At 33.4% G+C, this 220,068-nt stretch overlaps 7 protein-coding genes and 1 long non-coding RNA gene across 14 annotated transcripts; 4 read left to right on the top strand and 4 right to left on the bottom strand.

Annotated features, from left to right (window-relative positions):
• Positions 1-69,966: 69,966 nt before the first annotated feature.
• LOC113516849 (dynein axonemal heavy chain 7) lies at positions 69,967-127,597 on the bottom strand. Its single transcript, XM_052902676.1, has 75 exons — positions 127,372-127,597; positions 126,250-126,454; positions 125,548-125,683; positions 125,006-125,172; positions 124,274-124,427; positions 123,115-123,264; positions 122,846-123,037; positions 122,237-122,365; positions 121,591-121,838; positions 120,463-120,684; positions 119,969-120,050; positions 119,754-119,878; positions 119,049-119,226; positions 118,367-118,488; positions 117,823-118,107; positions 116,238-116,360; positions 115,492-115,645; positions 114,590-114,816; positions 113,952-114,096; positions 113,592-113,720; positions 112,666-112,828; positions 111,801-111,916; positions 111,282-111,441; positions 111,057-111,193; positions 110,052-110,282; positions 109,350-109,515; positions 108,821-108,966; positions 108,524-108,649; positions 107,770-107,892; positions 107,523-107,683; positions 107,257-107,428; positions 106,699-106,881; positions 104,853-104,984; positions 104,273-104,386; positions 104,020-104,127; positions 103,334-103,531; positions 102,629-102,752; positions 101,487-101,662; positions 100,562-100,713; positions 99,647-99,794; positions 98,868-99,080; positions 98,057-98,229; positions 97,206-97,347; positions 96,293-96,406; positions 96,107-96,217; positions 95,205-95,393; positions 94,383-94,612; positions 93,527-93,752; positions 92,578-92,760; positions 91,411-91,636; positions 90,584-90,729; positions 90,028-90,223; positions 89,809-89,879; positions 89,146-89,303; positions 88,485-88,638; positions 87,831-87,964; positions 86,985-87,258; positions 86,287-86,428; positions 85,361-85,539; positions 83,916-84,079; positions 82,018-82,159; positions 81,343-81,409; positions 80,829-80,974; positions 80,227-80,379; positions 79,582-79,711; positions 78,584-78,825; positions 76,107-76,263; positions 75,270-75,436; positions 74,618-74,626; positions 74,511-74,531; positions 73,960-74,197; positions 73,226-73,377; positions 72,566-72,703; positions 72,232-72,375; positions 69,967-71,751 (listed from the first exon to the last, which is right to left on the bottom strand). The coding sequence occupies exons 1-75, from the start codon at positions 127,589-127,591 to the stop codon at positions 71,545-71,547; spliced, it is 11,967 nt and encodes a 3,988-aa protein (XP_052758636.1). The 5' UTR covers positions 127,592-127,597; the 3' UTR covers positions 69,967-71,544.
• A 353-nt stretch (positions 127,598-127,950) lies between these two features.
• On the top strand, positions 127,951-131,117 carry LOC113516870 (elongation factor Ts, mitochondrial). Of its 4 annotated transcripts, none has more exons than XM_026901352.3 (4): positions 127,951-128,115; positions 128,906-129,055; positions 129,691-129,942; positions 130,448-131,117. In XM_026901352.3, the coding sequence occupies exons 1-4, from the start codon at positions 128,113-128,115 to the stop codon at positions 130,967-130,969; spliced, it is 927 nt and encodes a 308-aa protein (XP_026757153.1). In that variant the 5' UTR covers positions 127,951-128,112; the 3' UTR covers positions 130,970-131,117. The 4 variants fall into 4 exon arrangements, with proteins under 4 accessions (XP_026757153.1, XP_052758638.1, XP_052758637.1 ...); XM_052902678.1 differs by having other exon boundaries at positions 127,966-127,987; XM_052902677.1 differs by lacking the exon at positions 127,951-128,115 and adding an exon at positions 128,193-128,546.
• Positions 131,105-131,605, bottom strand: LOC113516847 (uncharacterized). The gene has a single exon (XM_026901324.3). The coding sequence runs from the start codon at positions 131,603-131,605 to the stop codon at positions 131,105-131,107; it is 501 nt and encodes a 166-aa protein (XP_026757125.1).
• A 4,946-nt stretch (positions 131,606-136,551) lies between these two features.
• On the top strand, positions 136,552-151,863 carry LOC113516845 (villin-like protein quail). Of its 3 annotated transcripts, none has more exons than XM_052902569.1 (16): positions 136,552-136,694; positions 138,691-138,780; positions 143,993-144,106; positions 144,192-144,406; positions 145,040-145,244; positions 145,402-145,707; positions 145,794-146,090; positions 146,287-146,475; positions 146,764-146,850; positions 146,998-147,091; positions 147,413-147,649; positions 148,313-148,450; positions 149,311-149,466; positions 149,990-150,096; positions 151,009-151,194; positions 151,470-151,863. In XM_052902569.1, exons 1-16 carry the CDS (start codon positions 136,680-136,682, stop codon positions 151,581-151,583), a joined length of 2,550 nt encoding a protein of 849 aa, XP_052758529.1. In that variant the 5' UTR covers positions 136,552-136,679; the 3' UTR covers positions 151,584-151,863. The 3 variants fall into 3 exon arrangements, with proteins under 3 accessions (XP_052758529.1, XP_052758528.1, XP_052758530.1); XM_052902568.1 differs by lacking the exon at positions 136,552-136,694 and adding an exon at positions 137,249-137,433; XM_052902570.1 differs by lacking the exon at positions 136,552-136,694 and adding an exon at positions 137,719-137,864.
• A 3,198-nt stretch (positions 151,864-155,061) lies between these two features.
• Positions 155,062-189,867, bottom strand: LOC113517043 (rho-associated protein kinase 2). Its single transcript, XM_026901561.3, has 13 exons — positions 189,251-189,867; positions 185,647-187,575; positions 185,125-185,285; positions 178,952-179,161; positions 169,164-169,354; positions 168,382-168,556; positions 165,479-165,636; positions 164,503-164,704; positions 163,519-163,787; positions 161,607-161,764; positions 160,820-160,945; positions 159,693-159,915; positions 155,062-158,428 (listed from the first exon to the last, which is right to left on the bottom strand). The coding sequence occupies exons 1-13, from the start codon at positions 189,429-189,431 to the stop codon at positions 158,335-158,337; spliced, it is 4,077 nt and encodes a 1,358-aa protein (XP_026757362.2). The 5' UTR covers positions 189,432-189,867; the 3' UTR covers positions 155,062-158,334.
• On the top strand, positions 170,456-178,613 carry LOC128202388 (uncharacterized). The gene is made up of 2 exons (XR_008253748.1): positions 170,456-170,791; positions 178,233-178,613. It is a non-coding gene; the product is annotated as an uncharacterized LOC128202388 (long non-coding RNA).
• Positions 189,868-193,571: 3,704 nt separating the features above from the next.
• Positions 193,572-203,405, top strand: LOC113517044 (TATA box-binding protein-like 1). Of its 2 annotated transcripts, none has more exons than XM_026901562.3 (4): positions 193,572-193,857; positions 197,354-197,949; positions 201,204-201,298; positions 202,444-203,405. In XM_026901562.3, exons 2-4 carry the CDS (start codon positions 197,369-197,371, stop codon positions 202,671-202,673), a joined length of 906 nt encoding a protein of 301 aa, XP_026757363.2. In that variant the 5' UTR covers positions 193,572-193,857; positions 197,354-197,368; the 3' UTR covers positions 202,674-203,405. The 2 variants fall into 2 exon arrangements, with proteins under 2 accessions (XP_026757363.2, XP_052758633.1); XM_052902673.1 differs by lacking the exon at positions 193,572-193,857 and adding an exon at positions 194,443-194,571.
• A 4,754-nt stretch (positions 203,406-208,159) lies between these two features.
• Positions 208,160-217,029, bottom strand: LOC113516844 (cytosolic carboxypeptidase 6-like). The gene is made up of 12 exons (XM_052902560.1): positions 216,972-217,029; positions 216,080-216,327; positions 215,900-215,994; positions 215,293-215,509; positions 214,680-214,854; positions 214,031-214,104; positions 213,220-213,378; positions 212,422-212,513; positions 211,955-212,169; positions 211,078-211,222; positions 210,072-210,268; positions 208,160-209,247 (listed from the first exon to the last, which is right to left on the bottom strand). The coding sequence occupies exons 1-12, from the start codon at positions 217,027-217,029 to the stop codon at positions 209,072-209,074; spliced, it is 1,851 nt and encodes a 616-aa protein (XP_052758520.1). The 3' UTR covers positions 208,160-209,071.
• Between the last annotated feature and the right edge of the window lie 3,039 nt (positions 217,030-220,068).

The following is a 220,068-nucleotide window of genomic DNA, read 5'->3' as shown; positions in this document are numbered from 1 at the left end:
TCGTACAGTAACATCAAAAGTCGATGGACATTTATAGGATTTCTAAAAAACATAATTTAACAATAGAATGGAGTTATACTACGAGGTAAAATTAAATTCCTTTTTTAAATTTATTTCTTTAAAATAATACATAGTATTATTAGAAATGATATTCTTGAAAATAAGATATAGTTATTTTAAAGAAATGTACAGCTTAAGGACTTATCTGATAAAATACGTGAGTAATATTTACGATTATGCTACATCTAGCAGTATAGGTATAGTAAATAAAGAATGTCTTGTCTTTATGAGCGTTACAGTGTATTCTGTGTGGCACACTGAGCTGTTCATGTCTCGAGGTGACGATTAATTTTATTATCACTTTCAAGCAGGTGAGCCGTCAGCATGTATTAAAGCGAATCTAATGATACTTGTTGAGGGGAAAGGGATTGTTAGTAATGGAGACTGAGAATCCCATTGCTAGCATTATACCCAACCAGGTCGACCTCCTCGCTGTTCTCCCTGGAAACTATCATGGTTAATTCCTGATGAATTCATCATGAGGGGCTGACTGGCCTGTTTTCATTCTCATCTATCACCCTTCACTGGTGCTCCGCCGGCGTATCTCGTTAGCGTAGACGGGGTTACCATACCATTTTCACCCATAAAAAAAATTATGCTTGTTTATAAAAAAGAAACAGCACCCTCTTTATTCAGTCGTTGGATACGTAATATGGTACTTATTAAAAATGTTTACATTCACAATTGTATGTACTTTTTATTTAAAAATAATATTCTTTAATCTATTATTTATCTGATCAAGACATATTATCAGGGTCATTACACGGGCGGTTTATGGCTCAGGTATGTACCTATGCTAAAAAATCGCTGGATGCTCTACGTGTCCTATACAATAACGTTTTCAGGATGATGTTGGAACTTCTCCATTTTTGAAGCTTCGAAATGTTCGTTCAAGCATGAATTGATGGCTTCTATGCCATCATTCGTAAGAAAGTCGCATCCATGGTGAATGCGGAGTATTGAAAGCACCATACTTAAAATGATAGCTGAAGATGTCCATGCACCTGTAATAGGGCATTTCGTCAGGACGTTGATTAAAACACAAAATAACTATTCTCTAGTTCATTGCCATCCTGACGGCATATGGTCTATTCATCTTCTTTATTATAACTTCTAACTTTCTTTATTAACATAATTTCAAGCCTGTTACTAACAAAATGGATCTTATTATCTGTTAAAATATGCATTTGAATTTAAAATATATTAAATTATACATTTGTAAAGGTGTAGATTAGACAGTTTTAAAATTTAGTTCGTTTTCGCAATCGAATTGTAAAATCTATTTTATATATATATATCTGTAAGAGATTAGGTAAAGTATTGAATATACGGGTATTTACTTAAATATATAATTATGTAAAAAAATAAAATGTACTCTTATAGGTACATGATAAATAATATGTGTTTATACAAATAGGTATTATGATTTAAGTCATAATTATGAATATTGAGTGACTTGAAAGTGTAAAAAATAAAGTGCAGGTTCGCAAACATTTCTATACTACCGTAATTTATCTGAGATGTATTTTACCATATATTTTCTTTGATTTATAATCCCACCTTTAGGAGCCTCTTCGACACAAACACAATGCACTAATTTTATTTATCTTGGATTCTTGTCTTATCGATAAGGTTACAAGCCAACGTATCTCTATGAACCCGGGACAGCTATATTGTCTTTAGAATTGCCATTTTGCCATGGTCATTTTTAACATATCTCAGTTTTATTGTTTAAAAATTTTCGGGGGCGTCAAAATTCATCGGGCGCTAACAACACTTTTTAAAGTGGTAACCTTTTTTTTCGTCATCAGACGTTGCGTTGTCGATAATTTACAGGTACGCTAAGGTCACTTTTACGGTATGAAAATGGAATGGTACGTACCTAATCCCACCTGCGTTATCGGTACACGATGGCGGGGCATCAGTACGGAATGATAGATAAGGATAAAAACAGGGCAGTTGGTCAATTGTAACGAATTAATCAAGAATTAACTTGACTCCTCCCCAGGTATGCCACGGTCGGCTTTGTTCTTTAGTCCTGTATATTGATGTATTTAGGATTATAATCCAATATACATATGTGTTCCAAACATATCTTTGCGAAGCATTTGAAGTGAGCACCAAACAATTCTGGGGTGGGCACAGATCATCTCTCCCCACTTCTAAATTCGCTTATGGTCGTGTGTCACGACGAACCGTGACTCACTATGTTACTCTGCGGCCCCATCACTACATGGACAGTGGACAACGCATAGTGATATTCTGAGTGGACTTTATATGGTATTCGAGCGCTTTAGTACTCGATAAACAATGTATTGAATACTGCCTCGTGTTAGAGGAGTACCTAAGACAAGTAGCCCAATTCTTCTAAAGATTTAAGTAAAGTAAATATAAATTTATTTCTCTCACAACGTAATAACATAATAAAACTTACAGCTACGTAAGTTAAAATTTAAAACAATCTTTGTGAGAGACTGGTGTTGGACTCGATGACTCAGACTCAATCTTTCAGATGATTTCTAAAGCTTATTATTAATGAATTATATGATAACTGTTCAGTCATTTAATAATTTTTTATTTAGTAATTAAGATACCATATATACTTTTGTTTACCGAAATGTGGCAACGTCGCAATTACCTGTCAGTTTTCAAAAGCAATAGAAGAATTTTTGATATTTCTGATTGATTAAATAAAAAGTGTTTTGTTAGCGAATTAAAAATGTTGATAATAGAAAACGTTACATATAAAACTACTAATAAAACTTTGCACTTACTTCATATCTCGCTTCCGAATTTTTCAAATAAGTTTTTACCATCAAAATTTAAATTTTCAATGACATCTTGATAAGAATATTAATTTAATTGACTAATAATTTTTTTTAAATACTCCCTCAGAAATATAGAAAATGTAAAATTGTTTTCGAAAATTGACAGTTAATTGCGATATTGCCACACTTTGGTAAGCAAAAGTTATGTACAGTTATAAAGAAAAAGTAAACGAGATGACAGAAATATAAAAAATTACGATAAGGGGGGCCCCCTTATCGTAGTTTAGTAACTATTATTAATATTATTACTAACTATTATTAATAACTAGTATTCAAGTACTAGCAAGTACACAAAACCTTTGTCCGAATATTGTGTACTTACCCGAATTCTGAATATTGAATATTCATGTACTTGAGTACCAAGTAGGTTTTCGAATCAGTACCTATTCGAGTCAGCCTGACTCGGCACATTACCAGTAAGCCAGGCGAGTAGATAATCGGTAGATATAAGTTGCTATCTAAGAGTTGTGTCTGTCTCTACTATAGACGCAGAAGGCACCTATAGATGTCTATGGTCTTAACAAAATCAACATTGGTTATTTGATTAGAATTATTTGTTACCCAAATTTCGCAGTTTGGGCATTGAACGGTTAGGCTCCGAGCAGCTATAATAATTTGCCTAAAGATACTTCGTTTACAGGTGAACATGTGTTTCACCAAATGTGTTTCGCAAAACGTGCGTGAACACAATAGCAGTCGGAGATTGATGGTTGATTAGTAACGAGTATTGGTAGTCACACATATACTAATGGTAGTGGAATTAAACAATTTTAATCGAATAACCAGTAGACCATATGGACTTTCATAAGATGATACACCTAGTTCGGTAAAAAATTAACATTGACAGAATTCTATAAGGGATGTTATTAAATAAATCGAAGTAGGTATTAGCTCTACCAGTAGCTACGTAATCGCCACTCTGCTTATGTTACATATAAAAATAAGACAAAAAAGCAATACATAATCCTAATTGCATAAACATTTATGATAAACACCGCATACAATAACTTGTAAATACAAATGACTCCACAGTGTTATATAATTTTTACTAATAATAAATTCTGATAAATGAGTACCAAAACATACAAAAAAAAAGGTTACTACTCATATCACAATAGTACCCTGTCTCACCTTTGTCCTACTTATAGATGTATAATAACGTACTATGTACTGTCAGACTGGCAATGCAATTAATAAAAGAGATAAGATTAATGTTACACTAGTGTTTCGTAAATGTGTGCATGTGACAGTTTTGAATTTATATGGAATATAAGCAAAAACTTAGGTATTTCTTATAGTTTTTATTTCAATTCTCGTGGATGATCAGAACTTTATTTGGGTTAAACCATTTTTTTTATTCAACGTAGAATGGCAAACAAGCTGACGGCCCACCTGATGGAAAATGGTAACCAGCGCGTAGAGACGTGAGCAGTATCATGGACATAACAGAGTAGGTATATTGTTTCGCTCATGATACCCCCCATGCGTTACCATTCCTGAGGATTCAGGCGTTATTCCTCTGTACCCTATATTTATATGGAATTTACAGGGTACAGAGGAATCGCTTCTCGGCCATTCCTCTGTACCCTGTAAATTCACTGCCATATCCCACCCTTCAGACCGAAATAGCCATGAAAACACAACTGCTTCACGGTAGAAACACGAATGAGACAGAGGTGCCAAGCATATTTTGTGTGCCCAAATATATTTTTTTAAAAATCCAGTCATGTTTCTGCCCCAAAACAGTTGCGCTTGCAAGGCTGTGTTTCAGTTCGAAGTGTGACATATGGCAGTAAAATTTTAGGATTCGAATTGAGGCATAACACACCTTAGTTCTAGCATAGCAATGAAAAAGCGCTCGAACATATCATGTGTGTTTTAGTATATTCTATTATGTTAACGGTGATTTACATATTTGTAGGCGACGTTACAGTTTTTATAGGGCACACCGTCAGCTTATTGCATAAAAATATAGGTGATTAGTTGTTTCCCGCAGTGTATCAGTATTTGAAGTATCCAATGTAGATAAAAGATGCGTTGCATCTCTATGCATCTTTTATCGAATATATTATGGGGAGTGTTCTGAAGGATTGTTTGGATTAATACCTGCTACTGTTTTTAACTACTATACAACCTGCCATAAACTTTAGTTTTAGATTTTTTTAGAACTTAAGTTCTATCCTAACCATCTGGATGAGTGGCGGTCCTCCACCGTGCGTTTTTCAAGCCACTTTTCACAACACTCAACTTTCAGCTGTAATATTTCCGAATTGATATAACATTGTAACTTTCAAGAAAAGAGCATATTACTTTTAAAAAAGCCGGCAGCAGATCTCCAATGCTTCTGGTGTTGTGGGTGATCATGGGCGGCGGTAGTTACTTACCGTCAGGTGAGCCACATTCTCGTTTGCCCCCTGTGTTATAAAAAAATCTATTTTATGTTAGGATACAACTACCCGTGTACATAGGAGAATACAAAGGTAGACTTGGTGGCGTACTTGGAACAGTAGAAATTCTGTTTTTTTTTCTATCCATTGCTCAGTCTTACTACCGAAGAATTTTCAATTACTTGCTGTTTGCTACGGAAGAATTTGCAATCCAATAATAATAAAAACATAGTAAAAGTACATAGACTATCCTGTTGCTTATGTCTAACTCTATGTTATGCTATGTTCTGTGGAAATAATTGTTACTCATGGGAATTAGCAGCCCCATTGCTAACAATATACCCTGGGAAAAAGGAATTGTTAGTAATGGGATCTAATTTCTCCATAACTAGCAACACCCTATCAGGTCGACCTCAACGCGGTTTCCCCTAGAAACTTGTGATTAATTCTAGTAGAATTTGTCACGATTGGCTAACGAACCTGCTATCATCGTCACCTATCACCTCGCACTGGCGCCCCGCCAGCGTATACCGCTAGCGCAGGCGGGGTTACCATTTCATTATCATCCATTAAAAAAAAACAATATACCCTGTTTTATACTATTATGTTTTATAATATTATGGACGATAACGGAATGATAGCCCGCAGATTAATTGGCTGATTGTGACCAATTTAACAAAAAATAACCACGATGGTTTCCAGGGGATTCACGTGGAGGTCGACCTGCGAAGGTATATTGCGTTACTCCCTGTTTTTTATACATGATAATGGAATTCCAGGGGGGATCGCGCTGAGGTCAACTTGATAAGGGTATTTGCTAGCAAGGGGACTGTTAAATACCATTACTAACAATCCCTCCTGTTATGTCGGTTTTCCTCGCTGTTCCTCCTTAATTTCAAGTAAAACACGATGGTACTATCTATCGGATAGGTTAACTGATCTGCTTATTTATCCTCACCTATCATACCTAATTAGTACCCCACCAGCGTTTAAGATTAGCGCAGGTGAGGTTACCGTTTCATTGTCACCCATTAAGAAAACCCTATGTGCTTTAATCGAGTGCTTTTACACTTGGTTGTTTGGTTTATGTGTTATTTTTGAATAGTAATGTTTTGTTTGTATTGTGCGGGGAATCCGCAGCTACCGGAAACTGAGGCAGTGTGTTAAATCACTATTAGCCAACATACACATAGATATTGTATTGTATTTATCTACGAGTATACTAATAATATAAAGAGGAAAGATTTGATTGTTTTTTTTTTGTTTATAATGGATAAACTCAATAATGACTCGACCGATTTTAGAAAGTCTATAGAGAGCTAAACTGTTAGTGAGTAACATAGATTATATTATGTTATTTTCCGAAATTCTATCTATTCATGCAAAGCCGGACCGGATCACTAGTATATACATATAATGCAAATGAAATGTAATGAAAATTTTATTCATTAATTAAGATTGTGTTAAAAAAAAAAACTTAATAAAATAAGAAGAGAATTCTTGACGTTTTTCGATTGCGTTTTAAAAGATCTTTTCAATTCTTAAGAGTTGCGTGCCGATTGCGTTGATTCTATTGTCACATAAATAAAATTAACCTACTCTGTAGTTCTGTAGCTACTATTTTTAGCACGGTTTTCAGTGTTCAATAATTACATTATATATGTTATCCGCAATCTGTATAATTTAGTATACAATATCTAGGTAAATCTACAAATTTTTGATGACTGATTAATACTACCTATAAAGTTTTTAATGTTATTGAATATGGCTAAACATCAGTATGTTTACTGAATAATTAAAAAAAAATAACAAATTGTAACATCTTATTATGTTACCATGTTTCTGGCTAATAAATTATTACACCTAAAACATTTAGGTGATGTATGAGATTTTTTTATGCAACTTACCATATAATGGCAAACAAGTTGACGGTACATCTGCTGGAAAGTGGTAACCGTCGCCTATAGACATGAACAGTACTATGAACATAACAGAGTATACTGTTTCGCCCATGATACCTCCCATGCGTCGTCATTCCTGAGGAGTCGAGTGTTATTCTTTTGTACCCTGTAAATATAGATATATATGATTTTATACATGATAGGGACAATTACGGGCCATTGTCCTATAAATTTTTTAATGTTTACATTTTTACACAATAGGAGCCATAGACAGCCCTCTATGTTGAGGCTGTTACGACGTCGAAGAAACGGCTGCTCACGTAATCCTGGAATGTGAAGCTGTGGCCCATCAACGTTTAGAAATTCTCGGAACGGTGAGATCACTCCGTGAGGCCTGTGAAGATCCCAGAAAGCTTCTGTGCTTAGGGCGGAGCTAGGTTGGCTGTACTAGCCACGACTCATACGCACAACGGCCTAAGCTAGGCTTTAGGCTAAGCACGGAAAATAGAGTCCTATTTACATTTAGAGATATTATTTATTTCATACTTTGTTCAATATGGTATTCAAGTTGGTGTTCAATATTGAATATGCACCCGGTAATATGTGTAAAAAACGAGAGCAAGGAAGATACCGTCGATTATCGACGATGCAACAAATAAATGATAGAAAAAATTAAAAAAAAATCAAATTAACCTTTAATTTATCACGGAATCACGAATTATTGAAGTATTGTATGTGAATACATAAAAAAAAAAACAGTGAATATAAACCTAACCTAATGTAACAATAAATAAACATTTTAGGATGCAGTAATTATAAAAAAAATATTTACTTTACACTTTGCTAGTGGAAGAGTAGGTATTCTATACAACCCCTGAGTATTGTATATATGTAGTAGCTTGGTATGTAATGGACAATAATATTCGTAATATTTCATACATTCTCTGGACGCTCCGTCGAATGTATGAAATACATTTTGCATTTGCATGCTTTACCTAGACAGGTAGATTTTTTTAGAATGCCAGTATCATATAAACTTATATTACCATATAATTCGTTTAAAACGGTAAAACTCGAATAGGTAAGGTTGAGAGAGTAATAATTTTCAAATTTTATTTGTCAATTTTTATTCTACTAATGTTATAAATGTGAACAGGAGTTTATTTTTTTGTTCTTTACTTCTCAATGTATTAACGGCTTAATCAATTTCACTGGTATTTGGTATACAAATAATATATGGGATGGAGAAGAATATAAGATACTTCTTATCCCAAGCAGTGAATATATCCCGGTCATACGGTGAAATCACATGCAAAAGCTCTGTAAAAAATTGCAATGTCAAATTACTATTCTTATTTTAAAAATAACTAAATAGATACACATATGGCACTGGATAGAGGTTTGGCAAAATGGCAAGAACGAGTTACAAGCGGATACATTTGCGGAGTTCACGGGCATAACTGTTTGTAATGTACTATTCTTGGACTCAAATTTATATAATTTATCATAAGTAATTATAATATTAATTCGCAATATCTACCAATCCGCCTTCCAAACATGGCTACTGACAAAACTCCCCCAATAGTAAACTGCCATAAGGAAAGCTTCCATTCTTTATGGCAGCCTTCTGCTTCCTTCAACCTTAGAGAAGGTATATGTTCAGCAATGGAGAGATAACGGCTGAAACACAAACACACACACACACACACACACACACACACATATATATATATATATATATATATATATATATATATATATATATATATATATATATATATATATATATATATATATATATATAGTAGTTGAGAAATTACTTCTTGCATGACTAAAGTAGTTGTAAAACTGAAAACATGAAGCTGTGATATCTATTGCGCTGTTCACATTTATATTAGGACTATAAGAGTGTAGTTAATAACTGCAAACTGTAACCTGAAGTAAATTCTCCTTTTAATTCATTTTCAAATTTATAATGAAATACATAATCATTAAATTACACAATACATTGTAAACTAAATATAATTATTCATACAATATTAAATAATGGCTAGGTTAACGAAACTCTTGAATATTTTCAGCCAGATTCCACAAAGAGGAAAATGCTGTTTTCCTCTTTGTGGAATAGCAGCGACCACAGATTACCTAAATGGTATAGTACTCATAAGTTGTATAAACGGTTATATTTCCTTTAACATGTATGACATACGAATTTTAAACATTTATATCTCATAGCGTAATAAAAAGAAATAAAAAAAAATTGTTTACAACTATTGATTGACTGGAGGTATATGAACAGAGGTCAATAAAATATTTAACCCTACCCGTAATTTGTTGTTAATACCTACACGATTTTTTTACAATGAAATAAGCTTTGATCACAAATACCCACTAAATAACAAACTAAAAGAGAATATCTAGCTAATATTAAAAAAAGATGACTATAATATTTTCGATAATAATTAAACCTTAATTATAATTTATTGTTTTTTTTTTTATTATTAAATGGTAATGGAAGTGATAAGTTCGACAATGAATATCGCGGGACTATAAACAACCCACCGATTCACTTTTGTTGTTTTTGTTTTTTATTATACCACTAAGTTGGCAAACAAGCATGCGGCCCACCTGATGGTAAGCGGTTACCGTAGCCTATGAAAGCCTGCAATACCAGAAGTATTACGCGCGCATTGCCGACCCTGAAGAAACCTCTTTGCCCCCCCCGTTTGAAGAAAAAGAAGTCTCTTGGAAGAACCTCGACAGGGAGTGTGTTTTGCTCTTTTGCTGCACGCATACCACAAAAATAATTTAAAACATTACCTATTTAAATAGGTAATAAAACCCTAAGTGATTAGTCATTGTTTAGTCGATGCAATGATGTTTATTTGTAATTATGTGTGTTAAAGTGTATAAACTTTTATAATGAAATTTATTACTGTAAATACCTTTTATTTTTAAGAAGACAGACTTTCTTTTATTTAGACATAAACAGATGTTAAACAAGTTTTTTGTAGTAACATGTCTAAACATGTTTTTAATACCTGTCTATTGTAAGTTTAACTTATTTTGTGGTAGATGGATAACGTTTTGAGTTAACAAATGGAATACTCGTATCTACGACATAAGAGTAGTAGATATACGTTATCAGGTCGACTTCCACGCAGTTCCTCCTGGAAACCACTGGTGACTAAATTATTGTTAAATTCGTCACGATGGGCTAACTGACCTGCCATTTCATCCTCGCCAATCATCCCTTACTGGTGCCCCGCTATTGTATACCGATAGCGCAGGTGGAATTACCATTCCATTATCATTCATTAAAAAAACGTGTTATGCCTCCGTACTCTGTCATTCTGTAATATAATTGTAAAAAATATTTGTCGACCTTTATAAGTAATTAAATATTATTTACTTATCAGATATTATTTGGGTATGAGAACCTTTAAATATGTCATGAATTACAGTTCTGAGTATTTTTAGATACCTATTTTTTTAAAATTGCTTAATAGGTAATGAATAAACTAATAATTAATTAATTATTAAATTAATTAATTGTAATTTAGCCTTGAAAATATCAATAAAATTTCAGATATTTCTATATATATGTGACAGTCACGTCATTGTAAACATGTACCCAATTTGTCATAAATAAAATATGCTTGTTAGCAGTAAACTGCATTGTCTGCTGTTATTTATTTATGTTAGTAGGCCTTTGGGTTAGTTCAGCTTTTGCATTGCATATGTGATTTTGTTTTACCTATACACATGGATTTAAAATAGAACACGTAAGTGCAACGCATGCACTTTGCCCTTTTGCACTATTCAAAGAAACTTAATAAACAAAATAATGTCGTTACATATTATTATACTAGCTTTTATCCACGACTTCGTTTAAATCACTTGGATATCTTCACTTTTAGGGACAAAAAATAGCCTACTACATATTTTACTTACATAATGATCTTATGCTCTGATGCTTTATTCGTTAAATGTGTTTTATTTTTTTTAATTCTTAAAGGCTTTTGATTCCTTCAGATATATCAGCTCTATTATACCTTGAACTGATTTTTCAGATAAGATTATATCTACTTTGCCTACTCACGGAAAGAGAGCAACTAATGGGCATCAAGAGTTTACAGAGATGTTTCATTTTTTTATTTAGGTGCGACTAATATAGATTGAATAAGACTAATATGTAATATATTTAGGTGTAAATGGCGCATGATTTTTTTCTCTTTCTATCGAGTTTATACGACTGATCGAAATCGATTAGCTAATTTAATATTAATCTGTTAATTTTGGTTCCACAAAACCAAGGAATGTGTGGAGGTTCAGTCTAGATAGTTCTATAAATGAAATGTGAAATCTTAATCTTTTAAGTTATTAAAATATTTAATTATTTATTCGCAAGTAAGCACACTTTATTCTTCAGAAATTGGACTTTATTCTTCAATCAGAACACTTTGTTCTTCAGTCGTGACAAACCTACTAATGAATGAGGAGATGTTTCGTAGATACATACAATTAAAAATGAATTCATTGCACGAAATTGTGTGATTACGTAGAATTTGTTTCGTAACAAGCAGGACCTTGCTCCGCCACAAAATTCGCCACAATATTAATGTGGCATTAACATGGCAGTGAACCTTATCGATTGCAAAAAGACGTACTACAATCAGTTCAGAATTGATGACATAATTGTGTAAGACATATTGAGAATTTATTTTTTTGTAAAGTCCCTAAAAAGCGTCCATTGGATTCCATTCTGAAACCCCTTTATATTATTTACGTCTTAGAGAGACTTTCAATACAATTTCATTTTGATATACCTACAATGTATGTTCTAAGGATCACTATACACTATTTTTTGATAGGATTGTTTTAAATTTACTATCAATGATCCATATCATAGTAAGTTTGTCAAATTATAAAATAAAAATTATAATATTGTTGTATATATATATTGTAACCTCATATTTATTCCATTAACATCATCCATAAATATTGATTATTATTATTATATGATTATAAAATTATAATCACATTAGATTACAGCATTGATCCAGATGATGATCATGTTGGTATAGCATTCAGTACAATGCCTTATCTTTCAGTGATCGCGGGTTTGATTCCTGTACATTTGTATGCGTGAGTATATTTGTATTAGTTTAGATGTTTCTTGTGTAGGAATAAAATGTATGTATTTAAGAAAAAAGAGTATTAGAGATATTCGTTGGTTAGTACCTATAGTGTATACCTACAAGTTTTGCTTTGTTTGGAGCTAGTTGGCTCTGTGTAATATTTCGAAGGAGGGAACGAAGACTAAAAAAGTGTTGCCGTGTACATAAACGTAATATGTCCCAATCAATTCCGTCGCGGTGCCGCCTGCTATTCTTCGAATGGCACGAGTTATTTTTGTGTCGACCTGTTCAGCAGAATGTCTAATTGTACAGTCAGCTGTATGTTGTATCGTGCCATATACGCACGATAAGAGTTTATTTATAGCTTACATTGTATTTTCTTATATTTGTCAGACAACATAGTCATGATCGACCTTCATACCCATCTTCCTTTTATTCCATGTACCATTAGAATTACCTAATTCCTACAATAACAGTTAATATTTATGACGAATATACGTTTCTTAGTATTATGTTGTTAAAATTTAATGGGTTTTTAGGAATTTTTCTTTTCACGAATATTTTATAGACCGGAAATATTTTGTATAAAAAAAAGTTATGTATTACCTTCTCGTACATTTACATACAATCGTAATAATAAGTAATAGTACTATTGAAAATAAATTTTTATGGGGTATTCCCAACTGTGACTGAACAGATTTGTATGTGTATACGTTACGCGCGTGATATTTGGATTAAAATGTTAAACAGCCGGTCTGCCATGAAATGAAATTCCGAAATTTCGGACTCAATTTCGTGTTTTGTTTATACCAAAATCAAACCAATGAATAGATTTTAACATTTCGTTCGTCATACATCCTATCATAAAAGTCAAAAGGAACAATATTTTAACATTTTTAATATTTCCAAACGGCATGTATCATGTAATTTTAACATCAAATTTCCGTTTCGTTTGGCTCCGAAATTTCGGAAAACATTTCATGGTAGGCCCTCTGTTTTGGTGATTATATTTTTTATTTCTAAGATTTTATCACTCACTTATGGATCCTATATCAATTACAAAAATTAATATTAACAATATAGGATTTTTATTTAATAAATTTTACATACTTGTGTATGTTTTTGATGTAAATAAATATATACGAATGAGGCATTTAACCTTTTTTGTTTTAATTCCTAATTCGTCTTCGATCAACAAATACAACTAGATGTCCGGTCAAAGTATAAAATCTGCTGTACTAATAACAACTTAACTTACTTATACACTGATAATTAAAACAGACAATATCATAGATAGGTAGATACTCTTTATTGTTTCCTCCATAACATTACAATAGTAAACTTATAAATATAAACAATACTATAAATACAAATAATACAATCATATTAAATTAAACTTAAACTGAAAACTGCATTTTCGTCATCTGTATTTAAGATTGTAGGATTTGATTATACATCAAAACCATTAAACGTTTATACTGTTTGTATTTAATATTAAGTTAGACGATACCATATTTGTTCTTCAGTTTGTGAGACATTATTTAGCAATATTTCTGAATCCTGTTTTGGTTTACGAAACTTTATCTAGTTGATGTTATTCATCGAAGTTGTTTGTCTATTATTTGTTATGTCTTTATCAGTATCTTAAAATGCGATAAATGCGAGAGAAATAAATTTCAATCAGATAAGCTACGTGACTTCCAACTGTCGCAATATTTTTTTACATAGGTATAATACTATCATTATCAATAAATATACTATATGAATAAAAAACAAAATAAATAAGCGCATTTGCCTACATTCTGATCATCAGAGGCATTTTGTTGTAGTGCAAATTAAAACTTGATTTGCTTAAAAATATATCTACAAACATGAAACTTTACACAAAATAAATTAAGCAAAAAAAAAAAAAAACCAAATTAATTGTGCAATACAATAAATTATAAATAATAAAACTTCTGTAAAAAAAAACTGCTTTTGTTAAAATAAATAACTATTCATGATTATAATTCCTAAGGAGGATTAAGAGGCATTTGTCGAAATTTATTGCTGTAATAGTACTCACAGGCGATAATAGAGTTTTTCATTAAAATTATAGTTCCATTTTGATTAATAAAGTATCTTCGTTGCAGTTCGTCGTATGAGTCCGCTCTTGGCATTCACCGCGTGCCTTATGATCCTTAGTTACACATAATGGCTCCGGCAGTGAACGCGAGGAGGAGGACTGTTCTCTTCTTTGATTCTTTCTTCTTTGGTCATTCTGTCTCTTCTTATTTCTTCAAGTCAATGAATGTGATAAAAATTCTCAAGTGCCTGATGTATTTTGTTTATCTATCATGCGTCAATTGTAAATACATTGCTATATTTTTTATTAAGGCGCTTACAGATGTATATATATATATATATATATATATATATATATATATATACATATATATATATACAGAATGTAATATTTACTGAACTCTTCTTTAAACATCTTCGTTAATAATGTCTCTTCATATTTCTTGGTTTTTAACGAAGTTAATAAATAATATTAAAAAAAAATGTTAAGTGCCTGATTTGTAAGATCTGTAATGTGTTATCTTAAACATTTCGCTATATTTTTCAATAAGGCGCTTATAGAATAAATTAACTTGGAAATAGTGTTACTAATACATGTTTATACAAATTGTTTCTTATAAATGCATTAATCTCTTAATGGAAAATAACCTTGACACTGAGTTAATGACCTAACGGTTTTCCCATAAACGCTCATTGCTCATTTAAATGGGTCGTAAACTCCCCGTGAGAGCAGGGTAGTTGCGATTATGAAGCTTATTTGAATATTAACGGTACTTACTGGTTATAGAGGTTAGCTTTTACAACATCAAGTAACTACCTAAAATAATTACAGACAACAAATATATGAACAATCATAATTAATGAATAATTATTTTTACTACTAGCTGTTGCCGATTTCATGGCTATTAGAAATACTTACGATTTATGCACCTATGTCTATCTTAATAATTTCGCGGGATAAGAATACAAACTCAATTAAATTAAAAAGTAAAAACTGAGAGTAAAAGTACACGCAGCTGTTGAGTTGAATACACTAACAGAATAATAAAAATAAAAATATTATTTAGAAATATTGACAAATTTAACCCTCCAAAAAAAGGTCGATTCAGCAAAATAAAATCCCTCACTTCTTGTCCAAAACTTAGGTTATTGCATTTGACTATTCTTTATTTATTTTATATTCCCTGTTATCTACGATTTAATAAAAAAAAAACTTACTATAGTCTACGGTTTTGTTGGTGATAACAAATAGAATTTCAGGATACTACTGTGTATTCTCATTCCATTCCAATTGTGTCAGCTAGTTATGTTAAAATATATAACAAATATCCGAAAGCTCTACAAACATAATACATATTTATTGTATTCTGCGATTTGGCTCGTGTATTATAGTAATAAAATGCCCTTTTGAATTATTGTAGGATGCTGTGTTATGTTATATATATATATATATATATATATATATATATATATATATATAGGAGAGATATTAAAGAAACTTTTATATGAGGGATCTTAATAAGAGCAACAGAAACCAAATTTCTTTCTTTCTTTTAAAACAATAGAATTTATGTCTAATAAGATAATAATAATATATGTTTAATAGAAAAAAAAAGTTTCCTTCTATTATTGTACGCATACTGCCCGCTAATAATTAATACTCCTTTCCACTCAGGGTTTGCTGAAAGAGAACTCTTACAGAGTTAAACTCGCCTGTTGTATATCTTTATTTTATATATATTATATGTTGTAATTTTTTGTATACAATGAAGAATAAATAAATAAATAACAATTATACATTTTGTTTCTAAGACTTCATACTAGGATTCCCTGTGTCGTGAAGACCCTCTTCTGCTTACAAATTATATTAATTAACAAACTTTACATTGTTTTACTTAAAATCTGGTGTATGTTTTACTTCATATGTTAATTAGATATGATTGCTTAATTCCGAAATGCACGCGTACGAAGTTGCAGGCGAAAGCTAGTAGATTGTATAATTTTTATAAGCGAATTTTAGTCATATATAAGCATATTAATTTAGTCCGTAGATACTGTTATGTACTGAAAGATATTTCTAAATCTGTGCTATTGCTTTATGTAACATTGGATCAACGATCTATGAACGGCCAAAATAAATGTTCCTACGTTATGAACCATAGAATATAGCCCGTGTCTGTCTGCATTCTCGCTACGAGATCAGGGGTGTATGTATTGTTCACAGTACAATAGATGGCAACATGCAGCTGGCATCACTATTGTCGCATTACGGGGGGACAGTATTAGAAAATTAGAGTAGGTATGGCTAGTTATTAGATGTTAGGTGAAATGAAAACTAGTTTGTGCTTGTTTAATACTGGTTTTCTGTATGATAATGAAAAAATAATTTAGTAGATATCCCCATTACTTCGCGTGAGTAGGAAAAAAGTAGTCTAACTTCTCTATGTCCAATATTATGTGTACCCCAAATTAAATGCAGATTGATAAAGCCCTAGCACTAAGATGTGAGAAATACACAAACAAATCCATTTTCACAACTATAACATTAATGAGAATACAAGGCGGATTTAATGGTAAGAGTATATTTTCTCAATCAAATTTTCGGAAAAAAAATCCTACAATATACTATATACTAATTGTATAGAACATTCAGAGTAGTATGTAATTATACTGCTACTTGATCGATGTAATACGGAATATAAATAGAAAAAAAAAATAGTATATTTCCCGAGAATACAGCGTAACTTTAACCGTGTTATACATAGGTGCAAAGTCTAACGTACAGTGTATGAATTTGATACAAAACTAAACGGCATCTATTAAGAAATATTCAACGTCGGAATTGATGAATGCAATTATTTAATTCACTTTTTACTTGAATTAAATAATCATATATCATCAACATATAATTTACACATAAAAGTAAAATGAAGAGGGAACAACGTTATCAAGTTGAAACAACCTAATAGTAATGTAATGGTTTCCAATACAATAGATAGCACATTAACGATATCAGATTGTATCTTCTATATACTAGATGAAAACAAAATCATTAGCGTATTTATATTATGAAACTGAACATATTTCTCAAAGAATAATAAACATCAAAAGATAGCATAAAATTTTGGGTCTTACTGTCCTGACAGCTAGAAACGCCCCGGTTAGAAAAGACGCTGTAAACATTTAGTCGTTTTTTGATCCATATTTATTTGGGAAAAATGATCAGATTCATTGGTACCATATTGAACCACGTCTCCAACAGGAGGATTTTACTAATATCCAAGAAGAATATACGGGATATTACTACTTCTTGTATGAGGACGGCGCAAACGCTGCATGGATAATGTCGCATTATAAGGGTTCCGTTGTATCATTGTGGTACGGAATTCTAATGAGGGGTTATTATTTATTAATCGGCTTTGCTTACGCATTTTTCTTTAGGGTAGCACCTCTATATATCAGAGACACTTTCTAGTGTAAAACATAACAAAAATATGCAATTTAATTTCATAATTAAAATTTAAAACGCAGCGGTACCTCCAGGCGAGGAACACAAAACTCTACCACGCGTTTTAAACAAAACATCATGAATAATATTTACGAAAAATGTACACAAGTGAAGATTGTAATAGCTTGATATTTTAAAATAGTATAATAAAATAAATAGAGTTTCGCAGTATAGCGAATTTTACATAATTATGGGAAACATTCATTGACTTTTAAAAAGCTTATACAACAAGCCAGGCATCGGACCTTTCTATATATAACTTTGTTAGAAAAATAGAAATTATTATTGTTAATTTAACCCTTGAGAGAATTTACTTTCCCAGAGATCATAAATAGAGTATTTTCTAAATATATCTCTAAAATACAATTTAAATGCAAGGATAGATTAAATATTAAAAAAGAACTAAATTGAAAGTAGTTGTAACCCAAATGGTCCTTAGAGTTTGATGATGAATTCAATGAACCTGATGGCAAACGGTTACTGTAGCCTATGGATGCCTGCAACACTAGGGGTGTCAGGTGCGCGTTTCCGACTCTATAGAAACCTTAAACTTTTTGAAGAAACCCATAGTGTAGTTTCTACGTCATTCGCTGAAAACTTTGACTCCATTTGGTTTTATATTTAGAAAAAACATAAATTATATGTTTACATCAAATTTGGAATATAAAAGGCATCTGCAAGAAAATATTAAATACGATGCGATTGTTACTATTGATTTAATATTTATATTACACGCGCAGGTAAATTATTTACATATATACCTACCTAGATAGACATAAAAATATCAGTTATCGTATTCGGTGTTCGCCTGTGAATCACATGGGTATCGATCGATGTTAATGATAACATCATACTGCCGGTCGTTCACATTGTTGCTTGTTTCATAATAATAGAAGCTTTTACGATTTAAATCTCACTAGTGACCCGCCCCGGCTCCACACGGATCTAAATTGTACATATTATCTTCCGTAAAAAAATATCTAAATGACATTAAAACTCGTGTCGAAATATGTTGAGGAGAAATCAAAGAAATAGACGTAGACAGCGACTTTGTTTTATACTATTTAGGTTCAGAATCACAGCCTATATTTATTTAGAATTGTACATTTTTTCTTTGGTCAGTATATTACATATACCATAACATCGAATAACAATTAATTATTCACATTATTTTACCATATATTAATTTTATTTCTAAAGAAGTAAAAATAGATTATTTGTTTAAAAAATATTTTTATGCAATAGAATATTGCAAACAGAGAACCTACCATCATGTAAGATATATACATGTCTGTCATACCTCTCTCCCATTAGATTAGGCAGAAACAATGAAAAGCCATATGCTTCGATTCAAACAAGCCTCTTTTGCTTCTTCCGCATTCATTAAACTTTACACGCTCACCGGTTACAGGTAATATGGATTTAGAGTATTTATTTAAATAATGTTCTAAATATATACCTAACCATAATCAACATACATTTCAAGTAAACGACATCAAAAAGCTTCTTGGAAAAATTTTCTTTTCTCTCTGTGAGTATGATTAATGTCAATAGACATTTACTGTAATTTAAAATATATGAAAAGTATATGAAAAAAATATGTAGTCAACATTTTTTGTTACAGTATTTTCCCTCTATTATGTATTATACTATTATATTTTATTATAAACTAGCGGCCCGATATGTGCTTTGCTACGTATAAAGTGAAATAATGGAAAAAAATTAACATCAATATCGCTGACAATTTGCTTTAATCGAAGCAAGTTCAAAATGAAATGACCGCATGATTGACATAACAACATGCTTGTACTGTCAACACTGAAAAAGTTTCAATTTGACGGCACAATCCCCATCTTAAAAAAGTTTAAATTTGACACAAAAATCCCCATTACCCAATTGTTCCGTCATTTATTGAATTCGTTTGTCACAAAAAATGTGATAAATGAAGAACCGCTCGACAGATTTTGTGCAAACTTCACATAAACCATTTACTAAATAGTTCGAACAAAGCCTAAACATTTGGTTTGGATAGGTGAGCCCCTTCTTGAGTTATAAAATTACAACTAAAAGTGGCATTAATTTTTATATATTTATTATAAATGAATGAATGCTACTTTCCTTCATAAATTAAGCAACTTCAAAAGCTGCAAAATTTCAAGTGGACAGTATTTTTATATATGTATATTCTGAGCTGACATTGATTGACAAATTCTTTTTGCAAACGACATACGAAGTTTATTCCTATATTAATATCATATTAATTTTGTCGAATCATCATTGAAGTAGCTAAACATTAACTTTTTAAACTTTCGCGTTGCATGATTTATTATTTGTAAGATATACGTAATAACGTTAGGACAAAATCATAAATGATCATTCTATTTATATTTTAAAGAGTTGTCACAACACATAATTTATGAAGTAAAAAAATATATTATTTAACTAGGCATTTTTGTATCTCTACCATAGGTATAATAAAAATTATCGCCTATGTTTTGAGATTCTTTTCAAATTATGTATTTAAAGTCACAGGAGAGATGAAACACGATTGCTAACAATCTAGAATATAAAGCAGCACTATAATATTGTTTGTAATTATATTTTCACAAATTTGAATATTATAAATTGATAGACCGATAAAGGAACACATAAATTTCGTTTCATTACATATCTTCACTATTGTTATAAATGTGAATGTGAGTTTGTTATCTCTTTGTTATATCCAATCGACAAGAAATTTGCTATAAACCCTAGATTATAGTATAAATGTACTATTTGTGATGAAAAAGGACATAGACTACTTTTTATTCCAATCCATACAAGCATCCTGGTCACGCCGGTTATGTCATTAATTGTTTATAATGAATAAACTTAAAAAATAATTAACCGATTTTAAAAACGTAAATCAATTCTATAGAAACCTACGTTATTATCAGCGAACAACATTTATTGTATTTTTAATATGTATTTTTTTAATAGAGATATATACCTACGTATCTTCTAGCGCAAAGCTGGGGCAGGTAGCTAGTTCAAAATAAACAAGAAATCACGAAATGTTGTTGGTGTCAAACTGTGAGTATAAACTTGTCGTGTAATTATAAAACAAGAATAATAGGTATAAAATACCTATTCAGTGACGTGTGACATATCACGGCCCATGGTTACAAGTGCTTCAAACAAGTAAGCCAATAAGCCATTTGACACCGGGTTTCCTTTTTGACGTCAGTATTACTAAGTAATATTTAATTGATGAAATTATTTTTAATTCACAGAGAAGTATTTGGTTTTAATAGGTTCAACCATATTAGCATAATAGAATATTGGATACTCACTAATATAATAAATTTGGAATTGAATTTGTTTATTACTTCTTAACAACTCATTCAGTTGCCATGGAATTTGGAATATTAGTAACATTCAGAATGGAGAAGGACATAGGCTGCTATACATATATTTCGCAGATGATGTTTCGGGTAAAAACTAGTGTTAAATATTTCATTAATAGCAAATAATAACGTAATATTAATATACTTCTTCTTCTAAAGTTTTTGATCAATATAATCTAAATAAAATAAGACCTTATAACCTTATATAATATAACCTTTTAGAGGGAACAATAAAGAGTATATATCTATTTATCTAGTATATTATATTTATATTTATTAAATCTATTTTCACAATTTCGTAAATCATAAGAAGATTGCAATTCAAAACATTTTAGCCGACATTTGATTAAAGCAATTTTCTCGTTCTCATTTTAAAACACTCGACACTACTGGCGTACGAGTTCTAGCATGAAATTTATTTAAAGAAAAGTAGGCACAAAAAGCCATTAAATAGATTAGAAAATAAAAAAAAAAGAAACAGAAGAAAACCTAATCAAATGATAGCGGTATGAATTGGCAAATCTGCTGTTACAAAATTAGCAGCAACTGGCGGTACCAGCCATGTTCGCCACGCGTTGTCTGCCCCAAAACCGGTAAACCACCGTAACTTCTGTAACATACGGTTTAACCTTGAATCGAAAATATAATGACCAATAATAAAAAAAGAGCATGCTATGTTAGTTTGGTCATGTAAAAAGTATGTCAGGTGAAATAGTACAATGTACATATAATGAATGCAGGTGGCTGGGGACCGTTTCTTATGACAGTCTATAGGAGAAGCCTATGTTCAGCAGTGGGCAGTCAATGGCTGATATGACGATATAATTTATAAATGGAAAAATATTATTGATAAAATCAGATATACAATATGCTATATGAGAAAAGAGTCTTCGGGATCCGCGAGTATGTTTGAGACAAGTTGTGAACGTGAATGAATCAAGGAAAGAATACATGGCGTTAATATGCGGTTCTCTCTGCCCTGTATCAAAAGGACCTAGTGTGAAGATAGATATAGCAGACTTCTTGGCAGACTTCTGTTAACATTCTTTGGTTACAAAAATGTAGAATGAATTGGTTACTGGCATTTGACGAAATCGGTTGCACAAATATTAAAAATCACTCTTAAATATATAGATTGATTCTAAACTCTTAAATATATAAAATGAGAAGCGAAAGGGATTGAGTAATTAATTGCCATAATAATAATCTTACAGGCTTAAACTAAATCGACACTCTAGTTTATCAGTTGATACTAATAGACTAGTTGTAGATAAAGATCCTGTTTTGTCAGAAATTAGGTATTTCACCATTTATTGGCAGCTCGCCAGTAAGGTATGCTAGTGGATCGTTGCCCAAGAACCTTGGAGTTAGACAGGCGATTAAACGGCATTACTTGTGTAAATAAACGTCGAATAACAATCGTTTGGCTTGTTTAGTGATGATTACCCGCGAAAATAATATTTACAGTGAACTTATAGCTCAGTTATTGATTAGTTATTATTGATTATATTACAATAGGGGGGTACGATTATCTTTGTACATAAACTAGCCCCGGTTTCGCACTAGTAGACAGATAGAAAGATACAACTACGCTTGGCAGGCGGATTGGCAACAGCAATTAGGCTTTGGTGATGTTTTAAGAGGGATGCTGCTGCTCATCCCTCGACCATTAAGTTCCCTTAGTCGCTTACGATACCCAAGGGAAAGGAAGGGGTGGCTCATTTTATGCCGGGGAAAAAATTTATATTTCTTATAAATAATGTTTTTGCTTGGAGAAAAAAACAACAACTCAATCTTGACAAAATTAATAGCAACACCAGTGACTGCTAATCTTATTAGTTTTAATGACGAGTTTTTTGTGGACACATTCGATTTTAGATATTTGAACTAAGATTTGAACATATTTGAATTTCGATTAAAATAAACTTTGTTCTACAACATTATGTACGACAGCTTTAAACATCAGAAAATATAAATAAAATAATAAATACATAATGGAAATCATTAGAAAATATTATTCGCTTTTATTATTATTTCACTTGAGAACAGTTTGTTTATATAAGAAAAAAATCTTAATGAGCCAATAATTATGACTTTATTTGGTTAAAAAATGGATAAATACAATGTATAAGTTTTATTATTATTACTTCTATGAAGATTAATATGATTTCTTATAATTAAAAATAAGTTGAGACTAAAACACTACACTACAGCTCACACTTTACTGTATTACAAATAAAAATATATTATTTTTATAGTACTATGCAAGCACAGAGCCTGCCTGAGGGTAAATGGGGCTATCGTAGCCTATGAATGTTTGTAACATTCAAAAATGTTACGCGCTTATTGCCTACTTTTAATAAAACCTTATTATGCTCTTTTAGAGAAAACCATCAGAGAAAGATCATTCCACAACTTGAGCGTTCGTTTGTAGTACAGATCATTTATGCTACTTAGAATGGCAAATAAGCTGACGGCCTATCTGCTAGAAAGCAGTAAGCTAAGGTAGCCGTAGGCTAAGGTAATCGTCGCCTATAGACATGAACAGTACCATAGACATAACAGAGTACACTGTTTCACCCACGACACCGTTGCCTGCGTGCAACATGCGTTGCCATTCCTGAAGACTAAGGTGTTATGCCTCTGAACCCTGTAAATTCACTGCCATATCTCACGTTTCAAACCTTTACATATCTACTTCACGGTAGAAACACAAATAGGAGAAAGGTACCCAAGCAAACGACTTTTGTACAAAGTCTCCCTCTGGTTTAATAATGAAAAATACTTAATACACTTTATATATATTAGGAAATTTAAAATTTTTCGATTAGTAAAGGTAACGTAAGCTTATTACTTAAAGATCGATAAAAGTGACGTTTTAATAATACATTCAGGTTACATGAATACAGGTTAGATAAATAACTGACGACCTCCACGGAAGGGGAGAGAAGAGATTGTTAAAAATGGAGTCTAATAGTCCCATTGCTAGCAATATACCTTGTCAGGTTTACCTCTCTTCCATCTAACCACTCCTTTTTTTGATGTCGGTTAAAATAATAATCTATGAACTTATTATAAATATTTAAAAAATAGAAATATGTACGTAAAGTATATGAAATCAAATATATGAAATCAAATATATAAAATCAATGTAGGTACGTATATCGTCAAGTAGTAACGTGCTAGTAGGATTTAATTGATTGCGGCCCAACCCCTGTCGTTAGTAGGCCTTAACTGCATTCTCCATGGAGAAAAAATGTAAACATTGACCGAAAATTAACCTTACTGAGGGGTGGATAGCTGTTGACCGACTACTAAGTAAATAAAACTATTGACACTTTACATAAAGGAAAACAAACCGCGGCTTACCTTATAATATACCTATTGCACAATTATATCTCTACCTATGTGATTTGGATTTTTAGACATATTTCGCTAGAATTAAAAATTGATTCTTTACTGATTCCTCCATAAGATTACAATCTGTCCACTGCTGAACATAGGCTTCCGCAGAGCAGTTTTGCTAGTACATAGTTGGGTTGCCAATCGCAGTTAGGCTCTTTGTGATGTTTTAAGAGGGACGCTACGGCCCAATCCTCGACCAATAAGTTCCCTTAGTCGCTTCTTACGACACCCATGGGAAAGAAAGAGATGGCCTTTTCTATGCTGGGACTACACAGCATTATATACTATCATGTATTCATAACTTCGATTACTTTGATCTTGGTAAAAGTTTATAGAAAAACATTAGGTATAAAGAAAAAATGATTAATTAAAGAATTCTCCATAACATATTACTTAAAAAAATATTAAAAGGAAAACAAATGGAAAAAACGTAAGGAAATTAATTAAGGATTTGAAGTTTTTTAAAATTGTTCTTCTTTAATATATAAAGTAAATGGATAAGTATAAATGTGATAAGTAACATTTAACAGACTTTACAGATAACCTATTTATAAAAATAAGAAAATATTTAATTTTTGAATTATTCACGTTTTTGTCCTCCTTGTTATTCTCTTTGTTGAGATTTTTTTTGCATTTAACACTTTAGTAAATTGTATTACAACATCTTGTATAACCTATGAAAACTCGAGTGAGATCATTAAAAATTACAAAATCAATTTATACTTTAGTATTGTATTCAATACATAATAATAACAGTGTAAATGGGTAATAAGACAGATTTATTAATCAAATTGTAACAATTTTCCTTGACAGTCGGCAGCGCTGTATGATTGATGGTAGCGCGACACCCCTATCGTTCATAAGTGCACCTTTCCATGGTGAAAGAACGTAAACAGTGGGCGATTGACCTGATCGCTCCTGATTCACAAATAAATATAATGATTTAAACTACGTAACAAAAAACAATGATTTCAATTGTGACTAGTCTGAACCAACATTATAAAGACGAAAGATTTGGTTTTTTGTTTATAGATGGATAGATAGAGACACTTTATTGTTTCCTCCAAAAGATATAAACAATTACAAGAAATGTTGTGCACATAATTAGTAAATTAAAAAAATAAATACTTGATTTAAAAATTCTTTTACTTTTTCAAAGTGACAATATCAGCTAATGACATGAGTCATATTTTATAAAAAAAAGTGTATACATATAACAGTAGTATATGTATTTTCTATTTATTTCTTTAAATTTGTACTGTCAATCATATTTTTTATTATTCCTGTCTACAGTTGATACCATATGCTGTTAAGTCCACCTTTTATAACGCAGACTAATATCTAAGTTAATTTCGTCTGCCACCAAACTATTTTTTTCTTGTTAAAGAATAAACTTTAAACATCATAACATTAATATAGGATCAACGTGAGAGTCAAATTTATTGACTGCAAAAATAATCATTAAAAATTAGTACAAACATAAAGACATACTCGTAATGGTGTAACACAGCCACAACAAAAATATAGATAAATTAAGAAACTTTTGGAAGTTGAATAAAAATAGAGAACAGTTTTCCGCATACTGTGTGTTCCTTACAAACGTAAATATATGTAATCTATTTATTATTATAAATATTTGTTAATTTCACGTCGTTTTATAAAAATATGTAGTTTTTATAAAATATCTATAGACATGCGTATATAGTGTTTACAACGTATTGAACATGTGTAACTATGTGTAGAAGTACTAGTGGCGCTAATTAATTAATAGCATGCTATAGCATCATTAAAAGCCGCATGTGCTTTTCGTATTTACGCAATCAGTTTTGTAGTACGAGAATGTTTTATATAGAACGCAGTATATAAAACTATATATAGTAGTTATTTTCAATAATAAAACAATACACTTTTATATAATTTGTAATAGAATATAACTTGACGGTCTACCTGATGGTGCTTATGCACATGACTTGCACCATGGACATCATAGAAAGCCTATGATTCTCAAGGAATTCCCACGTGATCTCTATGAGTTGTCATTCCTAAAAACTTAAATTTTATGCTTCTGTACCCTGTAATTTTAGTGGTTTAACCCTTTCTTAATAACGGCTTGCCGGCTGAAACACGAATACTAACTAATATGTAATAACATTATAAAATTTTCATAATTTTCGCTCAATCTGAGGTATTTTTTATGCTCGATAATAAGAATTTAATTCATAAGTACAATAGATAAAGAATTTTAGTTATTTCTATACACAATTCTAAAAATAATCTTAAGTTACGTACGTACTATGTAACAAATTTATAATTTACATTTAAACACAAAACAGAGGGCGCGATGTCTCCTTGGCGACCATTGATGCATACATTTAATTTCCTAATAAATCAGGTAATTTGATTTTATAACATAATGACTGTTATATTCTGAGACTCAGCAAGTAAATGATTTTGTGTCTATTATACCTAAGAAATATAAATAGAATTAATTATTATGAGTGTTTTATATAAATTTTGTTAACTCATTAACTTAGGGATTATTCGACTAGTTTTGACTTAAAAGAAGACCTTATTTTTGAGTATCGTTGTATCGCGAATACAAAAGCAATCTATGATTTGAATTTATGATTAAAACAAAACAGAAATACACATACGTTCACAATGTAGTAAGCAGCAGCAGTGATTTAACTCTAAATCAAGTGCTAGTTCGCATTCATTCCTAATTACGAGTAATTTTAACTAGTACATTTATGTATGTACACAAATGTACAGTAAGTACATTTGTGTACATATGTACATTACAAACTCTATATTGTATAAGTTAAAAGATAATTTATAAAAAATATAATTGTTTAAAAAGTACAGTTGTCTTTTGAAAGTAATCTCTTTTAAACGTCGTGGATAGAGAATTAAAAAAGGGGAAAAAATTTTACAAGCCGCTGGGGCTTCGTATGGGTGAAAGATACAAATACGAAGTTTTTCAAATAAAATCTTAATAACTATGTAACCTATACCAAAATCTATACAGTGCAATAGACAGTAAAATTAATCGTGTTTCAATCGTGAAGCAGTTGTGTTTGCATGGCTGTGTTTGAAGAGTGGGATATAGCAATGAATTTACAGGGTACAGAGAAATAACACCTGAGTTCTAAGGAATGGCAACGCATGGGAGATATCATGGGCGAAACAGTATACTCTATGTCCATAGTACTGCTCATGTCATAGTATGTTATGTAGGCGACGGTTACCACTTTCCATTAAGTGGGCCGTCAGCTTGTTTGCCATTCTAAGATGTATAAAAAAAAATTGCGTGATTTAGAAGAAGTAAGCAGTAAAACCGAAAGAAGCGGACAACGACTTTGTTTTATTCTATTAATAGTAGTAATATACTGCAACAACAATGAAAGATATACGAATATACATGTAATTAATCAACTGTTCAACAATCGTAGTGCTGGTGACAGCGGGTAGTTAAGGACAATGATCCATGGTGAAGGGTGCTTTGTGACGTCAGCGGAAGCGAGACGCGAGGGGCTTCCCTCTCGACTACCCTCACACTTTAACTCTTGCTGAATGGCACGTTTCCCATTTATATACATGTACACTGTATATTTTATACATGACGAAAACGAGATCATTAGTATCCTTTTAAGGGGCGCTCCCTTTCCTCTGCTCTACCAGTGAAATCGAATGTATATAAAAAAATAATAAATCGAAAATTGATAACAATTTAAAGTTTTAATTAGTTGAACGCGCCCTGCTACAAATGAGAGATTAAAATTTTTTAGCGATTATCGACTGGTATTTTTTGGGGAAAACATTTAGATTATATAGATTAAATATGGATGGTGAAAAATAAATCATAAACGAATTAGTTAAATATTCAGTATCTTTACCCAACCTTAAAAAAAAAGGATGTATATTTTGGTATATAGTTAGTAAGGTATATATTTAAATTTTACATATACGAATACAACAGTAGAAACAACTGAATGGATTTTAATAAAGAAATGTATGTTGGTTTTTCATTCAAATTATTCAATTACGAGAGTGTTATAGATTAAATGACGCTAACTGTATATAAACTTCATTATTGAGTTTATAACAAAAATAAAAAAGTTAAATCAAATAAATATTATGTAAATTTTATCTGATATATTAAACAGTAATCAAACTCTAATTAACTATATTGCCAAATGAATAGAAGTCTATTCATTTTGTGAATTAGAGAATTAATAAATTGTAATATTCTAAAAAACATTTAATTTAAGAACTCGCTACTCAAACCCTCAAATCCATTGCCACCCAATAAAATCGTACATCTAACCTATTTCAATACAAATTCAATAGAACCCTTGTATTACCGAACAAAGGCGGACGACCTTAGCACACTTTAAAGCGCATTTTTGCTTTTTTTACGTTTGTAATAATAATAGTTTAGAATCGAAGGGGTAGCCTGTCGCGTGGCCCCCGTGAGGACATTGAACCTTGTCTATAATATCAAACGCTAGTATTACGTATGCGAGTGAACTTGTTTGATCCATTTTTAATTATTATAAGGGATTATTATGGTTATAGAGTATCGTATAACGAAGCCATTTTAATTCCCAGCATTACATTAATTGAATCGAGGCTATAGCATATTATAATAGAGAAAAAGAGATTTATTTTTAATTGATTTTAAAAGATATAAAGGTTCTGAATTCGACTGTATTTTTGTAATCAGATCGTTTTTGTTAATAACACATTAGTAAACAAGGAAATATTCATATCTACCTGATTCGACTTCGTATGGGTGTACTTAAAAGAAAATGAGACCAAGTCTTGCCTTTACGTCACGACCCTTACTTTTTTATATCAAAATTTTTTGTCCCAATTTTTAACAAGTACAATTTTTGAAATATTTTCTTTTATACTAACAACAAGAAAGAAATAGCCAAATAGGTTCCGCCATTTTGAACTAATGCACTTACACACATATACATTTGGTATTTATTTTTTATTTATAAAAGGCTTTTGTAGCAAGTTAAGAAAGACTGCAAAAATGCTATATATTTACTGCTTTTAAAAACAATCTTAAAATCTTAACTTACAATATTGTACAAGTAAGATATGTAGGGATATGTAGCACTCGAGTGTATAACACCTATTTATTAAACTTCTTTATTAGACTTAGCATTTAGATACAATTCTTATACAAATTGAATTCAACTAGTTAAACTGAATTGACCTCTCTTACAACAAGCGACCCCTATAATTTATTCTATACTGATAAAGATGCATTCCATTTTTAAAACAAACACCGTTTGTAATCATTGTGACTGAGATGGTGTATGTAATCGGAAAACTGTTGTACTTTCTGATAGAGAATTTAAGTGGCCTTGGAACTCGCGTTATGTATATGAATTATTTTTGGCTGTTTATCCACTTTCTAGACAAAAATAGAGAGGGGTTGGCCATTTGCAGACCATGCAGAGATAATAATAGACTTATCTATACGAGTATTTATAAAAAAGTTTATCCTGAATAACTATCAACATACAACCAAAACTACACAAATTCTAGAAAATGGAAATATAGAACGTAGATTTATTTTACAATGTAAATATCCCTTAAATGAGGTTATTAGAAAATTTTCACTTGTAAGAGAAGACACTACAACGTGAGTGCAAAACCTTAAAATATATGTTCTGAAATATTGTATCTTAGAAATTTTTCCTTAGATGTTTCGTGACCGAGGGCGCGAGTAACACAAAGCAGGGGTAGTAGGTACCGTGGGAGATGGGGCCGTGTCATAATTTCCACTATACCCCACACTGAGCAGCTGTCGCGGTAATATATGGACGCCGAGCTATCGATTGTTTGATTCACGACTTCTCATTGTTCCTATACGATTGTTCCCATATAGACGAGACTTTTTGTCGCGGCATGCGAGTCCTGTATCACGTATTATTATTTATATTGGCGAGAACCGTTAATGGGGTTCGATGATTACACACCATGTCAAATTTACAATAATGTTGGCGCGAAGAGCAAGCGAATTAACATGAGAAAACACATTCGAGGGAAAATATATGTGCTTTAGGTCAAAGTCACATTTCGAGTTGACTAGATGTTATAGGTTTGAATGGAGCATTGAATGTCAAAAATTTTCCAAATACGAACAGCTTTTATTAACTGGCGCATCCTTTTTATCTAACCACGAGTAATCTCTACAATTTCGATTTAAATTAATAAATAAATGGACCGATTTGTATATATTATTCAGTTCATTATAAAACATTTTCTTTTGATTTATAAAACATTTTTATGATTCCAGGTAATGTGGACATTTGAGTTAATATTTTGTACATGAAGCCTCATCTTAGATATTGTTTACTAGAGAAAAGTTTATGTAAATACAAAAGAAGTAAATTCTTTAATTAATGTTTTCGTCAAATAGGTCACTTTACTATTTCCATTTACATAAAAGATTTTACTCGTGATTAGTGCAGTAAACAAAATTTATATTTTAAATAACTGGTCGTCCAGATTACAAGCATATGTCAATTTCATGTCTCCCCACGTACCGAAATGCATACAATAGGTGCATTTTAATGTACACTATTACTTATGCAGATAGGCTACGCGTGCAAATGTATGAAAGGTTTAAGCCTAGACAAAGCGGGTTGGATTAATCACCCAAAATATAGGGTGTGTTTTTTGGTAGTAGAGTTGAATGGTCTACGAATAGGGGTCGACGTTCGCAGCTGCGCGGGCGCGGATCAAATTGATAGTCCGACTACAGACTACACATGTCGCTATGCGCGTGCGACGGTGACGTCACACGACATGTGCCAGGGGGCCGAGCGGGACAACTGGAACCGTTATAATATTTATAAATCTGCAATATTTGTAAATGACTGCAAGTGAGTTGGATAATAAGAGTAACTTTTTTTTTACTTTTTTATTTAGTTAACAGTCTTTTTGCAAATAGTTCAATATAGGAATGGCAACGCATTAGGCATGGACAACACAGTATACTCTGCTATGTCTATGGCACAGTTTATGTCTATAGGCAACGGCTATCACTTTCTACCAGGTGGACTGTCAGCTTGTTTGCTTTTCTAAGTAGCATTTACAAAAATTAAAAAATTAATACACAAAAATTTGGCAATAATACTTCAAATATTTGAGACAAAAACTTATTTGTTTTAACTATGTAAGTTTATTTATTTTATACTGTCACTGTACAAAGATGGTTTGCTAAATATGTTTAGTATAAAAATAACATTACAGTATTTTAATATATTACTGAGAATATGTCCTTACTTCTTTACTAGATCTTACTAATATTACAAATTTGAAAGTGAGTTTGTTTGTTACCTCTTAGCGCCACTAGCGTACTATAAAATTTAGTACACACGCTCAATATAGGATAGAGAGATACATGTGTTATGATAAAAACTCAGTTTATTTTATTACTTTATAAGCGCTAGGCTTATACAAAAGTATTAGATGTAATAATAATAACCTGGTGATCTGTACTACAGGTTTTAACCTATTTCAGACACCAGCTCCTTACAGCAGAGTTCTGTATTATTTTAATTTTATTTCATCCTAAAAACACTGTGTAAATTGAAGTAGTTTGTAAGAAGACATAGATAAATATATTTTTATTATATTATATAATAATAGAATTATACTTTTAGTAATTTAAGAGTGTGTCAGTAACTATTTGTATGTCAACTTTATACATTTATTCAAGCTTGTCCGAATAGTGCAACTGATAATAATTAATTATTATTCAAATACATCTTTATATTTCAATATTAATATTTAAATACATTAAATTCATATTAAACTCAAGACACCTCTTACTCACCTTTCACTCCTTAATTCAATACTCATTACGTTTTACAACTTAATTCATGAATGGTCAAGGACAAATATCAAAATGACAAATGAAGTAAATTGTATGTGTCTATATTATTTTAATGAGAATTATTGACAAGTAAAAATAACTTGTCACAAATTATAAATAGTTGTACATATAAACATACACAACTGTATCCTATGGTGATGCTCACGCGGTTCATAAAATGAATCAAAGGATCCTATCCTTCCTTCTCTATCTCATGTAGTATGTGTATGTTAATGTTAAAGTAGTATGTGTACATTAATAAATTTATGGTTTAACCAGTAAATCTTAAGATTCATCAAGATGAAATCGGTAAATGTAATCCTTTTTTTTTTATAAAATCCTTACAGAATTTATAATAAAAAGACTACATTTTTCATTTTTGAAGCATTAGGTTAGTTAAGTTTTTTTCATTAAAACAAAACTAACCTAATCTAATCATAATTTTCAGATCATGAAATCATCAGAATAATATTATATAAATAACAGGCAGGTAATGCGTGGTGTGTGTACTCTTAGTCAGAAAGGTAGTTTAGGTTAGGTGGTTTGGCGAAACCATAAAGATTTTTTTTTATAAAATCCTTACATTTACCAACACATATTAATTAAATCTTGAGAATTATTCTTGAAACTAAAGATTAAACATACACACAAACTCACTTTCATATCTATAAAAATACCCAATAACTTGCTAATACCCAATTGGATAATATCATTACATAGTATTTGCATACATATAAATAAATTGCAATTCGGCTTTAAATTTATCATCAGCTCAAAAAAATTCAATTTAGTTATATCGTAAACAATTAATGGTCAACAATAACTCACCCCTCATACCGCGTTATCATCACGATCGATGTGATAAATTGATAATTCCTGTAATCTATCGGGTACAGACATCTATGGGCTCCATATTGTTTTTTCAACGTTAGCTGTCATTTATTCTCTGTTAACATTTGTTTCTGACGTTTGTCTCTTCCTGAATAAATGAAGTCACAATAAATGATGTCTCTTCCTGATTTTTGTTTGTTGGTCTTAGTCATCCTTTTTTGCAACATAGGTAAAGGGAACGAAACCTATACAGCCTAGTCTGATGTTGTAATTTTCTTTTTTGTTTTTAAGACTCACCTATTCTCTAGTTCGTTGTTGCCATAATTTACTGGCAAACATAACTTATTAAGCGTTTAAGAAAAAAAAAGCATAGCCAAGAAATGTTGAGATTGAAAGCTTTAAAAAAAGTTTATTTTTGTGTGAATAACCTTTTTTATTACTATTAGGTCAAATGTTATAGTACTTTTCTCAAACAATACGCGGAAATCAAAAACACAATTTTACTTTTTAAGTTCAATAACGAATAACAAACAATAATCATTTTTCACGCGCCATAATGTTCCTTTGTTTTTTTTTTTAAGAAACAGTTTTCTATTTGCAAGCCAGTTCGAAATTTAAATAATAAGCAAAATTATTATTTGTGTAACAACACGGTAAATTAACTAAGCCTAAGGCCACCTTAGGTCAGTCTATTAAAACTATAGATTTTCCTAAGAACAAAACGAGATGCTATTCCACATCGTTATAGATGCAACTCACGAGTATGTATAAATTGCATAAATGGTATAATCCTTCATAGTGATTCTTCGCAAAGCCCTTCCTAATTGCTGAGCTAATAAAAGCTTAACAATTATAAATTTACACCTTATTGAAGACACTTAAAAATTTACATGTCAGAATGAATACCACAGAAAATTAAAACATTATACGAAGTTTTCAAATAGTTTTTATGTTGGGCAACACTAGCCCATTGACAATAAAAAAATAACTTTTATCGTCAATATCCAAGGTTTATACTATTAAAATAAAAGTGTACTATAGATTTACGTTTTATAAACCTACTTTAATTATTGAAGTGTTCTAACCTTTCTTTTGTGCTTTCCCAATATTCAAATTCCCAATTTGAAACTTTCATCATGAACGTTACCAACACATATATATAGAGTGTTAACGTCTGTATAATATCTCAACTTAATTAAAAAGATTAAACTAAATTTGGTAAATACTTAATATTACCCTAATATAATGGATCTTACAAAAAAATTTACGTAGAATTGTCAAAGTCATTTATTTATGTTTAAAACTGATCAGCAATTTGTTACTTTATTGACAGTATAAAACCTGACAATATTTCCTATAAGGGCGAATTTTTTTAACTTTCTTGTTAAATTAATCGGAAGATAACTATCTGTTGATTACATTTTGTGTATATATTTATATTACTATCAATCCGATCCGGATTCGCACGTTACATTATTTATTATACAAAATAATATACAAATTTAATTAAGAATGTATTTAAAAAAATATAATTTAAATATTTTAAATGGCTGTGAAACTCGTACGAAAACTCCTTGCGTGGTTTCGAAAAAGCATGTAGATAAACAGAAAAACGCGAACAGCTACAATTATTGTTACTAAATAACATATTAATCAGTATATTTATATTTATATCAATATATGTTATATACATATTATACTACAATACATAATTGTAATAAATATATGTAATAATATTATAGTGCCCTTCTTATTTATTACTATCTTTTACTTGCGACTGCAACTGCGTGACCGGGACATATTTACTGACCGGGATATAAAGTAACCTATATCTTTCTCCATCCCATATAGTACGTGTATACCAAATTTCATGGTGATTGGATAAGCCGTTGTAAGGTAACAAAGAAACAAACTAATTTAACATTTATAATATTAATAAAGACACCGTATTTTCCTTTTAACCTTTGAAACTTTCAATATTTGTGGCAAAAGGTAACTATCATAAAATTGAATTACTTTATTTATACATGACCTTATCATAAGGCTATGGTAATGTCTTTTTGTAATTTAGTAATAAAAAATTGATATATTCACTGAGCATGAATAAAATAAAAAACATAAAAAGTAGTCGCTTCCAGATTTTAAATTATTCACAAAATAGTTACTTTGTCATAAAAAGTCACAACGCCGGTCCGTGTTTGACACATTTTTTATTATATTCGCTTTTTTTGTATTGTAAATTAAGTTCCTTATTATTTTAGTACAGTACTAGGTCAATGTTAAAGGTTTGTTAAATTTTATTAATACTATGCGTTATTTATTATGAATGATAAATTACGAATACGCGAACCGTTGACGTGGTAGTTCGCGATGGGCGCGGCGACGCGTCCGTGCGGGCGACTACGACGCGCTGCTCGTAGCTACTGCTACGCTCTACGGAACGATACTGGCTCTCCTATCAGTATCTTAAACCATACCTATATCGATATTTACATTGTACACCTGACTATGATACATTTTTATGATCGAAGATAACGAACATAACAATTACTCCATATTACAATATGTATTGTGGAGTTTTTCAATGAATTATTCGAATGTTAGCTGAAGATAGAGTATTTTATTAGTTAACTTTATTAATTGATATTTTTTCATTAGTTACACATGATACGTAAAATTATTAAAACAAAATTAAAAAGGTAATAAATTGACAAATAATCCAACACCCATACAGTTTTATTATTATTAATTTAAAGTAGTGTCCTCAAATTCCTTATAACCCGAAATGTCAGCGGAATTAAAACATTACGGTAAAAAATGAGTTGTACATGAGACATCGAGCAAGCAACATAAAGCGGGACATAAAATGTGTTTTAGGTGTGGGGGATACGAGCGGAGGGGGGAGGAGGCTGGCATTCTGCCAGGCGACAAGGTGAAGTGGCGGCGCCAGTGAAAGTCCTCGCCCTCCGTCCTCCGGGCTCCGATCTAGCCATCCCTGTTCTCTCCCGGCCTCCTCCTTCACACGATTATCTTTGTTTGACTATCCTTTATATACATTATGCCTAAGCGTACGCCATTTTTAGTATAAAATTATTTGCAGTACCTAAGCTAATTTAAAGTTACTCTTATTATAGATTCAAACGTTATGTTTTCGCGAGTTTGTACTACAACATTCGTTTTTTTTTTTTCAAGATTATCTTAAAACACGTAAACTTTAAATAAATATTGTTTCTGAACTATTTATTAAGATTGTATGTATTAATAAGATCTATAAAAATATATTCGAATATACGGTCGTTGATGTCCTGATTTATTATGTTATTTAGAAATGTTTAAAAAATATTAAAAAGCTGGAAGCATGATTACGAGTATACGAAAGTATAGTATTTACACGATACATGCAAAAAAGAAAATGTTTAATAAATATCTGCTTCAGACGACAATTTATAATATTTCCAAATGTTATTTATACACATTTGTGAAAATATGTTGCCATTTTTAGAATTTAGGATATTTTTCACTCTACTTTCAAAGTTTTGATGAATATAATTTTTTTGAATGGTTAATTTTTTTATCAAATTTTTAATCATCGTGGTAATCACACGAGCATGTTTTTTGCGTTTAATGAAGTCAAGTCACGAAAACGTAGTTTGGGGTGCGTTTGCAGCGGACACATTAAAATTAATCGTATTAAGAAATTGTGTGACACAGGCGTCGTTACGTGGCGGTGCGTGCATGCGTACATACCTCGGCGGCGTGGCGACGATGACGAGGCGTCGGCGAGACAACGACGCAACGGCGACGAGGCGACACGGTTCACTCACAGCACGACTGACACTCGCGGGAGCGCGCGCGACCAACGGTACGTGCAAACACCAAAAGCAAAATGGACATACCTGAGGGTGGCGGCTGGCACGGGGCGCGCTCGCTACTTGAATGAGCTCCCGGGGCGTAGCGGCGCGCGCAGGGGGCGCGGCCAGCCCGCGTGGCTCCGGCGCCCGCGCCCCGCGCGCCCCGCCGCCCCGCCCGCCGCCTGCACTGCTCAGCTGAGCCCTGATTAGCCCCCGGCCGGGCTATTCAATTAAGGGTTGCTCGGTGCATCACCGATGCTAGCCCGGCCGTCGTGCGATGTTGCCTGGTTGCTGTTGCCCAGTGGCTACAGCCGTTGCCTTGCCGCCCGACATTCAGCCCTGGCAACGGCCGCTCTGAGCTCCCCTCGAGGGCTCTTCATTAAACTCTCTATCAGGTCTCCTTACTTACAGAAGTCTAGAGCTAGAACCAAATCACGGAGTTAATTAAAAAAAAAATAGGTGACTTATTTTGTTACATATTTGTCGACTTACGTGTATCAAATAAGTCTATATTGTCCATTGTTATTAAGAATTATATACACTACTAAATGCAGGCAATGAAATCGTAGAATATTAGTATACTATTCAATATACAGAACATTGGATTTTTAGAAGTTATTCACAATGACAATGTAACAGTTTTTAACATTGTGTGAATATCTAAATTGTAACTTGTACGAAGTGCACCGGTATTCCTCGACGCCTTCGGAGATGAAATCAAAGACGTATTCTCAACTTCACAAAGAATAGATGAAGTAAAGTAGTAGTAGAGGCATGATTTAGTGATACTGCTGTCGTATCCTAAGGCATTAGGGGAAACACCCATAATGTGATGTCCAGTACGATAACCCATTTGTTCTTAAAAAATAATGAGAGTCCATGATAAATTCCCACAAGAGAAAAAAGGAAACAATTGGTTACACTTAGCCTTACAGTATATAGTTACTCCGTTTAACTGTTACACCGTTTACCCTCAGACGATTTGTATGCTCGTTTGCCACCATGGTAGTATAAAAAAATCTGGCGTTCGGTATCATAGACTACGTACTATTATTTTGTGATGTTCATGGTGTTGTTTATGTCTTTAGGTGAAAGTCACCAGCTTTTGTTAAGTATTCCCACACTTTATTTATCATTTCCAATAATGTACAACAACGTAATTTAGGAAGCGTAGTTTCTTTATTATATAAATCTGGATATTCATAAATTTCCGTAAAGGTCAACTCTAATATGTTGTTCAGTGTATAATTAGAGATAATTCTTGTAATTCTATTATTGCTGTGACCAATGTACACGTTATTAATGGGACATTACAGATGTCGAGCAGTAAAATTCGATAATTGTTTGTCTAGTATTGTGTATTCATTATATCATCATATCAGCCGTTAATTATCCACTGCTGAACATAGGTTTCCCCCATTAGGATATTTTACCAGTAGTTACCATACTTGGCAAGCAGATTGACAATCGTAGTGAGGCTCTGGTGATGTTTCAAGAGGACCCTGCAGTCCATCCCTCGACCATTAAGATTCCTGAGTCGCCTCTTACGATACTCACGGAAAAGGAAGGAGTAGCTCATTAAACGCTGGGACCACATGACGTAGAACGACACAATATGGTATATATACCGTTAACGACCTTGTATTATTGAGAAGAGTCATGGTCGGCGGTGGGATGCCAATGGATGGATGAATGCATTGGATAGATGGATTGATGGATGGATAATAAAATGAGTCTGATAATAAGTGAATGAATATATTTTCTAAAAAATAATTACTAGTATGATGTAATATATAAATTTAGACTAATAACAAAAAAGTGTCAATAGACAATTATAAATTTAAATTATTCCTTATATTCCGTGTCCGATAAAGTTTATAATAAAAAACTATTTTTATTTATATTTATGCCAAGTCCCTTCTGAGATTTCAAAGGACTCTATCCTTACATAAATCTCTTATTTTGCCAAATTTCATAACACATTTCGTACATGCACTATGGTACCAGAGACTCTAAAATCCTTCTTTCCAAATAGATACCTAGAACATAGTAAACGTTAAGAGGAATGAATATCTTAAAAGTAAAGTCGAGAGATACATAGCTAGGTAGTAAAATGGGAACATGAAGAGCAACTATTACTTGAATTGAAAATTAAGCGACAATGTTGTTGCTTGTAGCCCGGAGGGGGCGCGGGCGTAGCGGGCGACGCGGTCTCTCGACAACTCGTTACACTGTCCTTTGAGAGTTGCCAACAACGATATTATCATTTAATTCTATAGTCTTCAGTAATTGGATTGTGTGATGAAGGAAATCTTCGAATTGAATTTGAGACGTTACATTGTACGCGGGTAACAAAGCTACGGTGGAATGGTACGTAGCGCTGCACCATACTAGTGCTACGAACGAATGAAAGCCTTCACGGTGTACATGTACAATGTAGACTCGTAATTAATCACTTTATATAGTGAAGTTGTAAAATAAACGTAGTAGATACTACTGGCTGTATCTCAGTGATTTATTGACTTTTATTGAGATAGGAAAGTATTCTATACATTAATCTAGAATAAAGTGTATTTATGTATCAAATTAAATTCCATTTTACTATTGAAGTGTAACTAAATAACAAATATCCTAACATCTAAAGAACTAAACATATTTACAAACTAATACATTCATATACTGGTTTAGAACAGATACATATATCAGTAGGTTTTCGCAATCTTCAGGCATAGATAATGTATTTTATTTACGGTAAAATTAAGTCTCTAATTAAGGTAAAATAAGAAAATTATAGGCTATGCTCGGAGTCTTTTTGCGTGATAGAATCCGAAACGAGGGTATCCGCAAAAGAACCAAAGTCATTGACATAGCCCGAAGGATAAGCAAGCTCTGCAGTTTGCTTAATGGCAGTTAAGTGGCAACGGGCTGATTACATAGTTCGAAAAACCGACAACCAATGGGGAAAAAAAGGTTCTTGAGTGGCGACCCCATATGGACAAATGCAGTGTACGGCTCAGGACCGTTTCTTATGGTAGTCTATGGGGGAGACTTATGTCCAGTAGTGGACGGATAATGGCTGAAATGAATGATGATGATGAAGAAAATTATTATTATATTATTATGTACATATAAAAAATATATAAACGATATTAGGGAAGTTCTGGCACCCGCGAAAATTTTAAATCTATCCTATTACTAGCTGTATGCTGTATATATATATATATATATATATACATATTACTAGAATAATTATCAATACACACACAGTTCCAAACTGCAACTTCAATTATGTATTCTAAAATGTTTTGGTAAAAAATAACGAATTAATTGAATTAATTCCAATATTCATAGCCAGTTCTCGAAGTTAGGTGTGCGATAATTTAATTGCAGGAGTGGATAAACTGCAACAGACCGAAAAAGGTCGTAAACAGGCCATTAAAGGCGAACTTCACGCGGTCCGCCGTTCTTAACTACCGGGCTTATGTTAACTCACTGCGGTTCTACGTTGTTTGCTTAGAACTTGATTTTTCCGGATTATACTATTCTAACTTGGCATATAAAATAAGTTTGACTTAAGCGATTTCATTATTAAGAGTCAAGGCCAAGGGTCAATTATGGTTTACGTTTAAGGATTAACAGATTATTCTGAAGATATAACCAGAGGGAAACTTTGTACAAAAGTCGATTGCTTGTGTACTTCTGTCCCATTCGTGTTTCAACCGTGAAGCAGTTGTGTTTGCATGGCTGTGTTTCGGTTTGAAGGGTGGGATATGATGTGAATTTACTGGGTACAGAGGAATAACACCTGAGTCCTCAGGAATGGCAACGCATAGGGGGTATCATGGGCGAAACAGTATACTTTGTTATGTCCATGGTACTGCTCATGTTTATGTGAAACACGAATGGAACAGAGGTACCCAAGCAATCGACTTTTGTTCTTTAATCGAGCTTAAAATTTGAATATATATAATTTTGTGAAAAATTATCCTTGAAAGTCAAGATTACAAGTATGTACAGTAGGTACAATGCCAAATAAAAAAAGTCTGCGAAGGCCAAAGAAGCACAAAGAAAACTGATCATGGTCTCTAGTCACGTCCATCTGATGTATATGTTTCGAAGCGATAAGTCTAACTTGGAAATTGTTCTCGAAGGCAATCATCGAAGCATTTTTACTCGATTGTTTCTAAAGGGCATTCGGAAAGAATAATATATTGTTTTTTACTTTATTATTTCTGATAATAATAGGGAATAGAATCCAGTCCGAAACACAATATCGGTTGATCACATCTCAATAAAAAGATACAGTGTTATGGCAGATTTCTAATATATAAAAATGATTTTATTAATCCAAAATATTTTTTAAATTATTACAAAGAATGAATTAAAACTTGGGTTTAGTACTGGTCTATTCATATTTTTGTAATTCAATATATGAAATTTTCCAAAATTAAAATATGAAATTATTATGATGAGTGATAAAATTCATTTAAAAAGATATTATTTCCTGCTCTAATTTTTTTTTAAATGATTCTAATTTAGTGAAAGGCAATTTAGAAATTTAATTTCACATTATTTTTCTATATATTTATAGAATCGCCAACATAAGATACAACGAAATATTTCAATACAATACACTAGTGGATAACGGCTAACTGTTCTTACATTTAGAAGCAACCACATCATGCTTTGTATTTAAGAAACATTAAAATAGAATTAAATTATTAAATGTCATCAAATGAAAAAATATATTAAAAATATTATGTTTAATTACAAAATAATTAACAAAAATCACAAATTCTAATTCTATTTTTATACAACTGTTTTAAAGGCAATTAATTTCCATTTGAAGAAGTATTAAATAAAACCAAAATGCCTATTAAAGATCAAAAACAGTACGTAATTTGTTTGCAATAACATGAACTCACTTCTACGTGGCGCCCTTTACCTACCAGAATAATAAACAAAACAGAATTGACTGAAAAAAATTATACGTATTACGTTAATTATTGAAGGTGACGAAGAATATTAATTAATTTTTATTTAGGACTAGCGATCCGGCCCGTTTTTGCACGATTACATAGAATTCCTTAAAATAATATGTAGTCTTATAGTATCATAAAGGTAATGTAGCTTTCTACAGATGAAAGAATTTTACTGTTGAATCGGTTGAGTAGTTTTTGACTTTATTCATTATAAAGAAACAAATATTCAAATCTTTTCTTTTTATAATATTAATATAGGATAGCTGTAATTTTTTTTTTATTTTTTTTTATGTAGTGAATAATATTGTAACAAGAAGATGTAGTCTGATTTGCTGTTAAGTAAACCAGTTTTTGTTACTTTTTTGTTTTATTGCACATAAAGTTACGATGCAGTATTCCCAAGATACTAGAAGTATCTACCAACTAGAAAAGCAATATGCCTAATGTACTCGTAGAAAGAACTTTGCTCTAAAATGGTGTAAATAGTACTTTTTTTTCTTTTCGAACAACGCTAGCGCTAAATTACGTCACGTAGAACGTAACCGTATGTTTAAGATGAAAATTGCGTAATGACTGCTCTTACTACTACAGCATGGCGTAATTACTGCTCTCGCTTGCAAAAATTACATAGTTTGCATGCGCATGTCCAGTTTTCGTATCATATTAAACCTACCAATATTATGCTTAAATGTGAAAGTTTGTAAACATGTTTAGAAGTTATGTTTTTAATGAATTATATACCAGAGGGAGACTTTTTACAAAAGTCGAATGCTTGGGTACCTCTGTCCCATTCGTGTTTCTACCTTGAAGCAGTTGTGTTTGCATGGCTGTGTTTCGGTTTGAAGGGTGGGATATGGCGTTAATTTACTGGGTACAGAGGAATAACACCTGAGTCCTCAGGAATGGCAACGTATGGGGGGTATTATGGGTGAAACAATATACTCTGTTATGTCCATGGTACTGCTCATGTCTATAGGCGACGGTTACCACTTTCCATCAGGTGGGCTGTCAGCTTGTTTGCCATCCTAAGTTGTATAAAAAAAAATGAATGAAGATAGAATTGTGGCCTCGCATGCATTACTGGTATACACTGGCGGGGCATCAGTGAAAGATAGGTGAGAATGAAAGCAAGTCGGTTAGCCCATCGTGATAAATTCCACAAGAATTAACGAGATAGGCAGAGATAATTAATACATAGTCGTACATATCAAACATAGACAGTGCTGAATGTTTGTATTATGTGGCAATCGAACCCCAAAATCGGAAGACGAGGCAGTGTGTTAAAGTATTGCCACACCAGGTAGGAATTGGTGTCCACTAATGTTTTAATGTTTAGTTTACCAAAGGGAAACTTTGAACAAAAGTGTAATATATATGTAATATATATATACGTGATACTGTTTATATCTCTAGGTGACAGTTACCACTTTCCATCACTTTGTCATTTCAAATTGCATAAAAAAAGAATTCGTGTCTTTACAATTAACATTCAAGATACTTTATGTTAACCAATACTACTTAATATGTTCGTTAAGAGGATTAAAAAAGAACTCTGTCACGTTTAGAAATGACATCTTACGATAACTACATTTATTTATTTATTGATTTTATTGCATCACTTACAGAATAATACAAAATAATAAGTCTATACTAATATTATAAAGAGGTAATTGTGTGTTTAGATGTTCGGGTTAAACTCCGATACTACAGGTCTGATTTCGAAAATCCTAAACAGCTTGAAATAAAGGAATAAAATCTATAGTAGAATATTCTTTACTTTTACTTTGCGACACCATTTATCTAAGTTTAATGCCTCAGCCTAAAAGGTGGTTTTTACGAAAAAAATCTTAGACAATGTTATTGCAATAGTTTCACATACTCCAAAATACTAGCCTTACTAAAATGCGTTGAATAGTTTATTAGTTACACAAATAAATATTTTACCCGTGCGAAGTCGGGGCGAGTCATTAATTAGTTATAAATTATAAAAGGCAGTCTTGTCGCTAAAGCAATCTCTTTAAGACAACCTTTGGATAGAGGAGAAAAGAAAAACAGTAGCTATTTGGCGCAAGAAGTGTATCTAATAAAAAAAACGCTCATTCAAGACTATGTAAAAATTGTTCAATATTTTGCAACTAAAACTACACGCGACTCCATTCAAATCTAATTTCCACATTTAAGGTTTGGTATCCGGATGTTGGCGGCAAACGAAAAGCCTGAACTCGGTGGAAAATCGAGCCCGCGGGGTATGTGCAATCCCAAGGTGACTGGTTCGCTTCCGATGCAGTCACGGTCGACTGCAGCCGGGTTTAACGAGTGTTACCCGGCTCGATGCCTGGGACGCAACGACCTCGTTTGCCCGGTGCTGCTACTGTGTATGCTTTTAACATTTGCTAGTGAACGTACCGAATGAATTTCAACTATAAATACTACAGCCTGAGGTTTGTTTTCGCTTGCAAAGTTTGTATCGTGATAGTGCATAAGAGCAAATAAATCTGCCGGTGCATATCGTCAGCTGGTAACTGAGTAGGAACGCTATGTGCGTGAGAGACAGGTGATTAGCTACGCGCCTTGACGTGCCCGGGCGGCGTTTCAGCCGGGCTGCGTCACCATGGCAACAGCTCAAATTTAATATAGCCATGAGTAAATAAAAGCGAAAATAATATAGAGGAATTGTAATAAATGTAGCATATTAAAGTGAACTAGAGGAATCATAATTAAATACGCAATATCAGTATAGTTTTATATTTGTTTTAAATGGTTAGGCATATACATTAGTCTAGTAAAATAGAGTAAAACTGAGTACTGTGAGTATTTTAGGAACGCTGTTAAACATAAGATGTTCGCCCAGTCTACTCCATAAGGATATGAACATTTTGACAGATTTTTGCCAAAGTAATTTATAAAGTCGCTGAAATAACCCTTAAACGGTCAATTCAATACTTTAATCCTTTTTTTTTCAAAATATTATCAGTAAGGTAGTCATTTGAGTTGTGTTTCGTATAGGAGTGTTGTATTAAGTGTTAATGGGCCAATATAACTTGACAACCGATAACTGATGAGAAAGAAATGTTCTCATAACAAACCCTTTTCAAGCTAACATAGTGTGGGGAATTTCTACAGTGTTGGAGGTAGTTTCTGGGTATAAGTGGTACATGATCGTAATTTGTGGCGAAATATGAAGTAGCCCTATGTTCAACAATGAACGATGAATCATCATGTCAGCTGATAATTGTCCACTGCTGAACATAGGACATCCTCTTATTGGGGTGGGGGGTGGGGGGCTTTGCCAGTAGTTGCCACGCTTGGCAGATGGATTGGCAACCGCAGTTTGGCTTTGGTAATGTTTTAAGAGAGACGCTGCTACCCGTCTCTTTACTGTTAAGTTCCCTAAGTCGCCTCTTACGACCCTCACGGGAAAGGAAGGAGTGGTCCATTCTATGCCGGGACCACACGGTAGAATGATAATGAATGATGAATATATAAGTTGTGATATATAAATTAATATGTACCACATTATTTATATAAAGAATATGAAATTGAGCATTATATGGGATGTAATTACCTTTATATACTCACCTAGGTACAGTCATGTTCATTAGTAAATGTATACCAATTTAAAAATGATTTTAAGCAAACGATATTTCGCAGCCACAAACCTTATTTAAATGTGTTGAAAGCGGGGAATATAAGCCGATTATTAACAGACGTCTACTGTCTCTCAATAAGGGAGGACTTTTATAAATGTAGCCGGCATGCTTTGAATGACAACTCATAATTCCGCTTCGTATTTCAGCTGATGTTGGAAATTGGAGATTTCTTGAGTAAATTTACATTGCCAGTGTTCTCCCTTCGAGTGGAAATATGTTCCTAATAACAAAGATTACCTACTGGAAATGTGAATGTTTTTTTATATAAAGGAATAATTTTATTTAATTTTTTTTTACTTTAGTTATAGTAAAATAAGATGATAATAAAACAACAAAAATATTTATAGTAACTTGTATTTGCAGAATAATCTAAATACCTATCATCATCATTCCAACCATTATACGTCCACTGCTGGACATAGGCCTCCCCCATAGACTGCCATAAAGGACGGTCCTGAATCACCTGCATCCACTGACTCTCTGCAATGCATTTGAGGTCGTCAATCCATCTAGTGGGGGGTCATCCTATACTGCGTTTGCTCGTACGGGGTCATTACTCAAGAACTTTTCTTCCCCTATCGGCTGTCGGTTTTTCAAGCTATGGGACCTAAATACCTATAGATATAAAAATCATTCTTTGTCTTATTTATCTAGATTGTCTGACTGACTATTAACATACAGTCTAAACCTCTGGTATTAGAAACTTGAAAATTTGAATACTTCAATTTAAAATTTTTAATATCTGAATCCAATGCGTTAGCCATTCACTAAGAAAGAATTTCCCGAAATTTCCGTTCAAATTATAAAAGTTCTGCATTAATAATGCAGGGGTAAACAGCTAATTCGAAAGTATACGTAAGTAAGTTACTTTAGACATAGTCTAAAATGCAGAGACATCTAGTAGATTAGCAATATGTAAAGTAATTATTCAATTTTATAAGTGATAAGGTTTTTTAATAATATTTAATAAACCTTATCACTTACCTTTACTATTACACTAGGATATAATGTACATGTTATTCAATGACAAAATAAATACCATTTCCAAATATCAAAACGAATTTTAAGCCGCTTAAAGCAATTAATGAAACAGGATTGAATAACAACAAATTCTGTGCATACAAATCGAATGGGAATGAATTGGGCCCGTTTAAAGTGCTTTTAATTTGTCGCCCCGGGGAGTTTAATGTAACAACAAATGTACCTATTGGTGCGCGAGCCTGGAAAAAATACTAAATCAACATTGGAATAAATTAAGAGAAATTTTACTAAGATATGACCTAGAAAATAATTTTTGACGATGGCTTGAATACTAATAATTTTAATAACATATTTTTACCTGTTTAACTTTGAAAATATGTCCGGTACACTAACAAATTTATTTTGTTCTATAAACATGACGACTTCAAATTCAATCGTAACGAAAATAAATACAGCACTAATACAAGAACTTGCGAAAAGATCACCTTCATTTCATGAACAAAAGAGAGTAGATTAAGCGCCATGACTATACCTACTATTGCAAGTTATATAAAAAAAAAACAGGTAAACAGACGGCAATTAGTTCAAAGTAAAATAAATACCCTCTTAAAAATAAAAGTTACTAATTAAGTATACAATTTTCCTTTTGCTTGTACTGAAAAGCTTTTATATCAAGTTTTAAGATGTTTGACGACGGGGGTCCAATCGATTTAAATAAAGCGTTGAAAGCTCACAAAGAAAGAAGCTGTTTTAATTTTTAAACGATTTCCAAAAGATGAAGGTTCTCACTTGATACGATTTTTTAAAATTACATAAAATTACGAGTACATTTTTCTACGCGACAAAAACTAATTTAATCGTGAATATTGACGTGAAATAATTTGATTTAGAACGCTAATTCTTATGTTTGAAAATATTTTGCTTCGCAATAAACAGTTTTTAAACATGATGATGATGGAAAATGGTGTCTTCAATAATCACAAAATAAATATGAAACTAATACAGAAATAAACTCTGTTGATTACAAAAGAATTGTAATAATCGGTCTAGACTCTATTAATAAAAGCGTAATAGAAAAACATAGATACAGGTTAAATAAAAACTTGCTTTTTCAACCGACTTCGAATAAAGGATCTTCTCAATTCGGTTGCATTTTTTATATTTGTTACCTCATATCTCCATCAGTTGTGAACACGTTTGTGTCACTTCTAAACAAGTTGAACAGTTGCGTCACTTCAAGTTGAACAAGTTGAACAGTTGCGTCACTTCTAAAACATCACCAAAAGAATCCCTCCCCCCCCCCCTTATTAGGGAGGCTTAAGTTCAGCAGGGGATAATTAACGGCTAATATGATACGATACGATAGATTACAAAATATAATTGAAATAATTAAAAACAATATAAAAAAATCTTTACTATTTTTTTATATTGTTTTTAATTAATATTATTTATGTGAAAGTGAGTTTCTATATTTCATTATTACCTTAATAGGTTAACCAATTAATAAATTTAATATAAACATACTATATGTAATAGAGAAGGTTAAAGGCAATTTTCCTCCCGGTCAGTAAACATATCCCAGTGATGCAGACGAAGCCGCAGGTAAAAGCTAGTATGTAATAAAATAATATATACATTTTTCTCATATTACTCCGCATTCTTTAAAAAAAAAACATAATTACCTCATTATTTTGTTTTACGATGTTTGGAATGATGTGGGCATTTGTGTTATACAGTTACATTGCTTTTTCCAATTAAATTTGCTGTTAAATCAATCTAAATGGCGTAAGACTTTGTCACTTCATATACATATATACAAAACTACATACCTACGTGAGCGTATGAGATATTTCATGAAGACTTACTTCCGGCATGTAACTATGTAGGATGGTATATAATGTTCATAGCAGGTAAAGTTACACGACATCGAGCTTAGGTGGCAGTAACTCCCAACTTGTCGGCTAAGCCTCGGATACCGGAACAACTTTTACCCACACTAACTCTACTATATACTTAAAAGGCTTTAAAATTTGTAATGCCGGTGTACTAGTGTCCGTTCTTTTTCAAACAAGTTTAAAAAGTAGGAGGTTCTTAATTCGATTGTATTTTCTTTTATGTTTGTTACTTTATAACTCCGTCAGTTATAAACTGATCAAAAAACTGGTTAGTCAGTCTATTATTATATCTATATGATAGTAGAATTGAACAAAATAATTCTAATCAACTAATCAATGATATGGACTTCTGCAAAATAACATCTAGGTCAGTAAAATATTTACGTTATCGAAAATCCTTCTTTTTTCTGTGAGGATATACTTACAAATGGAAAAAAAAATTATAAATCCAATATAAATTTTATCAAAACCGATTCAATAGTTTAGTTTTAAATTAAAAAAAAAATTGCACAAATGCAGTTTTTTTTGTGGTATACAATCTTATCTTTACAATCTTCCATGTAGCGATAGGTCAGTAAAATATTTACGTTATCGAAAATTCTTTTTTTTTTCTGTGAGGATATACTTACAAATGGAAAAAAAATATAAATCTAATATAAATTTTATCAAAATCGATTCAATAGTTTAGTTTTAAAATAAAAAAAATATTTGCACAAATGCAGTTTTTTTTTTGTGGTATACAATCTTATCTTTACAATCTTCCATGTAGCGATAGGTCAGTAAAATATTTACGTTATCGAAAATTCTTTTTTTTTTCTGTGAGGATATACTTACAAATGGAAAAAAAAATATAAATCTAATATAAATTTTATCAAAATCGATTCAATAGTTTAGTTTTAAAATAAAAAAAATATTTGCACAAATGCAGTTTTTTTTTTGTGGTATACAATCTTATCTTTACAATCTTCCATGTAGCGATAGGTCAGTAAAATATTTACGTTATCGAAAATTCTTTTTTTTTCTGTGAGGATATACTTACAAATGGAAAAAAAATTATAAATCCAATGTAAATTTTATCAAAATCAATTCAATAGTTTAGTTTTAAAATAAAAAAAAAATTGCACAAATGCAGTTTTTTTTTGTGGTATACAATCTTATCTTTACAATCTTCCATGTAGAGATATTGTCTAGTTAAAATTTAATCCATTACTTCATTAAAAAAAAATATATAGATTATGCCTTTTTCTATCAAATATCAACTAATCGTTTACATGCTGTGGGTCATTTACCCACTTTGATATTTATGAAATTAATACACATGGCTTTAAAATTTGTAATACCATGCGATATGTTACTGAGATAGATTGTCCTTTATTCTTTCGTTTACTAACATCTCAATTTGTTATCAATTAAAATATAGTAACGATGTTTTAAAAAAGTAGCCCAAGATTTTCTCCATCACAAATACTGCGATCATGTAAGATATGTATACATGAATCAGAGAATAATATTAAACAAATTTACTTTCACCCCCTGCAGTACATGCAACGTCAAATATGAAAAAGAGCTTCTATTATTATTTGCCAAACATAATACGGATATAGTAATTTTTCAGTCGTTTTTAGAGTTCTGTATGTGTAACGCCTGATTCGGAGTATAAAGATTTTAATGTCTATATAAGGAAAATCATGGCAACACTGTTGGTACAAGATGGTTTATAGATAATGAAATTTTGTATATAAAATAATATAAAAACTCATGTAACCTAATTTATGGAAATTGCTAGATCATATCTTTATTTTTTATAGCTATGTTAAAGAATTTTTACGGTTTATTTAATGATAGGTATAAGCTGATAAATAATATTTGAATTATCAAAGGTACAGCCTTTACACTTTACAGGAGCACTAAGACCGGGGTGATACGAGTAATATCAAAAAGGCCGGCGGCAGCCGCATACAAAAGTTGACGGACGTCCGGCGTGATTGAGTGGGTGCCCCTCGATACAGCCTCTAATGGGTCCCGGACTGAGCGGGGTTCTAGGGAGGTACGGGCGACGGGGATCAATGAGGTTCAGCGTAAGGTTCCGGCCGGGAGACCTTTCCGTAAATAGCGCCTGGGGATTGCTTGATTACAGACGTCAGAGAAAATTTTTAAACGTTCAAATTTGAGAGTACAATGTTGATAGAAATTAATTTTCATATGCGTTGTTAGCTTTGCTCGAATGGTACACAAAACCAAAAATTAAAACGGAATTAAATACCTTGTTTGAAATTTAATAACCAAATAAACTCCTATGGCTTTGGCAATATTTGCAATATACTGTCAAATGTCTTGATATACACGTACGAGTACGTATTCACACGCCAAGCAAGACTCTAATAAAATTAGAGCATAAAATTGTCTACAAAGCAGTGTAATAGTACAACTGCTAAAAAACGGTACTGGATTGTGCATTCTGTGCGTGCAATCTAATTCTCGTTAATTGTTTTTGATTTAATTTTAGAATTTCAAAATTCTGTCAAAGTGCACTTGTTTCCTTTTCTTGGATTATTTATACATTTTATCTGGGTTATAGGAATGAAGTTGCGGGAAATATCTAGTTATTAAATAAAGTAAATGTTCATTGTAGAAAACTACTGTTCTAGAGAGATAACCACGTGAAAGTAAACATAGTAGTATGCGTTGCGGCGAGGGATGGTAGTGCCGCTACTTCGCCCGCGTGACCGGGAATATTGATTAATTGGGATAAAATGTAATCCTTCTCTATACTATGAATATACAAGTGTACGTTAAATTTAATGACGATTAAATGAGTCTTAATTTAATTTATGTACTAAGAGATTGTCTATTATTTGCTTAAAGGTAAAGAACAAATGAATAAACTGTCTAAATATCAACTAAATAAAGTGACTGTAATCTTATATAGTCTGCGCTATATATTTAACCAGAAAACGTGACAGTAAACAGGCCCACCGTGGTACCAGAGATCACTTAATATTAATTAAGATCATTGTTAAATGTTTTATTAATAAAATGTATTAGAAACATAATGCTTAAAATATTTCATAAGAGAAGCCACCTACCGTTATTTGTTCAAATATTAAATATTCTTTTGTATTTCAAAAGAATATTTAACATTTGAATGCAGAATGAAAGCTTCAGGGGTAACGCCTACATAACAGGAAATCCTTTGTTCCGATCTTGTACAAAAATCTCTTGTAAGGAAATATTTCGAAATATTCGAGAGTTAAAATTCAATTCTCTGTTGAAGAGTTCAAGTGACAAAATCAACACCTGTGTACGACGACGGTGGAGAATGAATTTTACTTTTCAAAAGCTTTTTATCAACGCTGGCCAGCACAAAGAGGCACAAACAAGTTTGCATGAGACACGGCGACGAAGATATTCTCTGAATGTTGGGACCGAAGCATGACATCTTTATCGTGCTGTTTGCTTATAAGGCGTACTCGCTCGCAAAATTTATGGAAGTGTTTTGTACAAGATGTAACAGAAAATTCAGATCTGAATACCAGTTTCAAGTCGGTGCATACGCATTTCGCAAGGGAAATTGTACTGTATTTGCTTATTTGACCTTCCGCAAGTCTTCAGAAGTTATTCAATAGAATAAGTTTATTTTACTTTATTAATAATTAAAGATTCTACAAAAACTACCGATTTTATTTGTTTTTCGGTAGATTTTGATCGGTTGAAAAAACGTAATCGTCAATGTTTTTTTTTAAATAGAATCGTTTACCAATTTTCTATCTCTTTTTGCCTTTAATATTATATTGCCATAACAAGTTATAAACGTTCCATTGATGAGTACTGATGTTACCATAAAATAAAGATTAGTATAGGGGCCTATTTTGAGATTTCTTTCTCTTATACTGATGTATTGTGTTTAGCTCACCTCTTAAGAGATACAATGATACATTATATTCTTACCCCGTCACCATTAGGAAATCTTATTTACTCTAAGAATTTTATTATCCCTTTCTTGTGTTTGTATTGTGCCCTTTAAACATACACAAATGAGGCACGTAGTTGTCGACCCAGTACGAGCAACGTGATACGCTGATATACGAGAGTCGTGATCCAGCCGCGCTGGTGTCGCGGTCACGCCGCACCCGCTCAAAGGAGAGGAAATCTCATTTCGCGACCTCCCTGCCCCTCCCTCCCTCACGAGCCGCACCGCCCAGCGGCCCCGAGCGGACATCTATTAAAATTATTTGAGAAATCCCAACACTTGGCCCTCCAGTCGTCCGTCATATCGCACTCTGTATATTTTTTATTAGTTGGTTTAATTTGTTGTTGGGAACATTAGTTAATATATTCCTTTAATTTTTCTATTCATTCGAAAATGATCGTTTACCCTAAAATAAATAAATTGACATCTGCGCAATTTATTTTTGCTAGGAAATAAATACAGTGCAAGTGCATTAGTGCTCTACCACATAAAATCCTAATTATGCCTTATCATAACGACGAGAGAACGAGGCGTTCTGCAACAATTTACAAACGCCTTTAACCTCCTGATTAGGCATTATAGTCGTGAACATATCGTCATAGTCGTAGAATACTGACGGTATATTTATATACGATACGATATATTTAGCGTTTGTCAGTATTCTACGACTATGACGATATCTATATATGTACGTATGTGTGTATGTATGTGTGTAAGAATGTGTATATGTGTGTATGTATGTGTGCTAGTGTGTGTGTGTGTTTGTGTGTATGTAAATATGTCTGTACGCATGTGCATTAAATTTTTTGGTAATTTGAAATAATTTGCATTTAATCGCAGAGCCGACAATGCGCACACATAAGACATATGGTAATCAGAATAAACGGGCGCTACGTCGTAGGCATGTAGCTCGTAGCGAACATTGTAGACGTTACTACGCGGCGCACCTGATTACATTGCCAGTCTTTACGAGCGCAACACATTCAAATGAAGTGGCAATGTTGCTTTATAGAATACTAGTTTTTATCTGCGGCTTTATATGAGTTTGCGGCAAAACTTATTTATAGCCGATTTATATTATTACTATAAATTGTAATTAATATTATAAAAATTGTATAGATATTAGATTGTTTGGTAAACAGTCACATTTAAATTGCTAAAGAGATAAGAATAAAATTTGATACAAAGATGAATTATGTCACACATTTTTCTCCTAATTCGTATGGGAAATGCCAACTTGTATCGAGCTATCCATACTAGTCCTTACTAGTATTATAAATATGAAAGTGGGTTTGTTTATTAAATCACCGTAATCGCTTAAGTAACCGTCATGAAATGTATATTATATGTATAATATATTTACTAATAAATAAATATATAAGATGAAGACGGATATAGGTTACTATTTATTCCGGTCAAACAACATATCTCGGTCACGTGGAGGAAGTCGGGCGTGAAACATAATTGTTTAATAAAAGTATCATAAACAGTATCGCGATATTAATAGGGGAATGTGAAAAAAACTTAGCACACAGATAAACCATGTCATAAATGAACACATAAGTTATTTTTTATGCCTAATATTGTTATTATGTATTTGTGAATGTAAATAAACCCATGTTTAAATTACATAATTAAAGTCGTATAAAATTTTATATAAAATAGATTTATTGATCTGTTAAATTTAAAGAAATGAAAAATGTAATAAAATTATTCATATTTCTATATTATATTATTCACATACCATATTTATTATAAGTAACTGCGTAAACAAAAAACAACGTGACAAAACCTCACGAAAACCTGTTACACAGCAACTTTGACGTGTTTGGCAATATCTAATGTCAGGGCATGATTGAACGACAGCGGGTTGTGATTTTAAGACTCTTCATCTCTTTATGAGATAAAAGAATAATGGTATTTTATTCATAGTGAGTGGAATTTATTATTAAGTTTATGAAATTAACCGTGCTTCACCCATATATTATACATAGTTGAATGGCGTTAAACGTAAAGAAAGATAGATAAAAGATACTTTTTAATAGTTTTGTCGTATGAATTAAGAATAAAGTTCTAATCTGTTATACTCGTGCTTAATTACTTTGAGGTACTTAATTAATCTAAGATATGACTTGCTGGTTTATCAAAATCATTTAAATGCATTCAACAATTTAAGTGTAATCGAGCACAATTAAACGTATATCTTTAAAAATTATCAGGTTCATAACTATGAGTAATATTCTTTATTTACACGTAAAAACTTATAGATTTTTGATGCCATTTTCTAGTTTATTGAATTTTTTTATACCACAAAGGTGGCAAACAAGCATACAACCCGTCTAATGGTAAATGTAGCCTATAGATGCCTGCACTAGGGATGACACATACTGTGGTGTTGGCGATCCAAAAGAAACCTTAATATATCCTTTTTAAAGAACCCCATACTGTAATCTCTAGGGAAAACTTTGGCAGGGAGGTATATAATTAACATTATAAAAGTAAAATTACCATATACATAAGATTTTTTTTCTTTATTGCACAATAAAACTTTGTACAAATGACGTGCTTAATGCCGTATGGCATTTTCTATCAGCTAAGATTAAAATTGTTGTTTAAATAATTTTGTTAGTAGGAAACACCATATCTGTAAAATTGTAATTTTTAAGTTAGCAACTCTTTTTTACACTTGTCGTCTATTGTAAATATGTTTACTCTGTATAAATTAATTAGTTTCAATTATAAAAACCTGCTTTTCTTATTTAATCAAATAATTATCTGTGTTCGTTTACAAAAATCTGCATTACAAATAGAGAAATTAATTTAATATGAGCTGTTAATTCTTATTTGGACGACCAAATAATAATTAATAGCTTATTAAATTAATTATTATATGAATATAAGTAACTTTATTGTCAAAAGAAAATGTAGTATCCAATTATGTTATTCAATAATTATTTGAGCTACGTTTAGACATATATTAAATACATAATAACAGTTGAAATATTTTGCTGAACATGTATTCTGATATAGTATTAAAAATGTACTGACGCGGAAACTGCTCTTAATGTATCACGTATGGAGTTTCACGCTTCACAGAGTTTAATATAGTCAAGAGTGTACCAATGTCGACGTTAATATGTATTTAACTAAGATACATTGTATCCCGGTGAATACTTATGTACCTCGATGGTGATCCATCAAATTCTCGCCGTTTGACGACCACCATTATTCGACGGCCGCGAAACAAATGATTACAAATGAATCGGGTGGGCGCGGGTGGGGCCGTTGCCATGGTGACGCGAGACGATCGATGCGCCCCGCGCCCCGCACGCCCTCGCCCCTTTAATTAAACAATGATTCACACATTAAGCGATGACGAACATGTATTATGCAAAAGCATGTTTAATTAAGGATTATTATAATAATCTTATTATTTAATAGCAATTTCAATCGAAACTCACAGCGGTACATCAAGGGTAAATTCTTGGTCCCCATGTTATTTTTATTTCATGTTAATAATCTCCTTTACATCAGTCTCATGCTGGATGTAATTTGGCAACAGGTTTGTAACTAACTAGCAATCCGCACCGGCTTAATTCACAAAGATTCTTCACAGAAAATTTTAAATTGCCTATGTTACTCCGAGGAGATGAGGCTTTCGGTAAAATTGGTTGGGTAGTTTTTGAGTTAAATCACAACACACAAAAAAACAATCATCTTTCCTCGTTATACATAATATTAATTTACATTGATACACTACCTAAACTTTTGGACACCCCCGACTTGGACGCAAGACGCGGGGTCACGGAACTTTTCTGTAGACCTATATAAGATACACAATTCCCCCATACATTATTTTATTATATCTGCTTCTATATTGTTATATATAGCTGTCTAAACCCTTTGGGTTCAGGCAGCGTTTTCGTTGAAAGCTCCCGGATGGTTTATTTTTTTCTGACATCGTCAACAAATGCCGTTATATTTTAGCCAATGTATACGAAAGTTTAACAAATTATAGACTGAAATCTTCCTCGAGAACCACTCTATCTACTGGTGAAAACAGCATGAAAATCAGTGCAGTAATTTTTAAGTTTATCACAAATAGACAAACAGGCAGACGCGTCGGAGGACTTTGTTCTTTAATATGTAGTGATAAGGATTTTTTAATAATAATGAAAGATAAAAAAAATTAACAGGCAGATTAAATAAATAGTTTAGATACCTATTCATATAAATACTATAAGACAAAATTAAATCAAAATTGATTAAAACATCTAGATAAATCTGTGATTTTGTTTGCATAGATATGGAAATAGTTCTTTAGTTATTATACTGTTAATTAATTTATTATTATACTGGTAACTCATAATCGTATGTATCAAAATTATTTTATACAGAATTACTATTAACCATAAATATATAAAAAAAAAATTATAAGTTATCAACATTGTACAATAAAAATTGTGTGCGTAAAACAAAATTATATAGAAGAGGTAATAAGGCGCGTTAAACAGGTTTCAAACCGTCTTGCAGCATAATGTGAACTTGGCAATCGAATTACGCTCTAGCGGTGCGCCGCCCGCGCCGCTACGCCTTGTGGTGTAGGTTAATTAAAGATTGTATTCCACAAAAAAACAAACTTCAATCGTGATAAAACCAGTTATTTTAATCTAAAAATTGATCCACTAAACCGATTTAGTTAAAATTTCTATAGGACTAACCTATAATATATGCTTCAGATAAAAAAAAGAAATTCCAAATCGGATTAACACTGACGAGTTACGAGGCAACGAACATAAAAAAAGATCCAACTGAATTGAGAATTTCCTTCTTTTTGAAGTACAGGTGACGCGGCACAAAACGCCTTAACGCTGGGACATTTAATATATTTTTAATACAGCAATTGAATTATTTCATTTTTTCGTTTGTATAGCTTTCAGTACATATAGAGAACTACTTTCAGTCGAATGTGGACGTGATTATAAATATTACTATTATTTATTTATTTATTATTATTTATGTTTACTTTTATAGAAAAAATGTAATTTTTAATAAATTAGTTGTTTTTTTTTTCTTTTTATCCTCGCAAAAGTTTCATAGTATTTATTTTGACATTAATAATACCTAATCATTTACTATTATATGCCATGTTGTCCCAGTATAGAATTAGCCACCCTTTCCTTTCCCCTGGGTGTTATAAGAGGTGACTAAGGGAATTTAATGGTAGAGAGATGGGCAACAGCGTCCCTCTTAAAACATCACCAGAGCCTAACTGCGGTTGCCTGCCAAACGTGGCAACTATTAGAAAAGCCCCTCAATAGAAGATTACTGAACATAGGCCATATTCAGCAGAAGACGATTCACGGCTGACATGATGATGATGATGATGATGATTTAGTAGTACGTTATAAACAATATTTTTAAAATGAATGGCATAAAATAAAACTCTACTTGTCTTGAAAGCATTATATTTCACAATACCATTCACTTACACGTTCCAAAGATGACTGCCCTTTCCAAAATTGTATAGCCATTTTTATAGCTATTGATCATTACCACCGAATCGTTGAATGACTAGTACTTATTTTCTAATTTTATTATTTTGAAAACAAATTGATAATATTTTATTCAAAGTGTATATATAATTATTAAATTTGAAAATATAATCTTTTTAACATAATTTAGATTTATTAATTGATGTTATTTAAAACATACAAAATAAACAATAATTTTAAACAGGCAAAAGAATCGCTGACAAAATGGCAGATCATATTAAATACTAAAGTAACATAATAATTAACATAATACTTTAAGAAAATTATTAAATTATTATTATTATAATTATTATTAATTAAATTATTTTAAAAAATTAGAGTATTGTAATTTGTGAAATTAATTTAATCTGTAATTGTAATATAATTTATGATGTTGCTCTGTTTAAAATATCTATACATAGATATTTTAAATTAATATCATTGAAAATTGTAGCTAGCTTTAAAAAAACATATCAGACTTCAACAAAAATATTTACCAGGCAACATCGCGTAACAGCATCAAATATTCAATCATTACTTAAATTTTATTACAACAATTATTATCTGCATCGAGTATTTTGCGTCAAAAGCGAACATGAAACTCGTTATATTAACGTCGCTAACGAATCTTACTAATTAGGAAGTGCGGCGCTGCTGAAAGAACCGGTACGTTTCCGTAATGAGTTGACGGAGTTTGCCACAGCCGCTACCGCTGTTCGCTGACAAGACAAATTCCCAAAGCGCACAATGACTCAAACAGACAATAATTAATTAGAATATATGTATTAAATTCAATATAAATTTGCCGTTTCCTAATATCAGCTTGCGTTCGACTTGAATATAATGAATACCTAAATACCAGTAGGTAAGTCGTTTCGATAAACTGATATCGATATTTTAATATATTAATTATTCGGTATAATTATAGGTATTTTTATATAATTATGGTGGCAAAGAAACAATTGGCCCGTCTGATGGTAAAAGTGTGGTTACCGTAATACCAGGGATGTCACGCGTTCTCGGCCCTTAAGAAACCTTATTACGATCTTTTTGAAGAACCCCATGTTGTAGTCTCTAGAGAAAATCTCAACAAGAAGCTCTACAATCTGAGCGTTCGAAGGAGAAAGCTCCTCTGAAACCGCAATGTGATTATAGACTTACTATAAAATTCCCATTCTAAACCTAACTTATATTTAACTTCTATATGCATTGATATAGATAAATAAATTCGTGTTTTATATATATATACACAAAATGGATACTTTTTGTTTCACGTCGCTGTCTCTACAACCTTCAAAAAATTTTAAATATAGTATAGCACATTATTAATATGGTGCTTAAATTTATTTTATTAATTTTTAAATATAGTATGAACAGACACAGCTCATACACTCTCTGTCTGTACTAAATGCTGCAGATCAGTGCACATTAGGAACGCTTCCAATGATAGTACTTTACTGTCGGCGCCGGAGATAAAGCAATCGATGAAATTAATGGTGAGAGTTATAATAAAAAGACAAAGGGATGTCGAGTACCTCAGAAGTAATTTTAAATAAACAAGGCTATTTATAAGCTATTTTAATAGTGTACCAATAGCTTATTTAAGAAATATAAGGGATTAAATTTTTTTTAATATATTTTTATCACGTTAGTTAATATAAACATGATAAAAAATATTATGCAATAATCACAGCTTTATATAATATTGATTTAATTTTCATTATAATTATTGTGTTCGGAATTTCTAGCTTGTTGATTTTTTAGACCAAGTTTGTATATCAATATGTAATAAAAATGTTTTTATCTGTTAAAAACAATAAGTTAACTAGACATAAAAAACACAATTTTAGATGGCTGTGTCCGAATGACTAAATAGCGCGGCGTAGCAGCAATGCACGCTAGCTCACGGTGCGGCGAATTAATCCGAAACAGTTACACAACATTAAAATTGGAATGCCAATGCCGCCTGCGGGCTCGCAGTTACCTCAAAAAGCTTTGCTTGCAATCCCAATAAACGATTGGTCCCCATTTAGCAAACACTATACAGCTACGGCCTGTCCGTACCTACATACTATACCTACTGAAATAGCTCATTTAAATGCGGCCCCGGGGCCGAGCTTTTATCGGATCAGACAGTCTAAACTTTGACCAGCCTCTCCCATAGTTCCCCTTCCAATGATCTAGTGTTATTATACCTACAGGATGGTTACTTTGAACGTTGTTTTAATATTCATTCCACTTGTATGAATTTGACTTCAAAGAAATTCTATCAAAATAACAACAAACGAAAAACAGTGGCAAGGTCGCGACCGAGAGTTTATTATTTAATTAGAAGGGTTGATAAGGGCAGTCAGTTTCGTTACTGAAGGTAACATACGTCATAATGTACGCGTAGGTAGTAGCCAGGTAAGCAGAAATACAAAGGCATAGCCGAATGTGAGTGAATTTAAAATATTCCATCGCTGAGAGACAACGCACGGTGAATTGAATGTAAATATATTATATAAAGGTATAAAGAAATTTTGTTTCCAAAAGAACTGTAGTGTGGTTCAAATGGTTGTTTAAATCTTAATATATGAAAATCTCGTGCTTCAATGTTCTTTCGCACTAATCTCCGAAACCGCATATCCGATTTTAATAAAGTTTTATAAATATGTATTGTACGATAAAAAATTGGCCAAGTAGATGGCAAGAGGCTATTTATCTCTTTTTTTCTGCTCAAAAAATGATATTTGATAAATAATGATTACTATTTCCTAGCAAGTAGGTCATCAGTTTGTTTAACTTTAAACTGTATTGTACATTGTATGTATTTTTTATACAACACACTAACGGCCCATCATCGAAAATTATAATCGTCATCTATAGACATGAACCTAACAGTATAATATTTTGCATAAATTCTTAATATAAATTATTTAAAAATATTTTGCATCGCTTTACTGCTGATCGTTGTGCCTAAAACGCGCGTAGAGCCAACGTACCTCTCATAATAATGATAATGCTCGCGCTACGCCTGCATTTTAATATAACAACTACTCGTCAGAGGGTTAACTATATATACTGTGTATATTTTATACATGTACTCATATCATTAAATTACTTTAAATACATTTTAAAGTAGATATATTTACAAAATCATCTCAATTTTAACTTACAGGATCTACCCACCCACGACTTTTTCCGTATGATCGAGATATATTTACTGACCAAGATAACAACTAATCTGTGCCCTTCTTCCACATAGTATAAGTATATTAAATTTCATAGTACTTAATTAAGTTGTTAAAGCGCTCAGAGGTAATAAGCAAACAAATAAACAAACGAACTCAATGAGGGTTTAAATATAAAATATTATTTTTAATAATTCTAAATAATTAATGTAATAATTAATTTAGTCTACGAAATTAGAGGCCCTCTGGCAGGCTCTTTCTTATGCCAATTTTAGAAGAGATCTGGCATGAAAATAAATATTCTTGTTAAGGTAAAATCAAAAATATAGTTCAGCAATTCAATGAGATGTTCAATTCATAAAATAAGAGAATTGCAGAAGATCAGATATTCCAAAATATAAAAGTTCTTTGGTCTCAAATTCTCAAAGTTAAAATTCCTGACAAATCGGTTTCGTTTATATCACATTTTCGAATATCTGAGGTTCACGAGTCAAATGTCTACCTATCAGAATAATAAAAAAACATTGGATTTTTTTCCTGCTGAATCAGATTCATTAATAGGTATACTTACTCGTTCCTAATATACATCATACTTTATATGCTAACTTTCTGTCATATTTATCCATTCTCCAAAACATTAAATTTATATAATTATTAGATTTACGCAATAGCTGTATGAATACGAGGCGCAAACGAGAATCGAACCCGCAACACATTTATACAAAACAAAGATCATTTGATTTATGTTAACGATATACTGAGAAGTTTGGGGAAGTATACGGACATTTATTTGTTTGTTTCGGTAACTCCACAGACACTTTTAGATAGTTAGATAAACACTTCTATACATCCAGATGTTGATTTTATATATCCAAAAGTTTATTTAATTAATTTTAAAAGTACCTACAATAATATGCATTAATAATTATAATATTTTTTATTAAACATTCAAGTTTTAAATAAAAAAACAACACACATGTAAGTTATCACATGTATAAAAAATGGTATATATAATATAGAAATAATAAATAAATCGCCAAATACTCCAACTAAAACAGACTGCTTTCTCATCTATATTGCCTACATTCTATTAGATAACTCATTACAAGTAGGTACACATAATTTATGTTTGTAGCATTTTCAATCGTTGAAATTCGCTCGTACTTCAATAAAATAATCGACGGCAAGCATCTTAGGGTGTACAATACGAAATCCTTGTGATGTTAGAGTATTTGAATAGATTGCTACGTGAAAATTAAACAATGAAGTGTGCGATTATGGTATTACCAGTAGGTTACCATAGAAGCAATGAAGCAGTAGTTTAATTCTATACAAACCTTTTTCTCAGAAAAACAGAAACAAATTATTTGATGTTATGTATTTATAGTGTGGTTTATTTTGTATATTTATAGATGTATATATGTTTTAAATTTGTAAAACAAATGTTTTCTCTGTAATTTTTGTTCCAAACAGTTTTCTTTTTCTCTTTTTGTAATTGGTAAATATTTATAAATTCGCCCATTGTTTTCTCATTGTGATTATTTCTTGTAATTATTTATATTTATAATAAGTTTACTATTGTAATCTTTTGGAGGAAACAATAAAGAGTATCTATCTATCTATAAAGTACTTAGAAAATAACTTCATAACTTATTAGCGACAATATCTTTGATTTTGATTCAATTCTCTCATTAATATTTTTATCTTCAGTAGTTGGATTTGTTAGACTTAGTTTATGTCTATACTTTATACTAATATTATATATAAAGAGGTAAATTTGTGAATTTGGGTGATCGGAGTAATCTCCGGTACTAATGATCAGATTTTGCAATTTTTTCCACTGTTATAAAGGTATTATCTTCCGAATACTATAAGGCTATTTTTTATTTTGGTAAGTATATATTTATATGGTGTGCGCTGCCTGAAACTTGTACTGGTTTGTAATAAAGAAATAAAATCTATAGCAATAATATATTAGTTGTAGCTTTACAAAAAAGTCCGCAACACATATATCTAAGTTTAATATCTTAGCCAAATAATGATTTCATATTAAATGTAAAATAAATTTTACAAGATTAAGTTTGAACACAGATTTGACGTTTGACAAATTCTTATAAAAACAAATAACAAAAGCAAAATGAAAATTTCATGAAAATTATATTTACTTTTTACAGCATGTTTGATGCGGTTAGTCAGAAAATAACGCGAAATAGAAACAATAAGCCAGTAAAATTAATTCGTTGTCGCTAGCACTGGCCGTGCGAGAATAGTAGGCGAAGCGCGGAGATGAGGGGGCAGGAGGAACTATATAAAAGCGTACACATTAAATTGCTAAATAGACCATTTATTTTAAAATTTTAGAGAATATTAATGCAGTACTTTCACACACGCTAAAATACCAGATTTACTAAAACGTATTGAACAGCCTAAAAGTTACACAAACAAATATTGCACTAGTGCGAACCCGAGACGGATCGCTAATAGTACAATAAAAGAACAAGTTAATACATTTTGATATTTCGATATTATAATTTATTCCTATGTAGAAACGTATTATAAAAACATTTATTAGAATGGTAATAAATAAATAAGCTCTAAATTGCATTTCAAATTAGAAACTTAAAGTGAAATATTATAGTTAATTGTTGTGAAAAATTATAATAATTTAGTTTCATTTGAGCAACTGTTCTTTTTTACTCTAGCCTTTGTATCGAGTAAAGTCGGTGGGGTAGCCCGGAGCTCCGGGCCCTACAGATAGATAATAGGGAACCGTAAAATATTGTAATATCGAAATATATTAATTCTTCATGAATTCTCTTTGTACGCAAATACTTCTATTATCAAAATAATATTTGTAGATCAAGTCTACAACAGAGTACCGTTTAGTTTCTTGCAAAGTACTAGATACTTATATTGCTTTACACATAATGAACTCCCGAGGTTGATACGTGATTTTATTAATTAAAAATTTCTAAAACGCACAACTAAATACATTTAGATATTAGACAGATACCTACACTTCTTATTTTAAAATAATTAAATAAGACAAAAATTTTATGTAATAAAAATTTTTGTTTCATATTTACGTGACCATATACCTAAGAAGAAATCCAAAATATTATACGAGTACATAGATAAATACTCGAATATTTTTACTGGTTCTAGATAAAGCGCGATTTACAAACGTGATATTCAACCATTATCCAGCACTCGCTCGCACAATAAATTATAACAGTCGACCGCCCTGCATTCTACACAATACTAGCGGTAGTACAGTAATACACTACTGACAAATTCAATTAGAGTTCATCTCTCTTTCATGTTGCAGTTTATTATATTCACTCAACGGAAACAAAATAATTAGATATCCTTTATTTAGTAAGAATCAGCAAAAATCATAGATACGGAACTATATTACATAAATAATCAGTTTTGGTCGTTTGTGGTGGTAAATTTCAAACACCATATGCAAAGAAACTTATCTTATGTGAATTAGTTCCGTATACAGGTAAGCAAGATGCAGGACACAGGTGTGTCATTTTTAATAAACTGTGGTTAGCAGATTAGTCGCGATTGAGTAGAATAAGTGAAATTTCTTCATCGGATTACGTGTAGTATGTAGTGCGAAATGTAATAAGTATTTGTGAGGGGGCGGTGTGGGTCGGTGGTGGCAGCGGTCGAGCGGCAGAATCAAGGGCGCGCGTGCGGCGGGAGCTAGGGGTCGCGGGGCGCGCGGGGCGCGCAGGGCGGCGGGATGCTGCGCAGATCAATATCTCGCGTTGCCGGGGCGACGCCGCGCCAGACCGAGTGCCTCCCGTACTACGCCCCCACCGCCCGACGCCCCTCGCTCTGCCCACTACTCGCTTATTTAATACATGCCGTATCTGGGATGCGAGCTTTTTCGTGCTAAATGACAGGGCAGTGTAATATGCCGAAAAGCGAGTCACCGCACTCGTAATGTCAGCCGTTACCATGAGTTGCGTCCCCTTATTTAAATATGAAACATAAATGCCGACGATGACATTGACCCTAAATTGTTACCTAAATACATTGTTATATTTATCTTAAGCAAAACAAAATATAAAATGGGAAAACTTTTTTTTATTCAAATTTGTTCTCGAGGCAATAATAAAATTAGGTATATATTCGGGTTGCGTTAAAACTCGAAAATAAATTTAAATAACTATGTGTAAAAAAAAACACAATAGTATAAAATTAACATTCTTTTGTTCAGTTTGATGCAAATAAATGTAATTATAATATTATCTACGTCATCTATCTCTGGGAGCGCACAAGTTTATTTAGACTGCGGTTTTTGTTCTATCTTGGCATCAATTTTCACGGAATCCGTCCATCATGTCCAACCTCCATTTATAATCCTAATCTACCAAACCTTTTACGTATTATGATGGAATGTTTAAATTTCCTTACAGTTAGGTAATTAATCTACCTAATTATAAAATTTATCAAACATTCAAGTATTCATATAATATAAAATTTGTTAAAGAAAACCTCAGATGGTTTCGGTTTTATCCCAAATTAAACATGATGTTAAAAATTACCAAGAGCAGATACGAGTATCTACAATTTTATTCTTCGCTAGTATATCAAAATATTGCTAAGGAAAATATATTATTATGCGAATCACGCAGCCTTCTTCACCCGGCCTGCCCTCAGCGGCCATTTAACTGTTCTATAGACCAAAATTATATAATAAATCAGCGAGCATGGTACCGTTGCACGGTGCTTGATTTATTTGAGAACATTACTTACCCTACGAAGTGCACATAAGCAGACACTTCAGATTTACATGCCCCGATTTTATCCGCGAGCGTTTTCTGTAAATATTATTTTAATTTTCCCCACCTAGCGTAGATTTAGATAAAATACAAGGATTTTGTTTAAAAACAGATACCGGTACTGGCTTCTTTTTTTTTACAGATTCGAAATATGTATTTGCGGCTGTCTATTAGCCCCGAACCTGATCTCTTCTAGTGAGAAATATGAAATTTTACCACTTGTATCCATTGATAGACATAATTATTTTATTGTTGTACTAAAAAAAAAATATATTTTTCTCTGTTCATTCAAAATGGTATGGGCACACGTCGTGCTATATAAAAAAATATTACTATGCCTAATTGTATACTTTCTAAATGTACGTGACTCTAAAGGGCTGGAAGCTCAGTTTATTAAATTATAAACTAAAATCTCTTTATCTACTCTGTAACAATAAATTGTATGTTTTATACTCGGATAGTTGTTTCCTGTAATTTCGCCCTCGCGAACCCGTGTATACCAATCTCATGGGATTTTCCAAAATTGGTTCTTAGAAAAGGAAGCTCTGTGTTCTACGTATTAGATGCAGCAGTTTCGGCTGTGCACAGAATATATACGATCAATCAATCAATTTCGTCTTCCATATGTATCAATATAAATAAGTTATAGCGGTCCCATTGTTAGCAATTTATCTATTTTTTCAGCTCAACCTTCACCCGGAACCTTCCTAGAAACCATTGTCGTTAAAGTTGGTGAATGAACCAATTAACCTTACTGCATCTCCGTTTATAATTTCTCACGTATACCATTTTCAGGATAAATCCTCAGTGCACACAGACATACGCATAATAGCGCAAGTGGGGTTACTAATATATTTCATGCAGTGGAAATTAAAAAAAAAACATATTTTATACTGCAATATTTATGATATATCTACCAAGTCCAGTAACATAATTATAAAATCGATATACTATTCACAATCTTATTTTAAATTCAGGTAAAAAAGGGAAAGCTGAAGGTATCAAAAGGCGGTCTTTAATAGTAAGTGCTCGTTTAATTCTGTGTATTATAACATCTTTAATACACAATAGGTAATAAACAAAGGCAACTTAACTTCACAATACATTCTGGTACTGGTGAGTTGGCAGACGAAAGCTTTTGGGCGGGCGGGTAACAAATGAGCGTATTGTGTCAATCCGGCACAGTGGTGACTGTTACTGTTACGACGCGACGTTAATTCCGCACGCATTGTTCCATCCGTAACACAGTGTTGTCAGATGCATTTTTTATTTCTACCCATTACATATTTCATTAAATCATACTTGTAATCAACTGTACAAATTTTCGTCTCAAATCTATTAGAAGCTTAGTTCATATTGGTCCTTACAATAAAGATTTGTTGTAATATCAAATTGAATTTTTAGAGACAGATTTAGAGAAATGGTACAGAATGGACCCCATTGTTTCTTCAAATGGATACGATTTCTTTTATTTTATTACCCAATCATTTTCTCTATCTCTCCAAGCTTTAGCCATATTTTTTCGCATTCATTTCATTTTTCTCCAAAAATTTCTCTAACATAATTTTTTTAACCAAAAATAGCCAAAAAATAGCCAATCTAGCAATCTATTATCACACAATCCGCCCAGACGCGATGCTGTGATCGCGTCGGAGTTTAAAGCTTGCCATATTCACCAATCAAACCATTGTTGTAATATTAAAGAGATTACCAAGAAGGAAAACAATTCAATTAGAGCTTATGAGACTCATCCCTGTTTAGAGAATAAATCTATATAGGGGTACTAGTACAGGCACAGACAATAGGGCTACCCCACTAGTCCCATTGAGTGGTCTCGTGATGAAACGACGTGGACTGAATCGAAACTACTCAAATTATAAATAAGTACCAAATTCACTTACAAATTCTTTGTAAAATAGAGACATAGGAAAATAAAGGTATTTCGTTTAATTTGTACTAAAGGTATAAAAAGATGTTGATTTTTTTAATGGAAGCAAAATTGAACACAATTTTGTTCTTGGAAATTTAAAATTTGGTAGCACTGAAGCTCTTGATATAAAACATTTTTATGGCATTTTTAGAAAATTAAAATCTAAAATAAATAAAAAACCTGCTTTTTAACTAAATCAATTTAGATACAATTATACGAATATTGTGATTACAAAAATAAAAAGACAACTATTTCCGCATCCTTGAATATCCATCTTCCAATTAAGAAAATCCTATGGGAAAACGCTTTCGCGGCCGATGCTACGATAAATATAGTTAGTTATAAATATAATTATATATTATATAATAGATAAATATAGTTGGTAACAAACACAGCCCTAGGGCATAGTATGAGTGCTTAAAACCTGATAGTTTTACAGATTAATTGGCAATATAGAAAACCGCAGGTGTTGTCCCTAATCTATAACTGGCACTAAAAGCATAGATAAAACCAGCCAGATTACAGTCACATGACCTAAAGTTTTTAACAATTTATAATAAGACATGTTAGTCAAGGTACAATTTCAATTCAATTCAATCCCATTCAATCATTAATTATTATACATTTTCATATTGTAACAATATAGACTTTAAGCATTTGAGATACAGTATCAAAATGAATCCTGGAAGGGCACAGCAATCATATTAATAAATGTTTTATATAGGTCAGTTTCTATATAGGTCGGTCAAATTTTAAATATAATTATTTAATCTTTACTCCCTTTATATCATTAATATGTAAGTAAGTTTGTTTATTACCTCTTAGCAGACTTAATGGCTCAATCAATCTTCATGAAATTTGGTGTACCTACACTAGCGTTTCTCATGGAGACAGACATAGGACACTTTTTCCTGTCACACGAAGTCACGAGGACAACTAGACTCAAATAAACATTTTAAATGGTCTCCAAAGATACATTTCGTTATCTAATTTTATATTCAGATAAAGTGGTGTACCCCAAGACCCTTTCACTGCCAGAAACATTTCCGACAGTACGGATGGCGCTATGACTACATTAAAGCGTACGTGACGTCGCTAGTGTTGGGGCATCTTTATCCGACATAAAAAAAAATGTTTTTGAATTCATAAAAATAGATACAGAATTCAGTAGGGTGAAATATGACAGTAAAACAACAATGTAGTATAACTTTATACCACAGTCCTTAGGTCTGGATAGCTTTGGTGCTGTTCTTGTATATAGTTGACATGTAGTACTTTCCATTAAGTCCCCATTCAATAACCAGAAAGCATTAACTTGTTGAATAAGTAGAATAACAAACATCAGAACCGAAGACCATTGCCTCTATCCACATACCGTCATCTTTTGATTTCTTCACTTTTAAAAAATCTTATGTTCCCTACCTCCTATATTTCCATACTCCCGAATATAGGTCAATTTGAACATATGTGTACTATTTGTTTAAAACTCGGTTCCCACAGTATCTACATCTTTCCATATATAATATGGATGATTCATCTACTTTCATTCGAGTCGACAATATTATTCGTAAAATATTTTACTTTTATTTTACATCTGTTCTACATCAAACATATTGGTTGATGCAGAGCAGGAAAAACAACGGATAATTTAATAAATAAAATTCCATGTTTTTAAATATAATAATTTAATTTAATATTAATTATATACTATTACTGCATAAAATAATACAAATTTATAATTATCAAATTAATATTTATAAAATTTCTAAACTATACTTATTCGCCTTGACAAAAAATAAAATAAATAATCACAATACGTGACTAGATTCCGTTGCATAGAAACAAATAAGTAATTATAATTAAGATAATAAAAATATATTAATAATAACAATTTTATACTATATACAATGGCTTGAAATTCTTGAGCTAAAATAAAAACCTAATGATCTAAAAAACCATGCATATAATAAGCACCTAGGTACCTAAAAAGATATATTATAAAAAGAGATGATAATAGACAGCTGTCAAAAATATTACGTTAAATGGAACACACATATTTTGTTCCATTTTGTATCTATTATTAACATTATAATATGAACAGTGGCTCTTATTCAGCTCAAACGGAGCGAGAAATAAAGAGGGACTATGGGCAAAAGAGAAAGAAAAAAGAAATATTACCTACTTGCAGATTATCTTTTTCTCTGTGTCGGCGTTTTCAAACGCTGTAATAGAAATACAGCCCAGTCGACGCATGTTCGGTTCAAACCACAAAACTGCGCATGTCCGCAGTTAGAGCGTTCCGGTTTAAGCAGACACAATCGTGAATGTGGTATTGTAGTGAGATTAGTAAGCGCTTTATGTTATTTAATTACTTTCAAATTTATTAATGGAAGTATTTTTTATGCCACATAGCAATTTCTGCTGTAAAAGTTTGCAAGAATCTGGCTCAATGGAACTTTTTGATAGTTTCCTTTCCTTTTCATTCCTTTCTCATGAGTGTCGTAAGAGGCGACTAAAAGAAATTAATGGTCGTGGAATACTACCTATTCCACGGTGTCCCTCTTAAAAATCACCAAAAGCCTAACTGCGGTCGCCAACTCGCCTACAATGCGTGACAACTACTGGCAAAATCTGTCTTATGGAAGAGGCCTATATTTAGTAGTGTACAGTTAACGACTGATATATTGATGATGAATATCCAGAGCGGAACTCCAATGCACATGCTTTCTAATCGAATGTGATCTATAGATAAGATAAATCTAAGTTTATTATGAATTTAGGCTCGTATCTTTCCCAATATCTAATATATCTCTATAAATCAACATCGGAATAAAGTCATGTGACACAAAAAACAGTTGTTATTCCAGAAGAATACAAAATAGAAGAAATGAACGAAGTTAATGAAATTATGACGAAAAGAAAGAAATTGATGAAGGAAATTCATGAAACAGATCCATTTCCAATTGATGTAAGACCTCCTAATCAAAATTTAATAGGAATCTAAGTAAATTCTTCTGAGATTATAAAAATCAAGACGAAAAATATATACAACTGCAAAATCAACCCTATGCATACGACAGTGCAGCTAGAGTTATTAAAGTGAAAAACGTCATGCTTTATTTGATCCGGTAGTCCACATTAAGTAACAATACACTTTTACGATTACGATGAAATATATGCGGTAATACTAGCAATGTCTAAACCTTCCGTATATGGTGAAGCAGTTAGAAGGACAGCTGTGTGAGGAATGCTACACCTCGTTTTATTCAATAGCAGAGGTTCTTGTTTTAAGGGACATCGCATTTTTATCGGATTAGTCATCAGTCTTACATAATATATAATTAAGTATACATGTAGTGAACCAGTTAGAAGGGCAGCTGCGTGAGCAGCGCGACACCTCGCATGATCCAATGGTCGGGCTCCTTGCTGGTGGGTAGCCGCATGAACAGGATGTAGTTGGTGGAGTGGCCCGTGGTGGACAGCATACCGCGACGGTCACCAGTCTTGTACAGCGGGCAATTATAGAATACATCCGTTGGAATATCGTCGCGTTTCAGCGGAATAAGCCACACCTACACGATGAAAACATATTACCTGACTGATGTTCAGATCTTGGAAGCAACTGTTAAATGTTGGGTCACCCTAGATACCAAGTAAACTTGTACCTAATGAGGTTTTATTAAAATTAAAAATGGCTAATAAGTTGACTGCTCACTTGATGAAACGTAACAACCGTCACCTAGACATGAACAGCACAATTTGATGAAGCAAACCAGATTTGCTTGACATTCTGTTGATGATAAGCGTAATGTTCTATATGTTTATTTATGACATTATTAGTTGGAATGACTACCTCAAACCTAAGCAGTTATTGAGTGAAAGTAATTCAAAACTCTCCTCAGTTAATACGTAACCGACTAACCCCAAGTATATTACAGGCAGTTGATAAACGCAGGTCATTCAAATCCCTTCCTCTCTCATTAGTTCATGATATGACCATGAACATATTAATGGACACAAAAATGTTGCTGTCGATGCAAATTAATACTGACCGGTGGAAACTCGTCATATAATATCTTGGGGAAGGACTCGTCGATGTAGTAGTCGTCGTTGTTCCAGCGAGCACCCTCCATAAAAAGGCCGCGAATGTAGACGCCTTCTTCTGGAGGTTCCTCCAATACAGATGTACGTTGTACCTAAATGATCGAAAACTTCGATATCTAAAAATCTCGGATTAACGATTTCTACGATTCAATAGTAGCATTAGATTCTGGGTCTATATAACCCTACTTTAAGGACTAGGTAATTGATGTCGTTTCGCACTTCTAAAAATATAGTTTAAATTGTACTATTTACATAGTAAATAGTAGTAGGATATGTTTTTACCTCATAATGGAATGCAAGCTGATCAATGGGTATTTTGTATTTTCGTGCGTAGCTCTGTTGGGCCGCGGTGAGGAAGGCTTGCGGAAAGTAAAAACCTGATAGCCAGAAGACAACTGGCGGACCGTGCTGATGCCAATGCTGTGAATAAGCAAGATTATTTAAAATAAATATATACTCGTAGATTTCATTTGATGAACTACATAGTACAATTTCTGATCCGACAGTGCAAAGAAATATTTGGGTTTGAGGGTGGATACTGTGACGTTTAGAATATTTTAGACTGTTCAGATCTGTTGTACTGCGACCTTCTAAAATTGTTAGTTACACGGATTAGTTATCAAAGTACTGTCAGATCGACTACTGCGCTGTCCTACTGGAAACCATCTTCATTAATATTTGGTGAATTCATTACAGTGGACCTGGAAACCTTGAAATTATTATGCTTGCCTATTTTTAAACTTTTCTACTTATTTCAGGAACAGAAATTAGATTTTTTTAGATTAAATTCTTTAACTTGTTCTGATAGAGAATACACTTTCCAGAAATATAGAGTGGATTATAACCAGATTGAATAAAAGTAGGTAAAGCAAGAGAACTTTCTGGTACTCGATATCATATTCTCAATCTATCATGTAAGTAAATAAGATTGAAGACAGGCACCTGCAGAAAGTCGAGCCTGGCCAATAGGTCGTTGAAATAGGAGGCGAGTGGCTTTAGCGAGGGGTAGCTCTTGCCGGCCCACAGCGCGGGGATGCGGCCGCGGACCATACTCGTGAGCACCTCCTCTGTCACGTCCGTCAGCACGCTTACACCTGCACCACCGCCACCACGAACCCATTAATGTTTTTTTTAACTTGGAATGACAAGCAAACTGATAGATCTCTTGAAAGGAATTGGTAATCGTGAGTACGTTTTAATAACCATGGTATATGATATCCGCACATGTGTTCCTATATGTGTTTTTGTTTGTTTTAAGATAGGATCATATCCAGTAATGTCACTTCACATAGCTCATTTATCATTAAAACCTAAATACAATCATTTAGCCGTGTAAGTCCCGGCATAGAATAAGTCATCTCTTCCTTTCCCGCGGGTGTCGTAAGAAGCGACTAAGTGAGCTTATAGTGGAGATATTGCGCAGCAGCGTTACTTTTAAAATATCACCAAAAGCCAAACTGCATCTGCCAACCTGCCTCTCAAACGGAGCAACTACTGACAAAATCCTCCTTATAGGGGAGGCTATCTATGTTCAGCAGTGAACGTCTGATACAATACAATACAATCATGTAAGCAAGGTGCTCGATAGTAAAAATCCTGTACCGAGATATCTATGGAAATAATTTTGTACAAATTATCCAGAAGTAACCAGTCTAAAATATCTACTACCAGGTTACCTTGTACAGCGCCGATGACGGCCCTGGAGCTGGACCTGACGACCGTGACCAGCCGTTCATATCTGGCGGCTTCCTGTATTACGACGATAGACATAGGCGTCATGTCTGCTGGCTTGATATCACCCTCATGCGACGGTCCTGTCAGGATCTTGGCCGGAAGACGCGCTAGGATGTCTTCAGCTATTGCCATTGCTTGTTCTTCTGGAGTAGCGCCGACACCACCCGCCGCCATCGTATCCTGTGTTTATTTTATTTTTAGCATTTATAAGTCAATTCTAAGTACAGCTACTAGCCACATTAAAACTGATCAAGATCTTATTTATATCTCAACATATTTATTAAACTTATTTTTGATATGGTGACATGCTTCGTCTATCTGTTTTTTGGAGCTAGATTCTTAATTTGAAAAATAACATAGACGAAACACACTAATAATATTTATAAAAATATGTAATAAAGGAACAGGATGGAAGAGAGAAGAATAAAAGAGAAAAGAAATAAAAAGGAAAGATAGCTAAGCGATGATGATAGACAAATTTGTTTTTACTTACCATATGTTTTTTAAGAAGATCCTTGATGTAAAAAAAAACATTATTATATCAGTGAAACTAATTTAAATCATATAAATAAATATGATTACACTATAGTAATTACTTACCATTCGATCCTTGTGCACAGCGCAGCATGTGGCGATGAAACAAAAATTACATATAAAATTACTACCTACATTAATGTTACTACTAAACTATTCACTACATTATTCAACTATGAAGTACTGAAATACATGTGTATATATGCTAATATAATTTTCTAGATAGAAATAAAGTAACTCAACTATTAACTATTTTTTTTTTCATTAAATACAATAAGTAGGACTACGATTTATATTTATTACCTTACAATATATTTTGTACGAATCTTGAAGTTTATAGTCTTACAGCGGGATTAGACTTATGTATCTATATAATGAATAGACACTCTATACAGGACCAAATAAAAGTTATTACCATCATTTTAAGGGACTGTTTTACCAATGGCACTGAATATTTATTCAAAAGGAACTTGGTTTGAAAAATAACAAGAAATATAATATTTGCATGCCTATATCGCTTAAGACAATTAAAAAGGTGCCCAACTTAGTAATATGTGACCTTTGTTAACAATTTTAAGACCGTTTAATGCAAATAAATTCATTTAATTTCATTAAAACAGGCTATAGGTTCACTAGTAGAGCAGTTCCTTAGAAGGATGTCAACGACTTCGATTTTACCCTGTATATAACTAGATAACACATTGGAAAATGTATATACCTGTGTGAGTATTGCTGTATTGAGCAGTTCCTCAGATTCCCTAAAATGCTTGGTGATATCGGCATTGGGGTGGAAGCCGAACACGCCCGGCGGGGTTGCCACCGGCAACGAGCGAGCGAACGCTATGAAGTCACCGTGCTCGCGCAACGTCGGGATGTAATACACGCCTGAATTATATCATATTTAATTTGTTATTTGGCCATTATAATAGATTTTATGGCAAATTTGTTCCTAAATAAAATAAAATATAATTGTAACTGGGGTAGAAGCTGAATACGTCTGCTAGGATTGCCACTAGCAACGTGCCAACAACAGCAATTTTGCCATGCATAATGTTAGGATATACGAGTACTACACACTACTAACAGAATGGCAAACAAACTGACTATTTGATGGAAAATGATAACTGTCGCCTATAGACATTTAAGAATCAGAAAGATTTTATACCAAATTGACACTGAGCTCCGTCTTCTTTTCTTTGGGATAGAACCATGAACAGGATTGACCTTTGAGTTAGGTAAACCGAATTCACCAAGTGCCTCTGCTCTTTAAAACTCCAAGATTTTGAAAAAAAAAATAGGGTCATATTTATTATTCTAAGCAGCCTGCAATGTTTCTTTTAAACCAAACAGACAAATTCTTTCAATAAAATTTTTTACATCCTAGATACTGTTTTATAATTAAACTTACTTGCTTTCCACAATATTTTTTTTATATATTTTAAGTAAAAAAATTACTAAAAGGGTAAACCACAAATAAACTGGGATCACAGCCATAGAATAGAAAGAAAGAAGAAGATTTTAAAGTAAATAAATTAATATATCCTAGTTATCATACCGGTGGGGTCTATAGGGTACTTCTCCTCGTTGATGGCGCGTGGGTTGTAGAACTTATACAATATGGTGTTGAGGCAGCGCCGGTCCCAGTCGTCGGTCACGCGTCCGCCGTAGTTGCATTCACCGGTCAGGTAGCGTAGCGCTACGAATTGCACGTCCTGTGCATTGACAAAGTTAATATTATGTCATAAAATTCTACCAGATGTGGTGAGCGGTGTGTTTACTATTAGGTATGTGTAGTAAAAATATAGTTTAATAATAGCAGAATTCAAATACATTTATAATATTACAACTATCATGACTTTCTTTTACAAAAAATCAACTACAGCCTTAATAAAATTAGTAAATATTAAATACAAAAATACTAGAAACTCCTATGATATATACAAATATAAGAAAGAAAATTTTCTTTGTTTAAACGCGTTAATCTCTAAAACTGCTAGTAGGATTAATTATTTTTCTTTTATATAGCTCATTTCTTGAGCTACTCAATATCGTGATATGACCACGAGCGAAGCTAATTAAGAATATTACATAAACATACACATCTCGATAAAAATAAATCTCCTTTTTCACCTTTTAACAATAGAATAAAAATGAACTAGTATCTAAACTATATGTGAAAAAAATCCCATCACGCAGCAGATAGAACTTCTGTCCACTGATAGTAAACCTCACTCAGTTGTAGTACATTATAGCCCACAATATGCAGTTTAAGTGTGACATTAAAAACAAAGTTGCCTTCACGGGGAAGCGAACCCATTAAAACGATCACAATTTCGATAAACATGCCGCAAGTCGTAAGTGTTATTGTGTTTATCATAATACAGTTACAATGTTTGCGAGATACTCGTAGTTGTTTGTGATGACTTTAACAAACCATTGAATATCATTATATTGTTGTGTTTATCAAAGTATCGTAAAACAGACTCTAGATATGAAATAATTATACATTTATTAGTTCGAGTTTTATTTCTTACTAGCTTTTACCCGCGACTGCGTCCGCGTGACCGGGATACGTTTACAGATTGGGATAAAAAAATAGCCTTTTACCTTCTCCATTGTATATAGTACGTGTATATCAAATTATACAGTGATTAGTTAAGTTGTTAAAGCTATACTAGTCTCACAAAGAGGAAACACTTTACTGTTTATTTGCTTGTAATTGATGAACTCAAAAACTGTTTAAGCGATTTTAAAAAAAAGTCGATTATAGTATAAACCACATTATCAGCAAGTAACATTCGTAAGCTATATATGTACGTATATAAGTTGCCTCATAGCTAGCGACATACCCTGTCAAGTTTACCTCTAGACGGTCCCCTCTGGAAACCATTGTGTTTGATAATCTGACGTTACCCTCATTTTTATTTGGTCAGCATAAACTAATAACGCAGGCGAGCTAATATCTCATTTTTAGCTATAAAAAAAACTTTTCTATATCGAATGGGGACAGGACCTAACTATTTAATTCACAAATATACTGAATCGAATTTAATTCTTATTTTTTGCATTCGATACCTCAATATTTGTTCTGCATTACTTTTGTGACCAATAAATCTTTTTTTTTTTTTTAATAATTGTTTGTAGACTTAATTCCGTATACGAGTATAAATTCAAATATTTGTCACGATTGAATGGCTGTTTTTCACATTATTCTATTCTAGTTGTTTTATTATTTTTTGTAGTAGTGGTCACAATTTACTACTAAAGCAAAACAGATATATTTTCAATGTAATAGATTACTGTCTAAACTTTTGGACAGCTGTCGTTTGCTTATTCATTTAACATCTCTAAGGAATTATCCCTCGGATAGGCATAGGAATGTTTGTAAACTTTTTATTTGCTGAGAAACCAGCGTAATATATTTAGCTAGCTAGCTTCATATTTATTGAAAATTTAACATAGAAATAAAAATAAAATACATAAATCTGTTGTAGAAATTTTTTTTTTACAACACAAGGGGCAAACGAGCATGCGGCTCACCTGATGGTAAGTAACTACCGCTGCCCATGATCACATGCATAACAGCATTGCATGTATGCTGCTGGCCTTTTAAAAAGGAATATGCTCTCTTCTTAAAGGTTATGATGTCGTATCAAATCAAATATACAATTATTTTATCTCCTGGGGTTCGTTAACATATGTTAATTGTAATACAATCAGCATAAGTAAATCAGTTCCAGAAATAGCGAGAAAGTTTAATGAGAATCGGAAACAATGTAATATCTCCTAGACAATCTTGATATTTTTTAATTGAGAAAGCTCGAAATTTCTCCTCTATCCTTAATCCTTTCCTATCTATATTATATATTATAAATTTGAAAGAGAGTTATTTGTTAGTCTTTGTCATTTTAACAGCTTAACTAACCATTATAGAATTTGGAATACGTGTACTGTGATATAGTTCATAGGTAAATTGTTTTTCCAGACATCACGTGGAGGAAGTCGCGGGTAAAACATCAAAGCTATACTCACGTCATATTCGTTGAGGAACATGTAGAGTTGCGTGATGGATATCCTGAGGTCGGTCTCGTTAAACTCGTAGCGTATGTTCCAGCCGAGGGGGCCGAACTGTCGCCGCTCCTGCACCACCGCGTGGAAGAAGCACAGCGCGAACAACAGCTTCTTGAAGATCTCCGGCTGTTTGTTGCCTTCGAACCACTCCGGGTCGTTGATTGGGTCGCTTTGGTATGAGCGAGCAATATTCGCACGCAAACCTGCGTATTGTCATTGTATTGTATTTTTTTTAATGGAATGAAAATGTAATGTTACTATTCCATTTGAAATGAAAATGAATGCAGATCAGTTGACCTATCATGACGAATTCACAAGGAATTATCTACGATAGTTTCAAGGGGGGTCGGGGGGGGACACCACGAGAAGTTCGACATGACAGGTTATATTACTGGAGTTGTTAGACCCCATTACTAACAGTCCCTCCCCCGCCTAGTATTATATTTAGGTACCTTGATTGTCTTGTCTTTTTTGTTTTACTATTTTTTTGTAATTAACAATTTATAACACTATGAATGCCTGCAATACAAGGTTTACCTTCTATAATTTGCGACTTTGATAAAAACTTTTAATACCCATTTAGAAGACTACGCGTATGAGGGCATGATCCTCTGATATGGTGGTTTATCGGATCACGGTCGAAGCACGAAGCAATAGTTTAAGGCTGGTATTCGATCTTCGAAAACCGGAATTGCTGTTAAGCATTGCTCAACTGAGCTGTGACCACTTCTCTCACTGGTATCTTACCAATATCATAAATATGAAAGATTAGGTTTAGATATTTGTACATTTGTTGTTTCACACAATCATGATATTTTACTTAATCATGCTTAAATAGTTTTGAATTGAATTGAACGGATTTGAATGATTCGAATTATTACACGAGTAAGTACCTTACATACTAATTCACGCGGCCAAAGCCGCGGAATACAACGAACTGCAATATACTTAATACGTACCTTGAGGTGGTTCATTAGTCATTTTGACGCCGTTTTGTAGAACATATACGGGGAAGTGGTCCGCTGGGTACGACGTCAACCACAACCTGAAGTCCGGATGCGTGGAGTCTGGGGTCAAACCCTCGCAAATCTGGACATACATATATGACATTTCTATAACGAAGTAGCTTGAAAAAAACAGAGTGTTAAAGTCGTCAGTCTTACATAGTTTTTAGGCATTTTAGTATGGCAAACAAGCTAGTAAGCAAGACGGTCGACCTAATAATAACACCTCAACATAACTGATAACTCAACAAATAATATCGCCTGTAAACATAAACAGCACAAAGATAAAAAAACAAACAGTTTAAATTTACAAATACAAATATAAAAAAGGTGAGAAAGTTTTCGCTCCAAAGATAACGACAGAAATTACTACTATAAAAAAAAACATACAGCACCATGAGCATTACAGAATATACTATAACACCCACAATATCTCGCAGTGTTGCCATTCATAAGTTTGTATGCCTCTATACCCTATAATTCAGTCAAACCAAAACATAACTATGGAAGAACAGTTGCTGCACGGTAGTACCCAAGCACAAGACTTTCATACAACCTCTAATACTGTTTTAGATTTCCTAATAATAAACTAAATAATACTTTTTCGAGCATAGGCATCCAACTCTTGGCGAGATGGCAGTTCTGTAGCACGACCCAGGTGCCGCTGCGAATGCCCTCATCAATCAACTTCACTGCAATCGGACCCTGGCCCTGACCTAGCGATAGTGAAAACAGCCGAGATGCGCCGAAACCCTGAATGAAAAATTTTATTATATCAAACCAAAAAAATAATTATACCATTTTATAAGCAAAGGTACGAGGAGCTAAGCTGCTGCGACTAATAACAATTGTAAGGAATATGGTAAAGAGTGTCTAGATTAACATAGCATGCTCCTCCAACTTTTTACTTGAATGCATATAATCGTATACAGATGCAGTTCTTCGTGTGTTTTTGGAGGTGTGTCAGGAGCAGCCTGACCAGGGTAATATTATATTCCTTGGTCGAAACATATGTAAATAATTTTACTCGCACATTTTTTATTCTTTGGATTTTGGTAGGACGTGTAATGTTATCATAGACAATCTACAAAATAGCTGCATCGAGTTTTTAAAAGTTATTTAATCATCGCGACCTTCCAAAGGCAACTATAAATATAGATCGCAGATGTTTAATTATATCAGTTATAATAGTTATTTTTGACCTGGTCATCGGCGAACTTAAGCAGCGTGCCCATGGGGTCCGAGCCGGGCGTGAGCACGAACAACAGCGGTATGCAGCAATGGGAGTCTGCGTACGATGACGCCAGGTCGAAAAGTGGTGGCTCCACGAACTGACGACCCATTTGCTCTTCACAAGGCAAAGATATTCGGCATTAGTATAAACGCAGATAATTTTTTATTCGTCTTTAAGAATACTTTTCTGTGTTTAAAAATATTTAACATTAGTGGTACCTGTGATTGTTGCGTTCGTAAACTCACAAAAAAGCACGTGAATTGATTGAATTACATAGAGAGCGAACAATTTATGTAAGACAATAATGATGGCAATTTTGCATTCCATCTGATCACTGTAGATAATAAACGTTTATAACACCAAAGCGACATCATTCATCCTGTCGATATTTATGACATGAATACCTTTAGTTTCAAATGTTAATATCTACTTAATATATTTTTGTGTGATACGCATGACAAATATAATATTGTATAACTAACCTTCAACGAACATTTGCACCGCCGGCACCATCATGTCCAAGCGCATACAACGGAGCACCATCATTTTCTAAAAGTAGCAATAACGTAAGATATAATAATGTATGACATTTTTTTCAATATACATTTTTTTTTTTATTCTTTTAGAATTCTTTATACCTATATTCAAAAGTAAGAAAATTTATACTTTTTGGCTAAGAACTTAGGGAGCGTTTTCAACTGCGTTTGCAGCAGTTATATGTTACCATAACATAATGAAAAGTATGTAAAAGACTAATAAATTTCAGGACGCAGTTAGTACCAGCGATACAAAGCAGGCTGCGGTTGCGTGTGCGCTCATCTGTTGCAATTAAAAGCGGAATTCGGTGCGATTAACTTGCAACCATCTTTTACCAAGGTTGCGGATATTAATGTGATCACAATCTTCAAGTAATTGCACAAAATTTCGCTCTTTTGCAGTTTAAAATAAACCATCCTGCAAACTTGGTGAACGCGACAAACCTTATTTACGCAAAGCAACGTGCCTAGCACTGTGTCACGGATATTGTCAAATTATGTATGTACGGCTTCTTCTCAAGTACAACATTATTTTTAACTTTTGTATCAAATGAATTGCGTCATTCACTGGGGTAAATAAATTTACTGTCTCTCGTACTTATAAATACAGAGCACGCGTACCTCGAATGAAGAGAGCTTAGTGGACCAGGGTTCCGGTAACGGCTGGCAGTGCGGGTCTAGCGTATCGCAGAATGCCTCCCACGCGGACAAGTTTGACATGAAATGCTCCACGATGCCGTGGAAACCGTCTATCTCAGCCAGTCTATACCAAATATAAAAAACTGTAGTTAGTTATTTTCGATGCATTGCTCATAAGAAAACAAGACTTCAAATGTTATTTTCTCTTTCTCATGCTCATCTCACGGATACCGTAATGAAAATGTAGGTCAGTATCCTCTTGGACCTATATAAATATATCATATTTGAAATCAGTTTAGTAATTATAGCTCTATAAACTATTTTCAAATACGTGAATCAAGCGAAAGTCTAGAAAGATTGAACTGACTTGCCAAGTGACCTCGTATACGGTTGCAGGTTCGTACTTAGCTACTCGTAACTTCGGCTTGTTTACAATAACAAACAGGAACCTAATGACGATGCTTATATAAAACTTCCATCTTTTTTTTATATTACTTAGAATGGCAAACAAGCTGACGGCCCACCTGATGGAAAGTGGTAACCGTCGCCTATAGACATAAGCAGTACCATGAACATAATAGAGTATACTGTTTCGCCAATGATACTCCCCGTGCGTTGCCATTCCTGAGGACTCAGGTGTTATTCCTCTGTACCTTGTAAATTCACGCCATATCCGACCCTTCAAACTGAAACACAGCCATGCAAACACGACGGCTTTACGGTTGAAACACGAATAGGACAGAGGTATCCAAGCAAACGACTTTTGTACAAAGTCTCCATCTATTAGTAATGTTCTAATAAACTTTATTCATATATAAATGAATATGTTAGAAATTTGAAGATGTGTTACTCAAACACTCCTTAATGGTTTTAAGTATTATAACAATAATCTGAATCTGACTAGGACGATATCTGTCTATATAAAGACAGATATCGTCCTAGTCTGTTTGGTTCAATGGATAAAAATAACTTGAACATACAACTCATTTTTATCTATTAAACCAGATGAAATTGCGGTATATAACTAATATATTATGAATACGAAAATTTCCTTTTACAATATTTTACGGAACGATAAACTAATGCTACGGATAGTTTGGCTCCCCAAAATTATTATACACCAAAGTTTGTGTCTTGAAATTGTTCAAGAAGTTTTCTTGACCGCAAATTCTTAGAAGTATCTCCTCATATAATGTACACGTATAGAGCGGCGAGTCCTTGCAACTTTTCTCCTTCAACTCCCACAGAACACTTGGACAACTCGATATTGAAGTTAGATGTCGATAAAGTCATGAGCTTTTTGGTATTTTAATATTTTATATCTATAAATAAACCTGATATCAAGGATTTTACATGAATTAGACGAGAACAATAATAATATTTTAGATACCTAGGTAGAATTAATATAATTATCACTCCAAAAAAAGATTATACCGGGATCGTACGCCTTAAGCACTGAAACAGGCATAATCCATGCAAAGATTGGTAATGAGTCAAGCCAGGGGGTCATAATACGTACAAGTGTACGCAATAAATAGACTTCGAATACAATATTGGGATACAGATATCAATTTTTACATTTCTGTTAATTGAATTTCTGCAAACGTCAATAATCTGTTAAATATGAGTGTATTTGATTAAATTTTAATGTGCTCTATTCTCAGTGTATTTTTTAGTCTCTGTTTGTGTATCTAAGTGTTCTTTATATCAATATATATCAACTATTTTGAGTTCTACCGCATGACCGGGATACATTGATTTCGTGATCTTTGGTTGAGAAAACCCGAAGAGGTAACGAACAAACAAGTTTACTTTCATATTTATAATATTATATAAGGGTTATGTCATGCCGTATCGTTTTACGATAAATTGTTACTAACCCGTTGAACTCGGCCCAGGCTTGTGGGCTGAGGAAAGGCACAGGGTTGGGCAGCACATGTCGAGGCTGGGCGCCGCCCAGCAGGAACAGCACGTGGCTTTGCTCCAGACGACCTTCCGCCACCATGATCGTGATCGTCAGCAACAAGGAGAACACCATCTTGTCCTACAATTGAACATATGTACATACGTCGTTTCGTATGTAGATACGTTTGTTTTTCAAGGGAAGACTATAAAGGCGTCTGCAGCCCAATTTTTATTTCAAAGCTCTTATAATATTTTTGTTTAATAAGACTAAACATAAACATAAGATCGCTAATATTGGTAGTATTTGTTAAATAAATATGTAGCAACAAATTTATTTATTATTATTACTTAATAACACCTATATACTCGTACTATGTACCTAATGCATAATTTATTTCTTTTTATGTTGCATTCTTATTTCTTCTTACTAATATTCATCATTATTAGTAGGGATAATATTTATATTATTATATGTATCGCATCTCCTATATTCAGAACTAACAAAATTTTTCATCGTGTCTCCCACCAAATTGTTTATAATTACTCCTCTCCATCCTAAGGTTGCCTGGAAGAGATCGCTCTTAGCGATAAGGTCGCCCATTGTTTTCTCATTGTGATTATTTCTTGTAATTATTTATATTTATAATAAGTTTACTATTGTAATCTTTTGGAGGAAACAATAAAGAGTATCTATCTATCTATCTATTATTTCAGCCATTAATTGATCACTGTTGAATATAAGCCTTCCTCATAAGGGGAGTTTCGCCAGTAGTTGCCACGCTTGGTAGGCGGGTTGGCAAACGCAAGTAGAATTTGAAAAATGTTTTAAGAGCGACACTGCTGTCCATCCCTCTACCATTAAGTTCCTTTCATCGCCTCTTACGACACCCACAGAAAAGGAAAGGGAGGTCTATTCTATGTCAAGTACTACACGGATAACTTCCTCATACTAATATTATAACTATGTTATCATACTATGTTATATATGATGATGATCATCAAATCAGTCGTTAACTGCTGAAAATAGGCCTCCCCCATATATTATGTTATAATTATTTCATAAAATAAATTTATCTTGTACATATAATAAGAATACAAGTACTATTTACTAGATAATAATAATTTTAGATTCTATGTACCTAATTACTATTTTATGTTAGTTATTAAAACAATTGAAACATTTGGATAAAAAACATTAATATGAATTTATGTCTTTATGTTTTTATTATTTATGTTTTTGTAAAAGGTATCACGATGGACGTGATACCTTTTTACAAAAACATGATTCGAATATCCCAATATACTATAAATAAATTTTGCAACATTGAACTATGAGAATCTCATTCCATAAGGCGAGTCGTATCATAACGAAGATAGAAATATGAAATATAATTGAAATATTAATCTTGTAAAACAGTACCTTCTCGAACAAACTGCGACAGATGTTAGCATAGAGCGAGTACGTAAAGTATGCGCGCAATATGGCCAGCCGCGCCGGTATATCGTCCACCTTCTCCGTGTTGTCGATGGCCGCCGTGAACAGGCCCTCGAACCAGCCCAGCGAGTACTGGTACATTGGGTCGATGTTCGCCAGCGAAGCTAGTATGAGATGATTTGTTAATATGTGAGAAGTTATGATGAAAAAACTTGTCCACCCCGATCATGATGATATATCACGTTCACGATATGATGCGGAAGGTATATGTAAAATGCTTTTATACAATTAGGTATCTAATTGCATAAAAGCATTTTTAAAGTGCCATACTATATATACATTATACATTAACTATAACAGTTCTCTGTGTTATCAATGGATACCATGAACTATTTTTCAAACCAGGTAGACAGAAAATAAAAATTAACAATAATACTGGCACTTCTATAATACGAGTATTTATCTTATAAAAATATTTTAAGAAATCCACTGCAAAATCCAATATAAATATGCAATTTAATTGCAATATATCACCGCTACCGCAAATATATTACAGCAGCGTCCCTCTTAAAACATCTCCAAAGCCTAACTGCGATTGCCAATCCACCTGCCAAGTGTGGTAACTACTGGTAACCCTCCCTCTCCACAAGGGTGGGGCTTAATATTTATGTTCAGCAGTAGACAGTTAAAGGCTGATATAATGATGATGATATTACCGCCGCCAATAAATGGAGAATTTATAAACAATAATTACATGAAGTACATAGTGACAAACTAACAACATAACTTTATCATTCCAGCTATTTGTTATTTTGTTTATTAAAAAGTCAGGACAAGATTGTTAACTAAATTCTATATAGATAAAAACATCTGAAAATAATTTACTATGCAGTACATGATGTATTCATTACCGATAAGGAAGAACAGGTTAGTGGAGTGTACGGCGATGGGAACATAATCATCGCGAGCCGTATCAATCGCTTTCTCGGTGATCATAGCCACCTCCTGCTTCTCTTTGATCTCGTTTGACGTGTCTTTAGCTGAATTCAGGATCTAAATACCACAACATGGATATGAAATACACTGAGAGAGATATAGTAATTGATGATATATCAAGATGAAGTCAGATCTTTTTTTCAGGAAACTACGATGATTTCCAGGAAAGTCTGTTTGGAGATCAACCTTGTAGAATACGAATATATAGTTAGTTATGACGTCTCTAGTCTCTGTTACTTTAAGTCTACTGACAATTCCTTCCTTTCCCTCTCCTATTAAGAGGATAATAATTTGGTACATAAAGTACATTTATTACTACCATAAAAATAAGGAATAGATTTTTATATATCTTAGATATTTATTATCATTTTATTGTCTTAATGTGTGCCAAACAAGTATACTCAAATGATTGTAAACGGTCACTGTAGCCTATAGATGCCTGCAACATTTGCTGTGTTACATGTGCATTACTTATTCTTAAATCTTAATACATCCCTTTTGAAGAACTCTGTACTGTATTGTTTAGGGAAAATCTTTGATATCAAAATATCATTACTCTTTCCTACTTATATAAAAGTCTCATTCTCATCAATTTTATCTGAAAGCTCCAAACCTGCACAGCCTCTTCATCTTCCAACAAATGCTCAGAAGTAGACAGAACATTCAGGATCTTCTTCTCGATGTCCTGCAACAGCCTCCGATGTTCAGCACCCTGCGTGGTGAGGTCCGTTTTTGCCTGTTGCAGGTCAGGTCTCTCCCGGGCTACGACCCTTGCCAGCAGTTGGGCTTGCAGCCCGTCCTTGGCCAGCATGAAATTGACCAGGGTGACTCGTACACCCACTTCGGGCAGATAGTGAGGGTTTGCTAGCTTCGTGCTGATGTATAATCTGCGTGACAAAGAGTTAGTAGTCTCATCTGATAATGGTTTTGATAGGTTGGCATTAAAAGAATTCAACAATAAGGCCCTCTTATTGTTAACCTTGTCTTATGTATTTGTAATACTACTAAGTAGAAGACAGTGTGTGTCACTATGCCAATGAGATCATCATATTTACCACAACTGAAATAATCTAATCAAGACTTTTAAATAATATTTAATGGAAATTTATTTATTTCATCCACTTTAGCTTTATAAATTTTAGCTTGTTTGTCATTCTGTTCAGATCTTTCAGTTCAATTCAGCTACATAAAATAATAGGTTTTATGAATAGGTACAAGTAATAACTCGTAAAAGTCAAATTACAAAAACGGTGTTATTAAAACTGCGTCATCAAACAACTAATCTAAAATAAAAGGTATATCAAATACTACGGAACACAAATTGTACAAGTACGTGAGGATGGAATTTAATTTCTATAATTCATTATAACTTTTGTTTCTTATTTGATGTAATGTTTCCGAGTAGCTTATGTTTGAAGTTTTATAAATACTTCCAACAAACATTAACAAGCAAACTCACTTGAAATCTTTGCTGTACTCCACAATGGTATCTCCGATCTTAATACAAAGGGCGCCCCCTTGTCGGAAAGTTTGTTGCTGAAGGAGTGGCTCCAACATTGGGTCCAGTTCCTCTAAAACGTTCTCAAGTAACACCTGCGTATATGTATGTATTAAAAACAATTATATACAGAACATTATTTCTTTTTTTTTTTCAACATCATTACTGACCAATAAACCTATACAAAGTTCTCGCGTGTTGAGTTATATAGAGATATACGACCTGAATTTCTCCAATCTTATAATTTGTGCATGCATTTTTTCCTTTATGATTTTTATAGCTAGCTACAATGACGTCAATGCTTATATCTCAACTTTATTTTCAAAATTTGGGAGATGCTGCGATGTAATCAATATCAGCTGTACCCTGAAGGAAACTTCGCAATGAAATCGAAATAATTGTCGGAAATGACAAACAGTACATCATTAAATTCCCATTATCTCTAGTTTTCGACTTTTACAATTAAAGCAATATACTACCGATAGCTAATTTAAAAACAGTTTTTTATACTTTATTATACACACTAATAATACATAAGAAATATGACCGAGATAAGCAACTCTACAAAGGTGAGTTTAACATTAATGTAATATTTACAAGGTTCGTAGCCTTTACCGGTTGTCCAAATTGTACAGCGTTTTCCAAAACCCGCCCGAGATCAACCTGTGTCATGCGCACGATGCACAAGTTATTGGGCTTCTCCATATTCTTGATCCATCGGTTAGCCTGCCCTTGAGGATCGATCATCAGGGGCCAACGACGTGCGGTCCTAATTGTAAATTATTGTGTTAATTTACCTCGACCCATTGAGTATTTATTATCTGTACCCATGTTTCGCTTTGTACTTTTAGAATCTCATTTTGGAACATCACCTATTCTCAGTCTTACTGATATAATCAAATTGAATACATGGAATATGTACATGAAAATATTAAAAAAAAAAAGTCTTAATAAGATCATATGTCTGTCTATATGTATGTTTGTTTCGAAATGCGATTTTCACAGTTATATTCCTGAAGGTTTAACTCTTGATACGCCTTCTAAAAGTGGTATATTTCATTAGTTATCCTACTTCTGAAATCCTAGCAAAAAGCTGGTTAGTTATAAAATAAAGTTTCGAAATAAGTTTTTACAATACTATATTAATCCATAATGTGTCAATTTTAAGCATAACGTTTCCCCTATAAAAGGAATAGCTAACACGACTGACAAAAATCAATTAAAAAGAATAGCATATAGCGTCCTGGGTAAAAATATGATAATATTAAATTCTTACATAATGATAATTGCGCTCTCGACACTAAAATCGTCAGAGGGCAACCCGTCAATGTTCCATTGCTGAATGGTGACCGGCTCGCCGAGTGATTTGATTAGACTGAAGTTAAGAGTACACACAATGCCACAATCGTGGCATGCTTGAGCCCATTTCTTTACCTACCAATAAAACAGAATTTAAGAAATTAAGATATTTTTAGTATTAATGATCACAAATAAAATTTTTAGTTACATAATACATTTGTTTTCACAAAAAAAAAAACACAATCATGGCAAAATCTGTCATTTTGATTTAAAAAGCAAACTACTGAACATCGGTTTGACAAAATTTCTATGGGACTAATCTAAAAATATATCCTTTACGATAAAAAAGTCCTAATTAGTTTATAAATGAAGTAGTTCTGCGATAACGAATAGAACAAATGCAACCGAATTGTGAACCTCCTTTTTTTGAAGTCAGTTGAAACAAACTTTTCTATATTGATTATTATTTTGGTACTCCATGTCGCATGCTTTAATTTTTATTATTTGATATAAAAAAGAAACAGGGAACTAGTTAAGGGACCAAGCTCTATTTTGATGAGGCAATAAAGCATAACACACTAAACACGCGTTCCATTGGAGTTAGATAATTGAGTCTTAGCAGTTTTTACGAAGAACTAACCTGTCCATTTCTAAATACAGCAGTAAATGGTCCAAGGTAAGCTATGATACCAGCTGCAATCAATATATCACCTGAAATATTAAAGCAATATTGTTACTAAAATTATATGAATCACAATTTTCAATCAAGATGAAATATTGTAGACAAACTATGTAAAACAACAAATTAAATTATTATATTTTTTAATTATACTTTCTCTTATTTTACCACAAAACATACCCGTAAGTGAGTTGTAACTCTCGCGTAAATCCTTCGCAATCTGCGTCCACCTAGTCTTCTCCCCGCCGAGACCAGAAATTAGCATCTCAGCTCGCTTTAATTTGTTACTACAGTCGATCACCTCATCATCTAGCATCTTTTGCTGACGATTCTGTTCAGCTAATGCATCTTCTAGCTTTCCTAGTTTGCTTTGTACCTATACCAAACAGTGTAACCAATGTGAACGATTCTTAAAAATTTTAAATCTATAAAACTACAAAGTTTACTAAAGGATCGTCAAGCTTCTCTTTCTTCATCTTTAACTTCAGGTTTAGGTTTTAAAACTTTGTCTAAGCATTTGAGGTGTATGTATATATGTTCATTATTGTTTACATTGAAAAAAAGTAGAAAAGGCAAACTTAATGCATTACGAGTATATGCAAATAACATTCTCTCCTAGTCAGCTTTGGTGAAATTTAATTATACAGTATAATTCTTTTTAAATAAATATAGACGATGGTAATAAAATTTATTGTAAGTGAAAAGCAGTTAAAAAACATCGATATCACATACAAACCTCCCTGAGCTGTGCTTGTTTAATGGAGAGCGCCGCCATGGCTTTATCATATACTGCTTGAGCGGCTGCCAAACGTTGCTTTTTGGGCGCTACGACCTTTGCCACTTTGTCATACTTCGTCATCGCGATTACCCACTTACACATGCCTAAAGTTTATTAAACACTATTGTTAAATCCAGAAAATAAAATCAGTAAAAGAGCTGTTTTTTATTTAATTAATTCAAAATCCCTGAATTTGTCCTACAACAATAGTTAATAAAAGAAGATTAATTTTCAGGGAACGCAGGTAAAAATGGATGCAGGATAAATTCGAGTTCTAGAACGACAATTTAATTGTCATGCAATATAACTCTTAAATATCAATTAATTATAATTTTACATCGCAAAATGCACAGCAACTTTAACAACTTCTCGTTCTACTTTAGATCTTTATTTCCTTGTGTTTTAGACATTAGTATCGTAGATAATCGTGTGGTAATGGCTTAACGCTAAAATAGAGACTCTTTGGTCACATTTGGTTTTTCTTTTGTAATTCTATGCTGTGTTATTCCAGCATAAAATGTGCTAACCCTTCCTTTTCTGTGGGTGTCGTAAGAGCCGACTAAGGAAACTTAATAGTCGAGGTATGGGCAGCAGCGTCCCTCTTAAGACATCACCAAAAGCCTAAGTGTGGTTGCCAACCGTTACAATTACTGGTAAAACCTCAAGAGCTTCCCCTTGCTTATGTTCAGCAGTGGACAACTGTCGGGTGATATGATGATGAGCTTTTATATTGTATTTAAATGTGACAATATTTGTGATAACTAATAACAACACAAAACACTTACCCTCAGCAGCGACCGACACAGCTCTGATCTTCTCCGGCACGAATCCATCATCTTGCATGACAGTTGTCATTAACTTTTTCATCACAGCCGGCGGAATATTATCCTTATCATAATTTTGCAGCGACTCCAAAAACTTAATGTCGTTAAGTAGCTTTTTTGAAGGACCCCAGTAGTCTTCAACAGTGCCAACTCCAGATGGGTTAGGAATTTTATCCGGTTTTATTTCCTATTTTAAAATAATTAGGTAAGAATAATTCAAAAATTTATTTCATAATAAATTTATTTAATTAATACATTCATAAACACGATTTATTAAAAGTGAGGTAATTATGGCTATCTTAAGTTTTTAAGTTAAATTAGCAATTTTTCTAAAACATTCGCATCTCACATTTTTGTAGTTAAACATTTGGAAACTATAAAATTTATATAAACTTACCGGGTCATCCTTTAGTTAAAGCATAAGAAAAAAAGTTTAATTAAGTTAATACCATATAGAGCTAAAATATTATTAGTCACTTTATAATATTTTAGTTAAAATTATTCTCTTAGGTCTAATTAAGAGAACATTGAAGTATATTTATAGGCACGGTACAGTAATTAATTAATCATTTTGTATATTTTCATAAAGTTACGATTGATTTTATATAACGGTTCTACGGAACTGACAACATAAAGTAATGATGTCGATCCCGAAATAGCACTCTACAAATTTATAAAATTCACAATTTTATGGACAACTACAGATTAGTTCTCTGACTTTTATACTACCCTACGTACTTTATAGTCAACTCTAATACTACCTACAACTTATCTGCTTATAAGGATACTAGTTGCATACAAAACTAAAGAAACTAAAACACATTATAATAATGAAAACGAAATTAAGCGAAAACACATTATAAAGCAAAGTACTGCCACGTTTCTCTGTGCGTTCTATTAAACAAAAACTTTCAAACAAACTTTTATCAAGTTTTAGCCATTGACTCTTGAATAGTATCTGCCGGCTTAGACAAGAGGTAAAATAATCTATCAATAAAATCTTTTTCGCTAGTTCATGGGATACAATCAATAGTGTTTTGTCCTTTCTTATATAAACGCCGACCGAAATTCTATCGATGAATTCGTTGGCTACTTGTATAGGGGTGCAGTTTAGAAAAGTCGACCTACCTTCAATATACATATAGCCTCCATGACCAGCTTGATACCCCTGGGCGGGCTCTTCATGGTCTTAATAAAAGTGATATCTTGGGGCGTGAGTGTATCAAGCGCTGCAAGCGCAGAATTTAGGATTGGCATTGCCTCCGCCAAGTCTGCGTCGCACTCGTCTTTTATAGCTTGTGCTTCTTTTGCCTATATGTGAATAAAATTATAAAAAAAAACTGATTATAATATTGTTAAGGTCGCCACATATACTCTTATATCACCGTTATGTAATATTCGCGCAATTAAAACAAAATTTATTTTAAAAAAAGTTAATCAAACGTCAATATAAAACGGTATTCGAATTCCAGATCTTTGTAGTTCGCCTTTTCCATTCGACACAATGTAGCATGTAGAGCAATTAACAGCAAAATATGTGTAATTGCAGTTCTGAATTGTTATTCAGCCCAGTTATTAAATTCTATTATTGTTGTCCACTTAGAATATACTATGTATATCTACAACAGTTATATTTTACGATAATAAATATCCATAATTTAATAAAGTTAATGTTAGTCGTGAAAAATTCATATATTCTTTTTTTACTACTTGGAATAACAAACAAGCTGACGGCCCACCTGATAGAAAGTGGTAACCGTCGCCTATAGACATGAACAAAACTGTGAACATAACAGAGCATACTGTTCCGCCCATGATACCTCCCATGCTTTGTCATTCCTGAGGAGTCAAGAGTTATTCCTCTGTATCCTGATATAATAAATAATAGATTTAATAAATAATTAAATTGAAATTTTGACAAATGTCCTTACATTAATTTATAATTTAGTTCTAAATAGGCAGTTCAAAATATTATTAATATTAAATTAGACAATAACAGCTTATACCTCTGAATTAAAAAAATTTTAAAGAAAAATATCAATAGCTACAAATTATATTTGACCCATTTCAATGTTACCTGTTCCTCTGCAGCTGCCTGGTCCATTAGTACTTCAGCTTCTACTAATGCCACTCCTTCCTTCTCTTTCTCTACTTTGGCTGTAGTTTCGGCTACAGCAGCAGCACCAGCTGCTAATTTCGGCTGTAGTATTTCCAAGGACTGTTGCAGTGCCGCAACTGATTTAGCCGCTATGGCCAATTGATCTAAACCAGTCAGGTACCGCTTTTCACTCGTCAATAGTTCCCTGTATAAACAATTTCCTAATATATTATTACCAAAGAATATGTTAAGCTAAATAGCCTATATATTCTGGCTTTTATGTGATTTATGTTCTTTTGGTCTAAATTCATTATAGAAAAGAAAAACTTTATACAAGTCATCTGCAGTAAGTACCCATACTTATTTTACACCTAAGACACTTCATACAAAAACTCCACTATCCTGACGCGTTTTTGAGCGGGGGTTAGGTCAGATCGCAGCAGGCGGCAGGTAGTGCCCATACTGTACTTTAGTACCATTACTTATACTGTACTTCTGTCGTCAAATACATGTCTGTATGCAAATTTTAGATTTGAAAAGTAGAATATGTCAATGAAATAACAGAGTACAGAGACATAACATATTAATCCATAATTAATCTATGTCCTGAGAATAATAGGTAACGATTAACATTTTCAATCAGATGGGTTGTCAGCTTGTTTGCCATTTGACATTGATATACAAAAATACACAGCATTGAAAATTATCTTGTAACACTAAAAAACATGTATCTCCGATAGAAACTGCAGCTATTGTCATTTTTGATATCTATTCATGATATAAAATTTGAAAATTACAAGAAATATGAATTCAAAGTACTGAATATTATACTAACGTGCGTTTCTTCCCTAGGAGCGTCTTGAACATATTAATTAGTTCGAGATACGCCGTGGGAGTGACGTAATTGTATCTCTTAAGCCTGAGCAAGAACTGTCTGGTCAACTCCTGTGTGTCCGTGTGGAATACTTGGCACAGTTTGATGGCGGTGTCACGCTCCAGGTCGGTCAATTCTACATCCTTGAGGAAACGAGTCGCCACGGCCATCAAAGCATCCGGCGGCCATTCCTATTGATAATTCCGTTAATTTTAAAACTTTTAACACTATATTGAATAAAGCGTCCGTATAGTTTTGAAAATAAAATTAGCAATAGTAGTGTACATTACAGGATTCCAAAAATTTATGATATTTTGTAAACGAATCATGGATGCTTAAATTATTTAGTAGTACGTAATATTTTTTTTTATTTATTTAAACGAAATAACGTTCACTGCCAGCCTAATTAAAAGTATTAATAAGCAATCTTTAATGGATTTTTCCGTGGGTGGAATAAAAATTCATAAAAGTTTAAACTTGAAAAGTAGTCTTTAAGAATTTTCATTTCTTACGAGTAGAAATATTGAGGTCAATTTAGAAATATTTAAATCTTTGACGTGCTTTGAAATGCGAGTGTGTTTGTTACCTCTTGGAGTTTTAAAGACTATATTAATCACTATGAAATTTGCTATACAGGTATTATTTGAAATAAAGAAGTATATACTTCTTAATTTCAAATAGTACTAGTAAGCTACTATAGAAAGAACTAAGTCGGATCAAACAAAATATCCTAGTTACACAAAGTCGTGGGCAACAGCTGATTATAATACAGTAGTTACCTACCTGGAACCAATCGATAGTGCAGCAGTTGACGAGCGAGGGAAACTTGCGGATGCGCGTGCGCAGCGAGGTGCCGGCGGGCGACATAGTCAGCACGATGTGCAGCTGGTCGCGCACGATCGACACGAAGTACGCATATAGCGCCGTCGGGCTGCCGTCCGTCTGCAGCGACTTGTCGCGCTGCCGGTCGATCTGCACACATCCGCACGCGACATATCATCGTCATTATTCGTCGTCAACATTATAATGTATCGTAATTAAGGAAATTGCCTCTGTTCACATAACTTTACAAATTATTGCCAGTTTACCAGCCTTTAGTCGTTTCACAGTAGACTGCGTTTCTTCACACACTAATTCGAAAACATGTTGGTAAAATTTTATTTTATTGAAAAAAATATCTGATAGAAAAATTTAAACGCTTCACATTCTAGACCGCGGTCCTTTAGATAGAGATCTTGCACCGCTACGGTTTACGCGCACTACCGCTACGCCAAAGATTCAGTGCGTGAAGCGCCTTAAATTCCACTATCAGATTGTCTGCAATAAATTAAAATTACACCTAAACCACCTATAAAGAATAATGTTGCATACCACAAAAATACCAGTAGTACCAACTATTATACTAGCAAGCTATCATCTAGCAAACAGTGCAAGAGCATTTCTGTATAATTATCGCAAGGAAGCTTTCAAGAAAACCTAACAACCTATATCTTCCTAAAGGCTGGTAAGGAATAGGCAACTCATTATAATGGATTATAGTAATCCTTTACTTTCATATGAGCCGCCAAATACTTCAACCCCTCAATCCATCATCCATAAAAAAAAACAAAGTAATGAATTAAAAACAAGAATATATAAACCACAAATCAGTAAGAACAAAGATAAATTTAACACATCAAACTCACCACTCTCATCTTCTCGCATAGCTCAGCTTTTTCATCCGCCCCAAATATATTGGGCACTTCTCCCGAATTAAGCATATTGTTGACATCTTCTAAGAAACCTTCTTCTTTGATCTAATGGTAAAACAGAATATTATTACTACAATTGAACTCTTTAAATTAACATTCGGCAAATTGTAGTTGCATCACCTGAGACTCAATAAACAGGAACACCATGTGCAAATCGGGTGTGCTGGATTTTTTCAGCAGGGTTTTTAAATCTTCTCGCCACTCATTTTTACCATATGTACGGCTCATTTCAACCTACAGTAACAAAATGATTTATATTATTCTTTAGCTGATGCAATGAAAAGTAAATAAATAAATCGAAGAGAAAAATAGATTTCAATTGGACTAAAATTCATGAATGCAATTTTACCTTTTAATAAGTATAACTGCTAGCTAATAATATATAAATTATAAATTAATGCAAATTGAAGATATACCAACAATTTGTTTTACAAGATATATGAATTGTAAAGGAAACAAAATTAATGTTTTAGAAGATGAGGATTATCTACTTCTCGAGTTTGCAAGAGCGACGCGACAGGACAAGAGAAGGCGACAACTTAGTATCAGATATGGATTTACGTGATTCTTATAATATATTTTTTTTTGTGAATGGTAAACAAGCTGACAGCCTACCTGAAAATGGTAAATGTCGCCTATAAATATAATTTCAGTTTCATCACCATCATCATATCAGTTCTTAACTGTCCACTGCTGAATATAGGCCTCCCCTATAAAAGGGTGTTTCACCAGTAATTGCCATGCTCCTCAGGCGGGTTAGCAACCGCAGTTAGGCTTTGGAGATGTTTTAGGAGCGACGCTACTGCCTATTCGTCGCTCTTACTTAGTCGCCTCTTACGACACCCACGGGTTTTTTTTATACAACTTAGAATGGCAAACAAGCTGACGGCCCACCTGATGGAAAGTGGTAACCGTCGCCTATAAACATGAGCAGTACCATGGACCATGGAGGATATTCAATTTAATATTAATTTAATAAAACCATTAGTTATATATGCATGATATGAATACACAGGTAGTGGACTAGCCTCACCTGAAAGAGGTCGTACTCGTTGATGTGCGCGGCGAGGCGCGTGAGCGACTGGCGGCCGGAGCCGCCCAGCCCCACCAGCAGCGCGTGCGAGCGCGGCTGCGCCAGCACGCGGCAGATGCGCGACACGTGCTCTATCGCAAACCTGCGCACGCGCATCTCTAATACGGTAGCTGTTATGGTGCTGCTAGTGGCGATGATAGCGGGAGTACAACTAACGATACCTTTAGAAGATTTACTCCCTTATTTATAAGAACCAAAATCTCTTATTATTAGAGTGTCTTGTCACTGTCTTCCAAAATGAGTAATAAGTGCAAAAAAAGGTAGGTAAAATAGGTTTAACTATTTTTAATTCACGATATATAGATTATTTGTTTTTTTGTTTTATTATAATTTTGTTGTTTTCTCACGTTAACTGCCATAAATAACAGGAAAGTATAAAATGAACATTTTGATCACATACTGTATTTTTATTTGCAAGGTGAGAAAGACTAGGAAGTCACTGGGTACTATGACTCAAGACTTTCATAAGGTGAACACTACTAGCTTTTACATGCGACTTTGTCCACGTGACCGAGATATATTCACAGGTTCGGAGAAAAAGTAGCCGATAACCGTCTCCAGGATCCTTTCTATCTCTATTGCAAAATTCATCATAATCAGTTCTGATTAGACGTGAAAGCGTAACAAAGAAACAAACATACTCCCATTTGCATTTATAATATTAATTAAAGATACTTTTGATTTAGTAATTTACACGAGAGATGTCTTTAATTCTGTTGCAAATATTCAAGAACAGAAAATAAATATTGTCTAAATCACTGACTACTAACAGTGTGGTACTAATACTATACCTGAATAGCACAAGATTCATCGGTTTCTTCGACATATTATTATATTCTACTAAAAATGCTTCTACAGTAGAGTTAAGATGTTCCATATTGGTAGTCTCCATGTAGAATCGCGTATCCACTTTAGGATTGGCGAAGTCACAATAGATAAGATTACGTAGATGTAAATCAGTTATCTGTAAAAAAAAACTGTCTTTAATTATATATTCTTTTTTATACCACAGAGGTGGCAAACATGCATACGGCCCACCTGATGGTAAGTGGTTACCGTAGCCTATGAACACCTGCAATACCAGAGGTATTACGCGTGCGTTGCCGACCCTAAAGAAACCTTTTTACCCCCTTTTGAAGAACCCCATGACTAATTTCACAACCTAACTCTTTTTTTTTTTTAAGGTAAATAATAATAATAATAATGTTTATTTATTTCTGACAACTTTTTGAGTACAATGAGCAATTTCTTAATTCACGTGATAATAAATTACAATTAAAACAATATCTTATTGTTGTATAAATAGTTTGGAAAGTAATTACAAAATGAAGAGTAGTGTAAATAAAATAAAATATGTGATTATAAATCAGACAAACTAATTAAATTACAATATAAACCTAAACACAGAAAACAAACAACGCAAGAATACCATTTCATTCTTGATGAATAAAATAAACGCAATGGACATTCTTAGCCCATTATTCTTAGGGAAAGTTATGATGAAAATAAGGTTATTAAAAAAACTAAATAAAAAGCCAAACTTTTTTAGAGCCATAAAGAGAAATAATAAAAAAAAAACACTGGATACAGAAAAAGACGTACTTTATCATCGGGCCCATTAAGCAGTCTCGACAGCATCTTGTCAAAGTCGTCATTGAGATGTAAAGCAGTGGATTCCCGGAGGCACTGCACCAACCACTGCCTATCAGCGTCCTCTACCAGCCGGTCAGAGAACACGCGCAAGCACTCGTGCACCCATAGACGTTTGATCGATTGTAAATCGGGGGTCACCTCTGGCACCGATAACAAAACACCCTGCAAAGGATATTTGAAAATCCTCCTGTTTGTGACATTTCTTGTTAATATTAAAAAAATATTCATTGACTAATTTTTATCCACGACTTTGACCGCGTGATCGGAATACAATAATTACCTAAAATAAAAAGTAACCTTTTATTTTCCATCACAAATACTATATGTTTACTGAAATTCTTAACTATTGAATAAATTGTTAAGGCGTCAAAAGATAACAAATACACAAACAAAAAGAGTCACTTTACATGTTTAATATTAATTGTATCCTGTGACTATGCCCGCACGAATTAATTATATATACTTTATACATATATTGATTATATACGATTACATAATATCCTAAGTTAGAATATAGGAAGTACCTTATGTTGTAAGTTGGAATGTAATCTATAAATGTATGAAATTTCATTAAAATCTATTAAGTAGTTTTTGCAAGAAAAACTGACAAATATCCATCCATCAAACATTAGAGTGTTTATGAGAACAAACTTTCACATATACTCGTATGTATTATAGCAGTAGAAATTAGTATAAAAACAAAAGTAGGTAGACATAGGCGTATTTACCAAAATAACTCGAGAGAAATCACGTAAATTGAATGTGTAATGCGACTTTGACGGTGTAGGCAATAAGTTCAATCGGCATTGTTTATATACTTCTAGTGTACCAGACACGATCTCCTCGATGGATGGGTCAAATTCCTTTGAAAAACCTCTGTAAAAACAATAATTTATTCTTTTTACAACACTAGAAATGGATATAAACTAATGACTCGCCTGATAGAAAGTACTATCACTTATAAATATGAACAGCATCATTAATATCCTAGAGTATACCACTAACGTCTCCTTTCAAAGTTCGAAGTAGTAGTGTCTAGTAAAATAAACAATTAAAATTATAAATACTAGAAAGTCTATTCTATGAACTGCTGCTGGAGGAACTATGTTCAGCAGTGGACAGATAATGGCCGAGATGATAATGATGATGATGATACCACTATTTGAGTCCGATTTTGAAACGACTCGAAATAAAGGAAATTCACAATTCCTTTATACCAATTATGTTGGGTAGCACGCAGACGAGAAATAAGATTTCACACAATAAATAAATAATTATGACCGAAGGTAACTAATAACTTATAACTAAGTTACCAAAAACATTATATTGTGTTTACAACTTCAAACTTTACGTATGTACTCTTTGTATACTGTGACGACAACTACAGTAACTCTCAGGCATTGCCATTCCTAATGACTAAAGTGTTGTCTCCGTGCCCCTTAATTTAACTGTCATATCCTATAGAATATCATAAGGGATCACAGTATATTATATCATAGTATATTGCATATATAACACCTAATGCTACTCTATAATAGAAATGGGTAAGAGACAAACAAATTACAAAAAAAAAAAATATCAATAAACGTTGTAAAAACTAACAGAACGGAAAAAAATAAACATATAGAAGTATGAGGATATACCTAGTGTCTAGATGCCATAGCATAATTCTTCCAAAGATGACTCTCAACGTTTCATCATCAAACTCATCAATACAGAAAAACGAGAAATGACGAGAAAACCTCGGCGTTACTAATTTAGCACCCGGTGTCGGTTTGCCCATGGCGCACATAAACTGGAAGATAAAAAATAAGTATTTACGACACAGTTAAACTATATCCACCTGAATTACTACATACGAGTGTAGAGTCTAGTAATTTATTATTTCCCAATAATCAGACACAAGAACGTACAATAAAATTTTATATATATATTAACATTTTTGTACACTACGAAAACAACTTTTTTTTTTATCGTAAATAACTATTTAAAATCATTACTTTTAGACTGAAAATTCTAACATCTAGACTAAGAATTTATTATTAAACCGGAGTAGACACTTAGATAATCACAAAATAAGTTACTTAGACTGTGTATATTCTACAGAACTGGGGTAAAGCCGTAACTTTCCTAACCGAGATTTATTAGGCTACTTAGTTAGGTGGACAACGGATAGCTAAAGCTGTCGTTCGTACTGTAACGTACAGGGTTCGATCGAAAGGATTTTGTCTTCACACAAACAAGTTCCATCAAATTCATGCGCCAACACTTCTTTTAAGGTAAAATGTCTCGGAAGGAATGATAATTTAGAAGAGGAAACAACACTAATATTTATTTGATAATATTTTTGCAAGTATGGTTTTAGCGGGGATGTTGTGATGTTGGCGAGTATGAATGAACATGAATTAGTATTAGTACCTACAGTACTCAAGTGGGTCACTGTAGTAATACTCACGTAGTGTAGATTCGTCAGATACGGTGCCTTATACCAAGAAAACCCAGCAAATAATGTGCGAGTGTAACATTGAGCCACTAATAAGAGTTTGACATTATATTCTTTTAACGTACCTGTACGTCGATAAGATGCATAGCGACGTTGGTCTTCCTGTCATACCAAAGTCCAAGGTCGATGCCCTGACGTAGTACTTCAATAGGTGGTTGCGCGCCGTACGTCTCGGCCTGCGGCATACTTACATCGTCCACGAACACCACGCTGTAGCACCCAATGGGGGGACCAAATACGCCTAGAGAGCGAAAAATGCTGTTTTATGCAACCTGATAAAAAACGATAACCACGTTATAGACATGAACTTGGACGTAAAAAAATTGCATTACGGTGATGCCTCATTCTTTGCCATTCCTGAAAACTAAGAGGTAAGGCTTCTGTAGTCTGTATTTTCATTGTAATACCCCACCCTTTAAAACGAAGCATAATTATGCACCTGATGACACATTTAATTCGATTGGTATAGAGGTGCCCATATAGACAACAATTTATACAAGTTTTCCTCTAATACAAATAGTCACTTTAAACAAATCATGACTGACTTTTTGAGAATCACAAGAGAGTTTAGTAATAATAATAATAATACTGTTTCGTCAGCTGAATCATACGAAATTAATCTTTTTTGACTTTGACTTGTGGAAATGTGACTGTTATACTACCCTGAACTTAAGTAAGCCTTTGAGTAATTACACCAAACCAGATACTTAAGACACAGCGAAAAGTAAAAGAAAATTAGTGTCGAAATCTTACAAAATGGACAAAATCACTATACAACAAAGTAACCTTGCAAATTTTCGGAATCTCTTACCTCCTGTTCCCTCAGATATTTTCAGTCTCTTTCTTTGTAGATGCCTATATAACATAAGGAATTGCACCGGTCACCAAATTTTGTGTAAACTATTGGAAAATTTACATAAAATTTGATTAGTCGCTGTGTGGGCCCGGCATAGAATAGGCCATCCTTTCCTTTCCCATGGGTGTCGTAAGAAGGGACTAAAGAAACTTAATGGTCGAGGAATAAGCAGTAGAATTCCTTTTTAAATCTCCAAAAAGCCTAACTGCGGTTGCCAACCCGCCTGCCAAGCGTAGCAACTACTAGCAAAATCTCCCAATAGAGGGAAATTTATGTTCAGCAATGGACAATTAACAGCTGACATCGTATTGGAAAGTTATATATTCTCCATTATGACGACTCCCTTATTACCTTTTCTTCTTTTGTCCAATTTTCCCATAATTATGTCTTGCGTTTGATTGCAGTTGGTCTGAGCAGAGAACGCCATGATAAGAGCTTTGAATACTTTGGTATCTACCCTCTTTACCAAGTAATCCTAAAAAAAATTTAAATACTAGTTACAAACTAAATAATACTAATCAAATCAATGATACATTTCGTATTTTACTTTCTGAGGATTCTGTTCAAATAAACTAAGACATTATGATAACCATTTTGATCCAACTAAGGTACCGAGATACGAAGGAACCGTTAGGTACCAGTTTTCTAGCAACCAGACGTTTTGAAGTTACAAAATATAAATATGGTCCTGATACCAATCACGGAAAGCCAAAGGAATTACTTCCATTATAACAATCATAACGCATCAAGCTTTAGATGAAGTAAAATTATTTAGCTTTAAATGAAATTTAGGATGCCTTTAGTAGTTTAAACGCAATATCCTATGTTACACGTACAATAGTATTAATGAATAAAGGAAAACTCTTTATAATTCTCCTCAAAGATTAATAAGATTAAGAATAAAATGAAAACTTAATTACATAGAAGCACAATAAAGAGGCAACAATGAACGGCCTTATCGCTAAATAGCGCTTTCTTGTAGTATTTTTCTATTTTTTATATTAATTTACAAGGATAACATCACAAGTTACAACTGGGTTCAACTATAAAACTCACAATGATATATGAGGATTTGCCAGTGCCAGTGGGTCCAACCATCATGACAGCTTTGTGATGTGTGACGAGGAGTTTGAAAAGCGCCAGGTAACGGACGCTGTCGAGAGTCGTCACCAGGATCTGGTTCGGTGGCGTGTCACGACTGATGGCCGGCGCGGATATTACATCGTCTTGCCACGGCTTCCACTTACCTTTACCCTTGGGGTTGTCAAATAAAAAAATATCTACAATATGCTCACAATTATTACATGATGGTGTGCAGTCCTGTCGTGCTACGATAGTATTTTTAATGCATATTCGCTCATAAAGGGCTGTAAATAATTACTGCTTTCAACTTATACAGGAAATAGTAAAGAAAAATATGTATTAAGAAACAAAGTTAATAAAAGTAAATTATACCAAGTAAGAATATTTGTATCCATCAAAAGGGTGTGTGAACTTACTAATAACTTCTAATTTGATATATTGTCATACAATATAATTTGGCATTGAGAGAGATCGATTTGGAAATTAAAAATTATGATCAATTATGGTATCGACAGTTTTTTTATTTGTCTTATATCTCCGCAATATTAAACCATGATTATGATTCTCTAAACTTTATTCAATATGTAACATTAATTTCTTTTGTAATAATATATGATCATAATTTGACTCACTTTATAAATAAATAATTTGGTAATTACCTCTTTTATATATCGATAGTCATATACCAGTCCTTCTTTTGGTATAGCGAATATATACTGTTTATCAGGTTTGGGTATTTCTCTCGGATACCCGAGCACTTCCTTAACCTTAAATATATCAAAACAATTATTTATTTTGTGTAAATTTAAAGCATAACAATATTTTTATATAACACACATTTAGTTTAGTTTCATAAAAACTATGAATTTGAAAAGATTAAAATTAAAAGTATTTGTCAATGTAGATGCAGACCTTTTCGGGGAACTCTTTCTCCAATAGCCCCCTGAACATCATATCAAATTTGGGACGACTATCCGCCTCCAGCGTGGCTCCGATTGACCAAATGCAAGAAAAGAAAAACACACCCTAAACATACAAGAATAATTATCAAATAAAAAAAATCTGACAGGTGTTATTAAATAATCTTTTTATTTCAGATATATATATATATATATATATATATATATATATATCAGATAACCATAGTTTACATTCGTTAGTGTTATTTAATTTTAATTATTTATAATTACATTATACAAACATTAATTAATAAAGTACAAATTAAAATCATTTTATCATAAATTCCTTGGTCATCAGGTACGTAGTATGAAACATTTAACAATGGCATTACTTATTTCCACTAATCTTTCATAAAAATTTGCTTTATATTGACGTAAAATAGTAAAGAAATCTTTAACCCTGTTTTCTGTAAACATGCCAGACGTACTACAATGCCATAACAGGTTGAGCATCGCTCAGAATGCATTATTCTATTGCACACGAAGTGTGTTATAAAAACCCTAAAATCAATAATGATATGATTGACTATTACCTCAAGCTGTGCTCTTATATCCAAGTCTGATATACCTTCAACATACTTCTCGTCGTAAAAATCATCCATAAATGTATCGAAGATATTCATACACGCCACCAATAAGTTACTTCGAGACGTGACATACATTTGCTGAAATTAAAATTGTCGTCAAAATAGTCCAAATGAAACTATACCTACTGTGCAAAATTTTCAGCATCAAGTCTGATTTAAAAAAAAAATATTCACTCTACTTTTATTATATCAAATAATATGTGGCAGCCAAGCATTCAAACTACCAAATGATGCTATCCGGTGAGGAAAGACCAATATTAATTTGTGTGAAGACCATGCTATTGAGCATATGCAAGGGTTCCACTTTCTATCAGGTATGTCGTCAGCTTATGTAACAGTCTTATTAGTGAAAAACAAATTATAGATAACCAGTGATACGTAATTCTACAAAATAATACATATTCAATATATTTTATATACCCTAAGCACTTCCTTAAATTTGATAGCGGCGTTTGTCATCCATGCGTACAATTCGTATTCTGCGCAATGAATAGGTAATTGCCAATTATGTGTGGTAATCAGCGAATACTTATATAAATAACTTTATTATTCATTGATAATGTACACTAATTTGCTAGTCATAGCAACGATATTGATAATCTAAACCAAAACGAACATAATGAAAACGAAACTGAGTGATATAAATTTTGGACGAACGGCATTGATTTGATAACATAAATCAGAAGCTAACTTAATCATAACAAACATTTACAAGAAACAAAAAGGAAAATAAACAATCTGTTTACAAAATGAGAGTAAATTTCATGCTAATTGGAACATTTATTTGGATAAAATTAAACATTGAACGAACAAGGCCCACAACGCTAATGAGGCATGGATATTTGCAAAATACGGTACAATTATTCTCTTTTTTAATATATTCGTAATAATTTTGTGTACATTTTATGTATTGTCAGACTCAGGAAACCCATGGCCCAAGTTGCTTGCACGTTACCTTTGAAGTCTGTAAAATATTAGTAGAGTGAATAAAGGGAATTTAATATCATCTGTTTCCGTCTGCTTGGTAAAATTTATTTGAATCATCAAACATTCCAAGCATTCGCGAGCCTGTATCTGAACGTCTATGGAATTACTTGAACATTCCTGAGATGATTTACAAATGAAAATAGCATTTTAAATAATATCTTTTTTAAATATTGTATACCTATACCAGCTTTTCCTCACGAACGTCATTTATGTGAACCCCTCTTTTCTTTTAGTGCCTAGTTATAATGTGACAATTAATAGATATAAAATTTTAGGGACAAGCAAATGGAAGTTCATAAATATTTCTGATATAAATGTTCAGTATTAACGAAGTACGGATGTCTCTGCAAATTTTCTATAAAGAGACAATATAATATATTGTCTCTTTATAGAAAATTTCTCTTTATTAGAATATAGATGATTTACTGGAATTAATATATATAATCTTATAGTAACATACCTAACAACATAACAAACTTAGTTTAATAATTGATTAAATTGGTTTTTTTTTAATACCAGTACATTTCATGGAGGGTATTATGAAACAGTACACTCTGTTATGTCCATGCTACTATTCATATCTATAGGCGATGGTTACCACTTTCCATCAGGTGAGCCGTCAGCTTGTTTGCCATTCTAAATTGCATAAAAAAAAATATTACAGCATGGATAAATAATCCTCTTTAACTGCAGAAAGATTTTTATCTATTAACCCATAATACTCGTAAGGCTACCTATTGTATAAGGTTTAATTTCCACTTACATCTACATTATAAAATATGACATTAAATCTATGACCACCAACCTTGGTCTTCCCTGAGTACTCAACAAGCCAGAGTAAAGGTGATGTGAACCGATTGAAGAGCGAACGGATCAGGTTCCGGTTGACGCTGTGCAGGGTGGGTGGAAGAGTGTTTAGCCACGACTCCAGCAGACACTTCCAGCCGAGTCCTTTAGGCTCCATATAAATCATACCACAACGAGACACCTACAAAATGTTCACATTTTTCTGCTTGCCTCATGGTTGACTTGTTGAGAACGCCATTAGATGTTAAGTCCGCCATATGTACACTTACTTATATTATATAATAATAAAAAAGTATTTATTTAAATAAATATATAAATTTTTAGCGGTTGGAGCTGAATCACACAACATGAGTTTTATTTTGAAATCTTAGTTTCTAATCTTAATTTTTTTTTCATTTATGGTCGCAATAAAATATGTTAAATAAATAAATTGCTATGATACCGTATTCCTCAATATATTTGCTGAACCTATAAACGTTCTCGAAGTTTAATCATAAATTGCGAAAAATCGGTAGTTTTTGTGAAAAAACTTTTATGGTAGAATTTCAAAACTTACCGTGGCAGGAGAAGCAGCCTCAAGATCCATCGGCTCAAACACTAAATTGGTGGTGGGCGCGAGCTGAATGATCTCGCCGCTCATGAGGCACAGTTTCTTGTTATCGTCCAACACAGTATTCAAGTTTTCAATCCAAATAGCGTCTACAGGACCATCGAACACTAACCACTTTCTGATATTTAAAAAATATGAATTTGAATTACAATTTAATCATAATAACATTCAAGACTTCATTTGTTTCTTTTTTTTTTTTAATTAAAATGTACCTATTATTATTTGGTGATACAGCAAAAGCCCTATAGCTGACAGCCAAAATCCCGTCGGACCACTCGTGAGACACCGGATCAAATTGTCCATACAGTTGGCCCATTGTGATCGACTTGGGATTGATTACAGTCCATTCTACTGGATTCTCGTCCATGAGACCCTACAACAATGGTATGACAATACTAGTTTATAATCTAAATATTAATTTTTAATCTATAATTAAATTAATTAATTTGGTGTTCATACCTTTTCGGATACTAATCCTAATGCATGTCCAAGAGCATGATAGCATTTTGTCTTTCCAGAAAACGGAAATCCGACTAACATAAGACCATGTCGTACCAGAATCATTTCATATAGCTGAAGAACCTGTAGAAGATGAATATATAGGCATAATTTTTTAATTCCGATAAATTCCAATAATTGTGCTATTTCAAGCGCTATCAATCGAGTTATTTCTATAAGTTTACGAGTCCTATGAAAAATTACAGGTTCACATATGGAAATTCTTAGTAATATAAGTATCCACAGATTAATGCTTACAATAGATGATCTACATATGTATATGGACATTTTTATGGTTCAAAGGATATGTGTCTCCTACATTTATAGAGGACACATGTTCATCATCATTTCAACCATTATCCGTCCACTGTTGAACATAAGCCTCCCCATAGACTGCCATAAAGAACGGTCCTGAGCCACCTGCATCCACTAACTCCCTGCAATGCATTTCAGGTCGTCGTTCCATCTAGTGGGGGAGGAGGTCGTCCTACACTGCGTTTGCCCGTATGCGGTCGCCATTCAAGAACCTTTCTTCCCCATCGGTTGTCGGTTCTTCGAGCTATGTGACCAGCTCATTGCCATTTCAGCTTGCTTATCCTTCGGGCTATGTCGTTTATTTTGGTTGAGGAAACATTTTCAATAGTTGACAATAAATGGAATGTTGATAAGGATGTAGTACCAAAAAAATACTATAGAATTTTACAGTGTGATATACCTTTTCGATAAAGAAGTCATTAGCTTGCAAATTCAGCGGTACACATGCTTCCTTGAGACACGCTACCAAATGAGGTAATCCGGCTTGAGGTAGCGGCAATCCAGGGAACAAATCTCCAATGATGCCCTACAAATATAATTTATTCAAAAATATTAAAAAATAAGAAAATGAAACCAAAACCAATTCTGTTGTAATGCTTCGTGGTTCAGAGGACACAAAAACTGTCATCTGTTTAACTCTTTACGTAGAAAGAAGGAAGGGCCGTAGGAAATGAAAACTCTAAAAGATATTGATTACCATGAAAAGTGGCACGTCGTGTTCAAGGAACTTTGGCAAGTTGACGTCCTTGATGGAGCGTAGTAGAATTACGTCCTCGTCCTCGTCTGGGTAGCGAAGTTTCAGTGCTCCTGCTGCACGCAGCACAGACTTCACCGCGCGCATACCTACCGTCACAAACATTATAACTTTTTAAAGCGCTGGCAATGGCAAACTAGTTGATGGATTATCATAACCTTTATTTCTTTTCCAATAAAGTGTACAGTCTACCTAAAAAGAATAAAAAAGTTTATGATCCTTTTTAAACAAAATCAACAGATTATCATACCTTATTCTGATATATAGATGTAATATCATACCACATTTATGGTGCCTTGAACACTCTTCTTGTACTATCTAAGCATACGAATGTTCTCCCAAATAATACCATAATAATAAAAAGAGGTGTGACTAATGCATAACAAATTTTATTTACACCTAGTCTTAAACTCGAAGGAATAATTATTATTGAAGAAGTTTTGGAATGACAACACTTGGAATGAGCAATTACCATAATCGTAGTGACTCTGCGATGACAACTGTTCTGAACAAAGTCTGTATGTGGCCACGATCTTAACAGCCAGCGGTTTGGCGTTCAAGTAACCAAATGCATACAACTCGATCTCGGAGATAAGGACGTAATCTGGCACCATCATGGCTACAGACCGGAACAGAGCCTGCAACAAACACATTATGAAGCACATTTTATAATCTAAATACATGTACAAACCTAGTTATGTACTTTCTATAGGAATAAATTAATAATGTATCATCACTTATATTCATGAGGTAAGAAAAGACTAAGGTAACAAAGCATAAAACTCAAATACAAAAGAAGAAAACTCGAAATAAAACGCCATGACAAGTTATGGTAATAGTAAACGATATCCTCTCGCCATGTGGTCCCGGTATAGAATGAGCCACCCCTTTCTTTCTTGTGAGTGTCGTAAGAGTCAACTAAGGGAACTTAATGGTCGAGATGTGGGTAAGCAGCATCCCCCTTTAAACATCACCAATGCCTAACTACGGTAGCCAAACCGCCTGCTAAACATGGCAACTACTGGCAATACTTTCCAATAGGAGGAACCCTATATTCAGCAATAGACAATTAATGGCTGATATGATGATAATGATATGACGATCCTTCTCTTATGAAGAGACACTTTTGGCCAAAAATGGGACTTTAAAGCGATAATAAAGATAAAATATCTACCTTCAAATTATCAGGCAATTCAGATCGTCCAGCATAACCCGGATTCATAGTGATGAAGACAGCGCAAGACTTGTCAAGCTGTAATAGCGTGCCCTCGAACAGTAGTTCCGTAGCGCCAGAGTTGATACCACGCTGGATGGACAGGATCTGCTGCGCCACCACCGACAGTACCTCCAGGTCGATGCGATTGAACTCGTCGAAGCACGACCATGCCCCACAGGACGCTAGACCCTGGTAATTATTTACATATACATACATATATATCTATGTATGAATGAATGAGTACACTTTATTTGCATTATATTATATAATGCAAATAAAGTAAAATAAATAAGCAAGACAATTAGTAAATATAACGATACATTGTATAAGTACAGTAAGTAGTATTTATGTACTTCACGCCTAATTTTCATTGGTTTAAGCGGAAACAATGAAGCGCTAAATGCTTCGATTCTAACAGAACTTTCGCTTCCTTCATATTTTTCAATCTATTCATACACGCTCGCCGATTACGAGTACATTTAATTTGGCCATTCTTCAGCACGTCGCCTTTTTGATCCACATATGTCCACTTAAGGCGGTCCTTACTGACACCTTCATTCATTCGTACTTAATAAATCTCTTTCATAATTCTTTTTCCATCCATCCTCTCCAAATGCCCAATCGTTGGATTGAATAGAAGGTGGATGAAAAGCTCTTAATTTATTTCTATTCACGTCTAAATAAAAATTAAATAAGATTAAGTACTTACTATTAAAATATACTTATCATTAGATTTAGTAATGATAATAGTAGAGGCATAATAAATAACTATATAAGATTTGTCTGTTCTAAATTCAAATATTAAAGCTCATAAAGAAACTTCATGATCGTACGAAATGTATGACACTATATGACTATATAATACATTGGTTGTTTTTCTTAATCTATAATATATCTAAACTTTCACAAAACCAGTACAATCAATCTAAGAGAGTAATCTATAGAAAAACAAATCAAGCATACCTTGAAAAACTTTCCAAGAGCAATATAATCGAGGCCGTCAGAACAATTGAATACTACGCATTGTTTTGCAACCGCCTTTGCCAGATCCTTTGTAGTTTCTGTTTTGCCTGTACCAGCAGGACCTTCAGGAGCACCACCTACAGTCAAAGAATTTCACTAATTGAAAATTATATTCGATAAAGAATAAAAGGAAATTAGCTAAAAATCATAATTGACCTCACTTACCCAAATTTAAATGTAAAGCACCAAACAATGTTCTAAAACACCTATCAGTGAGCGGAGTGACAACAAGGCGACCAGTATTTCCCAAGTACTCGTAGCCATACATCAGTTGAGAGTTGATCATACGGGTAGCTATTTGCATGCTCTTATCTTCCTCTTGCTCCTGTTAATTTATTTATGGGAAAGAGTCACATCATTGTGAAGAATTAAGAGCTTTTATTTTTAGTTTAATAGTAGTCCATCGATTAGCATTCATATAGTGAAAGAAAGAATATAAAGAATAATTAATTATAATAGTCCAATAACCATCTAATAGATTGTAAATATATATATAATGGATATTAAACTCTTACAATTTAACTGTAGGATTTTTGCTACTGTTTATTACGATTTGGATGTATTAAAAATATTAAGCTAACATGTAAAATGTCATAAAAATCTATTCTAATTACACTGCATGGTTCTCTATCAAGTACTCTATAGAGAAAAGGTACGAGAATATAGCAACAAAAAAATAGTTACCTCCCAATAATATCGAATTTGTGATAACCAGTTGAAATCATTATCATGCTGCACATTGTATTCGATTAGCAACATGAGTACATCCCTCGCGTGGACGTCTAGAACAACTAACGCTCCTAAAATAATAAATTATTATTATAACTTGACCTCACACTGCTAGAAGTATCACTCCAAGTCACTCTGCGAGCTGTGGAGAGAGCTATACTCAAATTTTTACTGCATAATAGAAACCGAAACATGATATAACCACAGAAGAATTAAAGTGACAAATATAATCCGGTCTGCAAACTAAATTAAAATATGTTATTTATATAGTTCGACCAATCGATAGCCGATGAAGAAGAAAGTTACTTGCAAAACGACTCCTTGAAGGCAAGCACATTATAGGTTATGGATGCAGATGATGCTAAATCCTACTTTACGAAAAATGAGAGACTTATTTCCGGCAGTGCACGATAAATAGGTTATTTGTTTTTTTATTTAACAATTGTCTCTTTTATATATTATATTTCCTTATACATTATACTAGTTTTTTAAACACTACTTCGTAGATATAGAATTAGGAAATGTAATGAAACAGGCCACTTCTCGATAGCGAATCAAGATAAAACATATATGTTTTAATGTAATCCTTCTGGAGTATCAGTGTGAAAATCGTATTCAGTTTAATGCAGTAATTTTTGTGTGATGCCAAAACAAACAGAGATAGATAGACAGACTTTCTAAAAATTATTGTTTCAGCAACTATTAGTCTTATTAAGAGCTCATATTAATTTTTCTTAAATATCATCCATGTACGTACAAACATTGTCTAGGTACATTTTTATTATATTAGTAAGATTACGTTGTAAATACAGGTACATACCAAGCGTAATTCTGTTTTGTAAACTGAGCTCGCCACGGACCAAATCAACAATCTTGGAGATTTGCAAATTGCATTTGTCCCAATAGGCTTTCATTGCAGATATACTGATGTGAATTGCCTCAGTCACCTCTGACGTCCAAAACGTCATCGCAATACACTGAACCTATATACGAAGCAACATTGTCCAACTTTGTATTTATTTATTTAGTCTTTATTCCACTAAATATAAAAAGAAAATGTTAAAATGTTAAATAACCATTTAGAAACAATATAATTATGAAGTTGAATTTCAGAAAATGCAAAAATTAAAACGCGTTGAAAAAAGAGTGTGGACGTTGTGCAAGTTGGTAGAATCCCCTAAAGGTCTTTAAAAGGTTTCCAAGTTTTTTATGGCAAAAACCTTGAAAATACTATAAACTATATGACCATCCTTGAGGAACTCGTTATTTACCACCGACAAAGTAATAAATTATTAATTTTATTAGCCTTATTAACTGTAACTGCGACTTCGTCTACGTGATTGGGATAAAAAATAGCCTATCTTTTCAATGTCAAATATTATATTTATAACATATTTTATGACAATTAGTAGAGACGTTAAAGTATCAAAATGTAGAAAAGATATTTTTTTTTATACTACAAAGGTGGCAAACAAGCAATACAGCCCATCTGATCGCAAACGGTCATTGTAGCCTATGGACGCTTGTAACACTAGGAGTGTCACGTGCGCGTTGCCCTGAAGAAACCTTAATATATCTTTTTTGAAGAATTGTATACTGTAATAATATCACATACACATCAGACATCTTGCAAATTTATGTATAAAATATAATCCAATTTATTAATAATTATAATTCTGAATGACGAAACAAAGATATCGTTTAAAATAGAAACGGAAAACTGTATAGACTACAGCAGAAACTTACAGCTTGTCCAGGCCATACCAGCACCCAATTCTCACGAGGCCTCTGTGAATAGTCATCGTAAGATAACGCAACTACGTGGTGTACAGACGATTTCATCGCTTTCTCCAATTCTAAAAGCCATTTTTCCACCTGCATAAACAAAGAAAAAAAATATAAAAATATTAAATTTAGAAAAAGACATGTAGTTTATATACTAAATGAGTTCTGAAAATAGATAAAGCAAGGGATGCATGGAAAGAAAGCCTTTAAACACTCGGTTCTCGCTGCCTTCTCTGTAATAAATTTATAGCGTAAAGATAATTAGAAGCAACTGGTAACTGTGACCTACTTGCGTAAACTACAAAGGATAAATTGACGAACCTGTCCCCTAGCAGCAGCAGTATTGATGGTAGTCGTAAGTAGCACGATCTCTCCCTCTGAGGACCTCATATGAGTCACCACCATGTCCTCAGTGAACGTCAATTTTGCAATACCTTCGAAACATTTCTTCAGATGCGGCTGTACGCTACAATTATAAAATTAGCATTCAATATTTAAGGAGAGAAGAGACTTATATATGTTTATGTTTTTTTTATTTTATTTTATTTTAATAGGTACACATTACAAAGAATTAACATGGTTACATTAATTTATACAGTATTATAATGTTTTGTTCAGGCTAACCCTCTAAAAATATGCGTACACAGCATGATCAAAATTTATATGTTCATATCAATACAATAATATTTTAAACATCCATGAAAATTGTGTTAAACCAAAAATATATAGTTACGCCGTCTTTCACACTCTTTGATCAACAGTTAGTTGACTGCTAAAGAACAGCTCCGGTCATTCAGTTAACCTTGTATATAATTTAGTGGTGTGTAAAATAATAAATAAAAAATCTATAATAACTGCGATAATTGAATTTACTTTAAGCTCCACAACTCACAGTAAATTCAATTCAATCTGTAAGCCTACATTGAAGATAGATAAATGATAATTGAAGTTTTATCTACCGCATAGGATCTTTAGTTTCAGACAGTATCTCGAGGAGCTCATCATTGGACAAGAAGAAGAAGCGCGGGAAGTAGAGCCGCTTCTTCTCCAAATACGCATTGAGACCGCGCTGCACCATCTCTAACAGGTTGTTGGACTTGCGGAGTCTCTCTAGCATCTTTTCTATCATTATTACGTCCAATACACGGGGCTCTGTGTACGCAGCTTTCATTATTTCACGCCACATCTGAAAATATTGTCAGAATACGATGAGATCAACCTTTTTAATAACTGTCGCTTTTTATTTTTTTTTTCGGCTATGTACTATTACGCACTTTTTAGACTACCATATTCAACACATGAAAATTATTCATTTAAAAGAAGCAGACTTTTTTTACAGCAAAAAGTTTAATAAATAAAGATTTTTTTATATACAACTTATAATGGCAAACAAGCTGACGGCCCACCTGCTGGAAAGTGGTAACCGTCGCCTATAGACATGAGCAGTACCATGAACATAACAGAGTATACTGTTTCGCCCATGATACCCCCCATGCGTTGCCATTCCTGAGAACTTGGATGTTATTCCTCTGTATCCTGTAAATTCACGCCATATCCCACCCTTCAAACCGAAACACAGCCATGCAAACACAACCACTTCACGGTAGAAACACGAATAGGACAGAGGTACCCAAGCAATCGACTTTTGTACAAAGTCTCCCTCTGGTAATTATTTTATATTATACTTAATTAATTGTAGATGATTGTATAATCTTCCATGATTAATTATATAAGATAAACAATAAGATAAGATAATCAATTTTGCTTATTATAGGGAGTTATATCTTATTTAAAAAATCTAAGTTAACATTCAAAGTAACATTGGTTTTTCAAATATATACAAGTATCATAAAAAGATTACCTTGTCAACAGCGCTGAATCGGCGCCCTTCCTCAGGAATTTGCTGCTGAATATCAGGCGAGGAAAATATTGGTTCCAAATACATCCACGTGGCTTGAACTTTGAGCCATTCATCGAGAATCTCTTGCAGTAGTATCAGCTTACCTTCCCAATCGCTGAATAATGCCAAACAAAATTAGGTCTATGTTGTGAGTAAATTAGTTCGAATTAAGGATAGCACAGGAATTTAAGTTCAATGGATATCACAAAATTAAGAAACAAAGTGATCTTGTCAATATATCCATTTCTACACAGTAAGCCAGTGTATTGTGGAGCTGGTTTAACTCTTGACCGCCTGATGTTTCTCCCAACACTAAATCAGAATGTGAACGAAATATAATATTTGGTAATGTTTATGGCGTTATTCATCTATATACCTTACATTAAAAATTCTTTAACGTCTCACTAGGTATGAGCATAGGTAAAACATTCTTTTTATGACATGGATCTCATGGAGAGAGTCCAAGAGAGTAAGAAATATGGCTTATTATTGCCACACTGATCAAATGGCTTGGTGTTAGGTTTTATCTAAAATTTCCCCAATCTCTGTTCATCAATGTTCTCTCAATCATGACACTAATTACGTCACCTACAGACTATGCTTACCATATTCCATCGATATAAGTTTGTTAGATCAACATGCTATTCCAAAAAGCAGTTCAAAATCTGATAGACATTTTTATAATATTCTTGCATATAGGTACTTACATAATAATCTCTTCGAATGGCTTGATGTAAGGAGAGTTCTTCATTGTCTGAGTTTTAACAATATGATCATCTAGCAACAATTGAATCTCGTCGACGCTTGACAAAATGTATGTACCGGTATCCCTGTAAGGTAATAATTACTTGAGAGCATTTATTACTTTTGCTTACCGAAGTCTGATAGCAACGTCACAATTATCTGTTAATTGCCAAAATCAATTTGACATTTTTCAATATTTCTGGCCGATTATTTAAAAAGTGTACTGTCGATGAACTAAAACGTTATTCGTAGAATATGTTGCATTTTTTGAATATGTTGCATTAGAATATATGCACATACTTTTTTATACTACGATAGTGCCAAACAAGCATACAGCCCGTCTGATGGTAAACGGGGTTACCTTAACCTATGGACGCCTGTAACACCACCAGGGATGTTACGTGCGCGTTGCCGACCCTAAAGAAACCTTAATACGTTCTTTTTGAAGAAGGCCATGCTGTAGTTTCTAAGGGCAGCAGGAGGAACATTTCACAACCTGAGTGTTCGCGGGAGGAAGTTCCTCTGAAACCGCACTGTTTGTGACCAATCTGGCTCTAAAGTGTGAGGATAGATTCCCTGTCGATGGTGAATACTTTATAATTGCTTCGGATTTTTTTAAATACTCGTCTACATCAAATTCCAAATTTTCAGTGCCAGCTTAAGAATATTATTGAATGATTAATGTTTTAAATAATGAATCAGAAACATTAAAAAATCAATTGTTTTTGCAAATTGACAAATAATTGCGACGTTGCTATACTTCGTTATAAAGGTTTCTATGCGCTGAGTTTAGAATATATTGTTTTAGAAAAATTCCTTATATTATATTGTACTTATACGCAATAGATCAATAGAGCACGAAGGAAGTATATTTGAAAATTGGACACTTGAAAAGTAAAAGGTAGTAAAAGTTTGTATAGTAATTGCCGACGATAAATTGCCAATTATATTAATTAGTATGTTTTAATTTGGAAATTCTGTAAACAATAATTAAATGGCGACAAACGTTTGAGTATACAATTCAGAACATTGGAGCCCGAGGCAATTTGGCAAGTATTAATTATATAACTTTTAATGATGCTCAACTAGGTATTTGACGTTCCGCGTCTATTATTTTGAGACAGTCTCAACTTCTTGTTCCGGGTCAAGTAAAATGTCTATCTGTATCTCTATAATATCTCAAAACCTAATTCTTTTATGGGGCAGCCAGAAGGGTATATGTATATATATATATATAGTAATTAACGCTCAATCAATCTTAATCTTCATCGCATTGAAGACCGCAGTAAATTTACCATCACATATTAAATCATCTCTGTATTAAATTTACTGGTTCTTTAACTTCTTGGTCCAAAAAACGTATGCCTGACTATAGTACGTCAAATGCCGTACATTAACTTAAACATTCAAGATTTATCGCTAGCAGTTATTATTATTATTTCAGCTGTGGACAGTTAGTTTACTGCTGGACATAAGCCTTCCCTATAAGAACAGTTTTGTCGATAGTTGCTACGCTTTACTACTGCAGTTACATTATAAATATATTACTTGTAAGAAAGAATGTCGAATTTTAGATCGGCCCATTCTTTCATCATCTTGTCTAGTGCTTTCTCAAGGTTGTTCTCCTTAGTGGCAGCTTCTGATATAGACTCGAACTTATCGATGTAGTCCACTAAGTTAAAGTCAATCACTTTCTCCAGAGACAGTTCATCATCCACCACTATGGGGAAGCCGACGATCTCCGATATCTTCTCCCAGTGACGAGGTTTCATGCCAGGGTTACCAAGAGTCTGTATTATAGGCATGTTTGTTTTGAATTCGTCCATTTTTTCTCTGAAATTCAAATTGAGGATAATACCTTTTTGCAAGTCTTATTAATGAAATTATTGTATTCTAATACAGAAAAATGATTTTATTACCATTGTTAAAATATCTTCTTTGAAAATCAAAAATACTTTAGAAAGTTGTTCGAAATTATAAGATTTGTTGGCAACATATCTAGATACACTCAAATACGACGTAGCTAAGAAATTCATGTAAGTATCAAACTCAGTTGTGAAATGTTTACAATCAGTAGGGTGAAACCGTTTACCTGACAGATACAGCCAGTCGATATGTGTCCGGGACCTCTTGGAATGATTTCTCCAACTTGTAGACAATTTTATAGTAGTAACCAACATCACCTTCTATATCTTCAGGATCAAAACTGCCAACCTAACAAAACGACCTTTAATTTTTAAAGCAGAAGTTATCCGTATTCCACAAAAAATTGGTTTTGCATTATTGACACTTTGTTTAAGTAATATAAAAAGATTTTTAATAGATACATAGTACATAAGCTTCTTCTTAAGATCAAGCATAGACTTGTTTCATAAATATTTTACTTATTTTGAGTTAATTATTTCATTCTACTATATAAATAGCAAATAAACCAACAGACAACTAGATAGAAAGTAACTCTTATATGTATCACTATGTACATCACAAAATATACTATACCTATATACAATACATAGAAGTGACGCGTTTATTAGTAATTGCAATAATTATCTTACCCTTCAAACTTAAAAAAAACCTGTTTCGCGACTAAAACAACAATACCTACAGAAAATAATATAAAAATTACTGCAACAAAAATTACATTTTACTGGTGTAGAAGATAGAATTTAGAATAAACTGTGAATTCCCAATTTATTTCACAATGTATATCTTTGAGAGAGAGTTAACAATCGTGAGCATAAATACTTATTTTATTTCACTAATGGGACACATACTTTAGACTTCATCCAATTATTGTGTTTCTCAAGAAAATCGAATCCTGCATCGAAGAGCTTCTTGAATGGCACGAGTCGATCGTAAACAGCCTTTCTTTTCGGGTACTGCGAGAGTTCCCATCCGAATGATGTTTCTTCCTCATTGAACTGATCTATTTTCGTTAATGCGTTCGACAATCTGAAAGAAACGAATCTCTATACAATTGTGTATACTTTCCTATTATATTGTAACAGTAACATCCTACGTTTTTGTGCCGTGATATATTAAATTATAAAAACTGGCTTGAGAAAACTATCGCATAATACATAATCGACATAAGCATCGTCACACGCAGCAATTATTTAATAAATAATTGAGCTGATGATGTATCTTATGGTCATTGTATTTATTACCATGACCATAATACATACATGTATTTCATACATACATACATACATGTTATTATACATATAATGTTATTTAAGGAAGATTTTTTTAAAGAAAACTCAAGAAAAAATATTAACTTTTGTGCCATACAGTTATATGAATCCACTAACATAAGTAAATTCTTGCTCTATTTTCTTAAGTGAATCGATAAATTCATATCTTTATCATTACAAAACAAAATTTTATATGTAATAAAAAAAAACATTATTTCTAAAAATTATAAGTCATATTTAATTAATGTATAAAATTCGTCTAATTTCTAAGCGTTTATAACATACTTCTCATCCAAGTGCCGCGCGCGGCTGACGTATTTGGGCAGCTCGTTAATTTCACCCCAATATTGCAACTCATTACATTGCGCTTCGTATATATTTAAGTCGTCGATAAACTTGGCAATTCGAACCTAAAATTCAACAATATTATAAAGGATTAATATTAATAGAAATGTATATTCCAGTTACTCGGAAATTAGAAAAATATATCAAGTTAAAACCTTTAATAGTTCCTGATATTCAATCTTCTTCTGATCACATATGACTTTGCACTCTTCGATAACTCCAGGCATTCGTGCATACCTGAAAATATGCCTATGTTGGAAATTGGAATTTACATTTATTTTTTTTATTCCACGTCTGAAGGTAAACAGTCACTGTAGGCTATGGACGCCTGTAACTCCAGGGGTGTCACGTGCGCGTTACCGAGCCTGAAAAATCTTAATATACTCTTTTTGAAAACCCCGTACTGTAGTCTCTAGGGAAAACGTCGGCCTCTGCCTAGTCTATTCCGCAGCCTGAGTGTTCATGGGAGAAAATTATAGGAGAAAATAAACACTTGTTCTGTTACGATCTAAAGTCTACTGAAATTCCTGTATACTGTTCCTGTGTTTCAAACATTTTTTCAGTTATTTTCTGGGTGTAAAATTAAAAATAGTTGATGAGATATAAAATTCTCTTAATATTTTAATAGGTAAATACGCGAGCTACTAACCAGTGGAACGTTTGGTTGTTCGCCTTCATCTCCAATGGCGTGAAGGTGGTATAGTCCCCAAGAAATATGATATAGCGCAGCACACTGCGCAGTTTGTCTTCCATCTCGTCCAGTATGATGTCCTCCACCTTCTTGCAGTACGCGATCAGGTCCATCAACGCGGCCGTTTCAGGCGGGGGGGTTAGCAGGGTGTTCGCAATCGTCGAATACTCATCGTAGATCCTGTTATTTTACACGATGTGTAAATCGCTTTTATAATATATTGTGCAATGCTATATGATAAAAGGTAAACGTAGACTATATGACATAGTCTAATTAATGAACACGGGCCCAAAACATGAGAACGCTTGCTATGGCAAAGACTGGCTAGTCTCAAATGAAATGGAATAAGGCGAGACAGAAAGAGAAATATGATAGAAGAGCGCAAATATGGGTAATTATACGAATTTCTACGGTAACATTATGTCGTGCACGTTCATCACTACATAGTATAAAACAAAGTCGCTGTCGCTGTCTGTCCGTCCCTATGTATGCTTAAATCTTTAAAACTACGCAACGGATTTTGAAGCGGTTTTTTTAATAGATAGACTGATAGAGTGATTCAATAGAAAGGTATATATGTATAATACATGCATAATATTATAGAGAAACACTGATAATTTTAAAGGTTTCTGATGTGATATAATGTGCATCCGTGCGAATCCGGGGCGGGTCGCTAGTTATTAATAAAATTGTTCTGTGTACTAAATACATGTACTGTCTATGATGACATGCACAATATAACTTATTACCAAAAAGAAACATAATAAACCAATAAATAAAGTGGTTGACTCATAATTAGGTAACAATATGGCAATCGGCTATAATTGAAAGTGGATAGCTGGTTAAAATCTTGAATAAAGCTGTGAAAGTGTGACGACATGTACAGACTCACCTTCCTATTAAAAGTATATCTAACACCATATATTATCTTTTTTTACAACATAGGAGGCAAACGAGCATGCGGCTCACCTGATGGTAAGTGACTACCACCGCCCATTGTCACCCACAATACCAACGGCATTGCAGGTGTGCTGCCGGCCTTTATTTGTGTTAATACTAACAAGAATTAAGGTTTCACATACTTACGATTTAATCATGAACTGGTAATCCTCCGTCATCCTTTTTAATAGAGTGTTAGCTAGCCTAGTGGCAGCTGATCGCAAGGAAGTTATCAGGTCTCCTCTTTGCATCTGGTACATGCCGATCGTGATAGTCCCTTCCAACTTTGAGGGTATCTCTTTCGCCAATTCCACATATTTGACTGACTCAGCACAGAACTCTTCAAAAGTTTTCTCAGGAACAGAGTTAATAAATGACTCCACTTTTGATAAAGACTAAAATATTAAAATCATCTGTACTTAGTTGACAATTTAAGCCTATATAATTAAAAAAATGTCCTCCATAAACAAAAATTTCCATTGTAATATAAGGAACGATAAGCTGACGGCCCACCTGATGGACTGTACTAATCAACATCTATAAACATGAAACGCACCATAGACCTCACAGAATACAATGTAACAATCATGCGCTGGCATGTCCAAGTCTGCTCGTTTTATGGCTTCGTACCCGGTAATTTTATTAACAAAAACATAACCAGGAAGGTACAACTTGACAGCAAAAATATGAATGGAGACAGATGTACACAAGCAAGATTTGCATAGTCTCTCTGGCAAAAATTACTAAAATCTATTGTTAAATAAGCATTGTAATTTTTAAAGAAGGCTCTTACTTCGCCATTTAGAAGACAAACGTAGTCATCAAAATCTTGAACTCTCAGTTCCGGACCGATTCTTTGCTCGCTAATTAGATCTGCCACTTGCTTCTTGTACGAATCCACCAAATCATTATCTATTATGGGCTGTAAAAAAAGTAAGGTTGCAGGTCTTCAAGTTCTATGATCAAACTCTGTCAGTTACTCATTGACAGAATTTGATTACCATTTATTAGTAATTCATTTTATACCTAACAAACAACCTGTCTGATGGTAAATGGTTACTGTGACCTATGGACACTATCTGCAACATTAAAATTATTTGTGCGCATCTCTGACCCTGAAAAAACTGTATTACGTCCTTTAAGAGTATATATATATATATATATATATATATATATATATATATATATATATATATATATATATATATATATATATATATATATATATAGTTAATATTCTCTTTTTAAATCATCGTATTTAAGACAGAAAAAAAGGTGAGTTAAACTCCAGTGAGAAGGACAAGGAATAGTCATACTACACCAAGTATTACACTTACAAACAAGCAATTCTTTAACGACCATTCTGAAAATGTGAAATTAAAAAAACAAAATGAATAATTACCTTCAGCGTAGCTCTAGAAGTACAAACGTAATCTTGATACAACAATGTCTCCAACCGAGGAGTTTGTCTACATGCATCTATTAAGAAATCGTATAACAAACGAAGCTGATCTTTAAACTGTTTAAAAGAAGGTTCAAATTCGATAGCGTCGTTTTGAAACGTTAAATTGACGACAAAGCCTTGATTCATTCCCTGTAAAAAAGCAATTTATGTCAATAAATAGTATACTTATGAACAACATATAACAGCTAAATAATCAGATACCATACCCCAACATCCATGATATAGTCTGTAAATTCCTTCATAGATTTTAAGCATAACGTTTGCAAATTATAGGTCATGATACAAGCCAAGCAATTATAAAAGTGCTTAATTTTGGACGCTTGCTTAGGATCTGGTATGAGACGTTTTTTATTTCCCTGAAATTATCAAATATGCATAATTTATTGAAATTTTTAGATACTAATATAATAAAATTGCAACTAGACGATCTCTGTAGCTTGGAGAAATTTAAGAAAAATTGGTATAAGAAGTTTTAAAGGAAGCCAAAACAATAATTTGTAAAATTTTAAACTGCATTTGTTTCGGCAACACGCAAACACTTTTGCACCAAATTGTGTGTGGTTTTTATAATTATATTCCTCAAAGTGCAACTTCTGGTATAAAGTTTAAATAAAAATCTTTACCTTTCTAAATTTCTTTGTAAATATATATTACAAAAAGCTAGTACAGTTTAATTCTGTTTTATATAGCTTCCTACAACATACATTTATCCAATATATGAGATTATAACAGTATACCTATCAAGTTTAATCGAAACAGTACTTCAGTTATCGCGTGGTACAAATGTACGATAGCCGAAGTACTGATTAATTGAACTCGATACTTATCCCACAAATCTGTGGGATATGGGTATTCTTTTGTATGAAGCCACTTTTAGATATTTATAAGTCTGCTCAGGGGGACACCCAGATAATAAATACTATATTAGGAGTGTATTTATTTAGGCTTGGATACCTTGTATTGAACCAGGCAACGAACATCTGGTACAGTCCAGGTCAATCAAACCCCAATACAGAAAAAAATGTAGTAACCAGACCAATTTTGATGATAATAATAATAAGTCAAAAGAGGAAGGGAAAGACTAAGGAATAACTACATGGGACAGATAAAGGAAACACTAAGTGTCATGTTGTATAGGGAGGTCAAAAATATAGCCTGAAATAGATCTAAATAAAAGAAAATGCATGAATTTGTTACACCGATAAAAGGAAACTCTTTAATAAAAAATAATAATAAGTGCCACACATTCATGCAAATCTTCCGCTCCTCGAGCTCAGATAGCTTGTGTTATGAGAGACCAGGTGTACACGTTATGTTTTACTTATTGTACATGTATTTATTTTTAATTCAAATTACGAGGCAAACCTGTAGGAAGACTGCCTGTATGGTGGGTATCCATTGTAACGTGAGCACATTGCCGGCTGCCTCGATATGCCTCTTGCACACGAAACAAAAGTCCTGGAGCTCGTACGCTTCGTTTGTAGTCATTATATCTTTCATGCTGATCAGTCGCAAGTCACTAGAATGTAGCGAAAAAATAAGAAATGCATAATAAATTAAAAGAACCGAATACTAACTAATAACAAAATAAAGTTATTAAATTTATTTATTTATTTATTTAACACGTATCACAATGTGAAACCGAAATAAAACGCTTTATTATATTTAAAATAAATATAGCAATTTTTTTCCCCTACTTCTAAGTTTTATAAAAAATCACGAAGTGTGTGCAAGTAGGTACATAAAGTACGCAAAAATAAAGTAATATTTTAAATGAAACTTAATAATACTCCAAGATAATATGTTTATTGTCATGTATTATAACGAGCAGTTATATTATATAAGATGACTGTGGTGCAAATGTTACAATGAATAGATAACAAAGAAAGAGAGACTAAGAAATGGGAATAGATAATAATAGAACATTTTAAAATGTCTAAGATAATCTGAGACAGCTTATCGGAGTTAAAAAGGACAAAATAATGCACGGAACGTAAATAAAAAACAAAAACAAAATATAGGTCTCACCAGAGAACTCGTACATATCTACACTAGCAAGGTAAAGCAATTAGCTAAATAGCTACAAAAATTGCTCACTTGAACTGCTTCCACCATATCTGAAGCACCTGCGCTATACAATAGTTCACAGTGTGCAGATTCCTGCCGAGGTACTTTTTAGCTAGAGCGTATCGATTCCTCCATGCGTCGTCCTTCTTCGCTAATTCTTGCTTTAATGGTGTATCCTCTTCTTCTAACGATTCTTCCTATTTTTTACGTAATTCACTATTATTTATATTAACATACTCAATCGTGATCACGATATTGTCTCTATTGTTAAATTACTTTACAATTTTTCTATAAATTCTACTTATATGCATACGTGATCCTTGAAGTTGCAAGCATACAAAAATTTATCAATTTTCATGTTTATAATAATAGTAAACATAACACCTAAAGGTTTTCTCTACTATTCAAGCATGAGGCGGGCAAAAAGTTTGTAAATACGTAACCGCATATTACCAGTTGGACCCTATATTAAATGCATATATAACTTTTTTAATCTTACTTTTGGTTCACGTAATTTCTTTTCATATATTTATTCATGTCTACACTTAATCAAATGTTATAGGAATACAAACCGTATTAGGATCCTTCAAAACAAAGTCTACAATAGCTTTCTTCATGCTCATCATAAAGTCCTCGCGCATCTCATCCGTACATGTGAACAATGTCTCCTTCCATTTCTTCAGTTTGAGCGATATTAAGTTATGCACACTGTACATAAAACTCATTAAATTTAAACTTGCAACTAACAATGTATTAGTTAGGTTTTAAAAATTTACATTTAATGTATCTAACTAAGTATAAACAACCAACCAGATTATAAACAGCTTTGAATTTGGTAATGATTAACTAAGTAAATTACATTTATTGTGATTAGAAACTTGACGATTATCAGTAATCATGAATAATTGTTATAGATATAATTAGAAAATAAAATACTAATATTTTTGAGATTTGAGCCCATTTGGTCAAAGAAAATTTCTTTGCCTGAGAAGCAACACAATCGCAAAGAACACGGGGCCATAGAATTTAAAAGATATTAAGGTAAGGGCTAATATTATTAGTTCGGGAAACAAGAGCTGACATGACCTGAGAATAGATACAGACTAAGTAGAGCCCAAATCATATTAGCTCTAATATCCTGATAGAACACCAAAAGTTTCCTATATGGGTGTAAATGCTACGTCACATAAATATGGAAACCCTATACAAAATCATTAGTGTGGGACAATAGCATTCGTTTATTTAAAAATTAACATAATAAAAAATTCTCTCACCGTAATATAATTTTATTATCCAATGGAGCGACATGTATGGTGTCTATACCATATCTGAGATAATAATAGTAACGTAACATATTTTTCTCTTCGCCCGAGGGGATCATGTCTCCATCCTCCCCTGGTTGAGACTGGCAGATCAAATTCATAAGTTTTGCCCTAAATTCCTCTCTGGCTTTACGCATAGCTGTGTAGCTCTGCATTACTGAAATAATTTGATGTAAATATTTGTTACAGACGCAGCTCTCCCTCTCTCGATCAAAAATACTTTCGGTTGCAAAAATTAGTGAAAAATATTTTTGTTTAAAGATGTTCATCGGAGAATGTCTCAAAGGCTTCTATTATTTATTTTATCAAAGGTCTTACGGGTCGTTTAAGCAACTTCTAAAAGAAGGTTATTTACCATTCACCTATATTTTTTGTGTGTTTATTGCGCTATATCCTTGTCAACTCTATATACATTTTGATTTATATTTTCTAATCTATCTAATTTTAAGCTCATCTTTTATTATTCCTATATAAATTTTGTCAATAAACCTTTTTTGATCTTATCTTTAGGTTTTTACCTATTTTTGGATCTTGTAATATGTAACTAAAATTTTGAATACAGTTAATATGGTCTTTATTAGAACTTTATACAGGAAATAAAAATTAAGTTATTTTTGAGGAAGATTTCGATGATAGACACTATTTAAATGTAAATAATAGATATAATCTAAACTATCACTATATTATTACCAATATTTCTCTCGTAAAGCAGCAATGTATGCATTGTTGTGTTATTACAGAAAACAAAAAAAGGCCTAACTTTGTAAGTAGTACAGGGTGAAGGGACTGTTAATAATGGGGCTTAGTGTCCCCATTACTAGCAGTGTATCTTGTATATCAAGTTGACTTCCACGTGGACCCCATGAAAATCATTGCAGTTAATTCCTGTTGAATTTATCATGATGAACCAATTCACGTAACTGAATTCTCATCTTGTTTTTTACTGGTACCTCACCAAAGTAAACCAATAGTTCAAATGGAATTTACCATTCCATTTTTATCCTCATAAAATAAGTACGGAAATAGATAAGAACTTCATGGTATGTAATAAGTTCATCAAAAATATATGTTTACCACTAGACTTCCTTCTAGGCATAGCTTTTGCAGCTTGTAATTTCGCTGCTTTTGATGTTGGTGGAGGTAGTTTCAGGACTTCCTCAGGCAGTGAAAACAAGGGCCGAGTTCGTATTTTAAAATCTTCCGGCATCGAAGTTTTTGGCAATTTGGGCAATTTTACGTCAGACGAGGATGGACCTGGTTGCCCTTTTTTTCTGTTAAGTCGTTTCTTATCCATTTTCAATTTTAAAACCCTATAAATATAAGATATGCAAAGAAATAAAGTCGAAAGTTCTAAATTTATTTTAAATGATGGCGGGAACATTTTGTGGAAAATTCAAATCAATAATACTCCGTTTTGTTACTGCACGTATATACAAAACTACGATGCGTTTCACCTAAATTTATGCAGTAAATACATCTTTTTATTTACAGCTTATATTATTTAGTATTGATAAAACAAATTACGTGAACTTATTAATTTAATATATCATTTATGTAAATAACTAAATGTTTTAGTAAATGTAAAAACTTGTATCCATAATATGTTTCCGAAACGTTTTAACAGCCTACTGTGCAACTGTCAATGTCAAGTGTCAAAGATTTCAACAATTTCATGTAATATATTATATAGGTACCTAATCTAATTAAAATTCTTTAAATCAATAAGTAATTTTTTCCAAATTTATTATTATTTTTAGAATAGTCTCTATCTAATTAATATTATAATTATTCTTTCTTACCTGTTACAACGAATATATGGTAAAGTACAGTTTTAATTAAATTCTCCGACTTGATATAAAAAATGGTGTGCCTATTATTTAAAAAAAGACAACACTAAAAACTTAAATGAATATACGTAATTAAGGTGTATTGATAGTTAATTAAATAAACTATAACACATCTGTTATCGCACGCTTATGGAATAAATAGACATGATCGAAAATCCTGACAAGTATACATTGGCACTTGTTTTCTGTTTCCATGGATATTTTTACTTTATAATGGCCAGTACATTATCTATGTCGTTTATAAATGCTTCGTGATATTTTCAAACAGCTCTCAATATGAAAACGCGCGAAATAAAATATTTTTCATCATTTACAACCTTTGCTTCTTGTCCATTGACATTTACAAACTGTTTATAGGTTATAAAATTGAAAATGAAACAGAAACTCGATTACTACTCCAAGGTAAACGATAAACACCAACTTGCTATATAACAAAACCTTGTAACACCATAGCAGTACTAATCTCAGCAGCTATCCATAGTTGTATTAACCTTGATTGCTATACAAAGCTCTATTGAGATGATGTCATAAATTTACTGGCTACTCATTGGTTCAGTCATTGGGAGGCCCACATCATGGGAAGCCTGCATTGCAGTTGTTTTCATTCATAATTTCTCTTATAAAATCATTTTTTTAATATCTAATAGCTTATAAATTTGCATTATTTTTTATTAGGTAGGTGTACACACATATAAAATTAAATATAGAACACCATTGCCCAAATATTCAATATTAATATTTTATTATTAATATCATTTCAGATGATATTCCAATTGGTAAGAAGTCTCCACACAAGCCCTGTGTGTCGGAAAGCTGAATCTTCTCTGTTAGCAAAGCTGCGGAAGAAAACAGGCTACACAATTGCTAATTGCAAAAAAGCCCTTGAAATGCATAACAATGATTCTGATAAGGTATGTTTCACCAATATTTAATTATGATTTAAACATTATATTAGAGAAAATAGTATATAATATTGTATTGCAAGTATTGAGTACTGCATATATAACCCTGCACTACAGTGTTACATCTAAGCATACTCCCTAAAGTAATGTGTGTTTTTGATATATTACATATAAATACCATTAATATATATATATATATATATATATATACTCTTATGTTATAATCACACCAACAATATAATGGTATGTAATGCATGTGACAATCTGTATTATCCGACTTTTTTAAATTGCATTTTTTTATATTCTTTTTTATATAATTATGAAATGTGGAATTTCTAATACAATATTTTAACATGCTATTTCTCTCTCTTTATTTACTGATCTTCGTTCTTTCATAGCAGGTTGCAGACATTCAAAATAGTGTATAACATTTCATATATATATAAGAAATATTTTCATAATTAATATACATATAATATGACAGGTTAGAAAGTAGTATGTATGTGTGAATATATTTAGGAAATAGTATTTCAATATAGGAACATATTTATATAACATGTGTAACATATTTCTTATATTGCATTAATATATTTCATTATAATATGCACCTTAATATACATAAAGTTTGCAATTTATTATTACAGGCAGAAGCATGGTTAAATGAACAAGCACAAGCAATGGGATGGGCGAAGGCTACTAAACTCGCTGGTAGGACAGCTGTACAGGGTCTGGTTGCTGTGAAATTTGACAAAAACCATGGAGCCCTTGTTGAGCTTAATTGTGAAACAGATTTTGTGGCCAAAAATGAAAAATTCCATAAGATGATTGAAGATGCCACCCTTGCTTGCTTCAAGTTTGCACATACTAGTTTGCAATCTAAGGGAGACATTACAAAGGTAAATTTAGAGCTGTTTCTTTTAACAAGATTAAATGTCATTGCATCATATCTCTAAAATAAAAGTATTTTCAAATTAAAAATACTTTATAGTATTTTTATAATGACAATGGCTATTCTAATTATAAACAAAACAATTTCAAATAGATCTGAATTATTGTATTAAAAGCCACTGGGATAAACTTTTTTTTTTTTTTGTTTTAATGTTTACACATACACTATTTCCATATAACTTGATGAAGACTGGTGTGGTGTAGAACAACTTTTGTGTATGCATTTTCATATTTTTTTGATTTATTTATTTATTTCACACACTACAAACAAATAAGAGCTTATTACCTATAACATGCAGAATGTTTTAATAATATTATTTATAGGAACTGGTGCCTGTACTAGTTGTTAAATCTGTACTTACAATCCACCAACTAAAATTAAAAGGGTGCTTTCACTAAAAGTTGCAAAAATTGCAGAATATTTTAATTCAAATGTATTTTATTTCCATTTAGATGGAATTGGACAGTGAACAGTTAGGAAACCTCTCTGTTGAAGGCAAGAAACTCTCTGAAGTACTGGCCTTGTTTATTGGATCTGTTGGTGAAAATGCAATTCTAAGACGAGCAGAGTGTTGGAAAGCAAACAACAAAGAAGTGAAGATTGCAGGCTACACACATCCAGCTCCTGCCGCCTCTGGAGATTATTCAGCTGGCAAATATGGAGCTTTGCTGGCTTACAAGCAATCCAGTGGACATGAGGATATTGGCCGTCAGCTCTGTCAACACATTGTAGGGTGTGCCCCTAAGAAAATTGGAAACAAAGAAAGTGATAAACCAAACAAGAACTCTGATGATGAAACATGCCTTATTTATCAAGAATACCTGTTGGATCCATCTTACACAGTAGATGAAGTACTAGAGCAAAATAAAGTTGAAATCATAGACTATATAAGGTTCTCTTGTGGGGAGTCAGTGGAGAATAATATGCTTGGTGTGGAAAAGCAGCCATTAGACACAGTGCAAACTTTACAATAAATTAAAAAAGAAATTTATTTCTTTATTAAAATTGTTTTTGAAATAAAATTTCTTGTAGATACATATTTATTTTATAATAAGAAATAAAATACTAAGTTGTTTACTTTGTTTAATAGACATAAATAATTACAAAATTCAAAATGCTGAATTATTTTTTTGAGAGTCTGCAACGATTATATTTTTCATTTTAGCATTTCCTTTCCATAGGAACATTCTACAGTCTTTTTTCCAAAACATAGCTATTTGACTGGGATCATAGCAATATCCATGATAATTAAGAACTTCAGGTGACACTACATGCAGTGCTAGTGTATTCTGTTCTCGAGTTCGAAAAGGGCCTGTGGTAGCAGGTCTTAATAAACATCCACATGGGCATACTGTAGTTACCTTAGGACTCGACACATTTATCCTGTTACATAAATTTATTTTCTGAAAATTCCCACACAATCTTAACTCTTCAACTCCTCCAGTGAAAGATTGCGTCGCACGAATCGCCAAAGATCTCACATTTTGATTTTCAATGTTATTTCTAAATCCGACAGTGGACAACGACTTTTTTGTGATACTTGAGCAATTGTAGGGACTTCTGTCTTCACCTTCACTTTCTTTATCTGTATAATTGTCGTCAGTATACATGATTATTTTACAAAATTAAATTTTATTAATTTACAAAACACGAATTTGAAATTAGGATATCAGTCATTTGTTTGCCGCTTTTTTCATATATTTTTTTATTCTACTTGCCGTGCAAAGGAAACTATGCATTCAGTTGTATTTATTTTCAGATTGATAGCAAAATAAAACTAGATGCGACTCGGATAGAAATATAAAAAAATTACCATAAATATGGCGAACAAAAATCCGTAACAATTATTATAGTACTCAGGCATTATTTTACTTTTATGACTACCGTACATTGGATTGAGAATAATTCTTTTATAACTCATACAATATTTACATACCTACAAGACAATAAAATATATCAATTTTAATTTCCGACTAATGGTATAACAGCTAACATATCGCCTCGCCTACCGCTGGTTGCCGAATCTACCTTCGCACAATACGAACATTTTTATTACTGAATATTACTGTTTATATTAGTCTAGCACAGTGATTCTCAACCTTTTTTTGTTGCGGCACATATTTAACTATTTTAAAATTTAATTTAAATTAATACAAAGAAAAAGATAAAAATTATTTACTACAACACACTGCATAAATAGTTTATGACAAAAATTTTAAATATTTGCAAAATTTGGCGGCACACAAAAGTGCCGCGGCACAGTGGTTGAGAATCACTGGTCTAGCATATACTAGCAGAAAAAAAAGATTCAAAAAAATCAAAATATTGGCGACTTTTCAAGAGGTTGTATTTTTGATAAAAATGGTCGTATCGGAGTAAAAGAATAAACAATTTGAAGCTTGAATTTTCTAATTTTTATATCTAAAAAAAATTCCAAGTAACACGTAGCGCGCAATCTTAATGAATATCATAGAAAAAAAAAATTTCAATCTTATTTTTAGTCTACGGACTTAAAAAAAATTCGCACTAATCACCTTATGGATTAGATAGGTTGTTCACTTAGCTTCAATTTCGTTTAATTTTTTGGTCTCGATACGACCATTTCTCGCTGAGCTATCGGACTTTGAATGAAAATTGATCATTTTCTTCAATATCTCAGAAAACGCACACAGACACGTGTGTAAAAGAAGCCTAAATCCGACCGTGCAACCTCTACGTGGTACGCTTTGGGTAATTTATTTCTAAAAATCGGTTAAAAAAAAATTTTTTTATCCACTTTTATCTGTTCTCCTTTAAACAAAGATTGTCTGTAAGAGATTGCCCTAGCGATAAGACCGCCTTTTGTACCTTTATGTAAATATTTTAATCTATATTTTATGTTATTAAATTTCACTCAAATTGTTTAATTGTCATTGTATAGTTTTACGTTTCTTTGCAATAAAGAATTAAATAAATAAAATAAATATGACTCCTAATAATATCCTAATGCTTAAACAGTGGGGGGAAAGGGATTGTTAGTAATGGAAATTGAGAATCCCATTGCTAGCAATATACCCAACCAGGTCGACCTCCTCGCGGTTCCCCTGGAAACTATCATGGTTAATTCCTTATGAATTCATCATGATAGGCTAACTGGCCTGTTTTCATTCTCATCGATCATCCTTCACTGGTGCTCCGCCAGCATATCCCGTTAGCGCAGGCGGGGTTACCATACCATTTTCACCCATCAAAAAAAAATGCTTAAACAGTTGAACGGATTTAAACAATAACAATAGATATCTTTACAAATTGTATCATCTTAACACCAATATATCTAGCATATAAATTTAAATATCATTTCAACGGAATTTGCTACAGCGGGGTAAGTACGGGTGAGTTATATCCTAACTTAACACGTAGGATATTTTATATACTGATCAAAATTTCTTTTTGAGAAATGGCTAGTACTATTATACATTTAAATATGAGTAACTATATAAATTTAGCATAAAAACACATTGTTGTGGTTTCATGCGTAGGTTAAGACATCAAAAACGAATAACGGTAAACAATCTAGGACACAGCATACGTTACAATGTCTGTTTATTTGTAAGCATAATTCTGTGCTCATAAGAAGGCACAGACCTCTTTAAGTTTAGTAAGATACTGTAGATATTATATAATTATTAACATAATTACTAATTATAAAGTAGAATATCAAATTTATAGATACTAATGTAACTCCCATCTGTCTCGTAAAAGTTGGCTAATATTCCTCATATTAGCCCACCAATTATTACTACGTTTTATAAGAGATGAGAATTAAGCGATTATAATCGCTTATACGCGGTAATAATTATTACCGCGGCAGGTGAAACCTGACCGAAACGTCGAGATTATTCAGGTAAATTATCATACTTTACCTAAATGATCGCGTTGAGTCTCTTATAAAAAATGCAGTGGGAAAGTCTACAACTTATTATTAACTAACTATACTAATTAGGTGGTTTTATTTCGAGTTTTAGCTCTTTATAGATTGCTAATAATGGGGTAGGTATAACAAGCTCATTGCTAGCAACGTGTTGATCTCCATGCAGTTCCTCCTGGAAACCAACGTGGTTATTATATTTTTATATCAGTCGTTAACTGTCCACTGTTGAACATAGACCTTCCCTATAAGAGGAGTTTTGGCAGTAGTTGCTACGTAGTAATGTTTTTATATTAAATAATGGAATAGTAACCCCGCCGATAGTGCATATCGGTATACACTGCCAGGCCCCTAGTGAGTGATGATAGATGAGGATGAAAAGACAGGTCAGTTAGCCCATCGTAATGAATACACTTGTAATTCAGCACGATGGTTTCCAGGGAGGACCACGTGGAGGTCGACCTGGTTAGGTATATTGCTAGCAAGGGATCCTTTAGTCTCCATTGTTAATAATCCCCCCCCCCCCACTCACGTAGTAATGTTATAAAATGACCGTGTGCTCCCGGCATAGAATAGGCCACCTCTTGCTCTCCCGTGGGTGTTGTAAAAGATAGTTATCTTTGAAGAGATGGGCAGCAGTGTCCCTCTAAAAACATCTCTAAAGCCTAACGACGGTTTCCAATTCGCCTGCCAAGCGTGGCATCTACTGGTAAACCCTCCCAAGGGGGAGGCTTATGTTCAGCAGTGGACAGTTAAGAGCTGATATGATGAATGTTATAAAAGGAACTCTGCTGCTCATCCCTCGACCATTAATTCTCAGGGTATTCCGATGATAATGATTTCATAAAGCAATCCTTGCAATGTGTTTTTTTCTTTTTTTTTTGTTGGATGAAAATTGATTGGTAACCCTGCCCGCGCTAACGGGATACGCTGGCAGAGCACCAGTGAAGGGTGATCGATGAGAATGAAAAGAGGAGTTCACCAGAGGGATACTTTGTACAAAAGTCGATTGCTTGGGTACCTCTGTCCCATTCGTGTTTCAACCGTGAAGCAGTTGTGTTTGCATGGATGTGTTTCGGTTTGAAGGGTGGGATATGGCGTGAATTTACAGGGTACAGAGGAATAACACCTGAGTCCTCAGGAATGACAACGTATGGGGGTATCATGGGCGAAACAGTATACTCTGTTATGTCACTCATGTCTATAGGCGACGGTTACCACTTTCCATCAGGTGAGCCGTCAGCTTGTTTGCCATTCTAAGTTATTTAAATAAAAAATAAAAAATAAAAAATAAAAGTACTAACAATCCCTTTCCCTCCATCCTTGCAATGTTACATTAAGGCTGCCAATTTGTTACTTTAAATTTATAGCCATCATTCTTTTAATACTTTTTACTTGTATACTTGGACTTTATAATTGTAATATAATGTAGACTAAATACAGTTTAACATTTGCATACCTCTGCGGGGTGCTGCATGTTATGTACCTGTATATGTAACTTCTTATTGTACCATGTAGCAAGCGAATAAATATGATTTGGTTTGAATGTACATATATAATATTGAATGTTATGCAGAGCAGTTATTAGAGTGCAAATTTAATGCTGTTTTATGTATTATTTATTTTATTAATGTTTTAATTTGTAATCTGTTACCGTACTATAAATAAATAAATAAAGCATTGAAAACATGCTGAAGCTTTTACTGTTCAAAATTAAATGAAAGGTAAGTAGGTATCTAAATATGTTCTGGTTTTCTCTGGAGAGCGTCGTGCGTGGCCTAGTGGTTTACTATATAACCGGACTTAACCACAAAGCTTATCACTCATAAATTCGAACCTAAACGAAACCAAGAACTGTGTCAGTTAATTTAAACTAAATCTATTTAAACTAAAACGCCATGAAGTAACCAAATTAAATCAAGAGAACAGAATTACTACTACTTGGCGAAAAAATGAAAATGTCTATAGGTATACCTATTAGTAACTACCGCAAAGAGATCACAGACATGAGTGTATCAGTTTATATTTAACCCTTGACACAAAAGAGGGTTGTTACGAGTATAAGTTTGACATGTCTGTATTTCTCATCGTAACTCCTAAAAGAATGGACTGATTATAATGCGTTTTTTTTATTAGTAAACTGACATGATCAAGATGGTTCTTAGCTACAATTCATGAAGATCTGTTCAGGCGTTTCGAAAGTTTTTTTTTTAAGGATGAAAATGGTATGGTAGCCCCACCTGCGCTAACGGGATACGCTGGCGGAGCACCAGTGAAGGGTGATAGATGAGAATGAAAACAGGCCAGTTAGCCCATCATGATGAATTCAAAGGCGTTTCGGGAGTTATATTAAATTATTAATTTTATTTTTTCAGCTGCATTTGTGATTTCGGTGAGAACAATGCAGCGAACGTTAGACATTGAGGTCACATTTTCCAATAGGAAAAGAGTAGCTGAGTACGTATGAATATACTCATAGTCAACATACTTCACGGTTACTTACTCATGTTTACGGACATGACACTGTGTCCGAATGATGAACGAAAGTGAATGTGGATAATGCCGAAACTAACAAAGTGCGCGTCCGAGCGTGCATCCTGTGGCAGAACACCACAATTCACTAGCGAATTGTCCCACACTGGTGTTAGTACTCGTACCTAGCCTAGGCCGGCCAGTCACTCGGTACCTCTCGCGTGGCGCGCCGAACCACTGCCTGATTGCGATCGATAGCATTACTGCAAACAGAATAAGAAAGTGAGATAACACCACTGCAGTTGATGGACGAATATCAGGTGCATCTTACATTCCGTACATATTCATTAGCATTTTACACAGTGTGAACACTGCTTATAACGCTTTTCCAAAACGCGCAATTACCTTTTTGCCGCTGCAAACTTTCACTCCAAAGTAGGACCTGAGTATCCTTGATTAACTCTAAAACTATTCCGTAGATATTGTTTATATTTGTATAGACGACGGTTACTAATTTCCTTAAGGCAAGCCGTTAGCTCGTTTGCTACTGTATACTCATAATTGTATCTAAATAATATTTTTACGTGAGAATTTCCACTTCAGTACGTGATGGGTATGTCAGAACTATTAATCGCTGTGATAACATACCCATTTGCTGATCACTCATTTTAAGCCAATAATTGATGTCTCTAATTGAGCAGTTTACTGCTGTGAGATGAAAATGCGATAGGTAGTTACAGCCACGCCACCCATCAATCGGCAACAACGCTGTCCCGACTTTCGCGGGAATTAATTTATTCCTCGTTGTCTTATTAAAATATGTAAGTGCAAGAACCGTGAAACAATTTTCTTTTTTTTCGCATCGTTCCGACCGGCCGCCGGTTACTGGTTAGTCCGTGGGGAGAGCATGGACGCCGCACTCGTCCCGTAGTTGTCGTGCTTGCTGATAGTTTTTTGTAGCGAAGTGCTGGTGGGAGCAGACGGACGCGGTGTGATGGACCCAGTCTGTATCTGACCATCACAACGAAAATGCACATCCTGGAAATAGGAGCCGACCATGTAAACATTCATTACGTAATTTTTGTATACAAACAGTGTATAGAAGTGAAGTTTTTATTTGCATAAAATTTCGTGATGTGTGCGCATTAGATATTATGCCTTTTTGTTATTTTATCTAATTAATGACTATTACGACATACGTTACTTCCATATATCAGCTGTAATGAGTGAAAGTTGTAACTTTGCTAATCTGTTTTAGTACCCACGAAGCATTAAATGTGTTCTCCGATTAATCTTATTCACTTACGCCTCGGGAGTTACCTACCTACCCGCCTAACGAGCGAATAAATCGACCCAAAAATAATAACATGTTCTATCAAATAAATTGATCATATTTTTTATAACATTATATTGGCTTACGTGTAAAGAAGTGATAACATAATCTATAATATAGAATATACAAAAAATATTAATAAATCACCCAAAAAATGGTATGTAGTACATAAATAAGCTCTGCATAATTGAAGCTAGGTCTCTTGTCTTTTTTTTCTTTTCTCAATGTCCTCTACCCAAAGGTTGTCTGGAATACATTGCTTAGCGATAAGGCTGCCTTTTGTATAATTTCTCATTACAATGAAATGTATTTACTGTTTTATAAATAGTGCAATAAAGTGTAAAATAAAATAAAATATGTCACTTCATGCATTCTGAAGATATTCTATAGATATTTGGATATAATATAGTTAATATTCATATATAAACGAATAATGTGAATCGAAATGTCGTTGTTACACATAAATCGTACTGCCTGAAAGTTAAGAAAAATACTAGGTCGTAAATTTCCGAATTAAGTTGGTATAAATTCGAATAGATCATTTAGTAGGTACCTGCATATCTACATCTATAATAACTAGGTACCTACTTGCAATATAAGCAAATAATACATTTACGTAACCGTCTCCACCTTTGAGCAAAATTAAAAGACCACACCCAAACTATTGTAGTAGTGGAATAGAATCTGGACAATCAATCACGGGGACCATTATGCCTGACCAGGTTAAATTAACCTCTTCGACCTTGGCACACCCAATGTAGCTGAAATCCCCTCTTCATAACATTACATTAGTGAAGGCTTGGTCACTTAGTTCTTTTATTAAATTCTTGTTATATGTATTTATTGTAATAATAATATATGTAAACAACATTCCGAATCTCTTAAGCAACGTCGAGTCATTATTAAAGAACAGTTTATCATGAATTTATAAATGCATAATCGATTAATAAGTTATAGAAATGCAATTTTTTTTATATTTTCAGGAAGATGAGAGCGGCGGCGCTCGCATTGCGGAGGCTGCGTTCCGCACGGTGCCGCGTGACCACACTACCTTCCTCGTATGGAGGGTTTCGGTAATGTACCACCTTTTGGCAATCTCTATCATAATAAAGTATGTTTAATGCAAAATAACCAAACTATCTGGGATGTCAAAATCACATAGCTGCTTTCTGCACAACTAGCTCCAATTTAAGCAACTAAATAAATAAAAAATTAAAAAGTAACCAAGTTTTGTTGAAATTATTACATTAAACTCTAAACGGAATTAATAACAAATCACAACATTTTGTCTAATTGATTTTTATTTGCACTGCTAAAGGACGTCTGTAGACGGTCAGTTCTATAGAATCAGACTAAAAAGAAGTATTTTAGGGTCATATATGTCTCTTATTAAAAAAAAAAAAAATATCACAGAGTACTTTTGGTACACATAATATTATATCAAACATTTTATAACTATTTACAATATTTCTGCTCTATTAGTCCAATGAAAAACAAAATCTATTTGAATAACCAATACAAAACTATTAATACAACTAAAATCAAAATTATAAAAAAGTAAAAAAAAAAACTAATTAAAATTGACAGATAAACAAGCATTGTGAATAAATTAATAAACACCATAAATTAATTAAGAGCTTAGATACTACGAATTGAATAGATGATAGTTTATTATTGTTGTAACAAAACTACCGTTTAAGTCAAAGCGGTGTCACGGTATATAAGTATCTATTGAATCGGAACGTCTAGACCGGTTCTTTGTTTAGTAGCCAGATTGCAAGATCATATCTTAAAACAATGTAGATAAAGTGCCGACCTACTAGCTATATATAATTAAATATAACATAATTCTAACGATAGTTATCGCTCAAAAACGTAATATACTAATTTAAAAAATAATAATTTAAAAAATTGTATAATCTATTTGTTGCATAATTTCTTTTAATATTCTAACATGATCCGTTACATGATACAATGCTTCGGCAATATTTATCTATTGTGCTATGATAGGAAAGTCGTTAAAAGGTATATTAACGAGCATATTCGAATCTAATCTGACAATTAGCGACCTTATCGTCATTTCGCTGGTGCAATTGTGTTTTATTAGGTAACCACAAACAACAAAGACTATTCGTTTTAATGTTTTGTCGACATACCTGTCTATTCAGTGAAAGCGACATTAACGAAAATTGAGACACGTAAGACCAATGGTAATGTGCTCTATGTTATTTTGCGTGTTAGGTCAGTACGGTTTTGCGAGATTAAAGTCACGCGACTACTCGCAAAATTTAATTCACTTTTATGAGTAAATGACTAAAATTTTATTAGCATCCGCCTCACTTGTGGTCTTATTTATAAGTAAATTGTAATATAAAAGGAACAAACATAATTTTAACTCTCTCGTGCTGTTGAGGCAGAAGTACGTCTTTGAAGCTACCTCAATATCGACACCTCACCTTCAAATTAGCTATTATGCACGCCGATTTAAAATAAAATTTCTCCAAGAATCAAATCTCCAACGGCCTTGATATTGTTACCAAGAATAAATTCGTCCATTCTACACTCTATACACCTGTAACATTGGTACTCTTTCTAAATTAAATTAATTAAAATAAAGTAAATTCCATAGTTCTACGTCTCAAAATTCCCATATTATGCTATCCACACATAGGCATAGGTATTTATGGATGGGCCGGGCGGGCCGTGCCCAATCCACCACAAAGTTGTTATATGTAGTTAAACTTTTAATAAGTAATTACTTAAATTTGAATAACCAATTCTTACTAATATTATAGGTGTGATGACAGTGAGTTTGTTTGTATCTCGAGATTGTTATGTGTTTATTGCCTCTTAGCATAATAATATCTTAACCAATAACTATAAAATTTGATTTAAGAAATACATAAACTACTTTTTATTCCGGCCAGTGAACATATCCCGGCCACGTGTACGAAGTTGTGGGTAAAAGTTAATAACCAATATATTATTTTCCATAAAGTAATATGAATATGTAGCATTTAGGTATGAGTAGATTAATTGTATATCTCTGTAATTAAATTTGTTTCCACCACTAAATAAATTTAATCATAGACTAATGTCAACAAATTTTGTGTAAAACCATTCTTTTTCTTTAACATCATTAAGCGACCACAATTGTTTTTGCGGTACCTATTTTATGTGTGAAAACATTTTGTGTTCACGCTGACCTTTCACACGACCTCCTCTATGGATTATTTTCAACAAAACAACAGTAACATACTAAATTCTCACATTAAACTGAGCAAAAATAAATCTGTTGTAACATTGTTTTTTATATATATTTGGCACCGCTACTTTTCTAATGTTCTAAAGAGAAATGATTTATTTTTTGTTTATAATGGTTAACTCAAAAAATACTCAACCGATTCTAAAAATTGTTTCACCTATAGAAAACTACATTATCAGCGAGTATAAGTATATTTTATTAAAAAAATAAAATAAAGATGCCTATACTGTCTACCCGTGCAAAGCCGTTATGAGTCGCAAGCAATCATTAAACTTACCTGAAAATATCTAAGTTTAACTTTACATAAAACGTAAGCAATATTTATTTTATGTTTTTACTTCTGTTCTTAAAAACTGATTAGAATACCTAGCTCACCTCAAAAATTCTCCAACGTGTAATAATAGTGCTTATATGAACTTTTTTAACCGAATGCTTATAGAATACTTAGCTATTGTTACACCAAAAATACATTTTATTGTTTACATTTCTCCTCACTAATAAACAAACCGACATGGCTAGAGAAAGTGTACTTGATATAATAGTGATCTGTGAGTAAGTAGTTATAATGTAAGTACAACATTGTTCTACTTAGGGCAGCTACTTGTCGAGGTTTCACCAGACTGGTTTAGAGGATAGGTATAACCCGTATTTAAGTCTTTTAAACAAACTTAGAATGACAAAGAAACTGACGGCCCACCTGATGGAAAGTGGTAACCGTCGCCTATAGACATGACATTAATATATACATCATATAATTTAAGATTTTGTTCCACAAAAAATATTAAATTTAATCGTGGCAATACCAATTATCTTGATTTAAAAAATTTTTGTATCCGAACCGATTTTGATAAAATTTCTATACAATCAATCTGAAAGTATATCTGTTTAAATAAAAAGAATTCTGCAAGTCAGTTTATGAATGGAGTTATAAGATAACAAACCTAAAAAAATACAAACAAATTAAGAACTTTTTTGAAATCGATTGAAAATACAACGTTTACGCGATTTTTGAGAACTCACAACATGTGTATAAAATGTTATGACTCCGTAACCTGTAATTTCACAGCCATATTGATATATGGCAGTGAAATTATATCTATCAAAACACGACATCAATCTAGATCAAAACACGACTTTTCCTGCTATTTTTTTATCCAATCTAAAGAATCTACAATAGGCGTTAATAATAGACAAAATATTTTCATCAACTCCTCCGCTGCACTAATTATTTTTTTGCCCGCATGATTATATTGTAACAGATAATTTCGATTTGAAGACGATATCTCGGTTGTAACGGTACAGCGGCGGTGATTCATTCTCTAGATCTAATACCGCTACGTCTCGGGAAGTAGCCACCTACGGAGCGAGACTGAACGATTTTCTATCTAGACTGCAATGTAGCTTATAACTTCATTGGTAAATAATATTTCTTTGATATTCGCCGGTGTTAAAATGTATGACGATATAAGAAATAACTACATGGGACAGATAAAAGAAACACTAGGTGTAGGGATAGAACTGACTGGAAGAAGATGCATGAATTAGTTGCACCGACAAGAGGAAACTCTTAAATGAAAAGAAGAAGAAACTGGCAGAAAATAATATCAAAATAATCGTTGTTTTACATCTATATTTTTACCTGAAAACAATTATACAAATTATAATTAAAATATGTACACAAATAAAATGAATAATTAAACATAAACTTGATTACATAAAAGCAAGATAAAGAGGTAACAATGGGCGGCCTTATCGCTAAATGAGGATCTCTTCCAGCAATCTTAGGATGGAGAAGAATAATTAAAAATGTGTCTGGTCAAGGCGTAACAGAAAAATAATAATATTAAAAAAGGAGGAAAAGGGCTAAAGATAAATTTAAATGCAGTAGGTAGGTATAAACAATCTAAATAAAAATATACTTACACATAATAACAATAAAATACTTATAATATACTTACTTACATAAATAGACTCAAATAAATAACTACATGTACATATTTATATTTAAACTTATATAAAGACAAATACATATAGTAATATATTGTACTAGGACGATATTACTCTACTATGACGGAGATAATTTTCTTAAGTAACTAGTGTCAAAGCTTCTAACTTTTAACTACCACGAAAGAACAATGCGTGCTGTATTGTGTTTGAAAGAAACTCTTAGAAAAGAATGAATCACAGCAGTGTGCAATCGTATGTACGATTTGCTTGTCACAAGTTTATATTCTTTGTAATAAATCTGTGCAGTTTAAGCATCAATTACAAAAACAAATATCGTGATAAAATGTAATACATAACATCAAGCATTGTATGTGATTCAGACTAACTGCACATTGTTCATCGGTGTGTTTGACCACCACGTTACCACTACCACACGCCACTGCGACAGCGCGGCACGCAGCTATCAGATATGCGTGTTAAACGGCTTGATTGGGTAGGCATATTCTCTTTGACGCATGCAAGCAACTGTAATAATTGTAGTATGCATGAATGGATTCAAAGCGCCGCCTCGGGCCACAAATTGTTTTGTTGCATTCATAAAACGATTATTAACTTCCAAGAAACTAGTATTTAAGAAAATGACATTAAAATATGCGTCTTTTGTATCGTGCAAGCGTAGATAAAGAATAAATAATCGCAGATACGGCAACTTTAATCCAGTAATTCATGCACTTTCTTATAATGACAAATATATTACCTACCCTGAGGATAGTTTTGCATCTCGTCACAATAGATTAATGTTACATAAATAATTTAATTACCTCTAAAGATTTACGCAGAAGAATTTAAATAGTCAAGGGCTTGTCTTATAGCCCGTAAAACCAACAACCGATTAGAAAGAAAAAAAGATTCTCAAATGGCGGATTCGTATAGACGAACGCAATTTTGAATAAGCCCACTTATCGAGGCTATAGCTCATGTAACTGTAATTATGTGACTGGATTTTGGATTGATACTGTGTTACCCACGTACGTGAAGGGGATGTTATAATGACTTTACATTATTCTGTTCAGGAGTCCGGGACAGAAATGTTGCCGCGCACACACTACGGCACCTTCTACGATGCCGAGGCTTACCTCGTGTACTCCTGCTCGTTGACGAACCAGCCCGCCGGACCAGACGTTATTGTTAGTTGAACTTTATAATATTACTGGCTGCAATCTGAGTCATAATATCTTAGTTAAAATATTTTTTTTTAAATTGTATGTCTAGCGTCGCGAAATCAAAGAAAAAGAGAACGGCAATGGTGAGTTTGCTGAGCGTCATATCCACGCGTGGGCCGGCGAGAGGAGCGGCAACCTCGCGGCTCTGGCACTCCGACGGGGCACTCAGCTCGCAGCCCACCTGGGGGAACCCGTCGTCATACACCGCGAGGCAGCCACTAAGGAAACACCACGACTACTGTCTTACTTCCGTGATGGCATCAGGTACCATAATATTTTCTGTTCTAGTCCGTAAGGAGCCTATCGATAAATATTATGACTGTATATATGTGACATAACTAAACTAACCTCCTAACAAATTACTACAATAAGTCATCTTACTTGACTCCATTCTCGTCATTTTATTCTGTAAAACATAAAACTATTCTCGCCTTTAGCGTAGGTAAGTGCATCAATTCATCTTTATCCATAAAAAATCCGATGTATTTTACTTACTCATGTGTACACTAAAAATAAATAAATGATCCTCAATAAACAAGTAAATTTCGTTAAAAAAAACTTATTTTAAAATTGGCAACACCAGTTATTTTCATTTAAAAAACAAATTACTGAACTGATATTGATGAAATGTCTATGAGACCAATCTGAAAGTATATCCTTTCTGATTGGTATCAAAATTAAAAAAAAAAAGTTTTTCAAATTCGTTTATAAATGATGGAGTTCGGAGATAACAAACAAAAAAAATACAACTGATTTGTCAGTTCCCAATCCTCCTCTTTTTTTGATGTCAATTGAAAAGTAAAATTTTTAGCAAATATTAAACCACTCTTGTATAAGGTCATAAAGCTCTTTATATTATATGTTTTGCCTATATTAATAAGTTTTTCCTTTCGCCAGAATTCTTCGCAGCGGTTCTGGCACGTTAAACGGCGGTGGCCGCCTATACCGAATACGTGGCCGTAGGCCAGTTCTTCTCCAACTAGAACCCGTATCTTGGTCCCATCTCTCCGCTGACGGAGTCTTCATCCTGGATACATCAGCACTTCTCTTGTTGTGGCTCGGTAGAGCAGCGAATTTGGTTGAGAAAATATTTGGAGCTAAGGTAACTAGACATTTGCTGAGTTATTTTTTATAGGGAACAATAAAAAGTATATCTACTAGTATAAGGAAAATAATAGAAATTAAAAATAATTGCAGTAATTAGTTATATAGGACAAAACGATAATTTATTTAAATACAAGTATTTCGATTTCATTTAGATCGCATACCGTATGGCAAGAGGCGCAGAAAAGGGTATGACTGCGCGTCGCATAGCAATAGCTCATGATGGCTACGAACAGACACTGCCCCCAAGCGACCGCGCTCTTCTCGATACTCTACTGGAACTGCGTGCTCGCTCAGTGCGCCCAGCATCTCCACCTTCAGATCCACCAAGAGCAGCTCGTTTGTACAGAGCCACTCAGCCACCCAGAGTTTCGCCAATAACAATGCCCTCCCAAAGACCTGCCGCTAGACTGGAAGAGATCAGACGTGCACCACTGCATAAAGAGGATTTAAGCGATGATGTGAGTTGTAGTTTTAACTTTATGTGCTTACCTGCATTATAAGTATCATTATTTATTTTCAATGGTTTTTTGTTTACTACATTTAGGGTGTATACATCGTGGATAGTGGCAGCCGGGGAGTATGGGCGTGGGTGGGACCAAACGCTACAAATTCTGCAGCACGTGGTGCGTTAGCAGCAGCAAGGGGCCTAGCACGGGCGAAGAGACTCGTAGTGCCAGTATCAGTGGTAACAGCAGGACGAGAACCCCTTGAATTTGCTGCCCTATTTCGCAATTGGCGCTGGTGTGACGCCCGTCGCGACAGCAGACTGCGAGCCGCGCGTTCTGCTACTACGAGACTCGATGCCGTCAGTCTGGCTTCCAACTCATGGCTCGCGGCTGAGGTAATATTATACGGTTTTATTAATACATCATTTCTCTATTTAAAAGGACAATAATGACCATGTTGATAGTGTTCCCTCTATTCCTAATCAAGTTCTTTTAGGAACTTAGTAAAGGAATGATGATATCAAGTTACAATTGCTAGTAACAAAAAGTTTCAAAGTTGAAATGACAAAAAAATGTATTCTATATTTCCAGGCTCAACTCCCAGACGACGGTTCTGGCGCATTGCGGATGTGGCGCGTACGCCGAATCTCAGAGGATGAGTGCTCTATGGTGGAGGTGGAGCGACCGCAAGCGGCAGTCTTCTACGATAGGGACTGTTATATTGCTCTTTATACTTATCACGCACCTACTGGGGAACAGTCTATACTTTATTACTGGATGGTGAGCATTAAAATAAAAGTAATTATTTGGATTTTTTATATATAAGAGTGGCATTCAAGTATACAATCTAAGTAATGGTAAATGACCAATGAAGCCTATAAACACAATACTAAAGCCTATAAAAACATTATGAAGATCTTGAGTGACAGAACTTATGCATACAAAGTGCTTGATAACAAAAATATATAATGCATTTTTATAGTGTGCCTTGTAAATAAAATCATTCAATAATTCATGTGACAATGGTGCAATAAAATGTTAAATAAATAAATAAATCTTATTTGACAGGGTGGCTCTTCACCAAATGATCTGAGGAATTTGGGCGCAAAAGAAGCCAAAGACCTCTATACGAAATTGGGGCGTCTTCCCGTTCAGGTACTTATATAATTAAAATAATCTTTACTATAAGACACTTTTTATTTACATTCAGACAAATAAAATATCTATAAATATTTCATTTAATAATAATAATTGGTACATCTTTTAACGTTTTTTATCAACCATAATTATTTGTATGTACAGGCATGGGTATACCAAGGCAAAGAACCAGCGCATTTCCTTCAAATATTCAAAGGGCGAATGATCACTTACGTCGGCAGTGCTGCCGATTATGATCGTAAGTTCTTCCATTACTCTATGTAAGTAAGATTCTAAAAATTGACTATTCCTATCGTCTCCGACCTGATTCTCAATTGAGCCAAATTTTTAAAGGAATTAATCTAAATTGATCCGTGTTTTGGTAATCTGGGCTGTGCCTTAAGATATTCTTTTTTCAATTTCTCATAACGCAAAGCACTCTCTAGCTTGAAAGCAATCGCTGTAATTGTATAACAGCTTAATATTGTAATTCACCGTCATTTTTAGTCCACAAACATCACACACCTTGATTGATTATCCTTATTCTGTAATATTCTTAAAGTAACTTTCAACTTTACAGCAACTGGACGTCGTGTAATGGCACCAGCCAGGGTTCTCATCAGGGTATCCGGTCAGTACGCGCGGGAGGCTCGCGGCGTGGAGGTACAGAACGCAGGGCTTACCGACGACCGTGGGGCTTGCTACATACTGCGGGAAAACGCGAGGGTCTGGGTCTGGTGTGCAGCGAGCGCGACCGGTGATGAGAGAGAAGTCGCCAAAAATATGGCGGCTGCAGACCACATACTCGTCATGCAAGGTAAATTACCCTATATAGCAACCTCAGATAAATTACTAGTAGTAAGTACTTATCAAATCTTTCTGAATGCGTTATAATATATCTGAAATGGCAATAATAGGCCAATAATATTGTTCGAAGAACCTACAACCGATAGAAAAGGAAAAGCCTCAAATTCTTGAGTGGTTTTAGATGTCCACTAGATTAAGCGGCAACCTTAAACTGAATCAAGTACTTTAATTAACATAACTTTCTTAGTTTCAATGAACTTTACTTGATTCAAGATTTTTTTTCTTGATGTAAAACTCTAATTCTTCAAAATTATTTTCTTGGATCAAGATTTTTTTTTGTATCATGGATCATCATAACAAAATTTTGACCCAAAAAAATAATATTGCTTCGGCTTTTTTTCATTATGAAATACATGAAAAATAAGCGAAGAGTCGAGATCTTTTCATACTAGGGGGATCGTGTCATGAAAAAGCTTGAAAAACACTGAATTAGTCAATCAAGAATGCAAGTAGCTTTAAATTATTCCCTATGGCAGTCTTAAATTTCTGACTCGTATTTGATAAGTTTTTAATTTATTAGTTTTTATTAGTGACAATAAATCAAATTAATGAAGAGTACGTAGTTGTTTGCTTTCCTTATTATTTTTTAAAGGCAATTTGTTACTTTTTTAAGGCAAAGAAAAACCCGACTTCTGGAATGCATTGGGTGATCGGCGTCACTTATTGGTGGCATCTCCTTTGAAAGAAGTAGAGCGCCCGTTGCCTCCTCGTCTTTTCTACGTCTCGCTAGGAGTGCCTGGCCAGTACACTTGTAAGTATCTCTGAAATGTTAATATTTTAAGTAAAGTTCTGGGGAATATTCTTATTTTAATTTTTTTTTCCTCATATTATTCGGCAACAAGGGAACGATACGAATGGGACGAGTGGGTACTTATGGTGTTGCCACAACCAACGTTCCTGAGTTGTTCTAAGTACTTATATTTATAAAATAAAAAAATATTTCAAACATAGTTCTTTTCAACATTCTATCATACTAGCCGTATCTCGCAGTTCCGTTCGCTTAAGATAAAACTATTCTGTGTTTATAATGTAAATTTCATTCAAATCTGTTCAGCTGTTTGACCAAGGTGGAATTAGAAAGATCTTTGTTCCACATTTATAGGTTTGCTGGTTTGAAATAAGATGAAAATATTTTAAATGTGAACTACCTGTGTTCCAAATTTCGTTCAGTTCGTAGCAGTACCTGAATCATTTGCTGTATTGATTTGAGAACAAGTAATATGGAGCTTTCTCTTATAGACATCCCATAAAAGAAGAGAGAGAAAGAAGAGAAACTGTTCCATAATCCATAACTATAACTATCCAAACTCCATAACTAGCTCCATATACTAATAATTATCTGTGTAGGTCCCGGCATACAATAGGCCACCCCTTCCTTTTCCGTGGGTGTCATAAGAGACAACTAAGGGAACTCAATGATCCAGGGATGGACAGGAGCGTCCCCCTTAAAACATGAGAAAAAAGTTAATTGCTATCGCCAACCTGCCTACCATGCGTGACAGCTACTGGCAAACCCCCGCTTTATGGGAGAGGCCTATTTTGCGCAGCAGACAGTTAACGGGTGATAAGGGTATATGGTATACTAATAGTAACGCGAGTCTTATTGCGCAGTCGAGGAGATAATTTCGTTCAACCAGTACGAGCTGGTGCCGGAGATGGCGTGCGTGCTGGACGCGCACCGCGCGCTGTTCGTGTGGCTGGGCGCGCACTGCTGCCCGCGCGCCAAGGACGACGCTCGCGCCATCGCACACGCTTACCTCGCGCTAGGTAATAAATTCAATCAAATAAAAAAAACTCTAATTAAATTAATAATTATATTATTACTAAAATTAATCTGTTAATATTTTATTGATAATTATTTAATTTATTATTATTATAATAAATAACTGTTACTGCAAAAATATTAATACTTTGAATTACGTTAAAAAATTATATGACAATTCTCAAAGTCATATTTGGAAAACTACTCGTATGGGAAAGTCATGGGGAGTCGACCTACACTGCGTTTGACCGTACAGGATTGCCACTCAAGGACCTTTCTTCATCAGTTGTCGATTCATCAAGCCATGTGACACTTCAGCTTACTTAACCTTCGTGTTATGTCATTGACTTTGATTCTTTTGCGAATATCATTTCGGATTCTGTCACGTAAAATTAATCCGAGCGTAGCTCTCTCCTATAACACAGTTCTCCTATAACTAATTCTTCATGTATTATATGGGCCGATAGCTAACTTGCCAATTATTTACCAAAACAAATTATTTGGTAAATTATTTATGAATAATTTCAGACCCTGCATCCCGTGATATGGAGACCCCCGTACTTGTACTGAGCCAAGGTCGCGAACCACCGCACTTTACTGGCTTTTTCCCGCATTGGAAACAATCTATGTGGAAGGTATTCGCTATTTTATAATGTTATTAGTTTTATGGACTTTATAAAAATACTAAAGAACCGCCACGCCCTCGCGCGACTACAAATTACAGCACGAATACATGCCTTCCGTAAAGAAATATCTAAACTTAATTATAATTTGGTTATTTACTATAGTTTAGAAGAACTAAATTGATAACAGACTAGTAGATGCACACTCGGATGAAGCGAAGAAATAGACGCAGATAGCAACTTTTTATTATACTTCTAGCGGCCCGTCCCGGCTTTGCACAGGTGGACATTTTTACATTTTAAAAAGTGGCCATTCAGGCTGCACATGCGACGGAAGCTTAAGAATGGAGTAACTTCTCCCGTTTTTCCAACATTTCCCTTCACTGCTCTGCTCCTATTGATCGTAACGTGATGAAAAGTATACTATAACCTGCTCCGGAGTATGAAGAATAATTGTACCAAATTTCGTTAAAATCTGTAAGTAGTTTTTGTTTCTATAACGAACATACAGACAGACAGACAAAAATTTTTGTGATTGTATTTTTGGCATCAGTATCGGTGACTAATCACCCCCTGATAGTTATTTTGGAAATATACTTTATGTACAAAATTGACCTCTCCTCAGATTTATTATAAGTATAGATTTGAAGTCAAGCTAACCCTAATTTTATTATCTTATGACTTCTTTTTTTAGTTCTCGGCTATATTTTATAAGGAGATCCTACACTTTAATACAGAAGCATGTAATTTGTACATTACATGCTTTTGTATTCAAATAGTCCGGCTTAAACGTTATGCAGACAACAGATAGTGTGATTTTTATGAAGTAGATCTTTTTCTTGTTTTCTCGTTAGGGATAATCCCTAGTCGTCAGCATACACAATTATATCTTTTTTTTTTCTCTAATTAAACTTAATTCAACAGGGTCACAAGACATTTAGCGCTATAATTAGCGCGTTGGAAGGCAAAGCGATTGTACAGTGTGGCAACAGTGCACTGCAGACTGGTAACACAGCGAACTGCTTCGATCAGTACGAGAAATATCCACTGTCTGTGCTGAGAGGACCGAAGGAACACCTGCCGCCTGATGTCGACCCTTTGGCAAAGGAGGTAAGTACCGGCACTGCTAACAATTTTCATTCTCTATTGTTTTTTTTACTATCGCCTGTGCGACACCAATAAGGGATGATAAATGAAGATAAAAGCATACCAATTGTTCCATCGTGATAAATACATCAAAAATTAACTGCGATGAGGTATAGTGCTAACAATGGTGATATTATAATATGAATACAGGTATAGGTACCTTAATTAAGTAGGCAAAACACGTAATTTGTTACTTGTACTAAATGGCTTAATATAACATATTTCGTTTTAAATTTCAGCTATACTTGACTCACGACGACTTCGTATCAACATTTAACGTGCCTTACAGCGAGTTTCGCTCTTTACCCGCTTGGAAACAAAAGGATCTCAAGAAAGCCGTTGGTCTCTTCTGAAAACATATCTATACAACAACCATTACACAAATCGAATACCTAAATATTTAGATGTTTATTATAGTTATTTCATAGTAATAGTGAAATAAAATAGATATGTTAATCAACTTAAAATTTTGTGAAAATCACAACTCATTAAAAGTAAGAGATAATTGTGTTGCTTTGTAAACTTATTTTTTAAGCATAAAATAAATTATTATAGAAATAAATAGTTGTAAGAAACCTTAAATTGTAATATTACTTAGTATTGAATACATTATGAAAAATATGCACTTGTAATAATGTTATAAGCATTACAAGATTTTTATTTTCAATATTTTATTTGTTAATGTTTATTATTGATTATAAATGTTAGATTTTATAAGTTTTCTAAATAGTTGATAAATATTATTAGCCTGTTACTGTGTTTATTAATTATTAAAATGTTTTATGAAGTTTAATAAAATAAATAAAGATATTTTTATGTACTTATTTCACCGATAACACTATATTCTTACAAAAAATAAATTATTCCTCTTATTTACTATTTTGATGGCGTACAATGAAAACCGGCCCGATTATGATGACGAATTTACCGCTACCTCTCGAAATAATTTTGAGTGCTACCAACACTTTTTAAATTGACACAAATATGTACAGTCGGCCACATTCGATCTCTCTACCTTCGGGGTCTATATGTACCTACCTGGCCGCGACGTTACTTTTTAAAGCCAATTAAAAATAAGGTGTTCTGAAGTTTAACAAATAAAACAATTATATATTTTTTAATGTTATTATTTCGCTGATGATACTCTTATAAACTAGGCATTAATTTTATGATAAAATTAATTATTCTTTACAATATACAAAATTCAAAAATTCCATAAAATATTGGTTTATTTGAAAACATATTTATGTACATTATAATAACTAAGTTAATAACATAGTATGCCCAGGTGATATGGGAGTGGGCCGTAGCTAAGGCACGTAGTTTGCTTTATATTGCATGACACAAATGTACACACCATTTGTTTTCTGGGGTTTAATGTAATTACCTAATCATGATCGAAATTATAGATTCAACATTATTCAATAAAATGATATACATATAATAAAGCATTTGATTTAAGTCCACTAAATAGACCACAGCAACTCACTGATTTTTCTAATGAACATCTTGTTAGGAACTTATAATTTTAACACGATAAGTATGACGGTACAACAGAAAGTGGAATTTATTGTAATAAATATTTCACATAAACTTTACAATTGTCTTATTTCATATAAATATGTATAATAACACGAGACAATTTGGGAGTATTTCTTGAATCACCACAACACTGCAGAGGAAAAATACTCCCCGAAAATGTCATAAAATAAAATCAGTTTCATAAATTATGCATAATAATTAAAAAATAATACATAATATTAATTCATACAGAAATATTACTTTCATTATGGTACATGTTAACGAACAGCAAAAAAAAAAGCCGAATAGTCTGTATTTTGTAATATATCCATTATTGACAATTTTTAATTTCTTTGGCAAATAAACCATTTTCGAATGCGGCACGCTTATTTCATGAAAATACATTATGGAATGAATGATTACGAATAATGAACAGTAGCTGCCCTAATACATTAAAATTAAGAAATGCACATCAAAAAAATAAGCGCATGGCTAAGTGTACTGAAATTTACCTTAAGTACGTAATTTAAAATTCGTAAGTAATGTACGCAGAGATTGTCGATTACACTTAAATCTAACAAAAAAATAAAATGACAAATGGACATAAAGCCGTGACGAATCTGAATGAATATAAAACTAAGATAAACAAAACTCAACAGAGCATTCGCTGCAGGAATGTAAACAGTTTGTAGAGCTAATATTAAACAGGGCATTCAATATGTAACAAGAAACACTAGTAACAATGCGTCGGAGGCCTGCATCCCTTTAGCACCACGGGTGTTTAGACACGTCTATTTATCACAGCTATCCAGAGCCTTCACTGACCGAACCGGTCCCCTACCTCGCCGTCGCACGGACCGTCCGCTTGACGGCCGATCGGACGGTCCCCGAACACAGTCCAATCGCAAATAACAAGAAGCAGCACGTTAATAATTTATTAAATATATATACAAATTAAATCGAAGCTTCCGCTTTAATCAATCGATTAAGCTGGATAGAGATTGGTCTAATTTTAGACTTGTGCCGCGCGTGTGGAATGCGTCGCTGGTAAAATTGTATCAGAAATATAAACGATACAGCATATATAATATATATTAGATATCTTTTTTTCGGTGCAAATCCTGGATATCGTTGCGAAAATAAAGTCGTCACTCTACAACAGCACCGCTCCGACATATCATGCAAATTGGTATTTAAAATTGAGCGTTGTGTTGTTAATTAATAAGTACATTTTACAGTAACAAGATATTAGCCAACGGCTCGAAGCATGCATAGTAGATCTTTAAGCAATGTAAACAAGAGTATATAGTGAGTGACGACATAAAAAATAATGCGCTCGAGTCTTTACTAGAAACATGGCAAAATAATTGGAACAAAGTTGTGTAGCGAAGTGTATACACATATTATTTTGTACATTCAAATCACAACTCCTACATCACAATGAGTATATAGAAGTTTTAAGATCTCTAAAACTGGTGTCAAATCGCACAACCATTGAGGCTGGATAACATTTACAAGCATTCAATTTTTGTACATCTTCATCGGTACCACAGTGTATCAACCTGTTATAATATTTGGCACCAAATTGTAAATATCGCAGTTACCATCGCATACTCACTTAAATAAAATCAAATATTACACTGTTTTAATGCATCCTTAACTACACAATTAACGTATTTAATTTATGAGAAATACGAAAATATGATCACAATGTGTCCAAATCCTAATGAGAGCAGAATCTTGTAAAAGTATTTTAAGACATTATGAATAATTTTATTCCAAATACCCAAATAACTGTCTACTGATATCAAAATCACAATCATTCTCATTAATATTCTATACGGTTTAAAATGGCCACTTTGATGATGCGATTGCCCAGGTATCATGGTGACGTCGAAGACTTAGAGACATTATTTAGTCATTTTTGGGGTCACGACCCTAACATGAGCAAAAAATGACGTCTTCTAGCGCGATCTGTATATTTGCAATTCGCCTAAATAACTACTTAATAAGAATTAATTAAAAGTAAGTACCTTCTAATAAGGTATCAACAGACCTATTTTACAGATTCTAAAGGATACTATTTTTGTATATAGAAAATTGTCACAAGAATTATGGCAATTATTATGTCTGTATTTCTCGGCTGGTTATAATATGGAGTCTTTCAAGGTTAGAGCAAATAGGCATTGTTTGCGTGTAACACCTTAAACCATATCGCCAACATCAGATGAGATTATGATCAAAGACTCTCCAAAATTATCCATTAAAATTGCAGCAAATTAAGGAGGACAATGACCTTTTTTAAAAAAAAAATATGTCACTAGACATGTCTGAATATCTTACTATAACCACATAAATAAAAAAATAAAAAATAGACAAATTGCAAACATTAATCGTAAAATTCTATAGAGTAATCAAAGTGTCCATTTTATATCGCCAAACGAGTTAAAACAATCACTTTACGCGAACCGCATTACGATAAATTTAATGTATACCGAGCCGAGTTTAATGCTGGTCGTCAAATCCACGAACCACTACGCATTCATCGGCTGGATTATAAGAAATGTATCATTATACAACTCCGCAAAAGTGATCATTCTATCCCTGCAAGAGTCGTGATACGAGGAAGCCCGTCAGATCGTCACGTAGTTAAGCGACGCTGGAAGGGAACACTATTTGAGCAATGGTCACGGATGGCTATGAACGAGGGGCATGTTATGGCACTGATTATCGTCAATTCCCCAAATGCAAAGGCATGATGGTATCTAATGTACTTAATCTAGCTAAGGTCCCTGAGTTTAATAATTGGCGTATAATTTACTACAATTATGTACTGTCAGATTTATTATAATATACATGTTAGTACAGAGATGTGTAGCTAAGTATGACACACTTGACACTGAGATTGATTAAAGCAAATTTTTCAATTTAATATTACAGTGAAATTATTATTCTGACGCGTCAGTGTATACAAAATTTATAATAGAATCGGAAATATAGTTAATTATCCGACCATTTAAGTGGTCCGCATTATAATAATTTCACTAAAGTACCAAATTCAAAATATTAATTTTAAAAAGTTTCGCTTTAACTATACCTCAAAATCGAACTCAGTATCAAGTGTCTCAGAGTGCTCAGTGTATATTTGTAACCAGTGCATCTGTGTAAATAACAATACCAGTTACTATACACGATTGAATAACTACAAATAATGCTACTGGACATTTAACAGTTATTAAAAACAGTGCAAATACGTAGTACAAGTGTGTTTTTAGAATTTGCCTATCACCATTTAAATTTAGTTTAGTCTTCGTGAATTATATAATAGTTATACTTTTGAAGTCTTTTTAGTTGATGCGGTGCACAAAATTACGTTTTCCCGTACATGTTGTGATGTATAAGGCCGTGAATACGAGACTTTGTTTATATATAAAAAAGATTTATTATAAACTATTTCATATAATATGAAAGAACTGAGCTAATTATGAGCAAAGATTTTCAAACGTTATGGTGTCAGTTAACGGAATACATCCTATGCTTGAACGCTTAATAAAATATGTTGATTTTCTAACCACGAAAATGTAGTCATCAGCAAAATATTCCAATATTAAGTATTACTTTCTATTACACGTATATCAGAGAACCAATACATAGGTGTTCCAACATAAAATAGTAACAAAATACAAAATGCTAATCTGGTAAAAAAAATGTTTGTAAAAAAATAAAAATTTATAATGTAAATTAAATCAACTAAATATCATTCACAAATGTTCACGCTATCTTTTAAACTGTTCCTCACTTTCTATGATGTAAGTTATAAATTCGAAAAGTTTAATACCTTATTATTACATTTTCATCATTCAATTTTATGATTGGTAAATATGACAAAGTAATAAGTGGATATGAGATATAAGTTCAGGCCTATTGCAGGGCTGATATTCTTGAAGGTAAAAACCCTTAAAAACTAAAAAAAAGTTGCTACTTTAATTTTAAATACTGCTACTTATAAAGGGCAATGTTTTTTTAAGTTCATGATTAAATAAAGTGCTGCACTATTATGTAATGGCTGAGCCTATATGAGTTTCTTCCATTTTAACTTGTAGTTAGATATCTGGCATTTTAATAACTAATCTAGACAAGCATCGAACTAATCAATCAATACATTTTCATTATATACGTTGTCGTTGATGTACGAATAAGAAAAAATAAAACGGCCGTTTCGCTGTATTTTATTGCACACTACAGCGATAACGTGCCTATCGATAGAAACTTTTGTCAGTTGTACAAGAAGGTGGAGGAAGTTGTTAAAATTTGCAGTGATTATATATTAGATACTTACAGATAAAAAAATATATACTATCTTAATACTTTGTCATAGTTAACACTGTTAATATGATTTCTAGATGTTGTATGTATGTATTAAAATATTTTTTATTAAATTTAGTACCATTTAACATAGTTTTAAAAAGAACTAAAGTTAAATACTATATGTGAATTTACTCTGAATCCAAAAAAAAAGCTAAAATACTTATTTGGCCACATATCAAATGTCATTATGAAGGCTCACAATTCTGACGAACGCACTTATTATACAAGCAAAGTAATATCGCAATATTAACACAAACAAATATTTACATGATTCCACAAATGGTAAAATTACTAAAATGTTATTACATTTTTGGGTAAATAATAAAACGATCAGGCCACTCAATTTATATACGTTACACACTAAAATCACATAATAATAAGCTTGTATTGTAATAACTATGTTTAAATCGAATTATTGACTCTCGCTCCATTCTATGATACAGCGTCAGATTCGCTTTCTATTCTGAAAGCTATAAGATTCTAATTGCAGTTCATATTTACTGATTATATTTTAATGTCACATTGGCCATATAATTTCGTCACTGAACAACTAACACCAATAAAAAAAAAAATCAATGCAGAACAACTAAACAAACAAGCGTTCTCCATTTCACTAGAAAGTCTGATTCTCCAATGTATTGGGTCGTGTGGGTATCACACTGGCGGTTAGCAGCATATCGCTCTATATAACCGACATAAACTTCTAAGTACATAATATTAACATAAATATTTTCAATATCTATCACAGCAGAGAAGCTGAACTCGTGTAAACAATTTGAATAATGGGGACCTAAATATTATTACAAGACTAGCTAAATACACTGAACCGGATTATAAATTTTCAATATAGGTTCCAAATAATCGTCACCAAATGTTATGCGCAAGACACTTTCCAGTAGTGACAACACTGTAAAATAATAGCATCGTTTTTAACGTTTGCTAAAAACTAGCCATTCAAATGGATATGTCTAAAATATGTTAGTACAAAAAACAGATGAAGCTAGACTATTCAATTCCGATATGGTAGATGCAACTGTTTTAAGCGATCGTCCGTCGAATGTTGAGAGAACCTCTGCAAAAGAGTCAGTTTGGATATCGAGCAGACGTCCGAGATATCAGGTCAGGTCCGAGACGTCGGAAAGACGTCCACAAAAGGTCGCGTATGATGTCAGCTGAGAGTTGAATCAGACGTCGGGAGGACGTCGCCGAGGTCTCTCACTGCCGCGGCAGCGACGCGTTTGCGGGCAGCGTGGAACTGCGCTGTGATGCATTCATGTACGCAGGCTTCAGGTTCGAACGCATCGAGTCTCTGTAAAAGGTAATTACCGACTAAAATGTGACAGAAACTACATCCAAATTAACTCAATTTTTGGTGAAGCCAGATATAATAAGCTGTAGATAAATAGTCTTCATTGTTTCCTCCAAAAGATTACAATAGTAAACTTATAACAGATACAAACAATTACAAGAAATGATCATAGTGAGAAAACAATGGGAGACCTTATCTCTAAAAGCGATCTCTTCTAGCAGGCAACGTTTGGATAGATGACGTCATCAATGAAATGAACAATGTAAAATCGTTTTTATTTTGGTTAGGTTAGCTAGGTTTTAGGTTCTTTATCAAATTTGAGCGAAAATGTAATGGTATTTTTCTTCAGCTATTAGCTTTTGTTTAGCGGGAACGCTGCACGGCGGCAGCAACTAACTATAACGGTTTTTATACATCTGCCGGACAAAAAACTGGCAAACCATTTCCTGGGCATTGGGAAGTCCATAGTAGGGCAATTTCGATAGAAGACCCCGATGCCAGACCCGGTCAAAAGCCTTTGCAATATCAAGACTGACAGCGAGCGCTTCACCTTAACTCTCAATGGCTGATGCCCATCGGTGCGTATGATATACCAAGAGGTCACCAGTTGAGCGATTATAACGAAAGCCGTATTGGCAGTCACTTAATAAATCGTAATCCTCTAGATATTTCAACAGCTGTGCGTTAATTATAGACTCCATCACCTTAGAGAAAAGGGAAGCGAACGCTATCGGCCTGTAATTTGAAGGGTCCTACTTATCGCTTTTTTTAAGTACAAAATGTACAAGGGTGGTCTTCCATGTCGAAGAAAATTGCCCTGAGGAGTACGAGTTTGTAAAGAGACGTGTTAATGCAGGACATACTAGTTCCAGAGCACACTGCTTTAGGACCACTGTCGGTATACCGTCTGGCCGACTCGATTTATGAACATCTAAGGGGAGTAACTCCCGCCGGTATATAATTTCCGGCATAGCCCTTTCAGACCCAAGATTTTTTTTCTTTCAGATTAAATATATTTTCTTGTTTTGGAGCCAATCCATCTTGCCGGCACACACGAGACTACTGCACCAGCTAACCGCTAAAATGATTTCTTATTGGCTGGTTTAGAATCTCACAATCATGTTATTTCAGCTTCGTGCGTAAAAATGAATTGCGCGCGATTTTAGAATTTTTTAAAGATACAACTCACGCCCGTATCGTTCAGGTCTGAAAGGGATAGAGGTTCCGCAGCACGGGACAGTAGGCGGTAGGCGGTAGCGAGTACCTGGGCGAGAGCTTGGTGTGGTCGTGGTTGGTGTGGTGCGCGGCGCGGTAGCCGTAGCGCTGCACGCGGCGCGCCAGGCGCGCCACCCAGCGGCGCTGGTCGGGCGCGGCGGCCGCCAGCAGCAGCAGCTCGCGCGCGCGGTCCGCGTGCAGCTTGCACGCCGCCACGCCCGCCACGCCCTCGCCCTCCGACACGTGCTCCGCGTGGATCTTCATCCGGCACCCTACGCACATTGCACTAGTCGCATTAATAATACCCTACATATGCTGGGGGAAGGGATTGTTAGTAATAGAGATGCAAGCATGCGTATGAGTCTACTGGGAACGACTTATCCGGAGCCAGGGGACTACAGATATCTTAAACCGTAGGGTATCGTTAAAGTAACACATAGGATCTATGAAATGATGGTGTAAGGCAGGGGGAAGCACAAAAGATCCCGATGGGTCGACGTGCAACGGCTTAGCTGACCACATATGCGAATATAAGGGCCCTATTGCTAGCAATATACCCAACCAGGTCGACCAGCCGTTGATCCCCCTGGAAACCATCATACTAAATGTATTCCAAGTATATTCATAACGATGGGCTAACTAACCTGCCTTTTTCATTCTCACCTATCATCCCTACTGGTGCCCCGCCAGCATAAATAAACCATTAGAATAGGCACAGTTACTATTCCATTATCATCTATTAAAAAAAACAACATTTGTTTATCTACTTGTAACCAATCAACCATATTCTGTAACATAATTAATCTACATAAAGTAACAAATTGAATCACAGAATGTTTAATAGGACCCTTGTAACAGTAGGTGTACCCCAAGGATCTATCCTTGGACCCTTTCTTATTTCTTATTCAGTGACTTATTTTCTTACCAGGTTTTCTACAGCAATGAATTATACTAAATCTCTACTCTTATATACATCTCTTACGTCATCCACTACAGCTACATTTCAAATATATATATATATTTGTCAACTCTAGAAACTAATAAACTCTCCCTTAAAAAGTAGACTTATTAAAGTTTTGGATTAGAGGAGTGGAGTTTACTTGTCTAAATCATTGTATGGTTTATAAAATATTATTAATACTTGAGCTAAATATTATAATAATACGTATTACTCACGCCGGCATTCGTAGGCCTGAGGCGGACGGAACATATGCCAGAGCGGGCGGGTGCAGACCTCACAGGCAGTCGGCATGTGATACGTGATGCTCACCAGGTCGTGTCCTTTATGTTGCACCGTGTTACCTGAAGCGCGAACAAATTATTCATATATAACTGGGCGAACTCCAGCCTGGGCACTAGGGAGAAACTGTACTAAAATAATAATGGAAATTCTCTCCCTAAAAGAGAATATAGCCTACTAATGTCAAGCAACATTATTATACAACAATTTTTTGAAATTTCCTTCTTTTGATTTTTTTTTTTTATACAACTTAGAATGGCAAACAAACTGACGGTCCACCTGATGGAAAGTGGTAACCGTCGCCTATAGACATGAGCAGTACCATGGACATAACAGAGTATACTGTTTCGCCCACGATACCCTCCATGCGTTGCCATTCCTGAGGACTCAGATGTTATTCCTCTGTACCCAGTAAATTCACGCCATATCCCACCCTTCAAACCGAAACACAGCCATGCAAACACAACTGCTTCATGGTTGAAACACGAATGGAACAAAGATACCCAAACAATCGACTTTTGTACAAAGTCTCCCTCTGGTTCATTGATGTATTATGAATTGTTCCCTTAGTCACTTCTTACCCAAAATCTATTCGGGAATAAAACAAGCCATTTTGTGTGAGTAACAGTATGAGTGTGCGAATGCAGCTAGTATGAGTGTAGTGAGTATGCAAATGCAGCGAGTGCAAGTGCAACGAGGGCGAGTGCGCGAGTGAGAACCGACCGGCGTGGTCGGCGGTGTCCGCGGGCAGGTCGGCCAGGTCGCCGGGGCGGCGCGCCTCGCCCTCGCCCGCATACAGCAGCTGGAAGATGCGCGGGATGTCTTTCGCATCTGCGCGAATCACGTCGCCCTGCGTCACCGACCGCACGTGGAACACCTTGCTGCAACAACATGTCCATGTTGTGTCATGAGTATACTATTACTGTAATTTTTAAGACTGATTCTATAATATTGAAGAAATTCGTTGAGGACTTTTGTAAAGTTTAAATTATTTTTAATACCCACGAAAAATTTGTACTCTCCCTCTGAATGAAATATGTACAGGGTGTATGTATATTTTATTATAAAAAATAAAGATTTGATTGATTTTTTTTGTTTTGTAATGGATTACTCAAAAACTAATCAACCAATTTTAAAACATTTTCAATTATAGAATACACTATCAGCAAGTAACATAAGCTATATACAGGGTGGCCCAAAAGTCCTTAGAAAAGTAAAATTTGAATTAAACGAAAACGGCGCGCGTGAGCGGTGGCAGTAACTTCGGTTTCTGGGAATTTAGTCGCGATGGAGCGTTTCACCGGATGGACCGTGCGTTTTGTGTGCGCGAGTTTTATCAAAACAACAATTCGATTAATGAGAACACAAAGGTTGTGTAACAATCAAACGATTAAGAATTGATAAGTTCGAGGAGACCGGTACGTTAGATAAACCGCGGTTGGGTCGCCCAAGGACATCACGTACGGAACAAAACATCGACACAGTGGCACAATCTATTCAAAATCCTACACAGTCAACTCGTAAGCGTTCCAGTGCATTAAATGTATCCAGGACATCGAAAATCAAGAAAGATTTACTTATGCCCCTTAAAAGTTCATAGGCGATGCTATTCAGAGAGTGAAATGCTAATGAAATGTTTAATCGATTTACTTCGTTCAATAACATAATGTTCTCTGATGAGGCACCACATTAACGGACATGTTAGTAAACAAAATTGCCGCTATTGGAGCCCGATTAATCCAAAACTTAAGCATATCTATATATTTGGGCCGCTATGTCAGCCCATGGCATCATGATTTTTGAGAACGGCAGAAAAAGCGATATGGTCATTTTTCACACAAAAATTGCAAAACTTTCCAGGCTTTAATCTTCATGGTTTCAATCAGTTCGGATATGTATTTATCCGTCAACTTTTTCCAAACAAAGTTATCTCTAAGAGAGGAGACATGTTATCCAATACTATTTTTTTTTTGGAAAACAAAAATTTTGACATATACATTTCATTGAGTCATCGACAATTATATAAATATTATAACTAATTCCCGTTTTTCTACATATAAAAATATTATTCATAGTGTAATTAGTTTTATTTTAATTAATTTTTTTCATTACTAACTCACCCTATTATTTTCGAAAATCCTACCTGTGGGAATCTATACTACCCACAATCAAATTAGGATACCCTGTATTATGAGGAACCAAGCAACGACCAATTTACAAAAGTCTGTTTCCTAAAATGATCCAACTGAAAATCATACCCATAACATAGGCGCGAAAAAGCGAGCATTTGCGAACACTGCACTTTACCACTAGGCAAGAGTAATATGGATACCAATCCGATATCTATATATTGGGTTCCTTTGATGGCGGAAAAAAGGTCATAACCTATTTCGATATCGTCCTAATCGGTCGGATATGTATTATCGAATATGTTAAAAGGCTGTTATCCAATAAAATTTTTGGAATACAGACTTTTGATATATATGTTATTGAACCAGTATATATATATTGTAACTAAAACAGATATTGCTATAAAGCAATAACCCACCCCTATTTCCCACTATACTACCCACACCCCTGCAGACGTCAAAGGAATAATAGACAATAAGAGTGATTTTACACAATTGAAACAAACCTCAAATCTAAAATCATAACTGGGTCGGTGGTGTTCTGCTTGTCGTTCTCCGAGTTGTAGAATATAATCTTCTTGGAGGAGACGACTACATATTGCTTCTTCCAGCCGTGCCGGCGAATATTCTGCTTAAACGGCACCGATAGCCAGCCCTCGAGCGTTTGTTCCGTCTCGCCGTCCTCCGCGTCGGCGGACGATTGTGACGCAGTTTCGCTCGTCAATGCAGCAAGTTTTTCTTTCAGTTGCTCTATTTCCGCATCTTTACTATCCACCTGAAAAGAGATAATTGTTTTTGGTAAACTTTTTTATTAGCAATAGACTGATTTGTGTGCTGTATTGATTTCTAATGTTTCAAAATTCTTGTCAGGTAAATATTAATTTAAATATTTTTTAAAAGACGCCATAGAACATGAATTTAGATCCTTCTATTTACTTAACTCTCGCACCTCGCGCTTGCTTGCCAGGTTGCTGACCAGTAAGTAACCGGATTCTTACAGAAAGGTTGCTAAAGCTGCAACACTAGTTAGTGGCAACAAGATCTTGATCTCTTAAAAGTGCAGAATATAAACAAAGCTTTAAATAAATTCCATTATTTCTAATCTGTGTATTGTAGCATGGGTGACAGTTGACAGCTTTTATTGTAATATTTTAATGTCAAAATCAATTCAATAATTGTATCTGTTACTTTCTCACAAATATTTGTGTTCGTCTGTTACATATTTGAATTTTTCCGTGATTTAAATGATCTATCACTTACATCCTTATTAATATTTTAAATATTAAAGTTAATTTGTTTATTTGTTACCTCTAAACACCTTAACGATTAATTTACTCACTATGAAATTTGGTACACACTTACTATATCAGATGGAGGATTTTAGTTCTTGGTTAGATTCTTCTAATCACAATCAATTAATATAATCCCAAATAAAAACTATTCATGCTATCACAAATGATGTATAATGAAAATAAATAAACAATACAGACCTCCATAGCGAGCCGCAAGCGCGTCTGCTGCTCTTCGACCACCTGCTGCTGCGTGTCCTGCAGGTCGCGCTGCAGCTTCGCCACCAGCTGGTCGAACTTCTCCTTCTCTCGCGTCAGCTCCTGCTGCAGTTTCCGGTAGTCCTTGTCCTTGCGCACTGACATCTTGTTCTTGTTCTTTGTTGTCGTCGGGTTCATGTCTTTTCTGTTTCACATTGAATAATACGAACATTAGTGATTACTACCGGTAATTATTCATTTATTTTAAAAAAAATTAAGTTTTGTAAGACGGGTAATCCTAGTACCGACATCAGTCTCTCACAAAGATTGTTTTTAAATTGTAACCTATATAGCTGTAAATTTTATTGTTGTCATTTTGTGAGAGAAATAAATAAATAAATATAAAAAAAAAATTACCGTCCAATCAATTCGAAAGTACGAGTAAAAGGATCTAATGGAAAAATTAAAAATCTCTGTAAAAGGCGTATAAGAAACATGACGCAATAAATAACAATGGACACATTTCCAACATTACTAATCCCACTATATAGACGATTAATGGAAATACAAACATTATTATGGATACATGGCGATTATAAAACTACTGTACGAAAGTTGCAGAAAAGCATTTTGTGGCTGTTGATTATAAGCTGAGGATTATGCTACGTGAATTATAACGAAACGTATCTAACTTCACTATAGTTCAATTATAAAATAGGTAGAGAGAACAGACTGCCAAAGGCCTTTCAAATTTTTAACACGGATATAAAGAAAAACATATAATAATAATCCATTCAGACTTCACGAGTATAAAAACTCAACAACAACGCCACTTATCGTGTTAAAAACTATTCAAGTTAGAACATTCAATACACATTTACAAATTAATTGTAAATTGTTGAGCTATTTCGGAGATTGGCGTAAATGACCGTCACAATACACGGGATTTTTATATTATATAGTAAATATATGTATGTACCTGTTCATGATCTCTGCCAGTTTGTTGACGGCCTGCTGTTTGAGCATGATCTCCGAGTTGAGCTTTTTGTTGAGACGATCCACGTCCTCCTGCAGCCGCTGAAGGGTCGCGACTCGCTCCGCTAGTGCTGTGCCGTTGCGGCGAAGTTCGTCTACCTCCTGAGGGCAGACATCCATATTTTAACATTCATTTATCCACTAGTTTATACCCGCGACTTCGTCCACATGAACGGATAAAAACTCTGTTGGTTGGCCAGGATTAACAATAAGACGACAGTAATCTTTACCAGCCTATTAGAGATTACTGTCGTGAATTATTCGTATATATTTTATTTATTACATTGTAGTTACAATATATATACAGGGAGGAAAAGGATTGTTAGCATTGGAGTTTAACAACCCCATTGCTAGCAATATGCCCTATTAGGCCGACCTCCACGTGGTTTCCCCTGGAAACCATCGTGAACAATTCTTGTTGAATTCTTCACGATGGGCTAACTGACCTGCTTCATCCTCACATACTATTTTATTACATTACCTTTTTTTTTAATAAACATTATACCTATACACTATTGCTGATACTTTCTTGTCAGAGAAAAGTATGCATTATATATTCTTTTTTTTTCTTAAAAAAGTGCAACCACAAAAACTCCAGCTATTTAATATACAAGTATTAACCAATTATATTACAATTACACTAATATAAAAAATATCTTGACATTATTTGCATATTTAATAAATAAAGCAGTCTTAATTTAACATAATAAGGACATACTAATAAAAAATCATTATTATGAGACACATAATTGCATAAGTAAACAGCAATGACATAAGGAACGTCATCTGAGGAATTAAAAAACCACTTTACGCGAATCGTAATAGAATTCATTTCGTATAAACCGACCTATGAAACTACGATAGTATGGTAAATATTACACGCTCAGCGTAAGATGTCTATTCAATTCGTCTGTGTATAAAAAAACCAATCATAATAATAGCATGATAACGCAATATAATCGTTGCACTATCAATTAATTGATCATCTGCAAAATATAAAAAAAAAGTGTATAGAAAAATGTGAAAGGAAAAATTAATTACTGTATTTGTTTAAATTGAGATAGATCAAAGGGTTATAAGCGATTCGACAATATATCACACCCACGCCATTTTCCCACGCAGTGTAAATAAGACGTCGCCCATATTACTGAAATAGCTTAAGAATTTATTCGACATCCGTTGTCACATTGAAATATAAAACAAGTACTCATTTAAAAGCGACTAAATATCAAAGTCAATATCTCCCGACCGATAAGATCGCCTTTAGTAATTGCCATGCGTAAAATTTTGAAATTTTAGTTTATGTTGTGATCTAAATACTTATTAATATTTCTAAATTATCACTGATAAAAAGTTGAACAAATATTATTACGGATGAAGTCTTTGTATTATATCTATTCATAGTCTGTAATATATATATATATATATATATATATATATATATATAAGTATAATTTTAAAGGCTTTTAGCTTCTTCATGTATATCAGCCTTATCATACATACCCTGAACTGATTTCTCATATAAATAACTTGAAGATGTTCAAAAACATTGCAAATTAACAGTACTAAATTTTCTTTTATAGCTGTTTTATTTTCATTTGATATTAATTAGTTTTATTACTCTGACATATTTTTAATCTTGTTTACAAGCTTATGTGTATGTGAACACAAGCATACATATCTACAATATCTATATTCCATCTAATCGTGAAAATAATAATTATTTATTTGGATATAATAACAATAAGTTAACTAATTAAGCTATACAGCTATTTTTAGTTATTGACTTATTATTATTATTCAACAATTTACTAATCATAATTTACAATTAAATTGACATTATAAATTTATTATTGTATCTGTAAGAGCGGTGATTAATGCAATAAATAAATAAATTATCGACATCGACCTTTTGTCCACTGGAGAACTATCATGTTATTAAAATATTTCATGTCGAAACATTAGCCTCAATCTAAAGACATTAGTAACACACACTTACAATGTTTATTCTTAAAGGACCATGTTTTAATAAGAAGGGAGGGTATATCAATTCGACCCTATGTATGTATGTATGTATGTCAACGCAGTTTATTATTCAATTTATATGGTAGATAGGAAATAAACCACCTTAGTGAATTATTGCTGATACTGTTCTTTCAATATCTCTATTCTTCCTAATATTATAAATTTAAGGTTGTTTGATACCTTTTGGCGCCTTAACAGAAGTTAGACATACACATACTATTTGGTACGGAGAAGAACCTAAATTTATCCCTGTTACACAGATGAATTTGTGGATAAAAGCTCATGGAGAGCTTAGTCCTCTATATTAAACCTTGTTTTCATTATAAACCGACTTCAAAAAACTGGTCATCAATACGTCTCTATGTGGATAAACATTTTTATCTAATTTCAAACTGTAACCAAATGTACGGTGCATATATTGTAAACAGCGCCAGAGATAGAAAAGTTACGAGTAACAATTTGTCTTAGGATGGACATAACATTTTCTATGCTGTAGCTGACGAGCACTACATTTTAAAAAAAGTATTAAGTATGAATGTAAAAGGCAGAGGAAGTCCAAACGTAAAAAATACAAGCAAATTAAGAACAGCCTTCTTTCTGAAGTCGGTGTAAAAGATGATATGATGAGATGTGAGATAATGCAGATACAGCTGCGAATAGAGAAAAATAGAAAATAAAAATATATAACGCCGACGCCAAATAAATAATATGGATAGAAAGATAATGAACTGAAATAAACAATTTCTTCTCATCTGTATGTACTCCTATTAATATTTTAATAAATGGCTGCTGAGTGGCGTGCAGCGTGGCATGCGATGTTACCTTCCGCTGCAGGTCGATGGTGGCGCGATTCTCGTGGTCGCGGTCACGCAGCCCCTGCACGAGCGCGTCCCTCGCCGCCAGCTCGCTGCGGTGCTGCGTCAGAGCATCACGCATCTCCAACTCTTTCATAGTCTTCTCTTTTTCCAGCTCGCCTATTGTCTCTTCCGCTATTGATCTAAAATGCAACACGCAATTATTATTGATTGATTGATTTAATTAAACTTTATTGACCATCATCGTAGCCGTTTGATAATAATCTTTCTTCTTCCTTCTTCTTCAACAATAATTATTAATATTAGAAAAACTTTTAGTTTCAATAAATAATAATTAATTTTTTTTTAATTAAATCACTACTACAAATAAGACTAAGCGTATTTTAAGATACAGGCGAAGTGCAGGTATCGGCAGAATTTGCAATTACGCACGCCGCGATGCAAAAACATTGAGACACGTTGAGAAACGTATATTTTTTTATTTTTTATTTTGATTCTACTTTTTATATTTTCGCTTTTAAATCTATTCTTACTTATACTACAAATGTGAAAGTTTGTAAACATACTTATTACTCAATCATGTTTAGCCAGCCGAACTGACTTCAATGAAATTTGGTACACAGGTAGGTTACTTATTTATTTATTTTTTAGTACAGAACATATGTACAAGACGGACCTAATGCTTTCATTTTTTTTTAAACTTTTTTAATCTGCTATCAATCAAGACTATATTATCAGAACTAAGAGTAGCATGTGTCATTTATTCATTGAGTAAATAGAGCAACCCACCTAGAAATAGCTTCCGAGTCGGCCCTGGCGATGGCAAGCTGCAACTGGTGCATCAGACTGGCCCGCTCCTGCTCCAGGTCCCTGGTGGAGCGCGTGTTCTCCTCAATCTGCCGCTGCAGCTCGCCAACTTGGCTCCTGTACATCAGGCAGTAGTGCTGCTCGTTTTCCAGCTGAGAACGGAGCTCTTCACTCTGCAATAAAAGTGTTACACTTTAATAAATAATAATAAGTGATCCTGAAACTAGGAAATCTTATGTATTAAACTAGGAAATTCTATGTATTGAACTAAGAAATCATATGTGTCGAACTAGGAAAAATTATGTATTGAACTAAAAAATCCTTAGTATCGAACTTGGAAATACTATGTATTGAAGTATCAAATCCAATTCATTGAACTAAGAAATCCAATGAATCTAACTAGGAAATCCTATGTATTGAACTAAAACATCCTATGTATCGAACTAGTAAAAACTATGCATCGAACTTGAAAATCCTATATACCGAACTAGGAAGTTCTATGTATAGTCTCCTCCAATAGAACTTAATGTAAAGCCAAGTTTTCTAATTCTAATCAATTAACCAGAGTGGAACTTAACGATCGAGGGATGGGAAGCAGCGTCCCTCTTTAAATAACTGTCTAGTGTCCAGTCTAACTGCGGTTGCCAACCCGCCTGCCAAGCGTAGCAACTACTGGCAAAACTCCCCCTTATGGGCCTATGTTCAGCAGTGGACAATTAACGCTATATGATGATAATGATGATGATGAATCAGAATGATGAAGCTTTCCTTCACAATTGAGGTCCTTCCACCTACTGTCTACTCCCATTAATATATTAATTACTAAATATACTATTCAACTAGAAAAATTGCTTTTCTTTAGTCATAATATATAAAAAAATATCCTGAATTGTATACAGATATCGGAGCGGTACTCATATACCTATCCTACGCCAGTGTGGCAGTAAAATTATACAAATACACACATTAGGCATTAATATATCTGGCGAGACATTTTACGCAACACGATAAAGCATGGACAAAGCAACCTGAGGAAACGTGATGTAAAAACGATGAAGATTTAATAACTGACTTTCATTATTCATTCCATTGAATATAATTAATTAGGGTTCCGTAGCGAAATATATGGCTGCTAAAGACTAGTATGTTTTATCACTCCCGTCAATAAAGAAGCCTACACAAGCTCCTAAATGCATAGTTGATCCATTATCAGTAAATTATGTAAACCATAAAAGATGCAAATAAAGATTTTATTAACAACAATATCTGCGGACGAGCAGGAAATTGATACGACAGTAAAACATTCCTGTATATTAAAGTGCAGTAATACATGTGTTTTATAGCGTACCACCAATGTCACGCTTCAATGTTTAGTCAGCATTCGTATTAAATAAATTCACGCCGCCCGCCAGAATGATTGCAATGACATCTCGCTAATGTAACACTGGCGGTGACAACATTGTCTATTTGATAAGCGACTTCAATAAGTCATTCCGCAAAAAAAAAACAGCGACTTCAATCGTGAAATGAACTACAAGCATCTGCTTCGAAGTCACATTGAAAATATTTGGATTTAGAACAAGAAATCGTGTATCAGACTTCATGACAAGGTACTTTTTTACATATGTCTGTGTACGTATATCTGTGACACCTGTCTATCATTAGAATACGAAGAAACAATGAAATGCAAAATGCTTAGATTCAAACAGACCTCTTTCATTCTTTCTTTCCTCCATATTCATCAATTATTTTTTTCTCAGTAAAATTTATTTTTTCCTCGAAAGAGTGCTAATTCTCTAGAGCTAGAAGTAGACTTCGAAAAAATTTCCAATTAGTGACTGGAAACAATTTTTGCCTTCGACGCAAGAGAGTTGATGGGCATGCCTTTTAATATTTTATATTGTAGATTTCAGACGAACAAAACTATTTCCAATGCCAATTTGGTTAATTTTTCCTTTAAAGCTAATTAAAATATTTTACAAATTTTTTGAAGAAAATTGTAAATCGTTTCAAGCATATCAAATGACGGTTCCCCTTTTACACCTGTCTTTTTGAAGTCACAAATTGTTTTATACGCAACAACAAGAATAAAAATATACAAAACAAAGAGGCGAAAATGTATACTGCACGTAATACTCGTATTATTTAATTTGTTCCTCCGTCGCTTCCTTTACAAACAACAATTGATACAACGCTCGAAGAGATAACGAATTCAAATATAGAGGTTTTTCTTAGAAGTTACTCGTATCTAGATGTTCCCTGTCGACAAGTAAATAAATATACTCTTTACGGTATTTTTATTTATAAATGTATATCATTACTAACTTTTGCCCGCGACTTCGTACGCACGACAAGGTTATATTGATCCACCGGAATAAATAGTGTGTGTGTATGTACTCGTACTTAGTATGTATATACCAAATTTCATAGTAATTAGTATAATTGGTAAGGCGCGAAGAAGTAACAAACAAACACATTTTCACATTTATAATATTAGTAAAGATATTGTTCTTATAAAAGAATATTCATACTAAAAAATAGCAAACATTTTATAGAAAATAAATCTGCATCAAAATACTATCAATTAAACATTAAATCTTTACTGTCTGTCTGCACTTTTTGTCTTCGCTTACTTCTTAACTACGTAACAGTTTCGGATATAGAGTTCACTGTGATTTAGACATTATCAACCGACTTCAAAAATGAGGAGGTTCTTAATTCGATTGTATTTTTTTGTTACCTCATAATTCTATCTTTATTTTATTCCAATTTGGATTTTGATTTAAATTTATAAACCGATTTGGAGAATCTTTATTTATCTAAAAAAAATATCATCAACATCATTTCATTCTCATTTAAATCAAAATACCTGGTTTTGTCACTATTGAAATTCGTTTCTTTTTTTTTTTTGTGGAATTAAATCTTAAATTATTTACGGAGGGTTTTATAGATTCTAATTTACACCAATTACGAATCCTAGACGGGTCGCTAGTATTGCAAATTGCTGTTGAGGCAAATACAATACTGATTAAATTATAAATTATTGCATTTAAAATATTAATTGTAAATTCTGTCAAATAAAAAAAAAAGTGAAATAAAAAGAAACAAAACTAATATAATATTACAATTCTCTAAAGCAACTTCGATATAACCACATTACATTCGTTTTTTTTTGATGGGTGAAAATGGTATGGTAACCCCGCCTGCGCTAACGGGATACGCTGGCGGAGCACCAGTGAAGGGTGATCGATGAGAATGAAAAGAGGCCAGTTAGCCCATCATGATGAATTCATCAGGAATTAACTATGATAGTTTCCAGGAGGAACCGCGAGAAGGTCGACCTGATTAAGTATATTGCTAGCAATGGGATTCTCAGTCTCCATTACTAACAATCCCTTTCCCCCCCATTACATTCGTTTGTACAAATCCGCGATACATGGTACGTATCATGCGTCACGGATCTACAATACGAACAAACGAACAAATGTCAACAAATAATGATTGATCTATAATGAAAATAGTCGTCTTATAATGAAAGGCATGTCACAAAATGGAAAACACAAGCTCACTGTATAGTACAGATATGGGTGACTTATGTTTTAATCTAAAGAACAAATCACAAAAGTTCAAGTTATAAATATCAAGGTTAACAGAGAATAGCTATTCATACAAGTGGAATACGTTACTAGTAAATATTGTGAATTATATTATAACATATAGTACGTCTCAGCGTATCCCGTTAGCGCAGGCGGGGTTACCACACCATTTTCACCCATCAAAAAAAAAAACATATAGTACGTGCACCATTCTTATTCTTACGACAGACATAATTTGATGATGATATCTTACAAATAAAGATAAGCTCGCCTTTGTACATTACATTTTAAAATTAAATGTTTTTATCACTATGTGTACAAAAAAATAAAGAAGGAAAGAACATATATTCATAAATACGTACATATACATTCACGCACTAAAATGTCTATTTAAACAAGCTAATTGGTTGTAGAGTGAGATCAATTAACTGACTATCACAGTAATATATAGATGTTAATTTATATTATGTACATATAAAAAAATTAATCACTCGGACACTGGTGGTTCCGTAATACTTAAATGTAATAAATATTCTCAGGACTGTAATCCTTTAATGCGATAGTCAGAGACTTTTTTTTTAATGGGTGATAATGAAATAGTAACCCCGCCTGCGCTATCGGTATACGCTGGCGGGGCACCAGTAAGGAATGATATGTGACGATGAGTAGGTCCATTAGCCCATTGAATGACGAATTCCATAGAATTAGCCAAGATGGTTTCCAGGGGCAACCGCGTGGTCGACCTGATAGGGTGTATTGGTAAAAAAAGATGCAGTTGGACCCGATTATTAAAAATCTCTTTACTATAGTCAGAGGCACTTGTCGATTGTTACCGTTGTGGTGAATGTAACACTCACATGCCCGCATTTCACCGAGCATTATTATTAAAATCCAGCGTGGCGGGAGGCGAGCCTACCACCGTCACTGGAATTAATTTAGTTAGTTATCTATTTTTTCATCAACACAGTGTTGTCGGAAATGTAAATTGATACTAAGTATTACTTCATAATGCTCTCATAACTTTGTCTTTAATATTCCGATTTGGAATTATAAATCGATTCGGAGAATTCGTTTTTATCTAAAAGTATTCTTTTACTTTAGAATTAGTCCCACAAAAATATTATCAAAATTGGTGCGTAAAGTGAGTAATTATCTGCTTGTATACTAAATTCTAATACACAACCTCTGCCGATATATAAGTCAGGATAGAATACCACTGAGTCACGATGCTATTAATTATTATATTGTAAAAAGATTGGAATTCTAAATAGTAACGGAATTGGAAATACAATGTGACACTACCTTTTCATCCTCAGTATGAAGCAGTGCAAGAGAAAAAAGAACTCGAAATAAAACTTAACCACCTGACTGGCATGAGCGGGCTACATCATCCTTCTATAAAAACCTATGCCCAGTAATTGAACTTTAATAGATTATAATGATTATGAAAAGAATTTACGATAAATCTAATAGAAAATATTTTACTAACATAATAACATTATATCTAAACGATGTTACATGGGAGATATTTAAGATAAATTTATATGCGAGTCTTAATAAAGGTAATAGAAGCAAAAACCATAATTGTTAGAAATTTTGTCTTATCTGTATGTATGATTATTCCGGCATCACGCAAAAACTTATTGCACCAAATTTGATGCGGCTGAATTTCTAAAAGTCTAATTTAAAATCTAGTATACGTTTTATATTGACACGATATCTAAAAGTGTTCAGTTTCATTACATTTACTATTTCTGAAATTCACACGAAGGAAGTAGCGGGCAAAAAGCTATCTTGTAGATCGCTGAAGATTATCTTGTCGATCATACAAGTGCATTAACTAATCTCGAATACTACTACCATCCAATCATTGAATTTTGAATTAAAAAAAAAACACGACATTATCAATTCTTTATCTAATAACAACACCCGAAGCCACAAACATCTGCAAACTCGCTGCGATACACCCATTCAACTACTAATACGTTACTTAACCTCGAAATTGTTTCCAATCAAGAGCAACTCAGCTATGTGTTCCTACAGACACTAGGTACATGTAGGGCTATATTATTCCGATATTTAGTCCACGCTGATAGATACGGTCACCCCATTTCATGCCTATCGTGTCCCTACAGATAAACAAGTCCAATTGATGAAATATGCAAACAGTTCGGCCATATCGTCCAGTTAGATACTACCGTTGCAAAATATTAGCTGATAACTAACTAGCTTTCTAAGTAAATTTTCCAACGCCTATATGAGTCATGATTTATCCTTGTATGTACCAAGACTTTACGTTAGAAATGTGTTTAAAATATTAATGACTAGCTTTATTTCGTGGATTTTTGCCTGCGTGAATTAGGACATATAGTGTCCTATGTTAATCCAAGATATGGTAACTATGTATCAAGTTTATATGTATAAAGTCATTCAACAATATCCAAATATCCTTAAATCTTTAAGAACTTTCACATTTGCAATATAATATTACATTTATATATAATATTATATATAAATTATATTATATATACTTTGTTATGTCCATGGTATTGTTCATGTCTATAGTAAAATTGTTACTATTACCACTTTCTTCAGATGGACCGTCAGTCTATTTGACATTTCAAGTCGTATAAAAAAATAATAACAATTTGGTACTTTAAATGCAGCAAATTATACAAATACAGAAAACATAATTAAGTATAAATAAATTATTACTGTAAATCTAATAATCTACTTGTAAATAATAATTTCATTACATTATTATGTCATTGAAAACAATTCTATATTAACTGTCAACTTTATGATTCTGTGAATCTTATGAATATTGTATTAATTTTGCAAATCACATCACTATAATATACCTATCAATGACTAAGACGGCGAACACTAGAAAAACCGCCGGCTACGTAAGCGTGTTTATTTATTTCGAGACTGCGTGCGCGCAGGTATATCGTATATGGCAAAAGCTGTGCATGTATACCGTTGACAACAATGAGTCACTGTTTCGTAATCCCAGGACACTATTTCGGCATGACGAGATATTAACGACTAGGTAACGATGATCACACTTGAATATACTTTAAAATGCATAACCATACGTTCCAGAATATTACTAATATAATAAAATAACAACTAGACTATGTCTGTACATGGAAGATATAAAGGTTAAAACAATATTTTTTAGAAAATATGTCAATCTATATATTTGTTTCGGGATCACACAAAAACAACTGCGTCAAATTGAATGCAGTTTTCACAGGTGTGTTCCTGGAGGTTTAATTTAAAATCTAGTATAGGTTTTATATTAATACGCCATCTAAAAGTAGTAAATTTCATTGGTTTTTCTACTTCTAAAATCCACACTTACGTTGCAGCGGGCAAAAAGGTAATTTAAAATAAATAGGTCAACAATGATGATACTAATTACATTACTAATTGATAATATTCCTTCTGGGCTCATAACCAGCAATGTACCACTATGGAATTAATTTTCGTGTATTTAATGGCCTAGAAGAACTAGTGAATTCGTCACGAGTAGAAAACTAAACTAATTTCAGTCCACTATCACCTATCATCGATTATTGGTACCCGCCAACGTAAGTCAATAGTAAGGCCACTTTAATATTCTAAACATATGGAATCGAATAAATGAGCTATGGGGATCCATTAGATCGAAATGACCCACTAAAAAATTAAAATTGTACTCTAATATTAACCAATCACGTAACAGTAAAACAATATTTTTCGATATGTAAATCGGAACCTCCAAACCTCAGAGAAACCAAGAATGCATTATATCTATAATACACTTAATTTCTCCATCAGTAGAATCTCAACAGAAATATAATTAATAATGCCAATAGATGAAATACATATGGACCTATGGGAGAGGTCCCCAGAATTTCTTTACTAATTACAGATAAAGAAAAGAGATACTAATATGTATATGTATGATCGTAACAATAAACAACTTTTAACGAACAACGAAACTCATATTCGATACTTGAAATATTTAAATCTTTAAAGACTCTAATTTCAGTGTAAAATTACACTGAAATTTATTATAGGGCTACTACCTCTAAAAATATGTTCTTGAACTGTACACAGGGAAAACAGATCACGAATATAATGAGTGCTAATAGCAGAATTTCCTTTAAGAAGTTATTATCTTTAAAGAAATTTAAATCTGTTATATATGGATCTCGATTTTTAGAAGAATAAGCATAAAGTACGAGAAGTTATACCCTTACCAAATAGATTTTGCTCCACAAAGAAAAATTGCTAAATAAATTAAAAACAATTTAATATGTTTCGTAGATATATTACATTTAAAATATTAGAGTAAAAAATTATTTTAATTTAGAATACGAATTCTATGTGCTGTGGTATCTGATACCGAGCAATATATGGATATATCGAGGTTTCAAATTAACCGAGAACCAAACTTGGGAACTGACTTACACAAAGCTACGTGATTCGCCGCAACGTCGCGGAGACGATCATTTTTACAAATAAATACGTAATGTTCAATGAAGTATTAACGTCATTATTACGCTTATTTATTTTAGTCAACATACCACAATACTTAGTAGTTATTTACAGAGCATCAAATAATTCATAATAATAAGAACATTTTGCACGTACAAAGCTAATGCAAAATTCGACGTATCTAAATTATAGAAATGACATACTGTTGAAACGTTACAATGCATACGCAATTTAAGGCAACATTCCTGAGATCACATGTTGTGATGTTTACACTACAACATTTATATGAATAATATCACTTGAATCAATAGATAAAGAATATATTTTTCAACCGACTTCAAAAAAGCAAGAGTTTCTGAATTCGGTTGTATATTTTTTAAATTTGTTACCTCTGAAGTAACAAACTCCAACATTTATAAACTGACTTAGAAAATTCTCTTTTTTTATATGAAAAGACATACTTTCACATTGATCCCATATAAATTTTATCATAATCGATTTAATAGTTCAGTTTTCGAATCAAAATATTTGTATTGCCATCACAATTGAAGTCAGTGTTTTTTGTGAAATAAAATAAAAATTTTCTTAACTATTTATATCTTGGCCATCCGACCCGGCTTTGCACAGGTAGTAGTGTTAAAAAAAATATATAGTCTATATTTCTCACTAACAATATAGCTATAGATGAAAGAATTTTTAAAATCAGTTGAGTAGTATATGAATTTATCCATTATAATCTTCACAATCTTTATAAGTACAGAATAGAAATGGCTAAAGCTCAAATTTATAATGTGTCTAACTTTTTCATACATTGCAGGAAAAATTATAACAATATTTATATGTAACCGAATATTCTATTATTAATTACTCTTTTATTAATTGCAATAATAGCAAAAAACAATATTTATTAAAAGACTAATGAAACAAATACTTAATTGTTGTAAACATGTTTATAAAAACTTTTCAGAGATCCTGTAATTCACAAGTTCTACAACGCAGAATGAGTCGACAATGTTTGATGTGTGGAGCCGACATTCCAACAAATTAATTGCCCATGGTACATACATTTTGAATAAATATTCATGTCTTTTAAATACGTCCCATTTTGATAATTCATTGTACCTACGACCAAAACAATATCTCAAAATAAACAATATAGCCTGCCGACTTCTTTGTCTGTATATTTGCTTAAGAGTACGAAACTACTCCTCGTGCGATTTTATTGCGATTCTCACCTTCATTAAACTACGCAATTTCTCTTTTCTGTATATAATTTAAAAAACAATCTAGTATCATAATGTCACAAAACTACGAAAGTAAGAAATATAATAGTTTGATTTTAGAATAATACGTTTTTTTCTATTTTGTTATTATGCCTGTTATAGAAGATATTATTTTTTTTTATTTTCAACAGACTTGAAAAAAAAAGGAAAAAATTCTCAATTCTGTTATAATTTTATATGTTTGTTACCTCAGAACTCATTATAACGTCATTTATAAACCGATTTGGATTTTTTATCTGTAAGAATATATTTTCAGTTTCATTTTCCTTTCGATTTTATCAAAATTTGTTTTTATATTTAAAAACTAAAGCAAGTTCTGCCAAAGTTAAAATCGTTTTTTTTTTTTTTTGTGGAACAAAGCTATTTATTTTATGGATCTATACAACGTAACCGTGTAACTCACCCTTGCATAATACATGTCCCGCTCGGCGCTGGTCGCAGCCATTTTCTCCTCAATCTCATGCAATGCTGAACGAACGGACTGAATCTCCCGGGCGCGAGCATCCCTTTCTGCGTTAGCGGCGCGGGTAGCTGCCTCAGCCGTGGCCGCCTCGCTGCTAGCTGCCAATCGCGCAGTACGCTCTTGTTCCAACGCTGCGGCTAATCCCACGACCTGTGTGCAAAAACGCATTATTTAGCCATTCTTCATCTCAACTGAAGTTACAAAAAAAATAAGAAGATTTTTAGATCTGAAATAGAAAACGGGAAAAGCGCGGGAAACGTTTAAAAAAGCGGGAGTGTTTTTTGATCTTCTTTAAATTAATTTTATTTTTAATTATATAAGGATTAGTTTTATTTATATATTGTGTATTAGATTGTATATATAATTGTATATTTTGTAGTAATAGTGTTTGTTGCTGTAAATATTGGTAAGTAAATTACCTATATTAATTAGACATTATGGATCCACCTATAGACCCTGGGGGGACAACCCCCCAGGTGTCTGCAAATATAACTATCCCATTTAATAATAGTTTTGATATATTGGGTGAATCTAGTATGGACACAGATGGTTCTAGCGTTGCAAGTTCTAAACGTAAGCGAGTACGTGGCGAACGTCGCATTTGCAAACATTGCAATAAAAAACGAAGGAGGCACACCAAAGGTCTCGAATCTAAAATTAAAGATAGTGATTGTCAATGTATTGAGGATGAGAATCAAACTCTAGTATCAATACCAGTTGTAAATAATACCGAGTCTGTTAAACCTGCTTCTCCACCCAGTACTTTAAGCAGAACTTTGTACAATGCCGAGGATGTAGCTCCTTATGTCGTTCATGTACAAAAAAATGAAACACATCCTAATGATAACACTACATTACATCCTATTGCATTTGGTCGCTTTTTACACACTAATAAGATAAATAATATAGTGAATGGTAGCCTCAAAAGAATAGGAAGAAACCGTTTATCGCTTTCTTTCTCAAATTTTGAAAATGCAAATGCATTTTTAAATAATAGTCACTTAGAAACACATAATTTTAAGGCATTTATACCTTCTTTCCATGTAACCCGTATGGGAATTGTGAGGGGTATTCCTAAAGATTGGACAGAAGAGGAAGTAATCCAAAATATATCAGTACCTATAGGTTGTGGGAGAATTCTAAAAACCAGAAGAATTAAGAAAAAGACCATTAATGAAGGACAACCAAGTTTTATTAATACTGAAACCATTGTTATTACTTTTGATGGACAAATATTACCAAAAAGAGTATTTATGTTTTACACATCATTAACTGTAGATTTGTACATTTACCCCACTATCCAATGCTATAACTGCTGTAGGTTCGGACATGTCAAGATGCAGTGTCGTTCAAATCCTCGGTGTTATAAATGCAGGCAAAATCATACAGGTGATAAATGTGAAGTAGATGAGGAAAATGTTTCTTGTATCTTGTGTAATGGTTCTCATTCAGCAATTAGTAAGAAATGTCCTGAATATGCACGTCAGAAAGCCATTAAAGAAACAATGGCCCACAGTTGTGTTTCTTATGCTGAAGCATCAAAATTTCATCCTCCCACTTCTAAACTATATTCAGATGTATTAACATCATCATCTCCGTCCAATAAATCTCATTTTCAATCTTCTTTCCTCAAAGAGAAATCATCATTACCACATATTCAATCATCACATAAAAAAACAGTTACACTTAAACCACGCTCTCCTCAAAAAGCACAACAAGGATATGATCGTTCTGACCATGAAGCCATAGTTAAGGAATATAATATTCCTGCTCCCTCTAATGGTTGTGCATTATCATCAAATAATATTGACAATAATCAATCCATCTTTGATATTATTCTCATGCTTATTAAAGTGTTATCGCAATCGAAAATGATACAAACAACTTTACCACCGTCCAACGATGCCATTTACAATGTATTTTCTCAATTATTAACTTCTCACAATGGATTACAAAGTCCTAATAATTCAGTGGAACTGTCGTAGCATAACAAACAAGAAATCAGACTTATTTTATTTGATTAATAAATATAATCCTTTTATAATAGCTCTCCAAGAGACTTGGTTAAAGCCAGGATATCCTTTTAGGATTTCAGGCTTTACAAGTCTCCGTGATGATAGAGCTGACGGATATGGCGGTGTTGCCATATTGGTCAAAAACTCCCTTCCTTTTTCTTCTTTTTCGCTTCCTGTATATAGCGGCATTAATGCAGCTGCTATAATTATAAATGGTATCTGTTTTGTTACTTTATATATTCCTGATCCTACATGCCAAATATATTCACAACTAGAACAATTATTTTCAATTTTACCTAAACCTTTTCTCGTAATGGGCGATTTTAATGCTCAACACCAATCGTGGGGCAGTTCTACTTCTAATTTTTATGGTGGAAAACTCCTGACGATAATTGACACTTACAACTTATGTATTATTAACTCAGATGTACCAACACGTAGAACTGCACCGAATGAAGGGTTTAGTGCTCCTGACATTTCAATATGTTCTTCTGATTTAGCTTCTTCACTGTCGTGGTATCCTCATTCCTCTACTTTCGGAAGCGATCACTTTCCCCTCATTCTTTCTTTTCCAATTTCCATTCCCTCAAGTCGAAAGAGTGGTCCTCGGCTTAAATATAATTTATCAAATGTAGACTGGAATATTTACAAACAATATTTAGATAATAAAATATCGGAGTTACCTATTGTTTACCATGGAAATGAACATCAATGTTGTAATGACTTGATGATAAATATGAAGGAGGTTGCTGATTTATTATTTCCTGTTAAAAATAGTGCTTCAGGGAAAATTCCCTCGCCACCTTGGTGGGACAAAGATTGTACGGAAGCAATTAAAAATCGTAAAGAGGCTGAAAAAAATTATAATAATTACATGACACCAGAAAATTTTGAAATTTACACCGCAGTTTCACGTTCTACTCGAAAACTACTGAAAAAAAAGAAATTAGAAGGCTGGAGAAGATTTTGTTCTTCTATCTGTCCAGAAGTTAATTCATCAGTCGTTTGGAATAATATTAAAAGATTCAGATCTGCCTTTAGTGATCATACATCACGTTCTGCACTCGATTTAACTTTAGCGAATAAATTTTTAGATCGTCTTGCTCCTAGTTATGTGCCGGAATGCCTTTACAATATTTCTCTATCCGTCTCTGACGAATTATTCGAACTTGACTCTCCTTTTACTCTAGTAGAACTTAAAGGTGTTCTAGCTTCTATTAAAGACTCTGCACCGGGAGAAGACGGTATACCGTATTCCTTTTTTAAAAATGCTAGCGATGCGACATTAATTTACTTTTTAAATATAATTAATTCCATAATTATTTCGGGAAATATACCTACTTCATGGAAGTCTCAGATTATTATACCATTTCTAAAGCCTCATAAACCACCTTCTGAACCATCTTCATACCGTCCTGTTGCACTTTCCTCTGTCTTACTAAAGCTAGCTGAACATTTAGTGAAAAACCGTCTAGAATGGTTTTTAGAAAGTAATAACTTACTATCCCCGAACCAGTTTGGTTTTAGGAAAGGTAAGAGCACCTTAGATAATGTGAGCATTCTTATTTCAGATATTCATATAGCTTTCTCACAAAATTTGTCAATCCTCTCAGCCTTTTTAGATATAAATTCTGCCTATGATAATGTAATAATTTCTATTTTAAAAACTAAATTACAAGCTCTAAATGTACCGGTAATGCTTTCTAATTTCATTATTAATATTTTATCAGAAAGAACAATATATATGAATTTAGATGAAGATACCAAATTATCTAGAACAGTATGGAAAGGCCTTCCACAAGGATCTGTTCTCAGTCCAATCTTATTTAACATATACACATACGATCTAGAATTATTCCTTGATAAATCCGTCAAAATTTTACAATATGCTGATGATCTTTTATTATATTTTATTGCGAAGTCCATAGAATCTGCTTCTGCCAAATTATCTGATTCATTAGATTTGTTAAAAACGTGGTTAGATGCAAATGGTCTTAATCTTTCTGTAACCAAGAGTAGTGTAGTTTTGTTTTCAAGAATGAGATCACCGCAACAAATTAAGGTGCTTTATGATAACTCATACATTCCTATAAAGACTGAAATTAAATTTTTAGGTATCGTGCTAGATAATAAATTAACAGGTCTGTCCCACTGTAATTATATTTCTACGAAATGTGAGCGTAACCTCAACATTCTTAGGTGCCTTGCTGGAGTTTGGTGGGGAGCACATCCCGTTTCACTAAAACTTGCTTATAATGGTCTTATAAGGAGTGTCATTGATTATGGAACTTTTTTGTTAGCTCCAGGAAGTTCATTTGCTTTTAAGAAATTGGATTTAATTCAATCAAAGGCCTTGAGGATTATCTCTGGAGCAATGAAATCAAGTCCAATCAATGCTTTACAGCTCGAAGTCGGTGATCCACCTTTGGTTTTAAGAAGACAATATCTATCTGATCGCTTCTTTTTTCGTTGTTTACAATTATCTGATCATCCGCTTATTCAAAAGTTATCTCAACTACATATCTTTATTTCGTCTTCATCTTATTGGAAACATAAAAAACCTCCATGTTTAATACAAAGTTATGAAAAATATAAATCCATAGAATCTCCCACTTTTACATCGTCCTGTTTTCCCATTTATAAATGCTCATATCAATCTTTAGTTTTATCTCCTAATATTAAATATGATTTTGGGTTATTAAAAAATGATTCAGAATTGAATGCCAAATTTATGTTTATAACTGACATTGAATGGAATGAATGGCACTACATCTTTACTGATGCATCAAAACCAGACAATAGCGGTTGTGTAGGTGTGGGTGTGTTTCATTCACAATTTAATATCGTTCAAAAAATTAAACTTCCACCGGAGTCTTCAGTTTTTACCGGGGAATGTTATGGTATTTTAAAAGCTGTAGAATATATACTTTTAATGAAATTACATAAGGCAATAGTTTTCACTGACTCTATGAGCTCTTTGCAAGCTCTAGCCAAATATCCGTTTAAATCAAAACCAGTTTATCCCATTATTTGTGACATAAGACAAAGTCTTTATCTTTGCATGTTGAGAGGTTATTCCGTTTCTTTTGCCTGGTTACCAGGACACAGTGGTATTAGCGGCAATGACAAAGCTGACCTTATTGCAAGAGAGGCTGTAACTTGTGGTGATATGTATCCGTATCATAATTACTGTAGTGACCTAGCTTGTCTCCCAAAAATATATTTAAGGTATGCCTGGAAGGAATATTGGGAAAAAACAAGTACAATAAAAGGAAGATTTTATCGCCTTATACAACCCGATATTCCTTTCAAACCATGGTTTTGTAAATTAAAGCTTGGAAAGACCGCAACAACTATTATAACTCGTATGCGTCTAGGTCACGTATGCACACCTTCTCATTTATACAAGCTTGGTATTGTACAAAGTTCGTCGTGTAATTGCGGTGCTGAAGTGGCGGACTTGAATCATATATATTCTTCTAATTTATTTTATTTATTTATTATTATATTTCTCACCACAAACAATTAAGGACTTAACATCTATAACTTGCAAAACATTTTAGCAATATTATTTGTGGGAGCTGGTGCCTGTACTAGGTATTAAACCTGTATTACATATTATATTCTAATCATATTCTTCTCATGTTCTAAATTTGACCACACCTCCCTTTTTAATCATCTCCGATCCATCCGTGTTCCATTCCCAACTTCTATTCTTACTCTACTTTCTTCCAATGATCCTATTATCTATAAAATACTATCTTCATATATATATGATAACAATATTAAGATTTAGTTATATTACATGAATACATTTATAGTTGCATCAATTGCTTTTCCTATATATTTATAAGTATATTCTCATATGTACAAGTATATGTTTCATATCCTATAAATATCCTAGACCTAATCCTTATCCTTTCTAAATTCGTTTGTGTTAGGTATTTTTATTACTATTATCGTTTCCCCGTTTTGTTCTTGGCAAAATACCCTAATATCGGGGTGAACGCCACAAAAAAAGAAAAAAAAAAAAAAAAAAAAATAGAAAAAGGGTGTGTTATGTGTTTTTTATGAGTACTAGAATAAGTTACTACATACCTTTTCACTCTCCTGACGATGTTCCCCTTCGAGTTTCTGCAGGCGTTGCTGCATCTGCCTATAATCAACGCTCAACATCGACATCTGACGATCTTTCTCCTGACATACAGACTCGGACCGCTGTCTTGCCGTCTTCTCTTCATGTAATTTACTCTGAAGAGCTGTTGAACGGCATAAACATTACTCCACTTTGTCATTGTTAAAATACAAAAAATATTATTAGTAATTTACACAGGACATAACTATAATAAATGTTATTCATAGGTTTTGGAAATAGTCATCAAGGAACAAAGAAAAAAGGATAATAATTGTGTCATATTAAATATACATACTAGGAATTATATTAGCAAACTGGACAATACCTTTAAATATTATATCCAATGCTCCTGAGGCATGCAAAAATGGAAGTGTATTGATATATAATTATTTTAGGGTTACACTTACAAAATAGCTCATATAAATATGAAAGGAAAATAGCATGAATTCTAAATTGTGGATCACAAAACTATATATGAAACTTACCTTTGACTATTTCCAAATTGGCTTCCTGCTTAGATAGCATCTGAGATCTCTGAGTGTCTTGATGAGCCCGTAATTCTTGTTGGTAAAGATGTTGAGCAGCTCGTAGTTCATGCGCCAGAGAAGCACATTCCTTTTCAAGTGATGAAACACGTTCAGACAACTGCCTATTATCAGCTAGAGTTTGCGATAGTTTACTAGATGTCCTTTCTAACTCGGCGTGAGCTGCATTTAATCTACTAGTAGCATCCGCCACAGCTGCTTCAGAACGTTGTTTGGCGGCCTTTACGGCCGCTAATTCATCAGACAACACACTGCGCTCACGTTCCAAGGCGTCTCGTTGTGCACGCAAATTCGCAACAGCACCATCGTTCATAGCAGCGGCGGCGGCTTGGGCGGCCGACTGCTCTGCCGCCTGTTTTCTAGATTTAGCCGCCGCTTCGGATTCTTGTTTTAGTTTCTCTCTTACTTCTGTTAATTGCTTCTCTAAAGCGTTGATTTTGTCATTGTAACTCTGTAAGTTAATAAATTCTTTTGATCTCTTACTTTGTTCCTCTTCCAAACGCCGCTTAGCTTCAATGTAATTTGCTTCAGCTTTCTTTTTAGATTCTGCTTCTATTTCAGCTTTTCTCTGTAGTTCTTTTAGATTGTGCCTGAGCAAAGCTATTTCTTTGTCCGTATCTGCTATAATTTTTTTGCTTCTAGATTCTCTCTCACACAATTCTTCAACTTGACCACAAAGGATTTCTTGACGGTTTTCCAATTTACGTCTACTTTCTCTTTCTCGCTCTAAGAGCTTTTCCAGTTGTAATATAGCTTCAGATCCAACATTATTGACATGATTATTAGAAATTGTATCAACTACATCTGCAGGTTTTAACTTGCCTCCACACAATTGGTAATCACCATTGTATGTAAAACCAACAAATGGTAAATGATTACCTACAAAAGCTTTAGGCTCAGGAAAGGATTCATCTAAGGCATCTGACTTTTCAATATCATCAAAATTTCTTGTGTCATCATCACTAGACAATTCAGGCACCACTGGTGGAACTGAATCCCTAAGGTTTTCAAAACTCCATTGATCATTGATAAAGAAAGGATGTTGTTTTATTTCATCAACACTATTCTTACCCAATCTTTTTGTCCTATCTGTCAAGAGGCCTCTGATGAGAGATTTGGCTTCCTTTGAAATTTCAACATCATCAGGAAATTGTAAAGAATTTCTATGGTCCATTATTTTTCCATATGTTCCCACTAAGCTATCTGCATAGAACGGTGGATCACCAATTAACATTTCATATAAAAATATTCCCACAGCCCACCAATCACATTCACGTCCATAAACTCCTTCACCATTTTGTGATTGTAAAACTTCTGGTGAAATATAATCAGGTGTTCCGACAGCATTACTAGCACGTACAAGACCATCAGGCCCCATCCTCATGCATGTGCCAAAATCAGCCAATTTTAAATGACCATACTTATCAATTAACATGTTATCTGGTTTTACATCTCTATGCACAAAGCCCATACCATGTATGACATCTAAAGCTAGTACAATTTCCATTGTGTAGAACTTTGCCCATTTCTCTGGTATATCATAATTAGACATAAGGCTAACAAGGTCACCACCAGGCATATAATCCATTACCATATATAGATATTTGAGATCTTGAAAAGCATAGTGTAATTTTAAAATCCATTCTGAATTTGCATGTGCCATTATGTGTCGTTCCTCCCAGAAGAATGTAGAGTCTGACCTCTTGATCATTTCAACCTTGCTGAGAAGTTTCATGGCATACACCATTTGTGTGGACTTATGCCTGACTAGTTGTACTTCACCAAATGCTCCACGGCCAATTACTTTTATTAGATCAAAGTCAGCTGCCTTCATACGCAAATCAATAATATCTGAAGAAAATTCCTCATCTATAACAAAATAAAGTTATATTTTAGTAACTTTAAGATTATTTACAACCAGAATATTTGTCAACATGTTATTATATATTTGTTTACTTATGACAGTTACACTACTTCATTTATATGTAAAAATAATATCTTCAGCCAATATTCTAATAAACAAAATTTGAAAAGCTACTTTAGTATTTGAAAGCAAAATAAATACCACATATTGAACAGATACAGTTACTGAGACAATACTAGACACAAAAAAGCACAAATAAAATTCTAAATTGCAACTCAACTTTAGAATTTAAAAAAATGCAAGGTACATGAAGCATGCATGATTATAAATACAAGACTTTATTAAACATATGATATACAGATACATTTTTAAAATACAGATTAAGTTAACACAACTGTAAGAAGATAAATTGCATTTTGTTAATTTAAGAAATAATTGGTAATAAAATTCTTCCTTTTGAATATTAACTTACTCTTATTTACTTTATGTAAGTATACAGATATTCCGTTACAAAGACTAATGGCAAATATTGTACACAAGTTACACATGATTCCAGAATGATGTGAGAATTAAAAATAAAAGAATTGTTAGATTATAAAAAAAAGAGGATTATTCCAAATAAGGAAAATAAGATTCATTAATGATAGTAAAGAGTATGCTTAGGACACAGATGTCTCTTCTTTTATTAATACTCAACCATTAGGTTTGTGAGCAATGTAGTCATATTTATACAGTTCAAGGATGCAATGTAAAAGGGTGTTAAGTAACAGGTCCAACTTATTAAGCTGCTCCTGAGGGATATTAATAAGATACACATTAAGATGATCTATACATAAAATTAATAAGGATTGGAAAATATGCAATTTACCGAATAAAATTTTAAAATTATAATTAAACATATTGTTTGACAAAGTAGTGAGATTTATAGTGAATCAAAATATAGATAGATGTGTTACTAAATCAATATAATTAATGTTTATGTAAAAATTGTAACAAGACTGAGTTTGTTTACTAGGGTTGTTATTGTGGAAAACCAAATTATGATACTAGATATATATATTTCCATTTTTAAATCTTGATTGACTAAAACAGGTTATAAAATACTATATAATCTGTTTTTTCCATAATCAACATGATAAAATTTTTTATGTATACTTATTAATAGTATATAAACAAACAAACAACCACTACACAAAAACCTATTTATAAAAAAATCTCAATTTAACTATTTGTTTATTTTATGTGCTGTTATTTTGATAAATACATGCCAAGACTATTCCCAACTTGTGCCAAATAAAGAAAAAAAAGAAAAACAGAGTTTCCCAAATTTGCCATACCACAAAAATAGTATAAAACATAACTAATTGGAAAATTGAGCAAGATATATAAGTTAATATTAGATATCCTCCTGCCTAGTAATTGTCTACTATTTTCTTATTGTTAACTGACCTGAGTTACTTCTTTAAAGTAAACACCATTTTATAACATCTATCAATATTTAAATGTAAAATATCATTATCTCATGCCAATTCTCCTGCTACAGATATCATTTTTACCATAGTATTTAATATTTCATAATAGTTAATATTATATATACAATGTTTACTAAGCAACTGTTTAAAAAAAAATATAGCAACAATAAATTATACTTATTGAAGGACTTATTGAAATTAAACTTACATCTACTTGTGTAGGCTTCGACATTTTTCATACGACGGATCGCCGGGTGGACACAGTCGGAGACGAGCGCCGTGACCGTGTCGAGCAAGCAGTCCACGTTGCCAGTGGATCGCGGATCGCAGAGCCGTTCCTCAAGGGCACGCAGCCGCTGGAGACGCTCCTCGTCTTTTATTGTCTCCATTCTCAACGGTTTCTGACGTCCCCTGCCACAGAGGCTAAACGCCACCACACATTCTCCCAATTGCTGCACCAAGTAATAACTCCACTCTCATCACGACGCATCAACAATACTGTAATGTTTTGTCATTTCATGCCACTATCCGATGGATAGCCTACCAGTTATTCGTTAACTTATGTTTCATTATCAAAATTTTGTCGCTACAACTCAAAATGACAGCAGATAAAGGTGGTTCTCACAACAAAGCATATGCACGTTTGCAAACATTAACTTAGAATGGTTCACATTTACAACGTTGGCTTGAATAATGATCAAATTAGCACTCTTAAATGTAACAATTATTGGCACTATATTGAAAAATAATGTAAAATTAGAAAATAACCAGCCGCTTGATTGATGAACGATGGATGATCAAACAATAATGTGAAGTTTGCTACGTTCGAAAAGTTCGCAATGGCGACTGGTAAGCAACTTTTCAACTTTAGTAGGTCTTTTCTTAGGTATAAATATTCTTAATTGTGTAAATATTCTTAGTTGTGTCATTAAGTATGTTCAACTCATTATATAATGGAACTAAATCTAAAAAGCAAGTTTTTTAACGTTGAATAAATTTAAAAAATATCTACATAATGCAAAATATAATGTCTACTGTTTTACAAATTAAAATCATTAGACATTATATAGATAAATACCAATACAATGACAATACACATTATAAAAACATACATTTAGAACATACTGACAAGAAGTTTATAATATTGTCTATCTTTAATAAAAACTATCTGTGGCAGCTTTTCAATACCAAGTACAAATGGCAAAAAAGCATCATATTAATTTTGGAACACTTTGTATTGAAACAAAAGTATCAGATTGATCTTATTTAAAATATCCAAACTTCCGAACCTAAGAAGAAGGAATGATATAATAAAAACTATAAATCTCCATCCAAATGTTGCCTGGAAGAGATCGCTTTTAGCGATAAAGTCACCCATTCTTTTCTCATTGTGATTATTTCTTGTAATTGTTTATATTTATAATAAGTTTACTATTGTAATCTTTTGGAGAAAACAATAATGAATATCTATCTATCTAAATCATATGGTTGCCTCTTTTCTTCTTATGCAAATATATTTGGTAAAAAGAGAACAAAAGATAAACCTGAAAATGCTATATAAGCATACATATTGTATGCTTATATAGCAGGACATGGAGATACTATTTAACTGATGTAATACCTTAATTTGACATATGATCCACAATAAAAACATTTGTATTTATTTGTATTTGCACTAACCACAACCACTTGTCCCTTCACATGGGTCATCATCAGGTAAAGGTGCTACGCCCTTCTCGACATATTCTTCTTCACCTTCGCTGCAGCTAAATTGACTGTCGTGACTGTCATCGGCTTCAGTTTACTTGAATTATGAAGTCCTCTAATGTCATGTTCGTTAGTCATTTCGCGTGGCCAGTACTTTTGCTCGAATCTTTTGATATAGTTAATTTGCTTCTTCCAATCATCGGGTGTTATAGTTAGTCCTTTTATTTTACTATCATATTGCTCAACATTTTTGTCTACTACGCGTTGTTAAATGAGATTCCAAATGTGCTCAATGGGGTTGAGATCACAGTTGTATGGAGGTAGTCTTACGACTTCATGCTGATATTCTTTTAATAGTTCATCCACTACGTAACGTTTTTTTGGTACATGTTTTTTCAACTGTTCTAATAATTCTGGCTTGGTCCAGTATTCTTCAAAAGAAATGTGGTGTTCTTGCATCCATTTTTTTATTTCACAGAACAGAATATTAATAACAACAAAATATTAATAACAGAATTTAACAATTGAAATGGAGCGCGTCGAGACAGTGTGAATGCTAATCCAAACAAATTTTTTTTGTATACAGTACCACCGTTCTTCACAGACAGAGCTAGCATATGAGCGAGATAGCATGAAACCGTCCGCCATTTGCAGATTGTTTCTCTAACCGCACGAGTTATAACTTCTATACTAGTTTTGTATGTATGGATTTGGTCAAAAAATATCATGCCAACGTTTAGTTAAATGATGAAATCACATTATTGCCAACATAACTAACAAAAATACTGTTAAATGTGATGCAAATAGCTACCATCTAAACTATTTGTGGAGCAGTTTTAACTTTGTATTTCACATTTCTTTTTATTTTGACGTGGGAATTACAACTATATACATACATACATATCTATCATGCCTGTCTCTCATTAGGATAGGCAGAAACAATGGAACGCCAAATGCTTCGATTCAAACAAACCTTATACAACTATATATAGTTAATATTGACTCTATTATAAGATCTACTCTAGAAGTAGACCAGATATTAAGGTATGTACAAGGATACAAAACTTGTGTTTACTATCAATAATATACGGAATTGAGACCTTAAGGTAATATTGCATAATATAATAAATATGTCTAAGAATCTTTTGTTTCATTTTGGCCAAAAAAATATTCATCGAAACATGTAATTTGACATAAAATTTATATATTTTTTTCCCATGATTTGCGTTTCTATTCTCAAAGTATAGTATAATTATAACCCTATTCGTTTCCATTTTGAACATCTGGCTGGCCAACATAACAAGAAAAGGGGGTCTTTCTTATATAGACTGGTGAAATATTTCTGACCGAGTCATTTTATATGACTTACATGAAATGCGCTCTCTTTTCCCTTGATTAGTACGCAATACGTTATACTAAAACTACGATTTATATATTCTAAGAGATTCTAAGGCAATATATACATATACAGTAAATTTCATTTATTAACAGGACCTTGGTTGTAGTGACCATTTAGCCTATAGCGACCAGCCTATAGCGACGTTAAATCTAAGCCCCTTGAATTTAAAACATATTTTAATACAAAATTCATGTGGCTATAGTGACTTTGGATATAACGCCGAAAATAGAATGGTCCCTTCATCGTCGTTATACTCGATATCCACTGTATATTGTCATTTGTAAGACAGAGGTAACTTATAGAATCCATACAGAATTAAATATCATCATCTGTAAAATATATAAACTAAATTTATATGTTAGCAAATAAGTACCTAAGTAATTTTGTTAATAACATAATTTATTAACGCTCCTTATCATCTTGACATTAGAGGGCGCCACCCTCGTGTGAATGGTTAGCAATAACAGATCTATTATAAAATACTTCTTTCGTTGCTTTTCATAACATTTTCCTCACTTCATATGAAAGAATTCATTAATGAATGAATGACAAAAAAAATTAGTGTTACCTAAATAAATATTTACATATTCAGAAAATTCATGAGTAATTTTATTATTTAAGTTCAGAAAACGCAGAAAAAATATTTAAGGTTATAACATGAAATTATATTTTTAGATAATAAATATTGAAATAAAATAAAGGTCTTTAATCTTCATAATCTTCTTGCTCGTATCCTAATTTTTTGGCGTTAACGTATATATTTTTATCAATATTACTCAGACTTTCAGTTTTTGGACCTGCTGACATTAACTGAATATTAACTGAAACCATCGTGAACAATTCCTGTTGAATTCGTCACGATGGGCCAACTGACCTGCTTCATCCTCACCTATCATCCTTCCTTGGTGCCCCGCCGGTGTATACCGATAGCGCGAGTGGGGTTACTATTGCATTATCACCCATAAAAAAATGACCGGCTGTTATCAAATATTGAAAATATTCATTGTTGATAGTGGTCGAATAACTTGAGTATGGTGAATTATAAATAATATTTTTAACAGATATAATGATATCGCAAGAACAACTGTCATCTATTATCTTCGAATACTTGTGATTTATATCTGTTATGATAAATACCCAAGTACCTTATAATTATAAGTAATATTATTATATTTTCGTTTTACTTTAACTATAACATTTATAAACATCTGGACATTTTTATAAACATTATAAATGAATTCGCTCAAAAAAATTATTTATATAATTTTCTTGTTTTAGAAATTAATTTTGGTTATTTTTACAAATATTCCCATGGAACTCTGTAGTAACTCCTATATTATTTTAAGTAGGTGGCAATAATTATTTATTTCGATCATAGACAAGCAGATAAAAAGACAATAGACTACGATAATTGTTACATTCATTCGTTCACCCTTATTCACCATTCGTCTGTCTCTGAAGGGAACATGGCGGTGCAAGGCAGGATGTGCACAACTTTTTGATTTTTGCAATATAATAGAGAATTGCAAAATACTGACTGTATTTTTTTCCTTTCTTAATTTAGTTTGTGAGCTATTGATTTCTAATATTGTGAAAGTTCAATCCCTTTTTAGGGATTTACTAATTGGACTACAAATTTTGCCATGAAAATTTTAACTTCGGTGCTGGTATAAAAATAATTGTGACAATTACGATCGACAATAATCCAGGTAAATAAAGTTTTACTAACACCTGAGTTTAACATTTTATATCACAAATTCATTTTTATATTTTTAGGCTGCCAGTTTAGAACCTAGAGCCAACAAAGTATGCCCCATTTTGGTTCAAGTTCACTCTCGTGTTAATTAACTTATTTTTAATAAGGTAGCCGTTTCTTTAAAAATATCAATTATTTCAATGAATGTGTTTAATTTATTGGGAGTTGGTATTACGTAAATTATTAGGTTTATGACTGGGGAAGGATATTCCTTTGTGCATAATCACGTGTGGTTCAGGTCGTTATGGGGTCAACAACTGCTAAACGCTAATATACTTCATTTTATATTATTAACTTTGTAAAGGAATTTTATATATTAACGAAGCATAATCACTTATCTTGTTGAACATAAAGAAATTTGTTAAGTATATTCGACCTAAGTTCTCCAGATGAAAACAATCGTGACACTTGATCAGTTTTTTATGGAAATATGTATGTGCAAGTGTAGGCCGTGTATGTCAAGTTAGGCATAGGACACAAGGTGTGAGAGGGCACTGGAGAAGATTGGGGCGCGGCAGAGGTGCGGGAGGAGGGGTCGCCCGTCCGGCAGTCAGCTGTGCCTAGTGTCATATTATCATCGAGCACCGTGCCGTGGGAAGTGTCCTAAATTGTGCCTCTCTATTGAATCCCCATGAAATTTGATTCTAGGTATTATAAAAGTTTAAAGGTTAGAAATTAAAAATGTTTCATAACATTCCTCTAAACAATAAAAAGTGTTGGGAATTATTTTCCCTTTGTTCCATATTCCCACAAAATGTTTCTTTTGGACAGGGAATTATATCTTTTATACTTCCCTTCTCTTTAGTCTTTGTTTTATTTATCAGCATTTTATCATATAGAATCTAGTAGGTAACATTGATATTCAATTTTTTCATTGATTGATTAACATCCCATTAATGAGTAACAGGAGAAAATTACTAGGTATTATAGTAGTTAAGTAGCTAGTTTTCTAAGTTTTTCTTCTCTTTCTCTGGTTCATTGGTGTATTATGCTTTTTCTCAGGATAATGAAAAAAAAAAGGGATGAATGTTCTCATTTTTTATATTTCAATAGGTATTATATAATTTAACATAAATTGCTTAGATACTCATCTCATTTTAATTATCTATTATTATATATATATTTTTAATTATTTAAATTACAACATTAACAATTTTGACAAATTCAGTGAGCATACTGCATTATTACTCAGTAATTATGTATAAGATGCAATGTAATGTTTTCATTGTTTCATGAGTTTGTTTAGTAAGCTCTGACCATTGTTGTGCAATCAACAATTTTCAATAAAGTTCTCTTTATGGTTTCTGCTTTTAACAATAACCGTTCTCTCCATGTTACAAGTTTTTAATCACAGTGATATTTCAGTGTGAGTCATTTCCTACTGTATTTTGATTACAGTGCATTATGATTGGTATTTATTACTATTAATCCTAAATATTCTAATATTAAAACTGTAAAAGTTTGTCAAGATGTTACTTAGTCATATAGATATTTGGATAGACTTATATCACACACTTTTTTTTATTGGGTGATAATGGAATTGTAAAGCCACCTGCGCTGTTGGTATACATTGGCAGAGCATCTGTATGTCAGATATGTCAGAGCAATCATGTATACCTCGATAGATGGGGTTGATCATAGAGGACTTATATTGTTTTACCATCCATTGTTACCTATGTATCACAAAATAAATGAATGAATAAATAAAAAAAAAAAATCAGTGAGAAATGATAGTTGAGAATGGAACAGGTCAGTTGATCTGTAGTGACATTCATAAAAAATTAATTAAGATGGTTTCCAGCGGGAACTGCTTGAAGGTCAACCTGATAGGGTGCATTGCTAGCAATGGGGCTGTTAGATCCTCGATACTTACAGTCCCCTTTTCCCTCTATATCTCATATTTTTTTTAATTGATGATAATGGAATGGTAACCCTGCTTGTGCTAATGGTATACACTGGCGGGGGCACCAGTGAGGGATGATAGGCGTGGATGAAAAGGCATGTCAGTTAGTCTATCCTGAATGATACACCTGGATTTAGCACCATGGTTTCCAGGGGGACTGTTCGAAGGTCGATCGGAAAAGGTATATTGCTAGCAATCAATGATAAATTAGTCATAATGGTTCGTGACTAATTTATCATTGAATTCGTCAGGATGGGCTAACTGACTTGCCTTTTCATCCTCACCAATCATCCCTCATTGGTGCCCCGCCAGTGTATACCACAGCGCAGGCAGGGTTATCATTCCATTATCATAAAAAAAATCTCCTCAGTGGGGGAGGAAGGGATTGTTAGCAATGCAGACTACCAGCCCCATTGCTAGCAATATATCCTGTTAGGTCTACTTCCACGTGGTCCCCCCTGGGAGCCATGGTGATGAATATAAGATGTATTCATCGCGATGGGCTAACTAACCTGCCTTTTCATTGTCATTTATCATCCTTCACTGGTGCCCCACTAGCGTATATCGTTAGCGCAGGCGGGGCTACCATTCCATTTACATCCATTAAAAAAACCCTCTCAGTTTTGTTTGAATATATTGTCACTTTTACTATTAATAATGTTATATACAAACTTTAGTGTAAATCTACTGATTTACACTTAAGTTTCATTACTAAATCAGTATTACTCTATTAATTTAGAAATGAGCCTCTGTGATTTATCCATTCTCATATACCTATATCTAAATTTAGATATACTAAGAACTTGTTAAAGAATACAATAGAATTACAATTATTCTCTTTGCTTACACAATTTATTTAAAAATATAGCCTAAAATATCCTGGCTTGGATTTTAAATCAGTTCCTTTAGACTAAACATATAGTATGATATCATAGTAAAGTAACAAGTTTTATTTATTTACCAAATGTCAATACTATCATAATGATACATGATTTGAAACTACAATGTCAATTGTGAATGATTATTTTATATTATAAACATATAAAAATAATTTTATGCATAATTTATTCTTATTGTTTACCTATAAATTCAATGCTTGATAACAACTAAAATTGCCTTTAAAAAGTGTACACTCTTCCACAAATGATTATGTTTCATACATGCAATCATATATCAATAGAGATAACAAATATTTTTCAGTTTTATTTACATAATTGTATTTCAACACACATGAATAAATTTAATCTTTATAACGACATGTTTATGAGAATATTGATTAAATGAATTAGATTGGTTTCAGGTCTTAGGAATATAGTTTTATTATGTAGATATTATTGTATTAGCACAACTACTTAAAACATTATTATTGAACATTATCAATTAACTGTAAAAATTGTTAATAATTTTTTATATATTGCAAATATTTTCATCAGTTCTGAACTGAATTTTGTGATTTTATACAAAACAAAAGTAGTCAATATTTATTGACTATTGATTTTTTCTTTTTTTAACAAAATTTTAAATTATGCTTTATTTGTGATTTCAGCACGCCGTGGTGGTCATGGCTACGCTCATCCAAGAGAATGGTATTAAGGAGCTGAGCAAAGGCAACCACGGAGTGGTGTCTAACCATGGCATATCCACACACAGTGTCCCTAGTCATATGGTGCCCGACCATGAGTACTGCGAAGCCGGTACCACAGCTGGACCGCAGCCGCCTTGCACCGATGTCGCAGACGCGGCAGCGCCCGCCGCAGCCGAGGAAGAGGAAGAGACGCCTGAAATAGATATCGTGATAAACAATGTCGTGTGTAGTTTTAGTGTTAAGTGTCATCTGAACTTGAGACAGATTGCATTGAACGGTGTTAACGTTGAGTTCCGTCGCGAGAACGGCATGGTGACGATGAAGTTGCGGCGCCCCTATACCACCGCGTCAATCTGGTCGTCTGGCCGCGTCACGTGCACGGGTGCCACGAGTGAGGACCAAGCGAAGGTAGCCGCGCGGCGGTACGCGCGCGCTCTACAGAAACTTGGCTTCCAAGTTCGCTTCCAGAATTTTCGAGTAGTCAATGTATTAGGCACTTGTAGAATGCCCTTCGGTATACGGATCATAGCATTCTCCAATAAATATAAGGAAGCAGAGTGAGTATCCTTTCTAATATAATTTTGTATTTATTGTTTTAGTATATTTATGTGTCCCAACCCGGAACTTTGTGAAATATGAACTATTGAGTTCACTTGGTACAATGTCAACAGTCGATTATTTCTTTTGAAACACTTGATTATAGATCCGCTACTGCCTGCCGAACAAAATGACAATTCTCTATTTCATTTTCTTCAAAATGAAACACATTCATCCTCTGTAGACAAAACGTCGACATGGAGGGAATAATTTATAAGAAAAATAGGAAGTCTTTCTAATATATTCTTAGGAATAATTTTAATATTAAAATAGATTACATTTATTTATTATAAACATTATTAATAAATAAAAGTAATTATAATTGATGAAGTAATTAATACATATAATTGGTTTTTTATTTCAAAACTCTTATCTGATAAGAATTTCAGCTCAGAAAAGATGAAAATATTGCTCTTTTAAATTAGAATTTCGATGTTGTGTGAATATAAACTACCAACATTAAAATTCAATATAGATCTAACAATAGAAAAACAATGTTAGTGTCTGACTTCTTCAAACTTAAGGTTGTTTACCTTTGACTACTAGGCAGTAGGTATACTAGTTAATAGTATAAAATTTTAATATTTTTCAATGTACATGTGACAAACTGCATAAATTTGTAAAATTGGTTATTTTATTCATGTATGTTCATGCATAAATTCCTTAATGAATAGGCAGCGTAAAAAATGCAGAAGGCTTTTTTACATATGAAACTTACTTCATATATTGTTTTTTCTATTAATATATTTCCCTATGAACTTTGTTCTTAAATCTTTGATATTTCCCATCAGTTTAAAGATTATAATCAAATATATTCAGTGGCATATGTTATTTTTAGGGTTCAGTATCAATAAAATACAAAGGAACCCTTATGGTGCAACTGTTTATCTATTTGTCTGGATGTCTGTCAGTCCGTCTCTCACTACATCTTATCTCGGCAACCACTTATGCATTGAAGTTTGGAATAGTTTTACATATCATTGGCCTGCATATATTGCAATGAAAATAATTCAATAAACATTCAAAATGGATACTCAAAATGACCTACTAGTCCAAGTGGGGTATCCTATGAAAGGACTGTCTTTGTACATTTTAAAACTGATTTTTGTTTATTTTTATTCTGACAATTTTTTTAGTTATGGTCGTAAATGTGAGAAAAAAGCATTCTGAAACAAAAAATCTACAATAATTACAGTTTATAAAGGTGTATGTGAATATTACAGGATTATTACAAAATAAAATTATGATTCTTACATGTTTCTTGTGAAATTATCAAAAACTCTGAAAACAACTGAAGTATTTAACCACCATTATGGTCCAAACTAAGAAACTGAATTGTTATATCAATAATAATAACTATTAGGTGTCTATTTCATATTAGAAATGCAAGAAACATCATTTTATGTTTATATATATTTATGTACGGAACCCTCGGCGTGGAAGTGCAACTTGCACCTAAACAATGTCATTTTTGCAATTGGATTAGAATGAGAAACAACATGGTCTTTATAGTACATTCATTTACATAACTGTTCTCCTGCATCATAAAATTACTATTACCTATATTCTGAAATTGCTGAATATTTTGTAATAGATTTTTTTTTATATATATATGAAATGTTTTATATGCAAAATTTTAATAAATAAAACATTTGGTACTTATTTAGACTGTAGGTCAGTTACTTTATTAAGAATTATTTATCCAACCTCTTGAAATGTTTATATTTGTAAAAGACTGTATATAAATAATATCTTTAGCATTAACTTAAAAAAGTAGGTTCTTACTTTGACTTAATATATTTTTAGCATTTTGTTTTTAATTTTTTATTTATGTATTCAACAGTTTGTTACAATAAATATGAGTTCTTGAAGTTTTTCATAGATTACAAAGCCAATAATAAGACTACCTTGTGAGAACATTTTTGTAATGTAAATAAAAAGTAAAAAATGATGAGCTACATTTTGATATTTGTACAATTTACTTACTGCAATCCTTAGATTACATTTAAATGCAACATTGTTTAAAAACATTTAAATTATAACCATAGAATAGCACATAAACTTACCATTAAGAATTTAGCATCTTTTCAATAAAGCAGCTTCTTTTCATAAAATAGTTTACAGGTACTTTTTTTGCTATCAAAATCCAAATTTTTGTGAATGTTTTATAATAATTTTATTGCATAATGAACATTTTAGCTAACAGAGCACTTTTAGAATAATCAATAAAAATATTAAATAATTTTCGAAAATTGACATAATTATGGCAACACATGGGAGATAACATGGGTGAAACAATATACTCTGTTATGTCCATGGTACTACTCATGTCTATAGGCAAATGGTTACCATTTTCCATCAGGTGAATCATCAGCTTGTTTACCATTCTAAGTTGTATAAAAAAATTGACATAATTATTCTGATGTTTTCACACCTCTATAAATATGTACGCTATTAAGTACTGATGTTATTGATCGGAATCCAATACTGGAGTTTTGAGTTTATTCCTGTTCCATAGATTTATTAGGCAAAGCCCAAACAAACAGGCAAAAATGAATATTAGTCGTCCTGAATGAATGACCATATTCATAGCAGTAAAATCATTTTCCTATGGTGAACCTTTGTCCAGCTGCTGCCCTCTTAAAAGCGTCATGTACTTAGACTGATCAGAAATTTAATTTGGTTTACAACATTATAGTGGTGAAATCAAACTCCCTAGTTAGCAGTAATATTAAAAAAATATTAAATGCTTTTGTTTATGTAAAGTCAATGTATATGTAAAATTTTATAGGAGTATTGTACATATATTAAAGTTATATAATGATATCTAGAAATCTGCTCTGCTAACAATAAACAGAGAGTCACAAAATGTCTTGATTCTCCTTCCTATTTGTAGTTTTTTTAGAATTACGCCAAATATCTATGTAATTTTTTTTATCATGACCCAGAATATATTCATAGATAATATAGATAAATAGCAATTATACTTATCATTTCATATATATAAAAAAAATAGATATAATTAATATAAATTTGTAATTAATATTTTTTTTATAAATAGGTGCAAACAAACACTACATACTCTAAATGTAACTAAAAAAATGCAAAGTTTCTTCGAGACATGTTGATATTAAAAACTGGTTTTTATTACAATTGTTGAATATATCATATGACTGTTGTTGAAATTATTAATATATATATTTTTCCATTTCAGTTATGAACCAGAACTGCATCCAGGTGTTACTTATAAGTTATATAATCCTAAAGCCACGCTGAAAATATTCTCCACAGGCGGTGTTACAATCACAGGTTAGTGTGTTTTCTTGTTATATTGTTAAACAAATACATTTTCGTAGACACATCCGGTTAAATATATGTTAAATGAAAACCCAGTATTCTGGCGTTTAGAAGTATATTTTCTTTTATAGCTAGTAGTGTTTTAGCAAATAAAAACTACAGCTTCAATCATCTTAAAATAAAAATGGGATCAAAACATGAGCAGTCTTTCGGTTTAAATAACCACATAATTATACTAATTCTCCCCTTTTGGAAAATCCTTTAAAAAGGAACGATTTACACAATTAATATTATCTAAATTAAAATCTAAATTCAGATATATAAATAATAGTGAAATCGACATTGATTTGTCACTTGATATTATAATACTACTACCACTTTCCAGTTTTGTCTATATGGTTTGGGTAAAAATTACCTTGTGTTAATATAGGATTATGGCCCATTTAAACATAACAAATATCTAAATATCCAAATATAATATGTTCACAATCTTCCATTTTGTAATATTAGGAGATTACAGAGATATAAAGTTAACTTTGTAAAGTGGAAAAATGAGAGTTTTCCTGATTATTTCTCGAATCGAAAATATGTATTAATTGCTCACAAAAAGATGTACGTTGATACTATTATTCATTTCCATTAGGTTGGTCAGTCGCCTAATTTGCCATTGTGAGTTTTATAAATATTATTATTGCACCAGCCATGTCTGTTTATCACGAGCCTTATAAACAAAATGGGATAGAGATTTTTTATGATTTTTTTAGTTACTTGGAATGACAAACAAGCTGACGGCCCATCTGATAGAAAGTGGTAACCGTCGTCTATAAACATATGTATAGATTCCATCCAATACAAAAAACAAGTTTAGTATTGCATTTTAAAATATAAGAAATAGTAGTTTAAAAGTTCTAAAATAGTTTCAAATGGTATATCAAAAATTCTGGCGCTTATAATATTTTTTTTTTTAATATTTTGCATTGTAACTGGGATCTAAAAATCTAAGTTTGACATTTTAAAAAACCTTTTGAGTGGATATTGAATAATGTGTGTATACTATATATAAATTCTATTCTTCGACAATATAACTGTACAGTATTATTAAACATTGACCAGAATATTAAAAAAAAAAAAACACTGAAAATGTCTATGGGTTTCAGCTCGGAGCGTGAACGACGTGCAGTCTGCAGTGGAGCGTATATTCCCGCTAGTGTACGAGTTCCGCAAACCGCGCACCGCAGCTGACGAGGAATTACTTCGTCAGAAGCGGGCAGCACGTGCGCCAGCCGCGTCCGCGGCGGCTGCAGTCGAGCCCGCACGTCCGCCCGACGACCCCATGCACCTGGTAACCCTCTCAGACGATGACGCCGACCACGACGCCTGGGAGTGATGTCGTCCGACGAGGACGCCGACGCCTGGGAGCGACGTCGTCGGACGGCGATGCCTGGGAGTAACGCTGGCGAACGCCGACGCCAGTGATTGATGCTGTTTGACGCCGGAGTCTGGGAGTGACGCTGTGAAACTGTCGCTCATTTACACCAACGTCTAGGAGCGACACAGTTGGACGCCGACGCATCAGTGCCACGCTTCCCAATGATGCCACCCAGTAGCGCGCTCCACATGACCCGTGCGATAACGAAACGAACTCTGTTTGGCATAAAGCAATAATTACTATCGGTTGTTAGTGCAATCGCGTGTGAATTGTCGGCGAGCTGTTCGGTTCATGCCAAAGATATTTATTAGGGAGGTGCTTCGCGCTCGGCCGTGGTAGATGCCGCTGCGGCCGCTTCGACGCCCGCGCTGCGGGCCGCCCGCGCTTTTCCGATTCGCCTCCGCGAGTCCTATTATTTTCGTGATGCTCTTATGACCTTTAGTATGAGTAGGTGAAGTTGTTTACATCTAAACCAAATTTTGTCATGAAATATAACATGTTCAGAGAATAAATCTCTACAACGATACTCAGTCTCGTTTTCATTTGTTCATTTGCAGTTATGATTGAGAAATTTGTAGTGATAATAGTGTTCAATAAGATTGTTATAAGAACAGATGACTGAATGATTATATAGATGTTAGTGATTGTAAATATCAAAAGCTTGGACATTATACATTTAAATAAAAGAAATATTTGTTTCATTAATTGTGGTTGTTGTATTGAAATTTCCCAAATTAGTATGAATGCTAGTTTAGGAATTTAGTAAATCCAAGATTTTCTAAACATTTTTTTTTTTTTTTTTTTACAACACAGGGGGCAAACGAGCATGCGGCTCACCTGATGGTAAGTGACTACCGCCGCCCATGATCACCCACAACACCTACGGCATTGCAGGTGTGCTGCCGGCCTTTTAAAAAGGAATATGCTCTTTTCTTGAAGGTTATGTTGTCGTATCGGTTCGGAAATACTGCTGCTGGAAGTTGATTCCAAAGAGTGGTTGTGCGTGGGAGAAAGTGCCTTGAAAAACGCACGGTGGAGGACCGCCACTTGTCCAGATGGTTGGGATGAAATTTTAGTTTATGGCGGGTTGTACGATGGTGAAAATCTGCAGCAGGTATCAATCCGAACAATTCTTCAGAGCACTCCCCATGATAAATTCGGTAGAAAATGCACAGAGATGCAACATCTCTACGCAGTTCCAGTGGGTCGAGTCGGACAGTAAGACGCCGATCGTCAACAATTCGAGCTGCCCGACTTTGAATGCGGTCTAACGGAAGGAGTTGGTACTGTGGCGCTCCTGCCCCCAGGTAAGAACAGTATTCCATGTGTGGCCTCACTTGAGCTTTATATAGTTTCAGGCGGTTTTCTGGCGTGAAATACCGTCTCACCCTATTGAGCACCCCCAACTTTTTGGAAGCTATCTTAGCTTTTTCCTCCAGATGACCGCAAAACTGGACGTCGCTAGATATATCGACCCCAAGAATCCCCAGACTCGACTTATTATCGAGGGAAGTGCCCCGAAAGTAAGGAGATACGACAAACGGTGTCTTTTTTGCGGTGAACGCGCAGACTTGTGTCTTCTTAGGGTTAAAGTGAACAAGATTGCGTTCACCCCAGATCGAAACTTTATCGAGCGAAGTTTCGATTTCAGACACAAGTCTGTTCCGGAGCTCATCGGTATGTGTCCGCGAGATCTTTGCATGACCGGTGTATAATGCATCTCCTGTACTGTCGTCTGCATAACAATGAATATCACTGATCTGTAACATATCATTGATATGCAGAAGAAACAGTGTCGGAGATAGTACACAGCCTTGCGGGACACCAGCATTCACAGGTTTTAAGTCAGAGCATATCGACTACGACCTTAATGCTACGGTCCTTAAGAAAACTTAACTGCAAGGCAACAAACGAAGGTAGTTTTGAGATTAAACCCGATCAAAGGCTTTCGCAATATCCAGACTAACAGCTAAGGCCTCTCCCTTATTCTCGATTGCCATCGGTGTGTTAAATAAACTAAAAGATCACCAGCCGAGCGCCCCCGTCGAAAGCCGTACTTCTGAGATCAGCTGGCGATCCTCTAGGTACCGGAGCAGTTGATGGTTAACAACTGATTCCATGACTTTCGAGAATAAGGAGGTATAGCTATGGGCCTATAGTTAGCTGGATCTGAAAAAAAAAGTCTTCCAAAACTTTGGGACTATAATGAGTAACAGAGCCGAAAAAGACGCGTAAGAACCGGAGCCAACTTACGTCCTAAGCACAATTGGAGGAATGCCATCGGGCCCATCACTTATGGATTTCAAGGGAGAGAAGTGCTCTACGCACTGATCTTTGCGTGAATTTAACATCCGGCATAGAGCTCTTACAACGCGGGATGGTCGGCGGTGGTTTCTCCCCGTCATCCAACGTCGAGTTTGATGCAAAGAGAGATCCAAGGAGATCGGCCTTCTCTTTGGCGTTCAGAGCCAACGAGTTATCCTCCCTGCGCAATGGTGGAAAAGATGACTGACAGAAATTCCCTTGTGCAGCTTTGGCAAGAGACCAGAAAGCTCGAGACCCCGAAGGTAAACTTTGCCAATTCTACCAATATGCTCTGACTTCGCTGTGGCCAAAACTCTTTTGAAGGACCTAGAGGCAAAGTTATACTTCTTTTTAAGGGCACTGATGTTAGGATCTCGCGACGCCACACCTTTGGCCCAGGCTAGGAAGCACTCCTGTTTCAGGCGAGATGCTATTCTACAAGAGGCTCCATACCAGGGCTGGGATTTCCCACCGACAGGTACCACAGAGTTAGGAATAAATAATTCCATTCCCTGAAGCACCACATCGGCGATGGAATTGGCGATGGCGTCGGGGTCCCTCAGTGCGAAGCAAACCTGCCTCCATGGGTAAGATGCGAAAAAAATCCGCATCTCATCCCAGTCTGCCGACCTGTAGTGCCAAACACGACGTCTACCCGTGGAACGTGGTGGAATCGGACTCATTCGCTCCGCACCAGACAGTGATCCGACGATCCAAGCGGAGCTTCGACGGAAATCACATAGTTGTCTGGATGGGTGGTCAGCAGAAGGTCCAACAGTGAAGGTGAATGGTCCAACACATCAGGTATTCGCGTAGGCGAGGAAACAAGCTGCGTCAGACCATAAGCCAAAGCAAAGTCATGAACAGATCTTCCCGCATAGTCGGTTGTACGTGAACCAAGCCATTCGGTATGGTGGGCATTAAAATCGCCAAGAATCACGACTTCAGCGGAAGGAATCTGTTCGAGCAGGGAATCTGTAGTCATTTGGACGTGCTCAATGAGTTGGTCGGTTTCGATGTTACCGCTGTGGGACCTGTATAGGCATGCATAGACGCGAGGATGGTCATTGCAGTCTACGCGCAGCCATAAAATAGACAGGTCCGTACCTTCAAGAATTCCAAGGCGGCGACAGCAGATATCCTCTCTGACATACGCGCATACACCGGCACGCGAAACAAAACAATGTTCAAGTTTATATCCCGGGTACGTCAGGTATGAAGTTTCGTTTGGAGAGGATATCTGTGTCTCCGTTAGAAAGAGCAATGCCGGCCGCGCCGTTTCTAGGTGGTGGTGAACAGCGTTTAAGTTAGAATGTAATCCCCTGATATTGCAGAAGCTCACATTGAGCGAAGGGGATGCCGTAGAAATCTTGCTCCGTTTGCCCTTGGTTCCAAAGAGCGGAATTTTGCCCCCCCCCAGAATACGCAGGGCAGCCCGAGCGTGGTTGCTCGAGAGAGGATTCTCCAGCAACATGGTTACTGGTACCTCCCTGGGGTATGTTATTTTTTTTTTTTAATTCCACTACCATGGTTGCGTGTTGTAAGATAGGGGGACGGGGTTGGGGAAAGGATTTTAGGAATAGGAAAGGGATGGGTATGGGATGGGCCTCGGACTCCCTCACTCACCATACGGAATGTGATCGCACTAAAAGTGCAACCACTTAGCGTCGGTATTCTGTGAGGGTGTGGTACTTCCCCGGTCGAGCCGGCCCATTCATGCTGCAATACCATATAGGATTACAGCGTGGCTCTACCACAATAAATGAATATAATAATAATACATGAATTTAAGCAAACATCTACCTACAGTTATAGGGGGAAATGGATTGTCAGAAAGCAGGACTAGTGCCGCCTCGTCGCTAGGAATATAGGGTTACGTGAGATTCCCACTGGAAACCGTCGTGGTTAATTCTTAATGAATCGGTCACGATAAGCCAACTGACCTTTCATCCATTATTCCATCATTATTACTCAAACAAGCAACTTTAAAGAAATGCAAAGTTTATTAAAGTACCAAAGAGTTTTATAAAGTGTAATTATATTATGTAGATTAAAGAACCATGTTTTAAAAATTGATTCGATATTTTGCATCTTAGTGTTATAAACACTTTCTAGAATATACATATCTACTAAAAAAACTGAAATATTAAATTAATTACCTGTTATCACTGATAACAGTCTGTTAATAATTTTTGGTTGATGAAATGGAAAACAGTAATCTAATGCAATCCCATGGGACCACTACACTGTTACTTCGATAATTTTGATCATGCTCCCCTTTATGATTGCATTAACTTTCACAAATGTCGGGATAGCAATTTAACCCTTAAAAGCCTGATTTTTTAAATCAAATTAAAAAATATATAAGTGTATACTTTACTGTGTTTACTAATGGGGAAAAATAGTAAAAAAAAATCAAAACGATATTTATATATATATATATATATATATATATATATATATATATATTTTTTTTTTTTGAAAAAAACATTTGGTATCATTTTTGATACATTAGGCATTACGGTAACCAAAATATTTATATTTATTTAACAATGAAACAATACAAGCCCCGGTCACAAATTTGAAACTTCAGGTATTTAAGGGTTAATATGTAAACAATATTATTTTCACTTTCTCTTGACAAAATTATCTAGTCCATAATCTTCGGACATGACAATGAATGAGGTACAATTGGGCATCACAGTGTATTCTGTGATATCCATAATGTTACTGATAACTATAAACTATTAATACCACTTAATATTAGGTGGGCCGTTGGTTTAATGTCGTTTTAACTTTTATATAAAAAAAAAAAAAAAACTTCAATAGAGACTAAAATGTTTATACCATTGTTATATTAATTTGGCACTTGTAAGCCATTTAACTTATTTTTGTTTGTAAAATCATTGAAACTGAGTCGGTTCTTGAGAGATAAATAGAGAGTGCAAAAGACAAAAGGTAAGTGCAGACAGAGTCAATTTTCCTACGGACCGACTTAAGTAGATACCTACTATAATATGAAAGTTAAGTATGGAAAGATAATATACCAATGTTACAGCATGTAATAGTAATAAATGATTGAATTGAATTGAATTGAATAGTTTAAATTGATATAGATTCAAAGAGAAATGATTAACTTACTTATATATATATATAATAGATAGAAAGTATTAACTTACTTAGTTTAAGAGTTGGACGTATTAGGCGCCTTTTCAATTACCATATCTAACATGGCACGGAGTTGACGGTAAAGTAGTAACTTTACCGTCAACTTTGTTACGATATAGTCTATTTCAATAGATCTTAATAAAAATGTAAAAAAGGGATAAATTGTTAAGACCGTAATAGTTTTGAACTTCAATAGTAGTAATACAAATAAAAAATAAATTCATTAAATGTTTTGATTTGTTGCTAGTTTCATTTAGATAATGTTTCCGTGATAATTCTTGTTGCTGATTCAATTTAATATGTGAGAAAGAACTCTTTTTAATATTGCACGTACTGGCCACTTATACTTTTTACTATAGAAAAATATGGTGCATTCTGTCATTACCTTATTATTAAAATCTTTTGAAACAGACTATAGCTGCTCCTTTATTTTTTTTTTATTTATTTATGGCAATAAGCAGTCATAAATAATATCATTATGTTAAATATGTATTTATGTTAAAATGGTCTCTTGTTGTAATAGTTTTACAACAAGAGACCATTTTAACATAATTTAGACATGATTTACCACAGTATAGCGTATTATAATACCTAAGTACTTATTTATTGTTAGTCAACACGATATGGTAGAAAATCAAATTGAAGCTTTTAATTTTCTACAGCGATATCGTGGACGAAATTAAGTCTCCTAATAATGGCACACGTTTTGCTCACCTATTGTAATGTAACGGTAAAATTGAGAAATACGATATCGTGGTAAATTAAAAAAGCGCCCATTTTGAACTACCTATATATATTTTTTATTACAAGTGATGATAAGAACTAGGATGGAGCGCGCTTAGATATTAAGATACTTAGATTATAATTTATATTTATGTAACTTTTCAAGAATCTGACTCGTGTGTTTCATATTCATCACTGGTGTATTTCGGGTGGGATGGACGCGGTGGTCTTGCTAGTTTGCTCCTGGATTTGTTGAATAGGTTACTGGCGCCGGTCGGAGATCGTATGTAAGCGCTCATATCGACCACAGCCAGCCGAGGAGTTCTGACAGCCGTACCTGGAATGAAAATTTGTTATTCTGGTGTGTACGTATCGTAACATATTAATCATACATAAATGCTTTACATCATAAGGGTGGCGACATTTCTATAAGTAATACACAACTATAGCTGTTATGCGTGGAATAATATATACCTACAGACAGTTATATCGAAAAAATATATTTCAGAAGTTATATAACAGAGGGAGACTATACAAAACACGCCTCTGTCCTATTCGTGTTTCTACCGTGAAGCAGTTGTGTTTGCATGGCTTTATTTCGGTCTGAAGGGTGGGATATGGCAGTGAATTTTCAGGGTACAGAGGAATAATATCTAAGTCCTCAGGAATGGTAACGCATAGGGAGTATCATAGGCGAAACAGTATACTCTGTTATGTTCATGGTACTGCTCATGTCTATAGGCGACTGTTACCACTTTCCATCAGGTGTACCATCAGCTTGTTTGCTATTCTAACTTGCATGAAAAAAAATATGATACAAAGATTCAAGATATAATATGTATGCATCGTTAACACCTCAAGATGTACAAGAATAGTTGCTTCATTACCCTAAAAATGCCTATTTATAAGATTCTGGCCCTAAAATAAATGAAGTAATAAGCGACCGAACAGGTTTCTCAGAATTTTTTAAACAAGGCGGAAATTTACTATTTATTCGGCAGGTCAGTAGTAGAGAATGTATATATATATCAATTTTTACAAATTAAGGTTTTTAAGAAAAATTTTTATCAGCACATTTTAAGTATTATGACTATTTTTCGTTATTTCTTATAATTTGGGATTCATCTACATCCACTTCAAAAATATAATATTTGTGTATACCGGTAACGAGTGGCAGTATAGCATGTACATCTGGTTCGGTCCTCGGACGGGCTGTGTGTCCGGCGGTGTGCCGCGAATGACGGGAGTGCGCTGGTCGCGGCGGCAACGCCCGCAATGGCGGCGGCGACGCAGCCGGCAGCGGCGGGGACACCACGCGCGCTGCCAGCACACGCCGTTCAGGGGAAGAGCTTGGTGATCTGCACATACATATACAACAACCTACACAGTAGGTCCCCTTTGGAAACCAAAATTGCGATGGGTCAATTGACCTGCTTTCGTCTTCTTCATTCCTCACTGTATTCCGTCATTATATATCAATGGTGCAAGCAGAATTACCATTCTATTTATCACCATCTTAGCGACTGTCTGCCCACTGAACTGAACATAGGCTGAACATAGGCCTCCACTAACTCCCTACAATGCATTTAAGGTCGTTACTCCATCTAGTGAGAGGTCATCCCACATTGCGCTTTCCAGTACGGGGTATCCACTCGTGAACGTTTCTTCCTCATCGATTGTCGGTTCTTCGAGCTTTGTAACCAGCCCATTACCACTTCAGCTTGCTTATCCTTCGGGCAATGTCGGTGACTTTGATTCTTTATTCTATTATTATCCGCTAAAAACCATACTGCATCTGAGGACGCAGCTATGCTGTGTTTGCATGGCTATGTTTCTGTTTAATGGACATGCCAATGAAATTACAGAGTGCGGTCACATAACATCGTAGTTCTCCGGAATGCCCAAATAACAGGGAAATATTTGGCATCACAGTGTATTCTGTAATGTGTAAGACTGTTTATGTCTATAGGCGATAGTTATCACTTTCAATCAGGCGAGTCGTCAACTTGTTCACCATTCAATATCAGAAAAAAAGGCATTATCAAAATTAGACAAAATTTAATATAGTAGGTAAAAAGAGAGATAAATGTATTGATTAGAAGAATTCTGGTCGGGTCTTTGTACTATTGTGACATTCATTGAGCTCAACTTATTGTAAAAGTCTGACCTCTCCCGTTCGACTGCCGGCCGTCTACGCCGTCGTCGACCGCGCGACTCCTTTTTCTTTGTCAACCCTACCCTCGGCGGGATCACACCGATGTGACGGTAGTAGTCGCACAGAGCCTTCGCCAGAGATCTACCTATTTTCGCATCTGTATATAGAGCTGAGTAATCGATATTCTTTAACATTTGCCTCCTCTCGTGTAAGGGTTTGGTATCAATAGTTTCTACACCATTTTCGTTGTAGACGAAGGCCTCTGTCATATCTGACCTTTTTCCTATTAGGGTAAATGTGCCATTTCTCGGTTTACGCACTTGCGACATTAAAAAAAATTATGTAAAGTATATTCAAAATTTAAAAAACATATAGTATTATGAAAGAAAAAAATTAAAATTTTATTAAAAAAAATATCTCTAAAACTGCCTATGTTCAGTTTTTAGGCACTGGTAGTTTACGCCCACATTTTTATCAGTTATTGAGCATAAAAAATCAGCGAATAAAGCATTATTAACATCTGTTATATTAGGTACAAAATTAGAAAATAAATTTGCGTTGTAAACGTTATTTAAAATGGATAAATATATTATATTGATCCTATGGACGGACGTGTGTGGAGTGCGTATAATCGCATTTACGATACAAATAGCAGCAATATTAATACAAATTACACAATTGTCTAGATTACATAATGATACTAAATCAACTATTCACACAAACTTATATTTATCTGTGAAGAAAATTCGCCGCTAATTTGCCACAAACTAGCGTTCGTTATTGGTAACTAATAATAATAATTCATTAGGGTCTAATATAGGTCTTACAGATGATACATTTTACACTATTTAATTTAATGTACTATAAATAAATAAATTATAAAGGATACAAGCATCTTCTGTATAATGTAAATAGGGTCCCCTGGGAGTCAGTCTTCGTCCGCCCATGGAGGCAATCAGTGTGTACGCGTCCACACCGCCTGTCGGTAGAGTCCGCCGCGCGCTCCCTGTCACTGACGAGTCCGAGTTGTACAGACATGCTTCGGCTCGCCAAGCTTCTACCCGAGTTGCCAAGAACTTGGGCAGGACCGCATGCCGTTCAAACCTTGTGGATAATGGCAGCAATATATTTAATGCAATATACGTAATTTAGTTAAGTATTTACGAATACCAAAAGGCCACCAAGAACCTGTAAATCGGTAAAATACTTTAAGACAGACTAACTTAAATATTGAAACAAACTGACAATTATTTATAATATTTTTATGTAGATGAGAAACTGAATTACATAAATCATAAAAAAAAACTCTCGCTAAAAGCAAAGCGAGGACTATCTTTCCTCTATGCGGGACCTTACCTGTACACATCATCATACGAGTTGCCACGAACAAAAACACCCTCGTGGCTTATGTCAGAGTGTATATCAATGATGAAATCCATTTGTACATTCTGGAACAGATTAATGTAAAACTTTATAAAACTTGTATTACGACACAAAACTCCATCATACCAATAGTTGGATTCCTTAAGGAAATATTCCTATCTACTTCAATGCATAGCTTCAGTTTGATTTTTTTTTAATAACTAACTGTTAATATTAATACCCTATAATAATATTAGACAGCGCCATCTGGTCGTAGCATATATGCTAGACAAGATTTTTAATTTTTTTTTATACGACTTAGAATGGCAAACAAGTTGACGGCCCACCTGATAGAAAGTGGTAACCATCGCCCATAGACATGAGCAGTACCATGGACATAACAGAGAATACTGTTTCGCCCATGATACCTCCATGCGTTCCCATTCCTGAGGACTCAGGTGTTATTCCTCTGTACCCTGTAAATTCACCCTTCAAACCAAAACACAGCCATGCAAACACAATTGCTTCACGGTAGAAACAAGAATAAGACAGAGGTACCCAAGCAATCGACTTTTGTACAATGTCTCCCTCTGGTAAATTAATTAATACATATATACTATACATAGAAAACATCTACAATACAAATGTTTGTAATGTACAATAATCAAATCTACGTACATCGGAAGGTAAAGTAGAACTAATAAGCAGTTCTAATAACGACATTAGTGGTTGAAACAATTATTTAACCATGTTATTATTATAGAAACATGATTAAAATTTTAGCAGCCATACCTTTTCTGATGTAAGTTTTCTTACGAGTTCCTTGACAGCTATGAGGGCGGGGTGCGCGAAGGTCGTGGGGCGATGCCAGCACCGATTGAGATCTGCGCCGAACAGATCCGAACGTTGGTTGCCGAGGAATACACCGTCGGGGTTTAACATCGGAACTATCTGAAGAACATTAGTTCTGTATTTAAATTTATGTTTGGTGTTTGAAATTACAAAGTAGAAATATGTTGTACGGCAAAATATTTTTACAAATTATTTTCTAAGGGGATCCTGGTACTTTCAACATGACTTGAAGTTTTCCTTGCATCCTGGGGTGGACACCTGATGATTTTGAGATGGGCACGCCCCACCTAGCCCCTTCTAAATACGCCTATGTAAAAATATTTAAAACATCACCTAATATTTTGTCTAAACAAGTTGAATGTTTACAGCTATGATCTCTCAAATGTATATAAAATGTTTATTATTATGCATATCTCTTAGATTATATATTTAGAGCATCGAGCCTTAAAAATGGGTCAACTTTTTGTCAAATTAATTGAATCGTTTTTTTTTTTCAGTTTTCTATATATTTACGCATAAAATTTAATTTGACGAATTATTTAATAAATAAAATGAGTGTTTACGCATTAATAAAAATAAAAAATGATAAGACAAAATAAATATAGAAGTTAAAAAGGAATCACTCATAACTATTTATCACGCATAATTGTATGAAAACGTTAACCCGTTTTTCTCGAAGCATTTCTATGGAGTCACTCTCTATGTATATAATCTAAGATTATATTGTAATATATTACGAAAATATAGATACCTGTAATACTATATTATTGCGCAAGGCAGATGCTTTTTCTGATGAACTGACCATATAGTCTAGGAATCCTGAAAAAATGTATTTTTATTTTGTTTTAATGCGATTTAGAATTGCAAACAAGCTGACGATCCATTTGATAGAAATTAATAATCAATCATGGGCATGCTGTTATGTTACTGAATATATCTATAGGCATACATTATAGAATATATTCTATAATAAATTTGCTTCATCAATTTTAAACAGGGACATAGATAAAACAAATAGCGAACTTAATTTTATTTACTAATAATAATATTTTTCGCTAATAAATTTTGTTTAATAAATATATTACACTAAGTAAAACTTAAGTACTAGTTACTTAAATTAATTAAATATAGATACATAAGAGAAATTGTTATATAGTCCCGGTTTGGAATGGACCATTCCTTCCTTTTCTGTTGGCATAGTTAGAGGGGATTAAGGAATTTAATGATAGAGAGATGGGCAGCAGTGTCCCTCTTAAAACATCACCAAAGATTAACTGCAGTTGCAAATCCGCCTGACAAGCGTAGCAACTATCCATAAAACTTCCCAAAGGGGAAGTCTATGTACAACAGTGGGCAGTTAATGGCTGATATAATAATAATAAAATAAGAGAAAATTATACCTTGACATATGAATGAAGCGGGTTGCTCTCCACCATGCGTTCTAGATAAAATAAGTACGACACGTTTTTTGTTGTCGCTCGCTTTATTCTTCGTGGCATGTTCCTGTTTTGGTTCTCTCTCCTTGTCTTTGAAGTCAAAATCCCCGATTGTAATGAGATCGATACGACGTTTTTGCTTAAAAATTTAACAATATTACTCATATGCATTGGTTTTCTAATATTTTTTTATATCTATGGACTGGTGTAGTCGATAGAAATTTATTAGAACATATTTCGCATTTTTAATTTTTTTTTCTATATTGTAATTCCTATTAGAAATACAAGGAATAGCAATGTCTACACTGGAAACTTTTTTTATTTTATATAAAGGTATTTTTCAATTCTATCAATTTCAGAATTGAACAACTTAAATTTTCACGGTTTTATTTTTGATGAGTGAAAATGGTAAACGAGTATTTTTCAATAAGTCCATCATGATGAATTCATATCAATTTCAGAATTGAACAACCTAAATTTTCACGGTTCAGTTCATATTTCTGAATAATGATCATAATTTCAGTAACAAAATTAACAGCAATGAAACAGGTAATCGAATGTTAAGAAGTATCTTTACCGTAGTTTGTGCAATGCTTTCCCTGGTAGCAAAAGTTTGCGCCTTCTTTTCCCACAGAGTTAAATGTCTTTGCAGTCTTGAATAAGAATAGGGCGCTGCAGATGCAAACTGATAGATATCCTCTTCACGATCGAATGCAAAGGCGATGCTGAGAATCTTACGTCCACGATGCACCAGCGAGCGATGGTAAAACAGCAAGCGTCTTGGAAGTCGTTGCCTAAATATAGACAGTTTAGAAAAATGTTTTAGACCCAGGGTCTGATTAACCTAATATTTTAATTTGATAGTTTCGCAAAATTACTGTTTTATGGGCCACCATGAACTACATTTATTATAATTTTGCCTTCAGAAGAAAGGTGAAATTTAAATCACACAAACTATAAAAGAGCTATGTAGTATGATATCTTTTTACTTAATTCTAATTTGAATTAGTTAGTGCTAACAAGCTAAATGAAAACGCGTTTAGTCACTTAAAAAAATAAGGCCAAGACAAATATCTAATGGCAATCCATCGTCGGGCCTCACAATCAAGGCTAATAAAATCAATGTCTACAGTAGAATTATTAGGTTCAAATGAGATTTTTTAAATATTTTTCAAATTATTTACCACTTTTGTCGTGAGGTGGATCGCACTAGAGGTGTCATGTCACGATTAAATAGAGTATGTTCTTTACCTAAATTGACTATGTTGAAAATAACTCTCTGGAAATAAAATAAGACGTTTAAATACATATAGAGATTTCAGAGATCGGATAAATCGTAGAATGTTTTAGTTTTTAAAACCCACTTGATCTTGCTTGACGTTTTCAATAGTGAAATTGAACCAGAATCTGCACCTAGGTCTGCAGGTGTCAGGTCTAATGAACAAATCGTACTCCAAATCTGTGATATAATCAGCCCTGCCCAAGTTGCCACACTCGTAAGCCGCGTCGAAACACAACTGGCCACGTTTGGCTTTCCCACTTTGTCCAGGAGGCCGCACTATTAGCCGATTCAAGTTACCTAGACCTCCTTCGCCATCGCTTTCTTCGCTATCTGTTGATAAAAAAAGAAGACCAAAATAAGTTTATTATTATTGTTTATTGAATATCTAATTGGTTCTCCAATTGAATTTCTTTTAAGTTTGTTTCGGATTTGAAAAGCACGACTTAAACCATTTTAATAGTTGTGTATTTTGGTTTGATATTTGCTATTATGATGATACTTATGATGTTCATGACAGTCTTTTTATATTATTAAAGCACTATTTCAGCACTAGACTATGATTTTTCTATTACCAATTAGGTATATGACTGGATATTTTGACTTCTTCCTTTATAAACTCTAGTAATAGTTTCTGTAGATTCTTCCGATCTTATTAAGTACAGTAATAGTATGTCATAGTCAAGAAATAATTTCTATGATAAATTGACTTGATGTAAGAAAAAGAAAAGAGTTTTAAAATTTGTATTTAAAAGGAAATCCTCATTAATTAATACACGCTGCTTTACCTAGTACATAGGTTCACGTACCCTATCTCTACAAATAATGAGCTCCCGCAATTTTTCAAAGTGATCTCATATATGTATATGCGTGGGTAATTTCACTAAATATCACCAGGCAATTATTTCAAAATATTCACACCATCAGAACAAAATCTCAGTGTTGAACTACAACAGCCTACTTTATAAGCAATTTACCGTCAGGATCGCGATTGTAAATGCTAGTGTGCTCCAATTGATCCGTATGTGCCGCCATCCTGTGCTGCACTAGTGTTCTTAGGAAGTGTACAGTATACTTTAAATAGATTGAACGGTAGATTGCCGGCAATTCCTTAGCGATAAGTGCACGAATGTGTAAAGAAAACCGTTTAGTAAAACACGCCATTGGTTTACGGTCTTATTTGGTGGTCGATTGAAATGCTTAAGAGTTAGATGCAATACAATCGCAAGCACGTTAACAGTTTATATTTAATCGTATGTTTTGCTATAGAAAAAAATAATATGGCAAATTTAATTTAGAAAAAAATATTTGTCAATAATCTTTTTTAACATTCTAAGCAGCATATATTTTTTATTATCATAATAGATTGTATGCTACAAGAAAAGCTATCTGAAACACTTCTGATGCGCTATATAAATGTAATTTGAACTCCTTAAAAGACCATATGATGCGTTCTGACCATAAATATAGGCCCAGAACAAAAAAGAATAGAGCAAGGATTTGAAAGGGGCTAGAACATAAACATAAAAATTGTATACAGAGACGTATAACTTGGTACTTTTGCCCGCCGGGCCCCAGCCTGCGTGCCACGGGCCTGGTTAAAAAGGATTGCGGTGACACTACCAACTGTTGCAACTACCATCATCTAGTCTTGGGCATCGGGCTTGTGGTCAGCGACCCGGACCCTTCCGGCCCAGTCCGACCCTGGGTACTTTCCTGTTCTTACTAACATTATAAATGTGAAAGTGACTTTGTTTATTTGTTACCTTATAGCGCCTTAACGACTTAACCAATCACTATGAAATTTAGTGTACGTGTATTATATAGGATTGAAAAAGATATAAGGCTAGTTTTTATCTAGATAGTAAACATATCCCGGTCACCCGGATAAAGTCGCGAATAAAAGCTAATATAATATGTATATATTGCAAAAAAAATGTCCACTTAATTATTGCTATCAGCTATATAGTAGTAGTGCAAGCTCTGTTAATTTTGAACGTTGTATATGTATATAACCACCTTTCACCATCCAGGTTTCACGACTCTAGAATGTACTGCCTGAAGGTATCCGACAACTTCCAAATAAATTCATGTTTAAAAGAATAATTCATGCTCACCTTTTTTTTTATGAAACTTAGAATGGCAAACAAACTGACGGTCCACCTGATGGAAAGTAGTAACCATCACCTATATGCATGAGCAGTACTATGGACATAACAGAGTATACTGTTTCGCCCATGATACCCCCATGCGTTGCCATTCCTGAGGAGTCAGATGTTATTCCTCTGTACCCTGTAAATTCACTGCCATATTCCACCCTATAAACCAAAACACAGACGTGCAAACAACTACTATACGGTAGAAACTTGAATGGGAAAGAGGTGCCTAAGCAAACGACTTACTCACTTTATGAACTTACTACATCATCTTTTATATTTGATTTATTTATATATTATTTATATTTTATATATCTATTTAGTTGTATATATATGTATGCATATTCCTTTATATTTATGTATGTATTATTTATTTTGTATAGGTATACATTATTAGTTGTTATTTGCTTTACCTATCCCTATAATGTAGTACCGCGTTTGTAATTCACAATACATCGCAAAGTTTGACTAGTAGAGAATGCTACTAGCATTAAGTTCGCCTTTTGTACTACACCTTATTTTGGTCAATAAAGTTATTTAAATTAAATTATAAACCAAATGATAAGTATTTATTTATTTACACATACTTATGTCCATTAGTATATGCCTACACCTATGAAATTAATAAATATTTTCGTTCAATATTATTTTTATCTAAACTTAATGTTATAAAGAGGAAATATTTTATTTTACATTAAAATGGATAAATTATAAAAATACTTAAACGATTTTAAAAAATTCCCACACATAAATAGTTACATTATCAGCAAATAATATGGGCTGTATTTGATATTCAAAAATAGTGTGCAAATTTGGGATGATTCGCTAGTTAATTATATTAGGTACGCATTTAGGTACTTTATGCCCTATACCGATGCATATATTAGTTATTAGATGTACATGTGCATCGCTAGTGTTCACAGAATGCCTTACACCTACAGGAACTGTACCGTCACGCAATGGTACCGTCCATTATGCCTCGTTTACTTGATATTCAATTTCAATAATCGTATGTAGTAGGTATCTAATAAATTAAATAAAAAATAAGTCAATCATTTTGATCAAAATACAATAATTATGAAGAAAACTTTCGGAAGAAGTAAAATTAATTGCCGTAAACGATAAACGTAGTAAGTTCATTAAATTCCCTATCTATTTTCTATAGTTATCTAAATATAAAAATCATTTAATATTATATGTACTGGAATTCTTCGGGATGAAGTCACTGATATGGATTGATAGTTAGGTCTTTTCTAATTGTATAATTGTTACTTAGTGTACATTGACGCTTATCTGTGAGAGCTGTATACACCTTTAATCGACCTTAAGCTTGGTAGTGAGGAGTAAGATGTTTTTGTTCAGACTTAGATTTAAGCATTTTTTAATAGTAGTTTTTCTCTTTTACTTACTTATAACATTGTATATTGTCTGCTTAATTATTGTGAGCATATTGTTGGTGTGTCTTTTATAAATAAATAAATAAATGTAACTGAACGAATTAGCACTAGAAAGGCAAGGCTTTCTTTGGAGTGACGAATAAAATGGTTATTCTTTAAATATTAAGCCAATGCAAAATATCTAATTGTGATCTTACGTAGTTATTAATAACCAGCTAATAGGTTGTCTGTAAGACATTGATTTAGCGATAAGACCGCCTTTTGTACTTCATAAGTGTAATGTATATATCTCTCTTTGTATTATTCTTTAAGTACAATAAAGAGTAAATAAATAAAACGAGAATATTAACAGAATATTTAGTATAGTAGCTAATTAATTTTAAACTTAAGGTATATTTAATAAAGGCTGCTTTGACAAAATATAAAATCTTTTTACTTATAGACTATAGAGAGAGACTCATAGAGACTTTATATAAAAGTCGTCTGCATGGGTAGATATGTAGGTATCATTGTTTCACTCA

Source organism: Galleria mellonella, unplaced genomic scaffold (genome assembly GCF_026898425.1).
Source record: "Galleria mellonella isolate WM207_F2 unplaced genomic scaffold, CSIRO_AGI_GalMel_v1 utg93, whole genome shotgun sequence".
In the NCBI taxonomy this organism is placed as follows: Eukaryota; Metazoa; Arthropoda; class Insecta; order Lepidoptera; family Pyralidae; genus Galleria; species Galleria mellonella.
The sequence above is the reverse complement of the archived record's forward strand: the minus strand, read 5'-3'. Positions and strand labels throughout refer to the sequence as shown.

What these genes read in the sequence shown, in the direction of transcription:
- LOC113516849 (XM_052902676.1), bottom strand. Translation starts at nt 127,591, where the DNA reads ATGGATAAGAAACGACTTAACAGAAAAAAAGGGCAACCAGGTCCATCC. An exon ending in GCACTATCGATTGGTTCCAG is followed by an intron (nt 94,613 to 95,204) that starts GTAGGTAACTAC and finishes AATTATCAATAG; the next exon opens with GAATGGCCGCCGGATGCTTT. An exon ending in TTAAGTTCGCCGATGACCAG is followed by an intron (nt 80,380 to 80,828) that starts GTCAAAAATAAC and finishes TTTTTCATTCAG; the next exon opens with GGTTTCGGCGCATCTCGGCT.
- LOC113516870 (XM_052902677.1), top strand. Translation starts at nt 128,517, where the DNA reads ATGAAACAGAAACTCGATTACTACTCCAAG. An exon ending in ATAACAATGATTCTGATAAG is followed by an intron (nt 129,056 to 129,690) that starts GTATGTTTCACC and finishes TTATTATTACAG; the next exon opens with GCAGAAGCATGGTTAAATGA. An exon ending in CTAAGGGAGACATTACAAAG is followed by an intron (nt 129,943 to 130,447) that starts GTAAATTTAGAG and finishes ATTTCCATTTAG; the next exon opens with ATGGAATTGGACAGTGAACA.
- LOC113516847 (XM_026901324.3), bottom strand. Translation starts at nt 131,605, where the DNA reads ATGTATACTGACGACAATTATACAGATAAAGAAAGTGAAGGTGAAGAC.
- LOC113516845 (XM_052902568.1), top strand. Translation starts at nt 137,404, where the DNA reads ATGCACATCCTGGAAATAGGAGCCGACCAT. An exon ending in CAGTGCTGCCGATTATGATC is followed by an intron (nt 147,092 to 147,412) that starts GTAAGTTCTTCC and finishes TCAACTTTACAG; the next exon opens with CAACTGGACGTCGTGTAATG. An exon ending in AGTGCCTGGCCAGTACACTT is followed by an intron (nt 148,451 to 149,310) that starts GTAAGTATCTCT and finishes CTTATTGCGCAG; the next exon opens with TCGAGGAGATAATTTCGTTC.
- LOC113517043 (XM_026901561.3), bottom strand. Translation starts at nt 189,431, where the DNA reads ATGGAGACAATAAAAGACGAGGAGCGTCTCCAGCGGCTGCGTGCCCTT. An exon ending in GACTCGGAAGCTATTTCTAG is followed by an intron (nt 168,557 to 169,163) that starts GTGGGTTGCTCT and finishes GTTGCATTTTAG; the next exon opens with ATCAATAGCGGAAGAGACAA. An exon ending in CACACCAAGCTCTCGCCCAG is followed by an intron (nt 158,429 to 159,692) that starts GTACTCGCTACC and finishes TACCTTTTACAG; the next exon opens with AGACTCGATGCGTTCGAACC.
- LOC113517044 (XM_052902673.1), top strand. Translation starts at nt 194,536, where the DNA reads ATGAAATTTGATTCTAGGTATTATAAAAGTTTAAAG. An exon ending in GGTATTATAAAAGTTTAAAG is followed by an intron (nt 194,572 to 197,353) that starts GTTAGAAATTAA and finishes TTGTGATTTCAG; the next exon opens with CACGCCGTGGTGGTCATGGC. An exon ending in AGGCGGTGTTACAATCACAG is followed by an intron (nt 201,299 to 202,443) that starts GTTAGTGTGTTT and finishes TATGGGTTTCAG; the next exon opens with CTCGGAGCGTGAACGACGTG.
- LOC113516844 (XM_052902560.1), bottom strand. Translation starts at nt 217,029, where the DNA reads ATGGCGGCACATACGGATCAATTGGAGCACACTAGCATTTACAATCGC. An exon ending in TTACAATCGCGATCCTGACG is followed by an intron (nt 216,328 to 216,971) that starts GTAAATTGCTTA and finishes TTTTATCAACAG; the next exon opens with ATAGCGAAGAAAGCGATGGC. An exon ending in TATACTGCCACTCGTTACCG is followed by an intron (nt 209,248 to 210,071) that starts GTATACACAAAT and finishes TTTTCATTCCAG; the next exon opens with GTACGGCTGTCAGAACTCCT.